This window comes from Anopheles gambiae, chromosome 2, assembly GCF_943734735.2.
Source record: "Anopheles gambiae chromosome 2, idAnoGambNW_F1_1, whole genome shotgun sequence".
In the NCBI taxonomy this organism is placed as follows: Eukaryota; Metazoa; Arthropoda; class Insecta; order Diptera; family Culicidae; genus Anopheles; species Anopheles gambiae.
Window position 1 is genome coordinate 28,129,517 of NC_064601.1, and position 249,166 is coordinate 28,378,682.

Sequence of the window (249,166 nt, forward strand, 5' to 3'; positions counted from 1 at the left end):
TGGTTAGGAACAAGCAACTAATGTGTTTGGCTACCACAGGAGGTTTTATAAAATATCGCTATAGCTTTATAGAAATTAAAAATAAATATATAAATATACTTAAATTATTTCGGAGACCTGCAATTCATTTCAACGGTACAAATTTGCCTATGATAGCTCAAATGTGGCTATCATTTAACTACTAACTTTACTCTATTTTGTTGTATCTACCGGGAGTCCTTGTCCAGCCTTTGCTATATTTCCATCGATGTGCCACCTTTCGAAGACCGAACTTGCCACACCGGAACACACCGAAACGATGCCATTTGCAAGGCCTACCGTCTCTCGAAGCGAGCAAAAATCGATCAGCTGCATCATACTCTCCGTACGTCACCTGATAGACCAGCACAGGAAGTATAATACGGTATGTAAAATTCTGTTCCATCGAACCGTCCCGAAAATCTCTATCCTTTGCATCCCATTCCCATCTCTTTCCCGGCTGCTTGTTCTTATCGATAGCACAGCAAATACGGCGCTTACCCGGTTTGTAAAAGGCACACCAATGTCTCGGGTTCCATTTTCGATTCCGCTACTGCTATGGCTGCTAGCTGACGGTGCAGGGGTAAGCGGGTGGCACACACCGTTGGCATTATGCGACGACGCCGACATCCCATCGGAACCCCCATTATAAGCGCATTTTCCGCAAACTCGCAACGCCACATATTTGCCTGCGAAAGATTGTTCTTTTGTTCGTGTTGCGCGGGATCGAAACGAGACCCTTTCGCTTTGCTTCCCTTTCCCTGCGTGAGTTCAGGAGTTCCAGGAGCTTCCTGCTCGGTGGTCCCATTCGTCGATGCCATATTGCGCTTAAGAAGATTATCTTATTATTGTTATTATCATACGGGTTGCGGTGTTGCGGGGTGAGGGGACTCTCATCGTTTTTTTTTTCTGCATCCTCCCTTTGCATCCTCCCCACCGGTCGTCTCAGACAGTTCGGAGCGCACTTTTGGCATGATTTATTAAAGTTGCGGGACTACTCTCAGACTGCCTTGCGCACAAGGGATAATGGATGTGCGGTACCATCCGTACCGCATGGGTGGTAGATTACATCGAAGGATTACCGGCGATGGAAAGCGCACGGCTGAGCAGGTCATTGTAAGGTTGGACAGCGTTGGTCATCTTTGGCGTTGGTCACTTTTCCCCCGACCGAAAGAAAGTCCTAGGACCTGGTGTGGATAATTGAAAGCAGCTTCACCGATCCGGAACCACTAATTTGTTTTGATCCTGCTTAAAGCCACGCAAATTCAGCAACAGCCAGCTAAACGCAGAAGCCCTGTGGGTACACGGTGTCCGTCTTGATTGGTCGCATCAAACCGGGTGGCTGGGATCGTGTTTCGGGTTAGGGTCTCAATCGACAGAAGCAACAGCAGCAGCAGCAGCAGCAGCAGCTTCTGGATGTTAAATCACTTCCTGCCTACGGTTGGCCACAGCGCGCAATCGACGCGAATGATGGTCATGTACTCACGCGCAACGATAATGAAGTGGGCGTAATTTAATCGCGTTGTTTGCATAGTAATTGAAATTTAAGGTAATTTTGCTTTTCCCTCCACCGTGCTCTATTATCTTCAAGGATGCACCGGAGTGTGGAAAATGAGGTTAGAAATGAAATTAAATATATGTGGGGGGGACAAAGGCAAGATGCTACTGATGTTAGGGCATTGGTTTTGAACATTTGCATAAATTTAGAATGAAGTGGAGAAATTGAGCGTGCAATAAATGGACCAATTGGGTTTTGGGAAAATTATGGTGATAAAAATGTAGTATATACTATGAACACTTTGAAGTAAATGGGGCGTTTAAGGATGTTTGCTGGACCTGCTAATGCGTGGTTAAATTATGCGAAGCCCAATTTCGGACATGCTTGGAATGGTTTATAATTGTCTTTTTTTACTTATTTAAAGAGCAACATGATAATTAATCCATAAAAGTTGGGTTACAGATATCACAAAATTTAAGTTTAAACATATTACTAGAACCAGTTGAATGTATTGAATAAGCAGCACGTGTTTTACAGTGAATTTAATTGCTCAAACAAGCCCAGCTTTTAGATACTTCAGTCATCGCCATCGTTCATCCATGCCAAAACGTATCCACCCATCCATAATGGAATGAAATATTTCCACAGTCATCACGTTCATTAGCGACCCTGTCTCAATATTCGACTGCATTCCATTTATGAACCAACGCAGCTAATAAAGCGTCCTCATCGTCCCTCTGTACTCCCTCCCTCTAGCTCCCCTTGCAAGCAGACACGATGCCAAAGGTCACACAAATTTAATAACAATTAATTTCACATTGTTTGCTATCATCAACCATCATCAGACCTGTCCAACGTGGTCGTACGGTCGTTCCAGTTTACGGTTCACGCATTTTCCGACGCCCGAACAGAGGAAGCTGTTAATTACGGGGAAAACACAAGCGTAAAGTGAAAATTAAATTGCGACGGTAATAACTTCATTTTCCTATCTCCAATCCCTTCAATCTGCTTCAACCCTTCAATCACAACCCCCCGCCCGAAGGACTGCGGCGTGTGAAAGGATGTACGCCCCGGGTGCCAGCGCAAGGACACATCCTGTGTAGGGCTAGGAAAACCCGTATGTGCGTAGCGAAACGGAATGCCCGTCAAAGGACGCAAACTGTCGGAACCTTGGATGGAACGTGCCAGCGTGATGAGCAATTGCCGACAGGATTGGCGCTGGTAGAAACGCATCCCTGTGGAATGTTTTTTAATGAAGTACACCGTACGGTGAGCACTAACGTAACCAACTGGATGCCGGCAACGGGGGAAGCCCCTTTAGAAAGGCCAGAAAGGCACCTCCGATTGGTGAAAAATGTTGCCCTGTATCTTTCATTATCCGGTGTGTAAGTGTGTCCGGCCGTGAAGATAAAAGGAAAACTGTTGTGCAAGAGAAAAGTTCATAATTGACTGCCACAACCGCACAGTATCCCTTAGTTTTGACTAGAAAACAGATCGTTGAGAAACGGGATTTATCTAGAACAGGAAGTGAAACACATGAATGTTCTTTTTGTCGCATGGGACACACATCCTTGAAGCGCTTGATTGCTGAAGTGTGCTCATTTTAACAATGTGGTCAGCAGTGCAAACGACCGTGTAGTGCTTGTTTGTAAAAAGAATACAGGACGTGAAGGGGTAAAAAAGGTTATAACATCTTTGCAGAACTATATAAGTTTGTCATCCTGTTGGTTGTAACAGAACGCGCAGGAGTAGGAAGAGTTTAGGCGAAAGTAAAAGACATGGAATAAGGCGAATGAAGTCATGGGTTTCCCTGGAATGCCGTTTATCATTTGTATGCAAACTTTGAAATCAAATGAATGTAAATTCTTAGTAGCATTTGTTTAATGATTGTACATTTATTATTATTATTATTTATTAATCTTCAACGGGCCGTATGGCCTAATTAAGATGTAACAGTTCAATAAAAAAAAATACATAGCAAAAACAAGATTTGCATCGCAATTCACTGCGGCCACGGCAAAAGCCGGAGACGTTCCTTGAAGCACTGAGTTGAGATGTCGAAGTCGAAGCAATCCGAGACAGTGTTGAAGACAGCCGACATGCGGAACATAGGGTCTGACCGACCAGCGCTGGAACGGGGTTGAGCGAGCCGTCTGGGGAACGTGTATGTTGTATTCTAAGAGTTAATTAAAGGTAGCTTTAGCTAGAACATTGATAGAGTTGTACGCTAGAGTTTTTATCTTCTACTGAATAAGTAAAACTGTAAAAACTGAAATCGTTTTCAGGTATTCCTGCAATAATTGTACTTCTTTTTTATCTCCTAAAGAGTATCACTGTAAATTTACATAAGAAGACACCATTTTCTGACAATATATTTTTTTTTATTCTTGAATTTTTTGAACATTTTTTAAATACTTAGTAATAATAGTCCATATCCAACATAAGATATAATTCTTCAATTCTTCTTTCCATGAAATACTATGAAAAATGTTCAATCAGATTACGAAATTATCCTTTTTCCAACCTTCGATGACTATGTTCAGCTGACAACTGGGAAAATGGGAATTTTTTCACGCCACCTGTTCGTTAAACCACACCAAGCGTACGATGCAAGAACCATAAAAGAAGAGTAGAAGTAGTGTACATTGTAAGAACCCTGTGTATGTATGTGTGCCTTCCCTGCCAATGTGCTTCGATAATCTTCCAACAATAACATCTCAATTAGTTACGACATTCTTGACACGCCAGTAAGGAATGTGTCACACTGTTCAAACACAGCCATACACACACACACGCACATACATGGTGTGCGCGTAAATCCTGGTAAGATTGTTTACCCCACACCGCCGACGAATGTAACGTGTGTAGAGAGTGTATTAACTTTTCACAATTGATTGGACGGACAATGTGGTCGACCCCAGTACAGGGCAGGTGACGATGGATGGTGACAATTTTTACTTTGCTTTTCCGACCGAACAAAAACCGTGTCCCCTTGATGTTTCTGAACGGTTAAAGCCACTAGTGCGTAATCCACAGGACACTGGTGCGGACAGTTTTAGAGGATAGCCGTAACGAATGGTCCAGAGGCAACAGGCGGGCGAGCTCATCCATGGTTGTGGCATGCTTGCGGTGAGGGATGAAACGTAAGAAAACAAGAAAGAATGGCAGGGACATTTGCAATACCACACACATCCAGGGAATTTCTCAATATCAGAACATCTTTGGCAACCGGTGCGGGATCGGTGCGTTAGTCCCCCGCTCTTGAGTTTCCCGAGCGAAAGCGTCCTCCCTATTCTCGAGATCTACACCGCTGCGTGTCCAAGGGCTTAGATTTTTAGTGTGACATTTGTGGTAAATTCCAGCAAGTCCTGTCTCGCACCGCAGGGAATTGTAAACGTTTTCCCGTGGGGAGTAGTCCATTATTCAAGCCGGGCGATTTTCGCGCAAAATTGGGTGCAGATTTGATTGAAATATACAGTCACAGTGATTCTCTAGAGCACAAACTTGCTATTAATGGTATCGGGCACTGATTTGATAACATCTTCCAGGGGACGGACAAGCTGACCAAGGGTACAGCGAAACATTCCGCAAGATCGCTGAAGCGCGGTTAATTTGTGAACGCGAAAAGAATTTACGCCAATAAGCGGGGCAGTTAGGTGCACTTGGGTTTGGAAGTGATAGAGAGATCGTAGATTAAACGCTTGCCCCTGTCGTGGCTTTTCCTCATCATCACCATGCGGAGGAAGAAGTTTTGTGATAGCGATATTCTTCGTGCGGCTGGTGCCGGTAAACAGTCCAAGGCGTACGGTAATTAATTAGTGCGAAATGGAAACTTTCCACCGGTTACGGATCACCGATATGCTTGGGCTTTAGATATTCCAATCACAAGGCAACTCAGGCAGGAATGCCAAAGGCGATAATGGTGAATAATGGAGATAGAAGTAGAGAACTACAAAAAATTAAATGCGAACCAACAGCGTAGGTCCTGGCGGTCCTGGTTTGCAAAAATAATAAGGCAACATTAAGTGTGGCATTAAGATGGTAGGTGGATTGGCACACGATGGTCGCTGGTGCTGGTGCTTTGTTCGAGCGCACCACTGGGGCGCCGCTGCCGGACACGGGCAAACACGGGCAAGGGATTTATGGAATTTTTAATAACATTCTAATGGAAGCTGTCGGTGAACGAAGGGCGAAGAGTCGCGAGAAAAATGATGCATTTCGCACAGGCAAGGACCAACTTTGAAGATCATTAGCCGGGGTGCTTTGAGTTTAATAAGCCGAAAGGTTCCATTCTACGGTGGAGCGTTTATTGCTGCAATATTACTTAAAAATTTCATAGCATGTATGAACCGTCGCAGCAATGAGTGCTTGTATTGGTTTTTTGTATTGAAAAGTGAAGCTAATGAAATTAATTGATATTGTTAATATATATAAGTACATAAATTATGTATAAAAATATACTTAAAGCTAGATACATTCCATCACACGAAATTAAAGTAACCTGACTATAATAATAACATTTCCTACGTCAAACACAAGAGACAACTATGGCTTCTGGCACATTATAGTCACGGCAGTGGGAGTCACAGGGAGTGAAGAGAATCGAAACCCCCATCCTGTCACCGCAAAGCCTTAATCCTGGCCGACCGTTCGATTATCCTTTTGGCATTGTGTAGCTTCACCTATAGCGTCGCTACCAATTGATTGCAGCTGAACGGTAGGGAAACGGAAAGGGAAACTCCAATCAACCATTGTTCTCGCCTACAGGATCTTGCCATGGAACCTATCTTACTGCGAGAGTGTTTTCTTTTCCTTCGCTGAGGAGTTAAACCTTTAAAAAGAAACTGATTTACGAAGAGTAGGGAACAGTAGAAAGAACACGAATCGGGAAACGTTTCGTTAAGAAAACCCTTATTTAAAGACATACAGACGCAATCCGTGGAATGTGATCACGCTTCAATTTCTATCATTGCACACCGTAATTTAACATCCTTTTCAGTTTGCCGTGGTAAAGCATTGCGACTAGCGTTGGCTCATTGAATTGTTTTCGTTTAATTCACACCATCCAACACCCTGGAAACGATTGCACTTGACAGTGACATCGCTGCCCGGCTAATTTGGCTTCAGCGGCAGCAGCAGAAGCAGTACCATCAAAACAGCCAATTTTTAACGAGCTCATTAGCATAATCATCATCCTCGATCATCGTCGCGATCAATTGACTTTTCCTCGAGGCACGTCACACATCGCTGCATATCGGTTGCTGTGGCTCCCGACCGAGCATGAGCGCTGATGCAACAGATTGCAGTAGATCTGGATGGTAGCCTGCGCGCGAACAGATTGTTCCTTTTTGCCCAAGTGTCCCTTTCCACACTCTATTTCCACACACACACACAGAGCCCTAGACGCGCGCGAGCGAATCAACGATGAACATCCGCTGTGTATGTTTGGCTGTTTTTAAAGTGAATAAAAAATCCATTTCAATTCAGGAGGGTTGCGTGTGGAAGTATCTTCGGTGGCTTGGTAATGCATGCAGCCCCGGCACTGTACTCACCCTACAAGGAAACGTTTTCACCGCGCAGAACGCTGGAATGGGGTGATGTTTCGCTCAGCACAATCCCGGAGGGGACTTTTGGGAGAGGATGTTTTAGAAGGCTAATTGAGCGCACCGACCGAGCAGAGTGAGGAAGGCTGGCTCGTGCGGAAATCATTGCGTGTAAACAAGGGTCGAGCTGGCAAACTGATGATGTGTGCCGTGATTCGGGTGTTCAAGTGGGTGACGGAGATTTTATTTACAGCTGCAAAGGGTGTGTTTACACGGTGTATTATGCGATGTTGTACAAATGACTTCGTAATGGGTCACGGGGTATTCGGTTTGGTTGGGATAGAGGAGCCGAAGAATGAGGCGTGTGAAATTCGGCGGGAAAGAGATGTCGATCTTGTCAAAAAGTACTGCTTTAGTTGGTTTCTCCATCGAAGCTATTGCTTGGAGGATATTTGTTAGTTTAGAATGGAAGATTTTACTTAAAATGTAGCTAATGATACATTAAATTGTAAATAATACAGTAAAGCTTTCTTCAAAACTTAACTATCTGGAAGGAAATTATTGGCATTCTGTTTAGAATTTCTTATTTTTAGTCTATATATATTCCATTTAATTTTAAGCAATACGGCCGAAGCCGTCCTTTCTGAATAATAAATATTCCATTGAATATAATATAATGGATCTTAGCAGGAAATGAAGAAAGAATGATTAATCATAATTAATAATATTACAATATTACATTATCATCTGTTAAAAGTTGAATGCATAGTGAGCACAAATTTATATGATTTGATTTGAAAAAAATATATATCGGTAAAAGTAGGTCAACATGATATCCAATTCAAATTATGTTATTATTCATATGAAGTTGTATTAAATGTTTATTGTGATATCCATAAAATGGATTCATAGGATCAATTATGGTTAGTCAAACAATATTTTAAAATTATAGAACGAATTCAATACGCTTAACAAAAATACAAACAACCTGTTACAAGCAATAAATGCAGCTAAGAAACGCCGACCCTTTTGTGTGCCCATCGACACTGCAAATCAACGCCGAAAATTATAACTTTCTTCCACATTGCTCTACCACATTTTCGTGCCGTGCAGCAAATTACTACACTGGCTTAAACACTAGTTAGCCACGAGAAGTGCTGATGAATTTAATTAGCCAACACCGGTGGTTAACCAGCGCCACACAACAATCACCAGCAGGCACAGGGTTCATGCAAAAGTATCTTCCACTTCCCGTTCCTTGCAAAAGAAGGTTGCTTAAAAATGTCACTACACCAAAGATAAATACTGGGAAACTTTAATTTCATTGCCAGCACACAAGCTCTTCGTGCAGGCCGGATGTAATTTCTATGATTGCGTTCGCACTCGAAATGATTGAGCAGTTTGATCCAACCTCTGGGTCATTCGGGTGCCGGGGAAGTTGTGTGCTCTTTTTTGTGGCTGTTGTAAATCGGATCGGCGCAGAAATGAAATTAAAAAGCGGAAACGTCCGCACAATCGTACCGAGGAAATGGTTGTTTTCTGCCCGGCGACACGTGTGAAATGTAATGAATTTAATGAAACCTTTTCGATGCGCTCTTTACAGCGACGTGCAGTGGAAAGACGGAAACATGTGTGCGATGGGGTGGCGATAGCGGTGAAAATTATTATTTGAAAAATTGCATTAAAACCAAGGCGATATGATGGTGTCGGTGCAGCTCCGTTTTCGAAGAAATCAATTTCACATCCAACCTAGGGAGGTTAGGAAAAGCATAAGAGCACCGTGTATGAAAAGAAGAAAGGTTAAAATATAAAAAAAACACACACCTACTCGCAGGATTTTACAAGACACGCATTTACAGGAATGGAGTCGGAAGCATTCGGAATTGAATTACGGAAAGATCTCTTTGATAGCTTTGTGCATCAAACGAACGGTGTTTCGCGGTGCGCGGATGATGTCGGAAATCGGGTGTGTGGTAATGGTGGTACGCTGGTAAGATTAAATTTATCCTTCATTCCTCACATCCCGTTCGGCACACGCTACATGGGTGAGGGAAGCTCGAATGCTGTCGATAATTCCTCTCACACACATGACGCTCGCATGCCTCCACGCTGTTTGTCGGGGTGAAAGCGGAAGGGCGATGTCATTCTCCTTCCCGGGGTCGTCGACAAAAATCGACGGAAAATTCAACAAATTCAATATTTTGCGATACGCGCGTGATACCATGTTCCTTTGCAACGACACAATGAACCTCCCAGCAGACGACAATCCCTCCGCGTTCGCTGAAGTTTACAGCCGATCACTAATCCGATCACAAACGGACGTTATGGTGACAGTTCCTACAGGCACCACACATCACATGATGATGGTGAGAATCCCGTTTGGGAGATTTCAAAAGAGAAGACTCGAAATCCCCTCAGCATTCCGTTTCGTTATCACATTATCACGGAGGCGTACTATTTCCTGGGCCTGCAAACCAGAAGGTAGCAAAGGGATGGTGGGCAGTGGTCTTTTGTTGGCCTTGAATTCCGTAACGTTTTCGAATGTCGCGATTCGGCGAGATGAAAATAGGAAGGCGTATTCCTTTCCCCGGGAGCTGTCCCCGATTTAAGCCTGGCGCACGCTTTTGACTACCACAAAGTTAATGTCTTCGTCATTGTTTCCGCGCTTGGTGGTACTTCTGCTTTTGCGTGCTGGTACTGGTGATGGTGCTGGAATCCCCACCACCAAGGGTACACTGTACCACAAAAACAAATTGGCGAAAAATTAGTCTACGACGCTACCAGTTGTTTGATCACCACTGGCAGCAATACATCGCCACCGGTCCACGTAGGCCTGTCGCCTACGAGCTACCTGAAGCCTACTTCGCTGTACGGGGTCTGGCACGAGTTCAAAGCGAAACGTCAAAGTCGTTTGCAAAGTAAACAAACACCGCCCACCCTTTTCGCGAAAGCTACCCGGGCAGGGTGCAGGGGCCATAACAAGACGGCCACCAGACGGGGTGAGAGGGGGCAATGGGACAGGTAGACCTGCCTGCACGGAACGCAGGCAGACGAGTTGTCGAAAAACGTAACCATCGGCAGGCAGTGTGGTCACTGCCTCACACACGCGCTGCCCATGTTGGCACACGGCAGTCGACGATCGTTGGCAGGTAGGTAGCGAAGGGTTCGTTCTGCTGCCGTGTGCGAGCGAGACAGCGAAGGCGCGCATCCCTGCCCGCAGGTGTAAGCGAGAGCAGCTGCGAGGTTGCTATAAAACTGTCCACACACTATCATTACCCCTTGTTCACGACGACAGCGTGCCATCAGTCTGCCAACGAATTTGGCACCAACAAGATCACAATCACGGAAGACCGTAAGGACGAGCGGACGAGCAAAAGAAGAAAGACTTTCACACTGTGCGTGTGTGTGTGTGGTGCAGTTGTTGTGGTACGTTATGCCCAGGAAAGTCGTACGAGTTGCTTACTAAGCTAGATTAGTAACACAGTAGGCGGAAAGAAGAGATATACGAGAGAGAGAGAGAGACAGTGTAAATCGACAAACGATCAAGTGAATCAAGGGACCAGTTTCGGGAAGAGTGGTGTTGAGTTCGGTGTGACCAGTTTGACAGCTTCGTCTGTCCCTTGGCTTCCAGCAGTGTCCACAGTGTCTGCCTGTTTGTGTGTATGATAGTGTGTGCGCGCGCTTCTGTGTGTTATGATTAGCCTCCGCTAGGGACTGGTCGTTGCCACATCGCATCTTGTTTGTATTTACTGTCCCCGAACACAGTCCAACCACACCATGTTGCGGAGGGCACTGGTGGCCGCAATGTTGCTGCTGCTGACACTGATCCTGCTACAGTGCGACGGTCGTGCGCTGAAGCGAGGATCGAACGACAACGACGACGGTTACAGCTTCCTTTCGAAGCAGAGCGAGAACGCTTGCGGGCAGCTGCCACCGCCGGTGCTGACCGAAATACTAGGACCGGCGTTCAATCCACGCTACATGAGCATCGAGGAGCCACCGGTAGCGGACAGCGGTGACCACGCGAACCCGGCCGGCAAGCGAGACGCGGAACCGTTCCCCCCGTTCTACGTCGACGATACGTACTCGCTCGAGCTGAGCAACAAGCCGGCCTGGGAGGTGAGCCACGTCTCCGAGTCGATCCCGCACGGCGACGGGGATGCACGAGTCCGAACCCGGCGCGATCTGTTCAACGACATCCTGGAGACGATGGCGGAACCGGCAGCGGACACAACGGCAGCAGAGGCGGACGATGGTAGCAATCCGGCAGCAGCCCGCCCGGTCCGATCGTTCGGCGGCAAGGGACGCACGCGATCGCCCAGTACCGGCGGTTCGCCCCGGCCCTGGGAGTGTGAGGCAAAGATCCGGTGGATCGACCTCGGGCCGGAGTACTTTCCGCGCTTCCTGCGCACGGTCGAGTGTACGCGGCAGAAGTGCTGGTACGGCCACTACTCCTGCCAGCCGCGCTCGTTCACGGTGAAGATCCTGCGGCGGCGGACGGGCGAGTGCGTGCAGAGCGACCGGTTGCGGCGCATCGGCGTCGACGGGCTGCCGGGCGAGCTGCGCGAGCTGTGGGTGTGGGAGGAGCGGGCCGTCAACTTTTGCTGTGACTGTGCGCCAGCCTTTTGAGGGCGGGCTGCTTTCCGGCCGGTGGCAATGTTGTATAGTTAAGCGTTTATTTAAAAAACAAAAATACCAAACTCCTTCCTTCACTCCTCCCCCTCCCTCGCTTCTAAGCTCGCACATCTTAATGTTGACATTCGGATAAGTGGCCAAAAAACCCTGCAGCAGTTTAGTTTTAAGAAAGACAGAGCCGTTGGAGCCGTGCCGGAACCGTGTACATATAGTCGTTAAGGGGGGTTTTTCGGCGGATAGCAGGAACCAGCGCCAAGACGATCGTTTTGCCCGTTATTTCGCTTGGGCGAGTCCTGCAGCCCAACAACACGAGCCGGGGCTGTCGTGTACGTGCGCCTGAGCAGGGCGCGCCTGTGTAGGTGTGTGTGTGTGTGTGTTGGGAGTGTGTGATGACCGAAATAAATATACCGAAAGCTTACCGCTGCCCAGCAGTGGACTGAGAAGATTACTGCGTTTTGTTTCTGGTTGTTCACAAATGCCTAAGAGTGTGTGCTGAGAAGAAGAAAAAAAAAATGCAAGAAAAAGGGACCTTGAGATAGAGGCGTAAGTATGCGCTGTTGGTGCGTTTGTTTGTTTTGCTTGTTTTATTTCGCTACCCGTTTGCTGCCAAAGTGTTGTTACCTCGATGATTTTATTTTCGCTTCTACCGGAACGATCTACCGCTACGCACGGGCTGGGTAAAGGGATCATCGAAAAGGCAACAGACTAGGCCACACTTACTGGTGGGCCGGTAGAAAGGATGAATTTTTGGCCAATTGCACTTACCCTGGGCTGTGTGAGAAGAAAGAGGGTGCTGCTAATTTCGTTCGTCCTTGTTCAGTTTTGCATAAATATTGAAAATTAGCTGTATCGCGATGAGCCATACGGTCGAGAGGAGGGAAACTCCAGAAGCTAGATTCTGCCCACCGTTGGAGAGGCCCAATGCATATTCATAAACCGTAGCAAACGAATGGGCGCTTTTAGGAAAGGGGTGGTTTCACTGCTCTTCCACCGCAGCGTTCGAGGGTTGTTGTTGTTACTCTGCACTTGTGTTTTTTATGGCGTAAACGTGTAAAGATTGTGATTGCATAAGTGATTGTGTTTAACTGCTTGATGGTAATGTGTCGCTGGTAGGAAGATGTAATGTTTATAAATAAATAGATTGAATTTAATTGTCTGCTTAAGGAGAAGATCATCTTGTGTTTAAATTCATATTTAAACAGACAGAACTTCACACTTCGAAGCATAAAAGGCGAATCTATGCCCTAGTCTGATGCGTATGTTTTAAGTATTGGAAAAGTGTAAGAAAAAACATTAAATTTGTTATTGTAAATGGCTCATAGATAGTAAATACAAGAGAGTAGGCATGATTAGAATACGTCCTGCTCTAGAATCTTTGTTTAAGTTTTACTCTTTGTTAAATAGCAAATTGTTATCAAAATGAAGCTGCGTGCGATTTACAAACAAACATCAATCCATCCTCAGAACGGCAAATACAAAAAAAGAGCGATTTTTCAGAAATGTCTCATTATTAATGCATGTTCATCGCTTGATGTTTTAATGGAAAAAGTCTTACCACAACTCAGAAGCTCCCCCACTCACCACAGTGAAGTATAAAGTTCCTCCAGAGACGTTGTTCCTGACGCTGCGTGCTGCAGCATGAAAGCGTGTCCATTAGCATATCACCAGCCGGTGTTTCGCTGCTGGATAGCACACAATCCCTTAACCAACGGCTAAAGAATTTTCCCGCGCGGTTTTCCTCTACCACATTGCGCACCAAGGTGTGTTGCAAGGAATCTGTCCGACATACTGCAGCGTTTTGATACCTGCCAGCAACCGGTGGGTTTAGTTGAGCAAATATTTTACCGTATCAATTACACGCTAAATCTGATGGGTAAACGTTATACCCCTGTGTCCCCGTCGGAGCAGTTGGTGGTAATTACCATTATCGTGTCCGATTACACAACAGTTATGTTACGCACACACACAAAAAAAACCCATGCCAAACATACAGAAATGCGTCGACATTGTTTATTTCGTGGCGGATAGTTTCGCAGTAGAAACGTTCTGGAAACAAACCACCCAACAGTATCAGTTACGCACGATTGTTTATTATAGGTATGTTGTCGCCGTGGACGTGTTTCGTTCTTCGATCGTACGTTGTTTAAATCGTATCTTGATGCCGTTGATAAGATACGTAAGATGGTAAGCTCAATTAATAACACTACAAGAAATGATATAATATAATAATGCATTGCTGCATTAGTCTTAAGAAATTCACACGCTGCGCATTGCGATTCCGGGACATTTTGGGTAATCAATCGGCATCGGACATCGGGTAATCCATAATTTGGGCGATTAATCGTGTTAATAGTAAAATAAGTCTTGTTAAAAATTCAAACGACATCGCTTAAAAACGGATATGCAACAGCTTCCCTATCGCAGGCAGCTCAAGGTAGCAAACATTGTTGCATCACGAAGTCACAAACACCTGGGCACGAATAACGCGCGTTTGCGAGCTTGATAATCAAACCCTGTCAAATGATTTTGTAGAAGGACATACCAACCAGGTCAACAAACAAAAACATAATGCAACCATAATTCAATAAAATGGTAAAGATTGTACTTTTCTGGCGCTTATCTTAAGCCTCCATCATTGTCCCTCACAAAGGTAGCGCTAAGGAAGCTACAAGGTAAGGAAAGAATTCGATTGTATGGGATGATCAATCCAATCGTCCAAATCATTGGTAGGTTTCACCGAAAACCAATCCGTGTGGTGCTGTTGCCGTGTGTCGGTCCTCGATAAGATAAGTAACTATAACCTACAGCAACCGAGTTTGTGTTGTAACGTCACGAGGCAGAGTGCATCGGTGAAAATAAATACATGTTTTCGACTAGTTTTCGGGACAGTTGAGCGTGAGGCAAGCTATTGGATAGTGTTTGGAAAGTTAAACTACAGAGTACAACAAAATGCTTAAAGCGGTGCTGATTGCCGTCTATCTTCCGTCGTTAATTTACGGCATTGCTGTGAGACCATGTGAGTGCAGAAAGTACTAGCATTCGAAAGCATCATCACAAACCTTCCCCACTGCTGCCCACCATTGCAGGTGCCAACAATGCTCCCGTTCCGCAGGAAGTACGCGTCGTTGGCTGTACCGCCGAACCGTGCACGGTGCAGATCGGTGGGCTGGTGGACATGGATCTAGACTTTGTGGCACCCCGGGCCACTAACGGTATGCGCGCCACCCTGGACATCTTTCTTGGAACGTTTCGGGTGCCGTACGATCTGCCGGTGGAGCAGCAGAATGCGTGCAACTTTTTGAAGGATGGCAACTGCCCGTTGACGCCCGGTGAGTTTGTCAACTACCATCTGAGCACACCAGCGGCAGCACCGTTCGCGGGCATCACCGTTGATCTGCAGCTGCAGCTTGCAGACGATAATGGACAGGCCCTGCTTTGCTTCCGATCATCGGCTAGAATTGTTTCGGGCTAAACTATGGGATTTGGCACTTGTTGAGTGAGGAATAAAAATAGCTGTTTCCAAGTAAAAGTATCTGATTTATAGTTTTTTGTAGTCTTGCAGGTCTTAATATAGCTTCTCGCTCCAACCTTTGTGACTTACGTGTCATTTCCAGCGAATTTTTTTAACGAAAATCTCGGATATTTCGTGAAACTCTACAACTATCGTGAGTTCCTCGCACCTATATTCTTCATAGTAAACAATTCTCCCATTACTTGTCATATTACGTTCCAAAATGATTGGTCATGGGAAAGGTTTATCGCAGCACGCAAACGGTTGAATCATGCCAGTCCCGAACGCGAGGAAGTGAGCATTGCGGTGCCGCCAAACGGAACGGCTGCTAATCTGTTTAATCTCCATCTTTAATCCACAACGATTGGCTGACGTTCATCGGCCCGAGGATAACCAGCAGGCGATAAAGTGTAACGGCACGGCGTGATAAGATACAAATGTATCAGTTGGTAATTGGCTATTTTACTCTTAAATATCCGGCACCTAGCGCCGAACGAAGCAGTACCGTGTATCATTAACCAGTAACCAAAGACCCGCCAGTATTTCACGATGAGAAACATTCTGTTCGTAGTTGCCTGCCTTCCGGCCCTGGCGTTCGGTCTTGCGGTGAGGCCTTGTAAGTATTTGCTCGTTGATGCTCCTGTTCCGCTAGTGTAGCAAAAACATAAGCCTGTACTTTAACACTTGTTCCTATGCATTACTTCTCTGGCAGGTGCCAACAATGCACCCATCCCGCAGGATGTGCGCGTTGTAGGCTGCACGGTAGAACCCTGCGTCATCCCGATCGGCGGTATGGTCGATATGGACTGTGACTTCGTTTCGCCCCGTGCCTCCCAGACGGTCCGGGCGACGCTGGACATCTTTTTGGGCGATTTCCGTGTACCGTACGATCTGCCGGCCGATCAGACGAATGCATGCAACTTCTTCGAAGCTGGCAGCTGCCCGGTGACGGCGGGTGAGTTCATCAACTATCACCTGAGCACACCGGCGGCGGCACCGTTCGCGGGCATTACCGTCGACCTGCAGCTGCAGCTTACCGACGACAACGACCAGCCACTGTTCTGTTTCCGCTCGTCTGCACAGATTGTGGCCGTCTAATGTGTGTAATAGAAATACAAATGTAATAAAATTGACTGATTGGATTGGGTTGGAAAAAAAACTCACCCCTCAATTTCTGTTTTGCACCTTGCCTCGTGTTTGACGCGATTATACCATCGACTTATCTTATCTGATTAGCGTGCTTTAAAACCCGGGCAAATGGTTTATCACCTTCACCTTCACTTCAAGCACGCTCAGTAGACTGTGAAAGGCGGTAGTAGTTACAGCACGGTCCATAGCAAGGATTGCAAGATGTTCAAACAAGTCGTAGCAGTGGTGCTGTTGTTCGCAGCAGTTGCTCAGGGGTTGGAAATTATTCAATGTAAGTAGCTGCGCGTGGATGGGAGTGATTGTATGCGTCCGTTTGCCACCAAAAATGAAGACAAAACCTTCCTATCATCCGTCTAGGCTCCAATAATCGGCCCACGCCCCAGGAAGTGACCGTGCCGGGATGCACTAGCCTGCCCTGCCAGGTCCCGAACCAATCGGACTTTAACTTTAGCGTGCGCTTCGCACCAACCTTCCCAACCAACACACTGACGGTGGATGTGCGTGCATCGCTGTTGGGTCTGTTCCTGCCCTACGAGGTACCGGAGCATCTTCGCAATGGCTGCAACAACATTAACACTTCCTGTCCGCTGACGGCCGGGCAATCCGTAACGCTGACCGGTACGGCACCGGTCGAGGCTCCGCTCACGGGCGTCACTGTTACGATGGAGTTCGAAATAACGGGCGATGGTGGACAGGTGGCCGTTTGTTTTGCCGCCACCGTGACGCTGCTGTAATGCGGGTGGAAGGCGTTACAAAGGTTACACAAGGGTAATAAAGCAGATGTTATATCGCATCATACATCAGGTCATTAAAATTATTTTTGTCCGAACATGGATTACTTGCAATATTTGGGAATATAAAAAATACATATGTCTGCGTCATAAACATACCAGAGATAAATATCGGATAAGACCCCCCGCAGAAACAGCGCACACTCATCAACAGCAAAATTAACAATGTGACGTCAAGCCCTCATCCCAAAATATGATGCAATTCAAAACAAACAATGATTCTGAAAATAATTTAAATTAAATTATAAAAACAGCATAATATAATAGGTAAATTGTTGTTATGGTTTCATATGTAAATTTCGGGACTGTTTGCCTTTTTTGTTTTGTTTCAAAGCTTAACTCACAATAACGCCTGATGGAAGGTATTGCCTTACCCCTGAATCCCTGATGTACTAAAATGAGTACTAAAAAGCCAGCTACACGAAGCTTCCGTCTAAAACCATCAAACCCAGGCTAAATTTTACTTGCGCCTTTAATTATAGAATACGCAACCCGATGGACTTTGCTGAATACGGTTCACGCTCCTGCAAAATGAGAGAAAACCAACCCACAAAAATCAAATGATTTCGTCAATGAATTCTATGGCAGCTCGCAGGCACGCTTCATGGCTTGCTTTATCGACGCTACCCTTTTCCTGATAAGGATATGCTGCTGTTACGCACCGTTACAGCGTAAAGAAGCGAGTTACGTTGACTCACAAGTGCTAAAGGTAAATTGAATTGGAAAAACGTGAATGCCGACGCTGTGAAGCTTATCGTACTATACAATTGATTAGCTCATTGCTCAGGTGTTCATATAATTAGAAAACGTAAGGAACCCCGCGGAACCTTTGCGACAGTAGCACAGGGAGATCATCGTTGCACGATAACTGGGCCACAACTTCTTGCAGGTGTCCCGAACACCTGCACTCCGGTTCGGATAAGATTAGTCGCCGCATCAAGGTGATTTGCACCATCGACAGATGTACCGTGGTATAAAAACATGCGTACCCGATCCTCGGACAGTCAAGTACAGGGACACCAGCGTGCAGACCGTTCGAGTCTCGTATGTGAAGACAGCACCAAGAGCAGCGCAAAGCAAGACAACAGTCAACAGCTCATCGCCTGAATGATGTATCGTTACGCCGTTCTGCTAGTGGCCCTCGTTGCCAGCGGTAGCCTTACGGAGGCACTGCAGACTCGTGCCTGTACCAACCAACGCCCGCAACCGGCCAGCGTGGAGATCACCGGATGTGCACAGATGCCCTGCGAGTTGATTCGTGGTAGCGATGTTGCCATGCGTCTTGAGTGGGAAGCACGTAAGTAAAGCGGGATGGTGTTGTCTTTGTCGTGAAAGCCAGTCTATAATTTCTTTATTTGGTTCCAAAATTTTCACAGCATTTGCCGCTCAAACGCTGCAGCATCGTGTGGTAGCTACCGCTCTAGGCATCACTGCACCCTACGAGCTGCCCCCGGACCGTGCCAACGCTTGCAACTGGCTGGACGGTTCGGCTTGCCCGATCAGCCAGGGTGAAGACATCGTCAGCACACTGAGCATGCCGGTACTGCCAATCTACCCGCTGGTCAGCCTAGTCATTGAAGTCAGCATTCTGGATGAGCAGGCGCGTACACAAACGTGCTTTGCTATCGATGCTCGTGTGGTCGTTGCTTGAGGAGAACATCGTGATATTTAATTGGTTAAACTACACTTTAAAGTTATAGAATATATTTATAACGATTCAAAACTGGTGTTAATTTATTTGATTTTAGTATTCAAGTTCGTTTACTATACTTATCCGAGTTGATCAGTTTGTTCAATTCATTCCGGTAGTGCCGTGAAAGGTGTACATTAAATTATTCTACTCCTTCAATTCAACCGTACGTTCCAAAGGTAAAGTATCGTATAATGGATAATGTTCTACTCAGAATGATGGTGACCACTTCGATGTTATTTATGTTGTAGTTTGTATAACATTAGAAATAGATATTCAAATGCATTCGATTGAACCAGATATCGATGTAGATAAACATCTTAACAGTTGGTTTAAAATGCTTCATTTGTGCTTTAATAACAACTTTGAATTTAAAAATGGTCTTTATATTCGAATAAACGGTTTCATAATTGTTGATGTTAGTGCAATTAGTATTGATCTGACCTATAAAAACGAATAACTAATTTTGCACATGCATTGCAGGCAATACTAAAACTGTAATGAGAGTAGATTTCCTTTGATAAAAAATGACAATGTTGATTATCTTACTTATCTGAAAATTTCTACATTCTTTGTTGGAATCCCAATTCCAACCCAATGGAATCAAATATTCAAACATCAAACAACCCTGAAATGAGACTCGTTACCATATCTAAATGCGACCGTTATGTGAACCAGCAATGGAACCGTTACATACGCTAGCGCCATCTAAATGTCAATATGCTAACACATCTTTGTGAGGGTGTATGCTGCTTGTTTCGGTTTGGTAAAATAAATGTGTCTTTGAGTTATTACAATTTGGAAGAAAGTTCATTGAAGGTGAGCATTATATCATGAATTTGCAGGACAGCTATAAAGGTATAGTGAACGTTTTCTGTGATAGTAATTAAACAGTATTTAATTGTTTGCTCATTATGCTGGTATTACTGTACCCGGTAAATAGCACGGGATTATTTATGGAAAGTTTACAATGCACTAAGCTGTGCCACTTACTATCCATGAATTATTCACTTATGGGCATCTCAGTAAGGAGCTGGTGAACAAAGCTGTTTGGGTGAATTAGTAACTGAGATTCAATTTTGCCATTTGTACTTATCATATCTAAATCCTAATACGAACGAATAACTGCTGCTTATCAGCGATATTATTTTCTTATCAATAGCGCAAAATAAATAGCTGACGTTTAGAGATAACTATTCCAGCATTGTGAAAATAGGCATAGTTTTCACTAGGTGCTTATAATCTTTCTTTATTATCACAGCAGGCCACTGGAAGAAATCCAGTTCATTCGACCAAAAACGCGCCTAGGAACTTCAGACTTGTACGTCCTGAGAATCTCCCGGCAACCGCATGGTATCAGTAACGTAACGAAGTTAGCATTATCACCAGATCGCCCCATTGCTGGCTGCAAGATTCGTCAGCAAGCACTTGAACCCCGGACGCACGACGGTCGTGCGCTAAGAAGAAGTCCACATTCATCCGCTCATCCGTCATGAGAGCAAGTAAGCGCATAGCAGAAAAAGAAGAAGAACAAGCAGCTGTCGATTTGGCAAATCCAACCCCGATTATTGCAATTTGGTACCTCAAGTGGACCACCTGTTCACCAGGTATCGCGCCAGCTTATCGTCTACAGCAGTTAGTTATCATGGGATTCACTTCCATAAAATGTGGGGGGAAAAGAGTGAGGAAAAAAAAAACGTTTTGCCCCAGAGCACACCTATCAGCCGATGTACGTACGTTAGAGTGCGTTGGTACATAGTGACCATTTACAGCTTCTTGTAAGCCTATTGTGAGCAGATTTGAGGTACGTATATAAAATGGGACCCAAAATTTGGATAGCTTGTCAAACGTGGAAGCTCAACAGCGGTAGCAACACTGAAGCAAGTTCCAAATCCGGCACAACACACACACTCACAACAAGCAACCATGTTCCGAGCACTTCTCCTGATTGCCCTTGTGCCGGCTGTAGTGTACGGTAACGTTGGCCGTGCCTGTACCAACGGACGCCCGCAGGCCACCAATGTGAACATCCTGGGCTGCACTGCTCCGCCCTGTGATCTGGTGCGTGGACAGGATGTGATCGCTTACATCGATTTCACCACCGGTAAGTTGTGGGGAAGCCTTTTCCGTCGTGACTAGAGTGCTGATCGTGCTCCCGTTGTACTGTAGATCGTGCCGTTACCAGCATGACCACTGTGCCGACTGCGACGGCTCTTGGTATCACCGCTCCCTACCCGCTGCCGGCTGAGTTCGCCGACACCTGTGCCTGGCTCGAGGGCTCCAGCTGCCCGCTGAGCGCCAACGAGGACGTCACCTACCGTCTCACCATCCCAGTGCTCCCGATCTACCCGCTGGTTAGTCTGAGCATCGAGATCGATATTGTGGACCAGGCCGAAAACTCAGTGTCTTGCTTCGTTGTTGATGCCCGTGTTGTTACCGCTAACTAATAGAAATAAAAGCAAATCCTGATATTCAAATGTTTTCTTTTCGATTATCTTGATTCCACTCCAATGAAAAGTGTAAAGGCCGGGCTACATTGATCGTACTCGCACGCGTAATTTTGATTTTCACTAGCGCATCTGGGGGCGGCTGACCGAAGCATTTTGCCAAACAATTTGGAGCCGCTCCAGAAAATATGTTATTTTTCCATGTTTTTTACCTTAACTGGACTGAAAAAGCTTTGTAATTGATAGATGAATATGTTGTGCAAGTATTTCATCCGTTTTCGCATCAAAAAACGGTGAAAAAACAACTTAAATTTGAGATCCGGCACGACCATTCCCTTGATGACCAAAAAAAGCTTCCACCAGCCGCCGCCAGGTGCGCTAGTGAAAATCGAAATTACACTCAGGAGTACGGTCAATGTAGCCCGGCCTTAAGAACGTGTTCTGCGGCTTAGACTACTTTCGCTTCCAGCTGGAAACAGGTAGCAACTGTATTATCTTGATCAACCAGTTGCAGCTCCACGGTGAGACTCATCGAAGGATACACAGCTAGCACTGGTAGACGTAGCTCGTACGTAACATCTTCGTCCCGTGACACTGGGCACATGCCCCCTACAAGCCACTGGCAGCCATCTTTCCGATCGTCTGGCAGCTCGAACGGTACCGTCACTCCACCAAAGCTAGCGTGCACTTTCGGCACCAGGGCCGTCAGGTGTCGATCGGCCGTAAAGTCGACGAGAACGGCCGCATCCTGTCCCTTGGGTAGTTCACACGGTGCTGTCCGACATCCGGTCACATCGACCGCTACTGGTAGCGGTCCTTGCTTACCTGCGTAAAATAAAAAATGGTAAATCAAATGATAACAGTGAGGCGTTGCAATCATCGCACTATCGCTTAAGACTTACACTGATGTACAGTAACTACATCGGCAAACACAATGCTGGAAAAGCTGACGGAAAGCAACACTGCCACTAGGAGCTGCATCTTGCGTCAGAATGTGATGGTACGGAATGGTGAGAAGATACACTGGCGCACTTGCTTAAATAATGGAAGAAAGCTATTCAATCAAGCTTCATCCTACAAGCATGTGTTACACGGCTCGAGAGGATTGACTAGTTACATCTCGATAGGCATGGATTAGTTACCGTCCTGTTCGGTGAACATCTGGTTGCTTCAAGTGGAATGAAAGATAGTGTGGGGACAATGCACTCATTGTTTAGGGGGTTTGGTATAAGGGATAATCAGTTTGTTTGTGTTTTCTAATAAAAGGTGTTTAATTGAGTATTTCACAGTAATATTTGTACAATAAGTGTAAGCATCTTTTAAGAATGTGCACATTTTGGGAGTATTTCTGAACTTCTACTTAATCTATATCTTGCAATCGAATTTCACTAGAATCGTGGCGTAGAATAATTGTTTCATTACGGCTTATTAAATAAGCGAAAAGCGAATAGGCTCAAGTTCACAACATTGAGAATGATATATTGCTACCTACCGTACCTGTTACCTTTAGTGTGTACTGTACTGTACATCGACTCGATGCGTGATTGGACTACTGTCCACTAGAGAGCGCTAGTAGGTAATGTTAAGGGTGTAGATGGGAAACCCCGAACCATTCGTAGTGTACGCATGAAAAATAAACTAAAAAAACAAAAAACCAATAAAAATGAAGATCTGATTCAAGTGAAACACATCACAAAAATATTGGAGAATGGAATGATAAAAGACTCGTTAAATATTAATACGTTTTATACTGTTTGTATTGTTCTTCTTCTTCTTTTGGCTCAACAACCGTTGTCCGTCATTGCCTGCCTGTACCACTTGAGGGGTTGGCTTTCAGTGACTTGTGGATTATCCCCCCATAGCAGGATAGTCAGTCCTACGTATGGCGGCACGGTCGATTTGGGACTTGAACCCATGACGGGCATGTTGTTAAGTCGTACGAGATGATGACTGTATCACGAGACCGGCTTACTGTTTGTATTATGAACTTTTATTTTAAACTTAAATTAATATATCCGTTTGTTCCGTTTGCCTTGATGTCGATACATAAGGAGTTATTATCTGGTCTCAGGACAGCACACAGTAATATACTTCTTTCTTTAGGCAAACCAGTATTTAAAAAATAAGGAAAAACTACATCTTTATTGACCCCTAACAGCATTACAATCTCAAACGTTTTCTAATCTCATTGATGCAGCTCCAGAACGAACGGCTACGGTTTGGCTAGCCGATTGGTATGATCACCAATCCACTCACTCGATACAAACTGGTAGCTGATAGCAAAGCAGCACATCGCCCCACTTATTTCTCAACTCCCAGCGAAGCTTGCCATTAATCTGTGGACAGATGGATAGAGAGATAAACACGGAATGGTTAGCGTGAGTACACACGGTGCAAAACAACCCATTTATTCCTCCCCGGAGACAAAAGCCGGTAAGCTCCGTTCGCCACTCCAAAGCTTACCGGTGGAAGATCCGCATTAACGTAGATATCTGCGGAGAACAGAAGTCCTTGCGTACCCTGGAGCGGACACACGCTGCCCTCACAGGTGGTTGGAGTGATAACGGCTTTCGTCTTTACGCTGTTCAGTATAAAGTACGCTTCATGCTTGAGCACACTGTCCGTAGAGGCGCCTAGCGGTACGCGAGGGGACAGAGAAAAGGGGAGTGTAATAAATTTATTAAAAAGCAATCCGATTTACACTACTGTCAATATTTGGTGCTGTATGGTATTAATCGATTGTTCTGCTTCGTTATGGCACACCGGTAAAGCGCCACTTGAGACGTTTGGTAATAAGGACATTGCCGATGGGGTTGCACAGACACGGATGATATCGATTGGACAGAATTGGTGGCGGTGGGCAAGATTTGAACGCTTTGTTGTACCATCAAGTATGTATGTGTGAGTGTTTGTTGTGATCTCAGTGTTCCAACACCACCATGACGAGGCACACTTACCGTTGGCGCTGAATTCAGCCTTCACCTTAACGTTTGTGCCACGATGCATCGTACAGGGCGCCGTTGCACAACTTGACAGATTAATTGATATTACATCGTACTTGGTGCCTGTGGGGAAAAGAGAAATTAGACGGCGGTTCATTTAGTGTTTTGTGGTATTGTTTCTAGAATGCTTAATATTCCGAATAATTGCAGTACTACGTGTTGTACGTCAAATGTTGACTAGGACCCGTGTACTTTGTACCTTGTCGGCGATACGAACAACAGAGACGAAGAACTCAAGTTATCAGTTCTATTAATGAACCATCAATCACGGGCTTTTGTGTGCAGGGCAGGGATGTCCAACATTGCAGTTATCCCGTGAAGCAATAGAGCAATCAAACATTCGCTCATATTTAGCAATCAATCACTCACTATAATGATGTTGTAGTTTTGTAATTGTAGTTACTACAAAACTATTCAAAAATTAATCGGAAGTGCATAGTAACGGACAACACCTAATAAATAGCAGATAGTTGTCATTAATCAGAGTATTATCTCACAAGTATTGATTCCATGTCGAGGAATCTTAAGAGCGTAACGCGGTATTCCCAGCTAAGAAATACCTTGTAAGAATCATTGGAAAAACACTTCATGTTACCGGCACTAGCAGCAGCTAACGAGTTACGAGCACTTATCAAGCGTGGAACGGCGGTACCAAAAACAGCATGCAATCAATCTTTGGACGTGACATTTTGTATTTACAGATACGAATATCCAGGAAATACGGTCACCGAATTAAAACTGTTGTGTTGAAGGTACATCATTGGTGTATTCCAGCTTCTACTTACCACAATCCTCAAAGATGAGACTAGAGCTGACGAATGAGTTTCGATGGAATTTCCACCAACGATCCCACCACCGTATGATGCCACCATCCACCACCGTGCTCGAGAGGAACATCAGGCACAGCACAGCGAACGAACACCCAGTCCATTTCATTTTCAAACAATTACTGCTTTCTCGCTTGCGATGCGTCGTTATGAAGTAAAAACAAACTACACAAGGATGTATTGGGCGCGAGACGAGACAGACGACGCAGAGCTACCGGTTGGTTTGTTACCGCGAATGCGACTGATGCTACACAACTCGTACAACCACTCCAGCCTATTGTGGAAAGCAAACGTGTTTGAAGCGGGGGGTGTATTCTTTCGATCCACCCAGAACCACCAGCGAGATAAGGATCGATTTAACCCGTCAACGCATTGCCCACCGGCCGATTGTTTTCAATCACGATTACACTCGACTCCATTTCATTCAAACGTTGGCGATTCTTTACGTTTGGCTTTGCGTGAGTCGTAGACACTTAGGTTTGGGGACAGACACGCACATCGCACCCGGCCACATCGGTTGTTTTTGTGTATGAAAAACATGCAACTTCCGGACGGTAGTTTCCGGTTTGATACGGCTCACCGTGCGGGTACATAAGACGAGCTTGCACTGCATTGCTCCCTAAGCAGGTCCGATCCGCGTCGGAACTGGGATATAGGTGAGGATGGCCTTTTGGAGGTTTGCTTACATATCACTTGCCTGCATCACGTTGGGACATGAAGCTGCGGCAAACATGGTAAGTGACAGTGAGTGAATTTCACTCTGCACCAAGCGTAACTAGCGTACCAATTAACCCTTTTCACATTCGCAGAACTTTGACGTTCATATCGACAAACTGGAACGGGTCGGGGACACGGGAGAGTACTTCACGTACAACTACAGCTACGAGAAGATCTCGGAGATGAAGTTCAACATGGGTGCACAAGTCCAGCAGCTGAAGGAGCTCGATGATAGCTACACGGTAAAGGCGTTGGTAGCCCGGGCCGATCTGGCAGATGGCAGCGAGTTCGAGGTGATGATGGACCTCCAGAAGCCACTGTGCGAGTGGATGCGTACCATCTACAAGACGTACTTTTACGAGGAGCTGGCAAAGGTGAGCAACTTCCCCCATTACGACACGTGTCCGCTGCCCGTGGCCAATTACGTCATGGAGAACTACGTGCTGGACACCGAACCGTACAGTGAGATGATGTCCGAGGGCCGATGGAAGATGGAGATGATGCTGATGAAGGGGGACAGCGTGTGTTCCGGCATTTCGGTATTGAACACGGTCAAGCCGAAGGAGTAGTGGATGGAATGCTTTCCGATCTTTGATTCGTTAATTTACGTATTGTAGTACAGTGGATATGCTTGGGGATTTTAGTATTATATTATCGCATTCATTATCCATATTAAAGATTTAATCGATTGTAGTACAAAAAAACGTCGAATGTGTGTATGGGAAAAGAAAATGGATGAATTTAAGAAGGAATGTCATGTTTTAGAATGAAATCTCAAGGACGTTACATTTGTTGAAATGGTTTATTCGAATAAGCTTATTTGAGAGTCAAGCACCATCTTTATTCTGGTTTTTTGAGTAGTACACTATTGGTAATGACTTTACAGTAAATTCTATCCCTGAAACCACAACCCTGCTATATGTAATCGTAAACCCAGTTGGGGTTCAGTTATAATTCGGTTTAGAATTTAAAGCATATCGGTTCTAGTCTCTTTGCGGGCAACTTTACACCCGAAGGAGATCGCTAGTTTCCGGTTACCCGATCTGAATATTGGATTTGATCTCGTTATGTTTAGAACTCTAATAGATGTGATTGATAGTCATGGAGATTGACTGTAATTGATGATGTTGGAGTTAAAGTGTGTTTCTTTATTAAGGGTCTTCACAACAGGTCCTCCGCTTGCTTCAGAAATAGAACAAAGCTTATACGTTCAAACATACTCCTTTGTTATCTTCACGTACATTGCACCACGGGCAACGATTTCGCCTGTTTCAATTATCCGCAACTCAGTCGTAGCCCGCCAAAACCCTTCCGGTACGACGATCGGTATGACGGACGAGTCAATATATGCATCCTTCACCCAGTACTCACCCTTGGGAAATGGGCACAGGCCACCGTCCGGCACGAACGGCAGGTTAGTAAAATTCAGAAACAGATGCTGATAGTCGTGGTAGTGCGTTTTGACAAAGTCACAAAATGGTCGTGATGCAAGCTTCATCGGGTACGCATCGTACTGACTGTTACCTTGGGCACTCCGAGCAAAGCTGACTCCGTACTGGGAAAAAAAGGTAAAATTTAAAGAGCTCATAAACTTGAAGAAAACGATACGAGTTCGTCAAAAAATACCTCGTACTTGTCACTTAAATCTATCAGCAGCGCACCGGTACCGTTCAGTACTGAGAGTGTTCGGTTAAACTTGCGAACGCGCAGCTTCTCCACGTTGAAGATGTCCGATCCGTTGATATGTTCCCACCGGTCAAAATCCACTATCACCTTCATGAGTCCTGCGCTCGGATCGAGTAGATAGAATGCAATCGTAACTGTCACGAACAGTGCTATCGGTGATGCGCCGCGCATGGTTGAGGCCGCTTGGAAGCGATGTAAACACGTTTCATCTATTTTATATCATTATATTCACTACCCAAATTGAAGGCTGCTCGTGTGCATGTTGTTCATGCATGGTATTTTTGTTTTAATTTCTAGTAAGATAATCTTTTAAATGATAAAGTGCAACAAGCGCGTAGCATTTGTAACATTCAGCGAACGGAAGCATTTCAAGGAAAATAAACAACCATGGCTTTTAGGGTTAGAAACCATTAAGTGATGATTTAATTTAAATGTTTTATGCTATCACAGAAAATATCGTTTAATTGTTCAGAATGCTTTATTTCAATACCATGCATTTATTGTTTTCCATAAAAAAAAACTCATAATCGGAAATCACCATCGATTTAATAGAAGTAATTAAACCGTAAACATATGATTAACATGTCAGTGAATTTTCTAAGTCCAAATTAAGACTTAAAAAAAAACAAACTCTGAGCTAATGGAAATTGTATTCGTTTTGTAGGAAGTTGTGATGTTAGGCGGCGGCGGATCTAACGGTAGGTGGACAAGGCGGTCACCTGTAGCCGATTCAGGAGCCCGAAGATTGCTAGGCTGTAGTATGCAGTATGTATATAAGAGGACAGAGCACCAGTGACAATGACCCCCGGAAGGAAGGATGTTGGGGCCTCGAGGCTGGCTAATCATTTGCAACGATTCCCAGCAAGACTGTTGTCCCGTAGCAAGTTTGCGTTGTAATAAATAATTATAATAATTGAGTCATAAAAGAAGAATCCAACAACGTCCACTTATCTACCCTGTGCATTATGTATTTAATATAGGTTTATAGGTGTATTAGTGCAATTTTGTATGGTCAGTGTTGACAACCACATCCTCCAAAACACATCCGGCACGACATCCGGTACGACAGAAGAGTCAACGTAGACTTTCTTCGCCCAATAAGTGCCTTTCGGAAACGTACAAAACCCCTCGTCTGGCACTCGCGGCATAATAGATCGTTAAATAATACAGCCCAACCGTTCATTTTGAGTATGAAAAAAAAAATAGAAAAAATACCACTCCAAATCAAAAAGAAACTTTTATTATCATTTTGAAGTCAGATAATTGATAATTGTTTACATTAACACTACAATAAATAGCAATACTGATAAGGTAGTATTAGTTTTTGAGTGGCACGCAAGGATGCTGGCTACCAACCGGTCATTCTATAGCTTGAGAAAGCAATTAGGCCCTGTCTGAACCTTCTTAGCCACCTTCGAAAGGAAAATGCTCAGATACGTTGATTACACTGCCAGGCAGCGTATAAAGCTCACCAGCCCGCGATCATGTTATGCCACCGCATGGCACCGGACAACCCAGCGCGTAAAGTCCTGTTAATCCATCCACAAGGTCGCGTCGGCAATTTGGTAAATTAACAATTTTCAGAAGTATTTTTTACATATTTATTAGTCTTAATACATGATTTCTTGACTTTTTAATGGATTTACATCATCTCCTTGCTTAAGCGAACGTACATTGAACCACGGGCAACCAGCTCACCAGTTACCGTATCAACCAGATCAGTTGTGGCTCGCCAAAGCCCCTCCGGCACTACCACCGGAATAACGGACGAGTCGAAGTGTGCATCTTTCGCCCAGTATGTGCCCTTCGGGAATGGACACAGCCCTTCCGGTGGTACGAACGGTAGGTTGGTGTACTTCAGAAACAGGTGCTGATACTCGCGATAGTACATGTTGACAAACTGACAGAACGGTTTCGCTGCCAGCTTCATCGGGTACGCATTGAACTGGTTGTTGCCTTGAGCGCTCCGTGCGAAATGCACTCCATACTGTGGGAGAGGTGAAGGTAAGACAACCGTCATTTGTGATTTCTACGTAAAGTAGATTATTTCCGCATTGCAGTTACCGAATAGCGATCGTCAAGATCGACCAGCAGCACACCGGTACCGTTCATCACGGACAGCGTTCGGTTAAACTTTCGCACACGAAACTTTTCCATGTTGAAGAAGGCTGATCCATTGTTAACTTCCCATCGATCGAAGTCCAGAATGACGCGTATAAGCCCTTCTCCTGGATCGATAAGGATAAGGCTCACGGCAAAGCAGGCTAGAAGAAGAATCGAATGCATGATGCAAACTGCACGAAAAGTAATGCCCATTCCGAGAAAGGTAGCAGCGATTTTTATTTTATTGTGGCGTGCCATGGTGCACTTTGAGCCCGGAAGGCAATGTGATCGGTAGCTTGTAGTTAAAAATAGATAAACATCTCCTAACATCAATCAACATCACAAAATGGTTTAGTAAAAAGTTGAGAGTATACTTAGTCGATTGCAATTGATTAGCAAAAACGACATAAAAACGTTAAAAAAGTAGTACCATTTCTAAACGACTTACGCATTTGAATGTTGTATTCGAAAATCGTAATGATGAACATTATATGACCCAAAACAAAGAAAAACTACATCCTAATACCACTCCTTGGTTATTCTAAAGTAGAACGATCCAGTCGCTACCGCCTCTCCCGTCTCCACCAACCGTAGCTCGGGACGAACCCGCCAAAACCCCTCCGGCACGGCTTGCGGTACGACGGACGAGTCAACGTATGCATCCTTCGCCCAGTACGTGCCTTTCGGAAACGGGCACAGGCCCTCCTCCGGTACGGACGGAAGATTGGTGTACTTCAGAAACATATGCTGATACTCGCGGTAGTACGTACTGAGAAACTGGCATATGGGGCGTGACGGTATCTTCATCGGGTTCGCATTGAACTGGTTGTTTCCCAGGGCACTGCGGGCAAAGCTAAATCCATACTATCGGAGGGAAAACTGTTAGTGAATGCTTAAAGGGTCGAGAAATCGGAATGCTGTCTCAACTACCTCATACTTATCATCCAGATCAATGAGCAGCGTTCCTGTTCCATTGAGCACCGATACTGTACGGTTGTACTTCCTCACACGAATCGATTCCATGCTGACAATATCCTTTCCGCCAGCCAATTCCCAACGATCAAAGTCCAGAATTATCTTCAGCATCCCGTTACATGGTTGCACGCTATAGCAGCAGAATACCAGGACGCTTAGCAGCGCTACTATAGTTATGGCGTTTTGCGTGTTAGGAAAGCACGTGTTAAATGTATTAGAAAAGTTGTTCTGTTTGCACACTTTTTATTAAGTTTTTTATAGATTGAAAACAGGATATTTGACATGATTTATGTCTTCTGATTGTATAGAACAGTCGATTTAGAGGGAAATTGAAATAATGTATTTTTTGTCAAAATGTGTGAGTATATCTGAAGTTGGTACAATCATATCACGCATGTGCTGAGCTAATTATAGTAATTCATAGCTTGGTTGTTGAGTTTGAATGATACCAAATGCTAAGTGCCAAATGTGGTGTTTTAATGTGCTAATTTCGTTGTTTTAGTATATAACTCCAATTGTTGATAACTGCAACTTGAACAGTAGCTTATATTTTGTTGTGTTTCAATAGATAAACAATAAACTATGTCGGTCTAGATATAATCATAAACCTCGGACAAAATTAACTAACAATTATATCTGCGAAAAAAAATTCCACAAAATAATATTAAGACATAATTTAACGCAAAATCGAATTTTTTATGGTTTTTCAAAAACAGCTTTTCGCAAAGCTTGAGTTATCTTAGATTTACACAATAAATGCATAGAAAATTCATAATTTTATTTTTCATACCCTTTTGCACTAATGTGATCTAGATTTTCTTTTTGCAGTTTGTGCTTTGAATTGTAATCAAAATATGCTTTGCAAAAATTAGACTGGCAACATTGATATACATAATAAAACTCATTTTGATAAATTAATTTAGGAAATTTCAATTTGGAAAATTTGTAGTGCTCTAAGTCAGCTCCTTGGTGAGTCGAACGAACATGAAGGCACGAGAAACCAACACACCGTTCTCTGTATCGACCAAATCGATCGTACATCGCCATAGCCCCTCCGGCACTACCAGCGGAATAACGGACGAGTCGATGTGTGCATCCTTCGCCCAGTATGAACCATTCGGAAATGGACACAACCCTTCCGGTGGTACGAACGGTAGGTTGGTGTACTTCAGAAACAGGTGCTGATACTCGCGATAGTATAGGTTGACAAACTGACAGAACGGTTTCGCTGCCAGCTTCATCGGGTACGCCTGGAACTGGTTGTTGCCCTGTGCACTGCGTGCGAAATCTACTCCAAACTAAGCATGAGATAAGGGGAAAACAAGTACAACATTTAGTGTATACTACGATCTAAAAGCAAACCATCCTTCTGCATCTACCGTATAGCGATTATCCAGATCGACCAGCAGCACACCGGTACCGTTCATCACGGATAGCGTTCGGTTAAACTTTCGCACGCGAAACTTTTCCATGTTGAAGAAGTCCGTCCCATTGAACATTTCATAGCGATCAAAGTCTAGAACTACGCGCATTAGACCATCGCCCGGAGCAGCCAGGAATAGGGCGACGGCAAATGTAACTATCAGGAGAATCGAACACATGGGACTGAGCTGAAGGATGGGATTGAAAATGACTGTTAGAAGAGCACAACGTGCAGAGGTATTAATAGTATCCTATAAAGATGGCATGTTGTCATTGATTCGTAATGCCATGTTAGAAATGAAATGTGTCCAGGAAGCAGCATGTAATACAAAGTAGATAAAGGTCTACTACGATGTATGAACAACAATTGTAGTCTGGTAAAACGCAATGGTTTGAGTAGCATGTAAACCTTTTGTGTTGCTTGAATCTAATAGCGATTTATAAAAGCGTTTTAAAAATTATTCTCATATTTACTGGCTCAAAGTTGTTTGGATAATTCAGTTTACAACCATTTTATCGACAAATGCTTGAAAATGCATCAACGTTACTGTTGCGATCTTATCCATTCTTCCTATTCATTTCGTTAATAATGCCCGATGTGGTTATGATTTCGTTGATTATGATTTGATGCTCTGATACTTCTAGTTAGCGTTATTGATATCTATTTATTTGCCTTTTTCAAAAAATATCTTCCTTCGAAACCTTAAACAATACCTCTATACTCAAGAGCGGATGCTCTGCCTGCTTCTTTAAAATCAACAGATCAAACCTCCACAGCCCTGGTTGAAAGTAGTTATTGATTAGCTTCGAGTCCAGAACCTTATTTCTAATATAGTACTGCTGGGCTGGCATCGGGCATGTACCCACGTCCGGTAAGTTTGTCACGTTACGGTAGAACTCCCGATAGTCTCGGTAGGTTGTGTTGAAAAAGGTGCAAACGTGCTGCTGCGGTAGACGGAATGGCGATCGTATAAACTGATTGTTTCCCAGCGTGCTGTACGAAAGTGACACGCTGAACTGAAAGTGCCAATAAATAGTTCCAGTTGTTAAAAACCTGCATTCAAAGCCTAAGGTATATTCAGCTAGAAATACTACTCACAGCGTAGTCGTCATCCATATCACGGTACAGCTCGAACGTTCCGTCGAACACGGTCAGCGTGCGGTTGTACTTTCGTATGCGTAGGTTTGCCGCATCGATCAGATCGGTTCCATTGTTCTGCTGAAATCGTTCGTACATTACATGAACCGGTGCGGTGTGTAGTTCGCCGATCGCCAGTGTTAGGAACAAAAGGGCAAACAGATTGTCGGTATGAACCGTGACGCACAATGAATGGAACATGTTGTCTCTGCAAGCAGGTCTCACTGCAACTGTTTCCAACCTGTCGTTGGTTGTCAGTATTGTATGCGATTTGGATCGTAGATCGAACGCACGAAACCATTTCATAATGAGCATGCATGTTGATAATCTAATATTGTAATGCTGTAATCATATTCCGAACTTGTATATTACATAAATAACTTTCAATGTCATCACATGAGTGGATTAAAAAAATACTTTTCCTTTTTGTAAAAATTAATCACCCTTTACTGCGTGCGGTTTCGTCTTCGTCATAACCCAACAGCTCACGCTAACCTATACACCTATCACTCGGAAAGCTACCCGAAAAGATCGGACCAGCAGCATGCTATTCACTGACGCTTGCGCGTTACTCCGAGCCCGCAGCCCGCAGCTCACACAATCTTAGCCGGCACCTCGAAGCAGGTGATCGATCGGCCACTCTTCGTCTGCAGCTCCCAGTGGATGGTCATGCTCGGGATCTTCGGGTAGATTTCGAGCACATCGAAGCTACGCTTGTACACCACCGGCACGCCGGCCTTCAGCGGGCACTCGAGTTTGGTTTCGCCGTCCTCCGCGAACAGATACGGGCAGGCGGACGTACCGTCGACACCCACGAACGGCAACGGTAGGCCAACGATCTTCGCGAACACGGTCGTACTAAGGCTCTTTACATCTTCCGCTGTGCGGGGTAAGGAAAAGCACAATACCCGATTAGTAAAGCTTGATGCGCTGGTCGCGCACCGCACCGTGCGTCATTACTTACTCGGCGTGAACTTCTGGTTGATGCTAACGGTCGTGCGGCGCTTCAATCGGCAGGGCCCTTTCTCGCAGTTGCTAATGTCGACGGTGTTCTGCTCGATCGGCACCAGGCTACGGGTGGCTGCAATGAAACCAATGGAAATGGTAAACCAAATGTCAATTCCTGCGCACCCGACGCACCACGATAGACTGCAACGGGCGGTCAGGTGACGAAACGCTTACCTCCGCACGATTCCACCACGGTAGCGTGCGCGAAACCGTTCAGGCTGCACACCACGGCAAAGGTGGCGACGACAACGAGGGTAGGGAATGATTTCATGTTAGGTGGTGGAGTATAGGATGCACTCTCGGTAGCCACTCGAATCGTGGGATAAAATCTGCGGGAAGTGGGAAAAAATCAATACAAATTGAGTTTAACTTCTCAACTCAGCACAGCTGCATAAGTCCGGGAAGCATCATTTTCCGCGGGCCGACCTGTAGGCTGTATATTGTGCAATTTAGCTATTTAATTTCCCAACGTAACACACTCATCGGTGGCTGTAAACCATTACAGTAACAAGCTACTAAAGGGCATCCAGGCGAGTGAGAGGTATATCGATAATTAGTGCTGTACGGGCGCTACGGACCCGGTTTCAAGTTCGATGTTCGATGGTAGGTGCTTAGAAATCAGCTCACTATCACACACACACACATACAGATATCGGTACTTTTCCGTTCGAGCCGATAACATGCCAAACAGGTTAGCGCACGGTCAATAATGCAAAAAGGCACCCAACAGGGTGCAGCAGCTTTACGATGCACCGCGAGATGAACGATCGAGATGCACGAAGCAATTAAATCGCTGAAGCAGCAAACCGATAATATACAAACGTATGAATTATGTATCTTCTTTCCTAGAAACCCTATTGACTGAAGATACAATTCAAAGGGCGAGAATGATAGGGATATTCTGTCTATGTAACTCTAGGATGCAAATTCGATCTCTTTGTGACAATTGATTTTTGATTTGATTGAGCGTTCAAAGCTAATTTAGCGAGTTACCTTTAGCTACTTTAACAATTAATTTATTCGAACATAGCAAACCAGTTGCTGATGGTTTGGAAAGGTCTTGAACAGTCTTACGGTTTAGCTTCCCACGAACAACTACCTTGTCTATGTTGTGCGAATAAACAATAAGTATACAAGCGTCGTTTGACCTACACCGCTTGCTCTCTTCTTTCTTCCCGCCCTCTAGCAACACAAATCATCCCTACACCGGGCCAAAGTGGCCTTGGGTACCCCAAAAAAAGATGACATAATAACGCAACGGAACGGCAGCAGTAGCAGCAGCACGCTAACTCGTCACTCGTCATCCCAAACAATCGCTTGTATGCGGCGAGGTGGCTGCAGTGGCGGCTAGGCGAAGAGCGCACAATTTCGCTGTCATCAGCGTAACATCCAGCACCAACCCCAAACGCACTTGTGAACACTTACGGCTTGTTGGTTGAGCTTTTTTGCGTTTCTGTTCTCTGCTTTTGCACAATTTCACTTTCACACGCGATGCGATTTGGCTGATGCGGTAGAAGAAAAAAAAACGGGCGAGAAGCTCTCCGAAATTCGCGGGACGAAGCACCAAAATTCAGGACTCTCCTCACCGGTAGACTGTACGACTGCGAATGATCGTTCTGGCGGTGTGAAAAGCGCGTTTTAAATTTATAACGATCGCCGCCCGCCGACAATCGTCCGACACGCACATAAAGGCACGACGCCCGTTGGAAGGGTTGGCGAAGAGGCGACCCCCTGCAGGGGCAGTGTGTTGTCGATCACCACGAAAGGGTGTGCGTGTTTGTGTGTGTGTGTGTGCAGAGAAGGGAAGAGAGGAGATGATATGAGGGAAGGTCGTCCTAAGCTTTGCTGCGTGCTGTGTCCCGCCCGTACGTGAGCGGAACGTTGATGGTGGATTATTCTTCCCAATTCTGACCGGCACGGCAACGACACGATTAACTTCCGTACGGGCGCTTGGGGAGGGCTATGCAATCAGACACAGACTGGTGCATAATTCAAAGAAACGCCACAGGAGTAGGAGAAGCATGATCGCACCAGCGAATGCATACCATGATCGATCGTCCCTGTTCCTGTCCCGTGGATGCTGAGGGTTATTGTTTCCATTGTGAGGTTGACTGCGTTCGGTGTTCAAATGGCTAATCCTCCAGTATATGGGACGTGTTACGGGCAAGAAGTTACGTCTTCTAAATTAAAGCCATCGAAACACCCTAAGCAATCGATAAGACGGTAAAGAATGCTTTTTTGCCTCCAAAATCCTTGACAGCTCAGCACTGCCGGCCACAGGTTGTTGCCCGGGTTTATCTCACCGAAGCAAACGGGCTGATGTGCATAATGAGGCAACTCACATGCTCTGTCTGTGACTTGATTATTCCATTTGGAGCGTAAACAACGGCCATAGCAATGCTACGCGACGGCACCGTCTTAGGAAGCGCAATTTTTGGACGATAAAAAACATACACCAACATATCCAGCCTTGAGCTAGCTCTCGGATAAATAAATAATTAACGGTCGGCAATGGGGACGGGCCGATTCTTGCTCAAAAAGCTTTTACCTCACGCACCACGACTTTTGGCGGATTCAACCGACCGAATCACAGCACTTGTTGCCGGATGCGTTGCCCTCGCTGGTCAGGCAATTGGTGAGCGCAAATAAAATATGGAAAGCCAAACAAATGCCTCGACTTGGACACTTCCTGTCCTGGCAGTGATACAAGCTAAGGTCTAACAGGTGAAACAGTTTCGTCAAGCAAGAAGACAGTTGTTAGAAACTATGTTCCTTGTCTTGCTCGTGCTCTTTGTGCGCTGAACGATCGGCGAACAAGTTTCACACGTGAGCATACCATGAGATCACCTCCCACCTTTGCTGACTGGTCATTACAGGGGGGGGGGGGGGGGGGGCTAAAGGGCACGGATAATTATCTTAGGTTTGTTGCGCATTCGATCAACTGAGTGCGTAGATCGCCTTTTGCAAATGTATATGCAACGAGTGGAAAACAATTCTAAAATCGCTAGGAAGTACTCTGCAGACAACTCCAGAAGTCGCACACACAAACACTCCGAAAACGATGTACTACGTGAAGAGAATAGTTAGCCAACTTCCAGTCTCATTTTACCGTAATGGTGCTCATTAGTATGGATCGTATACAGCGCGAACGTCCAGTGAACTTGAGACGTATTAACACTTCCCCGTTAAATCGATTCCGAATGGCACGCTGCATACGCCCGTGCATCCACTCCGTAGTACAGTAGAGTGGAACACTTTCTTTGCCACGGCAAGATGGGAATGAAATGCTGGAGATCACATCCAACACACCCCCCAAAAACATCCCACTGCAGCAAAATTGTACACTTACGCTCGACGCAGAACACGATGAAGTCGCACGACGAAACCTTGCACTCGACGACGCTGTCCGATGGCTACTGAAGGCTTCCGAGGTTCGGGCTCGAAAACTCTAGACGCTTAGTAGCTTGTGGCCGGTTCGGTTGGTACGGTCGGTTCGGTTTTTCCCCACTCCTCCCACAGACGAGAAAGCCTTGCGTCAAATGTTTACATCCACCGTGCCCTGCTCACCTTTCCCTTCCCCTCGTAGAAACTGACCGGGCTAACCGGACCCGGAGTTCCTTGTTTGGTGTGTCGGGTCGGGGCCACACACTCTCTCTCCAGTCCCGGTCGCTGAGCGTTCTCGTATCTCGCTATCGGCCCCTTGTACGTATGCGGGCAGACGCTCAAGGTAAGCGACTCACCGATTTGCGTAGAAAACGCACTCCAAACGCTACGAAACTAGCAACTAGTGTTTGCGCACCAGCATAAGGCAGTGCTGGTGTGCGCATCTTCGATTTGCGTCCGGAAATGAACTGGCGGTGTTACACCTCCAAGCTGGAATGTTTCTCGGCTTCCTTCTTCTGGTGCGTTTGGCGGTCAGATGTAGCTCTGATGCAATAAAAAAAAGGTGTTAACGTTTTGCCTGGTCATCTGTTGCTGCTGCTTCTACTAGCAGTCAATGCGTGAAGGAGTCGGGTCTTTCCGGCATACGCGACCTTCGATTCGATGCATCTGCACTCGGAAGAGTGAACATAATCGCTTGTAGTGTCTCCCATGTACTAGATGTTACTTTGTTTAGTAGCTAACAAGGCGGCAAATGGTTCGTAAATGGTTTACGGCAGCTAAGAAAGTTGAGTATATGTTCTGTGTGATAATTGATTTGTTTTAACAGGTTCAATGTTTCAACACACATTTTGTTGCTTTAGCTTTAGTAAACTTGCCTCAAATTAGTTTATTGTTTTGAAATTTCAAAATAAAAACTATTTTCCAACATTAAAAAACAATTGAGAACAAATTTAATTAAAAATATTTGTAGAAATCTCATTAGAAAGAAATCTTTTTTAAAATACATATGCACATATTTGGAAACCGTTATTTTGAATCAGTTTGAATTCACCGAGATGTTTTCGACAGCAGTCAGCCCTTTGGAAACGTTCGTGAGCTGCGTTTATGAGCTGGCGAGTTGAGTGCTCCAATGAAATGGTTCTTATTTCTCCCAAGGTGTCTACAATTTGCTGCGAGTATTGAATTTTCCCTGTTTTTATTAGCATGGTGCAACAATTTTGCAAAAAATGAATATTTTTAATTTTTAAATTAAATTTTACTCCAACATTAACACTTAAACTGACAGCGATATGCGAGAAATATAAAAAGAAAAAACCACTTGCCACAATATTTGTCACGCAGCTACCTGCGCACACCCATGCTCTATTCACCTTCGGCCCAGTGTCGGACATGACAGCACCTTTCCTTCGCACAGTTTGGTCGCTCGTGTTGTTAGATTTTTAAGTCGTCTGGGTCTGGTCGGGGAAAACAGGTGAAAATCCAACTGGCGATCGAAAAGCGAAAGTGCGTACCGTAACAAGGAAAAGCGAAACACCTCACCAGTGCAGACACGGGGCAGCGGGCCTTCCCAGTTCCCTCCGTCCGTTCGTCCGTTCGGTACCATTGAACGGGTGCGGGGCACCATCGTCTCCCCTTTTCCATTCTGTGTGTGTGTGTGCGCGCGCGCTCGATAGCGCGTGTGTGTGTGTGTGTTTGTTCTCGGTAGCGCGTGCCCGTGTGTGTCGGTGGGTGTTTTCCTAGTGCTTGAACGCGTGAAGGACATCATCTGAGCCGTTCGTGGGGGGCTTAAAACACAAGGGCGCCCGTGTCCTTTTGCATCGAAACTCGTTGGTGCAACCAGCCAGCCAGCCAGCCAGCCAGCCAGCGGAGAGAAGGTGAGCAACAAACGAGAGGCGAGCGAGGTACCGAATCTTCTCGTGTGCGTGTGTGTGTCAGTCGCTAACGCAAAGGGCGGGTCAGAGAGAGGGAGCCCAGGGCAAGACGTGCCGAGCGATTGGCGTCAAGAAGCATGGCGCGGTCAATGGATGAAGAGGTAAGTGGTTGCTTTTTTTAACTGTCCCTTTGCCGTGAGCTGTACGGAGTGTCCATCTTTCCTGTCGGAAGTACAATCGGAGAGAGCCTTACTATACACGGTGGAGCCTTCGCGGGATGGTAAGAAAAGTACGATGGAGACTCACTCCTCAATCCGCGTTCCACGATTAGAACTGCGTTGCGGGACGAGAGATGACGGGCAGACAACAGAGCGCAAATCTTGTTGACCTTCCCCTGTGGCCTACTGTGCCTACGAGGGGGCCCGCAGTTGCTTGGTTGCAGCGGTGCCGTGGAGGGTTGTACGGATGAGCTGGGTAAGCGAAAGAAGAAGGTAGAAGGTCAGGACAGGACAGCCATCCCGCGCCATGGCACCCCATGACGGACCAACATACACGACACTGCAGTGTCGTCGTCGTCGGGTTATGTGACTCTTCTCTCTGCGCAGCATCGCACAGGCATGCTATGATTATTTCCAACCGCCTGTCCGTTACTAATGTTGGTATGAAGCAGCGAACAAAAAAAAAAAACACACACTCATACACTGTACCACTGTATGCAAGGCACCCTCTAATTGACGGAGGTGTTAACAAAAAAGTTGCTTACCATCGCGATACGTGCGGGGTTACGGTGTCTCGATTAGAAAACTCGATCCGCGCCGATCGCACGGGGCCCACACCCAGCGCAAGAGAGAGAGGCTACGCCCATGTCCGCGACACGCGCTTCATGTGCTTTTGTCAGCGAGCGCGCGCGTGTGTGTGTGTGCGCGTGAATGGTGTCGTTAGAGCACGAATACATAATGTTTTCTAACGTCGCGTGGTGTACCGGGTTAAGGGAAACACAACCCGCTCTATGGCGTGGAGGGCGATCGCGCCCTGCCATTGCCGCTACCGATTCCCGGACTCAAACTGTTCGGGGCCTGTTCGCGCACATATTGAGCAAACATATTAGGTGACACACCCGAACGCTGGGCATATCAGCAAAGGGGTCGCCTGCCGTCTGCTGACCGTTAATGAATCGGGTTGCGGCGGCGGCGGCGGCGGCGGCGGCGGCCGGGCTGTCCAATTAGCCGCCGCATTAACCCTCCCAAGACCTTCGTTGTGAATGAACGGCGTTGCCCCACCCGTGCAATGGTAGCAGCGATTAATGCACGCTACTTGACGTTCTTTTCCATTTTCCTATGCCTACTGCGATGCGTAAAGTGCATTTGTTTTGGTGCGCCATGTTGAACTCTGGCGAGGCACAGGTGTTATTGGTGTACCACGGCAGGTACTGCTGCCGTTCGCTGCTCGTAGTTGTTCTATCCACGCGTTTCGTTATCGTCGCCATTCCCCGGTAGTGCAAATGGTGCCTTATTGAGGTAGTCCCGGGTTTTGATGCTTGAAAAGTGACACACACAAAAAAAAACTTCACGAAACCGTGTCATACTTGCGGTACCGGCGACCACCGGGCACCACACACAACAAACACACTCACCTGATACGGTGTTATCTGATAATTTACGAACCACATGGTAGGTGCCTTCTCGCCCTACTTCTCAGGCTGTCAAAAGGCGGACACATTTTTGTGGCATCTAAATAAACCCTTTCCCTTTGTACAGTGGTTGAGTTGCTTTTGGGTTACCTAACAAGAGTTTAAAATCATCCATAGTTCCGTCAGCGAAGATTCACGTACGTTTAGGGTTCGCTCCAAATGATTCTATGTGACGTTATACCTTTCCCTCTCATGCTCAGTGCGCCCGTGCGCCTATCAGCAAAAACACCACGCATGAATCATCCTTTTCTACCATCGTTTTTAGCACGCGGTCGGTAAATTTCCAGAATGAACCAGATCCGGATGCGGCGGCATGGCCTGATGGACGGACGGTTGCCGTGCACGGTTGAACTCGTACACACACACTGGTCGGAGTAGTGAAATTGATTTAATTAAAAAAAATGTATTTTTGTTATTTTTTAGAGCCTATCATCAATGCCACAGAGTTGCGTCACGGGGAATCAACCAGTGAGATAGATCGGATTGTTTTCCACGCATGCAAGACAATAAAACGTGCAATCCGCACCACAATACGAAATGCACCGCATCGCACGTGTCCGAGATCGGTTGCTACACACTGTGTGCGTGTGTACACGAGTGTGCGAGCCGGAGGTTCATGTTGCAGTAACAAACGCAATCACCACCACCACATACACAACGCACACAGCTAAGCGGCCGTATTTGACACATTGCGAACCGCGAAAGAGCTCTGCTGCGGGTGCGGCGTCTGCGCATTCTTACAAAAACACACTCTGCTCTGCTCCGTTTGGGGTTCCGCAGGCCCACCACCACCACCAATGGCAGTGTGCAATGCTTCAATCGATACCATTCATCACGGGGTTGGTTTGCTGCACGATCCGGATTGAACTGCTGCTTCGGCCGGCAGTGGCGAGATGTCAACCCCTTGAGGACGATCGATGTAACGCGGCGCTGCTGCCATGAGATAATCAAACCCTTGTTTTGGTGTCTTTAACAGTTGCAGCGACAATAATGTAATGCAATCTTGCTGTCGATTACACTGTTTGGGAGGGCGGAAGGAGGAAGAGATTCTCTTACGCCATCGTTCTGGTGCGATGTGTACGTGCAAGCTAGGCTGTGGTATAATTATGCTAGCAATTACAAATAGAGATGATGCTCCAATCGTAACGAAGCAACAAAAAAAAAGCAGGAATAGGACACAACAACATTTTGGTTTTTGCATTTCAGTCGGGATTTTGCAATTCAAACAATCCTGAACGTCAGTAATTTAAGTTGTATCTATACGCAACAGCAATTATAATGGTAATCAACGGCATGTTGTATCCTTTTCCTAGAGCTCTTCCACCGAGAAGGTTCTCCCTTCACTTCTCACACCAACGGCACTGCTAAACGCAACAACAACAGCAGCAGCTTCTCCGTGTACTGGCTGACATTGACCATGAGTGGAGTTCTGTTTTTTTTTATTACTATTTCTTTGTCGTTCGTCGAAATGCATTCGCGCTTTGACATTGAGCAAAGAGAAATCGTATTATTGCCGTTTTTTGTTTAACCCCTTCGCCTGGAATCATTAAAAAAAAAAAAAAAAATAGCATGAAGGTCGCGCAATTTGTTGGCATGGCTCTCTCTTTGTTGGGTGGTAGTGAACTTATGAACCCTGAATGTTGTTCATACAATTCTACAATCCACACAAACAGCAGTGGAGCATTTAATCGAATGTTTTTTTTTGTTTATATCGATAACACCGTTCCACACTTTAAAACCCCGTTTGAAATTCTCGTCCCTACCGGTGATGATGATGTTGCCCATTTGTATGGCATGGTGTTTGGCACGTGACCGAAATGCTGGGTGGACAAAATATCCCCCATTATTAGCCAACCTACTGCTCTGTCGTTGTGTGCGTGCGTGTGTGTGTGTTGTTTGTTTCACCGATTGGCCATCATAAATATTTATCTCGCAGCAAAACAAAAAGAAACCCCACTTTTTCATGATCGACGAGGGTATTAACACAAACTTGATCTTTGTTTTTTGTTTCGCTGGATCATCGGGTATTTTTGTTCTCCCGCTTCCTTTGAGCCGGCCCTACCATAGCCCCCTGGTTGTTATTCCACCGTTTGGAAAAAAGAAGGTATTAGAAGACACAATAGCAAACGGTGCAGCAGTGTTTCGGCCAGCAGCAGCAGACCGGCCGGTGGGAAGGATGAGGCGCAAACACGAGAGAGTTCGAAAGCACCGAACGCAAATCGTCGGTGTGCCGGGTGGGGATTTTACACGCAAATATAAATGAGTGGTGCGAAATTGAAATAATCCCCTGCGTCGTAGCGCGATGACTTACGGGAGGAGGTGAGAAGCGGTGCTCTGGGTATGTAAACGATCGCAAAACCAGTTCCAACCGGCAGCAACGGAGACACACGACGCGACCGGGGAAACCGTGTGTTAATGGTGGTGCGGTGTGAGTGCAAAGGCGACGGCTCGGGAACTGGCCGTGTCTGGCCAAACCCGGCGCTTACCTGTTGAGTGTGGTTTTTTGAACCAAACCCAATGGGGAGGGAATACGTACAAGGGAGTAGGAACCGGTCTTCTACCTAGCAACTGGCTCCGCCGTGGCTCCTATCCACACACCTTCCCTGCGCTTCGCTGTCAAAGCTCTCCGCTCGCCGGTTTCCATTTTTGTCAGGTCGGGCGCACGGGCTGATGCAAAATAATCGCCAACTCTGGAATAATCTCGGCAGGGAAAGATGGCAATGCGTTGTTGTTATTTTTTATCTGAACTAGACACATATACACACACAGACCGGTACCGGAATGGTAATTCATCTGTCAGTTTTATCGGTCTCTGGAAAGCGATTGGCCTAGAGATCGGAAGGAAATGAGAAATGACAGCGTTTGAAACAATTGACGCATCCACGGAGGACTCAAATTATTCATCAAATATTTATGAAATGTGTTTGTGTGTTCTTCGCTCACAATCACGAGCACCTGATTGTAGATAATGGGGTTTTGCCGCCTGCACCTTTGAACAATCAATCAAGCTCCAATATGCTCATGCTCATTAACGATTACATACGATTGACGGTGTCGTCGAGATCAACGTGCTAGCGTTGTTTATTCGCGCCGCTCATAATGCACTGTACGCGCTCTGGCCCCCACAATGCATTGTCACAATGCGACAACGGGGGAGGGGGGGGTGGGCGTAGGAAGGCGCGATGCATCACACCAAACCGAATGCTACGTGTTTTATGTGCTTAAAGTTTAAAACTCGCCTAAAAAAACATGCTTGACCGCGCTTACCTTCTCTCTCTCTCTCTCATCGCCGCACGCAATGACACGAAATTACAGCCGTTGGGCTGGCGCCTCCTTCGTCCCCCACCGAACTTCTGTTTTCATGATGCGCAAGGGGTTCGCGCAAAACTTATTCGCGATAGAAGCGCGCTAGCCAGCTCTAGGTTGTGGTGTGCGCGTTCGCAGCTTGCAGGCGCGGCGCCGTCTTAGTGCGCGCACGTTTGATAGCTTTTATTTAGGTCACTTTTGCCAGAGCGCGAGCGAGCCGTTTGTCTCTGTGTGTGTGTGTGTAGGTGTTGCAGAGCACTGGGGAAGCGGGGAAGTGCTGGTGGGGCAGATGAAGGGTTGCCGTCGTCGGAGTAAAGAACGCTCAAGGTTCAGCGTACAAGTCTGTCTCTGTTCATCGAATCAAACCCCTCTCTACCAGCGAAACCACCTGCCACCATAGTCACCCTTTTGCATAAACATACATACTCACTAATACACACACACACACACGCATGCAGTTAGAAATGAAACCGATTAGATTGCTCGCTATGCGCGATTGTTTTCGATTGAAGCGCGTCAAAGAGACGAGCGCGCTGTGCGTGTGCGGGCACGTAGTGTGCGCTTCGCGCACCGAACAACAGATGGCGCTAGTGGCACGTGCAGGAACTGTTGCGTATTTTCTGTTTTGCATCTCGAGCTCGGTTTTAAAATCAAACAAATGTGTCAACTGATTTTATCTTTGAATCAACCTTTACTATAAACATTTATGTACATTTCGCGTTATTGCCAGGGCGATGGTAGTTTACCACTTCTAGTTTTTTTTTTAATTTTAATGATGCTGGTAAATCCCTAAACTCTACTAGAGAACATTACCAGGTTTGCATTTAATTAGACGTATTGTAAACTGCACTTCACTGGACACCACAATACATGTAAAACCCATTTGTCGGGGGTTTTTGTGTGCTTCTCATCACTCTTACTCTGTGTTTATACTGCATCGCTCATGGTGAAGGGTCGCGATATGTTTGTTTGCTGTGTTCTGCAGCGAACGTATTTTTCCAATTTAGTGACAGCAAATATGAAACTATTGGTCACTGATTACTCACTGAGAGGCACTTGAAAAAACAAATCGAGTTGGGAGAGAGAGTAAATGACAATTCCAGAACAGTGCATCAGATGATTGTTTTGTAAACAACTTGACATCAGGGGTATTTAGATGCATGTTTCCGTCTGCTCGAACAGGAATAGTTTCGTTTTATTATTCGCAATGCTGTTTTGAGCGCCAGAACCGATCTGCAATTGATTTTTTCGTAGTTGTCCTTGCATGCAGCTACCTATGCAGCGGGCACCTGTTTGTCATATTATGTTACATTCTTTTGCCATTTATAACCCCAAAATCAAGGGATATTGGGTGTGCTAGTTGTCCGTCCTTTGCTCTGTTACCATGGAGGCACACAGCGGACAGATAGTGGAAATACGCAATCGAATCCAAGCGTTGATGATGATATTGCATTATTGAGGAACAGAAAGGGGACATAAACCAAACATGCAATCATAAGTTAGCAGCAAAGCCGCACGAGACACGTTGCCAGATAGGGGACGATCGACCTACAGAAGCAGAACGACAGCAAGCCAAGGCAAATGTAAGTCAAAATTCCACTCGTGAAGGTCGTTTTCGATGATCGCTTGCTAAAAAACATACAACTGAAGTCTTACAATTAATATGTCCATAGGTGTACCTGAAATGAGCGAACGTCCAAGCTCTAGAGCCGATCGGACCATACCGATCCATCCATAGTGCCACGCGGCAATGGGTGACGTTTCGCATCACACGAGCGGGATGCATCCGTGCATAGGACGAAGTCGTCGATTGTTTGATGTTTCACTTTACACTTTAGTAACACCAATGTGTGTGTGTTTTTCTACTTCTTCTTCTTACCCGTTGACTACCTTTCGTTAAGTTTGGCAAAGGTGATAACGTAAACAACATGACGTTTTGCTATCGATGATGACAGGCGATGATGACGTCCGACGCCGTGCGAGATTTCGTTCGTTTGTCTCCAATGAATGTGCCCAAACGTTTGAGAACAGCAGCAGCAAAGTAGAGAGGAGGGGTCTTCAAGATCGTCACAAAATCAGACAGACACACACACACACATTTGTCACACGTTTTATGTGTGCAGTGTACCTGGTCGCAAAACGCATCCCGCAGTTGAAGGTGTCAGCTTGGGGGTTTTGGTGATGTGTTTGGCGGTTTGTTTCTATGTGCCCTGCTGGTGCAATGCAATGCTAGAGCTCACTCTTTCGCTCACTCTTATCCCTTTACCATCAGGAGTAGAGTGTGTCATAACGATCTAGTGGAGCTATAAATAATGTACCGTCATTTTTTGTGCCATTTGGGACACATACACACTCACACATGGACATGGGGTGAGGATGAAAATTATTTAAAAAAAAAACAAGTCACCAATCACTGAACTAGCCCTCGGCGGGAAAGGGTTCGGTTTTTAATACGATTAATATAAAATGTCAATCATATAATATTAATATCTTTACTAATGTCTGTTCCCTGCCTCTCCCGTGCGCCATTAAAACAACGTTGAGTCGATTTTTTGTGCTACAAAGCGGCGTGTGTGTATGTGTGTGTTTGTTTGGTAGTCGTCCCCTGTGTGTGGTTGCCGCGCGGACACGGTTGGAATTGAACGGGTTTCACAACCGGTGCCAAAACACCGTTCCTGTGTGTGATGACGCGTTTCAGTCGCGTGATGATCGTGATGTTAGCGCGCGCGGCCCTGTTGATTGGGTCATTGGGCAGAGTGTGCGTTCCAAGAACGCTCGGGGAGGTGTGGGAGGCCCCCGCCACCATCGGCCCCACGCCAGGCCTGCTGGTGCTCGATGGAGGGTGGTGGTGGTGGTGGTGGTGGTGGCATTTCAGTGAAGAAAGATCATATTTCCCGCGGCCTGTTCCGTCGATCGCCCGTCATCGGCATCATCTGCCTGATGAAGAAACCCTTTCCTTCTAAATGAGTTCATGTGACGTTTTATCTCTTCACCTTTTTTTCTCTCTCTCACACTCTCTCCACCGATCCGATCCGGTGCGTTGTTGAAGGTTATGGTAGTAAATCGTGCAGAAATGCCAATTTTGTTATGTGTGTGATAGTAGATGGGTGTAATCGTATTGGGAACGAAAACGTTTTTCGCTAACGAGATAAAGAAAGAAGCATTAGAAATCTATTCGGTACGCAGTTAGATACCGGTCGGTCCGGTCAGTGGTATCAAAAATTGATAAGATTCTGAGGCAGTGGCATGGTACGAAATTGCAAGAAATTGAGCAAAATTTAATACTGGGAAATACTATTTCACCTATGCGTAAGGGTTAATGTTGTATGTTTTACACAGCTTTAACGAAAGCATTGGGATTTTGTTTGATGGTCGCCTTTATTCGATGTGCTCTTACAATTAAACTTTCCACATCACTGCCTTACAGCAGCATTTACAGAGCTAGCGATTGGACAATAAAGCGGTATAGGAAATAACGTTCCGAAGATAGGGATCAAAATTCATCAGAAAAATGATAGAGTAGAAAAAGCTCGAAGATAGGTGCTATTTCTGTACACCACTGCAAAAATAGTAAAAAAAAAACGAAGCTGAAGCCCTGCTGCATCAGCCAGTCTCATGATTGATCGATTTGGAACCGGCGTTCTCTAACAGCCAACACAAAAACAGGTTCCCCTTCCCATGACGAAGTAGGGGGATTTTTCGTTTTATTTATTTTTTTTGGTTTGCTCTGACAAACACCGTCAGTGTCACCTAAACGATTAGAAAAAGGTAGCGAATCGAGCAACATTCCCCTTGCTCCTCCTTGCTCTGATAACAGAGATAATGTGCAAATGATAGCATATCGATAAGGATAATTTTCGGTGTTGTTTGACATGATGTTAGGGTTTTTTGGACGATCATGTCGTATTTTGGGAGCTGTCGGGAGCGGCCAACATTTTTTTAAAGCTGCCATACTCTTCTTGCTTGTTTTTAGTTCGAAGAATCAATGCACGCGCGTTATCAGCGTGTTGTCACCCTCCCGGAAGGGGGGTTTCGACCGGCAAACACCACCCGCAACCTGCAACTGACCCGGTTGCAGCCGGTTCTCGTGTTCGATCGGAATGTAATGTAGATAGTATCGTTGGTCTCTGCCAAATTTTGGGTTGTGTTGTGTCGCTTTCGGCGAAGAAAGTTCTGCTAGGGATGAAACATCCGCCACCACTTCCGGTAGTATATCTTATGTAACAGACAGAGCTCGCAATATCGATCGCACTTTCATAGGGATGGGACGAAGGAGAGGGATTCTCTACGGCGCTGAAATATCCAAAAACGGAACTCGCCAAATGGATGGATGCATGGCATGAAGCGTTTTTGGCATGAATTTTTGTCACAAAGAAAATGGAGGCGTTTTGGAAAAGAGTCCCCACCTCGTCGTCGTCTCAACTACCACCGTCAGCTGTCCTTAGCATGTTCGCGCTGCTTGGATTAATTTTAGTTTTGCACCGTACTGGCAATCCATTCGATCCGAACTGTGCACACACACACACAAACACACAGCTATGCACACTGTCGGAGTTGCTGCTGGGATGATGGGGGGTTTTGAGTTTTCCTCACTATTCTACCCGGCGGAAAAAAAGGAAAAAGCAAACATTGCAAAAATCCATACAAAGAGATGACGTCATCACTGGGCTGTGTAGGGACACCGGTGCCTTTCTTCGTGTGTGGGGTAGTGATGTACCCTTTGGAGTACATGCGGCTCCGGCCAATTCCGAGCTACTAGTTCCGCCCGGAGTTGGAGTCGTCCGGTGTCGTTCGGAGTTCCGGATTCGCAAGGAGTCTTTTGATGTCGGAGTCCTCCGGAAGTCGTCCATAGTTGTCCGGAGTTGTCCGGAGACGCTCGGAGTCATTTGGAGTCGTAGTCGTCAGAAGTCGGCAGGCGTCGACCGGAATCAAAGTCATTTGGAGTCGTCTAAAATCCATTGGATACGACCGGAATCAGTTGGAGTCAACAGGAGCCGACTCGGGTGACTCGATCCCGAACAACTCCGGATGACTTCGAACGACTTTGGTCAATTCCGGACGACTTCGGGCAATTCCGAACAACTCCGGACCACTCCGGGCAATTCCTCACGACTCCGGACGACTCCGGACAACTCCGGAAAACTCCGGACGACTTAAGATAATGCTGGGCGGATCTACCTTCCGGAGTCGGTTCCGCGATTATCGGAGTCGGATCGGAGTCGACTCTGGATTTTTGCCAACTTTACCCATCACTAGTATGAGGGGGTGCGGTTCAGTGAGGGGATGCACAAAACGTGTGGACGGGAAATTGCACTGTTTGCCAACGGGCGGTGCCCTAGCGGCCCTGGACGTCGGACGTCCATTGGAATTAAGAATATTATTCTGCATTCTAATGAACCTGCTGGTGGTACGCTACAGCAAAAAACGCTGCGCCGACAGTGAAAACGATTGACAGTGTGGAACGTGAGGCTCCATTTGCACTAGTTGATTATTTTCTACCCTCCCATGAGCTTAGGAGAGGGCACGAACCGCGAACGAGGCGACGTGATCGTGATGCATTTCATTTTAACAAACAAACAAGAAAACACATAAATTATTTCGATCAAAATTTTACCATTTTAGCATTACTTTGTGCTTATATTGTTTTTCCTCTTCCAAAACATCAAATCTGTACCTGCAAAAGTACTCCAAAAGCGTACAGTTTTCAGCCCTCCCCGGGCAGAACCTTGCGGGGAACCGTCGGCTCGCTCGCCATTTTATTCTATTAGGTCGATCGATTTTTCCTGCTTTTTTTCTCCGTTGTACTCCAAACAAGGTAAAACCAAGCGTTTGCAACCGGGAGGAGTTGAGTTTCGGCACGCGCGGCGACAGACCGGTGGCAGGCCGAGAAGAACCTGCCGACCGGTCTCGGGCGTGTAGCTCATGCCGTACACTGCCCCCACCCACCCGCGTTACGTAAAGGCCGGGTGGCTCCACCGATTGTGTGAACCGCCGTGTTACATCATAAGCACACACTCATTTATTATGCGCACGACGACGGCGGCATTATGCTTCGGCGAACGAAATAGTTTATTTTCGTGTGCCGTACGGAGTGTTTTGTTGTTGTTGTATTCTGATTACTATTTCCCATCACGACTTTAAAAAAAAGGTTGGAGGAAACGAATGGGATGTGCGGATAGGAAGTGTGCGGAATGGGTGATCAAACTGCACCATTTTACAACCGATGGGCAATGGGGTTTGTTTCCCCTTGTTCCAGCTAACTGCCAGCGACTGAATTTCCTTCCCATTTCCCTATCTGTGCATGTGTGTTGTTCTGTTTCGCGTTCGATTATCCTTTACTGTATCGCTGGGAGAGAGGGTGAGGATGTGGCGTAGAGACCGAACGGGTGCAGGCCTGCGTCAGACAACCTGTCTCCGCGTGGGCGATGGAGCTTTTCGTTTCGTTCGCTTTCACGTGGCTCGGCATGCAAGTCGTCCCCCATTAGCTGTGTGCTGCACGAGCCCGATTCCTGACGTGCATCGGCTGCATGGTTTCACTTTGAAGAGCTCGCTGTGCTGCATATGCATATATCGTGTTAGGGAAGGCAGTGTCCTCGTTGGCTCGTAATGAGTTTGTCAATCATTTTGGCGGAATTTTATATTCCTCGGTTCACTTTTCTCTCCACTATGCTGCGTAACAACAGACGCAGATTTCCCTGACTTCGTCCGTCGCTTAAGTAGCCATAGCTTCACCTGCTACGCCCCTCTACTATCCGTGTGCGTCTTCTCCATCTAGGGCTGGCTATAAAACGATTCGCTTTGGACTGTGTTTTCCTTCCGACTCTATCATTAAAGCGGGCGTTTGGCTGCGGTCTGCCGACAGGGGTGACATGTACGCGCGAGGTTACCTTGGCAGAGGGTCAATATACAGAAAAAAGCCCCCAAATTAGCTCCCCTTACCTCCTCCCTCCAAACTTGCAATCGATTTGTCCGCAATGGGTGGCGCAGCGAGCGCGTTACATTATTAGGGTGTAGCGCGCAACCGGTGAACCGGTTCGACGAGGCGTACGGCCAAGGAGATTAAACCATTCGCCTTGAACAAGACACCGGACCATCGAGGGGTGATGCGAGGGAACAGGGTGGTTGTGTCGTACCCGTAAAAAAAAACAACAACTACTACATGCAAACAGGGACCGATAAGGAGAAGGGGAGTCAGTGTTATCGATTTTTCATCGAACCTTAATCACGCAACTCACGTTCCTTTTAATCGAGGAGGGGAGCTCCCATTGGTGGGTGGGATGGTAGAGATGGGGGAATAGGGACGTCTTGCAGGACCGTTTTGTAGGCGCTTATCGAAACGCACCCAAACGCGTGTCGTGCCATCCGATGCAGACAGGTTAGCGCAGCCAGCAGTCCGCGTTCGTCGCTTATCAGGACCGAACGAAAAGACACAAGCACACACGGCTACGGCTGGACGAAAAATTCCGCAAGGTCGTGCAGGCGATAAAAGCACCAACGCTTCATCGATCGGTTTCACACGATTGCGGAGGGTTGAGCAAACTGGGCAGAGGAACCGAGCAAACCGAAGCAGGGCTTAACGTGCGTTAATATCCGGTTACGTAACGGGTCTTGTAACACGATGCGCTCAATCCTTGTTAATCTGGGGGAAACGGGTGGAAATGGATGCAGTGCGCCTAGCTCTAGTGCGAAGTGCGATACATTCATTCTCGGGCAGTTTGCCTCAGCGTAGGCGTAATTGCATTATTATTTTTTTCATCCCCCTGATGCCACCCAGAACCACGAACCGTTTTGGGGCGAAAGCGTGCAGGAGTTTTGGAGGGAGAACAGGGCCAGCAAGGAACGTCGATACACACACGCACTCACACACATTGCGTAGCAGGGCTTCCAGGGCTGTCGGCACAAATTGTGACCCAACGGGTCGATCGTTATGCGATTAAAGGTTTCGCAGTCTTTTTGTGTTTTGTTTGCTTCCTCGAACCAACAGCGGAGTGAAGTGAGTCTCGGGGCCAAACGGGGCACGCTGTCACCCTTCCCAGAAGTGTGGATGTGCGATGCAGAAGAGAAAGTTGGAAAAGCTTTTCCCAACTTTCCGAGAGAAAGAGAGAGAGAGAGAGAGAGAGAGAGAGAGAGAGAGAGAGAGAGAGAGCATTCGATATTTCCGCGGGAGTTTCATGGGTGTGTGTGATTCTTGAGAAGGAGGGATTTGAAGCGACGAGAGAGATGGATTTGTGCGTGGGACCGACCGATCCTCCACGGTTTTGTGCGAGGAGACGACCCCGAGTGTGTCCTTCAGCAGCTCGATAGTAACCCCCCCCCCCCCCCCCCCCCCCAGCACACAGGCGGGGGAGAACGCAAGGGAAATCGTGATGATGCAGCCGTGATGTGAGCTCCCGCAGGAACTCACGAGTGTGAGCGAAGCGGGTACGTACGCTCGCGCGCATCCTTCCTGTACCGATGAAAAGTGCGCAATGGCTCGCCCGCTTCTGTGTGTGAGTGTGGCACGAGCCCACGACCTGTCTGGTGTTGGGGATGGGTTCTTCATGCACGCACGCACGCACGGCCGTTCTGTCACGTTCGCTGTCCCATGCCCCGTTATGGCTCCGACCAGCATTGATCGGCGTCCTTTGTTTCGCATCGTCCTTCATCCCTCATGCGTCCGGGGGTTAAAGGACATGTGAAGTAGGCTTTGGGTAAGAGAGGGTGGAAAAGTGTGATTGCATCAGGACACCACTCGCGTTGAGCTGGGGCAGGTGGTCGTGTCCTGGTTCGCCCCAACCTGGGAGACTCAGTACGCGGCGGCAAGCCTTGCCGGCTGAAGAGGGGGTGGGCGTGGGTAAGCAGTAAAAATTACAAAAACCACCTTCATCAGCCCCCAACTGCTGCTCACGTGTCTGTGTGTGTATGTTGGTATGGGCACGCTATTGCGCGTTTGGCGCTGGTTATATAATCCGCTGCAGTTCTTGAGAATCGATGCAGTTTTCGCAGACCGCAGCATGGTTAGAGCATCGCTTTCTTCCACGCTGTCCGTCGGATACGTGTCCGAAGTTCCGGTACAATGCCCCAGCGTCGGAGGGACAGCAGGAGGAAGTTTTTGGGAAAGCAAACTGCTCCTACTTGCCCGTAAATGGATGTTTGGTTTTTCGAAGTCAGCAATGTCCCCCTCCAACTGTTTGCCAGATATTGGCGAGGAGTGGCTATTGTCGAACATAATGGCATTGTGCTCGGTGCGCGCCGGCCATAGAGCATCGTGAACGCCGGGAGATTTACGATCGCACTTACACTGATTGCCGCGGGCGCAAGCCTGCCGGACTGCCTCGAGGACGCCCGCGCGCAAAACGCGTTCCATGCTCTGAGCGCGTGTCTGCCGCCTGCCTTTGCATCGCGGTGCGCGCGTCAAACCGCACAGCAGATAAAAGTGCGGATGCTTCAATTGAAAGACGCGAGAGCTCTCTCGCAGGGATGGGGCACTCGCACCACAACATAGTAGTGCGGCGGCGGGATATTGTAGGCGATGCGATGATACTACTGCTGTGTGCTATCCGTCTAAACGCACTATTCTGATGAGATAATTCGCCCTAATCAAAGGCAGGCGTCGCTGTGATGTATATCTCGCACACACGGTAGCACGGATTAGGAAATTTATTCGCCGCTGGTGAAAGGCCACAGAGTTGCTGGAGCTCTTCTCCAGTTTTGCAACCCGGGTTTTAGAGAGCCCGGTGTCGAGTTGGTTCAATGTGTCAATGTTGCTTATTGCAATATAAAATCTTCCGCGGAGCCAAAGAAAATCCTCACTGTCGCCAATATTTGAAGCAATGTTTGCTCTCCTACCTTATCATTCGCCATCGATGATGATAATCCGGCTAGCATCCGACAGTGGGAGGGGCCCTGCTCTGGCCTTCTGCCTTCTGCCCTCTTGGAAGGATAAGTGGACAAGATTGATTTTTATTTATTACTCAGCCACGAGGGCACACACTGCACGAGAGAACATTCGTGAAGAAGGCGGTAATAGTGGTGGTGGAGGTGCTGGTACGAACATAAAGTGGGGCAAATGTTGACAATGAGAACGGCGAAACTTAAACGACCAATTACGCCACACCGTGCCGCCACTCCACCACTCCCGGCTGTGGCGGGCAGGTTGAGCCTTTACAAACAATTATCATTAGCCCTCAACCGGTGGGCTGTGTGCGGGTTAGAGGTGTGATGGTTGACACTACTTCCCTGCTTCCTCCCTCGTAGGGTCGATCTATCCACCACCTCACCAGTCAGTCCCTCTGCCGCCCCATGAACGCGTAAAACGGATTGTCCGTGTACGTGTAAAGTAAGCAATTGAGCAATGTGTTACGGGGCTCTCCGGCACGGGACGGACTCCGATTTTCGAGTGTCCAAGGCAGATGCCGTAATGGCGGGCGGGGAAGGCGCTCACGTGAAAAGGCCATAAAACGTTGCTCCTCTCTCGGTGGGCATGTACAATGATTGCCGCCGGGTTTTGACACGTTGGCAGGCGCATCAGGGCCGGATTTGCTGGCGCGCGGCCCGGGGGAGATTTCGCGATGAAGTAGCTGAAATGATGTCTGAAGGGCGTTTGGAGTTTGTATGACGCTTGGCAGTAGTCCCTTTCCTTACTGCGCCCTACTACCCGTTCGTTCCCAAGCTTCCCACAAGGGGCGTTTGCTGCTGGCTGGTGGTCACAGTTTGCTGCCTTTGTTTCTCCCGGTGTTTGTCCCCGGGGTTTGGTAGCCGCGATGATGCTGCTGATGATGATAATAAGACGGCACGACCGGGGACAATAGACGAATGCGCTGATCGCGGATGTCTTCAATTGAAAGCAATATTTGTGTGCATAAATGATAGCGCGCGGTTGCCGTGCGTGCTGCTGCCGTTGCTGCTGGCGGACATCATCATCATCCTGGTTATATCGGTTGTTTTGGGGGTTGTCGTTTCAGTATGCTGCAGCCCGAGACATACAACCTATACACCGATCGGACGTCTTTGGGACGTCGTTCTACGCATACGTCAGCGTATTAGTGACGAACGGACCACAGTAAGGGGGGAGGAGGTAGACTGGTTAGAGAGTACAGATCGACAGCGACACACGGACGGTTGTGTAACACTGTTTGCCGGACTAATCAACGCGATGATGTCAAAACTTCGACGCTTGCCTACCCTCTGGCCGAGCGGATGTTCCAGAGTGGCGGTTGGGACAGCGGGGAACTGCGAGTTTGGCAACGAGACATGGTCGCTGCCGTTTCTTGCTTCCTGTTGGGTCGCCTCTACTCCCGTCGGGATGGCCGCGGGATAGACATTCTAATTGTAATAATTAACGCTCCAAGGATGTTTCGGTAGAATGTTGGCTGTGTGCGTAGAATCCTGACCACTCTACTCAGGGAAGCTATCGTCCACCGAAAAGCCTTGAAACATGTTGAAACAATTAACAACACCGGCCGTGTATCCGATAGACTCGCACAGCAGAGGACGCAAGTTTGTGCCGTGGAACAGGCAATAAGGTCAATCGATAAACGGAGTAACACTCGCGTTAAGGCAAGTTTTGCTTCCTCGATCCGGAAAGTTCACACTTGCGTGATGTGAATTGCTGCCTAATTTAAGGCTCCCCTTTGCAAGGTGTTACGCAAAAGCCGACGGGGTACTTCCGGAGCCCGAAAGTCTCCCCTCCTCCCTTCTAGTGCTACCACCCGAACCGGGATTGTGTAACTGGATTGGAGCACGGTCTGTTTCCGCTTGGTAACAGTCCATCTGACTTACAAAAGACACACACTCATACCCTATTCGTTCACGGCGTGTGAAAATTGTCAACTTTTCACCTTTCGAAAAAGCTGTTTTCCTCCGGAGCGGTTTGGGGAATTAAAATCGATGAAAAGTTCTACTACAGCGAGGGCAATCGTGTTTTTTTCTTTTATACATATGGTGCGCCTGCTACGGTGGGGGTTTCCTCGCTTTGGTTGCACGAAAAAGTGGACTACTAGTTTTTGTCCTGGAGTCAACCACCCATGAACCACCTATTTGAGTGTATGTGTGGCGTTGTTCCCTTCGTAGAGTTTACATACATCCTTGAAAATTTCTTGGCACCGGTGACATAACCGAGCGGATGCCAAATGTCCCACATGTTTATGGCCCCCGGTGCCAGGACTCCGAAGCTCCGCAGAGGCAAGCGCTGGCTTTGGGAAATAGGGAATAGGCTGGTGCGCGGGTGTGAACCATATTTCGTTGATGGTGGGATGGAGGAACAATTATCAGCTTTGACCGAAAGCCCTAGTTAGGGTCAAAAGGCCATATTTTGGAAAAACGGGAGCGCAAAGATTAATGGCCCATGGAGGAGTAACATTGGGTCGTACTGAATTCAAATCGTTGTAAAAGGTCTACTGAACAGTGAGACATCCGTTTGATTTCATTCGTACAACAATATCAGTTCATTGTGCAATGAACTCTTTGGAAAGTCAGTTTTCTGGTGGAAAGTTTACGGAACTCGCTCCAACTACGGGGAGAATCCTGGCACGTACACACGGTGCCATCCTTTCGCACAAATTATGTAACCGAAAATTTTGTGATCCCATTTGCGATGGAGAGCATCGACTTGTTCTCGCTCTCTCTCTCTCTCTCTCTCTCTCTCTCTCTGATGCCGGAAGCTACCGGAGAGCCCTCTAGAGAGAGCCATCTCCTGGTGAGTGTTGGGAGCTTTGAAAAGTGAGCTCCTGTATGGAATGGCAGAGCTTTTGGGAAATTCTCTGCTTGAATGATAGGGCGAGGGGGGGGGGGGGTGTAAGGGCCATTGAAAACGAAGGGTGGATAATAGCTCAACAAAACTCACTTCTAGCTCGGAACTCAGTTCGCGTCTCTCTGACAGGTGAAATTACTCTTAGCAGAGTTTTCGCATCGCTCCAATGCCCTACTCTGAGCGTGGTGTGGGTGCTTTCTCCCCGGCTTTTCCAACCAATGCGGCAGTGTGCGTGTGTGTGTGCGTGTATAGGAAAATGGAACTCGTAGACACAGGTTAAGCATCTGCACACTGCTCTGCTGCTGCTCCTCCTTTTTGTATGCTTGCTCTCCAGCAATTGTTTGTTCCCTGCTCTGGGGTGAAAGCTTGCCGTTCAGGGTTATGTAATATTTTCCATGTTGTGGCCCTTTTTGGCTCGCACCAACACCGATCCAAATTCGGATGGCCTACTTACACACACACACACACACACACACACACACACCCACAAACACACGTACTGAAGCATATCCTTGCCTTTCGATGCCATTCGGGATCATTGGTTCTCTTGCTCTCCTGGCCTGTTTTCTCGTGCATATTCTCTTCGAGGCAGGCTCGAGGAGGCGCGCTCTCGTAGAATGTAAATCGGAGTTGAATTTCCCGAACCACCAATGTGTGTGTGTGTCTGAGTAACGGGAGGAGTTTTTGGGAGAGGTACCGTAGCGTCCTGTGGGAAGCTTTTCTAATTGACGTCATCAAATGAGCTTCCGGCAAGTGACACACAGTGAGAGGAGGAGAGTCGAGAGGGTGGAGGGGAATGGCGAAGGTTATTTTTATCGTTATTCACTTCACATTTTATTGCCACCATCTCTCTGCATCGTAGAGGGACCAAGCCCCCTGAAGATAAAGTCGATTGTTTTTGACTTTTTATTCTTCATTATCCTCTGTGCCCTGTTGGTTGTCCTGCTTCCCAGGATGCTTTCTATTGTATACCATTATTGTGGCTCTGGTTGGATGAGTTTGGTGAGCCCATTATGGGTAATGGGAAAAGTAGCCTAACATTCGTCACAGGACACCCTATCACATCTCCCGCCGCGCCACATGCACGGTCGTGTTTGCCGAAAAGTTTTTGCCTCACCACAACCAGCAACCATGGACGATGATGTAACTGGTGGCAATCGACCGGCAGCGCTGGTCCCAGCGCTCTGTGGGCCAGCTCCATCTTGTCGATGGTGTCCTGACAGGCAGGGCAGGAGAGGGAAAACGTTTTTGCAAAACTTCTCACTAGTCGAGCCTCCCCAAAGCAAAGCTGCCCATTTGATAGGAGCAAGAAAAGCGCTAGGCTATAGGTAACCTTGAGAAAGCGAGTGAGAGAGAGATAATGAAAAAGGTAGAATTAGAGAGAGGTGGAGGAAGATGGCTATGCCTTTCTTTTTCTTTCCTCACGGCCCGCCACCAAGAAAAGCACCAACCATCATTATTATTCAATCCTGTATCCGGGTTCGTTCAAAATGGTTCGCCGCAACCTACGATCCACGCGAGTGGCTTGTTCCCTGTTTTTTTCTGCCGAGCGGAGAGGCCACACACCGACCGGCGGGGAAGGAGGAGAAGGTCGAGGAGCGAACATTGTCGCGCCCCTGTGGTGTGACGTACGTTGTCGTGGCATAAATAGTGCATTACCACCCAGGACAACCGGAACCGGGCTCCTCGCTGACGCCATCGCAATCATTGCAACGTTGTGCACACACATGTTCCTTGTGGCATACCGGGAAGAAGGATGTTGTTTGCAGTAGGTTTGCATACTTGCACCTTTCTTGCACAACATCCATGTTTTTTTTTTGGGAATTCTTTTTTCTATGTGTAGTTTTTCTTTAACGATGTGTTTCACATGTTCGCTAACATTGTTTTTAGTAAATGGAGAGAAAAAAAGCAATATTGGATTTCTTCTTCGCCGTTGGTGGCACCGAACTCTGCCACACACACACACATACACACACAAACATACCCCAAATCGGAGCAGGTCATTTAAACGGCGTGCGCGCTTGGGAAAAGCAAAGCCAGAAAGAAAGTCAGCAAGCAGCAGCAGCATAATAGAAGCAGCAAGCATTGGAAGCCACTCGAAAACAGAAAGAAAGAAGAAATAGATACAAGCATATACTTGTGGCATTGAGTGGGTCGTTGGGGCTTTTTGTTGTGTCTCCCCCCCACTGCTTCCACGTTTGTTCCATGCGCCCCATAGAACACAGTCGCAAAGTAAGCTGGTCGTGTGCCAGACCGCGCACTAAGAGGAGCACTGTGTACACATCTGGAAAGAAAGCCTGTTTTATTTGCTGCCAACTTCAGCTAATGCTCGCCCCACTTTCGTTGTGTGTTGCGTAGTAGTGTCATTTGTTACCTACCCCCCCCCCCCCTTGGGTGGGGCAGGAAGCGCACGGTACGGGTATGCTGCTGCTGGGTTCGCTATTTCACAAAGCTTCTATTTCCCCAGCAACATCGGAGGTACAACACCAATGTCCAATCGTCTGGCTAATGTTCTGGTGCGCCGATAATCGCTTGCCGCCGCTGCTGCTGGGGCGGCTTCTGGTGTGCAACGGGTCAAACGACGATTGGAATGCACATTGTTACACTCGATTTGCGTTTGCCAATATGTGTGAGGAGCCACTGTGACGCCAGCTGTGTGCTGCCATGGGTTGTTGCAAATATGCTTCTCTCTCCCCGCTGTTCCGGATGCATTGCGCTCGGCAAATGCTTTTTTTTGTTAAATTTCCACAATGCAATGTCTCTTACACATACACACACACACACATTGGTCACTGGTCCCATATCTCTCATTCTATTCGTCTCTTTCTCCTCTTTCTCTTTTTATCTCTCTTTTTATCTCTCTCTCATTCTCTCGTTCTGATCGATACATGGTAAAAATTGCAGAAGGATGTAACGCAAGTGCAGTTGCCAGTTTTACCGGTGTGTGTGTGAGAGTTTGGTGTGTGTTTGTGTGTATAAAAAAAACATGTATTCATAGAAGGGGGGGCGCTGTGTAGTACCGTTCATAAAATCGATAAATTGAAGGTAATGTTACGAACCGGGAGAGCATATACCATCAAGCCGCCCTGCCCCCCAGCGTTGCGATACGTTCGAGTGGCCATGGACCGGGCAATGTGTATAGGTGTGGGCGAGCGATGGCGTTTCCCATCCGCTCTTGAGTGAGCTATGTGTGTGTGTGTGTGATTGCATGGGAAGGTGGTCATATGATGTTTCCAGTGCGCCTGCTGGCAGTGCGAAAACCCGAGCGGCAAAGTATTAGCTGGCGTTGGATAAGCAGGCCCCCCGAGGGTTGGGGTGGGGATTTGAATAATTCATTTGGCAACAGTGGGAAAAACTTGGCGCGGGGTAACATATTATTTTGCAGAATACATTTTGCACTTTCCGTTTGCATAAATGATGCCTTTCAAAAGCAAATCTGTCATCGGCTTCCAAAGTCAAAGTTTTACAGTAATTCGATGTGTGTACGCTGTGGTACATCAAAGACGAGCTGCGCGTTTCCCATATTGTTTTTATTTTCTTTTAATTTCGGAGCATACAATGATTCATCGTGATTCTAACTGGATTTTCGCTCCACCGATCTAATGTGTGCAAGTGTGTTACGATGGGTGGCTCACACGATTGCGGCAACGTGCGCCAGCAACGAAATGCGCCTGCCAGGGATGGGAAGACGGGTAGAAGCTGACATCGGGGGTCCACAACGAGAGAGTGGCATGCGCGCCAGGCGCTTATCGTCTTATCTGATCTGTCTTCTTCCGTCGGTAGAGAGGCGTAGGGTCGGCGCGGTAGGTACCAGGAATGCCCCCGTGTGTGTGTGTGTGTAAAAATACAACAATAAATGGCACCAAACCAACAAAAAAAGGGCGCCTTCCACCGCCACCAATATACACATTCCGCGTTCGTGCCGCCGACACGTTGATAAATGTTTCCTCATTTGCTGGTGTGTAGTGGCCACTTTGCCACGCACAGGCGTTGGGTAGGAGGAGGAGGTGTTGAATTTTGCTGCAATTTGCAAGATCGATTACGCACCCCCCCAAACCACGCACGCAAACGGCGATAAAAATACGGCATGATAAAGCCGGCGGCGGCGGCGCTGTGACGAAGTCGGCAACGGTTTAGACACGGTTGATCCGCAATCGCGCAAGCAGCAGTGAGCGACAACTGGGGGGAAAAACTCTGGGAAACAATCGCCGATCGAAAACCGGTGGTAACCGTGCCGTCAAAAACCCATCCTGAAGAAAACCAACATCCAGACCGGTGGTAAGGCCGCGCCGGTGGGGAAGCTAAACATCTGCCATGAATTAACCTGCCCGTCGTTGCCGTGTCGGCCACGTACTTTGGCCACTTGCAGGAGCAGTGCGGTTGAAGCGTTGAATTCTTTGTGGCCAGGGACCAGGGGTAAAGGTCTCCCCGGGGTATCGGTGAGGGGCCAAAGCATTTTGACGCTGGGACGCCATCCGGCAGACGAGGGCGATCCTATTTATAGGTTGTACCATTTTAGACCGAAAATAAAACACCTCCATTGAGGTTGAGGAGTAGCAGCAGCAGCAACAGTAGCGTGGCCTGTGATGAGTGTAAAAGCGCGCGCGCGCACGACAACCGGACGGGGCTGAGAAGAGATCACGCTCTGCGCCCGAGACACCCGGCTAGCAGCGAACCAAACCAACCAGCTCACGACACACGGTTTGTAGTAGTGGGTGATCTTGCTTTCCCTGGGTGGAAGGACCGTCCGCTGCTGCTGCTGCTCAGCACAGCTGTGTGTAGTACATTCCCTTTGGGGGGGGCAGAGCATGTGTACGGTACTACTCCCAAGCATACCTGCCAAGGTTAATCCGTTGCGCTTAGAGAAGGAGTCCCGCAGCCACCGCGCAGCGTCTCGTTTGTGTTGTTGCGGCGCTGCTGCTGGTCTGGCGTTTACGCGTGACGTACGTACCTGGCGGCATGGGTCCGCGCATGGCCCCCAGGCACCTTGGGGTGGGGCAGCTGGTCGGGCCGGGGTACCGATTGACGTAGGTCCCCTTTCGACGAAGATACTTTTTGCGCTCTAGATTTCTAGCAGGGTCGCCCATGGTGTGTGTATGTGTTTTGTTAAATCGATGACGATACTGGCCGAAGATGCCGGGAAGGACATGGCCCGCCGCACATGATGGAGAGAAAGCGAGCGGCGAGTTGCACAAACACGTGAAGAAGAGATAGAAAGTGACTATTTTTACCCAAGCGCGGCGGGTCCATCCGCCAGAACGGCCGGCCCGCGAAGTGTCACCACGTTCTTGACTGCGCTGTTGGATGGGTCGGGGTGAAGGTGCTGGTTGCGCGAAAGGTTGGGGAAACGAAACAACAAAAAAAAAAATCCAAAAATAATTGGAACCGACTTGGTTTCTTGTATTTTTTTTTTTTAATATTTTCATTACCCATTTTAAGGGGGCTGGCGTTGAGTAGCAAATGTGCACCGCCGTAATGACGTTGCGGCAGCGGTGATGACTGTTTCTTACAATTTTAGCTTAATCTACACGCCGAGCCTTAGCTTGATTGACGTCATCACTGCTCCAAGGTGCGATCTCTGAAATGTTCCGAAAAGCATGCATTGGCCTTATGCAATGCAAGCGATTAATTTCAGGTGCAGTCCAGACTGAACCGAGTGAAAACCGGCGTGATCCGAGGTGTGCACCGCATCGGCTGGATTCGTCCAGTTGTGTGCGGGTGCCATCTGATTGGAAACTTGTTTTATTTTTTTGGTTTGTTTTTGGTTCAACGATAACCTATAAATACGACAGACCACCGAATCGCAAACAACGCGCGATGCAATATCCGGTTCGAACTGGCCGAGCGGTCAGGAGGACAGGAGGCCACAGATAGGAGAAATGATAGCCCCGTAGTAGAATGCCCCGTGGGTGTGGGAGGAGCCTCTACCAGGTAGTGCAGGCAAGACGCGCGCGCACTGTACTTAGCAGGGGGTGAGCAAGTCACTTCGTCGACGGCCGTTGAGGTAGGCACAGCCGGCGGCCATGGAAGCCGTCGGCGAACGGCAGAGGGTACTGGTTCGAACTGGTTCGCTCTGTGTGCCTCTGATCCCTGCGCGGCTTCTTCTTGGTTGGTTGGTTGGTTGGGGGTGAGTTTGTGTACGTGAAAGCAGATGTGTTTTGAAAGGATGTTTTGTTTTGGTGGTCGGGTGTTGTGCATTACCATTACCACTCACCCCACCATCTCGTCTTGTTAGCCTTTTCGGGCCAGACGGCGTGGCGTTAATCGTTCCGATGCACTCGCCTAGCGCACGCGGATCATGGCTGCCTTTCAAGTGGAGCTACTAGTGATGAAACAAGCGAAAAAAGTGTTTATAAGCACAAATTTAATTCTATAAAATTCGAAGAATGCAATCACCACAAACATAATACGGTTTATCTCTCCTAGTGCTCTACGCAGACAATAAATTATGCCATAAAATCGTTTCAAAAAAGCTCTCGAAACGTTTCTGTAAATAAAAAACGTATAAAATCTTGTGTTGCATGCACCATGCCGCATCCCCTTACTGCAGTGCACGATGATATGACGCGGCTACGGTTCACGGATCGCTGCGGTGGTGGTGGGGGCTGTACGCCATCATCGATGAAATCGACCATCATCGCTCGGCGGCTTAATGAACCGGTTGGGGTTTAATTTTATATATCTGCCCAGTACCAGATCGAACCCGTATCCGTTGCTGTTTGTTTTGGGTTTTTCTGTTGTTGTTGTTGCTGCTGCACGAATACCATATCCCTCGCGTGTGTTGTTTGTGGCGCTTGATAGCGAAGTGTGCTCGTCGGTTGTAGCGAAGCATTTATCGCGTGGTCGATAATGGGATTTTAAAAACAGGTAGTGGTGATGTGTGGAAAAAAGCAAAAAAAAAGCGAAGGATTCCTTTATTGTTTCATTCTCTACTGATCTCCATTTAAATTCTACCCAAAATCCAACGGCCAGCTGGGCGCCTCCATTTGATATTGAAATTTGTTTGTAATTGTTTATAGCAGATGGCTTCTACATCGGGTGATGGTGTTATTTGAAATGTACATTTAGCTGTTGATAAACGATCGAACGATCAGTTCCAGCGAGAATAACCTTGCACCTTTTCAGTGTGATGGTATCATTAGCGATTGTTATAGTTTCAACATCACCACCAGAGAGCAGCCCCTATTAGCACAGTTCCATGTTCAAGACGGCAATTCGCATGCTGGTGCGACGATGACAATTTCCATCGCAAACAAAGCCATCAAACGAGAAGCGGAGGGAGGGTGGATCAGAACCAGTGCAAGAGCGCACCGGCCTTGTCGGTGGTGCGATATGATGTCGCGCTATACTGTAGTAGCCTTGCGATCGTCCTCCACGACCACGAAGCATAACCACGGGGAATGGTCCGTTTGCGGCGTTCTAAATCGTGTCGTACTGTGCCGTCCGTTTTGAGTCATGGGTAATGCTCAAATTGATAAAATCTAGCACACTAAATTGTCTTAAATGATCACCACTGTCTCGACGGTGGTGGACACTGGCGGAATGTTTTTCGGTGGATCAGAATAAATGTGAGTGGGAAGGGAAGAACACGATAAGACACACATATGCACAGCCCACTAGTTCTTCCTGCAGCAGCTAGTGCAGCTTCATTGCGATGTAGAAAGGTGGAGGAGAAGGGTCTTTGGAGTCGTTTCCAGCAGCTCGCTAGCCACCGGAAATGGTCAATCAGGCATCTCATCTTGCCAACTCTGCTTACTATCTCCAAGCGTTTGCCAAATGGAAACTAAACTGGTTCTGGGTCTTGAATGTGAATGGTTTGTTTCAAGCGAAAAAGGTTATCATACTTTTGGACATTACAACGGATGCGCAACATTTCAAGCAAATGCTAATTGACGCTAGACCGGCCGCCTCGGACATTGCTTATAATCGTCACGTATAAGTAATAGTGATGGGTAAAGTTCTGATCCGATTCCGGAAGGAAGGTCCGCCCAGCAATATCTGCAGCCTTTTGGAATCGTGGCGAGTCGTCTGGAATTGCTCGGAGTCGTCTGGAATTGCTCGGAGTCGTCTGGAGTCGTCCGGAGTCATCCAGAGTCTTCCGGAGTTGTTCGGAATCATCCGGAGTCGTCCGAAGTCGTCCACATTCGTCCGGAGTCGTCCGGCGTCCTCCGGAGTTTTCTGGAGTTGGAGTCATCCGGAATTGTTCGGAGTCATCCGGAGTCGTCCGAAGTCGTCCACATTCGTCCGGAGTCGTCCGGCGTCTTCCGGAGTTTTCTGGAGTTGGAGTCATCCGGAATTGTTCGGAGTCATCCGGAGTCGTCGGAAGTCATTCGAGGTTGTCCGGAGTCATTCGGAGTCATTCGGAGTCGCTCAGACTTCTGGCTGGTTCCGATTTTGCAGGAGTCGTAATCGTTCTAACAATAGCCGGACCCGGATCGGAGTCGTGAGTGCGCTCCAGAGAGCACACCACTAATACATACATGACCCGATACTCGATCATGCTCGAAATCAAGCACCTTTTCTAGCAGTGGCTGTGCTCGAGGGGGTAAAGGCTGATCTTTACACAGGTATTTACACACGCCAACGACAAAACGGACGTGCTCTCGCGCGAGCTTACCACAGCGTACGAAAAACACTACCAACGGCTTCGACGCAACAGCAGCAGGAAGGGTGCGAGCTGGGAGGGCAGGGGCGAGTTTGGTTGTTTATGCAAAAGAAATGTAGTCACAGATAATGGAAGCTAATTAGTGATTAGCAGTGCGCGAGCTTCGAGACCCACACCGATGGTGGATAAGACACTGCGTGTGTGTATGTTAGTATGCGCGTCCGTGGTGTAAAACATATTAGCGTACGCCCGATGTCCATCGACTCAAACACACACAGGCACATACATAAGGGCAGGGGCGGTATTAGACGGAACCGAAGGACAGCAGATATGGCACGGATCTAAGTGCGATCGTTTATCACACTTCCGAGATGTGGAGAAAGAGCCCCGCTCTTCTCCGGGTGGTGTTCTAGGCCGACTTGCAGGGCAGTGTGTGTGTCTGGGTAACTCGAGACATATTCACATTCGTCACAAGTCAGCCACCACATACACGTAGTAGACGAACGAACGAGCTTGGTGGCCGTGAAGCTTCGTTAGAACTAATTGGAAATAGGCACACACGGAGACGACGTAGCACAGTAGAGTTTACAGGAGTTACTGGCAGTGTTTTGGATGGCAGTGGATTCGTGGCGATGTGCGAATAATGACAATATCCTGCTGGAATGATAATGCACACACATCGGTCGAAATTACCGGGCACTAAGAGTGAGTCCTGGAGCCAAGCAGCTGTTTATCATTTGTCGCTGCCACCGGTGCAATGCTATTGCTGCTGCTGACGTCGATTACTACACTGACGGTTGTGTGATATTTGGAGCAGAGTCTCGATTATTGTCACAGGTCGGCGAGCAAGAGCATGTTTCATTAGCCAGTCCCGGGTACGGCCCTGGGGCGCTATGGTGTTGTGCATGTGCATCCAGCTTCTCGGTCTCTAACCCCCCTACCGGGACTCATCGAATACTGTCGAGGAGGGAAGCGTGTGGTGGGTTTTGCATCGTTTCCCACCACCGGAATGCGCGCCTCCACTTCCACTTCGCTGGCAGCAGAAGATGCATGCACAGTGTGCCCACACACACACACACAGGTTGGATTGCTGCTGGTGGATGCTCGAGCGCGAAATGAGAGCATTCATTTCCTACGTCATTTCCTTCGCGCATTTTTGTTGTTGCTCCTGTTCGGTGGTGGTTATCCCCCGGAGGCCGTCCGTTGCCTGTATGACGGAAAAGATATAATTGGCCAACGGAAGAGGAAACATGAGGCGTTTCTCCAGCAGCAAAAGAAGGCTTGAAATAAGCGTAGATGGTGGTATGGTACAACGAGGAATCGCTAGTGACTGCAGGCTAGTGGGAGGAAAGGTGGTTGCTGCTGCATGTAAGTTTGTGTGTGTGCGTCGTGTATGTCCCCGTACTTAGCTGCTACTGCAATGCTGCACTGAGCACTGTGTGACACATAGTGGGGCGGCACCACCCGATAAGATAAGCGGGTCAGATAAGGCGCAAACCACCGCGGCCATGTTGTGTGGGGTTTGCAGCAGGTGGCATAGGTACTTTTACTCCATTATCTTCGCCAATTGCTAAAAAAAACGCAGCAAATGGCGCTGCCGCTTGCTCATCGATCTTCTTCCGGCGGGCGGGTGTGGTTTGCGTCAGTAATAACTGCGGCGCGGTATCATCTCCCCTACACCGCGCTTAATGCGGCTTCTTGGTGAGATGTTGGGGAAGAGGTACGGCTATCGGGCGCAACCACTAAGCTTCTGCAGTATGAAATCCTTGCTGCATTACCTGACCCCACACGATACACTGATATGTATCGCACCCTCGGGGCAGGTCGAAACCGTACAATCAATCGCTCGTTCGCTGGTAAAGCGTTGGTCTTACGTCATTATAGCGATTGTTTTCCACAGGCAGGCTGTGATTCGTTTCGCAAGACCCGCTTCTGTGTGTTGATATCATAATGGAGTGTGTGTTAGAATGGCAAGAGACACCGGGTTCGGCTGACGTTGCTGCTGCTTTCTTTCTCTCTTTATCCCGCTGTCCGAGTACTCCGTGTATCACCAGCGCAGCATTACGCACGGCCCACTGGTCGCATTCGTTTTGCGTTCTCGTCCTCAGGAATTGAATAATGGCCGGTTGCTGATTGCGCTCAATATATGCAGATGTATATATTGTATGATGAAGGGTCATGGATGGAGGGTGGGTGGGCAGGCCGGGGAGTAGTCGTGGAATTATGTCGGAGAGAGTCGTGGTAGTACATAGACACGCTACAGGCAAGCGCTACAACCTTTCTTCCGCCGACGGTGCGTTACCGCTTAAGTATGCGGCGGCGCGGCCTAAGTGTGGTGTGGACAATGCGGGCCTGGAATGGGGCAAGCGCGAGGGTGAATCTTCTCCTGCGTCAAACCACCCGCGTGTCTCCCGAAACCAAACGTCTTGTATGGTAGTGTTGGAAGCGTGAGGGAAACGTACAGAATAAAGTTCTCCGGGCCACCGTCAATCAGGGCGATCAGCATAATTGAGCTTCCCTCACTGTCCGGAGGATACACGCGCGCGGAACCGCTTCCTTCAGAGCTTGTGGGCTTCTCCTGGTCAACCGCGAATAATTGCACACAGCAGCAATCAGGGCGTGTGCGGCGAGCGGGATGGGATCGGCTGGGTAGGGGCATAATGCACAAGACGTGTGACAGGCCCGGCGCAGGAGCGACACGTTGTGAAATTCAATATTTATGTCTTCCTTGTTAGAGCCGGGTTTCCGGCCCCATGCCTAGAGCCGGACGAATTTCGCGTTTTGTAATGTAATCAGCAGCCACAGCGCAAAAGCCTGGCTGATGATAAAACTTTGCACTAGAACATGGTCGTGTCTAATAAAGTTCGGAGCAAGCTTCCTTTTCTTTCCCCCCATGATTTGTGTTAAGTGGACGCACATGCACAGCAGAGCGCACCCGCAGGGTGAAGGTGTGATAGAACGGGCAGCCCAAGGCGAGCGAAATTAGTCGGGCGCGAGTCGTGGCTAGGCTGCAAGGGCACTCCAGCGTGTCGAAACAAATGGGACAGGGGCCACGTCGACAGATTAGCGCCTGTTTTTGTGCGACAGATCGCTCGAAGAGGCGCGCGCGAGAGAGAGAAAACACATAATCAAGCCGGGCTTGATTGGAGATACTGGTTCACGCAAATTTTATCGATCGGGGATCGTTCGTGTGGAGCGTGTCCAGCTCTCTTGCCTAAGACGAGGATGCGGGGCGCATACACATACGCGCGCGCTAATCGAAATTGACTGGCCAAATAATAATCTGTGACTACACGAACCATCTAGCGCTAATCGAACGGGACAAAAGGCGTACCCCCTCCCCCGGGCCGCTGGAGTAAACGCGCGTTTTAATCAAGCGCACGTGCTCAAATTCTTGCGCTCGTTTTTCACCCGACCCGACCCGAAACGAACCATATGTATGTTGGGTGTTTGTTTATCGGCTCGCTAAACTTATGCCAATTTTGACAGGCTTGGCAGGCACACAAAACACACCGAAACACGTAGGAAACAAGAGAGAGAGAGTGAGCGTGTGTGAGCGAGCGGCGAGGAAGGTTGTATGTTTGCCAACGATCGTGATACTGGCGATAATATGCTGTGAGGTTTTACAGAGTGCCGGTGCTAATAGTTTGTTTGCCGTTTCGCGTCGCTCAAAATCCGGCCGCACGAATGGCGGGTGAGCAAAGTTGTGAAAATTAATACGCACGTGAAAATTGAGCCTCCAATCCTACCCTACACTGTTGGAGGGACTATTTGTTGTTGCTGTTGTTATTGTCTGCTCGTCTTGGTACCAGTAGGGTGTACGTCCGAGAGCGTTAGCAAATGTTGCGAAAGCATCTCGCGCGAGGACTCTGGTGGGTGGAAATAATTGATTCAAGTTGCTGAAATATAATATTCTACAAAAAAAAACTGCATGAATCTACCAATAAGCAAGAGATTGTAAACCTTCCAGCAATTATTTTCTTGAGAAATTTGCGTTTCGTAACGCCTCCCGCTCAGTCTGTGACACTGTGCGAAAGGTGCGGTCGTAGTTGGTAGTCTTTTTCCTCTATCTCTTCTTTCCCCTCCTTTTTGCGGTACGGAAGCTAACTGGCGGAAATCTAATAAAACTTTCCGCCAATTTCACCATTTGAGTGGCGTCGTCGGTGGGAAGGCAAAAGAGTCCCGAAGAGCTTATTCCCTCCGCGCACCCACTCCGTTCGGTGCCTGGCGAGACTAAACGCCGAAGGATTGTGCTGGGCGTACGAAAATACACATACATCCACTCCACACACACACACACACATTCCTGTGCAGCAGTAGCAGCAGAGGCTACATAAGAACCGATTCAGAACGGATATCCGCCGGGTGGTGGTGCGGCGGTAGGACGAAAGGGACGAAATCCAATTTTTAATCCCTGCCTCATGACATTTGATATGTGTTGGGTGCTATAAAAAAAGGCCCGAGACAAATAATGCGGTAAATGGAACATGGCAGCGGCTGCTGCCGTACACAACCAGCCCGCCAGCCAGCCTGTCCTTCCCTATTCAGCAATGGGAAGGATGGCACGGTGTGAGGGCGGCGAATAGAGCAACAACAACAAAAAAAGGGCAAGGACATTGGTAGGGTGACAGTTTCCGATTGCCTTCTTTTTCGGATTTGTTTGCTACTACTGCTGCTGCTGTTGCTGTGCAAACGTAGCAATTTGTTGTGTTGTGTAAGCACCCATGTTCTTCTTGGCGACCCCAGGCCGCGCCCCGTACGTCTTCCGGTTCGTTCCGGGGTTTTGGTCGTCTTCCTCTGAGGTGAGGACGTAAATGCATACGTTGGGGTAAGCTTTGGGAAATGGTCAAGGGAAAAGCCTACACTATGGGGGTGGGGGACTGAGCGATTGTCTTCCTTGTTTTTTTTTTTTTGTTCCTGGTGTGTCTCCTCTCCTCCACAAATCGATGCCTATTTTTTGTGAACCCGTGGGGTTGTTGGGACGATTCCTTTCGCCCCATGCGCGGCAAAAATCGACCGGCTAAGGTATGGGGTTCGTCCCGTGGTGTGCAATCCACCGTGGGGGGAGAAGCGTTAGTACACTGGTACGCGATCGGGGGCGATAAGCCGTGTCACCTCCAATCGCGTGCCTTATCCGGTTAGGCTAAGCAGCCATTTGGTGGGGTAGTTGCTCTAGAAGCTTTCACCCTACACCAGAGCTGCTGTTATCGTCAAGCTCCTCTGGAGCGTGTGTCGATACACCACGCGACCTGCACCTGCACTCGGATGTTTTTTCTTGTGTTTTTGTGTGTGTGCAGTCCAATCCTTAACAATTTTGAGATCCATTTGAGCGGGTATGTGTGGGTGTGTGTTTGTGTGTCAGAATGGAAAATGAGATTATGCAATTCCTTAACCAGTTCCTTGGTCGGCTCGACTGCTGCTTGGTTTCCGATGCTTCAACCGAGAGCTCCATGCAGGAGAGGCTACGTCCCCGCCACCCCAACCCTCCCCCGCAAGAGCCCTGAAGTCCTCCGCGCTTGAAGCTTTTTCTCTCCCGGAGAGCTTTTTTGGGTTCCGATTTGTGTCCTTTTTTTTTGAGTGCGGGAGAGTGTTTGAAAATTCTCCCAACAAAACAGACAACACGCTGCTACCAGCAGTGTACCAGTAGGGGGGGGGGGGGGGGAAGGGGGGGGGTAGAGAAAAACTACAACACGTCGAATGAAATGGTTATGCACCATCCCCAAACTTGATTTTGACGTTTTGAGCACCAATAATCGTCTGGAGGGCAAGATCTTTGGTCCCCGATAGGCAAACGGTTCGATTCCGGTGCGTTTGATTACTACAATAAATACAATTGTGGTGAGGGGCGTGAGGGCAAAGGCAGCACATATGTGTGTGTGTGTATCGCCCAAAGTTTTGTGACGCAGTATGACGTCATACCGCTGGCGCACTCGCGTCGTTCACGCGATGGTTCAATCGCGCGCTCCAGAAAGCTTTCGATTACGACTGATAAACTGGATGGGAGCGCGCGAGAGAGAGAGATAGAGAGATAAAGAGCGGAAGTGGCGAGAGCGAGTGGGCGAATAAAAGAGGGTGGTTTTTGTGAAGCGGTGGGAGTGAAACGATGGCGGCTTACTGTGCCGGCGGACGCGGGGGAGGTATGCGCTCGCACGGCTAGGATTACTAAGAAGAAAAGAGAGAGAGAGGGAGTGAGAGAGATATAGAGAGCGAAAGGGCAAATGGATGGAGAGGGAAACTGTCGCGCGAGAGAGTGAGAGCATTGCAAATTCGTGCTCTTCGTGTGTAGTGTGCGTGCGTGTGTGTGTGTGCAGGTAGTGGCCAAACGGTAAAGGATGTTGCCGTCCACTCCCGCCTGCCACACGGGCTCGTCCCAACCCCCACCCCTCGCACCAAGGGGATGATGCTTGCCTAGTAGACACATGCTCTCGCGCGCTCTCCGAACTCTGGTTCCAATATTTCTCCGAACCGTTCCCCCCCCCCTCCCTTCCTACTCCATGCTTCCTTGCGCCTTCGCTCTCGGCCGTCTTCGGCCGACCCGCGTCAGGGCCCAGCACCGAGTCGCGCTCCGGCTCGCAAGCGCTTAAACGAAAAGCCACCGCACCGATGCTGCTCAGTTGAGCGCCGTGCCTGATCGAAGAAGGTCGCGTTTTAACTGGTGTGTTCCGACTCGATCCGACCACAGCCCTTCCCTTCCGGTTGCAGGACTGGTTCGCCCCTCAGCGCGCACAGTTTGTGCCGTGACCGTGAGCGTCCCGTTGTGCGTGTGTGTGTGCGGTGTGTCGCGGCTTTCGTGTGCGCGTGTACGGTGCGCACTGGCGTGAGTGTGTGCGTGCAGCAGCGCCCTGTGTCTGTGTGCTTAGGGTTTGTGTGCCGGATAGCAGCCGGAGTGACCCACTGTTAGTGGGTGTGTGTGTGTGCTTTAGTGAGTGGGTGTGTGTGTGCGATTTGCACACATCTACACTTCCTTCGTGTGCGGGTCTGTGTGCGTGTGTGGCTGTTAGTGCCACCCACCCTCAGCAGAGCAGAGTCGTCTCCCTCCTGCGATACTTGCGGGAGGTTGGAAAAGCCAAGCACCAAATCAGCGTTGCGGAAAAGTCTTTCAGCCGAAGTATCCAATAGGTGCGTAAATCAGCGCGTTATGTGTCCACTCGGTGATCGCTCGGTCGGGCGGCAGTACACCCTTGCCTGGTCCAAGTACACAATACCTGGTCGTCGACGACATTACGACATCCTTGGGTGTGTGCTGGTGGTGTGTCTGTGTGTGTATGTCCTTTTTCATTTGATTGTAAAAAAACGAGAAGGCTCATCAAACTATCACCGTGTGTGTGTGTGTGGATCGATTAATCTTAACAGAGGACTCTTTTTTGTCCTATTGGAAAAAAACCCTTAAATTGTGTGTAGTGATGGTGCACTAAAGGACGGTGTAGGCGTGAGGACGTGTGTGAGAGTTTGATGGTTTCTCCATTTTCCCGTTTCTACGATGGCACCCAGGACTGCAAGGACACACATACGATGAAGGGTTGAAGTGTGCTTTTCTGGCGGAGTGTATGTGTGAATGTGTGACTTCCCCTATAACCAGTGTCGAAAGAATCGTCACTTCCTTTGCTCAAAACGATTTTTGGTTGTGGCTTTTGCCTACTTAGTGACGATATGGTAGCTCCAAAACGAAATTCCACCCAATGACCTCCAAAAGCGTCCTACGACCGAAACATGTGTGTGTGTGTGTGCTTTACGTGCGTGTGCGTGTATAAGTGTGTTTCCTTTACCCAAGAATGTGGGTCCCACTTAGGTTGGTTCGCTTTTTTTCTGAACCTCAGAACAATTCGGTTACGACACAAGGACATGGGAGTTATAGTTCCAAGGAAGCAGAGGGTGGAAATATGGTTCGATGGAGCAAAAAAAAAAAGCACTGTTATCCTTCCTATCGGATACGGGCGAGCAGGATCTTCGAGAGAGCGCTCTCGCCGTTTTGGAGTGTGTCACTCACATCAAAATTGAGGAAATGAGTTCCGAAAAAATGAGTGCCACTTAAAAGTGAGCAGAATCTCACTTTGGGAGTTACGAGAGCAAAGAGCTCCGCTCTCTGTATCTCTCTCTCTTTCTCTCTGGCGCTCTCTCGCTCTTCCGCTGTTTGAAGGACGGCGGATTGATCCTTCGCGCTTCGGTCGTCTTGACGTCGTCTCGGCAAGGAAGACGTCGCGCGATCGGGACGAAAATCGGTACCCACTAGCAGTACGGGAATTCATTCCAGTCTCGACATTCTTTTGCAATACGCTTGAGCGTTTTAAGCGAAAGCGTATATACAACACCCTTTCGTGCGCGTGTGGTGTATTAGGAACAACGGTTTCTTTTTTTTTTAAATTCCAGTGCAAAATCCTCCGTCCGTACTTAAACCCGGTTTCGGTGGTTAAGCAGTTCTGCTAACCCGGTAGGCATAATAGGGGAGGAGCCGTTTTGTGATGCGGTGTCAGATGGGCTTGCTTTTATGTAACACTGCCCGTGCGCACTGGTGCGCTGGGTCTTGTTAGTGGCGTGAAGGATCTTTTTTCGTATTCGAAAGCAATAAGATTAAGAAATTAATTTGAATTTGGTCGTTCTGCTGGTTCCACAAACATTTTAAGGTGAAAAATGGTAATAATAACACCGTCCCGACGGGTTACGGGTTCTGAGCTGACCAAAACCTTGGCACGCGGACAGTTGCAAGCCGTGGAAGTGAGATAGCAGAAGACGACAAAAAAAACCAGTAAGGCAGAAAATAGATTCGCCGCCAATTGAGAGGTGTCTTTACCGTCTCCCGCCTAAGAAGTGCAGCGAAAAAAAAAACCCAAAGCAAAAAACTCTGAAATTCGTCTGCTGCTGTAGAGCACAGGTCAAAGCGACCAACAGAAAAAAACACGAGTATTTAAAAGTGCTAAAAAACACGCGACAACGCGCTGAAGAACATAGTTAATTACGGTGGGAAGAAGCGATGTGATAAATATAATTTTACTCTACATGACGTTGAGTGAACGAGGAAGAAGGATGGAGAGAGACAGGGGTGGTGTATTTCGTGATTCGTCTAGGTGGTGGATTTTTCTCAATTTTCCGTCTGCTGATTGGCGCGTGTGCGTGTGTGATGAAACTTTTACGGTGTGCGTAGCTTTTTTTAAAAAATAAAAAAGTATGGAAAAAACGTGTAAAAAACTAAGTGTGTAAACGTGTGTTGAATCGGTTTGCAAAGTGCTTTTGAATGATGAGGACGTGTTAGTTACCGTATGGGAGACAAATTTTGACGTACAGAGACGGGGGAGAGCCCAAGTAAAAGGGAAGGATTGTGTGTTCGTTAGATAGGAAGAGGTGCCATTGTAAACGGAAGTGAACCGCCACTCGTGATCCTTAATCGCTGGCGCCTTGTGATGTATGCGCCATCACACACTGATAGCAACTCCGCACATACACCTGCAACGGTTTGATGAATACTACTGCTACTACTATTACCACCGTTACTACACTACCATTGCTAAAACTTCAGTGTATATACGGAAGAACGTTCCTTGCTGCGAGAAACATTTATGCCATATAATCATTTATATATTTTCCAGAAATTAGATTGCGTTTTAAAATACGTTGATACAAATCTTGAACCCCAATTGATCATATGATATCCCTTCGGATGTGGGGTAAGAAGCAGTGTTGGAGAAAATTGTACCACACGAACAGTAAACGATTTTCGTGTCACTCATTAAATGCTTTTCTCTTGCGCGCTCTCGCTCTATCTGTCCATCTATCTGAGCGGAAGCAGGATGTTTCCGCACCCGTTCATGTTCCCATTGAAATGAGACGCAAACTGTCGGAGATGAAAATTTATTTTTGGGCTTTTTTCTTTTTTCTACTACGAAAAGAGGCAGTTTTTGCCCCCGACCCTCCCACCCCGTGGTTTGAGGTCAGTTTTGCGGCCATCCACACCACGTTTTGATGTGTCCTGTGTCTGTTGCTGCACGAGCTGTAGACAGCAGCTAGACCAGAAGCTAGATCGACAACCGTTTCAGTTTTCTCTGGGTTCTGTAAACTGTTCGGTAAACGTTATACATTTTGAAACCCATCCGTCTGTTATGGGTGTGATTTTTTTATGCCTGTTTATTACCATTTGGCAGGTGCCATCTTACTTGTGGACAATGTTCCTATTTTGCACGTTGGGGCACGCATTCTCTTTCTGCTCAAACGCAATGGTGTGTGGTGGGTTAGCATTTTCCTTTTTCCTCAGCGAACGAGAGCGAAGCAATTACGGTGTGTTGAAGAGCGTGTGCTCTTAATGAGTGACCGACGAGCGAAGAACGGTTCGAGTGAGAGAGACTAGGAGTAGAGTTTTCCACAGAGCTTTTCAGCAGCTGCTGGTGGCATGCTCGCTCTCCTCTGTGGTACACAGTTTTCCATCTCTCAATTATACATTACCGTGCCGTGAAGCTCGTGCCTTCCCTGCCCTCTCCCCGGGAGAGGGCAGTGAGTGAAGGGGAGAAATGGTGGAAAGAAAACGTCGCGTTGCGCAACTGTTTCGATCCGGCGGCATGTGTCTTGGAGTCAGGAGGATTCCTTGCCGTCCGTGGTATTTCACGCTCATATGACACGTGTGTATGTGTGTGTGTGTACATGTAAAGTGGCCACTCTTTACCATTGTTAACATTTCTGGCCATAGCATAAGGTTCCGTTTACATGTCTGTTAAAAGAGTTGTGTGTTTGTTTATTGTTTTATTGCATTTCGCTTTTCCTTTTCTTTACGCTTCCAACTGCAATGTCCCCTCCCCAACCCACACATGGTCTGAACAAAAAAAAAAAATACACATACGGTAGTGTGCGAAGTGGCTGGTTAAATCACACTAGCTCTATACTCGTACAGCTGGTAGCGCTGCTTGTTCGTGTTTGTCCTTCACTTCCCGCCAGGCATTAGAGCAAGAGGGCGCACACAATGCCTCAGGTAGGTTTTTCTTCGGGCGCGACGCAATGTGGAGGAGAAACATTCTGAAAACCCTAGCTCTTTCCAAAAATGTATCACAGAAAGCAACAAAAATGAAATGAAGCAGCAAACAATCTCAACGAACTCAACGAACGAACTGAACAAGAAATTAGATTCCAGCCCGCAGGCATATGCCTCCACCGTATTACATAACGCTGCGACAGGACCTGGCAGCGCATTGGTACTGGAAATAGTTGTGAAATACTAAGCGAAAAAAAATGCAAACATTATTATGAGAATATTTATTCTTCTTTTTTATTTATTCTTATTTTTTCAGTTCCTATGTTATTTATGCGAAAGCTTTCAATGCTTCCATCGGTCGGCCCTTTTTTGCTTTTTTTCAGAGTGTTACATAATCATGCGACAAAACGTAATCACTTGAAGCATTCTTGTAGTATATAGTTACTCTGCTTCCGTTGCTTTGCGTATATAATAATAGTGAGAACAATTCTATTACGACAAATTGAGAATTTATACAACACACAAGAGTTTGTACTATGTGTGTGTGTGTTTCTCTCGTGTAGGTCGCAAATGGAAAGGGGGGTACATTATTGATTTTCAAACGTGCTGCTGCTGCTGTGTCGAACTTCTACATGGTTGTTCTGTTGCGACTGCTGTTGCCTTGCTCTTACAGTAAGCAATAATTGCAACCGCACAATACATAGACATCCTCTAAACCCGCACACAACCACGAAAGCCTTGCTAACGGCGTTGTTTATACATATATTTGCGTTGGACAAAAATACCCATTCATGGTGTCAAGTGTGTGTGTGTGTGTGTGTGTGTGTGTGTCTCTACGCAAATCAACTCTGCCGACTGAACGAACGGGCGCAGCGGGGACGTACCACATTCCAGCAGAAATAAATCAATCACCTTCGACTCGCCAAAACGATCCGCGATGCTACGATTCGATGGACATTGATTGGACTGTGTAACACGATGCGCCCGTCTTCCCCTCCTCCCGTCCGTCCCCACAGTCACGTCGGGGCCTCCTCTTCTCGCTTGATTGTGGGTCAATGATGTGTGGTGGTGGTGGTGGCAGAATAAACGAGCACGGTGTCGTCGCGAACATCGCGAATCGTTTCGTTTCGGCAGTCCGACAGTCCGCACAAAAGCATCGCTCACAAAACGGTCGGTGGCAACAACATTATCGAACAATTTCACCCTTCAAACATTGTCTGAAAAAAATTCTGAAGGACACGACACGGCTAACTGACGGAACGTGAACTGCGTACAAACGAAGGAGCCCCGCTCTCTCCAGAATCGCGGCTGCTAGCTTGAGCGATGCCGGCTGTGGCTGCAAAAGCAAACACTTTTTTTTTACATTTTAGCGCTTGAAACGCACATTTGGAGGGGTTTAAAAAGATTTACGATTTCATAAATTTGCCCGTTTGTGTTGTGGTGGTGCACACTTTGAAGATGTGACAGCGTGGGATACGTTCGTAACGTTTCGACGCCGTTTTGATGTAAACCATGCGCGCGTACCTCACGGGTTTTTCTAACCGGCCTTTGGGGCACCGGTGGTGTGGCTGACGGAGGAACATGCTGACGAACTGCTGCACCAAGCGGGGGAGGCGGGTGGCAGTGGCTGCGACGAACGTATGTTTTGCGCCCGGAATGTGGTTTTTTACCTCCGATGTAATCGATCCAAGGCGACATGGGCATGGTGTGTTAGATTGGATCGGACTGCACCGCATCCGGCCGGCTGAAGGATGTGCGTGCATTGGCGTTGCAGTAGGAGCTTTTTTTATACTTATGGCGTGTGGGTTTCACTAAAACGATCAGCTCGCTTGATTTCCATTTTTTACCCCCACCCATTCCGAGCGATGTGTGGATAAACCTGTCGCGGGTGGAGGCTTGGTCGGTGATCTTGATCTGAACTTGATCTTGTTTGTTAGGCTGAGCAGCACCCCGTGCCTTCGCCGCACTGGAAGGTGCCAGTTAGCTTGCTTCCCTTGCCCTGCTAAACACAACAGCCGAGGAGGGGAGCTAGTAAACTAGTTTGCGAGATTTGAGTCTCTGTCTCTCTCTCTCTCTCTCTCTCTTGCGCGCGCTCATGTTTATTCAAATGTGCACCGCTTGACGGACTGTGGATGAAGTATTAACGGCGTGTGGCAATGAGACCGCTGTTGCCCTCGTTGCCCATGCGAATAATTGATTGGGATTGTAAATGTTTTACCAGATGCTATTAAACATGGCACAAGAATCATATATTGTGCTATTATGTGACACCATTTCAGCTGTGCACTGTAAGCGAATGCCATACTCACGTGATAGATCCGATAAACCTTATTTTAAAGCTAAAAAGTAGAAATACTAGTGGCATCTACTACTAGCTAGTGGCATCATCTTGAAATGGTTCTCCCTCACTTTTATTCACACTTGGTGTAAATCGCCGGCCAACTGTGAGGGTTGGTAATGGAAAATTTCTGTTTGTCATTTCCAAGTGGTATTATTTCCGAACAAACAGTACCCCCACGCTTCCCGCTGGCCATCCCATTCCGAGCCATTCCCGGCTGAGAGGAGGGAGCGTTTATCGCTCCCTTTTGACTGTCACGTTTACACTTTTGTGCACGAGTATATTTACCACCTTTCCAATTGGACTTACCTGAACTGCGGGGATGTTGGTGACAGATGCAAGTAATTACACGGCCTTCCGAGACAAGCCGGAGAAGGCAATAAAAAGTAGCATTTTATTTGTACGTGACAGTGCGGTTTCGCGCTTCGTTTTAGTTCGCGAACGCGCTTGGTTGACACAATTTTGCATTTCGTACAACGCGAGAGAAGGAGCATATTTGAAGTTATTCTCGTCCGATGGGTGTGTTCGTCTATTCAGTGGCAATAGTTGTTCCAATATTGACATACTTGTACTCTCCTTCAAACTTCACTAATGGACTAATGGTGCCTCCGGAAGTTCGATTGAGTGCCGGAGCAGCGGAAGGAGAGCGTTTTCCGAGAGGTTGCGTTGCGAACAGGTTCATTCAAATTTCGGTCTCTTTTCGCTTGCGGGCCTATGACACTCCCTTTAAGAGCGCTTTAGCTGAAACACTGAGGTGTGTCAATAACCAAAGAGAACAGATTGGAAACGGACTTCCGTTCGGGCACTTTTTTTTTGCTCCTCAGTCGTTTATAACTGTGTGCACCACCACCCACTCGACAAACCAAATGTCTGGTGTTGGATCTGCCTAGCAGTTCCTGTTGGAAGCAAGCAAATCAGAGAAATGATTCCCCTTCAATTATTTTCTTCCTGTTTCCGCTGAACTCAAGACGAATTTCCTGCAGTCACTTTTGCCGTAACACTAAACCGTTGCTGCGGTTGCGAACTGGAAATGCCGAAATGTGAATACGTTAGATTCTGGCAGAGCGAATGCTGCAACTCTTGTACACGAAAATTGTCGATTGGGCAGTTCCAACAAAGGGCAAAAAACACAGTGTACCAGGAAGTGGAATCTTTTTTAACTAAATCTTACTCTGCGCGATTCTTAAGTGTAATTTCTTTAAAGTTTCAACGCCTGTGCAAAATAGTTGATTGACGTCTAGCTGGACGTTCCTCCCCACTGTTAACACACTTCGGCGCGGTCTGCACGTTCTGCGTAAGACAAATTCTGGGATTTCAAACAGGAAAATCGCGCAAAACAGCGCACTGTTTCAGCCAAACACAACGCGCCGGGGGAGTTCATTAACGAAGCTGCTGGCGTTGAATGGTGGCGTGTTCAGAGTTTTATTAGTGAAATAGGAAAACAAACAAACCATCGGCGGGCGCAAGTGGAGTTAATCTTAGAACCTCTTCCTCCCCCCCCCCAGGACTACGCGTTGAAAGAGCATTTCGCGCGTCCGTAGGTCGCTTTTCTGACAGAAACTGATGCGAGGATCGCTACCAAAAGTGGGGTAAGCAATGCGCGCGCCAAACATTACGCCACCGATCATCTGGCTTTTCGTCTGGCTGTCGTCTCCGCGGTTAGCTGGGAGAGCAGCTCGACAATGTGTGGGCGGCACCAAAGCTCTGACATTAAGCCGGCAAGTGCTGTATGGAAAACATTCGACAGAATGTAAATAATCAGCAAAATCTCCTCCACACGTGGCCATTGATTGATGAGGCCTATGGTTTCAACGTGATTTTTAAAGCTTCAACCTCTCTCCCGTGTGCTCCCTTCGCCCCCGGTGTGTTCGTTGCACGATTAACGCCAACTCAGTTGAAATTCCCCCGCACCCAGGAAACATAAACAAGAACGTACTCGTGCGCGGCGAATCGCCATCATCCGGTTTAGCAAAGATCGCGCCAGAGCACTGATCAAGAAGCTGATCGTGCCCGGTGATAGCAAAGTGTTATCTCCCTTCTTCGCTGTCCCTCTCTTTCTCGTCCAGACTGACTGATACTGACACTTTGGCGGGGAGACTGTAGGACGGAAAAGAAAAGAGAGATTATATGACAGCCTGCCAGGGTTTGGCCCGGAAGATTTTTAGTCTAATTGAGAAAGCGTTTTCTTATCAATCTCAGGCCGTCCGCGTGTGTGTGTGTGTGTGTGTTTGTTTGTGGTGCTCGTAAAGATTTAGAGCGGCAAAGAGCGAAATCCCATCGTAAATTCATCGCGCGCGCAGCGCAGCACGCTCATGGAGCGTACACACAGCTCACATACCCTTAAACTGGGTCGAGTTGGTTTTTGTGTGGCCGGGTTTGGCACTTGACGACGGGCGAGTCTGTTTTGATGAACCGGCTTTAGTGAAGGGAAGCAACAGCAGCGACCTGCACGGTACATTTGAGGTGTGCGTGTGTGTATTTATATATAAATGCTGCTCTCTGCCATTTGTTTGTCGTTTGGATTAGCACCCCCTTGTCCGTTTGCAACCGGTTGGGTGAATTGCTGTTTGTTGACAGTGGGGGTGCTCGTTATCCGGGAAGTTAATCAACGAAAGATGTTAAATGGTTGGAAAGCTCATGCTAACCGTGGTCGAGGGTTCTCCTTTTAAAATTGGAAACATTGGTTCGGGAAGCTGGCCAAACCGATCGTGTACCATTTATCAGAACCACTAATTAAGGTAGTATGCAAGATATTTTGTTCCTAACGTCAAACGGTTATGAGAAACTGGGCGTCTCCATCAAAAAAACAAGCCAGATATAAACAATATTCCGCGCAAAATGTGTCATTGAATAAATGGATGATTAAACCTCTTCATAAATCATAACTAAACACTACAGAATGTACGGCCGTATTCTGTGCTGCTTAAATCCCCCCCCCCCCTCCTTGATGGTGTTTATTATTAGAAGAAAAATGACAACAATTTTCCGTGCTCGAAATGAGCGAGGGGTTGTTTTCTTGCGCCTCTTCATCGCCGTACCAGTGCTGTTCGGTACACTAACCGTGCGTTTGGCACCTGGCCAATCGGTTCCCCTTCTCCCTGTGTCCGGTCGCCGTCTCGTGGTCGTCGTAAAACTCGTCCAACCTCCCAGGCCACATTTTCCGTAACATGTTCCGTAAGTCCGTGAAAGGCCATCACGCGATCAGCCGATATTAAGATCGTGTCGTGAGGGATGGATTTTTTGCCGCAGCTTAGCTTCAAAGTGTGTCCGGCACAGCAAGACGAAATCAAAACAGATCGGTCCCATCTATCTTGCCACCACCACCACCACCACCACAGTGCTGCGCGGCAGTGGTCATGAAGACGTGTGCTGTTTTATTATTATTTATTTTTTAACCGTGCATCTGTTCGGCAAGGGGTTTACGACACTGACCTTAAGCGCTGCTCTTTGGACGTAGTTGTGAGGTGTCTAATATTAGTGGTTGTGAAGAACCCGTTTCGCTCGCCGTGCGATTGAATCGCATTACCAAACTTATGAAACATTTGCGTTTTTTTTTTTGGTGTGTCTGATGGTTTGTTGAAGCATGAGGTTTGCTGTAAGTTGGTGTTTTATACCACACGATTGTGCGTTATATAACGGCAAGTATTGTTAATACTGTCTGTTACGACGCCCTCTACCAACGGTTTGTACACTGGCGGCGACACGTGTTAGCGTTGAAAAACACAACCCGATATTTTACGACTGTTTCGTTGGGGTTTTGTGGCGAAATATTATTCCCAGTAGTGACACTTGCTGTACAACAGCCCCTAAGGAGCTTAAAACTATTAGCCTTGGCTAGGTGGTGGAGGATGTCCTTGGTGTCACTTTTTCTTTGGAACGCGCTCTCGCTCGTACTTTCTTTCTTTCGCTTAGTTGTATCGTATCGTTTCCCGTCCTGTCTAAGGTCACCGCTAACGGAAGATTCTTTTCTCTGGAGGACGACCCACTTCACCTTTAGATATGTACATGAACTTTACAAAATAAGTCCTTTCCATAAGGAGCGCAGTTGTAGCTCATAGTCATAGCACATGCGGTTCATACCACCACGGGAAAATTCGATTTCCCGACCACCAGAGCTGAACGATTGAAGAAAAACTGCTCCCGATTATATAACGTGAAAATCCTGACTGCGCATGTCCTCTCTCTTGCAGGCGCAGCAGAGCACGTAGGCTGTATTAGTGTGTCTTCTTGTTGTTTTTTTTTTTTGTTGTGTTGCCTCCTATTTGTTGTGTAGAGCGATTTGTAATTTGGGTTCTCTCGGAAAATTTTGCCCTGTTTGCCCTGTTTTTTGGTCGAGCGCGAACCTCCTTTCCCTCTCTCCTATTCCATCGGTTCCGAGTGAGAAAGTGGAGCAGCTGGTGTGGGGTACCGCATAAACACTCGTGCCAATCGTTCAGCCGCTCACCGTGCTGGTGCGCGTGAGTTCCAAGTGGGAGATCGATGTCGGTTATAATTATTACTATGCAGCTTTTGTGGAACGAAACCAAACAAAAGAGGGATAGCCACATAGTTATTGGGGCTGCATTTATCGTGTCATCGTTAGAGCATGTGTTGGCACTAGAACAATGATGGTACGTAGCGCCATGGCCGCCTCACATCATTGTTACATTACGTGACTGCGGCACTCAGCTATAAATGGAGTAGGAAGAGAGTAATGTCAAAGGAAGTTTTTGTATATTTAACCATTCGCGAAAGAAAGAAAAAACAACATTCACACAAATAGCCTCACCCTTGTGGGGCCTAAGAGGCGACCTAAGAGTCGAGATCCAAAACGAAAATTTGTTATATTTTCTCAAGGCTGATTGCTAACGCAAAATGCTGCTACTGGCACGTAAAATAAGTTGTTTATCGATCTGATGAAACTGATTCACCTCAGCTTGAAGTCATGCTGACTAAGTATTGTTTAGTTCGTTCGTTTATGTTCGTTGGATTGGAAAAAGCAGCGAGCTCCATTGGGGGGTTTTCAGAATTTTCTTAACGCCGCGTCTCCTCCACCAGTAAGGCTCACTCCGATTGTACATCCAGCTCGTCGTGCATGCTTCCAGAGTGTGCCGTGCCTCGCCGTTCAATGTATGCTAATCATGTTTTATTTTTCATTTTTTTTTTCTTCATTTTGTTTATGTGTGTGTGTGTGTGTTTACTGTACATCCAATAATTTATGCCTGCCCGATTCGTTTCGACACTTTCGCAACGAAAAATTGCATGCGCATTCGCGGATATCGTGTGTGTAACCGTGTGTACGATCTCTGCGTATGCTGCGATACCGTGCGTGCGTGTGTGCATGGTTCCATTTTTGATCGATGTTGCGTGTGTGTGTGTGTTGTGTAAATTTCGTTCTCATTTTTGTTTGCTGTTTGCATGTCTGTTTGCCATTGCTAATTGAAACCGTGTTTGTCCATCCAAACCATGCGTCCATTGTACACATTTCCTTCTGTTATGTGTATCGTTTTTCTGTTTGACGCCGTGTGATATCGATAAAATCAAACGCACACTCGCATTTTTATATATTCATATATACGATCAAACAAAACAAAAACACACAAACCAACACATCATCATCATCCTCCACCATCAATCCCATGTGCAGACCGGTAGGACGGACTCGTACCGTGTGGCCACGGTGGCCCCACTTAAGGATGACAATCGCACAGCCGATGGCCAGTTTAAGGTAGTACCGACATTTTGTTTTATTTTTTTACGACCAGAACTGTAATCTTTTTGCTGCAAAACAAAAACGCTGACACTAATCGTAACATTGACACTAATCGTTCCCACTGGATACTAACAATAAAAATGTGTTGTAGTAGAATTAACAACTAACATTATTTCTAATAACCTTTAAACAAATTGAAGAATCTGTTCAACACATTGGTTACGACACCACTCCAGAACCTTCACGGTGCTTAACAGCACACAACAGCACTTTTTGCTCAACTAATCTGCTTACCACCGATGTGTAATACAATGATGCATTGCACAATGGGGTCCATCAAAGCCGCCCGACGTACTCCAGCACATGTGCCTTCCCCAAGAACCACAGGTCCGTTTCGCGCTGTGCGGAAGATAAGTTCGGCTGTCCAGGTTTGGTTTGGTGCCCTTGTTTGTTTTTTCCGGTGCCAAAACCTTCTCCCCAAAACATGATACCATTGCGTGGTAGTAACAAATGCCACAAAATGCTGGCAGCTTGCCTAATCGTGAACATGCGACCACCCCGACCCCCCATGCATTTCCCGTCGGCTCGTGGAAGGGCTTAGGACTTGGAACTCAAAAAAAAGCGAGTCAAAAAAAATAAAGTCTAACACGTTACAAATGGATGCTCCGCTACACCGGTAAGGTTTGGTACATTACATCGGTTTTGCTTGTCTCGCTTTTATCATGCCGACGGACACAGGTTTGACACGGGCACATATAATCCCAATGAATTGGGCATCCATAAATGTGGCGACGATGTGCGATAGTTATATAACCGTCAATGATACTGCCAATTTTATGGAGTATTTTTTTCCTTCCCTGTGCCCATCATCGGGGTTCGGGGTGTGTGTGTGTGTGGTGGAAGACTTCCTCTCTTCCTATAATGACATTGATGACGTAGGTTCATTTATTCGTACGGAGTTCATTTTCGTTTATGCGCCCACTCCCAGTACACCCTACTGGACCTGGCTGAATGGGTAATGATAGTAATAAAACATTCACAGCAGCGAGACTGAACGCGAACAATCGCTCTTGTCCAAATACGTCACGCTTGACAAAACGGCACCGCCGCCGGCTTCATTCAGCCCAGTCATCTCGTTAAATTTGGCCGCCCATTGAACCCGACCGGTCGAGTGTGTTTGATTAGGCTAACAATCAGAAGTTTATATTATCTGTAATTCGGGCAAGTAATTTATAATTTCGACCAAAGGTTCTCCCAATGACACTCGCTTGTCGTTTGTTGCCGATTTCAACGTGATAAAACATACCCCTTGGACATTGTTTTGTTTTTTATTTGTTTTCTTTACTGACTTATAATAGCGGTGTGTGCTGGACGTTATTATTAGTTACTAAACCATTTTCCATCATTCCATTCATACATTCATGAATCATAAAGAGTATCACTTTACCATATGCATGCTGGTGTACTTTTGTGCTATTGTCTATCGTGTTCAATGTTGTGTGTTTGTGTATGTTCAGCAATGTAACAGGTAAGAGTATATGGTAAGAGTATATAGAGTAGGTTGTATAGGTAACGAAGCCTTCAAAGTATGTCTTTTTTTCTGTGCAAACACTTACCTATAATTTTGCAATCGTTTTATTTGCCGTCTAGTTTCAAGTCAAAAAGCCACTTGAGCCGATGGCGATAGTGCGGACACACTCGAAAGTAAACCATCCTGCCAGAGTGTGGTGGTGTACCGTTCGCATTGAACGATTGTTACCTTGCGGGAATTGTTATCAGACCCGCAGCCAGCCGTATCAAGTAATGAGTTCACAGAGCGCTTCACAGTGCGGACTCTCTACTGTCAATAATCTAATACGTGTTTGGTAGTTTGTTTTCAGTCTTTGCCCACTGCTCGTGGCCACTTATCCATTCGTGTGCACACAGGCCCACAAACACACACGCTGTGCGATGAACACGGTATGTTCTAGTTCATTGGTGTCTCGCCGTCGAGCGTGTATCTCGTGAGGAGAGGGTGTAAACATCACTCCAAAGTCCTTGAAATAGTCGAACGACGGCGGCACCCGTACACTTTCCACGTACATGCAGGCTACCGATACGTGTAGACTCAAATGTAGGGGATTAGTGGTGCGCCGCCGAGCACACGAGCAACAGAAAATAACTCTTTTCCATCGAGCCGTGGCCCGGTGGCCGGTGGCAGCTAAAGTGGGAAACTAGAGCGCGGTGCAAACTGGCCTGCGCCTAGAACCACACTATCCATTAACGAGCGTTTTTTTTTTTTGCATTTATGATGCGACGATAGAGGAGGAGGCGGCATGGTGGTATGCGGAGAGTGTAGTATAAAACTGTACCGATGAGCTAGTTGTGTTGTAGCATTGCGAGCATTAAGGCCACCGCGGGGATTTCGTTGGTGGTGGCGTTTGGTAGAATGCTCTTTGCAAAGGCATGTCGTGTGACGTAATTCGCGAACCTAGCTCCCGCGAATGATGGCATGCTAATTAAGGGTCACTCCTTGTTTGCTACCCAGCGGCCCAGGAGACATCTAACAATATGCATAATTGTCGATGGAAAATAACATCCATATCAGTATAAAAATGGTTTCATTTTAAGTGTTCTATATTTTGTATCACTCCAATCTTCCTTTCTATCGTTTAATATATAAGTGTAACTGTAGTAACGGTGGTAGTGGTATTAGTAGTAGTATTATCAATGGTGTGTAGATAGGTGGTGCTGGAAAGCGTAAGTAGGGCGCATGGAATCTAGCTCCATCGCTGCCACTTCTTCCCCGGATCTGCTTGACTCGTTAACGCCTTTCTACCGTATGAACTTGATTGACACACCCGGTATCTTATCGATCTTACGAGCAACTATCTGTGGAGGGTTATCGTGCGCTAATGATGCTTGTCGCCGGATGGTAACGACTGTGCGGAACCACTTCGCACACCGTCAGTCCGGGACCAGCGTTCGATCGGTCAGGAATATCACTGGTACCGTTCAGCATCAGCGCACACCATTTACCCTTTAGACCAGTGTTGTGGACCGATCGAAATTATTTAAAAAAATCAGTGTGTTAGTAAATGAACGTTCCGTGCTAATATTTGTTTTTCCACCTTTTTCCCTGTTTCTCTTTACCCAACCGGTTCACCCAACAGTCAAGACGCAAAATGCCGCCAAAAAAGAAAACTGATTTAGATGATCTGAAGCAGGAGCTTGACATCGATTACCACAAGATCACACCGGAGGAACTGTACCAGCGACTACAGACACATCCGGAAAATGTAAGTATATTGAACCAATACAGGGGTTTCCAGTGGGTTCTCATACTTGTGGGACAGTTTCATGACTCTTTGTTACAGGAAATGAACTTTATGTGCAAGGAATTGAACTCTATATCATCTTTTTTGGACAATTCCAATAGGATTTCTCAATAAGCCTGTCCAAAAAGGGTGCAATAGATTCCAATTCCCATCCTATTATAAAGTTCATTTCCACTAAGAACTAAGAATCAAATAAGTATCCCACAGCAATGAGAACCCTTGAAAAACCTTGTAAGAGTGTTTAGGACATGGTATCGGACATGTACTAAAAAAGCAAACAAGTGCAATTATAATCGGCTGTATAGGTTAGCCACTTTCATGCTTTAATTGAATGTCGAATGACGATACATAATACGCTAAAAGACGACAAATATATATAATAGGACTGAAATTGTTCCGACAGTTTCTAGAAAATATTGTATACAAACGGCATATAAAATTTACCTTGAAGCTGAATTACGTCTGCTGTGTATAAAGCACCTTATCTCCAGCATACCGAACCACTGCTGTGTTCCATCGATCTTAACCGTCATACCTATCTCAAATCTATCCGGTGTTTGATAGGGACCAAGTTTCACCTGGTTAATGGCAGTAAGAATCCTTTTCAACCGGCCGAAAGCGGAAACAAACTAGATTATCTCGGAAATTGCAGTAAAATCTCAATATGTGTTGTCACTGGGCCCACTCGGTACGTGTGAAACCGTTGGGGAAGAAGGCGCCCAAGATACACTGATGTCATTTAGATAACGGCCTGTTGCATTAAACATCCGCTTTACAACGAGCGGTGACTATCATTATCGTGTACTAGATAGGAAGAAGATACTTCTCCGGTCGACCGTGATTGCTGTAGTAACCAAGCGACGTTAAATCTGCTGATTATAATTGCATTAGTACTTTTTAACCAGAAAATTACGCTGAAACGCAATGTTTATTTATTTATTGTTTTACTGTTTCTTCATCTCTAATCTGCTTTCATTTGATACCTTTTTTGCAATAGGGTCTGAGTCACGCAAAAGCCAAGGAGAATTTGGAACGCGATGGACCAAACGCCCTGACCCCACCCAAACAGACGCCCGAATGGGTCAAGTTCTGTAAGAATCTCTTCGGCGGTTTCGCTCTGCTCCTGTGGATCGGTGCCATCCTGTGTTTCATCGCTTACTCGATCCAGGCCAGTACCGTCGAGGAACCGGCCGACGATAACCTGTATCTCGGAATCGTGCTGGCCGCTGTCGTGATAGTTACCGGCATCTTCTCATACTACCAGGTTCGTATGGAATGGTGATGAATAGCTGTGCCCTCTGTGTTCCACGGTTGTTCTTACCTTATTTTGCATCTATTACAGGAATCGAAAAGTTCGAAAATCATGGAATCGTTCAAGAACATGGTACCCCAGTTCGCTACCGTTCTGCGCGAGGGTGAGAAGCTGACGCTGCGCGCCGAAGATCTGGTCATCGGTGACGTCGTAGAGGTCAAGTTCGGCGACAGGATACCGGCTGATATTCGCATCATCGAAGCGCGTAACTTCAAGGTAAAATCGTTGCACAATAGCTACCGCCGGCAGTCAGCACATAAAGGTCACACGACGGTTGGATGTCGGCTTTCAGGCCCCATTCGAAACGCGATGACCATGAGAGGCCGTCGCGAGTTTCGGTGCGATGAAGTAACATGACAGGCTGCGGGTGAACTTATCTATCCGACGAGTCGCGTTCGTTAATAATGAAATTTAATTCCTTTGAATTGAGGCCATTTTTCGTGAAGGATGGGAAGTTAGGAAGAACAAGTGAATGTGTATTTGCCCTCGGTACAAACGAACGAGAGTGAGAGAGTGAGAGAGACATAGTGAGTAAGAATGGAAAGGGTACAGCACACGCGGAAGCGGCGGCGAGGAGGTTAGTTGTTCAATTGCGGCATTCGCGAAACGTTCCAATCATGCTAGGAAACTATGTGGAGCACAAAATAATTGAAGCGATGCTCTCGACAACACCGCGCGGTAGGGTAGGAACGAAGCTGCCACTGTTGGGACAGTGCTGTGTGCGTGCCTAACAAATCGAGGGGGTAAGGGTGGAAGTCATTGTGTTGTTGTGGCAGCAAACCCCGATTGTCGGGTTTTATGATGATTCGTTTTGATTGGTTTCACCGCGGTTTCGTCACCTCGCCCAGCCTTTCTGTTTGATGTATCGCACATGCGAGCATGGTCAATCCAATCCGTTGAATGAATGAAGAGCACACACCGAATCGTGCATAGCGAAACGAGTTGATTGTGCAACGGACGCACATACTCACTGCGACCCCACGGTTTGGCTGTACGCTGGTTTGCATTGAGGCAGGATCCAGCTGGTTAATGCTAGTGAAGAGGGATGTTAGCTATTGCAAAAACAAAATGGAAAGAAATGATGTGCGCTGAATGTTTATTTGCACTGGTAGCAATTGCAGCACGGGAAATCATATGAAACGAGAGAAAATATTGCTTTTTTATATGAAACGGACAGCACCATGCACAGTTCGAATAGATGGAATAATAGTAGATAGAGAGTTTCTGGTTCTGGATTGGTGACCTTGTGCTGACCCATATTACATTACCTCCCGCAGCAGTGTAAGAGCAATACTAATGTGCCCTTTTATTTCCAATTCCATGCATCGCTCAGGTGGACAACTCTTCCCTGACTGGTGAATCCGAGCCGCAGTCCCGTGGACCCGATTTCACCCATGAAAACCCGCTGGAAACCAAGAATTTGGCCTTCTTCTCGACCAACGCCGTGGAAGGAACTGCTAAGGGTGTTGTCATCAGCTGCGGTGATTTCACCGTCATGGGACGTATTGCTGGTTTGGCCTCGGGTCTGGACACTGGAGAGACTCCAATCGCTAAGGAAATTCACCATTTCATTCATCTGATCACGGGTGTCGCTGTGTTCCTCGGTGTGACCTTCTTCGTCATCGCGTTCATCCTCGGATATCACTGGCTGGATGCTGTCATCTTCCTGATCGGTATCATTGTCGCCAACGTGCCGGAGGGTCTGCTGGCCACCGTCACCGTGTGTCTGACGCTCACTGCCAAACGTATGGCCTCGAAGAACTGTCTGGTCAAGAATCTGGAAGCCGTCGAGACGCTCGGCTCGACCTCCACCATCTGCTCGGATAAGACCGGTACGCTGACGCAGAACCGCATGACTGTCGCGCATATGTGGTTCGACAACCAGATCATCGAAGCCGATACCACTGAGGATCAGAGCGGCGTGCAGTACGACCGCACCAGCCCCGGTTTCAAGGCTCTGTCGCGCATCGCTTCGCTCTGCAACCGTGCCGAATTCAAGGGCGGCCAGGATGGTGTTCCAATTCTGAAGAAGGAAGTTAGCGGCGATGCCTCGGAAGCTGCTCTGCTCAAGTGTATGGAACTGGCCCTCGGCGACGTGTTGAGCATCCGCAAGCGCAACAAGAAGGTGTGCGAAATTCCGTTCAACTCCACCAACAAGTACCAGGTGTCGATCCACGAGACGGAGGATCCCAGCGATCCGCGCTACCTGCTGGTCATGAAGGGTGCCCCGGAGCGTATCTTGGAGCGCTGCTCGACCATCTTCATCAACGGCAAGGAGAAGCTGATGGACGAAGAGATGAAGGAAGCGTTCAACAATGCCTACCTGGAGCTGGGCGGTCTCGGCGAGCGTGTGCTCGGATTCTGCGACTTCATGCTGCCTTCGGACAAGTACCCGGTCGGCTTCAAGTTCAACTCGGACGACGTGAACTTCCAGGTCGATAATCTGCGCTTCGTCGGTCTCATGTCCATGATTGATCCGCCTCGTGCCGCTGTCCCGGATGCCGTGGCCAAGTGCCGTTCGGCCGGTATCAAGGTTATCATGGTTACTGGTGATCACCCGATCACGGCCAAGGCTATCGCCAAGTCGGTCGGTATCATCTCGGAGGGCAACGAAACCGTGGAGGACATTGCCCAGCGTCTGAACATCCCGGTGTCGGAAGTGAACCCGCGTGAGGCGAAGGCCGCCGTCGTGCACGGTTCGGAGCTGCGCGATCTGTCGTCGGACCAGCTGGATGAGATTCTGCGCTACCATACGGAAATTGTGTTTGCTCGTACCTCCCCGCAGCAGAAGCTGATCATCGTGGAAGGTTGCCAGCGCATGGGTGCCATTGTGGCTGTAACTGGTGACGGTGTGAACGATTCGCCCGCCTTGAAGAAGGCTGACATTGGTGTTGCTATGGGTATTGCCGGTTCGGATGTGTCGAAGCAGGTACTGTCACCTCTCTACTGTGCATCGGCTTTGCCGATGCTTCGGGTTAGCGTGGAATTTGCTCATATCTACGTACGTTCCCATTTCCCATTTTAGGCTGCTGACATGATTCTGCTCGATGATAACTTCGCTTCGATTGTTACTGGTGTCGAGGAAGGTCGTCTGATTTTCGATAACTTGAAGAAATCGATCGCCTACACGCTGACATCTAACATTCCGGAAATCTCGCCCTTCCTGGCATTCATCTTGTGCGACATTCCGCTACCGCTCGGCACTGTCACTATTCTGTGTATCGATTTGGGCACGGACATGGTAAGTTTGCTCGATTCCAAGGTCCCCCCGTGACTGTTGGATCACTTTATTCCCTCAAACTTGAACTAAACGTTACAACATAGCGACTGCGTGGTTGTGTAACAATGAAGTGTTGCAAATTGTATTAAACACTTCCAATGAAAGGTGATGATGTTGGCATAGCGTCGTCGACCAGTGTTAGGCTGCAACAATGCACGACGTTGGCAGTTACGGCTAATAGCATTGACATTGTACTTCAGCATTTCTTCACCAAAAGCCTATCTTCCAACACAGGACGGGTTTGTTTAGCGCTTTCTTTGGCTCTCGATAGCGTTGCTGTTTGTATAACCTGGCCTCGACATCAAGAGACATGTTTAACGTTTCATTCTTTTCTGTACATTTTCATTTCTCCCCTCCATTGTGCCTTCGTGGGGGAAAAATCTGCAATCGTTATACCAACTGAATAATTTAATCAACGTGTCTTCCCCCCCAACTCGAAACCGACGTGCGCTTACTGTTTTGCTATAGATACCGGCCATATCGCTGGCTTACGAAGAGTCCGAGTCCGATATTATGAAACGACGACCTCGTAATCCTTATCAAGACAAGCTGGTGAACGAGAGGTAACCAACGTTGGTTGCGTAATAATTTGATTCATTTCTTTTTTTCAAATCTCTTTATTCTGCTTTTTTGTTTCTGTATTGTTTCGAAGTATTTACAATTTTTTTTCTTACGTAGCTAATCAATTAGTTTAATGAGCTACCTGGCGTCACAGAGCTAGTGGTGCATTTTGTTCTGCTCTACATTATATCTACTATTTTTACTTACACCCTTAATCTCTATCGATAAGGGGTATATTTTTTATCTCACTTTTTCTTACTTTCCTTCTTCTCACTCTCTACTATTTCTACTTTTTCAAACAATTTCTTTAAATATATTTCTATTCAATATCAAGCTCTGCTGCTATAAGTACACTTATTTTATTGCTCTTTTTCATTTCAATATCTACTATTATCTATCTTTACTATTGAAAAATTGTCATGCATTCTACAACTTATCTAACACCAAGTAGTAAACAATGATGCAAGCCAGATGCTAGCAAAGCTCTTGAAATGCTTTCGAAACATATACATAGCGGGGGAACTAGCATCCGTTGTGTAGGCTAGTTGACTGTTGTTCGATGTAACAAACCGCAGGTACGTTGTACGAGGAGCATTTGTAGAAAACTTGCATTTTTACAATTAGCAAACAACGCGTCGACGTTTAGAGGAGTTTTTCGAACGGGAAGACAATTTTAATCGCTAGAAGACACTGTCTCTTTGATTTTGTTTTACGTAATAGATCGTTGCTATATTGTAGAATGAATACGATGTAAGGATGTAACGCAACCATAGCTTGTACCGGCTATTTTGTTTAATATCTTAAACTGTTTTTTTGTCCATTCGTCGTACCATTGTGATAAAATACGCGCCCACCCTATTCTAGGTACCTGCCATTTCGCTAGCCTACGAACATGCAGAGTCCGATATCATGAAACGACCACCCCGTGATCCCTTCAACGATAAACTTGTCAATGAGAGGTTCTTATTTGTTTTTTATGATTACAATTTTTCTTTAACTTGGGTTTAATTTATAATCTTCCCATACTAAACTGTAACGATCTTATCCCCGAATGAGCTGCCGCCAAATAACATTGAACCCGCAGCGCACCCATCAACGCAACTGAGAATGCACTTTAAATCTTCTACTAACGAAGCTTTGCACCACCTCGGGAAACAAAAAAAAAACGGGAAACTAATTTAAGACTGGCATAATATTTATAATCCCTTGGGAAACTAATGTTTTTCCCCCAGCTGGTAAGGAAGCTGGTGGGCTGTGAATGCTGCCATTAGTTAAGACGCATCTTATTAACGTCTAGTCCGTAAGATGGTTTAGATAGTATTGATAAGATATGGCCCTAAACCGTATGCCTAAGCTAAGAAGATGTACCATACAACGGTGTTAGTCCAACTCTCGAAACGCCATCCAATCGTGGTGCGTTCGATTTACAGTGCAAACCCTCCCCCAAAAATCACTCACTACTCTATAACACACAAACAACATCATGACAGACAAGCACTCTATTCTTTATCCTGCAAACGTCCTTCGAACTCTGTCCTGCCAAACCTATTCATTCAAACCAATCAGCTATTGATCATTCGCGCATTCGCTTGAACTCATTGTTAAGCCCAAGAGCCATTCTTATACCATCCATCTTTCTTGCAAGACAACCTTCTCACAATCATGTGCACACACCATTGTACCATGAATTTGGTCCTCTATCATTTGGACCTCAGCTTCGTCTGACCTTTCGCGTTAGCTTCTCGAAAGCGGTGAACATTGGTACCCTCTCTTCTCAGAAAAAAAGGTGTCCAAGCGATGAACCCACTGTTGTACTGTGTCCAGTCTTGGTTTTTATACTTTGATTTATCCTCAAACGTGACGCTTTTGTGAACGTGTCTTGTTTTGCATTCTTTAACCCCCCTGCCAAAAGAAAAAAGAAAAACAAATATTTATGCTTCAATGATAGCAACAGCTTCTTTCCCTTTTCGTCGCCGTCATCGTCGCTGTCCTGTTGTGGTCGTAATTCTTCTCTGTCGACAATTTTTTTAAACATGTTACCGCGTTTCCCTTCTAAAACCTGCTTAGTAATCAAACAATCTTTTTCTTCTTCTTTTCTTATCGATCACTAACTAACCATGCAAATGTATTAAAATCGTGCAAAATCGTACTTCGATCCTTCAACGTTACACATACACACTTTGCGTTTCGCGCTACCATTCACCTCTAAAACTTAACAATTCAATGATGATACGTACCTTCAAAATCCCAATTTCTGTGCATCATCGGCATCCGTACGTTCCTGCGCTAACATTCGCTGCACCCTTTCCCCTGTGCCCGGTACCTGTGCGTGTATGTGTGTGTATGTGTACGATCGTGCTAAAAAACACACTGCCCCATGCTCCAAAAACCAATCAACATTTTGTGCCCGATGACCTGCTCATCATCATTCGGCTTGGAATATGCGATCATAATATACACACCACCATCCAATGTCAAACGAACACATCGCTCACATGCACTAATCCACCACCCCTTAACCACACACTACGATGTCCTTGTACTATACTTTGTGTGCGTGTGTGCGTGTTCGTGTATGTGATGTACACAGGTACCCGCTATTTCACTTGCCTACGAGGAAGCCGAATCCGATATCATGAAACGCCAGCCCCGTAACCCGTTCACTGATAAATTGGTCAACGAAAGGTAATCCATTGTGCCCTTCTTCCCTTGGTAAATCACGCCAAACAACAAAAAAAAAGCAAAAAGCAAACATACAAAACCTCTCCTCCCAAATCACAAAATATGCGTATATTTACACTGCCAAGCGTGCTGGCGTTGCTCGGACCGCAACTCTGGACCTGATTCTGACGCTGACAAAGCCGAAGGATGGGGGTAGATGCAGCCGTGGTTTCATGACGCGCACGCTTGCCAGTCGTATCTATCACTTCTTCTTCTAGTACTACTATCACTACAACTTCTTTTTGTGTTCTCGTAAACATATCCTTTGGTGTGTCTGTTACAAAATACCATCGTGATCTCTTGTGTTTTTGTGTTGTTTGTATACTGAGTGTCCTATAATCTTTGATGTCTACCGTTACCGGTTGACTTACTTAAGGCAATAGCCAACCTACCTATCTAGATTTGAATCGCTCTCTCTCTTTCTATCTCTCTGTATCCCATCTTTCTATCTCTGTCTAATATTATGTGTGCGTGTCTGTCTGTTTTCGTGTGTGCGCGTGTTGTTTTGTAATAATCCTTCTTGCTACTACTACTACTACTACTATCCTTTCTCGTATCCGAATTTGTCGATCGTATTTTCTATTCCGGTGTTGGGCGTTTGATTTTGATATCGTTTGAAACATAGACATTGGCTAGCCCGGTTTTGATTTTTGATACTACTATTTGAACGTACTTTTAGTTTTTCCTCGCTCCAAGCTCTAACCATCCTGCCTCTGTGTACCGCTAAAGAACAATCAATGAAAATGGACGTCTTTGTGTGTGTGTGTGTGTGTTCGATGTTACGTCTATCGTTGATTGTTTTTCGGTGCAATACTCTTTTTTATTCTTGAACCTTTTGCTAGTGCTCTGTTTTCTTCTCTATTTCTCTTTCTATTACTCAACTTTTTCCTTACATTACCGCAACTCACTCTTTTCTCGATAAGTTCACTCCTTGGACACTACTTTCTTATTCTGATTCGCTTTGTAATATTTTTCAATTGAAAACAAAGTAAAGTTTGTAAAAAAAAAAAAAAATATCGCTGAATGGTGCGATTCAATTAGATTAGAACCAACCCATAAATCCACCATGAAGGTAAGTTTGGATCCCTTTCCCAGTACATCATTCTCCCCACATCTCATGTCAATGCCAAATGCCTGCTCAGGGTTCGTTGAAACAAATAAAAAAGCCGTTCACCGTTTAAATGATTACTTGGTTTCTACACTCTTTCTCTCACATGACATAACGTTCTCTTTGTCAGTGGAGAGTTCAGCAGTCCACCTCCTTCATTTGCCATCTTCATCGATCGTTCATGTGTTTCGTCCCAAAGCTCTCCCCCTGTCCTGTCATATACTCACAAACCTGCTCCATACATATTTCGCTTTTCCGCTCCCAAGAAACAACAATCATCCTGCTTACTCAAGTACACAACACAGTTTGCTCCCAACCACTCAGCGTTCGACGATTGTGTGTGAGGACGTTTGCCTGATCGTTCTTCCAATCTGAATCTGTTGTGTTCTCGGTTCTTTGAACATTTCCACCGCCCGTTTCGATCTTCTTAACACTGTCCGGGGTGTGTCTTGGTACACGTGAAATTCCACTTGCCCGCATAAATAGCTGGAACGTGAACCATTAGTCCACACACTTGGTTTCGGTTTTATTTGTAATTCTTCTGTTCAATATGTTTGTCTAGTTTTTTGTGTTTTCTAGTTGCATCCGGAGTGCTAGAATAGATTTGAATGAGCTCCTTTACACCTCACAGCCTCTCTATACCTCTAAATATCTTTCTCTACGTCACTCTGTTTTGCTCCGATCGTTCTCTTGATCGCTATTGATTGCAATATTTACTCCACTTTTGCTAGTATTTTCGAAACTTTATCGATACTAAGAGTATAAATATCACCAACAGTGCAAGCCTGAAGTGATCCTCTGTATGCGTTCACCTTCTCTTCTCGTCTTTCATACAACACTACTGGTCGCTAGTGCCAATAGTGGACTTTATTACTGTGTAGCAAAATAGTTTCGTTCTCTTATTCTATCTGGCTCTCAAACGATCTATTAGCGCACGACTGCTCTACAGATAGTAGTAGTACAGTACCCAACAACACGAGCTAGCTAACACAACTGCAAATAAAAACTGACCACCAGTAGGGCGACGTTGCCGCTGTACTAGTTTGCCAAAGCAACAGCTAATGAATGCGAGTGTGGTGTGTGATTTGTTACGTTACATCATGAGTTACCATCGCTAGCAGCCTCTGAAACCTTCCGACCATCGCCATCGCGATAATTAACTGGCATTCACTGCAATCAGTGCGCGCATAAATCGCCTAAACTAAAACGCTCATTTGTGCAAAATGTGCACGCCGCCATCAACGAGAGCTGCAGTCGTCTATTTCTCTCTTAACCTTAAGAATTTGTAACGTTCTAGCTGAATCCCATACTAATTACTACATGTGCAATTTTCAACTTCACTTCATTTCCCTCCTCCCGCCCATTTGTGTGTGCGTGTGTGTGTGCGTGTGTGTGTGTGCATGCGGTACGCAACTCCCACTACTGCGCCCACCCACCACCCGTCGTGCGTGTGCGCGTCCGTTCCAATAGGTACCGGCCATTTCGCTCGCCTACGAAGCACCGGAGAGTGACATTATGAAGCGCCGACCGAGAGATCCTTACCGTGACAACTTGGTCAACCGCAGGTCAGGATACGTTTACCTTCGTTTGTTCTTGTATAAACGTTCCACCAAATCGAAACTCATCATCTCGTGTGTTTTTTTGTACCTTTTTGATTGACACCAAAACAATCACAACAACATCAACACTCATCTATATATTTATATATATTAATATGATAATGTACACGTTTTCAAGCAAAACAACGTTCTGTTTATTTTCTGTTACATGTTTGCTGCGGCTCTTTTGTGTTTTTCTGTTTTTTGTTTCATTTCTTGTGGTTCTGTTCTGCTCGTACCACGTGTGCGTGCGCGGCTCAGTCGATGGGCTGCGCGCGTGTATGGTGTTGCGATGGTGAGGTAGCTTCAACTGCTGCTTTCACTGAAACACTATGTTCCTGTTTTTTGTTGTCCTTTTGTATGTTTCTGTTTTTTGTTGTTTGTTTTGTTTTCTTGTTGTACGTTTCTTATTTGTTATCGAACAACATTTTCACAATCGTTTACATCGATGTTTGTGTTTTCATGTTTGTTTGTACCAAGCAAGCAATAAATATTTGTATTGTTTAACTTTGTTTGTGATAAATCCAAAACAAAAATCCCCAGGACACTCTCGCTAACTCTTCCCTGTGAAAAGTGTTGTACCAAGTAACAAGATCTCCCATGTGTGTGTGTGTATTTTTAGTACATTTTAGTACATCGCTCAGAATGCTCTTGCAAAAGCATTTCCCATGTTCCTTTACATCCGTTTTGTGCTCCGTATGTGTTCATGTTTGTGTGTGCCCTTCTCACTTGAACCTGTTCGAAGGTCACATGTTGATGTCGTTAACAATAAAAGAAGAAGATTAACTACGGACACATACTTAGGAGGCACTTTGGTCGATAAAACCAATATCTCTATTCCCACACGAAAAAAGGATCCGTTCTTCGCTAAGATTTTCCCAAGTGTTGCCGAAACTGTGCGTTTGTGTGCAAGGTGACAACCAGTTTTGTTTCCGATTTTCTTCTCTCTTTTACTCTTCCTATCTCTCTGTTTTCTCTCACACTCACTTTCTACTCTCTTCCTCTCTCTATCCATCACTAGCGTTGAGCTTGCCGTCCTAGAATGCATCACCATAGTGTGATTTCAATTAGTAACGAGTCTTTTTTAGCATATCTTTCTCCTTTCCTATTCTATTGGACACTATTCTACTGCAACACAGTGCCGGCACTGTCCGGAGTATCTCTGTGTTGGTGTGTATGTGTGTGTCCTTTTGCTAGTCTTTTTGGAAATAGTGTTCAAAATTTCATTTCTCTCAACTCTCCGTTTTGTTTCTTCTGTAACACTTTTCTCTTCTGTTCCAAGTCAAACCCTTTGTTTTCGTGTTTCTGAAAGTGATTTTTTGATTTTTGATTTAGTGCTCTCACGTACGTTGTTTCACATGAACCTATATACACTCTAGATGTTGTGTTTTAGCTGAGCTGAGTAAGAGTAGAGTTTGCGACAACACGTTTGTTTTGTTAGAACAACAATTTTGGAATGGTTTTCTTTATAGCAGCATTGTTCGCAACCGGGGGCGATTTGGTTCACCATCCCCCTGCTCCCCATCCCCTGCCCCCTAGTTTCACACCTCTAGTCACACTAAAGATTAGCCACGTAATAGATCTCTAGCTGATCGCACGTGTTAGGTCGGACGGAATTGAAAATCAAATCAAACCCCAAAAAAAAAAAAACTTATCACAAATGAATTGTCACGGTGTGCAACTATTTGGCCGAATGCTGCACCGTGGAATTGGTATGAATTTGATTTTACTTCCACACTCAACCCCGACGCTCCCTTTGAAGGGAGAAGTGGCTTGAGATAATAACCCGATAAACTAAACATACCTTCCTCCTGCAACATGTTAAATCCATATATATAGACACATATCCCGTGCGATGTTTGGTTCCTTCGCTTTAGATGTAATATTGCGTTGTGTGTGTGTTTTTCCTTCGAGAACGTTGCAGTCTGCCCAATGATTGCGCTCGTCCACCCGATTATTGTAATCTATTTGTTTTGTGTATGTCCCTTTCTCTCGTTGTGTATGTGTTTGTCTGTATGTGAGTTTATGTATTGTTAGATAATGCAGCTGCCAGTGTTGAAATAATATAGCATTAGTTGTGATATATTAGATTGTATGCTCCACGAACACTCCTCCTTTGCTCTCCTCCAGCGAATGTGCAGAACGCAAAAGTTCGAATGCACCCAATCCTTCATGTGTTTGTTATGAGTTTTTTTTAAAAGGACAATATTGGATGAAGAATGATCTCGAAATTATGTCTATTGGAGATTAACAAAAATCTGCTTCCACTCCATTTGCCGTACTAGTTGTAGCGTGAGTTTGAAAACACTCTATAGCTGTACCTATAGTTCCGTTAGCGCACTTGTTCTCTAGAAAATCTTTTTATTTTGTGCAATGTTATTATTTTTTCTTTGGTTCCGGTTTTTTCTCCGAATGGTCCGTCCTTCGCCTTCGATCTGTTTATCCCAGTGTATTATTTTGCGCTGACATTCCAGCAACAGTTTTGTTGATGTCATAACAGTGCCAGACAACAATGTGTCTTTGGAGCAAAAACATGTCCACACATTTTTCCCAGCGTGTCTTATACACCATCCAACAAAGAATAAACCTTCCCACCCACCATTTCGCCCCTCTCCATCCTTCATCGGATGGCTGTCTTCGTCAACCGGAAATATTGCCACTCGGCCACCAACCCACCCACCCACCCATCCGCCTCTCATTCATACCGAACCCCATGCCACTTGAACCCTGAACCCCTCTCCTTGTATGCTCAGAATATATTGAAAACACTAAATGTCTCCAGATCAAAAACAGTGAGTATGTGGTATGAGAAAAGTGTATTTGTGTGTGTGTGTGTGTTTCCGTTTTACTTTTCTCTTACTCTTTCCACCTTTCCAACAACTCTTCTACCGTTTTTTCATATACCTTTTCTCTATCTCTCTCTCTCTCTGAATGCTTTCAAAATAAATACTGCGGAGACTATCTATTTGCTTTCTATTGCATTTTTTTTCTATCTCTCTCTCTATACCCACTTATCTCTTTTCCTTCTTCTCGAGCAGTTTCTCATATCTCTTTTAATATCTTCCTTGGCCTATTTTATTACCATCATTTTGATTGCTTTCCAATACTATCCCTATTGTAAAAAAAAACCTTCTGCATGTTCGTTATTTAATCTTATTACTATACCAATGTACTGTAAAGGCCACGCCTGCAAAACACCTTACGCAAGCGTCCGGAGTGGTGGCTTACGCTTGTAGATATATTGGTAATGTACATTAATCCGCTTTTACTATTGATGCCCTTGCACGCGCTGCTGTGGTTGGTAGTGGTTAGGTTGTAGTGGTTAAGGTATTATTAGTAGTATTGTTTTTAAGCTAACTTTAAGTACCGCTTTCTCAGTACCTCTAACGCAGTACTCTCTTGTATGATGCTTACACTAATTGCGGGGGCTTTATGGGACGATCGGTCTTGCTTTTAACACTCTCGAATACTCACTGATAGGGCGCAAAAAAGCTGAAAAAGAAATAAAAAAACAACTAACATTCCATCTTCAATGCACTTGAAGAGCGCGCCTACACGTTGAGTATTCGGGGGTGTAAACTTGTCGTTACATTTGATCACTAACATTAGTAGTAACCGTATAACCGTATAACTCATCCGTATACATAAACACTAATTGATCGTGCAAGAGTAAAGATCATATCGTTAATAATGATTTTTTTTTCCTCCCATTTCTCCTCCCTTCCTGTACTTCTTCCCACCCTTGTCGTGTGCACAATATCTATCTTCCTCCCACCAACGCTGCCGCCTCTGCCTCCTCGCATCTGCAGACTTATCTCGATGGCTTACGGTCAGATCGGTATGATTCAGGCTGCGGCCGGTTTCTTCGTGTACTTCGTCATCATGGCTGAGAACGGATTCCTGCCGCTGAAGCTGTTCGGTCTCCGCAAGAGCTGGGACTCGAAAGCCATCAACGATCTCACCGACTCGTACGGTCAGGAATGGGTAAGCAGAACAATATGGGCAAACCGTGATTGCTTAGTGTCTTAGCGCAACGCTCTAATCTAATCCGTTCCTTATCTCATCCCCCCTCGCGCGCAGACCTACCGCGATCGCAAGACCCTCGAGTTCACCTGCCACACCGCGTTCTTCGTGTCGATCGTCGTCGTACAGTGGGCCGATTTGATCATCTGTAAGACTCGCCGTAACTCGATTTTCCACCAGGGCATGAGAAACTGGGCCCTCAACTTCGGTCTCGTGTTCGAAACGGTACTGGCTGCCATCCTGTCCTACACGCCGGGCATGGACAAGGGTCTGCGCATGTACCCACTGAAGTAAGTACACTCCATACACCTGGTTCAGCTATTCGGTTTGTGCTAATTGTGTCCTTTTCTTTTCTCTCCCCCGCTCCCCCCTTCTCTGCAGATTCGTTTGGTGGCTACCAGCTTTACCGTTCAGCTTGTCCATCTTCGTGTATGACGAAATTCGTCGCTTCTACTTGAGACGCAATCCAGGCGGCTGGCTAGAGCAAGAAACGTACTATTAGGTCAACAAATTTATATTTAAAAAGATTAATTAAAACAAAACCAACAAAAACCAACTCCCCCGCCCCCTGCACACACACACACACAAACAAACACACAGACACGTACACAATACACGCACACGGAAACACATGCATACTCTATACATAAACAACCATACACACACATACGCATTATGTGCAATCCCAGAAACACAAACCACACACACACACAATAACACTCCACGAACCACCTGGAGCCTGGTCGGATGAAGGGAGAAAGATTGTGCGAACGCCGCCACTACATAGAGAGAGAGCATGAGCGATTTAGTAACGATGCAACAACTACAACAACACCATCCCCACACACACACACACATTATAATAAATCCAATATAAAGAAGAAAAAAAACCCCGACCGTGGGGGCCGAGTTTGCGAGCAAAAAACCAAGCTAGAAGCGCAAAGCAAAACAAAAAAACCCAGATTAAAGCATAAGCATTAATACGAAACGAATATAAGTAGTACGACGGTTAAGGTGAAGTTTTAGCACCGGACGAGCACGCGGTAGGGAATAGCAAAAGGAAAAGAAAAAGTGGTAGGAGAACGCTAGCTAGCCCCCACTTTCCCCCCACCCGCCCCATAGTGTAACACGAGACACGAAGCAGACCAGTAAAGCGGGATTCCCGGTTCCGCCGGAACCGCGCCCGCTCCAAATCCCACCTGCACAGGAGAGCGGTGGCGCGTGCGGCAAGCAGTGCGGAACGCTCTGGTGCCCACTGTGAGCGGATGGAATCGGAGTGGGTGGTGGTGGTGGTGGTGGGTGGTGCAAAGTGGCCAGCCAGACAGACAGTCAGACAGACAGGCACAAAGTGCGCAATGTAGGGTCGTCGTCGTCGTCGTCGTCGTCCCCCGTATATGTGTACCGGCCCGAGAGCGCGCGCCCGAGTGTAAAACATCAAAAAACATTAAAAAAACAAACAAACAACGGAGGCATCCTTGCTTTGGCCACTGGCGCTTAATAAACACTGTGTTTGCGGGACGGAAACACACCACCACGCACACGATTCGACGCTTTGACAAATGTGGAAGAGAGAGCAACAAAAACAAAGGTGTGACACACATAGTTGAGAACGGAAGATCTGTTGTTGTTTCGCGACCGACGTTCGGCGTCGCAGGTTTGGTTTTTGCTGCTGGTTGTTGTCTTTTTTGCTTTGTCGTTTGTCGTTCGTTGTTACACACTCTGCCACACTACTGCCATTCGCAATGCAGAATGTTACATTTTTTCGTGCCGATTTTCGTACCGGCTACTGCAAACAAAACAAAAAACTCCATCGTTGGCGCAAGTTTTTCCTGGCTCGAATTCAATTCTGAATGTTTGAAACATTGCATGTAAAAGTGTCTGTATGTGTGTGTGTGTGTGTGTGTTTGTGTGTGAGTGTGTGCACGCACTTCGTTGCAAAATCACGAAACCACAGGCTCCTTGATCGCCGAAGCGGCGGAATAGAGCAAGACAGTGGCACCATAGAAGCAAACACGCCCGAATGTACTGTCTGTTTGCGTATGTGTGTGTGTATGCGTGTTTTAGGATACTTGTAGTAAGGATAATATTCAAACCACAACAACACAAACCCCATCGGCGTTAAGCATAAACAAACAAACGAAAACTCACAGTTCTGTGCGGCATACCAATTCGCATGCTTCTTTAAAAAAATAAGAAAAAAGAGACACAGAGAGAACGAGCAGCGAAAATTATTAATAACATTAATCTAAATCGAAACACCCTCTCCATGCTGCACACACACACATATATACATCGTGTTGAGGACGGAGGGGGCAGAGTAGAGGAGATAACAAAATTAAACCACCTGATTGCCGTTGTGTGTGTGGTATGTGTGTATGTGTCGTTATGCAAAATGCGATTTAACAACTCTATTTAAAAGGCCACAAACGCACCCATACATACACACTGGTGGGCCTGGTTGTATAGGTGGTGGAGAGAGGAGGGGCAGGAAGATGGAAGAACACAGTTGAACTGTTGCACTTTTCCTACCGCTGGTACCACTACTGCCAGGAGATTGTTTTGTTTGGTTGTTTTTGTTCTATACCGTTTCATTATGAACTATTAATTCTCAAACGCTTTTCCGCTGACCGTTCCGTTGTAGGCGTTGTAAAGCTAAGAGCAAGCCGTTTAGAGTATAATACGAGTAAACCAGCAGTGTGTGTGTGTGTGTGTGGTGCGTTATGAGTGTCTGTTGCAGTGCGGGTGCAATATACGGGGAGCCGGAGGTGTGGTTGGTGGTTTGTTTTTTTTTTTACAATTGTTTTTAATGTTATTCTATGAATGGTCGATTGTCGATTCACAACACTTGCGGTGTCATGATTTAGTAGCGTGTGTGTGTGAGTGTGTTTGTTTGCGTGTGATTACGCTGGTAGCAATGCGTTTCTCTTGTACGTTTCCCTATCAGCATGCCATGAAAAGCCATCCGTTTTCTCCAACACCTTCCTCGAATGGTAGGCGGTGTTTCAGCACGTGGCCAATGTTTTGCTGTTGTGTAGTAGTGTGGGAAGCAGCTGCTTATGCTAGAGAGAAGGGACGGCGATGCCCCCTGCTCTCGGTTTGAACCCCCTCGACGCGAGGCGGTAAATTCTCAGCAATGCATAAACGTATCGCTTCGTTACAAGCAATACAACCAGTACGCCATTTTACATATTCAGCCCCCCACCCCCCCCTACCCTTCTCCAGCCAGTAATCATTATCGCAACATCAAACTTAGGGGGCGGGGGGCAGATAGGGAGTAGTGGCAATGGGGGACAGTTGGGACGCACAATCCACGGTAAGAAGGGGACGGTTGTGTTGTGTTTCCAACGCTTTTCCAAACCACACGCGGGGAAAACAGCCGCCCGGCAAAATAGTCGGCCGATAAATTCTTTTTCTATTTATGATTAAAATAACTAGAGAACAGCGCGCGCAAGCAACATAGCAACAATATACGCATGCCACTCATTTAAAGGAAGAACGCGAAGAATAATAGTACCAGCCACAACACACCCCCAGCGCGTGTTACACACCGAGTCACACTTCACACGAGTTAGGTGCGTGCGTGCGAAAATTACACACACACAAACAAACAAAACAAAAACATAAGAAGAACCACACGATGCAAAATGATTGAAATCAATTCGTTGTTAGTTACTGAAGAGAAGTTGAAGCATAAGAAGATGAAGAAAACAAAAAAAGGTAATAAAGTAAATAATACGCTCGGAACATAATTTAAAAATGAAATAAAAACCCATAGTACTAGAATAAAGAAAAACAACACAAAAAACAAACAAAAATAACTGTCTGCTAATGTTGTATGTATGTATGTATGTGTGTGCGTGTGTGTGTGTGCGCGTAGATGAGAAAAGATTGCGAAATTGTGGATGGAACACGAACACACACAACTGATAAGTCATCATCTTGGTTTGGTATTCGCTGCCGTTGTCGTCGTCGTCGTCGTCGTCGTCGTTGTGGTCGATGCAAGGAAGTCCTCTTCACTTAAAACGCGCGCACACACACACACACTCACACCCTCACATACGCTCGGGAACATACTCGATGGTAGATATGTGTTGGAAGGATGCAAACAACTAATGCTCGAGAAGCCGACAGAATTACCCACCCGCGGAACAAATAAGTAAGGAGAAGTAAGGAATATAGTAAGACAGGCGCCGACTAGGTAGCAGCATAAAGTGTTATATGGGCAAGAATGGATGCAGACATTGAAATCTTTACGGAGCAAACAGAAAAGAGGAAAAAAATCACAACATACACACCCACACAAACACACCGGTAGAAGCGAAATAGTCTATGAATAATGATGATCACGAAGATGTAGGAATGGGCAGGAGCAAAGCAAATGCAACAAAACGATTTATGCTAGACAGATAGCGGCGCAAAAACAGACAAACAGACAAACAACAAAAACAGAAATAATGCTACAAATAGATACAAATAAAAGAAACAAAAAAAACAGAAACTTTGTTATGTTAGTAAGGCGAAAAACACACACACACACACACACACAAAAGGAAGTAAACTCACACACATGCAAAGGCAGTGCAGAGAGAGAGCGAGGAAGCGAGAGAGCGAGCGTAGAAGTGAGATGGCTCCGAGAGAAGATAACGTTAAAAGTAGAGAATTAAATAAACAAACAAAAAATGCGGATCTGGTTTAGTTCATTGTTTGCTTCATACACCATGGTCACAATCGTTTTTATACGTTTTATTTTCTACTCATGTAATGTAATGTGTTTTTCTTTGTGTAACGCATTCGGAAATATATTTTCCTTTTGTTGTGAACAGTGATTATTCACCATTTCTCGTTTAATTGCCTTTGATTTTAGCACTCCAGTTGTTAATTTACCAAATGTTTTAAAAATTTCTATAAAAAATTGGAAATTGTTTGTTAATTTTTTACAACGAACTGGTAAACAAAATATGCAATGTCATCCGTACACCAGGAAAAAGAAAACCCAAACGAAGATGTATCATGTTTGTATCGTGTTACTAAATGTCTCCCTAAGAGTCTCATTTTTTCATTACATTTTCTTTCTCCCCTTTCTTTTGGTCGCTTGTAAAGCGAGAGAGTAAGTATAACTATGTAGGGAACGTTGAAGTGTTGCTGCAAAAAAGAGACACAAAACAAAGAATAAGTAAATCAATCAGCCTAAGTCTTGTTATGAGTGTTATGAAATTGATTATCAAACGATCAAACGAACGTTAAAACGAGCGCAGAAACTGAGACAGTTAAGAAACAAAGCGAAGAAATCAAATAAGACGTGAACGTCAGCAAACATGTTTGAGAGATTGTGTAGTGTGAGTGTGAGTGTATCGCAAATATTATCGCAATAGAGGAGGACTATGATAGAAATGACGGATTGAAACGTCAAAGAAAATAAGTCTAATTGAAGAGAAAGAACAAGATTTAAATCATAAATCCATACACTCACGCCAACACACATTAAAGCTCATACACCGACATAAACACACACACATCCCTACAAGCAACGCGTCACATAAAACTGCCCGATTGTTGTAAATGAAAAATAAATAAATATATTATAAAGATTAATAACGCGATACTACCACAAACAACACGGCGAATGGATATATTCATAAAAGAGAATACAAATAAAAGTAACAAAAAAAAACAAACAAACAACCCTTACATTATTGCACTGTGTATGTGTGTGCGTTTGTCACTCGCTCCGGTGGGACAGTAAACACGTAAACACGCGAGCGATTAAATAGTATGGTAAAGGAAAAATAAAATAAAAATGGTACCAAATCAACCGAGCGCTCGTAAAAATAAATAAAAAAAAAGGTAATTAAGTAATTTAAAAGATGAATAAACAAACAAAACACAGAAAACACTCTAGTACACTGCGAAATCGCTCCTGCTTAAGCTCTTAATCAAGTGTCCTGAATAGGAACCGGGTAGTTTGAAAAAAATAAAACATGGATGCGACTATGTCGTGAGCAATTATTAATAAAAGTAAACACATACGATGCAACCATTTTGATGATGATGATGATGATGAGTCTATATTTTGTTAGATATAAACTTTCCAAACATCTCTTTGTGCTGATTTGTTTGCAAACATCAATCGCAACATTACAAACAGATGCAATTAATAAGAACACACATTCACTTACACACTTTCATAAACAGCACACTACCTTAAGACCAGTAGTGGGTCGCACGTGCCCAACGCAGGCCGAGGTTTTGTTACCCGTTGGTTTTCACACAGACACAGCTGTAGACTTAAGGAGAAGAAAGAGATAGAGAGAGAGAGAAGGAGATAGAAGATTGCCAGTCCTATAGCCGCCGCCATTCGCTGCCATTCGCCACTGCTGCCGTAAACCATACTTTCTCTCTATCACAAAACCACATACAATACATCGACACGCACAGAGAGACACACACACAAATACACGCCAAACACAGGAACGTGAGGGGAAAAAATCCAGAAACCAGCTGATTAAAGGGAAGTAAACACGGAACAGAAAATGGAAAACGAAGAAATGTTAAGTAAAGCATAAGACAAAACAAACTATTATTAGCTAAAATTTGCAGCAAGCTCTTGTACGAAAGTAAATAACACAAACAAAGAAAGCAAACATACAAACTCACACATGTTAAAAGAGAAAAAACAACGTTTAATATAAAACTAAAATGGAAGAGTAACACGTAACCAATGAACCACATAAACGACATGAAAGTTAAGTAAAGTGATGATGAAAGAGAGCAAGAAAAAAGGAAAAGATAGAGAAAGAGATAGCGGAGATAAGAAGAAGAAGAAGAAGAAGAAAAGGTAAAAGAACTAGAAAGAGAAGCGCAGATTGTGAACAAGTTTAAGAAATAAGAAACGATGAAAGGAAAACAAAAAAAACAGAGCCGAAGCCGATCATGTATGCTGATTATGTAGAATGCAGAGTTTAAATTACTAAAACAAGCTAAATTGTAAGAAAATCCAGTTGAACGGTAAAGCCGCAGCCGCCGAATGAAGGTTACTGCGAAACGAATGGGAATGGTGTTGGTTGCGTTGGGGCCGTGTGACAGCAGCGATCCCGGAGGAAGTGATCCGATCCGATCCTCGTGCATCATGGTGGAACTGGCCAGACGGACTCTGGGCGTGTGTTTTGTGGCATGGTGAGAGGAAGGATCAAAGAGCGAATACGGAGGAGGAGTGTGAAAGCAAGAGAGCATGAAGGAAAGAAAGCGAGACAGTGTACCGGGTGACGGCAGTGAAATGTAGCAGTACGTAGCACCATGTACGAGGAGACCGATACCAACTGCGACAAAGAACCATCATATACCGAATGGACTATAGTTTCTGAATGAATAAACGAAAATTAAGAACCTGAAAGATTTGTCAAATAAAACAGAGAAATAGTATTGAAAAAAAAATTACAAAACTACATAGCCGACGATTTTTTTGGGTGTATTGAACGAGCGAGAAAGAAAGTTCAAAACGACCTTTGACAAGTTATCGGTACGATGTTTGAGAAATTGTTTGTACTGCGGTGATTGTTGGAACTTTTCACATCAAGCGATTTGTAGGTATTACTTCAAAAGAAAGAAAATATATTTTTAATTTAAATGGATCACGAGAATGATACAAAATGGAAATTAAAAGCACAGAAGTTAAAAAACGAACCAGCGTATCACCGCACTCTGTACGCTAACTGACCAGGAGTAACGCTTACTAGCGCCATCTATTGGTCAGTAGCAGCGATAATATGGGTGTTGGAATTTCCGAAGAAGGAATTTAGACTTTATAGCTGCTCGTTTTATAACATTCATTCGAATGCATTTGCATACAAAAAGCAAATTTTGATTGCAAATTACATCAAACTGTGTAAAAATACTGATTTTTTTCTAACAAAATCACAAACACTTTCGATCAATCCACATCTACGCCACTGCGCCTCCAAGGGTTTGTAACGCTTTTTGCTGTAACGCTTGGTTTGCGTGTGCGTCTTCAGCATTGCATACTAACAGGCGCTTGGGGCAACGAAGAAACCAAACGCTGCTTAGCTGCTGCAGACCATTATTTCAACAATTTCAACAATGATTTATAATTATTACAATAACAGTATCGTTTATATTTATTCAGGATCGTTTGAAAACAATACTCTTCAATAAATTAAAAACTGTTTATTCTGGTATATTCTCAGAAATATTAAAATGCACACATCGTTAATCGATTGGTGCGCCCATCGCTTTGAAAGCGAAACGTACGAGCTCAACAACCCCTTTGCGCTACTTCCGTCTGCAGACGAGCGCTGCACAATAGCGACGACCCTTCGTCCACTTGTCTTTTGTTGTTAAGAAATATTACAACGCAAAAAATGTGTATTCATTGCCAAAAATGAAAAGTCTGCCTTATCCTTTTACCAAGCATTGACCAAGGACATCTTCACTCGGGTTTTGTGAAGGGTCGTGTTGTGGCACCCTACCGAATAATAATAGAATAGTAGTAAAAGAAAGAAAGAAAGAGAGAGAGAAAGAAAGAAAGAGAGAGAGAGCGATAGAAGACTGGCGAAGGGCTGACTCATACGGTTTGATGCTGCGACTCGTTCCCCCTTTGTCTAGGTCGCTTGCCACCGTTAGTATTGGTGACGGCACACACTGAAATATCCTGCGAAAGTGAAAACGCTAGGAACGCTCCAATGTCGCCAACGGATGAGCCGAATTTTACGCATATTTTCCCAGCAGCAGCGGGATCACTTTCTCCTATACGGAGAGCCTGACGGTGTCACACACGTACACAGGCGCACACAATAGCATAAATTTATCGGTGGTGTGTGTGTGTCTGTATGTATAGGATTGCTCCGACAGGACATTCGAAACGGTGAATGGAAAACGGTGACAATCGCCCAATCCCTACAGCTTACACAGACACACAAACGGTACGGTAGCAACCGTAGCATCGCGTGCTCCTGTGGGATCGCCTTCGTGAAAGAGAGGATGGAGAGAAGAATGTTGCCTTTCGCGTGGAAATCGTGCTCGGGTCGCTAGAGAGTCGCGTGGAAAAGCGTGCGCAAGCAGCGGCCGTTTCCCGACGGCGATAGGCGAAGGCTTTCGGTTTCATTTCAACGGTTCAATGCAAAGGAATTTTGGCAAGCGGTGCCACACCGAGCCACACAGCCACAGTACGTACTCACACAAATGCACGCACACACACACACACACAAACAATGAATGGAGAAAGCGCGCAAAGGGGGGGAAGGAATTCATACAGGTGTGTCGCCGTTTGGCGCGAGACTCGACGGTTTCGATTTTTGGCCACTTGGGCACGTGCTGCGTCTAGGCGAAGAGTGTGGGAGATTACGGCTTGACTACAACCGCACGAAGCCAAATTTATGCGAAATTGGTTTTAGTTGCTGGCTGCGAGTGTTTCGTTCACACATAACTAGCAACGCCCCGAAATGAAACACAGTAATTTCTGTGTGTATATGTGCCGACTTAAGAAATAAAGTAAATAACAGATAAAAAGAAAAAATAGAACATATATAACCAACAAGAACTATTACAGCTAGTACGGAAATAGACAAAGCAAACATTTATTCCACAAAATAGTTCAAACAAATGTTTTCGGCTAATACCTTCGCCACACTCAGCGCCAGCAACGGAAAAGTCACGACCCGATCCGAACCGAGCTAAGGGAAGAGACGGGCCGCCCAGACGTGCCAGAAAGGAAAATATGCGTAAAAGGGCCTGTGCGAAACCGCATGCCGTGCAATATCACCCCCGAACGGTGGTTGTTTATTGTTTTTGAGCCTATGGAAGAGCGGGGAGGGACGACCAAAAGGACGCTTGAGACGGGCGCGGGACGAGGATGCTCGATACCGTGAATCACTGGGAAGAGCCAACTTGCCAACATTTCGCCACCGTGCGCCAAAATTGTGATCCACGATCGAACCCCCGAAAAAGGAACCGCCTTGCGATGGCGAAGAAGACAGACAAAAAGCGAAAGAAAACATGGCAAAAGCAATCCAAGCAAAGATTGAGATAAAACAATGTATGTGTGCGTGTGTGTGTGTGTGTGTGAGAGAGAGAGAGAGAGAGAGAGAGAGAGCCATGTCGTGGTTCCCCAACAGAAGTAACCTCTCGCGAATGCCCCCAAAACTCACCCCTTTTCTTACAACACAAAGCCGACGACGATGACTTCACGCATCGAAGAGCCCTTGGAGCTCTCTCTCTCTCTCCCTCTCTCGCTCTCCCACACAAATGCTATCTCTCATGCTTATACGGTGCTTGTGTTAGTGTTTCGCGCGAGCGGATGAACGATAGGGGACGGTGGGGCCAGCAGCTACCCCTCCCCCCTCCCCCCCTCACAGTGTATGGATACACATGCGTATGGGAAACACATGGGTGCCGATGATGCCATGCCGCCACGGAAGACGACCGACGGAGAATCGGGCCCGCTTCGGTACTCCCAACGCGGCTGCTGCTGGGTTCGGGTTTGGCGAACTTCGGCTTCCGACTCGGGACTTGCCGAGCGTCGGGTGAAGCGATGCGACCGGGGCCGGGCCGGGACAGGTAGCAATAACAATGGCCAACGGAGGGGCCGCCATTCTTCCCACCACACATCCCCCCCTCGGGTGCCGTATGATGATGGGGGCCCGCGCCGTCAGCGCGCTCGCGGCAGCCGACAGTTTGGTGCTAGTGCTCGAAGCGACCGTGTGTGTGCGACAGTGCGTGTTGGCGTCGTTACCCGCGGTGCGGTTTCTTTCCGTTGTTTTTTCCCCCCCGATCTATTCTGTGCGTGTCGTGTCGACGACGACGACGGCGGCCAGTCAGTCTGTGTCCTTCCGCTCTTTCCTTCGTGGCAGCCCCACCCAGTGGCCAGGAGTGTGTTGTTCTCGCTGCGTGTTCGTACCGCTGGGAAGCTGGTGTGCCTGGACCGCAAGTGGCCATTCCAGCCCGACATCCGGGGCCGCAAGCCACGTGCAAAGAGGTGCGTCCAGAGGCTGGGTGGGTGTTAGAGCGCCGCTCTTCACCGAACAACCGGAACGTGTTTCGAGTGGCACACAAAAACCGCGCTGCCCCGACCAAGCCACAAAATTCTCGAACGCTCCCAATCGCTCCGTCTAACGCCTATCGATCATCTGTATCGACCGTGCGTTACCACCGGTGGACACGCTGTAATAAAACACACACACACGCCCGTGCACACGCTTACATGCATAGAGCACTGCTAACGAGTCTAAGTAGGCCCGCGCTGTCAATCAGATAGTAAACTGTCAAGCGAAAGGGAAGACCCGATACGCGATTGAGACGGGCCATTGATACGGGCTTTGTTTTGTTTTTGATTGTGTGTGTGTGTGTGTGTGTGGGGGAGATCAAACATGCTTCGGGCGTACACAATCACAGTTCACTTTCACTATCGAATAAGACAAACGCGTGCTGTGTGAATCGTTTGCGTGTGTGTGGTTCCATCCGTTCTGCTGCAGTTTCGTGTTGCAACTAACGCTGGCCGTTTACATTTACGATAAGAACGCGCACTGAACGGAAGAGTGAAGAGAACGTTTCCTTTTTCCAAAAGTTCGCTTATCTAGCTCTCCCCCCTATCGGGTGAGTTTGTGTGCCTTCTTGGTTCGATTTTTACAGCCTCGCTAGTGCAACCCCTTTCCAGCCGGTGAACTGTAGCGGTGTGCGGTATGCGGCAAAGAGGGACGGGGGGAAGTGTTAAATGCGCCTTTCCGTACGACACGCCAAACGAGATACGTCGCCATGGAAACCCGTGGTAGTAGGCAGGCCGAGAGTGATGCGATCTTGTTTGGCGATCTGCTGTGATGTAAACTGCAATCCATCGATTTCACCTGTGCCGTGTGTGTGTGGATGTGTGTGTGTGTGTGTGTGTGTGTGTGGAAAAGGAGTATCGATACTAGCCCCCCCCACCAGCACTTTTATGACACAAATCCTCCTCGCACTCCACCCACCACACTCACATACACCCAGAGGAAGTCGAAAGAAAGTGAAGAAACAGTGCGACAAAGCCCGAAGTTCGCTAATCTCGTTAATGTAATTAGAGGAAGCGCGGGAAACGCGTCCAATATCGAAGGGTATTTGCTAGGCTTTCTGTGTGCGTGTGTCGGTGTGTGTGTGTGTGTTCTGTCGAGCAAGTGCAAGAAACGTGATGGACGGGTTTCTTTGGAACATGAGGTGGAACGAGGCGAGTTGCCGTGCGGTAGTTCCTTTTTTTTGCTTGCTGGTGTCGTTATTACCTCTGTGTAGTGTGTGTATGTGTGTGTGTGTGAAGGCTTTTGCCAGTGACCGTGGATGTACAAGCGTCTTAGCGAATGTGAAGGCAACGAGAATGGAAAACGGTAGTACACGGTTCTTGATAGAAAAAAAAAACGTCTGAAAGTGTGCGAAAAGTGGTTTAATGTTTGCGTAAAGTGGATTGAATTACACATGTTTTATTTTAATTTTGATGTTTTTTGAAAAAAAAATGGAGAAAGGGAGAGAGGGAGACAGATATAGAGAGTCGAACATACAAATATAAAATTGGTCACAATATCTGCGCAAATTCAAACGTGACCAAGACTTTATATATTGTTTTCCCCAACCACTCACAAGCACGATCAAGTTGCTGCTCTGTTCTTCGAACGGGTTTTCCGCCCCATCGTGTCTTTCCTCCACTTTCCCATCTCCTCCGCCCCCAATCTCACTCCTTCCCCATCGCATGTATCCAGGGGCCACTAGACATAAAACAATGATGATTGACAGGAAAAGCCCTGCCAGAGTAATGTTTCCTTTTCCTGGTATCGAGCATTGTCCCGAGCATTGTCAGTTTGTCACCCGTTCCCTTAAGACACTTGTCACAATTAGGGAAACGGATGGCACCACGGAAACCGGGCGGTGGGTTTTCACTGCAACTACAATACTTGCTAGGGAAACCTTTCGCGAACGGGCCATACAGTATCAGCTTCCAACATTACTATTGGCAGCGTTCTGCGCAGAGCCGTGCAAGAAAGGCTCAGCGATGGGAAGGCGGGGCAAATTCAAGGAGCAATTTTCCTTTCCCAAAAACAACCGAAAAACTTGTTGGCAATACAGGTGAAGTAGGGGAGGGGGGAGAAAGTTTTAACATTTCTTGTAACGCCCATTTGGCAGGCCGAGTGCCGAGTGAAGAAACAAAAGGTTGACATGTTAATTTTAAATCGAGCTTAAACTTTACTACGAAAAGTCACTCGCAATGGCTCGTTTCACATTCCACTCGAAAGGCACACTCTTTAGCACTCGCCATTGGGTTGGTAGTTGCATTATTGAGCATCCGGCCGCAAGGGGCGATGAGGAAGCGAATGGACATTTTGCTTCATTTCATCTGTTCTGATCGATACGTAAATCGTACGACAGCGGAGAGTGTTCTGCATTATTCGTTCCTGCTAGTAAAATAAATCATATTCTGATAGTTTAGCTCTCTCTCTCTCTATCTCTCTCTCTCTCTCTCTCTCTCTCTCTCTCTCTCTCTCTCTCTATCTCTCTGTGAGGCGATGACTCAATACTCAACAGCAAAGGTGGCTTTAAACTAAGCTGTCGGGTTTACGCTGTCAGCGGGGAACAAACCGATGCTACTGCCCACTTTAAGCTTATCACACTATCCCCCCGACAGAGAGAGAGAGAGAGCAAGAAATAGAAGAATGAGCATGGGATTTGATGGCACTCTGGTGTTGGCTGTGCTGGTGAGGGTGGGGCCCGAACAGTTGATTGTAATTAAATCACTTTCCGATGCAACAGGAAACCATCAGCGTGCAGCACTTGGTGTGTGTGCTGGCATCGGACCGGCAGCATAGAGATCATCAGACCGGTCGAATGCAGATGCAGATGAGCGGCACAGTATTTATTTGTCCAAGTTGATGCGGGAAAGGTTTTGCTCCGGTGGTGTAGACTTTCGGGACTGGCTGGGCTGATGGTGGTTGCAAATGCGGCTGTGACCATTGCACGATTTGTTTGGCACATGTTGAGTTAAAATGATCAGAAAGTTGATTCGCAAGTGTTTGTTTTCTTTCGTGCGCTTGGTGTGAGAATTGATTGGGAGCTAAATTGTTATTAAACAATTTTACACTTTTGATATCGATAAGCGACGGTGCAGTTTGTTGTAGGTGTTGCTTAAGATTTCCTGAGAATGAGTTTAACAAGTTTTAGATAGATTCAACATACTTGTTTTTGGAAGCCATCTTTCAATTGATTCTATAGGCCTATGATCTTGTCAAGCTGTCTGCCTAATCTATCCAAGCTTTCCTTATCGAACTAACAAGTTAATAGCAATCAATAAGTAATAAAATGCTACTCAAACATATTTTTTCTGTGCCTATTGGCTTTATTCCTATGTCAGAGAATAAAGCCAATAGGCACAGAAAAAAACTGGTTTTTGAAAAGTCATATAATTTGTTGGCCTAATACCTTGTTTAGTTCATTTAGACTACGCATTTATGTAGCCACTCACGTACAATAATTAAAAAATGTTTGTAAAAAACATAAAACTCGAAGGTCTCATATTTAGCTAGTTCAAAATAGTGGTGAGAGCTTAGAATCGGACCTACCCGATTCCCATGCCGTGGTTGGAATCAATTCCGGAGCCTATTCCGTTGTTGGAATCGATTCCGATTTCGGAGCCGATTCTGGAGTTAACGCCGGAGCCGATTCCGGAATCGGAATTGACCTGGAAATCGCAATTTGCTCCGGAAACGGAATCATAATTGACTCCAGTATTGGAATTAGCTCCGGAATGAGAATCAGTTCTTAAACTGAAATAAGAAGCTCCAGAAGCGCAATCAATCCGAGAATCTCCATGAGAATGGACAGTTTACTAGTAAATTTAGATCCTTTGCGGCTATCAATACGTAGTATCATTGGACCAAATGCCTATTCTTATTGGAATGCCGAAACTGTCTCCGATTTCGAAGCCGATTTTGATTTTGGAGCCAATTCCGATTTGATTCCGGACTCGTTTGCAATTCCGAAACCAATTTGTAATCCGGAACCGTCTGTGGAGCCAATTCCGGAACCGATTCCAATCCCAAAGCCGATTTTGGAACCGATTCCGATTCCTGAAACGACCCCGGAACCAATTCTAGACCCGATTTCGAAAATGATTCTGGAAATTGCTTCCGAACCTACTGCTTGGAATCGATTCTATAAAACTACGGAGCCATCGATTCCAACGAAAATTTATTTTTTCTCATCACTAGTTCAAATGTCAAATCATTAAAAAAAAAGTTCAGGTCGTTAAAGTGTGAATTTAGAGCATAATATGTTTTTTTAATAGTAGAAATTAATTCGATTTAGCTGATGGAATAACATTCAAAATTAATTAGGCAACGGTTCCGCTGGCCCGAAGCGAAAAAGTCAACCATAAAGCTGTCCGGCGAAGCAAATTTCACACCCACATCAATTTCACTTTTATTGTGCTCGCGAGCTCAAACTTTTCTAATAACATCCGCCGATGGAACCATTTCCCCGTCGACAATCAAATGCACGGCTCTTAAAAGCGAACCCCCCTCATCCGCCCCACAAGCTCAGAACAGATGTGATGCAGCAGTGGAAATAAAAACGATTCTTAAGATCCATTTACCCTCCACCGCACTCCCATCAACACTGCCGGCTGTCCCCCGGCCCAAAGATGAAAGCAACCGTGCCGTCTGGCGCTGTCGCTTCTGCACCGGGAACCTGGAGCCGGGGTTCTCCCCGGCTGAACGAGATTTTTTTTTAAACGAAACCTCACACTCACACACTTAAGCGTCTTGTAATTATTGTACGAACGAGCAGTCACGGCTGCAGGTCGTCTGTGTACACATGTATGTCTTCGCCCTGCGTGGTTGGTGGTTGCGATGTGTGTCCTTAACGATAACGATGAACACGCTGGAACGAAACAGCACGAAAAAAGCACACAAAAAAGCAAAACAACCTCACACCGGCTCATCCACGCGGGAATAACGTCATCATCCGAGGGCCCATTGGCAAGGATGTGTTTGAGGCCGTCCCGGCGTATCTCGAGCCCTTGCCGCAAACGACCAGTTTGGGGCGCACCGGGGTCCCCGCGCGCTAAACACCTGAGGAGCAGCGGTTGAGCAAATTTGTGTACCACCAACCGCCGTTTTATGCTGCATCTCTGGTTCCCGTGTGTTTCGGTACCGTCGCTTAAGCAGCCGATGAGGATGATGATGATGTTGAGGCTGAAGCGTAGATAGATTGTGTAAATAAGGTGTACCGTGCTGGATGGGCACGTTTTGTGGCGGATTCCTCACCGCCAGAGCAAACTCTCACTTGGCACGCTGAAGTGATACAGCAGCGTTAGGGTCTCCATTAACTGCAAATTTATGGTACATTTATGGTAAAACAGTGTGTGTGTTTTGCTAAATAAAAAGGAAATCGGTCTTTGGAGCTGCTTTTCGCTTAAAAGGGTGTTGGATGGACCAAACGTCTTTATAATTGCGATATTTTAAAGGGAAACATTTTGATACCCGCTCATTACGAGACAATGCAATGTAAATTACCGATCGCCAAATTACCCCCTGCACAGGCGAGTGAATCAAAGTATCGCACAGTCAAGTGTCTAGACTGGTTTTATGACACACACATACAAGCACAAGCCTTAAAGTCATTACTTGGTACGAAGTCGCGATGGTAGAGAAAAGCAAGAAGCAACGCCACACGACGACCTGGCTGCCGATGGAAGTGTAACAAGGGCGAATGCCTTCGGCGCTGAACCTTCTTAGAGGGAAATAAGCCTGTTGGGGCACCGTCTGTACCGAAGCTGCTCCGTGTACGTGGCCCCTTGCACACGGCCGCTTTGGGCATGCAAGAAGAATCGCACGCAGTCGAAATCGATGGAAGGGACGGCCCTAGTAAATTGCCACTGCAAAGTGGGAAGAGAGCGAACATAGCATCGACAGCTCCATCCCACACGCGCACATACACCGAGGGCCACGTGCACACCATGGACCACCCTCCCCCCCACGGGCTGCAAATGGGTATGGCTTTTCATGGTTGCTTAAATTCATCGTCATCGCTTTTTTTTTGTTTACTTTGCCGTTGCATTTCTCGATCACTCGACTCTTTGCCATCATGGCCAGTCGGTCAGATGTGGTGGTAATATGCACCGCACGGAAAGATGCCATTAGCACGTGTGGTGTGGTTGCAGCACAGGGTCACAACAACAACAACAACAACAAAGTGACCAGCTCAGCTCAACGCATAAAGCCAAACAAAAGCCGAACCGTTTCATTCGCCTTAATTGATGCGCTCGGGTGCACCGGTATAGATGCACCGTTGCTATGGATACACGGTGGAAACAGGTTTCAGTTTGTGTTTTTTTGTTTTATTTATTCGCTCGCCCTGTTGCCGGTGACGTCGTGCATATCTCGCGCGCAATATCGACGATGATCGACGCTGATGGTGCGGCCACTGTGACAACATTGATGCATCGGATAGAAGTGGTGGGTTGGTTGCAGTGCAGTGGGGTGCAGTGGTGTATAGTGTAGTGGCTCAATTATGGGGAGTGAATGTAGGTATGCGATCTTTTTTTTTTGTAGCTCCCGAACGAACCAGCTACAGGGTGGATGGAATAATTTCAACATTGAATATTCATCTTTTATCTTATAAGCTCGCATGTATGCAATTTTCATAAGGTTTATTCAATGGTTAAGGTCGCTTTGAAAGTGGAATTTTGATATAGAATATCCAATATTTATTATACCTTTGATATTCTCTTCAATACTCAGAAGTATGTAGATGGAGGTAGTGTTTGCAACATATTTTGAAAATATAAGGAAATTAGTTTAATATAAGAAATCCGATTGCGGAGGCGCAGTGCACAATATGTTTCTGGTACGTTCCTTGTACATTGCTGTACAATAGATTGATGTTTTGCGACAGTCACACCACGGGCAAACTGTAACGCACGCGCAAAGAAAGCTACGTGAAAGGGAGCGGAGACCATGCGGAGAGGAGTCGCTGTGGGAATGTAATATTGCCAACATCGGCGCTAAGCAAACAAAGGCTTGGAGAAGCAAATGATCAACAAAATGATGAGATGTAATAAACCTACAAACGGGTAAGGCCGTATGGGAAGTAGTACGATTGCAATTGCAATATTTTTGGGCGCAACACCTAAACCATCAACCTATAAAGCCACGCCATCTAGGACACTTTATGAGGTACGGGGTTGTATTAGTTTAATTAAATAATCATTAAAACATTATCATTACATCACACTGCCCAACGGCCGGAAGCTAATAAGCGGAGGGAAGGGATTTACAACATTTTAAATTATGATTTCATCATTCGAACGCAAATCTAGCATTAATGTGGCGGGTCATCAAAAACTAATTAATTCGTAAAGTTGTGCTATAAACTGGAGCGACCGCTTCATTACTGACCGCATCATGCGATGGAATAATTCAATTTGCAACTAGATTAAAAAAAACAACATCCCATAACTCAATATCTAACACACCAAGAAGCAAAGAAGCATGTAAAGGCACCAGAAAGGTACATATTTGATCGGTGTTAAAAGGAGTGTATTCGATCTTAAACACGGCTTAAACAACGATTTTTACCGCCATCAAAACGTGGTTTAGTAGATGTAAAACATTGTGCACAAAACCACCCGAAAATCCTTCCGATGCTGCTCCTGCGCGCCCACAAAGGAAGGGCAAACTTGTACGACAAACAAATTATTCCTATCCGGTATCGCTCACACGAAACACACGTGAGCCTACTATTAAATCGGTAGCCCCGCGTTCCACCGTGCGGTCCGCTTACCCAGCCTCCTTGCGCAAGTCATCACTTTCATCAAGCCCGCTGTGAATGGACCTGCGGAACAGGGTGCCCACCCTTTCGAGCGATGATGATTTTTGTCACGTCTTCAAACACGTTAAAGGGGTCGTCGGCTACCCGTTTTGCTTCATTTTTGATGCCGCAAGAAAGTTTTTTTTTTGTTTTGTTCTGACTCTATGCTATGCACCATTTACCTTGGGAGCATTCCGCCGAACCTCAAACCACTTTGGCGGGGGGGTGGTAGGTGACGGAGTTTCCGCCGTGCCTTTGTCTCATACCGTACGGTGGTGAGAAATGGGACCATGGAAATGGGATATAGCTCGTGATTCTGAACCCTCCTCCTCCTCCTACTGCGGGCCGTGCAAATGGTAGATGAAAAACTGCCCATTTTACGAGTCCGCCGGTTCAAGCCCCCGCCTCCGTTTGACGTTTGTGATCGTTTGTGCTTTTTTTTTCTTTTTCGTTGGCCAATCCACCAGATGGCGTGCACAAACCGTTGGGCAGAAGGGGAGCAAATAGGGGCGAAGTGTGCGTGGTAAACGTTTCCGGTGGGCACGAGCTTCCGGGGTGACACGAACCAATTTCTCCAAAATGGACCATTAAACCAGTCTCGTTCCTCGGGAAAAAGGGATAATTTGTTTGCACGGTCGTTTTCCTTCGCTCTTCGCATCTGCGATGGAGCTTTTGTGTGTGTGTGTGTGTGAATGTGTGCTCGTCACGTCCGTTCGGCAAGGAGCTTGTGTTGGCGGTGGACTTCTCAGAACGGCTTTGCTTTCGCCGGCGGTTGCCCACTCCCCCACTCCCGTCGATCGGCCGAAGGAACTTTCGGTCCGGTGTATGGGTATTTAAGAATTGTGAGAAGGATACGACAGTGCCCGATTGATGCTGTGACATTGGCATACAGTCAGGTCGCAAGCGCTCCGCCAGACATGGCGAGATTTCGAGTGTCACTGTGATTTTTTTTTTGCTCCAAATCTTTGGTGCCCCCGGAGGGTTGTGAAAATAAATAACATTACCATTAGCCCGTTTCCCTTCAGCATTACTAATCCCTGGCCACGTGGTTTGGCGCGCTGGTATCAGTGCGCGAACGCGCGAACCACATCAAGCGCACATGGTCGGAAAAAGCTGAACCGGACATTTGCCGAAACGTCCACACTCGTCTCAAGGTTGCGAATGGTGAGCGAGATTTACGATCAAACAGCTGAACGCACCGAGTGGTTAACGCGCATTCCTTCCCCCTGTTGGGCAACTGCTTTACTCCCCCCCCGGGGAAAGGGTGGCCAAATATTCCTCTGGTTTCGCAGCGTGCTGTCAAACGCTGTAACCGATCTACCGAACTGTCACTCAGGATGGGTCAACGTTTTGAGGAGGGAATGGATTTTCTTGCCCCACATATTGAGCCTTTAGCATCACACACTGAACAACGGCTCGACATTTGAGCATGCGTTGTAAGGCACCTGTTTACGTGTTAACCATAATTTCACCATAAACAGTATGAATTCAATCAACATCTTTATAACACATCAAATGACAATTGGTTATTCCCTGTATTTTACAACCAATTACTAAAGAATGTTTCCACTGGGAGAGGGATACAAGCAATAATCTGCCATAAAATGTTAACCTTGATGACGAACGTTGGTCTGGCTGCATAATTTATGCCCGATGCTCGTTTTTCTTGTTATTTTTTGCGTGGTGCTTGAAGATTGAAGGTGTGTGGTTGAGTGGATTGAGGTGTGGGGAGAGTGATTCGGAAATATTTGTCAAATGCCACCACCATCACATTCAGCGCACCGAAAAGGACAACCTTCGGGAAGGAAGGAAGGAAGGAAAGGTGAGCGATGAGCAAGACGCCCAGCATAGAGCAGCATAATAGCGCAGCACCATGAGTGGGACCGGACATTTTTAAGCCAAACTGGCTTTGATGTCATCAGTGTCTATGTGAGTGTGTGTGTGTGTGAAAGTAATGTAGTGAAGATAAATTTAGTTTCACCAACCAATGGATCGCACTCGCTGCTCTAGCCACTACAAGGTGTCTGCGTGGATGGGAGTTGAAGATGAAATGGGATAGATTAATGTGCTCTCGTCAAGGCGCAGCGCACCCCCACGCAATCCCCATCCGCTTGCTCAGCATCAAGTTGGTATTAATGGTCGTGATTTGGGGGTTTGAAACCCTTGCGAAGAACGGGTCCGGTTGGTGGCTAACGAGCTAATCATGTTGTGATAATTATTTCATTCTACATTTACGGCACTAGTACCGGTGGTCGCGAAGCACCACTTTTGACACAGAGCACACATTTGAGAGCCACTAGTAAGAGTAAATGGGTAGCTAAAAGTAAATTGTGATCATAATTGAGCCGATCAAGCTGACTCGTTGATTTGATTGTGTGCTGCTTAAGTGATCCAAATAGTATTTCCTACGATTCTTCATTATTTACTAATGTCACTACAAAAGAAAGCCCGTCAGTATTTGAGCAGTTGTGTTTGCAATTTTCTCAAACAAATACAGCCATTTCTCTCTCTCACACACACACACACACCGCTCAGCGCATGATGAACAGGCAAGCATTACGAAAAAGTCGCAAGTTTAATTTAGCAATTAAAACCACCCCGCCCCCGGGGAAACGGTTCTCCGACCCATCCACAGCACACCGTTCCCACCAGCAAAGGGTGGTAGAATATTAGTGCTGCCAAAAATACTAGCACACAGCGCGCAGGAGAGAGCATTTTGTTTTCGTGACAAAGTGAAATCTAAAACAAATCACTGAAACGCGCTTGAGCGCGTCTTTGTTGTGTAATTATCACGCGAACAGCGCAGTCGTGGATAAGGCAACACAGAGGCCAGACGCAGTAATGTAGCAAACAAATCAAAGGTAGCGTGACACACTGATCCGTTTGGTGGATAATTATGTATCCATAGCATGTGTGTTTAAATTGGTGCCTGTCCTCTCCTGCCGCCCTTTGCACCATGCTCACACTGTGATGTATGCATACACATTATCAAAATGACAGCGTATCGGGAAAATCGTGGTTGGTTTTGATGTTCACGGACACATTCTAATATACGCTTTATCTCTCTCTGTGTCTCTCTGTCTCATACACACACTCATATATGTACGCAACGCTCCAACATCGCCCGTTGACGTACGGTTGACATTTGGTGCTCATTTACCTACGAGGATCACCACATGTATCGCCGTCGGTTGCCGCCAGAGCGTATTGATGAGCTCTGGCACCCCTGTAACGCTATCCTTTCCCGTCGCTACTTGACGTACATCCGCTTTCGGGTGGAGGCTGTATCGTGCATGTTGTTGCTGTTGTTGTTGTCAGCAATATCGCAAGGACACCTGTGACCGAGACTTCCTTTTACCCGCACCGCCCCCTGTAAATGGTTGATAAAATTACAAAATTCGCTCACGCTGTCCGTACACACCAGCTGTGCACCAAGCGTGCCGTCGAGCGTCAGGAGAAAGATTGTGGCCGCCTCCGTGCGAGCCGGCCACATTTTGTGGGAGATCTTGTGTCACTCGGTTCGCACCATCGTACACCGGCGCAACACATCCGAACCCATTATTGTGTATTTTTATCTGCCCTCTTCCCGGAGCGGGTCGTTTGCTTTCGCCGTGCTCGAGACGCGGTTATGTGCGCGGTCAACCCGTTCCGCGAGTGTGCGTACGTGTTTGTTTTATTTTTGCTGCCCGTCCCCTCATCAGCCGGCAACAAGTAAATCGTCACTTTTCTTGTAGATTTAAATTAATTGCCGCTCGTCGGCTCGAAACGCCTTCACCATGCCCGGCTTCGGTGCCGTGCGATCCGGCGGCACTCTCTGACGCAGGTCGGTGGCGATGGTGCACGGCCACCACGGTTACGGACGGTCGGTCCCGGGCACCATCAATGCCAGGGCCAGAGATTGGCCAACCCATTGGCAGTGAGTTCTTGACTGCTTAGATGACAAATTATTATGCTTCATGGTTTTGTGCTGATTCAGTTTCATTGGAAAGATCATTCTTTCACTAGATTACGTTGAATTTGAAACACATTTTTGTTTTAATTTGCAACAACTGTTTTGACGATGCCAAGTCTTAAGTCCGTTGGAAATAAAAAGCTCTGAAATATATAAAATTTAGTGTAGCTTAAATTAGCCACTCCCTATGAGCACATAACTCCACGCAGAAGTTGCCGACCACTGGCGACCGATAGGTGAGCAGTCCGTAACACATTGTACTAGTGTGTACCGTTTAATTCCACTTGCAGCAGCCAGTTAGCTTGCTTTGGTGTCGAGTTAAGCCACTCGTTTCGACGCGCGTCTGGCGCGAATTGAGACGATGTAATTATATACTCCCTTGCTGGCCGGGACCGTTGGACAGTTTCGCTCGCGGAATGCATTAATCGCTAGTCCGCTAGACAGCAGCAAACACCAACACCAACCATCCCGAGGCCCGGGTGAATATTTGTCCAATAAAATCCGCCCTAGGATCGTCAGCACAGCCGGAACGCTGGCACGGCGAAAAACGTGACGATTGACGATTGTGATCTTAACCCAAAGCGATGCGGTTGGATATTTAGTAGTGCACACACACTGAGCTCTTTAGTTACCATGAGTATCTTTATCAACGAGATGTAGGATGAACGCATGGAACGTGCAGCTAATCGGGTAAATGATTGTTTGTTGCGTTTATTGCTGCCGAAACGAAGAGTCGGCATGCATCTCTTTCGGCAGAGATCTTCAGTTTGTATCGAAAACAACGGCTGTTGCTATTTCCCTACCGCTGTAAGCAAACAAACAATAGCAACAGGGAAGTTTGATGTTACAATGTTCCTGAACAAGCTCAAAAACTTTATCACACCAAACATCGGTGCGACGACAGATTGTGGCCAAAGCAGGAAGATTTATTGCGGGCCGATTATGAGATCGTCACCTTGCTAATGGGAAACGGTGCTCTGGGTGTGTTTGTGTGTGTGTGTGTGTGGTGATCCCAATAAAATTGGCACACCGTGTGCTGTTACGAAGTGCGGCCGAATTCAAAATGTGAAAGTGTAAGGGATGAGGATGATGTCGTGTTTATTGCTTGTTCAGCATGGGATCGCGTTACACAAGCGTCGTCTTAGTGTAGGTGTATTTTTGCTGGCATGTATTTTATTGAAAACATTTCAATATTACATTTCACAGAGCCTATCAAATTATTTTTAGTTTAAACGAAGCTGTAATTTAAACTAATTTAAATCCAAGACAGTCAAAGTCGGTTCAAAGAGACGCTTTGGCTTAAAGCCATAGCAGATGGAAATACTGCTGTGAGGCTGTGAGTAATCTGCGACGTGTTTACGTCTGCGGAGATTAAATATCCACCCAGTTGTTTGCCCTTCAAACCCCCCATCCCCTCATCAACCATCCCAGCTTCATTATCAGTGCACTTTTATCCGCGAAGCTTACAGTGCCGATGTCATCCACATCTCGCAAAGGGCAACGCAAGTTTGCAATGCACCAGCAATGACTCACCGTTTCCGTCTGCTCCGTCACAAAAGTGGAGTTAATCATTCCGCGGCACGATCTGTCTCCGTTGGGGCTCGGGGTTTGATTTCATCCGCTGATCTTGCGCGCTTTAGCAATTTAATGTCCTTTCGCGGGATTTCGCGTGGTGGTAAATTCCACAGCGCACGCACCATCACTACTGCACTGGGATTACTTTCCCCACCCCGACTGGTTTATCGTTGTAACAAAAGTTCCCCCTCCCAGCCCAGTAGCTGTACGAAGCGGCTACGACCGCTTTTAATCAGATTTACTCTGGCAAAGCTGTAAAATCCCCACACGGTGCGGAACCGGATCGCTGAGCGGTGTAGAACCCGTACGGTTGGTCGAAGAATCGTTTGTACTTGGGTCGTGCTTTGTCCCTTCTCTTTTTATTTTTTTTTGTAGTATCGTGTGATAAAAGGTACATACGGATACGGAGATGTGTTGCACGTATGCTTTGGGTTGGCTGACGGTGCGAACCCCCACCCCCTGCCAGTGGAAAGCAAACGGTGAAGAAGGTGCACAAAAATAATGTTGCAAACAGCACACGAGCGAAGCTCAACAACCAACAAAGGAAGGGAAAAGAAAAGAAAAGAAAACGCTCTCTGCGGCAGAACACGATTGCTAAATGGGGACTGTTTGCCTCATAAAATTGTGAAAGAAGCGAGCAAACGAGTGAGGGAACAATTGAAATGCCAGTCGACTCGGAAGCGTTTGCCCGCACCGCCCCCTAGAGCAGTTAATTAAATAGTTTAATTTTATTCTCGCGACATCCGCCAACCCGTGTGGCAGCGTTGGGTGGTTGAGGTGCTGGGAGGCTGTGGGTGGGATGGGTCCACTTGGCAGATGAAGGATTCCCTTGCCTGCGTGGTGGTGGTGTGTATTTTTGTAGTAAGCCTCGATTTGTACCGCTTGTGTCAGTGACTGTTGTTCCAGGGCCAGTGCCAAGTGGAGCGAGACACTGGGCTGCGCAAGACAATGTCGTAGCTTTAAGCGTTTCAATTCCCATTAATTCCCGTATCATATGGTTTGTGTGTTTCGCTTTTCGCTTTCCCATTTGGGGCAATGGCAATCTCCCCTAAATCCTGCGATGATAGTGCGTCGGATTTATTTTGATCTTTACCGGCTTCGCCCGACGCCTTCGGATGCCTCGTGCGTTGGCGTGCATGTATCGTTCTTCCTTTGGGCTCGCGTGTGTCAACGGACGCTTACCGCAAGGCCACACGACACGGCTACTGATTGTGGTTTCGCGAAAGCCCTACGCCCTGACAGTCGATCGTTTCGGTTCAGTACTTTTGGGGAGGGAAACTTAATAGAAGCGGGATTAACTGTGGTATTATTGTTACTGTTTCCCGTTACTGTGCAGTGCGTAGTGACGTGGTTTCGGGTGAGCAGGTTGCAGATGTAATATTTTTACTCCTTCGCTACCGTATCCAGCGGGGGTGTGGCCATGCAATTCCGCGCAGCACTCAGGTTCTTTATGCTAGGCCGTTTGTTCGGGCTAACTTTGCGCTGTCAGCGTTATTCTTGCAATAAGCTGTCTGAAGCTGCCTCCCAACTACTATTTAAGCGACTAAAGTATGTAATTGCATAGCTTTAGGCGCTGTTAAAAAAATCTTGCTGCCTTATTAATAAACGCAACAAACAGATGGGTATCATCTTCACGAGAGAAAAAGAAGCTCTGGCTAGTTTTCTTCGTTAAATGCCTGTCATTCTGTGACAAGTGTTATCTTCCAATGTAAAAAAGCAATAACACTATTTTAACCCATTAATGTATCTTATTGCCTAACTTCAGGCGCTGTTTTCAAAGGTTAATGTGTGTTACAATAGAGACGCTTTTCCCTACTAAAGTTATGACTCTTTTGCCATTGCATTAAGTCATTCGATAGGAAAATGTCATTCTGGGGTGTCACCAAAATTGAGATAAAGTAAAAACCCCCTGTAAGGTCATTGCCGTTGCTGTAACTGTAACCGAGGTTGCCGCCTACATACAATGTTACAAACACGTGCTTTTTGGTTCCGCTACCCTCCCCCCCCCCCTCCTCCCTCCCCGCTCTGATTAACAGAAGGTCATAAGTAACCCATTCCACACCCAAAAACGATACGCCACAATTATGACATAAGCCTTACACGCCTGCCACCTGCTACCCTGCCCCCTGGCAATCAATCACACTCCAGGGGCGTCACAGAGCTTATCGATCATAATTTTTTTGGCGCATAAGCACTGAAGCAAAACCGATAAACGGTTCGCATACCGTTTGCTGTCCCGCGCACCTTCTATGCAGCAGTGTGCGATTGTTTGCGGCGTGCTTATCTTATGACAAAAACCGATCCCCTGCTAATCCTACCCTAACGCTCTGTCCACGAGACAGAGAGACAGCGTACACATATCATTGAACGTACTGGAGCTGCTCCGTCCAGGCTGTTTGTCGTTTTCTTCACCTTTCCCCCTAGTTTTGTGAGTGGGGTGCCCTTGGCATATCTTTCGGGCACGATGCGGATTCGAACCAGCGTCACAACAAGAGTGCACCATTCTTTCTAGCTGTTGGTTGGATATATAACTCTTTTACCCCCAACTCCTGGTTCACGCCTTCACGTCAGGACGGCTCAGTACTAGCGCAAACAATTAACCGCCAACTAGGTAAGCTGCACTATTTAATCATCTCGTACGGGCTACTGATGAAAGGTTTACCCACACACACACACACGCCTCCGCTCATCGCGGGAGCTCATTTGTTTTAACGTGATCTACTCCAAACGCTCGGTCTAGCGGGGAGAGCGGGGGGAAGGGTGTGTTTTACGAGTTTCTAAATTCCTCACGCTTCAGACGACGGCGATGATGACGATGACGACGCTGCGCGTTCTGATGAGGTCGGAAAATATTGCACACTCAGCGACGTGCGATCCCTGGGCCCCGGCAGTGTCCGGCGTGAGCCCCAGCACACACACACGGGCATGGTCAACGCAAGGGTTCCCGCTGAGGCTGGGACTTTCCTTACCGCAAACAAAAAAAGAGAAGCAAACCCATCGAGTCCCGAAATAAGCGAAACGATCGCACGGCGTAGCCAACCTTCCGTCTGCCTTCGGTGTAAATGGTAAAAATAGACATTTTTCAAAAAACTGCTACCAGCACCATGCGTCCATGCGGTTCTGCTGAAGTCCGAAGGGGGTTTTTGGTGTGCGCGTGCGCCACGTGTTTGCAAAACACAACCAAACGCAACGTGGGCAGTGTGCGCGATGGCTGCGTCCACTAGTTTTATCATCCGCTAATCATTTCACACGTCTAAAACGATACAGATAGGATACGGATACGGATAGTAGAAACCATGCACTCTGTAGACAGCAACAGCAGCCAAATTTTATCTTAATGTGTGCCTTTGCGTAGGATTTGCTGTGCTTTTGTAGCGCTTTCATCATCATCAGCGCGTTGCACACGCTGTAAATCCTGTCCGTTCAGTGGTCCACGTTTTAGTGGTCGTCTTTACCACGCAACGCCACCCAGCGTGTAAACGTGCGGTCAGTGCCGGGTTTGCGGCTTTGCGGTGTTTATCGTGCGTATGGCGTTTCGGCGTGCCTGAGGGCTCGTTAAAAATCGTCAGCGCTACAAATGCGTCCTGGGTTTGTCGCTGTGGTTATCACTTGGCCGGAGCCATGTGTTCGTTGTGTTCTAGACCATCTTCTATCCCACTGCCTTCTCTGTTTCTAAGACAGAATCTCCTCCCATCCCTTTCATCTCGACGTTGAGCCGCATCAGCAGCAGATGTTTTCTGTTTGTTTTTTTTTTTTTTATTAATGATAAAACTTACCGTCCGAAGTTCAATTGGTTCACGTCTGACCACGTCCAATTATCTCCCACACGGCATAGAAAAGGAAAAAAACTCGCTTCTCCTCATCCAGCATGCTTCAGCCCCAGCGTTCCAGCACAAACACGTGAGAATGGCGAGACGAACGCCAGTGCAGTGGCGTCCCTCGTACCAACCGTCGATCGTTGATTGATTAGTGTTAATTGAATTACGGTTCGCAGGATCGGTGGAGTATGGGAGTTCGATCGTGGGTTCGACCAGCTGGCGGCTATCGGTGAGAACGGATGGGAAACAAGAACGCGCTACACATTAGCGACGCTGATGCCCTGCCCGAGAGAGAGAGAGCGAGATGAAAGCAAGAGATAAAAGAGCTAACCATTGGCGAAAATCGATGCATTGCAGTTGTTGCTCCGCTGGCGGCGAACTTTTTTGCATTGGGCCGATTTTATTGGTTTTCGTGGAACAATAACAACAGGCCTTAGGTAGAGGGATGTTTCTTTACCTTAAGTTCGCGTTTTTTGTGTCTTTCTTGCGTCCTTTTGCCTCTGGAAGTGTGCATTAATGCGAAAAGTTTGGCTTTCGGCTTTTAGTGGCAGTAGGCGGGCAGTAGGAGGAGGGAGTATTGGAAGAAATGCCCTTTGTTTCGGCGAAGCCATCGAAATCCTCTTGACGATTTTGAAGTGGCCCCAAGCAGCGAAATAGGCCACTCCACAACACGCCGTTGTTTGGAATTGTTTGTACGAGCGCGCACACTCTACTCGCACTCTCTCTCTCTCTCACTGTGTCTTTTGCCTGTGCTATTTGTATCACACTTTCTTTCTTTCTATCTCTCTCACTCTATTAACCAAACGCACTTCAAGTTCGCGTGTAGATGACGCGAAACACACTTTCCCCGAGGAGGACAAATATCTCTTGAGAAAATGGTACAACTTTGGCGAATAGCATTGTTTCCAGTAGCCAGTTCATCGGAACTGATGGTGTCCGGCGGGGAGGTCGGATAAAATTAAACAAAATTCTTTATTTGGTTCTTCTTTTTTTTTTGGGGGGGGGGGGGGGGGTGGGAAGCTTATACCGAGACTTGATCATCGTTGACGAGCAGTGTAGCAGTGGCTGGTAAATAGCTTCAAGGGATTCCATTTCGATTATTTACAGCTCTTATTGGAAAATGTGTGCATTGCGATTCTTCGAATAGCTTCGCCAATGCTTATCAGTGCCATACAACTGCCCGACTCAATAAGAGCTGTTATCGACGATGCCGCGAAAAACAGGCCCCAATTTGAAGTCTATATTTAACTTTCTCTTCTAACTTTAACTACAACGCTCACCCTTAATTGGCCATCGTGTGCCCTTCGCGTCGACCGACACACATTTGGGCAGAGTGAAATGTGACTCCATTCAGATCCCGCTAAAGATCACGTTCATCTAAAATTAGTGACAAAAAAAAACAGAAACATTGCCTTGCAACGGGAAACGTCAACAAAAATCTGTAAAAGCAATGAAATTGTACATACCTGGAAAGTAAGCGACAAAAAAAAGCGAAACAAGCTTAAATAACAACCTGTGATAATTAAAAGCAACCGGCCACATGCATATAATTACCCGAAGCTACCTTGAATCGGTTGAGGGAGGACCTGGAGGACCGTTGACGAGCGGCGAGCGGTGTGATTTTCTACCATCCCGATATTGATATTTCGTTATTTTGGTAGCCACCGCCAATAAATCATCATCGCATCGCGGTTTGGGGCGGCAAAACATTACCCTTGCGAACGGGCGGACGGGCGGAGTGGAGTTGAACTTTACAAAACCGCTCAAGGGGCTCACCCGTGCACACCGCGTGGTCGAGCTACACCTGATATACACCGCGAGGGGTACACTCGTTTCGGCATACGCGGGGCCTGGCGCGTCGGAAGGAATGTCTATAAATTTCCGATTCGAAAAATCTTGCCACAGGCTGACATTTATCGATCGGCCGACCGTGGCTAGGGCGGACGGTGCGGGCGCTGGTTTGTTTTACATCTGTGCCTCCCTTCGCACAGGCTCACTGCTCTGGCACTCTACTCCCCGCCCCCCCAGTGAAGCATCTTCAACCCTGCCTGCCAGACAGACAGGCGAGAGGATGTTTCTTCTATTCTCCCCCTTGCAGACGCAGGGATCGATCGGTGCTGCGTGTGCGTCTACAACGACCATGGGAACACGCGGATCGAGCTGATCGTGAGATCGAACGCGAGTCAGAGAGAGAGAGAGAGAGAGAAAGAGAGAGAGAAAAAGAGAGAGAGAGAGAGAGAGAGAGAGAGAGAGAGAGAGAAAGAGAGAGGCTCAGATAGATACTGAGAGAGTCTGTAGTGATGATCACGACCAGCTGGTTTTGACTGGCCACACTGGCTCGCCCCCTTGAAACGAAGCCCCGGGAGGACGCCATTGCGATGGGGTTGGCTTGGCTTGGCTGGCCGGGTGGCGCTGGTTATTATTAACATCGCTCTCTCCCGTGCATTGCCGGTCGCCGATGGCCGGTCCGAAGAGAATCCGGCTCGAGCCGGCGACGAGAGCGCTCGGGGCATGCGCGGCCAGCGCGCGCGCGACACAGACAACTTCCGCTGCAGCTTCTTTTAGACTTTATTTTTAGTCGACCCCAAGGTGCTGTCGAGTGAGGAAGTGTCGTCGTCCGTCGCCGTGTATGGTGTCGCCTGGTGTGTGTGTGTGTGTGTGTGTGTGTGTGTGTGCCTTTTCCGCGCATTTGTACCCTCTGCAGAGAAAGGGAAACGTGTTCGCGGGCTCGAGGCTGCAAAAAGGAGTTACCAGTTTTGACCTTCTGCCCCGCTTGGTGTCGATAGTGAGGAACTAGAAACGAGCCTGTACGTCGTGTGAAGTGTGCGTAGAGCATTTGTTCTGCGGTGGATACGGTTGACGGTTTGATCCCAGCGCTGGGGCTTTGATGCCTTCCGTTGCCTATCCTTACACCAGCGAGTGGGATCTTGCAGAGGGCAAGACGAAGTTAAAGCATTCAAATGGTGTTGTGAAACAGTGACCCGATCACACGGAAAGTGGCTCAGTGAGCGCAAGAAGTCCTTTCCTTTTATTTTTACTTTCGCTCCCTTGGCTCCTCTGGCGTCTGGTGCGAGTCTGGGGCCGGGGTCCTGCGCTGAGCACCACCTGTCCAACCGAACATCTATGCTGCCCTCTCGCTCTTGCTCTCTCTCGCTTACGCGTGCCCCTCTGTATGTGTTTCACCAAGTCACCAAACCCTCGAGCTGAAATCTCTCCCCCTCCCCCCGTCTCAATCTCCGCCGCGCCGTTCTGTATCTGTGTCGAAAGAAATTCAAGCAACGGCGGAAGGAGATTTGGGTTTTGCGAGCACCGAAAACAGGTGGACATCGGGATGGGAAAATGGTCCGCATCTACACTTGTGTCCCTTGCGAAATGTGTGTAAACCGCTCGCGTGCGTGCGTGTTGCTGTGTGTGTGTGTGTGTGTGTGTGTGTGAAAGGAGAATGTAAATAAGTGAAGCGCACCGTACCCGAAACACCCCCGGTCTAATAATAGTGTGTCCGGCATTAGAGCAGCGTTCAATCCGGCGTGTCTGTGCTTTGTGTTTCATCTTGGGAGGCGAGTGGGGAGTGAAAGATCGTCCTTTTTGTTGGTGCTGCTTACCGCTGGCGCTGGCTGGCACCGCCAGGAAACCGTTTGATCTTTACCTACCCGTTTCGCAAAAGACGCACGACCGTAGGGCGGCGGGTGGTCGGGGTGGCGTCTTTTTAAAAGCTTAACATTACCGAAGCGAATTGCCATTTAAAACGGTTCCGGCTGTACTGGTGGTTGTGTGTGAAGTGAAGAAAATGCTCGCAGGAATTTGCGGGTTGGAAAGAGTGTTCTTTTGTGTGTGTGAAAAGGCGAAGAATGGTCCCCCCTCCCGATATGAAGACAGGGAGAGTGCGTGTGAGTGGAACGAAACGAGCATGTGAGAGTTTGTGACAGCCCGGCAAGACGTTAGACGATACATGTGACGGTGTGACTGTTGCTCCCGAGTGTGTGATGTGTTTCCCTGTGTGTCTGTGCGTGATAGATTGTTAAACAATCTTGCAATTATTTCATCCACTCCTGTTTTGTAAGCTAATTTTCATTCTCATTCTCCATTAGGCAAGTGTCCAGCAAAGCCAACGCCAAGGCTCTCTATGTGCGCGCTACACTTCCGCCTCCTATCGAGCTGCCCTGCGTCGGGCGCTAGCCAAAGTGCACCGTAACACCCGATCGGGGAAATCTCCAGTGCCGCACAGTGCCCGCTGACCGGTAGAAAAAAAAACCCCCCGCAGTCAAAACGAAAACAAGTGCGTGCGGCGTGCGTGCGTCCATACCGGACCGGCGCATTTATGTGTGTGTGTGTTTGTGTGCGTGAGTGAGTTTGTTTCACTCTGGTTCGTGAGTGTGATCAACCCCTTTACTCCGGCGCTATCAGCGCTGTGTGCGAGATATGGAATTAAGCCGGCCACGGTGCGCCCAGTGGTGGAACGGATTCGACGCTAGCAGCAGTTAGCAGCAGCGCTCCAAACGAAACAGTACGCACCCTGCGCGTACGAAACGTGATCTGTGTCCGTGTGTGAGTGCGTGTGTGTTTGTGTGTGTGTGTGAGTGGTTACAAATTGTGTCCGAGTGAGCAAACCGCACCAAAAAGCAAAGCAAAAGCAGCCCCGAAAGTCAAACTTCCGAGCAAGCGGCAGCAAAGCGCAATCTAACCAACACGTGCACGTGCTTTCGCCGACGAGGAGTGTGCACGGGACGCAAGTGTCCATGCGGGTTGTCCCGTTAAGCCGCCGCCGGCAGTGGAACCGCCAATCCCCGTGGTGATCGTGATCGTGTTCGTGCGTGTGTTCGCAGCTTCGGTGCGTTTCGGTTCGGTTCGTTTGTGCGCGGCGTATCGCGTCTCTCCACTCACCGTGTACAGGCAGCAGGCCCGGCTCTCTACAGGAACGTGTAAGCCCAAACCGGTCAGGCGGTTCCGGTCTTCTCGATTTGGGTGTCGGCAGGTGTCGCGCCCCGCAGCACACCGCTGCAGTCCGCCTTCCTGGTGCAATTACGGACTGTGGAGATTTTTTCACAAACCACCTGAGAACCAGCACCGGTACCTAGCTTTGGCACTCATAAGAACCTCCACCTACACCTTGTGCTGCTGTAATTTTATGTGCTGCTATCCGCACGTGCGGACATTAGCGTAGTACTTTGCCGGTAGAAGCGCATAGAGCAGTAGATTTGAGTAGTAACTTTGGATTTTGGTTTTTGGTTTTTTGGCTACGCCAGGTCCCTTGCGTTCTCGAGCTTCGATGCTTGCCGCCAACCGATAGATCCGATCGGCAATATTTTTTTTTTTTTGCTGGGTGTACGACAGCTAGCTCATCCGCTCCTGCCACTCCGGCTGCAAAGCGAGCGTCCGTAGGAGCAACCGCCCTCCTAACCCATCCGCCTAGTGACGAGAGCTTCCGGTTGTAGCTGCAGCCTAACACCACACACTGCCCCTCCGCATCGAGCGAGCATCGCGAAGGAGCGCCGAACGCACGTTTCACCCGTAGTTCTGTACATCCGTAGCACCATTGTGTGTGTGTGTGTGTGTTGTGCTTGTCGATAGTAGAAGCAGTTAGAATCATCAGCAAAGCCCCATTCTCAGCCACTGCGATACGAAAAACACTAACGATCCACGTGCCAAACGTTCTGTGTAGAGTAGCGCCCGTTCGCTAGACACAGTGCCACGCGAACCACGTTTGTGCAGGCTACGTTTGCCTCCCCAATCCCATCAAAACTATCTAACACCGAACGGGACGGCACCACTGCATATGCGTCTGGTCTGTTTCCCAAACATCTCTTCCGCCCCTTCCACCCGCACGTCAAAGATCGCCGTGTGTAAAGTGTTCGTTCCCATCCATCCACGCCCTCCACATCTTCAACGATCACCGCGCGACCAGTAACCAGTAGCTACGCCAAATTCGCCACGCTAACATAGTTGCACCCATCTGTCTAAGGCACACCAACGGCAAAATACATCCAAAAAAAGCAAAAAGCAAAACAAATTACAACACAAATCAATATTGGACGCACGCAACTTCGATTCGATCATATTTGCATTAGCGACACACCTTATCGGACGCTGTAATAAGTAGTGAAACCGAATCTGGACCACTAACACTGCCCCCGCCCAGGCAGCCGGCCAAGTTAACAAATTTGAATTCGAAAACAGTACACAAACCCCCAGCTTGTAGTAAACTTTGTTTTGTAAAACACACAGACGCACACCATATCCACCGGCAAAAGAACGCAAATTTCGCATCCACCATCATCACAAAACAAAACCAAACAAAAACCCACCCCCCACGCACCATGGCGTCGACAACGAATTTCCGACCGAAGCTGGCGATGGGCACGTTCGTACTCCTATCAGTCGCGTTATCAATGACAACAGCTTCCGTAACTAACGGTGCGACCTCACCAGCCAATAGATCGATACAGACCGCTGGACACCACTCGGATACCAAGTGTCAAGATGGGCTGTTACTGTCGGTCTGGCAGCCGGAGGACAATCTGACCACCGGCGACCGAATCGCGCGCGGTCTCGTGTACTTCTTCTCACTGCTGTACCTATTCATCGGTGTGTCGATCGTGAGCGATCGTTTTATGGCGGCTATTGAAGTTATAACCTCGAAGGAGAAGGAGGTGCGCGTGCGGAAGGCGGGCGGCGAGGAGCAAATCGTCGTCGTCCGCGTCTGGAACGAAACGGTTGCCAACCTAACGCTGATGGCGCTCGGGTCCAGCGCGCCGGAGATTCTGTTGTCGATCATCGAAATCGTCGCGAAAAACTTTAACGCCGGCGATCTCGGCCCGGGCACGATCGTCGGCTCGGCCGCCTACAATCTCTTCGTTATCATGGCAATTTGCGTCCTGGTTATACCGGATGGGGAGGTGCGCAAGATCAAGCATCTGCGCGTGTTTTTCGTCACCGCCACCTGGTCGGTGTTCGCGTACATCTGGCTGTACCTGATCCTCGCCCAGATCACGCCCGGCCGGGTCGACATGTGGGAGGGCTTCCTCACCTTCCTGTTCTTCCCCGCCACCGTCATCACGGCGTACGTGGCCGACCGGCGCCTGCTGGTGTACAAGTACATCAGCAAGCAGTACCGGATGAACCGGCGGGGCGTGATCGTGCAGGTCGAGGCCGAGTCGGCAATGGAGATGAATAATCGGGACGAGAAACTGAATACTATCGATGAGAACGGCGGCATCACGGAGGAGGTGCGCGATTTCGAGGAGAGCCGGCGCGAGTACATCTCCGCGCTGAAGGATCTGCGCAAAAAGTACCCCCAGCACGATCTGGAGCAGCTCGAGATCATGGCGCAGGAGCAGCTGATGAACAAGGGACCCAAATCGCGCGCCTTCTACCGCATCCAGGCGACGCGCAAGATGATGGGTAGTGGTAACATTATGAGAAAAATCTCCGAACGCGCCCAGTCCGACCTGAGCGAGGTGAAGGCGGAACTGCAGCGCGTCGACGTCGACGAGCCGATCGAGGAGGACGCCGCCTGCCGGGTGTTCTTCGAGCCGGGCCACTACACGGTGATGGAGTCGGTCGGCGAGTTCGAGGTGCGGGTGGTGCGCCGCGGCGACCTGGCGGCCACGGTCACGGTCGACTACGAGACGGAGGACGGTTCGGCCGAGGCCGGCTCGGACTACATCGGGGCGAAGGGTACGCTCACGTTCGCGCCGGGCGTCGACGAGCAGCGCTTCCAGATCCAGGTGATCGACGACGACGTGTTCGAGCAGGACGAGCACTTCTACATCCGGCTGAGCAACGCGTCCGAGCCGGCCTCCCTATCGACGCCGAAGGTCGCGACCGTGATGATACTGGACGACGATCACAGCGGCATCTTCGCGCTCACCAGCCGCGACCACGAGCTGGTCGAGTCGATCGGCACGTACGAGCTGAAGGTGCAGCGGTACAGTGGGGCCCGCGGCCGCGTGCGCGTCCCCTTCTGGACCGAGGACGGTACGGCCAAGGCGGGCAAAGACTACGAGGCCCTGTCCGGCGAGCTCATCTTCGAGAACAACGAAATTGAGTAAGTACGAAGTGTTTTGTTGAATCTGAATTTTTAGGACAGTAAGGTACGAACGATGGCGTTCCCTTTCGCCTACCTTCTAGACGTCTTAGATGGCCACCCTTTTGCGGGAAATGTTTGCGGGAGCATTGTACCGAATGGGGAGGGTGCTTTTGCTTGATTTATATTGCCGCTGACAAGGCGATATCTTACAAACCACTTCCTGCCCCTCACTTCATAAAGCTGCACTGCCAAACGCAGATAACCGAACGGTAACGCACCGATTTACGACACGTTGCGCGTTGCTGCAGACAACGCTCTGCCGCCCATGATGATGATCAATGACGTTGCCGGGCTTGAAATCAGGAAAAGCGACCGAAAATACTGCAGCGAGATAACACCCCGCAGCTAACCCTGCCGCACCGACATGCCGTGAAACCGATGACGAATGCGACAACTCTTATCGCTTTTCGTGCCTGCATCGTCGTCACTTTGTTTACGTGTCTGTGTGTTCGAAGACGTTCGAAGATATTTGGCTGCAGCGGTGGGGGATGGGGCTTTCACACACACTGTCCGACGACGCTCGTTTCGCGCGTGGGTCGAAGAACGTGTTGATAAAAATAACAAACTTCGACAACTAAATATAGCCCGCAAGTGGGGAGAGTGAGGTGGCCAGGTAGTTAGGTCCACGGTCACACTCTTCCTGCAGCACAGCAAAACAGGAAGCGACGGGTTCGGTAGGTCGACCGTTGCTGGCTGGCGCGTTTGGCAAAATTCATTGAACATTCCATTCATCCGAGCGGCCGCAGCGACACGATCGTGAGCGTGGGGCAGGGTGTACCGGGGCTTTAAAAAATGTATACATCAAACGTCAAACACTTCCACCGCACATTGTTCCATTGTTTGTCTTGCTGTTTGGCGAACAGTGCGCCCCGCCGGACCACTGTCGCGCTAATCGATGTCCCTCCCGAAGCCGCGACGATCGCTTAACCCACGCACGCACAGTAAATCAACAACCCGCGGTATCGATTGTGGTAGCGGGAGTGGGTTAGTGGCACGAACTACGGGGGGTTTGTGTTTGTGTCTGACCTGCGTTCTGTGTGCGGTGGCACAGATTGAATGTTTTATCAACCGCCGCCGCGACGCAGCGGCTCGACCATACGGAGGCCTAAACAACGGAAAATCGATACAAATTCCACCGTGCCAGGGTCTTTTTCTCGAGGTCGCCCATTCCTCGGCGATTTCCGGCAGACCACACAGACCACACAGACTACACCGACCAAAGCAGCCAGGCACCAGGCAGTGTGCCAGTACGGTGTTCCTTGCCGCCAAACAAGAACGCGTCCCGGGGCAGAACGTTCCGTTCATTACGAGCGAAGCGATGAGCGAGGGGCAGCATGGGTGGGTTAGTGGGTTATGTCGGTGGCGGAGGTCTCGTGCATCCTCCAAACCGTCCTGACGTTCAGCGTGTCCACACCAACACACTCATCCACTCACACAGCTAGGCGCAATTGTCGCGCTTGTAAATATTGACGTGCAGGGTGAAACGGACTGGGAACGTTCGGGATTACCGAACGGCGTCCTCAGCACTCAGCCCTCACTTATGCCAATGCGCGGGGTTTCCACAGGGGTACAGCAAGCTAACTTTGCTGCGGATATGCCCCCTCAGTGACGTCGGTCCCCTTATTTAGGTGAATCGTTAGCATCGTTGCCGGGCGCTCGGGCGGAACTAATTCAATTTGATAAAAATAAAGCATAATTATGTACAGTGGGGCAGACCCCCCGCGGAGCCCCGGTAACAGGGTCTCGCTACTTGCAGGCACTACTTTTACTGCAAGCGCACGTGTGGCTGTGGGTATCTTTTCGCTTTCTTTTGGTAACGTTTTTGTTTTTTTGACCACATTTTACGGTTCGTTAACGGCTATCACAGCAAGCAAGTCAGAGAACAAAACTCGCTGCGTAATGATATTTATGTGAACACCACCACTCAGACATTCTGTCTGGCTCACTCCTCTAGCGTGAGGTACTGCCGCTAATGAATTATTAAAAGCCAAAAAGGCTCAATCACATCGTATCCCGAACAACGTGCGCTCAAAATAAACAGCTCCGTTCTGAGTATCTCCCTTCGATTATTGTGCGTTAACTATTCCGCTTGCTATAGAGCCCATCAATTGGATGTCCTGCAGGGGTGCGTGTGTGTGTGTGTGGGATTATAATTCAGCTTGAGCTTAGCGACGAAGCTCATGTTTTATTCATTCCCGGTCCAATTTCTGGCCCGGCGGCCTCTACACCACCCGCTTTGGGGCTCGTTCGATTGAACAGGGAACAGGTTTCCTCAGCTAAATGGTTTATTGTGACCGACCGGTGTGAATAGGGTGTGAAATGATACGGATTGTTTCGGTGAATGGGGGGTTCCATGCACACCACGAGCCCGTTGTGAGTTTCTCACCCTAATTTAACCTTTTGGCGCGGTGTAAACATGGACTTGTTGAATGTGCGCTGCGCTGATACGTTATCACGCGAGCGCACGGTTGTTGTTTTACATGTACTGTTTACTATTTATTGCTCCGGGATCGTATTCATTCGTTTATGAGCCTTGTTTAGGTACTTGATCCAACATTTTTGGGGCTTGCAATAGTCGACCGATCGACTTTTATCTAAATATTTAGTTTTTCACCTTGTTCTTTTCAAAAACTCCACCTCGCCTGCTTTTGGCCACCCAGCTTTCTCGGCTGGCTTCTTCCCCTGGGGATTTAAAAACTAAAAAAAAACAGAACAGGATGATGGCACCGGAACGGTGTGAACCGCAAATGTTCATTTTTCGCACATGTTTATGTTCATTTTTCTTCATTTCCCCCATCTTCCTGGGGGCAATTTTTCTTTCCCCCCTGGACAGTCGGAGGTCAGCGACATTTCCTTCGTCACCGGTGAACGATGAATTTTACGCCTCCGGAAGTCTGGAAAATACTAGCCAGGGAAGGCAGTGCCGGCGGGACCCTCAGGGGACTTTTGGCGATGCCCTTTGGACTGTTTTGTTGTTGTGGCGGAATCTCTAAAGGGGGTCACCGTTGACGCTACCACTTTGGTACTTTGGTTGCTTTGGATCGAAACATGTTCTCTTTATTTCGGTCTCTTTCTCTGTTCTCTCTCGCCTGTTTTCCCATGCGCTGCTCAACGTAAATTGCTCTAAGGGGCAGCGGTGTATTGGTGATGTCGTATATTCTACGAACCCGACATAACAAGTCCTTCTGTTGCCCGTTTTGCCCGCAAAACACCGCAAGTAAGACGGAGTACATCCTCCCTGGAGCCCTGGGTGTTTGTGCCGGGGCTGACAGGGTTCGGTTCGAGGCGAGGGCTGGGAATATAAAGGAGCGGGAAGAGGTTGCGACCTCCACTTTCTTACATTCGGTAAGGATATCGATCGTCTCCGACCGTGCCGTGTCCAATCGAGGCCAGCCCGACCATTCTTAACGACGACACACGCCACACCCCCCTCCCCCTCCCTCTCCTGTCAAAGCCCAAGCCCTATCCGTAATCCGTAAGCCTGTGTGCCATTTCGGAAAGCCCTTCGGGCGGTAAGCGTACAGCAGGAATTATTCTCTCTATCTCAAACACACACACATAGTCCCACGCACACACCAGCACGTTTTAATATGGAGCTGGTAGGATTTAGGGGGTGGAACATGGGGAACACATTCGGGGACGTAGGAGTTGTAGGGGAGCACGCGTGGTAGTAATTCATCCTCATGAGCTCCCCTCGCCGTTCCAGCCGAGGAACCGTACGCTCTGACGCGCTTCAATGGAAACGATCCATCGACCGACGACCGACTAATCAGTGATTAAATGAGGTTAGGCCGTTGCCCGGATGGAGGCAAGGTGGGTGGCAGCGCAGTGTCGGTGGCACAACGGTACGGTGCGGAAAGACTCTTCAAAATCAATTTGCTACATCCATCGGGCGGACGGGCGTAGCAAAACGGGTGCGTCGTAAGTTGTTTGCCACGAGCCCGTTGGATTGCTTGTTTGTGTCTGTGTGTGTGTGTGGTCGATAGCTTCGGTTGGTATCTTGTTTTCAGGGATGTTCGATGAAAAGGCGTTACATTATTCTCTTAAAATGGATTATTATTGCGACGCTAAAAATCAATCGCTTGACTCGGGCTACCGCGAAAGAGTGGCCTTAGGTCATTGCCTTAGCCACGCTGTTCGGGAGCCTTTGAGCGATCGGGAATATTCGGCTCGATCAGTATTGGATGCTTCCCACACTACGCGTTTGTACCGCGCTCTGTCGGGAATCACGGTAGATAACACCGACAGATCGAATCTAACGTTAATAATTATTAACATGGAGGTTTAGTGTTTGTGGAACATGATGCATCAAGCCGCTGCGGAATTGCGGAGAAGAAGCCGGGAAATTTGACCTCATTTAGCTGAACATTTTGTGCGTTTAAAAATAGTGCAGGCGCTTCACAGGAACACATGATTAAGTGCAAATATTGCCTAGAAAAGCAGCGCAATTAAATCTGCCCCCGAAATTCTTCCCGCTTTTACACTCATTAGAACGTCGCCTCCGCTTCAAAGCAATTAACGAATTACCTTGCAATGTAAAGATTAATTAAATTCTACCAAACTCTCTTCCCATTTTGCCAGCGCTCCCGCGAACGGTTACCACGGCGCTATCATGCGCGGTATTAAATTTAATTTTCTGCTCTCCGTTTTTCCGACCGCTCACCGGGGTGCTCGCTCGATGGCTCGATTTTCGCCCACCAGCAAAACATCGTCGTACCGAGCCCGACCGCTTGCGCCTACGCCTAGCTCACGTAGCACACGAGCCGTTACACACCCATTCGCAATACACTGTTTTCAATGGAAAGAAATTGTTCTTGCTCATTTTCTATTCCTCGCGCATATCGCAACGCACCCCGTCCCTGCTGCTCAAGGCATAGAAGACACGTTAGGCGTGCGCGAAATTGGTTCCACCGGCACGTTCCCCTGCGTGTGAGTGTGTGTGTGTGTGTGGTAAATTTTCCAAATTTTCTTCCACCTTGTGTCTCGTTTTCATTGCTGTGGGTTGAACATTTTACACCTTGCTTAGGTACCCCCACTCCCGGTTGGCGGGAGGCAACGTTTCCAAGTGTTGGTAACAGACAGGAACGTAACCGAACGAGACAAGCGCCAGGAGGATTTGCGGTTTGGGTGCGCGGATGTGATGCCGACCAGGCAGGTGTGGTAGGGCTTTGGATGGGGTAGAATTTAATTTCATTACATAATTCACCCGCATAAGGTACACACAAACGCACACACGCGCACACACGCGCGACCACCATGTACTAGCACTAATGCTGCATTGTTATCACATTACAATCATTCTTGCAACCGTTGCTCGGAAGCTCCTTTAGGCGTCAAAATGGGACGCAGGTATTGTTCGGCTTATGCTGGATCGCTTGCTACCACTTTATTACACCGGCAGGGAAGTGTCGTTAAAGGTCGTTAAAGGTTTTGTTGTCTTAAACCTCGTGGCAATTCGATGAGGAATCCGGTAGGAAAAAAAATACCATTACTTCCACAGTCAATTTATTCCAAATTAATTTACATTCACATTTTATCTACCGATCGTACGATCAATTTTCCACTCCACAATACGCTTCTGGAGCAAATTACTGTCATTTGCATTCTCAATCACGAAAACAATACCCCTGTTTCCCACGGACTGTGCTTCAACCGCCCTCCGATCCGATCGATTTTGCCTGTTTCATAATGCACAGTCAACGCTACCACTGATGCCAATGCTCGGGGTTCGAGTGCGAGCTATAGTAAGCGAATTAACCCTCCCGTCGCAAACAAATACTTGTACTCATCACAACGAAAAAAGTAAAAATAAAAAACAGGAAAAACTCCCCTTTTATCGGATCCACCTTTATAACTGTCATCTTGGGCCCCGTCTGGCTGTCTGTCTGTCGGCATCGTTAGGCCGATAATGTGCCGCCGCGGGGGTCAGCTACCGTGCTCCATTTGCTCGAGCGAACGACATACACACACACACACACACACGCGGAGGAAAAAGCATTTCGGGGATAATTATAGACAATGACGACGGACTATTGTTGCAGGCAATTGCAAACCTAGCTCAAGGGTTTCCGTTCGGGCGTATTTTTTCTCTCCCTCGTTCGACCCTCACGAACCAATGCATGGGCACCAAAAATGTGCCCTCCATTAAGCAAATAAAAATACATCAAAATTAACTACTGTCACAAAACCAAGCCTCCGTACGTACGCAACGAGGATGATAGTTAGACCCCTTTTTTCAAGAGCAAAACGGGTAGGTCAAGGTCGTTACGGAGGGGTGTATTTTTTCCTGTCTGCCAGTTTTATCGGAAGGGTAATGTTCTTCCAAAGCAAAAACCCGTCGAACTCACTTGGTTTTATTGCCCGTTCCCAATGCCAAACGAGAACGATTGCCGAATCACCACCGCACGAGTGAATAAAATATAAATCCAATTTTTCACGTAATGCTCTTGCTCGTTGGCAAATCGTTTTTCCACCCCGTGCTCCAGCACACCCAGGGGAAACGGATGGAAAACACGATGCAACAGCGCGAGTTTCGCAGAGTGTTGTCGCTTACCTATTGACACGCACACGTATTGGTGTATTGGTTTTAGCGCGACAATTAAGGGTGCGTGTGTGATGGGTTCAACGTTATTTATGTTGTGGTGTCCGCAGCTTATCACGGGATGGGGGATATTTTGTGGTGATTTTGTGTGTCCTACTCCATTACGGTTGGGCAGGGTTGGCTGAGTGTATTTACCGATTTTAAATGCAATCTGACCAAAAACATACAGCGGTATGTCATGTGGCTTATCATCGGTTGCGGCTGGTACACAAAATAATGGAACACAAATGATCATTTCATTAAAGTGAATAATTAAAACCTCCATTTAAACGTCCCAAGGCACTTCCGTTCAGTTTGCAAGGCCACCGACCAAAAACAAAAAAGGCTCACTAAACGATGCACACCTTTACAAAACCCTCATGGGAGAAACTTTCGAGAAACACTCTACCTTAAACCAAACCCCACTCCCAAACCACCCCTTTTTTGCCCGCCCAAAGTACTCCAACTGCAGTGGTACTATTTTTTGCCCGCCTGCCACTTTGGCGTCAACCGTTTACCGCGGCCACGATGTTTTACGATTGCTTTTAAGGTTTTTGCTTGCCATTTTTTTTTTTTGGCACACCAACCAACACGCCAACCTTCCTGGCATCCGGCGCATTCGGCGGTGTTGTATGCGGTTTTGAAGTGATCATTTAATTAACGTGCATTCCGTTGGAAAGTGTAAGATTACCGGCTACGGGCGGGCGCATTTCGGGCGGGCAGCCACAAAGAGGGCAGCCGAAAAACGAAACCCGACCGAAACCGTTGCTACCGGTGCCGGCCAATAGTTTATGATGCAAAAAGGCATGCAGCTGACTGACTAAGCGGACCCATTGTCCATTGTGTGTGTGTGTGTGCATCCTTCCGCACAATGGGTGCAAACGACCGAATTTGAAAATAGACCTAGCTGAGTCAGCGACGCCCGAGAAAGTGGCCGCGGCGCCGGCTGTGCTGATATTTGGGACGTTCGGGATAACTTTACGCTCGATCAGGTGCAATAAAATGCGGTCGAATGCAGCAGAGGTTCGCTTGGTGTGCTGATTTACGGTCAGTGGATTTTATGGGCGTCATTTCGGTTTCCTTTTAATTGTAAATAACGCACCCCCGTGATAATTAAACGATAAATTGAATGCTGTGCGGTTGGGTGAATGTGCTAAATTTGATTTAAATGTCAGTTTGTTTGACTGGCAGTGGTGATGGAGGCAGTAACAGCTTATATCATGTTATTTGATAAAGGACAATCTAAAATATGGGTGGCTTTTACCCACATTACCGCACACCGTAATACACGGATCAGTTATGAGTAAACGGGAACGCTCTTAGCGCGTTCGTAAGCAGTATTGATTTTATAGTTCAGTGTAATTCCTTACAGCTTTCGTGCACCTTCCACTTTATCACACTTTTATCGCACAATTTTATCAAATTATGTACGATGACTTTAAAGAAACAAATTGTGCCTCCGTGCACACTGTTCCGAGCACTTTTCTCGTTCCATCGTTCGCCTCGGTAATTGCTACCAGCGTTTGCGCATACCCACTTTTGACCATTTTTGTACGGCGGTTGTGTACGCATTCCAGCAAAATAGTTTTTGAATATTTTAAACACCATAATTACGTCTCTCCCCCTCACCACCGTTGTGTTTCACTGCATCACAGCTAGTGTGTGTAAGCAAAATCGATTAGGTTAAACTGAAGGAAAACCCATCTCGGAGGGTGTCGGAGCTACAGGGAAAGCAAAACACCAATGCCAAAACAACCGACAGCGCGATCGGGACGCGAGGAAAAACAACGTTCGCGGGTATGTTATCTTTTTCACGCTATTTAACCAAAGGATCGAGCAACTACGAGCCAAAACCATCCCTGTTGGGGCAAGCACGTGCAAAAATGAAGTCAACCGGTCATCTGGAATCGATGCACGATGCAGGGCGATTTATGTGATGAGCGCACCGCCCCCCCCCCCCCCTCCCTCCCACCTCAACAGCTCCAAACAGCCCCGTGTGTGCTACGGATTTGGATTTATTATGTTACGCGTGCGTGGTTGATTTGCTGGCGGTGCTCCGGCTCGAGTCTCAACGAGCCCTTTCTCATTTTCCCCCTGATGCGATGAAGTGATAAAACGCAGGTTTATAAAATATTTATCGAAGGAAAACTAAACACATCGCAGCACCAGCACTCAGCTGTTTAGGAACGTGGGTTGGAAGCTGCCCCGCCCGACGTAAACGACCGTGACATTAAATGGTCGTTAAAATGGCCACCGCCGATTTTCCACCTTTCGCTTCAAGGGTCGGTCGTTAGTGTGCCTGTAGCGGGAGTGGTTTCCCCACGAAAAAAAAAAAAACAAAAACGGGGTCATCGATAATTTACGAGGCCGTTCCTTAAGAACCTAGTGCCTACTGCCTACTGTACGATTTCCCTGAACATGTTTTCATACTACAACCGCTGCCCGATCACAAGGCAATCGTTGACGTCGTTCGCTCGTGAACGAATCCTTCACCGATACCTTCATCACGGTTGTCGTCGAGGATGTAACGACGATACGTTGTAAAACCGTTGCTCTATTTTCTTCTCTCTCTATCTCTCTCTCTCTCTCTTTCTCTCTATCTTACTCTCTAATAAACACACACACACACACACTTATAGACTGACTTGTTTGCTCGTTTGTTTCGTTTGCCCTCGGTGGCGAACCGTCTTAATGAGATTATTAACGACGTTAGCGCAAGCAATGACGGAAGCGCAACCGCCTCGGTGACGTGCTTACCCGGCCGCCACCGTCATGCTGCGTACAATTTCCACTTCTCTCCCTCGCCTTTGGGCTACCCCCTAGCCGTTCTCGTTAAACCTTCCACGTGTCGTCCTTTTTCCACACCGCCTTTCTAATCGAAAGTGCTTGAACGATATCAAACTCATCAAAGCTGTTTATCAATCAGCTTCTCTGCTGTTCAACGGGAACATTTTACCGTTTTCACTCACCTTGACCGGGCGCTTTCATTTGACGGTCAAATAAACCATATTAATAGTAGCATTAGGCGTCATAATTGACGACCCCACAGCGTCACGGTTAATGAACGGCTTCACGCGGATGGGTTGCAGTAACAGCAAGAAAAAGGGGGCAAGGCTCATCAGCCAGGGAATGGACCGGTCGGGAAATTCGTCCGCTGGTCCGGCGCTTTCGCAAGCGTAAACAAACACACCCGTATTTGGAATCGCCACGGTAATGGATCCGGTACCGTGGGTGGCCGGGAGTGGCCATTTTCTTTAGTTTGCGAACGAGTGTCCGAGCCGCCGATCGGGCCGCCACACCGCGCGGGAGTGAATGAATCAGCAAAGCCTTTTTAAGGGTGATGTATTCATGTTTGTTAAGCGGGGCGAGTTGTTGTTTTGTTTCTTGCGTTTAATTCGGGAACACACTTGCTCGCTGGGACAACAGTTTCAGTGAATATGCGTGACATAATTTTGGGCGGAGTAAGTGTATTGCACAGGAGCCACAGGTACGGTTATGGTGGATGAGATCATGCTGGTGGCAGCTTGTTTGTTTACCTTTTGGGATCGGCAACTTATGAACCTGTGGGATGCATCTCGGTAAACGGGAGTACATAAAAACAAGATTTATGCATTGCTGTACACTACACAATTTGCACACTCACTGCTAGCGTTGGCTGGGTACATCCGCGGGTACACTTTGTCTTACATTCTTTCACGGCATGTTTCCATTCCATCCCCCAGCCCCGGCTTTCATTCGCGCAACTGATTATGAAATAACAATTTCCCGTTCGCTCTCAAACATGACCCAAGCCGAAAATGTCAACGTTTCGAAACTCATCCAACATCATTATTTTTCGCTTTACCGTGCGCACGATTAAATATCCTTTGTCGTCAGCGTCGACCGCGGTCGTCAGCAAAAGCCCGCCCTCGGCTGTTAATTCCAGCATTATCGTTCCGGTCCGGTTGCTGACGCAAGGTCGACCACCACCGCCGCCGATGGGGTGTGAAATCAAAGCACCTTTCGCGTGATATGCCACACGAACGAACTTTCGCAGCAAATCATTTGTCTCTCTCGGGAACGTGACCTAAGCCCACCGACTACGCACCGATATTGCCAATAAACGGTTCCTTGCCGGCTTCGCTAATGGGTTTTTCGCACAAGCGCACACACACACACACACACAGACACACCTTCAATGTGTCGAGTCATGGGTTTGTCTTAACGAAAAAAAACCCTCCCAGAACAAACGGATGAACGAAACATTCAGCGTGCGGATCGAATTGCGTTTTCGTGCGTAATGTGCAGGATGATTAATTTTCGATTTCTTTCTTTTGACTTTAACGGAGAGGTTCGGTGTTAGGGCAAAGAGTTCACCTGTTATGGCTCAAGCAACTCGCACTCAAAAAAGGATCCAAAGAGGTGGATAGAGAAAAAAAAATGAAGCGGAAAAACGATTCTGGTGAAAACGATAACAGCACCTCGTCGCAATTGTGTCAACTGTGAGCCGTTGTCACACAATACGGTTCCATTTTGAAACCGACCGGGTGGATTCGGCGGCCCAATAGAGTTGCTCGGAAACGCCGATCGAAAGACTCTTTACAGCGCTGCCCCCGGAGGGTTGAGGTTGGCAAAAGATGAGCATCAATTCAATGGTACAATGCCCACACTCCGGTTCCCGGTTTGAGTGGAGTTTCTGCAAAATGACACTGATGCAAACACAATGTCAGCTAATAACAACGTAGGCAGGAAGAGCAGGAGAAACAGAAAGTGTGTGCGAGAGAGAGAGAGAGAGAAAACAGTCGCCCTCGGTGCGATGGTGCAGAGGCGGAAATCGAATTAAGCCGTTCGGGAAGGACCAGTACCAGAAGACAATAAACTGAAAATGCTATTGAATTTCAAACTGACGTAGCGACCCTCGTATCGACCGGATAAACTTACTTGCACTGGCACTTTTCCGTGTGTCGAGCGGCACGAAACATGCACGAAGCGAAGGGAAATGGGCTTGCTTCCATTTGTGTGTGTGTGTTTTAGTTCTACGTTCGCTGACGTCTTGCATATCGTCCGGTTACACATCATCCTTATTAAATTGGTTTCAAATCGATTTTCTACTCCCCGCCCGCTGTAATTCCCCTTTTTTCGATTGTTTGCTTCCGCACGGAAGAGAGGCTACGGTCGGACGCTCAAGAGGCAGCGGCGAACAGATCGGAACAAATTGAAGGTAGCATAATTCCCTTTTCTTCAATCATTGACATCGGAAACGATCAATGAATAGGTTGGCTGTAGCTGTGTGACAACAGTCGAAAGCAAACTGTATCTAATAACGTTTTGATTGACTGTCGTCTCGTAGGCAAGAGTAGTTGATTGGGCAGATATCGAACGGGACCAATTTGTGGAAGCAGTATCAGAACATTGCACTCTTACCCTGTTGCTGTACATGGGAACATCCGTCTTTTTGATACACTCTCTTGGCGTTGGTTTAAAGCCTTCGTAAAAGAAAATAATCGTACAAAGTGCCCACCTCACCTGGCCATCGTTCACTCCTCTTGTCAAACATCAATATGGCTACTCAATCTCAAAACCGGAGCTATAAAATCCCATTTAACCTTTTCCCGCCTTCTTCGCTCCATCCCATTAAAATATTACCCATCAAAGGATTTCGATTGATTCTCGCACGCCCGGGCAAGCGAATTGACAGTGAAAAAAATCTTCCCAAAGTGGATTTGAGACTTAGTCACTTAAAAGAGTAAATAACATTCAATCGTTTTGGAAACCTTTTCCCAGGTCGTGCCGATGCCGATCAGCTAGTTTGGCCTTCTCTTTTATGCGCTCGCCTCGGCGTTCACTTTATTTGCCGTCGGTGTGTTTATCTTCTAAATAAAAACCCATCTCATTCTTCGGCAACGCTTCGAAATGGTGCAGCAGCAGCAGCAGCAACAGCGATGGAAACCAAAGCTTAGGAATTAGGAATAAAAAAAGCACCGGCATAAGGGGGCTTCCTTTTCCAAAACGGGGGGAAAAAAATCTTTCCCAATTTTCTGAGCTTCTGGTTTCGGCGAAAGTCATCATTGGGTTGCTTGCTCGCTGTTTTGCCGTTTCCATTGCCAACGGCTTTAGTAGCGGAGTGTCGGCTGCTTCACAGAACGAACGTTCGAAGGACGGTTTCGGATGGATGTTGTGTTCTGCGAACGATGGCTTAGTGAATCACTTTCTTGAGGGATTTTTTTTCTTCTTTTGGTTGTTGCTCCCATTGACAAGATTGCGATTGCTAACAGTTGAGGGAAATGGGTAAGCATTCCTGCGCCTGGAAACTGACTTTTTGTATCGGGGAAAGTCTATTTGAAACGCAGATTGTCCTATTAGTATGGTGAAATCAATTCATTACTCCTAAGCGCTTTTCCCTTCGGGAGCTTTATGGATATTGTTATAGAAACACTTTCTTTTCTGGATGTTCGTACACCTTTCACGTCTATCAGTTCAGCGTTGTTGTGCGCTGTTTCAGTGCAAGCTGGTTTCCGATGGCGTTTAAATGACTTTAACGATATTCAGCATTATGAGCGTGTGATATCATTTTCTTAAAATACCACAACCCATCAATAAATTTAATGGATGCGTGATTAATTCTACCACTGCCATCCCACAGATGTGCGGAAACGAGTGTAGAGCGAAACCCACCCAAAAAAAGGATTGAAATCGACACCAAGCTCACCGAAATCGATCCACAGCGTTCAGCCATCGATGGAGGCGCATGGTGCCCGGTGCGCGGTCGAGAGCTTTTGGGCGCTTTCGAAACGAAACGCAGCAAACTGAAGGCAAACAGCGGCAGCCAGATAGGTTTTATCCATTTAGGCTCGCTCGTAAATGAGCGTACTTTTTATGGCGTCCAATGTACGCGTCGTGCTGTCTTCACCGGTGGTACCGTTTTTATTTCTCCTTTCTGTGAGCCTGTGTGCGTATACGTATATTGGAAGGTCAAAGGCATTTCGGTCTGAGATAAACTTTAAGACTGGTATGCGTTTACTGCCGCCACTGCCTAATGCTGGATGCTGCCAGTGTGGCTGCCTGTGCCGCTGCTCGGTCAGACGATATGTGGGCGCAATCGTTAACGGGGCAAGCCTGCGGGACAGACAATGGCTGGCATCTAATCAACATCGGTTTATTTTTCTGGCGTCGCGCACTCGAGCCTAACGAGCGAAAGATATTTTCGGTTTTTTCTGATTTTCTTTTGGCATCTTCACCATATAGCATGATAATAGCTATTTTACGTCACAAAGCTATTTAAACTTTATGATCAGATGTAGTTAAGCTGTATGTTTTATTATTACACAATAACGAAGCATTCAGTAAAAATCACTATCAAAGCATTAAACATGCAACGAATTCTTTTATTAAAAGGATATAATTCTAATCAAACATTACCTAAAGCTTACACAGACGCGATTACCAGTCAAAATGATTCCCTTCAGGCGAAAGTCAAAATCAAAGATTCTGTCACGCAGTAAATCGAACGGCATTAGCATTAAATATTTATCTTAATGTATGCCCTACCCCTGGCCTCAATCAGCCACCAGGCGTGAGAAAACCATTTACCGTTCGTTGAAGAAGCAGCATCAAAGGGAGAGCAGGCCAAACTGGAGAAAAATATGTGTTTTATGACATTATCGTGCTATCTGTAAAATCTGAAGCGAAATGAAAGGAAAAAAAATCGCCCAGAAGTCATCGCACTTGCCAATCCACGATCACACCGAACAGCTGTTGCCAAGGCGGCTGTGGCCAGGCTCCTTGGCTAGGTCGGCTCGATGACGAACCCGAGTTCATTCGCCAGTCGGCTGCCAGCATGAATCTTATCGCTAGCGGGAGACGCGTGGTGATAAATTTTTATGAGCCTAAAAGCAGCTAAACGTGGCTCGTTTGCAGACGATGGGACCGTTCGTGGCGCGGCAGCTCCCAAAACTGATCAGGCTTGCATAAATCCAACCACATCCAGCCTACGTTGGCCGTTTGTATGGAAATCCATCGCAAATGTGGGGTGAACCATCCCAAGGGCAAATGTTGAGCGGAGGAAAAGAAATCGATGCACGATACGCGCTCCTCGCCATTCCGACTCGCATAAATATCAATTTAAATCACATACTCTCTTGCACACGCACGCACACACTCACAAACAAACTTTTTGGAGAAGAGAAGAGCAAGATGGAGTACCACTTTGAACTCTTCGCCCATCGAACCGACTGGTTATCAAGCGAAGAGCTCGCGGAACGCCGCGTGATGGGTGCAATAAGTTTTCCGGCTTCCGGTCTGGGTCGCTGGGAACATGGGCATAAATTACTGGCCCGACGATGTTGGGCCGCAGTCTAATGGCATACTTTGACCCCACAACACCAAGCAAACCAAACAAACCGAGGCGAGCGAACGGATAGCGAAGGAGAGCAGCAGCAATAGGACCATTTCCTAACCACCGGAATCGGAAGTAAATTCGCACGCTAGCAGGATCCGCATGCCAGCGTATCGCTCGGCTCGGGCTTTGCAATCGGGCCATCGCGTTCGCTCCGCTGGCAATCGATATTTAATCAGCAAAAGTGTGTTTACTGCTCCCCACTGTGCGTACGTAGCCGTCCTGTGCTGCTTCTTAGCCAAACTGTCTCGACCTACGGCTCCTAGGTCCTCCGTGAAGCGAAAAGTCCTCACTAGAGGATGGAGGGTAAAAATAAGAATTCGAACCGCTGCCACATCTAAGAGGGCGGTGCAAATGCCGGTTCCGGTATATTTGGACGAAGAGAAGGGGCGGGGATGGCAGTATCTTCGTGGAAAAAGGATGTGAAAATTAGGCATTCTTATTGTAACCACCAGCCACCAGCCTGGTTCATCCGCTCGGAGAAAAGGCGGTACCCCAATGCCGTCGAAACGTGTCCTGCGTTGGGTATGCGGCTGCGGTTAAACGTATCGATCGCGTAAAATGAGAAGCGCTCAGAACTTTGGGCCGCGGCCATCGAACCCGGGAAGGATCCTTTGGCTGACAAGGATCGATTCCATGCTTGGGGGAAGCTTATGGAAGGAAGAGAGGAATAGGGGAGAAGGGTAAGATAAAAGGACGAATCTTGTTTAGTTCCATCGCAGTGGATGGAATGTTTTAATGAGAACAGAAGGTTTATGAGCTTTTATGAATTTGTTATCCTGCAGCTAAAGGAAGAGCTACAATTGAAACGTGTTCAATTTTTGTAATGAAATCCAATTCAGTTCATTTCAGCGGCCTAAAAAGCAGCTTTTTAACAAGAATGTTTGGAACGCACGCGACTGGTAAACAAATTGAATGCAAGATTTATTCACGTTTGTCAAAAATGTGAATTATTCTAATCAGCTTATGCTACATTTTTTGTCTCAATTAACTTCAGTTAAGTAACAATAAGCTGCAGCAATTCAGGCATACACGTTATCCGACACACAACTAGCAGTAATTACAGACTAGTTTGCTAGTTTGTGAAGGCACAGATGTTTTTGTGAAGCGAAAAGGAAAACTTTCAACGCCATCCAGCTGCGAAATCCATTACCCTGAAACCGTTGGTAGAAGCATCGCAGGAAGCATCATCTGCACTAAACTAGTAACACTCACACACACACACAGACGTACGTGAAAACATAGCACTAGCTGGTGCACTCGCGGAATATGTATTTTTTTTTTTACAAAATGGACCGATGCGCACTTACTGTTTGGGAGGAAGCAAGAGTTGCAGCTCCAGAAAGGAAATGAAGCTGTGCCGGGCAATTTCAGCAACAAGGGTCGTACGATAGCGGCTGTGTGGGGGGTTCATATATTATCGTCGAACACACAATTGCGAGACTAAAGTGCATACCCGTTCACATACTCGAGAGGTGATTTTCAATCTCGCAGCCCCGCAGTTCCCGAGGGCCTGGGCTTGGCAAAGAGAACAGTTTGCGTTCATGAGCAGGAGCTAGGTTAGGAAGAAGCGCTACTCGTGTAGTGCGGGATGGTTAAAAGGCACTACACACCACCCTACTTCGCGGGCGAAAATCCGAGCTTCATGCTCACAGTTGCCGCGTGTCATAACGGCTGCCTTCCGAGTTGTTTCTGGGCACGCCGTTTAAGCAGACATCGCACGGCTCGCTTCATTCCGCCAACGGCCTTTGAACACGCAGCATGGTGCGATCGTGGTGGTCGCGCTGGTTTCTCCTTCTATAAATAACGGGGAGCCCTCACCGGACGATCCTGGGTTTTCATGCGGGAAACCCCCCGTACGCATCGCCGCTTTCCCTCTCTGAAACGTTCGTCGAATTTTCCGTAACGTAACGGTAACCACTACCCACAGCCGGTGCCCTTGAACCCCGTCTTACCACACATTCATTCTTCTGCGAACCCATACAGACTGTTCTCACTTTCTTCTCCCCTGCCTATCAGATGCTAATCATCAATCAGCTCGCTGACATTGACGTTTACCACCCAGCGCTGCGTCTCTTTTTGGTGCGGTGTTGTTGCCGGTCCTCCTTATGTGTGCTGTGTGTTATCCGCAGCTTCCACTACCACACAGCACGATCATACCACGGCTATGGGGGTGTGAAGCGGTAACCCCATCGTTTCCATTGAAACGTCATGTCACTTCGAAAACATTAAACGAATGGTGTAGCGCCAAAGCGGTGTGAAAAAATTCGTTGTCGGTGAGCTGGCTGACCTTTCGCATTGGGGAAGGTGACCATGTTCGAGCGAATGTGTAACAGTTTGTGGTTCGAAGCGAATATGTTTCTTTTTAAGTTCTCCTTTTCTCTACCTCACACACACACACACTCTTGCACGTATAATGCATCTTTAGTCTGCTTTGTTCTCGCGGTGTATGAGATCCTTTTGTTTCGAAACGGCTTCGTTTCGTTGCTTCACAACACCGTACACGTGTATGGCCGTACTCGTGTCCGATCTTGTAGCTGAGACTGATTTATGCGCCCCGCTGACCTCTCGATCACAGAACGATCGTTGCTGCGGACGATAGCGTGCTGCTTCGAACGGAAATTAAACCAACCTGTAAGTGACGCTTCTCAGCCTCTGCTCGAGGCGCCAATGCGATGTTGTAACCCTTTCGTTTTTGTTCGTCGCTGTCTACCTCCGACCCGACCGTACGCGATGATCCATCGCGCGACATGGCACCTGGCCAGCGTGCGGCGTACGTCTTTCAGCGCTGATGGCGCACTGATGCTTCTTTTACTGGCAAGCGACAGTGTGCTGGGAGAGAAATTTTCCAACACTCCCGACATCACCTCCCGGCCGCCACCAACTGCTGGTGGAGTAGAAACTTGTGCCAACTCAAAAGCGAAATTGTCCACGGCTGCATACGGTGGGATAGAATGAGAACAGCCGCAGCTACGATGGTGAGAGCAGATAGACATTAGATCCCGAGATCCAAACGCGCTGGTATTTGCGGAAACCGAAGAAAGAGGTAGAGCGCGAGGGGCTTAATTTTTGGGGAGGGCAGTTAAAATTAGCTGAGAAAAGTCATTAGTTTTTAATGCTGCCGTTTGCTGGCGAGGGAGCACGAACGTTTTCTAGCCGCTTAACGAACGATAAAGGGTGCAAAACTATGCTCCTCTCCCTTGCACTCCCTTCCCCTGGTCAAACACCAATTTACATAGATTCGAATGTTTTCTACCACCGATGGTGGTGTCGTTTGGGCACTAATGAAAATTAAATTACCATTTTCAACTCCCTGTTCACTAGACACTTGTTTCAGCAATTTGGGTTTTGCAACATTGGAATGCAATTGTGCTGTAGAAAAGTATTGTAAAGCTTAGTTAGTATAAAAAGAATACTTAAAAATTATTAATTTCTTCCTTTAAATCAAACAAACCCTTCGAGCGTATTAATAAAATACCTCACCTGACGATCCAAATATTACCAACGGTGGCGCCATTTGTCAGCCTACCAAAAGCGCACCGCAAAGGCCAAAACGGAAGGACATTGATTGGCATTTTATTGAAACCCTGCAGGGCAACCTCGTCTCGTTTACCGGTGGTCGGTGCAGAAGTAATTTACCTAAGTGCTGCCTACCCTGGGCTGGGTGAATGGGTTGGTTTTGGTAGTGATGACTGCTCGGCACAGCAGTACGGCACGGCGACGCACATCACCATTGCACATTGCGATTTGGATGTGGTTTAATTACTTGCCTGCGTTGGCATTTTGATTTGACGACCATTTCCTCTGGTGCTGCATCGAAATATTCGACCTCAATAGAAAGGTGGTTGTAGAGCGATGGTTGACTTTTCGTGTAAGTTTCACCGGGAATAGAATTAACACATTTGCGTTGATAGTGTTGGTGCGAGTGTAAGGTTGGATTTGGAAACGGTTTATTTACTTTTATAGGGAAGCAGACAGCACAGTTGATTGTAATTGAAAATGAAAGTCAAATGCTAAATAACTGTCAGAATCAGGACATTTGTTATTACACCCTTTCCAAACTGTACGCGAACTGTTACTTTCGTGGTAGAATTTACTCGCCACCGTATTCTATCTACCAGTTTATTGGTAATTCATGTTCCTCCAGCTGTTACTTAGCAAGTCATTGCGATTTCATTTCAAGCATCACGGCCTCACACGTTCCATGCAATGTGCAATGGAAGGAAACGTATCTCAATTTATCGCACTCGATGCAGCGGAAACAGACCGGCCCTCCGATGCGTCATGCTTACCTAATCGGATTTCCTTTGGTCGAAATCGAAAAAGACACTCTCACACTGACAGTAGGTCAGTGGGGAGCTAAACGAAACCTGCTTACACCAGTTTACGGTTCCTTTTGCAATCCACTCGCTCCCGACCCATCCCAGGGTGGCAGGTGATAGCATCAGGCTGCATAATTGAACGATGGTAAATCGAGCCAAACATCGAAAGCGGTGCGAAGTATCGTGCTGCCAACGGGCCAATGGGTTCTCACGTGCATAAAATATTCATCAGTCCAGACGGACACGGCACACGGCACACCGTGTAGGTGAGCCAGCTGGTGCTAGCTATCGATAACGCCACCCAATCGACACGGACAGACCGACACAGACACATGCCTGTCGGCTGGAAAGCGTGGTTTCGATAAGGCTTTGATTGCCGCCGTCGCTACCATTGATTCATTGATTCACTTTCGCGAACGGTTAAATAGTTAATCAAATAGTGTAGAAAAGCACTCCTAATAGCTTCATACTGTGCGAGTAGAAAGGTGGAAAGGTGGGTAAAGTGATTACGGAAAACTAACCGTAGGTGATAGGAAGGTATGCTGTCCTTTCTAATCTCCTGGTTTTGCGTTTAGTACTGCCTATCTCGCAGCTTGCTTGTACTTGTTCGTGTTGGACACTCCGACACGCATGAGCCTGCTTCACTTAACCTTAGTGAGCAAACGTTAGATTTACTTTGCCTCATGCGCTCTACAGCACATATCCTTTGATGTTAAACGCTACTCCGGATTGGTGCAGATTTTCTGTCCAGCGTTCCAGTGGGAGGTTGTTAACGTTAATTGCAGGTGGTGTTTATCCTTGTGCTAGCAAAGCTCTTTACTGAGAATGGATAGAACATTCTACAGCAAGTTAGAAGAAACATTTAACGTCTCTTTTTTGTGGACTACTTCAATAAAAAAATGCCTTTCGTACCTGAACGTTAAGTATCTTCCTTACAGTTCATCATTCCGATAAGGTGTCGCTATTTGTCACTTTTGTAATTACGTGCAGCATAATTCAACTTACATTCCAATCCCACCCGTTGCCAGTCACTATCCGCTCCTGGAAGGCAGATTACACCGTCACTGAATGTTTCGTTTTATGTGCTCGGCCTACATCTCGAGGCATTTCTCGATGGTACCGTGTGTAAATGCTGTGAAGGTGTCAACGTTCCAGTCGACAGGCTTGTGACGCCAATGCCGACATCGCAGCAAACCTTTTGGAAGCGCTCTGCCCAGGCTGATGCTGTTTGGTAAATTTCCTTCCCCCAAGAAGGCTTGCCGTCGTCTTGCCGACGGGCACTTTCATCTGCTTCTGCCTCGTAAGTTCGTCAAGTTTGCGCGTGATTCTGCAAAAGGTAATCTAACTTTCTCGCCGGAAACAGCCGGAAGCGAACATCGTTGTCGCTGTCGCCGTCACCATCGTTGACAGTGTGTGTGTGTGTGTGGATTGGGCGGTACCGTCTAGTGCCGTGGTCGTGGCAGAACCAGGGTGTTTAGAATCGCTATCATCTGTGCGAAAGAGTAGCAAGTCGATGAAATGGTACAGTGCGATGGAAAGGAGTGAGAGATCATCATGGAGCAATACAAACGTAGCTCGTGGGAAGTCTATTTGAAGATTTAAGCACGTTTGAGGTTGTTCCTTCCAATCTTCCTCTCCAGCTGGATTCGCCTTTTTGCAACGCATCGTGTTTGTTCAGTCGTTTTATTTCCCGGTACATCATCAGTCACCTCAGATCATCATCATCATCATCATCGTGATGCTTCGGTTGAAGCGGAAGTTTACCTTCGCGGTACTGTGTCGATAGAAGAAGACGGATAGCTTATGTCTTTAAAGTGTATTAAACAGCATACACCGTTGCCAGCACGTTTCGATTATCGATGTCAGCGTTTCTTTTTTGTTGCAAAAGCTGCTTATTGAATGAGTTGCATTAAAAACACATAACACTGAACTGAACGCTGATATCGATGAAGACTGCTAGAGAAACACAAGCGACAAATTGAAACCTGTTGCTCGGAACGGGTACCGTCGCTGCCAGGCTGATGAAAACTGTATCGATAACAACGATCATCATCAGTCGAAGCTCGAAGGTATACAAACCCCGACTGACGATGGGGTCACGTAAGGTGCGCTAGCGGTTAATGCGACCAATGAGTATAATTAGGGTTGAGAAGGGGTGTTTTGGCTTCCGCAGCTACCCGGCCCGTGCAGCAATCCGACAGATGGCCGTGGGAAAAAGGGCAAACAAACATATTTTAATAAAGCACACCGCTGCTGCCCACCAAAGCGGATGTGTTGAATAAAATATGAAATCCGTTCGGCACGATTCACGGGCGACCTGTTGAATGCGATATTTTCGTGGAACGCAGAGTTCGGGAGTTGGTTTGTGTATTTCGATGTAAAGCAGGGAGTGTTACCATGCAAGTGTAGGCTTAACAAACGTGCTTTCACGACACGCACTTTTGCGTTCGAAGCATGTGCATATTGTTCTGGTGTCAGGTCGATGATATTTTTTTTTGAAAATTTAGACAGGAGCTACCAGGTATGTAGTCAAGTCGTCGAAACGCACGAGGTAATAATATGCCCGGTATGGGCTCAATCTTCATATGAACCGATGCAGGTAGTCTGACTGAATTTCCTGCTTGAAAATAGATAATAAAAATAGTATTTAGTCTAACGCCTAACATGGAGGCGCATGGTACCTAACAGATGAACAAACAAAATATTTCCCGAACAACTGTTGACAGATTCCATTCTGAATGCAGATTTTGGTCCGGCTATTTTAAATCACATGTTTTTCTTTAGTTCATTAAATTTCAACTGTCGTTGTTGCTGGAATTCTATGTTTAATGTTATTGACTAATGCTTATTGTTGGGTGACATGGAGGCGCATGGTGGGTTACAAACAAATCAAATACCAATCGTCTCTTTTTCTTGTTAAAAGTTATGTTAATTTATCAACAAACGCAAATAAAGTACAATTTTTGACCAAAAGTAGTCTGGATATTCTTTCCAGAACAGTTTTCCAGAATTTATTAAACAAACCAAGATTTTTCCTAACTTGTTAGTAAAATAAAACACAAAATACACTTTATTTATTTATTTTTATTTTTGTCATAATATATTTTTAAACGTTCTTGGTTATTTCAACAATCTCTAAACCATATCGTTATATCTCAAGCTATAATTCATATTCCTTATACCTGAAAACACATAAACTTCTTTGTTCTGTCAATCTTGACCGCCTGGCGGACGGGCGAAGTGTAAATATATCGCCTTCCATAATGGGTGTGATTGATTGACATCACGATGATGAATAATTTGCACTACATTAATTTAGCGCATCCGGCAGCAAAGGGTGGCTATCGTTTTTGCCACAGTTCATGCACCAGCCGAATCGATGGGGCAGGGTTCCTTCCGTTTCGCCAAGCGGTTAGAGCATCGTTCTGCGGTTTTACCTTCAATCAATCATCCGCAAATGATGAACGGGGTGCTGTTTCCCTATTTCAATTAGTCTAAATCACCACAAGGCAAACTGTGCCCGTGGGGCAGTGAAACTGTGCTGTGGTTTACTAATTTTGCGGTTGCACCATTGCGAACCGAATGAGCTTTTGTGGTTGCCGTTAAATCTGATCTGATACCTGGTCAGCTGACAATGACCAGGAGAAATAATTCGTGAGGAACGTACAGAAAAAATACTCACAACAAGCATTTACAATGGGTGATTCATGAAGTATTTTGAACGTGTATGTATCATCTAAAGATTACATTTTCAACTCAACTTAAAACTAAATCACTATTGTTTTCTCTTTTACTCTCATTGCAGGTAAGTTTATCGCTGAGGCATAGCGCCTATTTAATTGGAAAATCGTTGAGGATAAAGATTAATCTGCCCTTCCCCGAAGCTGAAGGTACAAAGCCATATTTAAATGTACACACGCCACCTAAATATGAATTCACACACCGATGTTAACAATCTCGACCCTTTTCACTCAACCTCATTGAAACTTGTTGTGCACCGCTTGTAGACGGCATGACGTGAACCTCAACACTTATGTTTGTGCAAACACGCACACCTTGCACGCCACGTTGGAATGTTTTCGGCTCAGCCCCGGCGGTTCGTTAGGGGCGCATTGTTGCGCCAACCACGCTCAACACACCGTGCAATCCAGTCAGCCGCTTCGCAACACTCACAACACGTCCTGTTTGCGTTGGCAGTTTGCCAACCCGCTTTTTAACTGACTACGACGGCTACTGGCTGATGGAAATTACACCATGCTGTACAAACTTTTCCGCACCTTGAGCAGAGCTGAGTACGCTGCGCTTACCAACCGCACGAGCTGGTTGGATAAAGTTTTAACTTTGAAATACCGCGAAACCAACAGTGAAGCATTAAGCTAATTAGAAGCCATCCCCGGTTGTAACCGATCCCGATGTCGGGGTAATGCGAGGCGCAGCATAACTGCGAGCGAATGATTATGTTTCGGGTAACTCACCGCTTAAGTGTATTAAATGTGGCGTAAGCGATGCGTTTGCGGGGAAAGGAAGAGATTGGAAAAATCTCAATCCTTGCATCGAAAATGAAGGACAGTCTCATTTTTTTACCTTCCCTTGACAAACTTAAAGTGTAGGTTAGCAAAAAAAAGGGTAGTCGAGAAAATTCCTCTTTGGGCAATTGTATCCGAATGTTATTTGTTGTACTTTTTTATTTGCCAAAAAAAAGTATAATGAACCTCAAATGAAAAATAGCCTCTGGTAAGATTTATTGTACCACTGGCCCCCTTGCGCACTGGGATGGTTTACGTTTTTAACTGCAAATTTGTGTGAACATTCCTCTTTATTTCCTTCTCTCTCTCCCTTGAGAGAGATACTAAAGCGGTTGCTGGGCTACGCGTCCCCATTATCGCGCCGTTGATTTATCGCTTATTGTTTCATCCACACTTCGCTCATTTCAAGCCCGTCCGATTTGAAGTAAATAAAGCCTAAATCACTTCTCGTCGCAAAGGATGGCACACATTTTTGCAACCCTCCTAAACACGAACGTGCACCGGGCAAATGAATGCCGTTCAATCACGATTACAGAACGCGCGAAGCACACCACAAAACAGAACGAAGCAGAGGAAAGAAAAAAAAAAAGGACACTAAAACCAACGGACCAATTCCATCACTCCTGCCAAAGTAGTTCCATCTGCCGAGTGCCGAGTAGGCACAGGTCGTAAAAAAGGCGGCTTGTGCTCGGAAGGAAAATTTGCTTCCTGAGAGCTTTTGCTGAAGCAATCGGTTACGCTGCCAGCTTTTGCAATATTCCTCCCATGAGAGGGAAAAAACCGTCCCCCGACCCGGTGGCTCATAAAATGTTATTTCCTTTACGTGTATTTCTGTGCCACTTGCTTCACCAGCTAACCATCTTAGCAAGTTGCAGAAGAACGCAAAGACAACAAAAAAAAGCACAACCGTTTTCCATTTGCCAATGTCTTTTCGATCCACTGGGAACTACTCGGACGAGGTGCAAAGCACTTCGGGTGAGTTTTCTTTTGCAACTGCTCATTTCAATTTCATTTCGATCGGATCAAATCTTCAGTTGCAACATTCATCAGCTTCAATCTTTCCATTGCGAGTGCGTCGGTTTATTTCCGATTCGCCGGTTGCGTACGCACGTTTGTGAACATTTAAAAGCGCTGTTAGAAATACCATTTCAATCTCTTCTTCTATACGCTTTGTTAAAAGGAACAATCAGACTGCGTTTTAATACCACAATGAGCGATCGGTATGTTTGTCTTTCGCTGCACAGATGGCTCCTCGTTGGAGACTGACCCGTATCGTCCCAAATGGCATTCGTTTGAGTTGATCCATCCGTGTTTTTGTAGGACATTTAATCGTCTTCTAGGATGGAAAGGAAACGCTTTTTTGTTCTAAAAAGGGAACAAAGGGGGATAAGAAAACATGTCAATCGCTTAAGACCGAAGTTTTTTAAAGCCTTTGTGTATTGATTCACGTATTTCGTATTCTAATCGCTCATTGGCAAGTTTTGCAGTCTTTTAATACAAAAGCGCAAAGAAATGGAAACTTTCAAGTTATCTTAAATGTATGTTCCAACGTTCTCGAACGTTGCGCTCATTTATCTCTTTCCCCTATGTTGTGTATACTACATGTTCCCTCTACCATCCTGATAAACGCAAAGTATCAAAAACAGGCATCCTCAAAGATTGATCAGCACAATTAATGGGCTTTTCTCGTTAGCACCGTTGGATGTACACGACTCAAACACTCTGCATGCGGCCACCGTCTTCCAGCCCCGCATGTACACCACTCGAAGGGGCAGTGCTAGCAACACCCACAACGGAACAGCGTGTCCAATAGTATAGGTGAACAAGGTCAAGGCTTACCATGGACAAAATGCTATCCTAGTACGGTAAACTTTCAGCATGCGGTAAAGTTTTCCTCGCACACCCTCGCCCGGGTGGACCGGGGCGTTTCGATTTTCCCCTCCCATCCGCAACGGTAATGAATGCGAAACGAATGTTGTTCCCATCGGGAGAGGAGGGAACAAAGGTGCTTCGGCGGAGGGTGTGTTGAAACTTTACCGGAGCATTATTATACAATATATTAGAGCAAAATGTTCGTAATTTGTTCAGCCAAGCGCGCCCAAGGAGACAACACACTGACACACGGGTCGGAAAACTGTCACATCCAAATGAGCGAACCGTGGGGGGGGGGAGGGGAAGGGGAGGGAGGGGAGAAACCACTGCAGGGAGGTGAGCGAAGGTACACACCGGTAGTATTCCGCCACGAAGCCCAAACTTGAAAGGTTTCCGCGCAGAAGCTTACTTCGTAAGGTTTATAGCTTCTTCACCAAAGTCTTACATTGAAAGGCAATACCGGTAATGGTTCCGTCCAGCAGTTTTCCTTCCCTGTTTGGTTTGTATGGAAATTTTACGTTTTATGGTAGATTTCCGCAAATAGATTATTTTCCACCCGCTCCAAACGAACGAACGAACGAACGAAAAAAACACCCTTTCCCAAAGTTGTTCATCCTTCCGAGCTTAACACGCATTGCACGTTGTGGGATTGTGTGTTAGTGTGTGTTTTATTTTTCTTCGTCACTTACCACTTGACCGTTGTTGCACGTCAAAAGTGCTCGCTTCACAAGAGAAAGAATGACCCTCTCGTCCTTTCGTTTGCCGTAAATTGCTCCATCCAACATGCAAGCAGTAAGCAAACACTTCACATCTACAAACACACACACACACACACACACACACACACACACACACACACACACACACACACACACACACACACACACACACACACACATACATCGCTCTAAACAGTGCCGGACACTCGAGGCAGTGTTGGGCCGCGTCTGACGCAGGTGGTACGTAAAGCAAGCCACTGCCGGAAGTAGCCCACAACCTTTCAGACGAGGCCAACACACGACGGGGATGCCCCGTTAATCCCGCTTCCTTCCGGATGGTGCACGCAGGAAATCACCGGAAGCCCGGGTCGTCCGCAGTGCCGTCGCGAGTACGACGCGCCACACTCCATTCCGTGCGCCCCACTCCAGGGCGCGTGTGGGCACCGAATGTAGGTTAGTTCCTCACTTTGGCGCGGCATTTATTTACATATGATTAGTTCGACACGGCTCGAAGGTACCACTCACGGTGGGACGGCCATACCACCAGACCACCTTCGGCGACCTTTGCCGCTCCAGCATGTCGTCAGTTCGACACAGATTGTTAAGCCGTGTACAAGCGTTCCCGTGTGTGTGTGGTATGTGTGTGTGTGCATATAAACAAAAGCGAAAGAAAAACATGCCATGTTTTGTCGTGTTTTGTCGCTCTGCTGAACAGCTCTTTTCTGTAAAGCTAGCTCGACTTTTAAGACTCCCCCCCCCCGCCTCCCCTCCTTCTCGGAGAAGATGCATTTTGCGTGGGCGACTGTTTTGAGTGTAAACATGAAAAGACGACCACTCCCCTCGAACGTTGCTTCCCTCTCGGTGTATGAGCCGTACTACTTTTGTCTCGGAAGGAAGAAAAAACCATACCGCACACCGCACGACGATCCTACCACATCGCTATGCATGAGAAGGCTTTTCCGTGTGAACCGTGAACCGTCCTCGTTCGCGGTACGGTGTAGCACGGTTTATCGGTTGAGTTGTTACACTGCGAATTATGCACAAAAACTGGCAAAAGAAAATCCATGCTTCATTTAAAGTCGCATCGGAACAGCACAACCGAGACGGATATACCTTTCTCGAAAGGGAGCTAAAACGCAAACACTCGTACCGTACCGTTGAATACACGTTGAAGTATTTGCGGGCTCCAGTCTGCTAGCTTGCGATTATCAAAGGCCCCCGGGGGAAAGGGGCGTTATGGTTTTCATTTAATCGAATTTATTTACATATTTGAAGCACTCAACCCATTCGTGTGTAAAAATCGAAATCCCAGGGGAGAAAGTGGAAAATGATCGGAAAAACCGCATCGAAAGTATTTTAATGGTCGCTTACCACACTACCACTAGCGATCGATAAAGACCGAGGCAAACTTTAATGTGTGACTAGAATTTATGCCATTTTTGTTCGTAACTTTGCTTTCCGATAGTGAAGAGCTGCTGCCGTTTTTTTATTGGCAAGGAAAAAGTTTTTCAAACCTTTCGAGCGGAGTGGATTTCTTTTGTTTTCTACAAACAATGCTTCAAATTTCAATACGGTTTTACGACATGCTAATGGTCTCATTCAAGCTATAGCTATGAGTTTTACTGACGTTTCTGACGTTACTGACGTATAGATGTAGGCTACATTCAATTGGTGCTACAGTAAACCGCTAACTGCCAGTCCGTTGCACTGCAGCATGTAAGAAATGTCACCAAAATCCATATTTAACAATCCATTACATTTGAAAATCGTTTTCCGGGACCGTGCCGTGCATGCCAGTTTTCCAAACTCCCGTTAAACATATTTTCGTTGGCACTATGAATAATTTATGAAGCTTAACACGTGATGAAAAAAGGCAATAAACTCCGCTCGTCACACATCTACCCGCTGCTACTGGAAGCTTCGGCTGCCGCCACACTAATGAAACTGCTTTCCATTATGAGCTGCCACTGTCAACTTGACCACTGACCTCAAGCTCATACAGGATGGGCGGTGCATTCAATCATGGCGCACAATAAACGGCTCATACAGATGACATTTTTATACGCTTATCGTCCCTCCAGCCCTGCAAACGGAGACCTCCAAACCGAACCACGGCACCACACAGATCATTAGTGTTCGATGGTGGCGAGACCGAACCAAACAATAGCAATAACAGCAGCAACACAAACAACAAATCCCCAACCATGGAACACGGTGGATTGTGTTGGTGCTTACTACTGTGGCCGTATTTTTGTGACAGCCGACAACGCCCATCACGCCCTGTCCCGGGAGCTCATAAATTTACCCATCATCAACAGCTGAGTGTTCGAATGAATGGCTTCCATCTATCGCTGCAGAACAGAGAGAGAGAGATAGAGAGCAACGGAAAAAAAGCGTGGATGGGGCGTGCAATCTTCGATTGTTTCATCACAATGATTAATTGCTCGATCGTGACCATCGTGAATACACACAGCTACACACAGCTACTCAAACCAAAAACGACGCTTCCGACCATCCGGCGGCCGGTTCGTGAAATAAATGAGACGGTTAATTGGAGGACGCTCCCGGGCGGCTGCAATCGGCTGCTGCAAATTACACCTGTTTCCATCTACGTTCGAATCTCGTGCCGTTTGCATCGAATCGCAAACCGCCTGCTTCGAATCGCATGCCACTACGATCGAATGCTTGCACCCATGGTTGAATCGCGTGCCAGTACGGTTGAATCGCGTTCCACTATGGTAGAATCGTATGCCACTACGATCGAATCGTGTGCCGCTACCATTGGATTTCTGAAAGCAAGAGCATAGTTAACTGTTTGTTTACGTTTGAAAGCTGTTTCCTTCTTCGCCGACGGCATTTCGTTTGTAAAATAGTACTAATAAAAGGCAGTTATTCACTGATTACACGTAAAATCCTTGTTATCGACGAATATCGTGGTTCCTTGTTGATGGTAAAATCCTTGTGTTCAACTAATATTCGGTGTTCGTTGTTGATGGTAAAATCCTTGGTTTCAACCAATATTCGTGGGGTTTACCAATAATCAGAGAATAAATCCCATTTACACCTGTTTCCATCTACGTTCGAATCTCGTGCCGTTTGCATCGAATCGCAAACCGCCTGCTTCGAATCGCATGCCACTACGATCGAATGCGTGCAACCATGGTTGAATCGCGTGCCAGTACGGTCGAATCGCGTTCCACTATGGTTGAATCATATGCCACTACGATCGAATCGTGTGCCGCAACCATTGGATTTCTCAAAGCAAGAGCATAGTAAACGGTTTGTTTACGTTTGAAAGCTGTTTCTATCTTCACCGACGGTATTTAGCTAGTAAAATACTAATAAAAAGGGATTCTCTGATTACAGATAAATCACGAATATTGGTTTAAACCAGGGGCCTCCAAACTTTTCAGCCCGCGGGCCGCATTGCTTCAAAAATCACCATGTTGAGGGTCATTTGATGTTACCTATAATTGATGAGTGAACGTTTAAATCTCATTTTTATAACAAAATACTGACGATACTTGAACAGATTCGTGTTACTAAAGCTTGATTTTTGTCTAAGAAATGTAAAAAAAATACAATTTCTTTTGAAAAAGTCAAAATAACCTAATATTTATTCTAAATCTGGCAAAGTCATCGGGGCCGCATTTTAAGCACTTGAGGGCCAATGCGGCCCGCGGGCCGTAGTTTGGAGACCCCTGGTTTAAACCATGGATTCTACCATCAACAACGAACACCGAATATTAGTTGAAAACATGGATTTTACCATCAACAAAGGACCATGGTTTGAACCAATATTCGTGATTTACCTATAATCAGAGAATTCCCTTTTATTAGTATTTTACAAACTAAATGCCGTCGGCGAAGAAAGAAACAGCTTTCAAACGTAAACAAACAGTTTACTATGCTCTTGCTTTCAGAAATCCAATCGTAGCGGCACACGATTCGATCGTAGTGGCATATGATTCAACCATAGTGGAACGCGATTCGACCGTACTGGCACGCGATTCAACCATGGTTGCACGCATTCGATCGTAGTGGCATGCGATCCGAAGCAGGCGGTTTGCGATTCGATGCAAATGGCACGAGATTCGAACGTAGATGGAAACAGGTGTATTAGTATTTTACAAATGAAATGCCGTCGCGAAGAAGGAAACAGATTTCCAACGTAAACAAACAGTTCACTATGCTCTTGCTTTCAGAAATCCAATGGTAGCGGCACACGATTCGATCGTAGTGGCATATGATTCGACCATAGTGGAATGCGATTCAACCGTACTGGCACGCGATTCAACCATGGGTGCACGCATTCGATCGTAGTGACATGCGATTCGAAGCAGGCGGTTTGCGATTCGATGCAAACGGCACGAGATTCGAACGTAGATGGAAACAGGTGTATCATACCCCTTGTAGTGATGAATGCTAATGAGAGGACAGCTATAGCAATGAGCAAAAAGGGCTATTTTGATTCGTGCCCTTTACTGATGGTGTGTTGGTAGCTGTGGTACACTTTTATTTGCTTAATTCATCCAAAAACAGATGCATTAATTGTAGAAATAATGTAGAAAAAATAATATTTAAGCAATGTTAATCGACTTTTACAAATATTTTGAGTGTAATCTCAACGCCATATAACTCTAACCTCAAAAGGGCATATTTGCAACGGCTTACAAAGTCAACACACATACGCTTCAACCCATGTGGGCCCTTCATAATCCTAATTAAAACACATAAATTATGCCTGTAACATCTCCGGTGTAGCGTAAACCGAAGTAAACAGTGCGCCGTAAAGAAACTTCCTGAGCTTTCAACTACCTTACCAACACATACACGAATGGATCGTACACACACCGTATCCTGCAAAAATAAAACCACAAAAACCCACCTGCTCAAAGTGATATTGATCCGAACGGCCAGAATGTGTTTGTTTCTGTGTGTGTGTGTGGTGAAGTGCCAGCCTTTTCACACCACCTAACGACCAGTGTTTCGGACGCCTCCGAAAACAACTGCACCTTCGTTAGCGCAGACAAATGGTTCCCTAAATGGACGATAAAGCCGTCGGCTCTGCTGTCAAGCTAAAGGTAAACATTTCACCTTTCGTTCCTTTCGCTACTTTTCGACCCATTCAAGGACAGCTTCTTCGTCGGCAGAGAAAACTCTCCGCATACAAAAACCGTTCACACTGTGCAGGGAGGCCTAACCTAACGACACACTCTCGCTCCGCAACTCCGTAACTGGTCGTTGCCTCTTCCCATTCCGATCGAAGATGATGTGATTTCGTTTGCGGCTATTAGTGTCCAATTTTCAGGAAATTTGCGTTTGTTTGCATACCCAGAAGATGCGGGGAAGGTATTCCTGGTGCTAGAAACATTGGCAAGACTGCTACGGCCAAGCATCCAAGGAACGGAAACTCCCCGAGTAAGCGCAAAAGCGCTCCCAGATGCGCAAGGCTTATCCTCTTCGTTTAACTGGTGTCGGTAGTGAATGGGGTGAAGAGGGCTTTTGTGTCGGATTGTACGGATCCATTCCCTGCGAAAGCCCGTCAGCCAGGCCAGGAAACCACAACGTCGCACAGCAAAAGAGGGTCAAGCAGCCTGCCACGCTCAAGAAATTAATCCTGTTTCATCAAATTAAATAAACTTTCCGCTCTTGGGACGCGGGCAGCACAACGGGGAAAGAAAATGTAGGAAAAAAAAACAAACTCCAATCCACTGGGAAGCTTTAACCTCGGCGGCACAGCAGCGCACGGAAGCGATTGTTCCACTTTTCTCGCTTTTGAATCTTTAATCGACCGCGAGCTGAAAGCCTCTTTTCATGAATTGCCCGGATATTGAGCGCAACAGCTTCGCCTTTGTTTTTTTGCAGTTAAATTCAAACGCTTTGTCAGCGTTACGAACGCTATCGTATCGGACCAATGAAAATGGAGGGTTGTTCGTGTTATAAAACAAATGCAGCAGCAAAAAACTGAAATTGGATTCTATTTCTGGTGGCACGTTTGGCTGCCTCACCCTAAAACCGGATGTGGTCGTTGATGGGCTTGCCAATAAGTGGAATCATTTCGATGAAAGATAAAACCCAAACGTCTTGCAGTAGTTTTAATGAGCGAAACATGCTTTAAAGTGGTACCATATTGTTTTACTCCGAGGTTTCCTTTAAACATAGGTTCAAACCGGGCAGAAAACTTTACAAAAGTCTAACGCTGACTGTCATTGTAAACCCAGAGTGAAAACGGTTTCAAGATTTCTGCAAGCGATTTCCGGTTGAGATTGTGGTTGAGTCTTTCTGTTTTGGCTAGGGGCGAAACACACCCGAAACTCGACCCAAGCAGATAATGAAAACAAAACAATACAAACAACCGTTCAAAATTTAAATGGTTTCTTCGCACTTTTTGAAAGGACAAAGCATTTAAAGGGAAACATTCATTTAACGGCTTGATACCGCCGGAGGTGTGCAAATAAAAGCGCTTTAGATGAGCAGCACAGTCAGGTTCGATAAGATTCAACCTCTTGATACTTCTTTTAAGTAAAGTTTGGCGTAAAAACAATCCAACCAAAGAAATCTCATTTCTGTTGCCTTTACGATTCGTACACCAAGGGCCAAAGTTCAAAAAAGCAGCTTGAAAATGAATCGTTCTGTAAGTGTTTATACATTTGGGAGGTACGTTGATTGTAATGTGGCCTATTCCCACTTACTTACTCCCACCCATTCCTATTGTCGAAAAAACTGGCCATCCGTTTCGGGACAGCTCACTTAAGCATCGAAGGGAGGCCCTAGCGACAGGACACTACCCGACAGGACCCGAGCGTACGTGCCTCCGGGTGCAATAATTTCTTCGTCCTCTACGTGATTTCGATCCAGTGTGGCACTGGGAAATCCAAGGCTAGGGCGAAAGTGCACAATCCAAACGGGGTTTCGTCTTTGTCGGGTGGTGAAAGTGGTCCGATTCGTTGCCAAGAAAGAAAAGTGAACATAAAAGAGAAACTTTCGCTGTGATCTTCTTGACAATCGTTTTATTTTTTGCAAATAGTAAACGAAAGTGAACCGGCCTGAAAGTGTAATCAAACTTTCTTCAGCTAGCAATTGGTAACACACAAGGAGAGACTTCCTGGATGACGATGTATCAATGGGATGGGAATCAACTGTTGTTTACTGTTGTTTACGATTTTATGTGAGACGTCGGGTTTTAAGTTGCACCGAAATATCCAACAGTACTTAGCAGGTTTTAATTATATTCACGAAATTACATGAAAACTGGGAAAAATCTCTATTCTACCTATTGGAGAATGTGAGAAAAATGGAAAACAGACAATCAGTCAGTAAGTGAAAAATAGCAAATAATCAATACACCAAGGAATACTGTTGCATATGCAATAAACTCAATTTATCAGACAATCAATGGACCAAATTACAAACTGACACGTTGCATATGCTAGGATCGCAATTGACAAATAAGAACAGTGACATTTATTTATATCTACATGAAATTAAAATTGATTTCATTAATAAATCAATGCAACCGACAGAGTAACAATTAAATCCTCGCACTCACACGTGCAGCCAATTAGTGGAAGCTATTATCGCTACATGCGCTTCTCATGCTGAACTTGATTTGCTATACTCGCAGCCAGCCAGCAAGGCACACACACGTACAGGCAGGGCTATTTAAAATATAAGAACAACAAAAAATATGGCTCGTTTGCCCACGCGCCCACCAATGCAGTCCGTAATAGATGTATGCAAATTAAATTTGTCCCACTCACCCCTTCATTACTCCTCCATCCTGCAAACCCTTCTGCGTCCTCCTGCTCCCTTGCTTCCCTTGTTCGTGATAATCAGATTACACATTTCATCGTTCGGATTGTAATTGAGAACGAAAACGCACCCAAGAAAGTGCTGCAGAGCAGGCGGGAACGGAGCAAAACAAAACCCTTCCACCCTGCACTGGAGTTGGCTGTGTCCCTGACCCGGAAATCGGAAATGTCTCTGTCAAAGGATTACACCATAGTGCGACACACATATACACTTCCCAACACGCCCTGTTTTCCCCTCCCCCGCGATGTTGCAGGAGAAAGTGCGAACGACAGTGACAGTCACGTTACGCAGCGCTTGTTACCACTTGCAAGGTAGCGTTTAAGCTGGACCAGCCGTCGTAAGTTGTTTTGGGGTGGAGGTACTAACGAAACAAGCAAAAAAAAACAGCACAGAACACAGAAAACACATCCATCGGCGGGACCGCGAGGACCACGAGCCACAACACAAAAAGCAACAGCCCTCAAGCTCGGATCGTTCATGCTAATCATTCATCGATCGCGTGTTGCATGCAATGCTGCCGGCTCAGAGGCAAAACAAACATATTCACTTTCAGTGCCGAACCGAACGGTTAAACGGAAATCCGGGACAAATCAACAAGCGGCAGCCTCGCCGCGACGTACAGTATTCATCCATCCGCTGGTGACGATAATTAGTCAGAAACCGTACCGGTCACTGTAATTAGCAGTAATTATTGGCCACTTCTTTTCGAGCTCTCGGTCCCGCTCATGCCGCGCCGTTACGGTGGGGCAAGGTAGAGTACACACAGGAGGATTGCCGCATTGGCATTGACAAATTGGCAGGGGTTGGTATTATTGTGCGCTGCCCCTTCTCCGGAACTGAATGGAATTGATAATAATATTCTAACGAACAAAAACCCCCAACAACAAACCTCTGAACAGGTAACGGCGACACGGAACTTCACAGGCGTGTCGGCTGGTTGGTGGAAAACTTTTCCGTCAAGTAAAATTTGACTTTACGCCCCACGACGCTTCCGGGACGGTGTCCTATTTCGGCTATCGATCCGAACTTTTCCATCAGCTCCCCGTTTCCGCACAAACACATACCGCCACACGTAGAGTTGTCCCGAAAAGTGATCACTTTTTACGACAAAAACCGGCAGTAAGGAGGCAGGGTGGAGCAAGGGGCAGGGCGAAATTGCAATCGATAGCGCGTATCGTGCATATCGTCGGTACGGTAGGATCAGTTCCGGCTGTGAATCGAATATTCTGCCAATAAAGCGTACACGGTGCACGTGTTTTGTTTGGCTGGCATTCGATTTCGATTCCCGACAAGAGGCCATCTGCTTTCCGTTCCGGTACGGTCGGTGGGGGAGATGTATCGGAGGAAACACACCCATGGGAAAACGCCGTGATGGCCGAACCTATAATGACATTCAGCAGACCGAAAACGGGCACCGCTGAACCGTTGGGCAATGATGAGATTGTACCAAATCGGGATGGTTTCTTTTTTTGTTTCGTTTTGCGCTTCCTTTGGTGCCCTTTTTGCTCGGCAGAGGAAGAAGATGCTGGCTCGATGCTGGGAATGGTCTTGGTGGTGTGGATAAAACGGGAACGTTTTCTAATAAGAATTCGTTCACTGTCGAAGCTATAGTCAAAGCAACAAGCAAGGGAAAGTGCAAGGCGTTTATACGTGCACGTGCTACTACTGGAAACTATCGCTAAATGTTGCATCAAATGAAAGTGGTCAGCATAATGCATCCTGGAAAGTAGAGCCAAAATCAAACTCTTTTGTAAGCAAGAGTAGACGTGCGATACCCAAATGAAATAAGGCAAAAAAGGCTTTCTTACTTCTATATTTGGTTTGAAATATAGTTGTAGGATTAAAGTTTTACAAATTGCTTTATTTTTCTTATAAATAGTAAAGGTAATTATAAATAAAAGGCAAAAATAATGATTTGCAAAAAAATAAAGATTATTCTAACTACTCAAATAGTTATTCAAACAGTTAAAGATGCTTTTTTAATGCTTTTTCATTATAATCAAACTTACAGCAACTCTTTATTCAATTGCATCCCAAGTTTTCCAATAAAAAAATCTGTTGTCCATTTTTGGCAATAGTTTAGCTCTCTCTTTTTCTCTCTTTAAGACAAAACTTCTCCTTCAGCCACCCCTCGAGCAGCTCGAGCCATGTATCAATCATCCACCATAAAAAGGATAAAGTTGTTCCAATACACACAAGCCGTCTTGTTTCAGCTCCCGAGAAGCATCGAGAAAATCATCAGCTTTTGTTGCCGTGTTTTCTTTCCCATCTCATCTTTCCCCCTGGGGACCAAACAGCCAGTTCATTAGTCGGACTGATCGACTGAAGCTTTTATTAACCGCCGATGATTAATGAGATTACGCAGCCTGCGGGCTGTGTGCGGCACAATTATCAGCTTCCTAAAAACGGCTCGCTACAGATACAGCCGTGGCCGGCAGCCGTGGCCTTCTCCCCAGAGAACGGCAGACGCAAACTTTCCCTTTCGTTAATACGTCACAACAAAGGGAAAACAATAAACACAGCACACGATTACACTCGTCAGGAAATCAATGTGGCGGGTCTTAATGATGCTTAGTACGGTGGGCTTTTTTTTTCTTTGTTGCTGTCCCTGTTATTGTTGCACTTCTTTCTTGACGAACTTAATCCCAATCTTTCGGGTATTAGCAGGAAAGGAAAATGAATAAACAAACAGTGCCAGTCTCCTCTGTTCAACAAATCCACCGAATCGTGCAAACCATTTAGAGGCTTAGCAGTTTACGCCTTTTCCCCTGTGCCCAGCATGATATGCTAGATGGCAGATAAAGAAGGCCCAGCGAGAAAGTGTGAAGGAGAGAGAGAGGGGGGGTTGGCTTTGAAGTGTATACGTGGCTCGAGTCATACCATTTATACCTTACACCATTTTGCTTCTTTTGTTACCGCCTGGCTCGTTATTATTTCCGGCCTTTCCTTCTCGAAACATGCCACGGTATCATAAATTTCCCTTTTCAAGCAGCTCCACTTTGACTGGGACCATTTTTTGTTCCTTAGACCCAAAAACCTTCTCTTGACCTTCCGTATCGCACAGTGTATGTGTCCAAAATGAAAAGAGAAAGAAAGGGAGAGAAAAAGCGAGACACAGAGAGTCTTTGTGACTGGTTAGCTTACTTTTGATTTTTCTTTTCACACTCCGCTTTGGTTCCATTTGTTCGCTTGCATATACTGTCCTTATTTTTTGTGTGCCTTTTTCTCTTTCCCTCACGCCCCTTGAATTACACGCTTCGTCGTGGATGGGTTTCTTTCCGCTTGGTAATCATATTAAATGAAATAATAAATTAAGATAAGTTGCAGCCGAAAGGTTACCTTGAGCGATCGTCCCGCTTTCCTTGCGACCTGATTTTCTTCCCAGAAATAATGTGCTCGCTTCTTCTTTAACGCGCAAACTTTCCGTGTTGCAAAAAGAGATTACAAAATGGAAGCCAAATTGTGGCGAGCTGCACTGTATTGAAATGAAGGATTTGAACTTTTTTCCTACCTATTCATGCTTTAAACTCACTTATTATCTCACCTTACACAGGTTGTGTTAAAAATGTAAGCGGAAAAAAACTTTCAAAAAAATAACTGAAGCTAAGCGGCTTTGGCATAAAATAAAAGTATTTGGCACGTTCCCCTCCAACTTCAGTCTCCTCCAACCGAAAGTCGTGAAGTTTCACCGAGCTAGCATAAGCAGCAACAGCTCAACTATAAACTTTTGCTACACGTCTTCATATTCCTCCGGCGCAGCTTCGTCAAATTTCGGGCGACGGATTTACCCACCCCAAAAGGACCAAACACTGCGTGAACAATACCTGGCTGGCTTGTGCTACGCGAGAGCAGTAGGTTTAGCAGCAGCGCCGAAAACACGACGATGAACACGTCAAAGCTTCCGGAGAAGTGTAACCGCGTATACGGGGCCAAGTTCGCGCCAAGTTCCGCTCCCACGATAATGCTGTGGCCGAGGCTACGAGCGAACAAAACAAAGGCGAAAAATCCGACAGCTGTCTGATGTTTTCCTATAATTTATGGACTAGAAAATTCATTCCTCCAGAGGACAGGAACTGGCACCGTCGGTGTCTAGGGCCGCCTGGAATCGTTCGCACCTATCTGCTTCGGCGATGCTTGGGCGCACATTTAGCGCGTAAAGTCAGCGCTGCCACCACCAACCCGGTGAAGGCATTTCTGTCCAAGTGCTGCTTACAAATGCCGCTAAACCCGTGGTGCGAAAGTGAGTTTAAATGCACGGTTGGACCATTGTTGGAGGTCCGGCCGGAAGTTGGTCGGGGAAGATTTGCTTCGGTAGAAATAACTTATTTAATGGACCGTGTTGCAATAGAAACAGCAGGATTTTGTAGGTGGTGCACGCGAGTGGAAGTGCCACTGTCAGTTAGCGGTGCATTAATTACGTTTCTTGAAAGTCAGTTTAGCGTGGAAACAGACATCCCGGGAAAGAGAAAGCGTGATGTATTTTTAAGCTCCAGTATGGCTCGTTTGAGCTTTGTGACACGTGCTCAGACCAATAATGGCGTTTTGCATTCAAATGACCGATAGTACATAAAGTATTAAAAATCGTTTCATTTCCACGGTTTCTTTTCACAAAGATTACGTTTCCAAACATAACTTCACTTCTCTCCCACGCCAAACAAAAGACAACTCTGAAGCACATTTGTTCACACCGTCCGAGCACTCGCTTATTCCAGCTACTGAAAGCATTCAGCCAAACCAAAACCAGCACCGCTTTTCCGCCACGGGTAATAGAAATCATTTATTGTCCTACTTAAAAATTGTTCACCGAACCGGAAGCGGATGGCGACAATAAAAGCAAGCGCAGTTAAAATGCCACCATTCCTTGGACGGTACGAACAAAAGACCACGCACGAATGCAAATCTTCGTGGAACGATCAGCATTATAAATTTATTGGTCACGGCACTGTCAGCTTTGTGCGCTGCTGTGTCGCTGTTACCATTTTTGCCACGTCGACGCGTCCGGTGCACTCCACTTACTTAGCGGAGGGTATTTTGGCGTCCAACATCGTAGAACGTTCTCATTTGCCCCTGGTTGGCTAATGATTTTATCAAGCTCATGAAACATTCTTTGAGCAGGTCGGCGATGTCCTAGCGATTAAGGGCCAAATTTCCAAAAAGATTAGACATGATAAATGAGCTAGGAGGGTGGGTTAACAACAAAGATAGTAGGGACGCTTCAGCTGGAGCTGGTGGAGTATAATTACAGCCACCAAGGAAAGTACAGCTCAAAGTGATGTCCTGGCTCTAGAAATACAAGTGATACTTTTCACGCCTTACCGTTGATTGCAGAAGATAGTTAGTGATGCTGCAGCCAAGCACAAAACAATCGTTGCATTCCTAATGTGCAAACGATGGTTAACCGAAGGAAACCCAACATCATCTGGAGCTCGTGAATAGTTTAGCGTGTAAGTCTGGAGAAAATTAACCTTCCAGGGACATTAAATATAGACAGCGAGTTGTATCAAAGGATACAAAACCACGTCGGATAGTTTTAATTTTAATTGCTAACACAACGAAAAGCATAAACGTACCTATTAACAACATATGGAATAAGCATAACATTGAATTATGTCCATTTAAAGCCTTTAAAATTGATGGAAATGGCATAATTAAACTAAATTCATTTTTTACATTCCAAACAATCTAACAAAATAAACTACAGTTTATCATCACAAGATCCGCAATTTTTATTATGCTGCTAGTGTAATGGTATTTACTGCCCAGTAGTCGGCAACACTAATGCAATGCTGGCTGCACTCGAATCATAATTCTCCCAACGATCGCGAATGCCCGCTCCGGCTGTCATAAACCAGTTTTACGTCTTTATTTTCCCACCGCACCTCCTTCATTGCACTGCATTCGCATTCGCGACGGGGTAGTTATGGGGTAAGCTCCAGCTCGAAACGTCACAAACGTGCAGTTCCGCCGGGCACGAATGTTTCGCTTCATTGGACCACACTTTGTGTTGCCTGGATCACAAATTTTAATAACGATACCCGCGATGGTCATATGAGTGTGCAGGTTGCAGCATCTCCTGCCCAGCGAGTTGGTGCGTTTTTTACTACACATTTACACCGTCTATGAGCAGCTGGCTGGCGGAGGTTTTATTTGGTCCAGCAGCAAAACTTTATATTGCAAATCGTTTATAGTTATTGAAGGGTTGTGGCGATGAAGTCACCAAATGGTCAACTTGAGTGGGATTGTATAAATTACAATGATGATTATTATTTGATGCGTCTTTTAAAAGGAGCCATTGCGTCGTTAAGAACTACACGGTTGCTCAGTAAATTTTAGTAACAATTTACTTTGTATCACCAATTATACACCCAAAATGTGACCTAGATTGATTGTTACACTACGCTCTGTTTAAACGCTTCATTAGCCTCTCACCCATCTCGTCCTAGTTTATTTTATGAATTTAATTCAATCAACCAAATTAATGCGAGATGAACCCATTAGCGGTGCATGAAATCGTAAAGTCCAAACATTACCGCTGCTTGCATTTTCCTGCATACAGACCCGCGAACCTCTGCGAAGTCTGTTTTGCAACACCCAGCGCAACGGATGGGTTGCGATGGGTTTTCAACGGACATCGTCAGCATTTTGCTTCCTCCTCATCAGCACCATCATCCACCATCCATCAGACAGTGCGGATGGGAAAGCGGAAGCGCTCACGGTACCAAACCTAACCTGCTTGCTAGTTGCGGTGTTTATGGACCACACCGATGGATGGATCTGTTTAAATATGCAACGCCAGGTTCCGGCCGGGAGGTAACGATTCAACCGCCAGCAACACAGCATCCACCCATGTCCGTCCGGCGTCCAGCGTTCATGGTAGTTGATGCCTGTTTTTCTGCCTTCCGGCTTACCTAACACTACCACCACCACCACCATCATCATCATCATCATCATCATCATTTCAACTTCAGGGTTACTGTGGTCGCAACATTACGGCTACACTTTTGACAACCGAAGACACATCACGTCCGACAGCACGTAACAGGGTGCACGCAGCACGGGCGTTGCTTGTTTACAGTGAAAACCACCCATCTCCAAACACACTGTCTCGGCGCGTGGTATGTGCTAATCGACATGCTTTCGGACATGGCGGATTTACTGACCCAATCACACCCCCAACGTGCAAACACAATCGCCTTGAGGGTACGGATGGATTCCCTGCTGCCCGAGTGACATGATTTTATTTTCAATGAATGGTGTTCTGGGAAGCGCACGGGGAAAAGTTTCCCAACTACCCTTCCGGTTTCGTCGGTCCGAACATAGCTTGGGTTCGCATCACAAACAAGCCAGTTCATCAAATCATGGTTTTGGTGGTATGGCTGCACATTCAAGGGGTTGGAGGGAAAGATGTAGCAGGGATGGAAATTACACTGTGCTGTCCGTACCTTTAGGGCATCATGATCCACACCACTTGCCAACCGAAGGAATAACGGTCTTAAAACAACCCATATCTTGCTTGCCGGCTCCACTTACTTGTGGTGTGAAGTTGCGCACTTTTTGTGCCTTGCCGTTCCGTAAGCTTGGTACATTGAAGTTGCGAATTCGTTTCATAATTTATTTTGTGGCGTGAAAGTTTTCATGCTTTCGTGATTTGATTGTGCGTAAACTTTGGTCTTATCTTTTGGCTTCTTCACCGAGGAGTGGAAAAGGTGTATGATTTTGCCTTTTTTTCAAGCAAGTTGATAACAATTTTAAAACATTCAAATCTGTAGGGTGACGTCAATTGAGAGGATTGACAAGAATTAAAGAACTACAGTGTACAAGTTTCAGCAAAATATAGAAATGCTTTGAGACAACCTCTTATAATGTTTGCTTTCTAGTCAATTTAACGTCTAAATTGATCAAGCGTGTTTTTTTTTTCAATTTGTACCACAAGCAATTAAATTCACTTCAATTCTGATCCACTTTTCACTTTAACACATACCCCTTTCTTCATTTTTTTTTTCGCAGGAAAGTTATCCAACTCATCATCATTGAGGAGGGCAGCTACGAGAAGGATGTCCTGCTGTACGTCAACCTGGGCGAACCGCAACAAATCGGAGGTAAATGGCTCGTCGCTCGATCCCACTGCTCGGCATCGGTTTTTCGGTTCTGCTCTCGCTCTCCCTGTCTCTCTCTCACACTCTCTCCCTCTGTTGTTCTGCGTCTTTTTTTTCGTTAGTCCTGATCGTCTAACCGTTTGACTGGTTTCCCACTTCTCGATTTCACTCGGTATCGTGAACCGAAATGCAACATTCGTTTTTCCCGTTTACCTCTGTTTCTCCCTCTGTCTCTGTTGTATCTTCTCTGTGTGAAATATGCTCTTCGTTTCTTCTGCTACTTCGATGTATTGTTGTAACTCTTGTGTTGTTCTTATCGGTAGGTTGATTTTGCTCGGTTCAGCTAGAAAAGATACACGACGGCTAGGAGTTAGAGAGGGTTTTGGAATCAAATTAGAGTTATGGTCCCTCCGTTTGGCTCTTACTTCTCGCCGCTAAATATGCTCCTCGGTTGTTCGCTACGGATCAGAATGTACTCGATTAGAAGGCATGGCACTTTGCTGCCTCATCAGATATCACTCGACTAGGCGCCCTGAGGCGTAGTCGAAACATATGCTTTGCATTTCATGCGTCCATTTTGGTAAAACGTTTTCATTCGCCATAGCAACATCGCATGCGATATGATTCGTTACCAGCCACGGCTGGTGCAGTGTGCCAAAACAGATCAATTCTTCCGACACTGGCTCACGGAATTATTACAGCCATCTTCAAGCGGAGCCTTCCCGTCTAGGAAAGGATTTGCTTCACAAAAACTCAACGTCCCAAAGATTTGACGACACCGAAAGCCGCGCCCCAACAAAGCGCCTTTTGTGCAAACATTCGAATGGTAAAATTTTGCGTTACAAATGCCTTTCTCTTCGACTGACTTCGCCGGCTTGCTTGCTGGTCTCATTCGGATGTTTGACATGGCATATCTCACGCGCTAGCCGTGGATCGTTTTGCTATGAATACATTATCCCCAGCCCCAGTTCCTCCTTCATCCCGTACCACTTGTGTACCACAGCGCAAGTGGTTGAGCTTCGGTTGACAAGACGTTTGACGTGCTCTGTTCCAAACGGTCGTTGCGTACCTGTTTCGGCACTGGACAAACATCCCATGTCGTCCAAGTCGTGCTTGTTCGTTAGTCGACACAAAAGAAGCAACATCCCGTCCCTACCACCAGTCTTACGACACACACACACACACACACACACACACACACACACACACACACACACACTCACGGCTGGCGTACCCTCGCGTGGATAAGAGGACAACGTGCATGGAATGGTAATTTTTGCCCAACCCATACCATTGTCGCAGCACTCCTGGCACCCCGTCGGGGAGTCAAATGGATCGCTTCGGTGTGACATACATGTGGAAAGCATAGCTCATCTTCTTTGGCCGCACACCGCATGAAGACAACTTCATTAAACCCAGCACACCTGCCCGCGGTGTGCTCGGGCTGAAAGGATCGGGATACTGCCTTGATTCTACGTCTTGATTGGATTGAACAATAGATTGAAAGATGTCCTTCCGTCACGGTGTTGGGTCATCAAATTCTATTGCCATGAACCCCCCACGAAACCAGGTGCGTTTTGTGTCCGTGAATTACGTAGTAAAAGAAGCGCTCGTATTATTGATCGGTAGGACTCTTACTGTGACGGTTACTTTATTTTATTTATTCACCAGAAAATAGATGAATCGAAGGTATGACAACAGGTTGCTAGTGAGCAATCCAGGGTTTTTTTCTTTTTTCTTATTAGAAAATGTTTCTCTCTAAGCAATAATAAATATGAGCCATTTTCGCTGAAAAAATTCATCCGCACTAGAACTCGGTGCGGGAAATCAATCTTGTTTCCTTTTCCGCGCGAGCAAACAATTGAGTTATTGTTCCGTTCAATTGTAAACAAAGTATGCTATTAATTTTACCCTTATCCATCCTTTTTCTCCCCTCACGTTAATTCACTACAACCGCCCAACAGCACAGGGCCAGGGCGTTGTAAATAACTCTCAAAATTCAATCGACGCTCCCTCGCGAAAAGATAAACATCCCATAACTCTTCCACTATCAAATGTATAATCTTTGCTCGCTTTCTCTCACCGGTGTTCGTCGGGGATTTCAAGCGGCGAAAAAAAACTCCACATGCGCCCTCTATCTCGACTATTTCACCCTCGCGGATCCAGCGGAAAAGGGAGGATTGTGAAAATAATCACTTCATAAAATTTTTTTAAACAATCTAAACAAACACCATTGCCTTTTGGTAGCACGGAGCTGCTAACGAGAGATTGTACCAATTTTCTCTATCTGATCGCTGACGATGTTGGCGAGGTTGGGTGGCAGTTGCTCGGTGCTCGGTGGGCGTTCGATGCACACATTCGATACAACAATGTGTTTATTTTGGTTTTTATCGATTCAAGTGATAGTTACGGGTGATAAATTTTAACTGCGAAGCAAACACTACGCAAGCATGTTGTGTGTTTCGATGTTCTCCCGTTTCTATGGTCCAAACCACCTACATTGTGGGCTCTGCTTCGGTATATCAATTTCTGAGAAGTGATGGAGATGGAACCAAACATGAGTAATGTTTATTTATGTTACATTTAAACAAAAATCTTCCACTCATGCTAACACAACGCCAAATAAATCTCATCAACAAGCAACAGCAATTGTCGCATCCAGTTTTACGCTAAGCGTTCTTTTTAGAGCCGGAATCGAGTCATCGGACCCAGCCTCCTGGCTCCTGCTCAGGCTCAGCCTCAACAATAAGAACAGAACACCAACATGGACTCGCTCTGTTTACAAAAGCTTACAACCGTTGTCAACCCCTACGGCACGAAGCGCCTACCTTCTAAAGAGTACACCCTTCTGAACTGCCATTCTAGTAGGTAGCTCAGGTGAACATTTGTTAGGTCTCATCCCGTTTTACCACCATTACCGTGTTCAACATTTGCGCTCTGCTCGTACCCGCTATTGCGCTCTACCATAGTAGTCCCCCCATCATTAGTAGTTCGTTAGGCGCGTAGAAGTAGTTTCGAGTTTGTTGTTGGATTTTTTTTTGTTATTTTTGTTGTTGTTGCTGCTGTTTTGTTAGAGTTCAACCTTCAACCTAGCAGAACATGTACATGTGCCAAGCCCGCTAGGACGACAGTCAATCTACTTCAAACGTAGTACCGATGCGAGTAAGCAATAATGTCCCGCGTAGTTGACTTTACTTTATAATATGTGTTTACGATAGAGTTCGTATGGCTTAACCGTTGTTTCGTTGTTTCGTAGTACGTTGTTTATTAATGTTGATTTCGTATTATATGGTTTCCTCTCTTTCTCTTTCTTTTTCTTTTTCTTTCTTTTACATATGTACCAATGATATTCTACTAACGCTGCTCTGTTTGTACTGCTACCGTACTTAACTACCTCATGGACGTTACTTCTCTCATGGCCGCACTGCGGTTTCTTTTCAATTCTATCGCTGCTAATAACATTCTCACTAATGATTTCCTCATTCAACGTTCAATCTGTTCTTTCAATCCTTCATGCTTCACTTTATATTACGCCTTTACTAATTAATAATATTTCTTTTGTTGAAACGGTACACCCTTTTCATTACTCTTAACATTCAACATCCACTGGCTGTTCTTGACGCTAATGATTGATCTTTGCACATGCGCCGTCTTGTACTTACTTTACCTTAATTTCATTCTTTCTTGTTGTTTTGCTTACGGCTTTACCTCGGTGCAATATCAAACTGATGCGATGCGATTATCACTTAAATTTGTGCACGTACTTTAATTTCTTTACCCAAACCTTGTACTGTATTAATGATCGGCCACATGTCTACGGTAAATGCAACCATTTGACGACCTGCATCTGAATCCGGCATCATCTTCTGTAACGCAACGCATGTACAAATGCCTCCTGTGGTTGCTCAACAAATTCTTCCGAATGATTTTTTCCGACTTGGAAATGGGTTGGACATGCAAAAATCCTTTCCAACGAAAAATTAAACACAACGTGCCCCACCCAAATCTTTACCAATCCACCGCCGTAATGATAAATCAATTGGTTTCGAACATGAACGCGAACGAAAACACCGAACGAATGCCGATAACGAACGATCAACGATGTTTGATGGGCGCCACCCAAACACGGAAAACAAAACCAAACATGACAAATCCACAAATTTGATGAAATTCGGATTCTATCGCTTACGTGTCGATGTTGTTGAATGCAAAACATTCAAACCAAAACAAAAAAAACAAACTGCAAATTCGAATACAAATGTGTACGCAAAACATATTGTCACTGTGCGCGCAATGTTGATGGATGGCGTGTTTTTTGTAAGTAATACTGTCTTTCATTTTTTTCGTTACCTATTTTGCCATTTATTTTTGAGCTTCTTCCGTACGGATGCACCGTTTTGCACGAACGTTTTATCGCTTCCTTGTTTGCCGCAAGCACCTGTTTTGAGGATGGCTTATATATCGAGCACCCGGTGGACCTAGGAGTCCAGCTCGCACACGAACCTTTACGTTCACAATGCACCGATTCCTTATCTTGGCAATGTTTTTTTTTTTCATTCATTTTAAGCTTAATCATGATTATCATCGCTAGTTGCAGCTGAATGTTTAGCTTTGTGTAAGAAGCAAGAAGAAAAGCCAAGGCAAAGGAAAAACAAACTTTTTTTAAGCAAAGCAAAAGTTTCAAGTTTGAATTAATTCATATAAAACGTTCAATTGTAAAATAGTGGTATGGGTTTGTTAGTGTTAGTCATACCGTGTTTAACACTTTGACCGCCGGCCTGACGTCACAGTTTTTGAGTGAGCACGTAGCGCATGGCAAGAGAGCGATGAGAGCGACTGTTTCTCGTGCCATTGTTATCACTCTTTTGTTTCATGGCGATAAGCGGCGTAGCACATGTCATTCTCGTTCTCTCTTTCCTACCTTATTCGTTCTCGAGAGAATCACTGAGCGTCAGATGCAAAGCTGAACGGTGAGCAAAACCGTCATGCGAATTTATATGACACGGCGCTTAAAGTGTTAAAAGGGAAATTAAATGTTGATGTTTCCAAAAGTTTACCAAAAATATATTTAAAAAATCAATTCATGTCTAATAGTTGAACCGTTTCTTCAGAGTTAAACTAGTATTATATCAATATGTAATTTTAAATCATATTTTATAAGCTTCAAGCTCTTAAAGTACTGAGTCAGTCTGATAATGGTCTACATATTATTTAGAGGACATTTTAGTTTAATGGAGACGCCTAGTTCTTTGAAGACGCCTTGATAAATGGAGACGCCCGGTCGTTTGGTGACCTAAAATCAATAATACATGCACATCCGCACTATTTTGCGCACTTTTCTCCTCTCGTTGATTATCTTGCTTGCTAAATCCATATTTTTAAAGTACCTGTTAGTTTTAAATTCCAAAACAAACGAATGTTAAAAGTCACCATCACAACCCAGGTAAATGACGTTCCTTGTCCTTCGATATTAAAACCCGACCGCACTATTGTTGTTTGCCAGCACGTTCGAAGCGCATCTCGTAGTAAATGTGCATTTAATGTAGCTTGTAATTTAACTTAGTAAATTTGGTTAGTTTACATTTTTATGCCATTGGCTACAGCGTGATGCTGGTAACGTTTATTAATTTATTCTGCTTACGTGTCTCATCAGCACCGCATCCGCTTAGCAACACCGCACGAGTAAATAGTTTAAGGTGCCATGATTGGCTGTGGTTTGCTTTTTGTTGGTTTCCAGTTGTACGCTGCTTTGTGTTGTTTTTCGTTCATTTTGTACAGTTGTACGTTTTTGTTGGTTTTTGAAAATTTGTATTATTTAATTATTCATTTATTCAACATTTGTAAATACAGCAGTCACAAAAACTAAACACAAATGTTAGTAGCCGCTTCGAACCACCATAAACGGTCCCGTTGCATGGTACACAACCGTGCCAGCCTTTGCATTTCATTTAGCCGTCCTAGCTCAATGCTTGAGCAATTTTAGGAAATCCGTTTTTTGCCTTCTTTAGATACGTTCCTTTTTGAGTTTGCATTTTTTTTACATATCATCGCTTCTCTTCATTCTCCCCGCCTGCCGTTGCAACAAATTGCTTTGCTTATCAGAAAAATCAACAAAAATCCACGCTTGCCGTTTTTCTGACACACAATTCTGAGCTTATCCAAAATCCCACATTCCACCAACTCGGCGTGTCTTGCTTTTTTTTCATCTCTGGTTGCCCATATACACACATACACGCACACAGAAAATGCATTTAAACCCCACGCAAACATGGTACAACAATTTTCTGCTTGCCTTCTGCCTTTCAACGGGGGTTTTCTAAAACATGTTGGTTCTGCACTGCTTCACTGCCGCTTCCACCGTACGGTAAAAACCACAAAACATACAAAACTACAACCTCTAGAATGGCACCAAGGGGAGTTCCCCTCCACCCGATTGTATGTTTTGCATTGATACTCATTTGCAATGTACGACCGGTACGTCCTTTCTACGTCCGAGTGACAAGCAGAAGTTGTGCCTTGTATGCAACCAACCTTACCACATTGAAAACATATACACACACACACTCATACATGCACAAACACAGCCGCATTCTCCTCGTTCATTCCCATCACAACACCAACGGCACAAACGCTCCAAAACTCCAAACTCAGTTTGGGGACGAACATTTTAAAACAAAACCACTGCAACCTTCACGTTTTACGTTTCGCATACAACCACTGTCCCCGGGCGCTCTATTGCCACGTAACGGAGTTTTGCTATTCTTAGGCAAAGCGTATATGTCTAGCGAACAAGCAAACTGCAAGTACAATTTCCACCAACCCTATGCCCATCTCGTTGACAACCAGCCACGGCCACAGCAAGCAAATGCAAATGCTCCCGTGTTCTGTCCCGAACCAACCCCCTTTGTGTCCTTCGTACACCCTGTGCCAAAAGCAACCAATAACTGCGAAAAATACGCTCAAGCTATCGTTTCACTTTTCAGATCATTGTGCTCCTGTTTTTTTTTGTCTCCTAGATTATGTACGTCTGTCCCATGTACCTTGCAAAGTTCATGCGTGAAATCATTTGTCCAAATTTCTGTTTTTTTTTGTATGATGGTGATTGTACTTTCTGTTATTTTTTGACAGTTTTATTGTTCCTTTTATAAATTGGTTTCATTCATTTATTTTGGCTTTGAATAAGGTGTTTTGATTTTGGTTTTGTTTTTGTTCAAAATCTTTATTTTCACATTTATTTTGTTTTGTTTTGTTTATTTGTTTACTTTCATACGTTTTGTCAAAATTCTGTTTTATTTACTGTTGTTAGTTTTTATGTATATGTTTCCATTTTTTTTTAAACTTCAAACTACTTTTTCAGTCATCCTTTTGAAGAAGCGAAACATGTGACACCTTCGATTAGTTTCTAATCCGTTTTCTTGTACTCCTATTCCTCTCATCGATGGTGACTCGGCTCCGGGCACGCACAGATGACCACGTAACAGGCATCATTGAGGCCGCGGAAAGAAAAGCTCCCGAAGAGCTGACGGAAGAAGACAAAATGGCACTGCTCGGTCGGCCGAAGGCTGGTGATATTGTTAGGGCACAACTTAGGATAAAAGAAAGTAAAGAATTTAAGGTAAGTTCACGTATTGTTTTGTTCTATTTCGCGTTTATTATCTATTTTTATCCATTGAATCTTTTGGATGTTAATACTATGACAGTATCGAATAGGCCATCGTTAACGCAGCTAACTATAATGGGAATCATAATGCAAGAGCAATTTTGCTTGTATCTTCAGTTGCATTGAACAGTGACATCATTTGACTGTCAGTTCATTTCACGCTACACGCCTCTTTCAATTTGCTTGAAGTGTGCGAAATTAACTAATACTACAGTCGTCTTTGGGTGATCAATTTTGAATCGCTCAGCATCTTAATCAGTACATTTCAAATGTACGCTATCTTTGCGTCTGAGCAAGTCTTTGCGCTCTTGACAATTGTAGGTTAATGTTAAACAGTTTCACGAGCGGTAATAACTTCACCATGAAATGAAGCAATCGCGGCTGCAATGACAGTGCTAAAAGATCCATTAATACAAACGGATAAAACTACAATCACTGGCAGATTGCTTGACACTCCGGGTGTCGTCGGGGTTGGCAGCCCTCGGTGCAGCATCCTGCACTGTCGATCACTATTTGCCAACCATCCTACGAATTTGCCCAATAAACTCTAGCGCAGTTACATTCAACGCAGCACACTGGCAGCAGTTCGAGCAGGGCGAAGCACAAACAAACAAACCATCAAATTCTCATCAGAGCCCTCCACTACGATAGGTCCTTCTTTATCGTCAACATCTTGCCGCACACAGCCCCAAGTGGCAGACACTTTCCAGCGACTGTCAGCTTCGCGAACGGTCGATTGCCGTCATCCAGTAGTTGGAAAATGAATAGCGAAACTCGTGGCAGGGTACGGAGGCACCATCACCATGTCAGCAGCAGCATCATCATCCGGAACGCTGCCGGCAAGCCCGCGGCGGACCGTTCAACCGAAGTGACTTTGCAGGCGTCGAAAAAGTCAATAAAATATTTGAAATCTTTTCCATCTACAGCGCAAAACCCTTGCCGAAGGGTCGATGTACTGTTGGGGTTGATAATTTACTTGCCCCGGGGGTGAGGATGCAGTTGGGCTGAGGACGCTGCTAAGGGGGTAGTGCTAGGAATATAGACGCCTCGCACTGTCTGCAGCCGCGAACTGTCGTTAGTGGGATGTTGCCAACCACCGCACACCCTCAACCGTTAACGGGAACGGGTCGCACAATGCTCAAGATGACCTAATTTAAACGATGTTTTCCAATCGTGCCACTTAGGAGTGGCATGGAGAAGTGAACCACGTTCCACTTCACCTACCTCACAGCCTGTTGAAAGGGAAAATCCAACTTACCAGCTTTGGTGCCGTATTTGTCGTGTCTGCTTTTGATCGTGCTTCAACAAAAAAAAAAAACTCACCCTGATTTTACACCACGCAAGAGCAGGACGTTAGTTCATTTGCCATCGTTTCGCTGAACAATGTTGATACCAGAAAAGCTCTTTAAAAACGCAGCCTCTGAAGCCTCTGCTCGAAATCAATAATGGCAATAATGAAGTCCAGGGACGGCTTTTCATCCGGTTGGCAGGCAGATTTTTGTATTTACTCTCTCTTTCTCTGCTACGCCATGGTTCATTTGGCAATTTCAATGCGGACAGCTCCGCTCGAATTACAAAGGTTCTTTGCGATTGAGGTAAATAAAATGTGCTTTTTGCCTCACTTGCACAGCAAAATTCGATTCCAACCAAATGCCAACGAGCAAGCTACAACTACAAATGAAATCGGAAACAAGACGAACGGTGAGCCAGCAAAACGGGCTAGTCATCCCATCGGGCTTGGATTTGGGCGAATGGAGAAACCACAACCAGCCTGAACTGACCGTTGCAATGGATAAGTAATTTTACTGTCTGTGGTTATTCCGCTTCGTTCGGCGCTTCGTCGTAGCCGATGTCAGAGAATGTTCCCGTCAGCAGGAATTTTACTGCGGTTTTCCCGACCAAAGCCCATCCCTTCTCCCGAGCACAAGTCTGTTCCGGAATGTGCGGAAGCATTACTGTGGGCATGGCAATCGAACGACGACAACGACAACGAAGAAAAAGATGATGATGATGATGATGAAGAGGACAGCTTTTGATCTGCACCGCTCTGGGTGGTTCCTTGTATGGCGCTTTTCCGCTTCATTAGATGGAACGTTGTCTTTTCCAGAAGGAAGGAGACGAACGCTTGAACCATGCAAGGAATGGAATCCGGGCGAATGCTTCCCACGGTCGTAAACTTTTGATGCTGAAGGGAAAGCGCAGCTCTTTACGGGTCTTACCTTTCAGAGCGGTCTTTAAAATGATGGCACTGCAAATTGGATTAGAGGTATGGAAATGATATTTTTACAAGCGACAGTACGGCAGGTAGCTTGCCGCTCGTTGCCGTGGTAGTGGTTTATTGAGAAACGGGACGTCCTGATACGACGCAAATGGTGTTCAAATTAAAGTTTAAATAATATTCAAGGGGAAGCGCACAACAAACGGGAAACACCTGTCCCCGAATGGATCCATCATTCATTCGGATAAGTAGATAATCCTCTTAATTAGTATGGAAATTCAAATGTCGTTTATAAATTAGTCAAAAGTTTTGCCTCCGTTTGCCATCAAGGCTGCCTTCGAGCTTTTGAGGGCAGCGTTGAGCGTTGAGCCACACACTGAAAGCTTTGCATTCATAAAATCTTCTGTAATTGGATTAATTCGTTCACAGGAAGATTTTTGTGTGACAGGAAGCCTTACAGATTCGTTTGACCGTTTTTTAGTAAGCCTAGTCTATGTAAGAGTCTAGTATCTTGCAAGTCATTTCCATTCATGCAGTCATTTCCATTAATTCTTTTAAGAGAGCTCTCTAACTAGCTTCGCATTGAACCTCCCTGTTTAAAAACAAAAGAAGAATGAACAAAAATCACCACCACAGCGTGTTGACTTCCTGCAAAAGGACTGCACTCTCCACTCTCAAACCATCGGTCTTCCTGTCCATGAGGCAAAACCAATGAAATCAACATACCCGAGCATCCATTTAAGTCGACCTCCAACCGATCCCGTGCCGTAGCAATCGGTCATCGTCACGCGGTGTCAAAGTGAATCTGAAACGGTTCACTATTTACGCGACCATGCTTTCCCGCCTCGGGTGCGTGCAAGTGTCGATGCGAACGGTCCCTCGAAAAGGCAACGGATACCGCAAATTAACATTCAACTCCTAGGCCGTCCATTTTCTCGCAACAAACCAGATTCAAGCACTGCACGAGGAAGGTTTTGCTGGAGGAGAGTTTTTGGGTGCGGAGCGAGGTAGGGAAATAAAACATTTCATTGCTCATTAAAACTTTCCCGTTTTCCCGGTGCCGGTGGTTGGCATTCTACCAGGTAGTGTGGCATGGTGCGGCTACGGTAAGAGGGAATGCGAGCTCTCGGATTATATTTGCACCGCGTGGTTGAGGTCCCAAGGTCAACGGTTACAGGTTGAAGCTACCCATTTTCCACCACCACAAGTGCTCGCTTGAAAGTTTAATTCAATGAAAAGCCATCCGGTTGACCGGAGAGGGAGTAGCGCAATCGGAATTATGCTTTGTAAAAGACGATGATACGTTTATTACACTTCCGAGACATGGAATTAGCATGCAATGTGTGCTTGATAGGGGAAAAAAGCTTTGCTGAACAAAAAGGAACACGAAAGGCAAAGTGAACTTCATTGTAATATTAATATTGCTGTAAAGCACCTTCATCTGTCGGTGACGGCTTCTTTAACGGGTTTTCCACTACCTTGTGACTAATGTACTTTTCTTCGTTTTTCAGGTAAGCGTCATCATTACTCACCTTCACACACTAATCTGCACGAATGTAAGCTATGATCCTTGTTATTGTCAGCGAAGCTTTGGGTGAGTCTGCAACGTATAGTGTCGCATTACATTTTTTTGAAAACATTACTCTTTTAGCTATATAAACGCTCGTACCAAAATGTTAAATTTCATCAAATTGTGCGCACAAAAACCAAAAATTCTCAATCTTTAATCTTACGGGTCACTGGTCCAATCAATCTGGTACCATTGCTGGACAGCGGAAGGAGATACTGTCCCTAGGACAGAACCGGACAGAGGGAAACAGAATAAACCTCAACCTAACCTCAACCGAAAGGTTAGCTTTATGGTCATTTTCACTCCCGCTTGTGCCATCCATCTCCGGCAACCCTCTCTCGAGGGATTCCCTGTGCCGTAGCTTCGATTTTATATGCTCATCCATCGGCTTCAATTTTGACCTTGTTCACAAGTGGGCCAGAAGAATGGAAAGATTGATATTGTTAAGTTGAGTATTTGTCTCTTTGTTTGCCTCGGTTACGATCTTCGGGTCGGAGCAACCTTCAAGTCCCTGCATCAGATAATCCGGCCAAGCTTGATGGTTGCTGCCGAAAAAAACCAAAAAAATCTCCATACCTCGGACGGCCAACTTCGACGGGTATTGCAGTATAAATCCCCATATTACCTTTTTTCTCTCTTCTTTCGGTAGACGAATTTTTCTTCCACCTCGGTGCCCATACCAAAAGCAAAGCGCTCAACAACAACAAAAAACACGCGCACCCTTGCCTTCACTTCTAGACCTTCGCCTTTCGGCAACCACTCGATAACAAAGTTATATTTATGGCAACGAATTCAATAAACCCTGATGGCTCGGCTGATGGCGTTTGTCGCTCATTTCTGTGTTTATGTTTCGCTCCCACTTTCTTTCGGCACAATCTCGTAAGCCATTGGGCGTCCATTTACTGTGCCTCTCTTGCGAACCGTGTCGTTGGCTTATCTTGTACCCTCGTTGGGATTCATATCTGTATGGATCGAGTCGTTTTGTCGTTTCTTTTAAAATGTGTTTCGAAAAATTTCGACGCTATGCGTTTGCGATGTTTGCATTGTGACACAAGTTAAGCCTTTTGCAAATATTTGTCCAAAATGTGTGACATGTTCCCGCTTTCTGTTGATTGCGTGTGGGGAAAGAATATCTGCTTTCGAAGCATTAAACACAGCAAAAAAGACAGACAAAATAGCATTCCTCGTAAATAGTAGTTTTCAAATCTGCTCTAACGAAAACGAACTTTATGATACTTCCGTTTTCCCTTTCCCCAATTTTGCATCATTTAGCGTGATTCATTTCGCGTGGAAATATGGGCACATATTCCATCATACGATACCTGTAATGACATTAAAGCTTTATTGGCAATCTAATGGCGTACCGGTACGCCCCATGTACCGGTCCTATGTCGATAAAAAGGATAAGCAAAATCAAACAACGGCACACGAGTGAACCGCTTGGCTACCTTGCTAGAAGTACACGAACGGCAGTAGCACCACAACCACGAAGACGTTTATTTTGTCAATGAAGCTTTTGAAAGGCTTACGCAAGGGCGTCACACTGTTGAGCTACCATACCTGTCACACACACACACACACAGTAAAACGCTGGCATGAAAATGGGAAACCGTTACTACGCGAAGGGACATGCTTCCGGGTGCAATCTCCGTAAAACGACAATGTCACAGGGTTGGCTGTTGTGATAAATGCGAGAGCTTTATGATTTGTGCTTAACGGCGTAGACGACATATTTGTGTCGAGGTTTTTTTTGTTGCTCTCTCTCTCTCTCTTTCATTTTGCGTTTCCTTTCTCATGTTTGATTTGCCGAGTAAGGTTTTTATGGCGCCACAGGGAACGGATAGATGGATGGGTGCATCGAGCATTGAATGGTTGACGAATTTTCCATCCATTGAACGGATGTGGCAGACGGGCAGAAGGTGTACATGATTTATGAATTTTCACACTAGCCTAAGACGTGGATCAGTGTTTCTTTTCGTTGGTGTGTAAGAAGGAAAACAAGATGTAAAATATATGGTCACTGATATTAAACAAAGTCTTATGGGCTCGTGCCTTGTACCGTGCCTTACATGAAATTTAATGTGGTCGTACAGCACTGTACTCGGAACTTTGTTCACTTTGTGTACTTCTTTAAGCCGCAAAGCAAATGGCATCGGTCTCACGTGCTGTGCCTCATTTACATAACAAACAACACACGGTTTCCCCCCGCGTACGCTCGCCGGTTTATTTGCGTATCTTTCGCCACGCAAACAACAACCGTAATTGATCAATTGTGCGTAATTAAATGGACCATTTAGCGTCACCGGCGGCAGAATGGTTTCGTTTCATTTACGTTGTGCCCCGTTCGAACTGATACCTGTTAAACTTCCATCCTGGCACTGCCATTTGGCCGTCAAACGTCCAGCTTTTTCGGTCGGTAAGCACTGCCAAAACCCGCACTCCACTGCGGGTACTGCGCGATGCTACGCGTACGCGTACAGCCAGCAAACACATCAACTTTTTACGATAGGAATGGGGATGTTGAAGGAGAGCAGATGTAGCGGCACGGTGTTTTTTGCCAGCAAGCAAATCATATGCCAAATTGTTGTACTATTGTTTTACGACACAATCGCCGAGCAACGGTTCGTCGCCTGTTGGCTCGGAATCGATGAACGAGGGCAAACGGTCCGAGGTGCGTGTGCGCCCAAATGTATGCTTTCCGCACGACGTACCGGTAACGGTGCCGAATTGGGCGGCTACTCACAAAGCGCGGGTGAATAAACCATAGACCCAGCACGGTAAATGGCACCGTAAGCGAACTTTATCATGTACTTTCGGTAGTGTAGCATTAAAAGAAAAAAGAGGCAAAACAAATGTAAACGGTAGCTGCTAGGTGGGCTGGATGGGGAAAGTGAGGCAACAGAAGGCAACCGGAAACTACCGTGTATAGGAATAAAATTTAATTCAATTTCGGTATGCCGTTTCAACGTGGTGCTATTCTACCGTTGCTAATAGAAACTGAAACGGCCACATGCACACACACACATACATATATATACAGCGCCCTAGAGGCATAGAAATCGTTAACAATAGGGAGCAAGAAATATTACTTTCATTCTAATGCCGATTGCAAATTTTCCCCCACCGAACAGTCGACCTAAGGTGTATGTGTGTCTGAAGGGCGCTACAATGAATGGAAAGTCATTTCCCGTCAGAAAAATAGAATACTGACAAAGAACATCCCTCCACCAGTACGCTGCCTCGCTCCGTGCCATTGATTTTGGCAAATTTATCGCGCTCTGGTCTATTGGAAAGCCCGAGCGCACACCTGTTCTAGGTGGCTTTCGCGGTTCGACCTTTCTTGCCGCTTTTCCACCATTTGTCAAACGTTGAGCTCCCACGCTAGCGAATGACATACGTCATGTCCTTTATTCAGATAGCTTTCTCCTCCGCAACAATAGGCTTCTCACCTTCCGGTGAGACACACACACAATGGCCGCACAGTAAGCAAGCAGGGCTGTGACGATAGGACGAGCTGTGGGAAATTAATTGTAATTTATTGCCCGTTCAAACAATCGCCAAACAACGCCGAACTTGCGAGCACAGGTGATGCTCATCACTTATAGCTGGTACGCGGTGGATTTCGGAGCAAAGGTCACTTCCTAGTGGGCTGCTGGCGCGGCCATTAACATATTGCTTGGGATTGTTGATTTACGAGCATGCCAGACAAACGCTAAACGCTGACAATGGAGACGCTGACAGGACGAGACATTAGTAACCTCCCGATGCTTAAGGGAAGACGGGTAAGCGAGCTTCTCTACTCTTTGCCACCGTTTCGATATGCAATAGATGAAATATGATGTATGACGATGCTTTCGGCAAATGTAAACAATAGAAGCTTACTATAAATACAAAACAAAATCACAATTGCTCAAGCACATGCAAACGTAGCGTATTGGTAATAGATTAGGTTGTTTATTGCGATCATACGTTCATATGCATCGTGCATTGCACCTTATTTGTTAAATTGTCTTCGCTTCGTAGCATTGCACTTTTATGTCGATTAGTAACTCCTGTTTATTTCGATATAGTTTTATCAGTTTTCTTATTTTTTACTTCGGTTGCAAACAGTCTAATATTGACGGGATCATTGCAGCAGTAAGTAACCTAAAAGAGTAAGCAAAATATGGCAACAATTGGTTTGGCAAAGCCAAACCCCGACCCCAGATAGACATGTCATTCCTATCAGATATCAAACATTGACCGGCGCGATAAGTCAGCACAGCTTGGCACAGCTTCACAGTTTCGTTGCGTTAAGCCAAATGCCTCCTTCCGCCTCCAGTATGGAGGCCGTTTTCGACATCCGGAGCGGCATCTGCATACGCTCGCTGACGGTGAACCGCAGCTTGCTCACCATCTGCACGATGCCAAACTTTACCTCCAGCAGCCCAAAGCGCATGCCGATGCAATTCCGCGGCCCATCGCCGAACGGCAGGAACGCGTGAGTGTGCCTTGCGTGCGTCGCGGCCAGTGCAAACCGATCCGGATCGAAACGTTCCGGGTCGGGATAGATGCTGGCATCGTGATGTATCGCGTAGATCGGTATCATCAGCATCGTGTCGGGCTCGAGCGATACGTTCGCTCCCTCCACCTTGTACGGTTGAGTGGTGACGCGTATCAGCTGCGGAACTGGCGGATACATACGAAGTGTCTCTGCAAAAATAAATTGCACACACGGTGGTTAAATGAGAACGATACTCCAGTCGAGTTGGCTCTGAGTGTTATTCAGCCACTACCGGGGTTGGCCACTACATACCATTGATGACCTGATCGAGGTACGTCATCTCCTTCAGGGCGTCGTACGTTATCTTGCCGTCGTGGAGTTGAAGCTTTTCCAGCATCTCCGCCCGCACTCGCTCCTGAATGTCGGGATTGTTGGCCAACTCGAACAGTGCGAACGAGAGCGTTGTCGAGGACGTTTCGAACCCGGCGAAGAAGAACACAAACGCCTGCGCTGCCACCTCGTCGAGCGTCAGCTTTTGCAGTCCCTCCGTTGTTTCATCCTCGACCGTACCTTTGTTCTTGAGCTGTATCAGCAGATTGAGAAAATCGGGCCGTTCGATCGAATTCCGTTCCCGATCCGCCACCGTCTCGGTGACAAGCGGCATAAAGAATGACGTCACCTCGCCCGGTAGCACGGGTAGGCGCAATCGTTTCGCCAGCTTCTTAAACGAGATGAGCGCAAACGCGAGCATATTTCGCCACGCTGGTGGTTTAAACACCTTGTCGCCAATCTCGAGCAGCTTGGAGCCTCCGTTTTTGAGCGAATTGCACTGCAACCCGAACGCGCACGAGCCTACCACGTCGCAGGTGAAGCACTGTGACAGCAGCTTCACATCCAACGGCTCATCCCGCTCGACGAACCGATTCACCGTGGCCAGAAACTCGTCACCGATCTCGCAAATCGTGCTGAACATCAGCTTGATCTTGCCGGACGTGAACGTGGGGCTGAGCTTGTTGCGCAGATAGCGCCACCGCTCACCATCCAGCGCAAACAGATGCCCGGACAGGGGATCGTCCCGCTCGTTCACGTACAGGCCACGGTCGTGGAAGCTGCTAAAGTCTTTCACCAGTATGCGCTTCACCATGTCCAGCTCGGTCACGATCAGTATGGGCTTGAGCATAAAGTACAGCCCGACGAGCGGGGCCGACTGTGCTTTACCTTTTGCGTACGCTTCGTTCAGCACATCGTTGAAGTGAATCTCGGACCCGACGCCCTTCATGTTGCCTAGCGGGAAGGACGCTTCCAGCTGGGGTAGGTTCCGATTTGCCCAATGACGGTAGTGCTGCTTCAAGTAGAGGTAAAGCAGGGTGAGCGCGGGGACCACCAGAAATAACACAACACTGACGTAACCCATGGCGCACAGATTGTTGCCTGGACGCGACGAAGTCTAGTAACACAATTCGATCTGCTCCCGACCACCGGCAGGAATCAACTGAACGCTCCGTAATTCTCTATTCAACGCAGAGCGACGGAGAAACCATTAATGGGCATCAGCTTCAACCACACCAACACACAACCACATCCAACGCGTTTATCTTTCAACGCTTCTGTACTGGTGCGAAGCTATCTAACACGCTGCTTGGGTCAAGCAGTTTCTTCCCCCACCGCTGATAAATTCAAAAAAATCATCCCCTAACAGCACACCAACCCACCCACAGCTGAGTACGAATACATGTGTGTACGACATATATAATGGAATGAAAAAAACGCGATTGCCACTGCGCAGATCGCTCGATATTTTTGGACACGCTTATCGCGGAACTAATTTTAATCTTTTGGTTCAATTTGAAACGAACGCTGCCACCGTGAGGTCTTTGCTTTTATTTGAATTTTCGGCGGCCACACCCAATTTCATGTTTGCACGATACAACAACAAAAATCGCATATAAGATCCATTTGCTGCAAGTCATTGTTAGCACATCAGCTTGAAGCGCGTCATGACCTCTTGAAAGATGAATTTGATTATTCCTTTTGCACACTATTGGTTCGTTTGCGTTCGTTTGCGATTTGCACACTTCCTAGAGAGCAGTTTTAATGCAATGCACGATACAAATGCATGCTTAAACATGTGCACAAGTTCAATAAAACGCTCACAACCGCGACGCATTTAACCAGATGCCCCCTTCCGCCTCCGGGAAGCCCGATCGCTTGGACATTCGCAGTGGCAGTGCGGTACGCTCGTTAACGGTCAGGCGCAGCTTGTTTAGAACCTGCACCAAACCAAACTTCACCTCCAGCAGCCCGAACCGCATGCCGATGCAATTCCGTGGCCCATCACCGAACGGCAGAAACGCGTGGCTGTGGCGCGCCTTCATCGCGTCCGCTGTAAACCGATCCGGATCGAAGCGGTACGGTTCGGGAAACAGGGCCGGATCGTGATGGTACGAATGGACCGGTATCAGCACCATCGTACCCTTCTCTAGCGTAACATTTAGCGACGGCAGATGGTACGACTCGTTCGTCACTCGGAACAGCTGAGGAACTGGTGTGTACAAGCGAAGCGTTTCTGTAATACATGAGAATGTTAGTGCAACACGCTTCTCAATTGGAGACGAGACGGTTGCTTACCATTGATGACCTGATCGAGGTACGTCATCTCCTTCAGTGCGTCGTACGTTATCCTGCCGTCGTGGAGTTGAAGCTTTTCCAGCACCTCCGCCCGCACTCGCTCCTGTATGTTGGGATTGTTGGCCAACTCGAACAGTGCGAACGAGAGCGTTGTCGAGGACGTTTCGAACCCGGCGAAGAAGAACACGAACGCCTGCGCTGCCACCTCGTCGAGCGTCAGCTTTTGCAGTTCTTCTGTTGCTTCGTCCTCCACCGTACCTTTGTTCTTGAGCTGTATCAGCAGGTTAAGAAAATCGGGTCGTTCGACCGCATTTCGCTCCCTATGTTCCACCGTGGACTGTACCAGCGGCCTGAAGAACGCCGACACATCACCGGGCAGGGCGGGCAGTCGGAGGGCTCGCGAAAGCCGCGGAAAGATCCCGATCGCCATAGAGTACACCATACGCATTGGGCTTGCCCGGAACACCTTGTCGCCGATCTCGAGCAGCTTGGAGCCTCCGTTTTTGAGCGAGTTACACTGCAGCCCAAAGGCGCACGAGCCTACCACGTCGCAGGTGAAGCACTGGCACAGTAACTTGATATCGATCGGGTCCCCGCAATCAATATACTTGTCGAAGCAGGCGAGCAACTCGTCTCCAATTTCACGTATCGTAAAAAACATTGATTTGATCTTGCCGGACGTGAACGTGGGGCTGAGCTTGTTGCGCAGGTAGCGCCACCGTTCGCCGCCGATCGAGAACAGATGCCCGGACAGGGGATCGTCCCGCTCGTTCACGTACATGCCGCGATCGTGGAACAGGTGAAAATCTTTCACCAGTATCTGCTTGGCAAGGTCGAGATCGGCCACGATCAGTATCGGGCTGATGAGAAAGTATACCCCGACTGCTGCCGATTTGCCCCGCACCCTTCCGTACGCTTCATCGAGCATGTCGTTAAAGCCTCGCGTCGTTCCCACACCCTTCATGTCGCCGAGCGGAAAGGATGGGTCGAGTTCGGCAATGCCTCTGTCTCTCCAGTAGCGGTAGCGGCGCCATACGTAATAATACAGTAGCGTTGCTACCACCACCACCAACAACAACCACACTGTCATTCTGCGCGAACGCCCAAAACGTGACGAAAATGGCGATCCGTACTAAGCGACCGTTCAAACAAGACTAGTCACGCGAACGTTAAAAGCGAGCGACAGCTAACTCGCGAGAATGTGACGAGTGCCCACCGTGAGCGAGGGAGAGCTTAGCCGAACACTGACCGACACTCAATCTAACGGCGTCGCCGGGAATGTGCGTTGTGGTTCTTTTTTACTATCAACAGCTACAACGTTTCGTGCGCAGAAGCATGCGCACAGAGTTGTAGCCTTTGTTTTATTAACCGTTTGCTGCTCACAATCTAACACTCTATCTAACACGGTTGTAGTCAACAAAAGTTAAACCTTTATTATAGTAACCATCATCCTGTTGCAATTTTGTAGTACTCTGGTAGGTATCTAAATTCGGAAAATATTGTTTCCATACCGCCCAGCCAGGTCTAGCCACTGGCTGTAGCGGCTTGCAATCGGGTTCACCTCCATGGTGAGATCATGCCCTATGTTAAGCGTCGCGTCGATCATCCCCGGACTGAGCGGTCTCCACAAGGTTCCCTGCAGAAGGGCGTCAGCAGTAGGGGTGGGATTTCTATTTGGGAAACGCATAAACCAGCATTAGTGACACAGCAACAAACAACCGGGAGAACAGCTTACCCATCTCTGGCAAAGTTGGTCCACAATCGCAACATACGTTGGCGCACCGTTGCAGCGTGGCTAGTGATCGGAAGCTCACCTCCGCCAAACTGTTTCGTTTCGAACAGATAGCAAAGGTCGTCGCCATGTATTGCTCCCGGCAACGGGATGCCAGCAAACTGTTTCACCAAGTTCAGGTCACCGTCGTACTTAAACTGGTACAGGTAGACGGACGACCGGCTGGCGTGCCGTTTGGCCATTTCAAGCTGCGGATACGCGAACTGAAGATCGGTAAGATACACGCTGAACTGTGCTAGCAGCGCCGGGCTTAACGGTTGACTCTGCCAGTAGTACTGCCGGAAGGCTTGGCTCACCGCGCTCGACGCGGCACTGCCCGCCGGAATGTTCCACACGAACGGTACGAGCAGGTGCGGATTGTTGTTGAACGTATCGAAGATGCCCGGATTGGTGACCATCTCAACAGCGCTAAACAGTAGCGCATCCATATCGGTAAAGCCCGCCATCAGCGGTACTGCCCGGTACGATCCACTCTCGATCAGTTCGATCGGCAGCCGATCGAGCGCAACTTGGCCCGGTGTATCGGCCGGTTCGACGACGGGACCGAAAGCCAACGGTACCATCAGTTCGTCCAGTGTGGTCTGGTCGGGGCTGATCAGGTCACGGTACGGAACCTGACGCAGCGCCGACACCAGCGTGGCCGTATCGGTTGTGTGAATGCCTAGTTCCGCTGCGATCTTTTCCGCCTGCTGGCGTGGGTTTGGCTGCAGCGACCAGGAGTTAATGGCCGATCCGCTGTGGGTGATGGCGCGCTCGAACAATCCCACTGCCAGCGGGGACAGCGTGAGGAAGTGTACCAACGCACCGCCAGCCGACTGGCCGAAGATGGTCACGCGGCCAGCATCGCCACCGAACGCACCGATGTTCCGCTGTACCCAGCGCAACGCCTCAACGCAATCCTTGATGGCCCAATTGCCCGATGCACTCCGATCGCCCGTACCGAGGAATCCCAGCACACCGAGCCGATAGTTGAGCGTTACAATGACCACATTTTCCGGCATAAAGTAGCGCGCCCCGTACAGTGCGTCATCGCCCGAGCCGCCAACGTAAGCACCGCCGTGTACGAACACCATCACGGGCCGAGTGCCCACCAGCGAGGGGCTGTACACGTTTAGATAAAGGCAATCCTCTGCCTCGGCTGGTAGTGCATCGGGCGTCGGGCAACTGCTTCCGTGCTGGCTAGCATCGCGCACACCCGTCCAGGCGGCCCGTGGGACCGGATCGGCGAAGCGCAAGGCACCGACCGGTGGCTCCGCGTACGGGATGCCTTTGAAGGAGTAGTACGTACAGAATAGGCCGCAATCTTCGGTCGTTCCCTGTACCTGTCCGCTGGAGGTGCCAATAATGGGACGATCCTACAGAGAGTTGAACAAATTGCATATTGCGTTTTTGTGAAACTGGGCCACACCCAGCATTAGAGCGTTCCACAACCTACCGCACTTTGGCCACGGGCACTAGCCAGGGCCAGCAGCAAAAGCCATGGGGCACGCTGGAACCACATGTTGCGCAACGTAAACTTCAGCGTAAACTGTCTTTGCACACGGGAGCGTATTGCAGAAGCTTTTATACGCTTGCGGTTGGTGGGTAATTGTTTTCGGAAGTTTTCCGATTAGATACTGAACGGTTTATTTTTACAACTCTAATCGAGATATATTTATTGACCAAACGGTCACTGTTATGGTTTGGGAACACAATCTCTCGTCGTATCCCTACAATCACATGCAGGCAATGACGAAAATCACTGGGGAAGTACCATCAATAGAGTAAGGTTCTTGGTGGCGTATCATATGATATTCATTCATTAATTTTACGAAGAAATGTTCTTTTCATTATGTTCTAAATTACTGAACGGTAACTCAAAATTATACTTTAAAAACGTATCTCATTGTCGTGTCTTGTTCACTTTTATTTTAAATTTAGCTTTAAACTTTCATATCTTTTGTAAAATAATCAGTACCGCCGATGTTGCTTACCTTTTGCACGTTATCTATTCCACTGCCAATAATCCACCCACTGATAAGTTTCCTCTCCCAAATTCCTTACCATACCCCATTGAATTTCGTCCCAGTTTACGATGCACGGCTTATCAGCAACTCAACCCGACCGGTAGGGTAGGGCATCGCTTGATTCGGCGATATCTTCAAAGTTGCCGGGCTTTCGGGAGTCAACCTCACAGTGCACCTGCCCAATATGTTGCTCAACGCTACACGCACCATCAGCAGCGCCAAGCTGGATCCAATCGGAAGTGGCTGGACACCGAGCGGTCGGTAAAGCACGGACTGTTCGCTAGAGCTGAAAATAGATCGCTTCGGGTTGAATCGCTCCGGGTCGGGATAATGCTCAGCATCATGCTGGAGAGCGTAGATCGGTACAACCACTCTCGTATTTTTCGGCACGACCAACTCCCCGCTCGGTAGCCTATTATTGGCAACGGTAACAAACGATATCTCACCCACTGGTGGATATTTCCGCAGCGTTTCTGAAATCAAGCGTCACAAACGGTGAAGGTTACGTTCACAGGGTTCCCAAACGATCTCACTTACCACTGATCACGTTCTCCAGTGTATCGACCGCAAACGGATTCGATCGTTGCAATGTCTCATGCAGACCTTTCTGTATGTCTCCGTTATGGCCCATCTCAAACAGACAAGCAATTATTGTGCCCGACGCTACAAAGAACACATTTTGGACTAACTCGAGCATGAGCGCTCTTGTATCACCGAACGCTATACGTTCGTTTGCTTTCGCACGTTGTTCCGTACGTTTTAAATGCTGCAAGAAGTTCACATCTGCGGTCCGTTCGGTCAGAAACGAACTAACGAGCTCGTCCAGAAGAGCGGGATGTTTCTGAAAGTGGTCCAACAGCTTCCGCAGCGTTGCGGTAAATGTTGTGCTAGGAAAAGCGGTCGAAAATACGTCCCAAACAATGCCACCCGGTTGGCTGGCCAGTTTCTCCGTGATGGGAAAGGTGTGACTTTCTTCAGTGCAACGCTTCCCAAAAACACATCTTGCTATCATTCGTACTGCGTACAGCTCGGCGATCACTTTTACATCAACAGGCTGTTTCGACGTGCACAACATCTCCACTACTTTTTCGCTTTCTTCCGTAGCCACGTTAACCAGTGAGTTGTAGTGCTCATCCTCGAACGAACTCCACCGTTTTCGGAAGATTGAACTCCCAGCGATGCTACTCTTCTTGTTTTTCCCAAACTCTTCGTTGAGCAAAAACTCAATCAGATGCGGATCGGTCGGTATCACACACGGCGTCAGGTACATCAGCGCCCCACCGATGGGCCATTTTTTGCTCTTAAACTCACGATACAGCCGTTGCGTTGTGTATATACGATGCTCGGTACGCCCGGCGGCTCCATAGTCTCCGTACAGTACGCAGGTTCGTCCGGTGCTGGGAAAGCGACGGTCCACCCAAAGTGATCGCCGTTTGTCCAGAATCAGGCACAACCCAAAGGCGCCCGTTAGCAGTACCGTCGTACCGAGGGCGATCCAAAACTCCACGATCGGCATGTTGCCGGTGTAGGACTATACCGAGACACACTTTACAACTGACGGACTAGATAGACATCAATCTGATAATGTGGCACTGAAACCGGTACGGTATTAGTTTGGTTCGAGAAAGTTACGAAGCGCTGAGGGAAGATTTCGAAAGAACCCTTTTTTGTTATCATCGTTCCAGAAGGAAGCCGATAAGAAGCGTGTTGCATAATTTTGGAGGGGGAGGCACGAGTCAACCCAACCTAAGTCGAGCCCTTTGGTGGGTCGATTAGCATCACTTTGGTTAGCTTGGAGTTATGTGATAAGATTATGACACAGGCACCGATATCTAGCAGACCTAACTCTATCTATATCTAATCAAACATTAACTCCTAAATTTTCTTTTGATCACGCTCTTTTTTGTAAACTGGAAGGTAACCTACTAATGGTATCGATTATTAGTGGTTGAAACATTCATTCTCCTCCAAGAAAAGTGGTTTTTCATACCGTGGTGACGCTTAAGGTGAGGGTCTTCGCTAATACCATCGCTACGGTGACACGCTACAGCTGTCGGTCTTCCATCGTTTGTCGTTCAAGCTTTACATGTTATGCAGTGAACTTTTCTCATTGCAACTGAATTGAATTACAATGCGGAATTGAGTTTGTCGTCAATTGATCGCCACCCACTTGTGCAATTCTCTTAGCTGCGGCTCGTGGTATGAGTGCAAGATTATGAATCCAATCTTTTCATGGACCATTCCTAGATCTACTTCTTACATTAACATCTCGATCTTCTATAGTTTCGCTGTTGCTAAAGTAATGATCTGAGTAGTAATAATATTGAGCCCTATATGATCACATGAAATTCTATCTTAATTCCTCGGTTGTCAATCGTAACTGTTCGACGTACATAAATTTCCACAGTATTGATCCTGTTCGACCTATGCAATATTATGCCTATTCCTATTGAGTTTCCGAATGTCCGCATGTGGATTCCCAGTGGGTCTTCAGTTTTCGTTGAATCAATCGCTGCAATACCTCGCACAGAACGCCTAGTTAGCTGAAGGGAAGGCTTCCTCGCCTTCGAGAATAAATCAAATTTCAGCCTTTTATTATCCAGGGAAAATACCTTTTTTACAATACTGCCGGAATATTCTCGATCAAACTGCAGGGAAATCCTCTATAGTTGCAGCCATTGGAACGTTCTGGATCGTTTCTGTCGGCTCTTATTGTGTGACCGGACTCGGCGAAGGTTCTGGAACCACTGTCACGGGCAAGTCTATAGGAGTCCATTACCCTTACCATGGGTAGAGCTCTGTTCATAGAACGTATTGGTTAACGTTTCAAAATGTGGGTAGAATGTGAACTTGGCACCACATTATTTAGGATCATAGCTCAGAAACCTTCATGTATACCGTTGTAGCACATTGTATGTTTAATATCTATTTGACAACCTACCTTTCCATAGGTAGACATTCATGCACACGTTTTTAAATGGAGGTACAATAAGATCACCAGAATTCCCAATGTAATTCCTATTATGACAAGTTCTGCTTGATCTAAAAGACGTCGAATTTTGTTATGTATGATTTTTTTAAACTGCTGTACAAATAGAATCGAGTGAGTCATGTATCCAGCAATAACTTCTCATTCTGCTTGGCTTCATAAAATCATCATCAATATTCATAGGCAAGACAAGAACCGCTCATAAGATGCTCAACATCGGGAACGGGCCCCACTCGTTAGCTCCCCCAGCATCCCCAGCGTCGATATTACCTCGCAGGCAGGTCGCAGAGAGCAACAAAACGTTCGAGCATCAAATTAGAGCCACAGTTTGTAAACCAACCCCACCGCCACCATCCCGCACAACTGGAATCGCCTCTCATCCAACGGTGAAGGCCACCGGTTGATGCTTGGCCAAATAAAAGCTGTCAGGCGTGTATGTGCGAACGGTGTTGAAACGCGAACACCCTTCCAAAACTGATGCTTCCCAATCTGGTCGTACACTTGCCCCTTTCAGAGTGTTCCCTGTTCTCCTCCCGGCCTTAACCCCCGTTTAACAAAAGAATCCCCAAAATTTGCTCAGTCATGGAAGATTTGCAGCACTCTTCTTTTCCGTCATTTATCATCTCTCTCGGAGATTCGCGCAGATGTGTGTGTGCGTGTACTTGTGTTAGAATTCCACTACTTTAATTAAGCGTCAAGCGCAAGCCGTTTGCGTCGATTGTTTCATTCGCTTGCCACTCTCGATGGTCGCCAATTGCAGTATCTTATCTGGAGTATTTTGTTGTTTCAACTCTTCACGAAAGCTGTCCGTCATCGTTCTGTCAGCTAAAACTGTCACTCATTCGCGCGTATCTTCTTTGTGCCTCTATGTTAGCGATGCTTTGTTTTGCTTTTATTGCAACACAAAATTATAAACCCCGGGAGAGCTTCAGCACCCAACGAACGAAACGTTTGTACTGATAGCCGACTACAACTTTTCCACCTTCAAGTAGTTGCCCGCTTTCGGCGCTATGGTTATCATTTTCGGATCGTATTCTACCCGTTCGGGCGTACGCGCGGACGGCGAGAAGCGGAACTTTCTCAGCAGCGTAATCAATCCCACCTTGGTTTGCATCAAGCCAAACCGCAGCCCAATGCAGATGCGTGGTCCCTCGCCGAATGGGATGAACGTGAACGGGTGTCGTTTTTTCACTTCCTCCGGTAGGAATCGATCAGGATTGAACCGTTCCGGGTCGGGATAGTGGTCCGGATCGCGCTGAATCGCGTAGGCTGGAATTTGCACCAGTGTTCGCTTCGGGATCACATGCTTTGTGCCGGGGATGAGATAGTCCACAGACGGTACGCGGGTTAACGATTCCACCGGTGGGTACTTCCGAAGGGTTTCTGCAATAGAGAAGAAAACAGCAGCCAATAAGCACCCAGTCCGGCATACAAAATAGTATGAGGCTCAAGCGATTTTTACCGTCAATCACATTGTCCAAATACTTTATGTTCATGACCACGTCGTACGTCACCTCTCCACCGTTCTCCGCAATAGCTCGATTAATTTCCTCTCTCAGCCGCTCCTGGATGTCCGGGTTCTTTGCCAGCTCGTACAGACAGAAGCTTTGTGTGGTGGACGACGTCTCAAAACCCGCCAGGAAAAACACAAACGCCTGGGCCGCTAGCTCGTTCTGTGTCATGCCGACCTCTCCCTTGCCCAAACTACCGTCATCACTATCGTCCAGCTTGCCCTTGTTCTTGATCTGCAGCATCAGGTTCATGAAGTCGTTCCGCTTCACGTTGTTCGCCTCCCGGTAGTCGACCGTTTCCTTCACGATGTCCAGGAAGAATCGCTCCACATCGTTGTACGTGATCTTCATGTGCAGATTGCGCACCAGCGTCGGGTAGGACGACGCGAGGAAAGTCTTCATCATGATCATCGTATTCAACTCGAACGCCTTGTTGCCGTACTTGCGGAACTCCGAGTCTGTCGTCTTAAGTGTATTGCACTCGATGCCGAACGCGCACGTCCCAATCACGTCCGTCGTAAAACGGCCCAGGATATCCTTCATCTCCACCTCCGGTTGGTTGTAGCTTTGCTCCATACACTTTTCCAGCTCAATCCCCACATCCCATATTGTGCCGAACATTTGCTTCATTCGGCCCGAGGTGAACGTCGGCGTAAGCTTCTGGCGCATCAACCGCCACGGTTGGCCCTCCAGTGCGAACAGATGTCCCGTGAGCGGGTCGTCCTTTGCATTGGTAAACACGCCGTGATCGTGAAACACGTTAAAATCCTTCACCAGGATCGTCTTCGCCAGCTCCGGGTCGATCACCAGCACCGAGGGCACGATAAACTGGCTAATGCCGCCGTACCGTTCGCCCCGCTGCTTGAAGTATCGGTACAGCTCCTGATGGATGTCGGCGCCGTGCCGCGTCTGGGCCTGGCCCTTCGCATGCCCGAACAAAAAGTGTGGATTCGGAGCGTACGGAAATCCATTGTCCTTCCAATAGTTATGCTTATTGCGTATGAACAGATACACGATCGACACTGCGAAGATGAACGCGGCCAGCACCGCGTTAATTAGCTCCATCGTTTGCCTAATTCGAGCCACCGGGACAAACTGAGCAGGTACGGGTGTTGCTCGGCAAGTTATATAGACTGCTAGGCAATCGGGCTCGCCTACCCGAAATACGGTGGCCAGCAGATAAATCAGCACACGCTGTCAGTGTGTTTGTGTGTGGTGCGGTGAATTCGTTGAGATGTTCCTAAGCATAAATAGTACTAGTCATCGGGTGGCGATATTTACAAACAACTTCCAGTGTGTTGGTATCAGCGTGTGCGTGGTTTTTTCGCCTTTTTGCAACAGCGTGATGTTGGCAGAGAGGTCATTAGAAGAAAGTGCTGACTGCAATGACTTAACACGGGCCGAATAAAAAAACGTGCCTTTTTGTACGCTGTGCACGCGTTTGCCACAGGTGACTTTGAACGTTTAATTAAATTTAATTATCCGCGACGAAACGTTGATATGACGTTTGATAGAATAAATTTTGGTTTTAAAAATACACAAAACGGAACGAAAAGCTTCAATGTGTGAATTTATCTGGCTGAGTTATCTTGCACCATTCAGGGTATCGTTGGAGGTGTGTGTTAAAGACATATTAATGATTGAAACCAGCTACAGAACAGGTTTGCACGGTCTCCACCTGCATTTTATTCTATTCACATTCTGTCAAGATCGTCATAAAGACTCGCAACAGTATAATAACGTGTGGTTCTGATAAACAAAGCATCTTTTATTTAACGAATCAGCTCTTTAAGCCATAAAGTTTCTTACCGCCCAGAGAAGACAAACAAACAAAACAATAGTTGGTTTAAACTAAGTAAAAAAACATGTATTTGTCCTCGTAAAAGTACGACTTATTGTAAAAGTGTGTTGAAGAACACACGACCGCCTCATGACAGCAGCTACGCAATCTTATCCACCTTCAGGTAGTTCCCACCGATAGGGGACAGCGTAAACATCTTCGGATCGTATACAACCCGCTCCGGTGTCCGTGCGGACGGTGAGAAGCGGAACCGACGCAGCAGGTTTATCAAGCCCACCTTCGTCTGCATCATGCCGAACCGCAACCCAATGCAGATGCGTGGTCCCTCGCCGAACGGTAGAAACACGTACGGGTGTCGCTTTTTCACCTCCTCCGGCAGGAAGCGATCAGGATCGAACCGTTCCGGATCGGGATAGTGGTCCGGATCACGCTGGATCGCGTAGATCGGTATCTGTACGACCGTGTCCTTCGGTACTATGTGCCTGGTGCCGGGTATCACATAATCACTCGACGGTTTGCGTGTGAGCGTTTCAACCGGTGGATATTTGCGTAACGTTTCTGTACAACAACGAGAAGAGTAAACAAACGAAATTATGGCACTTCGTATTACGACAACCAACATGGTCACATCCCCACACACAAACACTTCATACTAACCGTTGATTACGTTGTCCAAATACTGTATGTTCATCGCCACATCGTACGTCACCTCGCCACCGTTCTCCTCGATCGCACGGTTGATCTCCTCCCGCAAGCGATCCTGAATGTCCGGGTTCTTGGCCAGCTCGTACAGACAGAAGCTTTGCGTTGTTGAGGACGTCTCGAAGCCGGCCAGGAAAAAGATCAGCACTTGGGCCGCTAGCTCATTGTGCGTTAACCCAACCTCACCCTTCCCAACAACCGTACCGTGATCGTCCAGCTTGCCCTTGTTCTTGATCTGCAGCAGCAGATTCATAAAGTCGTTCCGCTGCACGTTGTTCGTCTCGCGATAGTCGACCGTTTCGCGCACAATTTTCATGAAAAAGTCTTCCACGTCCTGCTGCGTCGTACGGACGTGTAGCTTACGTGCCAGCTGCGGGTACGAGGTGGCAAAGAAAAACTTTGTCAACGTTATCGGGTCCAGCTCGAACGCCTTGTTGCCGTACTTGCGGAAGTCCGAGTCCGGCGTCTTGAGCGTGTTACACTCAATGCCGAACGCGCACGTCCCGATCACATCGGTCGTAAACCGTCCCAGCACATCTTTCATCTCCACCTCCGGCTGGTTGTAGTTCTCCTCCATATACTTTTCTAACTCAAGCGCAACCGCCCAGATGGTGCCGAACATTTGCTTCATTCGGCCCGAGGTGAACGTCGGCGTAAGTTTCTGACGCAACAATCGCCACGGTGTTCCCTCGAGCCCGAACAGATTGCCCGTGAATGGGTCATCTCGCGGATTGGAATACACGCCACGATCGTGAAACACGTTAAAATCCTTCACCAGAATCGTCTTCACCAGCTCCGGATCGACCACGATCAGCGACGGCATAATGAAGAGACTGATGCCACCGTACGGCACACCGCGCTGCTTGAAGTATCGGTACAATTCCTGATTAATGTCGGCTCCATGGCGCGTCCGCGACTGTCCCTTCACGTGCCCGTAGAACAGGTGGGGCTTCGGTGCGTGCGGCACGCCCTGATCCTTCCAAAATCTGTGCTTGCTGCGCACAAATAGATACACGATCGAGACCACGAAAATAAACGCCGTCAGCACTATCGTAACGGGCTCCATTGCGGACACAGCTGGCCCTAACGTTTTTACAGTTCTGCCTAAACTGAGCGTGCTTCGGGCCGCGACTGTCCACTATATATAACCCGCAGCGAAGCGCTGAAGCATAGATAATGTGCGTAGCACCGAATTGTACATACACACCTTGCCATCGATGAGATGACTTGACGAAAGCTTCGCCCTAGCTCACCCGAAACTGTCTCATGCGTCGAAATATTCGTTGCTGTTGTATTGGTGAAATCGATCGTGTTGCCATAAACCCTGCCCCTCCGCTCACAAGCGACAGTAGGGCTTTGACTTCAAATGCTTTCAAAACATGGTATTGGTATGTTGGAGAAATAGGAACAATTTCTCACAAATATTCTCTTTTATTGGTTTTAAGAAATTCTTATTGTAGGAAACATATCAACAAAGTTTGGCATATTCTTCACTCTCTAGGATAAAATCTTGAAATCCCACGCAACATATGTTATTCCATTTGTTGTAGATCAGCAAATACTCAACAAGAAGGGACAAACACACATACACACATCACTGAACTCCAATTACCGAGATGAAATGATGAAATTTGTGTTGTATTGCTGTATGCCTCTGATGCTTTGCATCGTGTGATGCAACCTGCAGTAATAGTTAGCATTATTCATCACTTACTGTGTAAGACTGTAATCTTTCCGGTCCAAAAGTATTTTCACGTGAACCGATAGCTAAAATGAAATTGATAGCTAATCCCATCTGTCAGATAAACTTTTGCACATGCAGCGTAATCTTAGAGGAATTTGGCGCAACTCGTATTCATCACTGACGCAATGACTTTGCTTATTTCAATAGGTTTATCACGTTTTAGAAGATTAGCTTCAAGGTTTAGCAAGTGGATGTGAAATAAGATCAACACTGCAATGACATGAAAATGGTAAACTACACTGTTTCCAGTATTTACCTTTACAACAAACATCCTTGAATACTCAAGGTTGAACGTTCAAAGATGATCGTTTGTTTGTATTTTGACATGTTATATTTCAACAGTGAACTGGATGCATTTGGGATTCAAAACGTTGGAAAGTTAAAAAACCATTTTAACGAAAATGTTTGTTATTGCACATGGAAAAAGAACGTTATTTCTTGTTGGTGTTTCAAAGATCGACATGCAACGTTTACAAAAACTCACCACACCTGCCCCTAGCAGAAAGAGATTATAAACCTTTTAGTGATATATCGAACATTTAACATTTTAGTTATCAAGTTCCATAAAAGCGTATCGCATTCTCTTTTAAACGTGTTCGTTTTATTTGTCCCACTTAAAACAATGTCTTAGTTCTAAACACAAACAGTACACTTACAATTCCTTCGGAATGATTGCAATCTAGTTATCTAAATCGAGGCGTAAAATATAATAAAAACTCATTTCTTCCCTTAACAATGAGTTCTCCCCTCTTGCACACGGGCACTATATCTTATCAACCTTCAGATAATTACCGGTGGACGGTGATAATATGAAGGACTTTGGGTCAAACACGATTTTGGCCGGCGTTTGCGATGAGGGCGTGAAGCGGAAGTTTCGCAGCAGCGTAATCAGCCCAATCTTTGCCTGCATTACGCCAAACCGCAGCCCGATACAGATGCGTGGCCCCTCGCCGAACGGCAAAAACACGTACGGGTGTCGCTTTTTCACCTCCTCCGGCAGGAAGCGGTCCGGGTTGAACTGGTCCGGCTCGGGGTAGAACTCGGGATCGCGGTGCAGCGCGTACACGGGTATCTGGATGAATGTGTCCTTCGGTATCACGTGCTTGGTCCCGGGCACGGTGTAATCACGCATCGGTACGCGCGAAAGTGACTCGATCGGCGGGTACTTGCGCAGGGTTTCTACAATGAAAGGAGAAGTAAGCAAAGCAGGTTCCACAAACACATCCCACCCGCTCCCATTGCTTACCATTGATAACGTTGTCCAGATATTGCACGTTCATCACCATGTCGTACGTCACCTCGCCACCGTTCTCCTCCACCGCACGCTCGATTTCCTCCCGCAGACGGTCCTGAATGTCCGGGTTCTTGGCCAGCTCGTACAGACAGAAGTTCATCGTGGTCGAGGACGTCTCGAAGCCGGCCAGGAAGAACACGAACACCTGCGCGGCCAGCTCGTTCATCGTCAGGCCCGCCGCACCCTTGATCGGCACATCGCCACCGTCCAGCGAGCCTGTGTTCTTGATCTGCAGCAGCAGGTTCATGAAGTCGTTCCGCTGCACGTTGTTCATCTCGCGGTACTCCACCGTCTCGCGCACAACCTGCAGGAAGAACCGCTCCACACCCTCGTCGGTCAGCTTCATGCCGATGCGCTTCGCCAAACCCTTGAACGTGGTCGCAAACATAAACTTCAGCATCAGCAGCGTGTCCTGCTCGAACACCTTGTTGCCGTACTTGCGGAAGTCCGAGTCCGGATTCTTCAGCGTGTTACACTCGATGCCGAACGCGCACGTCCCGATCACGTCCGTGGTGAAGCGGGCCAGCACATCCTTCATCTCAATCTCGCGGTGGCAGTGCTCGTTCATATACTTCAAGAACTCGCCCGCCACCTGCTGTATCGTGCCGAACATTTGCTTCATCCGGCCGGAGGTGAACGTGGGCGTAAGCTTCTGGCGCAGCACGCGCCACTCGTGACCCTCCAGCGCGAACAGATGGGCCGACAGCGGGTCCGCTTTGGCATCGTTAAACACGCCCCGATCGTGGAACACGCTAAAGTCCTTCACCAGGATCGACTTCACCAGCTCCGGATCGGCCACGATCAGGCCGGGCAGGAAGAACATGCTCATGCCACCGATCGGTTCGCCGCGGTTCTTAAACTCCCAGTACAGCTCCTCGTTGATGTACGATGCGTGCTTGGACTGGAACTGCTCCATGTGCCCGTACAGCAGGTGGGGCTTCTGGCGCGTGTAGGGAAAGCACCGATCACGCCAATAGTTGTGCCGACTGCGCAGATATAGGTACGCAATCGAGACGACGAACACGAACGCGGTCAACACGTAGCTTAACAGATCCATCTTGCTGCTCTCGCCGATGCCACGCAACTGAATGGAGTCAATCGCCGTTCGCGTACCTTTTATGACTCCATCCCTAGCTTTCATGCGCCCAGCCCGCGTTTACTTGATGGTGTGAGTTCAATCCGCTCGCAAACGATGACTTGCGGTTTTTGCCTTGCGGTAGATTTGTGTTTTTTTGGCTATCTGTAGAAATCGCACAACATATACCAACACACATGCAGAATCGATTATGTTACCGCACACTGGCTTACGATATCTTGCGCAGGGGCGTTCCTGACCTAGGGTGATGAGCGAGTATGAGCTGCGGAGTATTTGTCGGCAATGGAGAGCTCCAAATAAGGAACTTGCTATCATCTAACCCCATTGCCCGAATGGTGACTCACTATCAATGTGATAATTTGTGAAGGCGCGTGGTGCTTATCACAACCTTGATAAACATCCACTTTCCTTATACGGACAATCAGCTGGATAAGGAATGTTCATATATGGGCGAACGGTTACAATTCACTTCCTCCAACCGAAGCACCAAACTCATTCTTTATTATCATCCACAAAAAAAGCACCCCCGGCTACGCTTCACACCTGCACGATGCGCAAATAATTACCCCCCGCAGGTGAGAGTATGAACGATTTCGGATCGAACACGATGCGGTCCGGTGTTTGTGCCGTTGGGAGGAAGCGGAACGCACGCACCATGCTCACCAGACCCACCTTCACCTGCATCATGCCGAACCGCATACCGATGCACACTCGGGGCCCCTCGCCGAACGGCAGAAACGTGTACGGTGTCCGGTTCCGGCACGCTTCCGCCGAGAAGCGGTCCGGATCGAAACACTCCGGCTCGGGATAGTGGGCCGGGTCGTGATGTATGGCGTACACCGGGATCTGCACTCCGACATGGCGCGGTATGACGTGCCGGGTGCCTGGTATGGTGTAATCCTGTCCCGCAACGCGCAGCGTCGTTTCGAGCGGCGGATACTTGCGCAGGGTTTCTGGGAGCAGAATAAAAGGGAAACAAAACGGAATTGAGTGAGTGTTTGGCTGAAAGCATTCCCGTAATATCTGACCTACCGTTCACCACCTGTCCGAGATACTCGTGTCCCATCACCATGTCGTACGTCAGCTCGCCCCCATTCGCATCGATCGAACGGTTCAGCTCGTCCCGCAGCCGCTCCTGGATGTGCGGATTCTTCGCCAGCTCGTACAGACAGAAGTTCATCACGGTCGAGGACGTTTCGAAGCCGGCGACGAAAAAGATAAACACCTGCGCGGCCAGCTCGTTCATCGTCATCCCGGTGCGGTCCGCCGACGCCGACCCCTCCTGTTCCTGCTCCTCCAGGCAGCCCTTGTTCTTGATCTGCAGCAGCAGGTTCAGGAAATCGTTCCGCTGCACACCGTTCCGCTCCCGGTGCTCCACCGTGTCGTGGACGAGGTTCATGAAGAACGCTTCCAAATCATCGTCCGTCACCTTGACGCCCAGCTTCACGGCCTGCGCCCGGAACAGCATCGCAAAGGTCATCTTCACCATCGCCAGCATGCGATGCTCGAACACCCGCCGCCCGTACTTGAGAAAGTCCGAGTCCGGATTCCGCAGCGTATTGCACTCGATGCCGAACGCGCACGTCCCGATCACGTCGGTGGTGAAGCGGGCCAGCACCGCCTTCATCTCCAGCTCCCGGTCGATCTGCTCGAGCAGATGGCGGTGCAGTTCCGTCGCCACCTGCAGCATGGTGCCGAACATTTGCTTCATCCGGCCGGACGTGAACGTCGGCGTAAGCTTCTGCCTCAGCGCACGCCACTCGTGTCCTTCCAGCGCGAACAGATTGCCGGACAGTGGGTCCGCCCGCGGGTTGCTGTACATGCCGCGATCGTGAAACACGGCGAAATCCTTCACCAGCACCGTCTTTACCAGCTCGATATCGCACACCATCACTATCGGCATGAAGAAAAAGCTGTAGCCCATGTAGCGTTCGCCGCGGTCCTGGGCGTAGCGGTAGATTTCCTGCGTCACGTACGCCGCATGCCGGGTGGTTCCGTTGCCCTGCATCTGCCCGTACAGCAGGCTCGGGCTGGGCTTGCAGGGGAAGCCTCGGCTGCGCCAGTAGTTGTGCTTGCTGCGCAGAAACAGATACGCAAGCGATAAGAGCAACACCACACCGAGCAGTAGTACGCCGAGCAGTGACATGGCGGACAAAGTGTGACCGCAACAAGCGCCGTGGAAAGACTGATGCGCTCAGCGCATCGGACTGCGTTACGGTGTTCGGGAACCGAACGCTGCCCGATCCCCAATACTCTCGCGAGTCGGTCTAATCGTGTAAACAAGCCATTAACATTCTAGCAACCAGCTCGATACGTGTACGTTCGGGATCGTTTCTCAACGCCAAAAGTGCTTTTATTCACATAAACAATTCACCATATGGAGTGCGTTACGCGCGGCATATACTATTTCCTGCCGATGACGCAATGGACGCGCGCGTTCCGCAGCTTAAGTTTCGACAGCCGACCGTCGGAAGGGAAAACATTACAAACATCAATTCTATAAATATAATACAACTCGGTTTTTCACCATCAAACGGCAGCAGGAACCATCTGCATTATCTTAACAAGAAGACACCACACGCCATCTGCTTCAAAGCTTCTCCACCTCCAGATAGTTCCCACTGTCCGGCGACAGCACAAACACGTTCGGCATAAACCGGATACGGTCAGGCGTTTGCTCCGTCGGCGAAAATCGGAACTGACGCAGCAGCGTGATCAGGCCCACCTTCGTCTGCATCATGCCGAACCGCAGCCCGATACAGATGCGCGGTCCCTCGCCGAACGGCATGTACACGTACGCGGGCCGTGCATTCGCTACCTCCGGCCGGAACCGCTCCGGATCGAACCGTTCCGGGTCGGGATAGTACTGGGCGTCGTGGTGCAGCGCGTAGATCGGTATCTGTATCATCGTGCCCTTCGGGATGACGTGCGCCGTGCCGGGGACGGTGTAATCATGCTCGGGCGCACGCGTAACCGTTTCCAGCGGGGGATACTTGCGCAGCGTTTCTAAAACGATCCATTAAAAACCCGATTCGATTAAGCAGCTATTTGATTGGGCTAGCAGGTCACTTACCATCCACGACCCAGTTGAGGTACTCCGTTCCCATCACTACATCGTACGTCAGCTCGCCACCGTTCTCCTCCACCGCACGCTCGATTTCCCGCCTCAACCGCTCCTGGATGTCCGGGTGCTTGGCCAGCTCGTACAGGCAGAAGTTCATCGTGGTCGAGGACGTCTCGAAGCCGGCCAAAAAGAAGATAAACACCTGCGCCGCCAGCTCGTTCATCGTCATGCCGACCTCCCCTTTGCCAATGTGGTCCTCCTCCCCTTCCCACAGCTTGCCAGTGTTTTTGATCTGCAGCAGCAGGTTCAGGAAATCGTTGCGCTTCACATTGTTCCGCTCCCGATACTCGACCGTTTCGCGCACCAGATTCATGAAGAACGTTTCCACATCGGCGTCGGTAATTTTGAGCGTAAACTTGCTCGAAATCTTTCGCCCCATCAGCACCAAAATGATCTTGATCATGGTGGACACCTTCTGCTCGAACACTTTGTTGCCGTACTTGAGAAAGTCCGAGTCCGGGTTGCGCAGCGTATTGCACTCGATGCCGAACGCGCACGTCCCGATCACATCGGTCGTGTAGCGGGCCAGCACGTCCTTCATCTCCATCTGTCCGGTGTGCGTGGCCACGTGCTGGCCCAACCGCTCGGCCACCTCCAGCACCGTGGCAAACATTTGCTTCATCTTGCCGGACGTGAAGGTGGGCGTGAGCTTTTGGCGCAGGATCTTCCACGCCTTGCCCTGCAGCGCGAACAGCGTGCCGGACAGTGGATCTATCTCGGGATCGCTGAACAGACCCCGGTCGTGAAAGATGTGGAAATCTTTGACGAGTATCGTTTTGATGAACTCCGGATCGATCGCCATTACCGCCGGTATGACGAACATGTTGAAGCCGCCAAATGCATCACCACGCTTCTTAAACTCGCGATAGATTTCACTCGAGATGTACGAAGCGTGCCGCTCGGTATTAACACCCTTTACGTGGCCAAACAGTAGCTTTTGGTTGGGCAGGGTGGGAAACTGACGGTTGCTCCAGTAATTGTACCGGTTGCGCACAAACAGATACAGCCCGGTCGCGAGCGCGACCAGCAACGACAAAGTCAAGGTCAAGAGCTCCATGCTCGATAGGTGTTGCTTGGTTACCGGCTCACACGTTACTGAGCAGACCACGCTACTACTTGCCAACTTTAGAGCGTTTGGCGGGTGGGAGACAACGAAATTGAGAGACTAGATGTTTGAGAGATAGAATAAGAGAGATAACGCTTTTAGGAAGGGCTAACGACTCCATCGCACGCCCCAACACACATACACGATTGCACAGATTGAAATGACGCGATCGGGGAGGTAGTAGAATATGATGATTTCATTCACAAACTCATCCTCGTCCAATCTAACGGTGATAATAATAAACGGTCGCGCACAAGCTAACCTTTGGATAGAAGCAATGTGTGTGTGTTTTTTTCACAACAATGCTCACGTAAACACTTCTATTACATATAGGGGAATATGGGGCACAGTGGACACACATACTTGTGGCTCTTTTGTCATCGGTAAAATGACCCAAAGGTTTGAAATGTATACATTTCAATATCAAAACCGTGTACATTTCATGGGCTGGATTTGCTTCAAATAATCAAGAAAATTCAAATCAAGATTTTGCTGACATATGATGTTCCTTTCAGCATCATCCAGACAGTAAAGATATTTTGTAAATCTTGAAACGATCTGCAAAATTAAATCCATTTTCTACATTTCACTCCCAGACATTTCAAAAAAGCCCTCGTATGGGACAATATTGACACTTGCATTTTAGACAAAATGGATAGATTCTTCTAACAGTTGACACATGAAGAGATGTTGCACTATTTTCATTTTTCTTCAATTATTTATAAAAACAATAATAACAATAACAATAATTAAATAATTGAGGCGAGCTCTACACATAAATTATACGAAATATTTATAAAAAAAACTTTATTGAGTACAAGAGTTACCAACAAACAGTTGTTTAGTTTAGCATATATTGCCCCGATGCTATGTTCATTTTGCCAAGTATAACCATATGGCAAACGGCCACTTACATTCGTTGAAGTAAAGCGCTAGCGGGCGATCCGGCCAGTATTTCTTGAGGCAGAAGAGAGTTTTAGTTTAGGTTCAAATCCAGCTGCACATGTGGGTACTATTGCTCTGCCCCTTGTGTCCCATGATAAGGTTCTCTCTTGTCTTAAACGGGAAGGGCCACTTACATAGAATATTACCCCAAGCTCCCATACTTTAATATCTATTGTTGCCACCCTATTCTGACGGCAGATAAAAGGCCACAAAAATACGATGAGTTGGCATACACCCTTGCGTACGTACACCTGTGATACGATAATCGATGCCGTGGTAGTTACCTCTATCCAAAGACCCCCCTCATCTACTTCACCGCAAAGGGGGGTTTACTGGCCCGACGTCTTATCGCTCAGCCGGTCAAACTCTCTCCACGTTCAGGTACATACCGCTGCCAGCGGCTAGGACAAGCGAACGCGGCTTAAATGTAACGTTTTCCGGCGTACGGTCCACGTCCAGCGTGAAGCGGAACGATCGCACCATTGCCACCAAGCCGACCTTCACCAGCATCAGCCCGAAGGTGTCCCCGATACAGTGCCGTGGCCCGAGTCCAAACGGCATAAAGGGTGGGCGATTTTTCGACGCGCCGGATAGCTTGGAACTGGCGGCAAACCGGTCCGGATTGTACACGTCCGGCTGAGGATAGTAGGCGGGATCACGGTGTAGCGCGTGGACGGGAACGACCAACAGTGTACCCTGCGGGATGGTCCCAAACCCGTCAATGGGATAGTCATTGCTGGCGACACGGAACAGGAAATCAACCGGTGGATACATTCGCAGTGTTTCTGGGTTAGGAGGGATAGGATACGATGTTAGCTCACTGCGAAGAGACATTCAATCTGTACACTTACCCTTCACCACCTGATCGAGATATCCAAGCGCCATCACCATATCGTAGCTCAGCTGACCATCGGTTTCGTCCAGTGCTGCCACAATGCTGCCACGCAGCCTGTCCTGCACCGCCCCATGCTTGGCCAGCTCGTACAGACAGAAGCTGAGCAGGCTGGCGGACGTCTCGAACCCGGCAATGAAGAACGAATAGCACTGGCCAGCCACCTGCCGCATGTCGAGCGCCCCGTTCGCCTTCATCTCCAGCAGCTGCTGCAGAAAGTCGCGCTTCACCACCTGGTAGCTCTCGCGGTGCAGCACCGTCGACTGGCACAGCTGCAGGAAGAACTGCTCCACCGATGGCTCACTCACGCACAGCCGCATCGCGTCGGCAACCCGCCGGCAGGCGTACCCGAACCGCAGCTTCCACATCCGCCGCAAGCTGCACCGGAACGCACGGTGTCCCATCGCCCGGAACTCCGAGCCCGGGTCGCGTATCGTCCGACAGTCGATACCGAACGCACAGCTGCCGATCACGTCCGTGGCGTACCGTGCCATCAGATCGGTCCACTCCAGATCCCGCCGGCGGCTCTGCGCCCCAATGTACACCACCAACGTCTGGGCGATGCGCGCCGTCGTTGCGAACATGGTGCGCACACTGCTCGACCCAAGCGCCGGCCGCAGCTGCTGTCGCATGCGGTGCCATCGTTCGCCCGCCACCGAGAAGAGCGTCTCACTGCTCAGCGGATTCACCGTGGCACTCGCGTACAGGCCACGGTTTTGAAACTGGGCGAAATCGTTCACCAGCACCCGCTCGATCAGCTGCCGATCAACGACGAGCAGCACGGGCGAGAAGTACAGGTTGAATCCACCGGCCGGTAGCTTGCGCTCGCGGAACTCCCGATACAGCCGCTGCAGCACCGTGGCAGTGTGGTGCTTCGTCACCAGCCCGCCCACATTGCCGTACAGCGGGTGGGGATGGCGAGCCGCCGGTATGCCGTGCCGCTGCCAGAAGGTTTGGCGTCTACGCAGAAACATACGAACAGCAACACCGGTCAGCACAATCGTACACAAAACCAGCACCCACGTAAACGCGACCATAGCGAACGGGCACTGCGGGCCGAAATAATTTGCTCACTCTGCGGTGGCTTGGTTGCCTTGCCAAGCTGCTTATCTTAGTGTGCCACCCCATTGCGCCCCGGTACGATCGATAGCGGAAGCGTATCGGGTCAATGGATGCAATCTTGGCCGACTTATCGGGCTTAGACCACCGCCTCCGCCGACATGGTCGTGGTGGACCTTGAGGCTTTGTTTTGCGTACTGTTTACGCGATTCCTAACATAATTAGCGAACCAGAGGACCAGTTCTCGACACATCTAGACGCGTGTAGCCTTCAATGTACGATGTACGTGTGTGTCGTTTCTTTTGTGCCAATGATAAGATTGAGCCATTCTTAAGCTGGCTCCCGTGATGTGTAGGCGGCCAGATGCAGATAGCTTTAAGGTATCGTAAGCAGCATAAGTACATCACGAAACTCGCGTTTGGTGGTGGTGTAATGTCCCATCGCGTTTGAATCTTGCTGTCAGTGTAGAGCGGATTGCCTACATTTAGGCGCCACAGTTAGTAAATCTCTTTTACTCACTCCGCTCACTCAAACAAGGATCAAAGCTTTTTTTGCGATTGGTGTAAACATTTTCGCTTCATATTCATTTATTGTCCATCTATTAACATTTCTTTCTTCGTCTACCCTTTGCAGAACACCGTAGATAAGTTAGTACAGCGTGCAAACGCCTCCATCCTGATCGGTACCTCTTCATGGAAGGAACAGTTCGTTGAGGCACTCACTGTCAGCGCCGGTAAGTATGGTTGCTAGCAAGCAAAAACAAAACAAAAAAACCCTCATCATAAACGACCCACTAATCGGTTGTTGGGTTGTGCTGTTCTCACCAGGTGACGATGATGGCGAGAACGAAGGTGAAGATCCACCGACGCCCAGCTGCATGGACTACATCATGCACTTTGTCACCCTGTTCTGGAAGATTATCTTTGCCTTTATTCCACCAACCGGTAAGTTTGCTTGCGTCACTTCCTGTTTATCCACAGCAGTATTGCTTACGAGCAGTGGCAAGCAGTGCAATAAAGCAAAGTGGGATCCTGTCGAGCTTCGTCACTTCGTGTTTTTTTTCCCATAGACACATAATCCGGCACAACTGAAAGCATGCAAAAAAACCCACACACACACACACACACACTCAGCCATAGCTTGTAGTAAGCTTGCAAAACTGGACCCACTTTTCTGATTAAAACTTTTGATTGCCCAGAAAACTTAATTATACCAATAGGGGTTTGGAAAGGCAGGAAGAGTTTCGGCAGCCTAACTGGGTCATTTTTCACATGGAAATAGGTTCGTAAAGCGTGTTAAAGGTGCAGTAACACGACATGGGGCAAGGAACGTACATTTTACATCCCATATGTTATGGTTGGGCTGTAAAAGAAATGACATGTCTTCTATTTGCTGCTCGCCAATAAAGCCATATAAACGGATGGCTTCTGTTCAAGCCAATGCAAAGCTAGCGCCAAACATTGTACGTACGTTGCCGCGACAAACAACTGGCATAACTCACCAAATAACATTACCAAAGTTAGCAAACCATATTGTAAACTTCCCCGAATCTCATAATTTCTGGTATAAATCAATATCAATGGAAACAGAGATTCAGTTTACGAACAAATCAAGAACGTTTGTACATAAAAACCCTATTCCGTCTTGTTAAAGCCGCTCAGTAATACACACAATGGGATAAGGAAGTGTTGAAAGGCAGACATGTTAACCATATTTGCCAAACTTTAACCGAATGCCATCGTTACCAAAGTATGTGTATAATATTGTTAAGGAAGCGCTTCGCTGTACTCATCAAGCCAGACCTACTCCTCCATCGTTCGGTGGAAAAGAATGTTGCATCCTGTGGTACTTCCCAGGAACTCGGTCACCCGAAGTTGGTTTGGATGTTGTCGCGTACGGCACTCCTACCTACGAACGCAGGAATTTACTTCCGTAATAGAATTCCTTTCATCCGAGTACACACCCACTCACTATCAACGGTGTGTTTGTACTCAAGCGTGCGATTGGACAGTTTTCTGGAGAAGCAACCGGGAATGCTAGTGGAATTTATCATCGAGAAACGAATCCATATCTTCTATTCCTGGCATTGTTAAAGTTCGGTTGTAAAGCTGTAGCAAAAATGTTTGAGAACTAGCAGCACTTGGAACATATTGCACACTCATATGTACGTGTGAGCGTGGAGCATGGATGCAAACCTCATAATTCTTGTATCTCAATTTTACACACTCCTATGAGCACAAAGGGAGGTTATTATCATTCCCAGAATTATTCCTCAACCACGTTGGGAACTCCCATGAACGTCACGTTACAAACAAGCACGCAAGAAAAAATAGAAATCAAACAGTCCATTAAAGTGTTTCTACGTAATGCACTACAGTGTAAGGATAGCCCAGACATTTCCCGGACTAGCTCGAACGGCCATTACACAGAAAATTCAATTGTAATGGACGAAAATGTGGACGAAAAGTGATATATGTATTCCACAACCACGCCCGGTACCGAAACCCAAACCACCGAGCAGGTATCGTGTTTGTACGGGAAAACTCTGTCACTGGACCATTTGCAAAAGTCACAGTCTCGTGTGCAACGGCAACCACCACCCGTGAGGGGAGACAGAAATGTGAATCTGCCACTGGCCCAGCGGCACAAACGATCCCCAGAAGTGGGATTACTACTTTATCATGCTGTGGTGGTGCGACTGCCGCTCCACACGAGCTCTGTGGGAGCTGCATCATGCACCTTGCACGGGAAGGCATTGCAGCCCAGAATGGAATGTTAAATTGCCACTTGGTTTTAGAACAGGGGGGGGGGGGGGATGGGTTTGCAAACGGTGCATCAGGTTGACAACGAGCAACGAACGATGTTTGCAAACGATTTACATGCATGTGGCAACAGAACAGGAACTTCAAGCGGAACCACCCGGGGGATTGTCCATAAACTACGTAACGCTTAAAGAAAAGTGTTGATACAATGCACCTATATTTTTTAGTTCAATATTGCTTTATTTTTATTATTTCACAGTTATTCGCCATAATGGCGTCAAAAAATAAAGATAACTTGTATTTAAAATGACAATGAAATTTATAAACAAAAAAATCAAACAAACTGTTTATATTTAACACTTTATTTATGAGATAACTTCTAGCGAAGCAATGGAATTCGAATCCATTTAAAACAAATAGGAAATTTCTGGAGCATTGCGTAATTTATGGACATTCCCTGAGCGCTGCTGGCTGCAGTACTACGGCACACCGCACAATGTGGTTGCATTTCGCTCTCCAGTAGCCGGCAGTAAGCCGGTCTTTGGGCTTGATTGTCGTTTTGGGTCACAGGACGTAGCTCACATACTACTACCATCCCCATACACTCACTGCTCACCACTAGTGTGAGGATGTACGATGAACAATCGAACAAGCGAACGGATATCCTTCATCATCATCATCCGCACGCCATTTTGCCAGCTCGGCGTGTTTCCAGTTTCAATAACCTAGCCAAGTGCCAACTGAAGCATGCTATCAGCTTATCGGTAATAATATTATTATTATCATCGTCTTGCTGCATCCCGCCAAACTGCATCCCGTATCCGGTTTGCCTTCCGCCGGGAGATAATCCTTCAATGTGACAAAGTTCCCATCCAACGGGACGGATTAATGTCTTCCATCAATCATTCCACAATGGCACCCTAACAATGCATCAATCTTCCCGAGTTTCCGGCTCGCTCACTCTCTCTCTCTCTCTCTCTCTCTCTCACGGTGACTATTCCCACATCGAATCAGGATAATAAAAGCTATCTAAAAGAACAACAACAGTGCGTCACCTTTCCCGCGGGAGAGGGTCCGGGCTGTATTGAGGGGCAATGTATGCCGAGGAAATGGTGTCACTCTAGTGTGATAATGCACTTTTGCACGGCTGACGAACAGGTGTTTGGGCTGGTGGTTTTCGAAAAGCATAGTTCGACTGATATAAACTGTTTGCCATAGTAAAAAATTATAAAACAAACCACTGTGAAAAGGTGACTTTTACAAGCCAATAAAGTATTCGAGCAAGAGTGTTGGCTGTAGGGTTGCAATCATTGACTCAACACGTACAACGTACACAAGTGGACAAGACAGTGGAGTAAGACATGGGTGCTCTAAAGGATAATGTTTGCCAGAGTGCTTACATGGCCAATAGCAGCAATCAAACAAAAGGGGACAGGAGAAAAAACAGACAAAAGAAGAAACCTTGTTCTTCCTATATGCCAATGCACGCACCGTTCTCGTTGCATTAGCATAACGGAGCTGGCCCCGTGTACGTACGCTGACTGAGGATCTTTTGAACATTGTAAACACTTGACCGACTTTCCTCCACGGGAACGGCACGGGGCGATTATGCTGCTGCTTGCGCAACGATGAAGGTGCTTCAGTTTTGTGTGTGTGTTTTTTTTAAACTTACATGCTTTACATTTTGTTTACGCCACATCCTACTTAATTCCAGACATGTCCGGAGGATATCTCTGCTTCGTCGTATCCATCTTCTGCATCGGTGTCGTGACGGCCATCATCGGCGATGTGGCGTCCCATTTCGGCTGTACGCTCGGCATCAAGGATTCAGTCACTGCCATTATCTTCGTTGCCCTGGGAACGAGTATACCAGGTAAGGAAGGGCCGAAACATGGCGCCCAAAAAAAACCTGGTACATTGGCGGTGGCCCCTTTACAATTTTTGTTTGTCCCCTCAGATACGTTCGCCAGTAAGGTCGCTGCCATACAGGACAAGTACGCCGATGCCAGTGTCGGCAACGTGACGGGAAGTAATGCGGTCAACGTGTTTCTGGGTATCGGTGTCGCCTGGACGATTGCCGCCTGCTATCACAGCTTCCACGGACGGTCGTTCGACGTCGAGCCGGGCACGTAAGTGTGGTTTCCAGTTACTGGATGGCCGCGTTTGTTTGTTTGTTTTGCAGTCAACCTAATCGTGTACCTCCACACCCTCTCCCATGTTCTAGGTTGGCTTTCTCCGTAACGCTGTTCTGTACGGAAGCGTTAGTCGCGATCATTGTGCTGATGGTCCGAAGAAATCCCAGAATCGGCGGCGAGCTCGGCGGCCCCAAGAAGGCCAAAATCGTTACCTCAATCTTCCTCTTCTCCCTGTGGATCGTGTACCTGCTGATCAGCAGCTTGGAGGCTTACGGTATCATCAAGGGTTTCTAAGCGGGTTGCCACCAACCGAACCAACAAACACAACCAAAGCACTTTGCCAATCCCCCCAGCAAGACAACGCGTGGCGCCAGCGTCCTGCCAACTAAGCTGCTTACTTATCGAGCAGAAAATCGAGAAGAAAAAGCAGAACACGTGCGCGTGTGTGTGTGAAAGTGTGCTTGGGGTGAGACACCCCTCCACGCAGGACACAATGGTGCAAAACAATAAGCACACACAAAAAGTTCATTCAGAGGCGTCACGGGCCGTCTAGTTGAAGCAAACAAACTGCGAAAAAAAAAACAAAATAATAATTGCAAAGCAAAACAAAACCCATGAAGACAATTTTAAGGTAAATGCGAAAGGGTTCTTCTTCCTACTCACCACTCCTCTGAGCCTCGGTGTTTGATGCAGTAATTTTTGTTTGTTTGTTTTGTAATTCGTAAATGTTGTTGTTTTCCAGCGAAATCTGTTTTCCGCGATCGCTTTTAGCTACATCATCTGTATGACGGGTTTTTTGTTGTTGTTGTTGTTGTTTTAGTTGAAATTCTATTCGATTTGTTTGCGGTGCCACTGTTACAAACAAACCTCTTCCTTACGAGCTGTAGACATTCAGCATGTTAGGTTATTTGTTTGTAAATGTTTTTATTATTATTATTATTATTTTGTTTTAAAAGCGTTAGGAAAAAAACAACAACCCGCAGGAGCTAGACAAGCGGAGCAGCGTTAGCGAGCATATGTACTAGAGATAGCTATTATTATACATTACACGGCGAGTTAGTTGTTGATAAGAGAAAAGCTAAAATACAAGCAAACAAACTGAAGAGAAAAATGCAAACCAAAAAAAAAGCGAGAAAAAAAACAACTTCAACACCGCAAATCCGCGCTCCGCGCAAGTATCGAATGAATGCGAATAAGGAGTACGGGACGTTACAGATATACGCGCAAGCGGGAATGGTGTGAAAAAAGGAAGATGAAAGAAAAATATGACGAGAAAAAAAAAAAACAAATAAAACGGTTAGGATGACTCGTACAGATAAAAGAAACCAAGCAAAAGAGGAAAAGAGTGTAGCGGCGAGCAAAGCTCTACTTAACTTAACTACCACGGAATACAATATGCCAAATTTGTTGAAACTTAGTTACATAGAGTATATCTATATACATATAAACGAGACACAAACACACACATACACACATTTAAACACACAAACACAAATGTAGAAATAAGCGCGTGTTTCACCGAAGGCGAGAGCAGATGCGCGAGCGCGTTTGATGTTGATTTTCACAATTGTTCATTTCACAGCGTTACGAGCGTTACGCGGTACAGAGGAGTGAGTAACGGTAAAGGGTTTCCGTGGCATGGAATGGAATGCATTACATTTAGCAGGGTATATTTACTGAGTAAGAACCAGTACCGGGAGGGAGCGAGGGCAATATTTAAACGCTTTGTGCTGTACCACCTCAAGGGCGCATCTCGAACACGATCACGATCCCGCCGCCATCGGTACGTGGCACAAAAAAAACAGCGAGCAAGGGGCAAATAGTTAAAAGCTGCGTGGAAAAAACGTGGAATTTGGTAAGAGTAGTAGTTTATTGTTTTCTTACAAACTCTCACACAAACCACACAACACCATGCCCATGCCGCTCCACACAAAGAATGCACACATCCGCCTCGAAACCGATTCTAGTCAGCGTGTGGATGTATTATAGAAATGCTCCGATGCGAACGAAGCAAGTGGCCGGCAAGTGGGCTGGAAAAAAACTGTTTTTAATTACAAAATACGACCGTCAGCGGGGAGCGAGTAGCCTAATTTAGTAGTATTTAGCGGAGCAGAGGTAGCGAAAAAGGAACAACAGCTCCCAAGCTCCCGGTTTAACCAAAGATCCCAGCAGTTCAAGTGAGTTTGCTCAAGTTTAGCTTTTCGTTCGCAATCGAGTGCGATTACGCACTCCCAGTAGAGGAAGGGAGTGCACCATGCTGCGAGGGCTTTATTGTACATAATGATATTTTAATAACCCAGTAAGGGACGGGGGGGATGAGCGCAACGAGACGCGATGGAGGAAAGAAGAAAATAACACCAACACGAATAGGAATACGATCGGATGAGATCGGTAGATCGCAAACTGAGAGCCGGGTTACAGAACAATCGCTTAGTTGAACTCGTTACAATTGCCATTCAGTGAGGATCTTCTTCTGTTTTCTACAAAGAATTTACGTTAACTTTTCCTTCACACTTTATCCCCGAATGACTCGACCGCTCGGGGAACGCATGGCTCGATCTGCAGCATAATCGCTACTGCCCTATCGCCCAGCCGGAATGCCAACTAGCTAGAGTGGCATAACATAAGTAACTAAAACACAAGGGCATGTTTTGCTTCCGGGTGGCATGGTTACAAACCACCAGCCTGCCAACCCACCAACCAACGTAGGGCGTACGAACTCGCGCAAGTGGAACGCTGCTCTTTGGGCGTATTTCAAAGCGCAACGCAAAACATATCGCTCTCAGTAGCAGTAGCGGACCAAAGCAAGACGGATGCCTCGTGCTTCTCGTGTTGTTTTTCTTTCTATACACCGACGCAAATAGTAATAACCTTTACAGACCCGGCTCCTTCGAGAGAGAGAGAGAGAGAGAGAGAGAGAGAGAGAGAGAGAGAGAGAGAGAGAGAGAGAGGTGAGAAGATGTTTCGTCCAGGTTTCCATTTCACGCCACCCCTTGTCTGTCTGCCTGCGGCTAGCAAAGACCAAAGGCACACTCATCATACACACCAGCCGGTTTCCTATCGCTTTAGGGTTTAGATAAAACTGAAACGTTTCTTCCTCTTACGATTAGTGTAATCAACTATTTCTTTCTATCTTTTGTTTGAAAGAAAATTATAACAAAACAAAAATACGAAAGCATCTTGGAAAAAGAAAAGCGGTTTGTTAAAGCAAAACGAAAAGAAAAAACAAGGTACTACCAATACTCATTGAATCATGTTGGCTACTAGAGACGCACCCAACCGAATGTAAGCCCCCGCGTTATTCTAGTTCTAGCTCCGTTTTCGACTTCCTTCACAAGGAAGATCACCAATCGGCATTAGCTGTTGCGCCGTTACACACGGGAGAAAGCCGCCAACTACCCAGCAACCCATAACGGTACCCGGTCAACCGTCGACCGGGCACATCAAGCAAAACCATTCTTCCATTTCAAACCAAACCAAACGAAAACAAACAAACAAACTACATACAAACTTAAGAATTTACTTAGACTCTAATACCGCGTAAGTCTCGTTTTTAGGGTATTTAAATTGTAGCCTTGTAAGCCGTGTTAGCCGTTAAACAGCGATCATTTTGAGCAGGCCACAGCCGTCACAACGATCCTTCCAGCCAGGGCTCTTGAGCTTGAGAGGGGTTTTTATTTTTTGGCGTTGTTTTTATTTTACTTCACCATTCAGACCATTCAACTACACACTGCATTAGTTTACAGCGCGAGTAAGGCAATCCTTTCTTCCGCTGTATTGGAGCACAACATCCGCCTCTGGGAAGGGTGGTTGCATTGTACGATCAAACCCAAATTGCCGACTACACTACTAGAGAAAGGATGAAGATTGTGTTAACCAAAACAAACAAACAAAAAATACAACCCACACATACAGGTTTATAGTATAATAAACGGTAACACCATTCGATCGGTAGCAAATCAACAGATCCGAGCTCCGTTTGCTCAGTACCAGTGCCAGTACTGGTGCCGTTTCAAACAGGGAATTGGTTTGATTTTTATTTTTATCTAGGCAAAGCCACAAAAAAAACAATAATGGCAAAACTTAGCTAACGACACAAAAATCCCAGAACGACAACAAAAGACGTTTCACTAAAGATAGCGACAGGTGCGTTTAAGCTAATAGGACTGGGCTAGCCAGTAGTAGGTAGTGTGTGCGAAGAACAAGCGATGTGTAGCGAGAAACGTCGGAGTGTAGTGATGCGGTAAAGGGGGTTTTTGAACAAACAAAAAAACACAAATAAAGCTCGTTGCAACAACCAACCATCCAGTTTTGTGTGTTTGTACGTGTGTGTGTGTGTGCGTGTGTATGTGTCTTCATCCGTCGATGCAGCAGGAAGTGAGACACTAAGAGAGTTAAGCCACCAAAACGTTTTTCGCCATGTTGGGTGTTAAGATGATCGCAATACTCATCCCGCCATGTGAAAGAGAAATATGTTATGTTGTGAGTGTATGAATAGAGAGAGAGATAGAGAGAGAGACATAAAGAGCGAGGGAGAGAGAATCATTTTGTGTGTTTGTTGATGTGTTTAAATTAAAGAACAACGAACAGACGAGAGAAACACAACCGTGTGCATAATAGTAATAGTTTACTTGTGTAGAAAGCTCGACGTTAGTAGTTAGTGTAAGCGACGGGAAACGGTACCAATCCTTAAAGTCTCCTCCCCCATCGCCCCTTTTTCAACGTCCTGGCGCCGCCTATTCACTAGCTCTATCACTAGCTCCCATATCAAAATTTCCTTCTCCAATCCTTAATCATCAATTGAACCGAAAGGTTGGTAATGTTTTGAGACAACAAAAAAACGCCCTCGACCATTACGAGCGATGTATGGTATATTGCATTACGTTAGATAGACGTGTGGCATCGAACTAGCACTTAGTGACGGGGGGGAAATTAAGCATGAAAAATCATACCACTACATCTAGCTAAGTATCGCGATTTACACTCTTTACACATCCCCATACTCACACCTACTGCAAGCGTGCATTAATAACTTCCAGTGTACTATTCGATGTTGAAAAAAGTGTCTAGAAAACAAAAAACAAAGTTTAACAGAGGACGAATAAATCAAATTGTAGTGGAAAAGAAAAACCCAAAACAAAATTTAAAACTAACTCAACAATCTTCTTACATCTTTGTACTTTGCTACCACTATTTACTCTTTCGGCCATCTTTCGAATCGAAATCTTACCCTCCCTTTATATCAACGTACACACACTAGGCAAATCTTTAAACGTAAGACCAATCGGGGGGGGGGGGGGGGGCGAGAGAGAGAAAAAAAAAGAGAAGAGAAAAATATAAAGAAACAAACAAACGAACATGTGGATCAAAGAAAACATGAAACTAAAAATTTAAATCGAACATAAAGAAACGTGAAAGTCTGGATATTATTGAGAGAGAGAGAGAAAAAAATCTAAAGAAAGAAAAAGAGCAAATAGAATTGAAAAAAGACACAACAAGAAGGAGAAAACAAACAAACGAGGAGCAAAACCACATGCAACGGAAATGAACTTTAGCTTTCACAACTGCTTCTCACACAACTCACACTTTACAAGCGGCAAAACAAACAATTACTATTAATACAGCTACTAGAATTACTACTATTACATCTACAGCAACTACCACATACTATCATTACCACTACCACTGCTACTACTATAACTACTACTACAGCAGCTGCATTGCTACTATTTGCTAGCACTATTGACGCGAGTGTACCATTTCCCTTTCCACTTTTTCGACCATTTTCTCTTTGTGTAGTGCTCGTAACAATTTCAAGATGGAAAGATAAACCAATTTAGAAAACAAAAAGCGTAAAAAGATACAAAAGCGAAACCAACAAAGAACACAAAAAAGGAATAGATACCAAAAATAGACACGACTGTGTGGAATGGAATTACACTCTTTCGCTACTGCAGAACAAAGATCAAATCACAAAATGACAAACAGTACAGCAGGTAAATGTATAATGAGGGGGAAAGAAAAATCAGGATGCAAACACAAAACACTAAAAACTGTATTTATTACACACAATTCCACATTGCACGTGTGTGTGTGTGTGTGTGTGTGTGTGTGTGTGTGTGGGTGTGCTTTGCGTGTGACTCGCGGAAAATTGAGCCACTTAGCGGAAAAACAGCAAAATGCACGCACACTCACAAACACACATAAACGAACACGGCAGCAGCAGCGCCTCTTTCCTGCTTCCCGAATCTCACCAACACGTTGCTCTGTTACGCGTCCTCTGTGTCCAGAAAAATAAAACAAACAAACAAACAAATCCTTTCTGCACTGTTATACACATGTACATCACAAAATGTAGGAAAGGAGCGGATAGAGAGATGGCCGTGCTGAAGAAACGACCATCCCAGGGGAAGTAGGAAAGAGAAGTTGAAGGTTTGGAAGAGCGAGTGTGTTGATGATAATGGTGGTGGCAGTGTCTTGTGTGTACGTGTGTCTCTGTGTTTGTGTGTGTCTGTGTTTAGGTGCCCCAGAACCACTATAGCAGAAATTGCATGCAAGAAAGAGCAAGCGAAAAAGAGCAAAAGAAAGAGAGGGAGAGAGAGAGTTAAAGTGTATAACAATCTGTTAAAGTTTTCTGTTATGAAAAACGGTTTTTTGTGAAGGTTTTTCGCTGGAGGCAGGTGTAAAAGCGAAAACAAAAAAGCGAAGAAAAAAAAGAACACACACACACTCACTAAATGGCAGTGCCAACAGTGGCATAGCTTGAGGAAAACGTGCTGAACGATTCGTTGTGCTGCATTACCGATAATTAATGCGGACTAGGAGTGCGAACATTTAATGCAAATCGTTGAATGTAAGATGAAAGGTAAATAAAAATGATTATTTAAAAAAAATGCACGTCTCTTTGGATAGTGTTTGCTTTTGTTTATTTTATTATTATTATTTTTTTTGGGTAAAACATGTTGAGAATTAAGATGAATTGTAAAGTGATCGATAATATTAAAACACCTTTATAATTCCACATTTATTTTGAAGAAAAGTATAGCAAAAGTCGTTGAGCACACATGCATCTCGTATGAGATACGGCAAACAAACGCGTTTATTTGTCTTTTCGTTGTATTATATTACAATATTTGGCTTTAAAGCGCTGTATTTGTACGTCATTCCACCTTCATCCGCACACGTGTACAACTAAAGCGCACTCTTCGCAAGAGCAAATCTATTCAAAGTCATACTCTTTGATACGACACCAAACTTTGCTATAACTATTTTGCTGATCTAGTCTGTTTTAAGCAACTCATTTTAAAACAAAAACCAGAAAGAACACACACTTACTATACACATCTGCTGGTATGCGCACACTGTTTACACTACACACAATTGCACGCCTGGAAACCGCCACGCCACTAGTGCAGTCGTAGCGCGTTCGCTAGCGCAACGGCAGTCAGCAGTGCGGCGCCGAAGGATGCAACCGAGCTGGCGCCCTGCGTTGTCGTTTCCGGTTCGAGCGTGGTAGTGGCCGGTGCATCGGTTACCGGCGCGTCGGTAGTCGTTGACGATGGCTCGGATGTGGTCGATGTCGTGCTGGCTGCAGTGGTCGTCGTGGACGGAGCCGCTTCTGTAGACGTCGTAGTAGGCTCGGCGGTGGTAGTAGTTTGCGCGACAGTCGTTGTCGGTTCAGCTGTGGTAGTCGTGGCAGGCTGAGCGGTCGTAGTTGTGGCCTCCTCCGTTGTGGTGGTAGGGGCCTGCACGGACGTGGTTGTCTGCTCGGCAGTGGTAGTAGTAGTTGGCTCAGTTGTTGACTCTATTGTCGTGGTAGTCTGCTCAGAAGTCGTAGTAGTTAGCTCAGTAGTTGTAGTTGGCTCTGTTGTCGTGGTAGTCTGCTCAGCAGTAGTAGTAGTTAGCTCAGTAGTTGTAGTTGGCTCATTTGTTGTAGTAACTGGCTCAGTAGTTGTCGTTGGCTCTGATGTCGTGGTTGTCGGCTCCAGAGTCGTAGTTGGCTGTGCTGTCGTAGTAGTTTGCTCAAGAGTCGTTGTTGGGTCGACGGTCGTAGTAATTTCCTCAGTTGTCGTAGGAATCTCCTCAGTCGTCGTGCTAGGTGTATCGTCAAACCCTATTTCTGGAGTGTTTGCTACCTGGCCTGTAACAATGCAAATGGTACATAAACAACCATGATTAAATACAAAGATAATCGCATTTTGCTAATCACGCGCACGATCGATCTTGAAAAACATTCAATGAAACAATAACAAAAAAGATTACCATCATCTGCTTGCACCGCACCACCGTCGTACATCAAACGACCTTCCTTTGCTGCTGCTGCTAATTGAGCATCGATAATTATCGGTCCACTCCTAATTTCCAGCGAGCGATCCAAAAATATCAAAAAAAAACAACAACGAAACTTCACATTAGCCTACGCGCCAGAACGATCTTGAGACCTTGAACGATGACAGGCACACGCTTGTCAACCTCACCTCACATCATTTACCGGCCCACTCGTCACCATTCCCACGACCAGGGCGGCCAACACCACGGCACGAAGAAGATCCATCACGCACGAAACCACACGCCTCGCCGATCTCTATCACTGAACGGGAAAACCTTACCAACCCGGCAAAAGAGGCAACTTGCTGCCGTGCCAGCCACGAGTACACTGCGGCCAGGTCCCGATTGATAGGCGGCTTTTGAAGAGGTGTTACATTCGCCAACCTCCAATTTCCCGATATCAAACTCACCACTAAGCTCTCGCTCCGCTGTGTAAGATAAAGCCTGACGAAAGTCATTGCCGTCACGGGAGGGGGAGGGGGAGGTTGGTTGTCAGAATCACCCAATCCCCTTCCCGTCGCGTTACAGAACAAAAGCCTAGAACACCGCCCGCACATCCGTCGCGAACAGATGTCGCGAAATGCGTTTAAGCGCGTTTCGCCCCCTTTTTTCTCTTTTGCTAGTCTTATCTCGCATATTGCTCCGTACGTGTATACGGCCTGGATGACACACGAGAGCCCTGAACGGTGTCACAGGGACTTTTGCAGTAGGTGGGAACCCTAACGACAGTACCGGGTCGAACCGGGCAACCTTGGTTCCGCGTCCCTGGTGCGCAAAATCGATCCATCCAGCGCGTAGAGCACCGCGAATGCATCATCACTTTGCGGGACACGGCAACGGGTACAACCCGGATTTTGATGAGAAGCTGATAAAAAATGTAAAACCCCCCCTCACAGCTGCAACGTGTCCCAGTTATTGCCAGCGGCACGGTGCAATCATACGGGACCAGCCAGCTGGTGCGTTTCTGAAGAGTTGTGTCAGCCTGCGATCGAGTGGCTATTGCTAATCGATAGCAGTATTATATCACTGAGAGAGTTTTGTGTTGCACATGGTTTTAAATTCTAATACGAAAAACAGTATTTGGGTATCAGTTTTCACACACACACGCGCTGCCACTGGGCACGATACGAGAGGAGGCACCAGTACAGTGTGCCATAAAATAACGCTGATTTTTATTTATGGCCTTTCCTGATACTGTTGCAGCACACCCGTCAAAGGTGGACAAAAGCGATAAGGCGCGGTGTTTGGTCGAAATTGCACTGCTTGTTTGCACCTTTGCAATGAAACGTTTTGTTTGGTCACGCAAAATTGCACAGGAAATAACATTTTCGCTACGGCTATGATTGCTCGTGAATCAATGGAGAGCGTTTCAACCAGGCGGGAACAGTACTAAGCTGTTTGCAAGTGAAGTATTTGATATTCATCCATTCCATTGAGATAGCAGCTTCCCACTCATCATCGACAGTATTTTGAGCTCATCATCAGGTGTAAGCTAGGCTATTTTTGCCACACTGTTTGCCACAAACGACTTCCAATCGCTTAGAAATGGTCTGTCTTTGGCGGGTGTAAATCAACAGCCGTAAACTAATTCCCTCCACGATCAGTGGTGGTTGTGCGCTCATCGTTATTGCACTGCAATAGAAAAATGAACATTTCTACACCACCAAACCTGAGACCATGTCAACTCGAATAGCTGAAGGTTATCAGCGTAATTTGGCAAATTGCGTGGACTGCGAACGTTAGTTGAAAGGATGAACTGGTTGCTGAACGTACGAACCTTGGCTCTACTCCCCTCGCCATTGATAAGCCAAGCGAGCGTTGCACCGTGGAGTGTACATAATTTAGTTGAGAAGAAGAGACAAAAAAATATAGTAACTGATGATTAGAATATGCTTGGTAACAATCCCATCCATTTTTTTTCACTAACATTTTACGTCAAACTTCGTGACTCCATCAAATTGAGGTAGTGGGGAAGTTGTAATCTCTCAGCGCTCAAACAAAATGCTCAAATATATATATTATTATACAACAGATGCGATTACATTATTCTCTTCGACTTCGAGTAGATTCTCTTCGACTCGTGCCAAGACAGACCTGAGTGGAAATTAAGTTTTTTTTGTCCCTTTTTGCATTATTAGATATTAGCTTTTATTTGTATTGTCCAATTGCGTCCAACTACGTTAAAAATACTTTTTATAAAGTTGTATAATATTATTGCAATTTTTTAAATTGTATACGTTTTTTTTAAGTTGCACTCTACATCCTTTCCAGAGTGCAAACTTCAAATTAAGAAAATTTACGAAAGTCTTTAATAAAAATATGCAAGCGGAATAGAATAAAAACTATAATATGAAACAATTGTATGGCTACAGATTCAACCATTTCCCTAAATAGAACAAAATGATAAATAAATAAATAAATAAAGGAATCATGTTTTAGAGAGAAAGAGATTTAACACGAGGTTGTGGAAAGCGAGAGTTAAATGTAATTGTTTCATTCGCTTCCCCTGGTTGCTTTACAATATCAATACGTTCTAAACCCTTTGATATGTCCAATTCCAACATTTGCTATGAAATGTTTATTTATTTGTATTTTTACACATTTTTCGCGTTCCATATTGCATACCCGCAAGCAGATTGCACGATGGGCCCAGTTGAACCGTACCGAATTGTGTAATTTTTCAGGTTGTAAAACACTTACAACGTACGTTGCTCGAGTATTCTCAACCTGGGAAGAAGAAAAACAAAACGTCAACCGACTGATAAGCATTCGCAAACAAATCGCGTGTAACAATCGATCGGCTTGTAAAAAAAGAAAAGCTTTTATCACCCCCTGCTGCACCGTGTACGCGGAAGAACGCGCAAACGTGCGCGCCAGCGATCGTGACCCTGAAACGCGCACGATTTCGAGGATCACCTTCTAACTTCCGCAACAAGAGCGTCGCTGCGCAGCGTCGTTATCAGTGACAGTTTTAAGCGTTCGCCGTACATGCCGGTAAAAACCCTTCGGCATGCGTCGTTTTGCTTGCTCTTATCGCGTCGTTTTTGTTCTCGCGAGATGTGGGCTTGGTTTCTCTTACACTATCATCGTAATAACGCGCCGAGCGTGAGATGATGCTGCACGCACATGGAACAATCTTTCCCATGCACTCTCTCTTTCTCTCTTCCTCTCTCTCTCCTTCTCTCTTTATATTTTTCTCTTCCTGGAGAGCAATCAAGCGATCGAGCGAGTGCCTCATTCTTATTATAAATGAAAGTGCGTCGATCCTACCGCTCCACAGTAGACATGTGTGAATCGTAACCAGCGCCAGCAGCGTAGCGTGTCCCCGTAAGCGTCGTGTGCTACGAGTGCCCGGTACTATACCAGCAGCGTAGCATCTCTGTGTGTTTCTCGTTCGATCGTGCAGTTGTTCGTGTTGGTTTGTCTCCAACAAATTGGTGACCCGCTCGTTCGGTACAACACAAAAGCACCTAAAAGACAGTGTGAAGCGTTACAGAAAACGAAAAATAAAGCACCAAAAGCAACACCAAACAAAATGACGATCAACGAGCGTACGACGCTGCTGCCGAAGGAGTACCAGAAGACGTACAGCATCGCCATCCCGCAGGACGATCTGAACAACAATGTCAGCAACATCACCGACGACAATGGCGTACTATGCGAGTAGTAAGTATCCCTAAGTAACAGCCTGAGGGCACACCAAGCCGCACCGCATCATATCGGGGAAAACAGTTGCTACTTTGTAGTTATGACCGTTCGATACGATCTACCGCTTGTACCACTTATGCTTACACCAAAGTGTGGTGAAGTACATGCCCACGCCTTGCTTCGACAATCGCATTGCCACCACGCCCCATTGCAAGCACCATTTGTCGATCGTTATCGATGAACGGCGGCAACGATACGACAGGTAAACAGCGTAACGGCGGTCGTTGTATTACCTTTCGTGTCAATTAGCCTATCTCTGGTAGATTGATTTGCAGTACCGTCTCGTTGATATGGCCCCATTAAACTGTCCGAGTGTGTGTATGTGTGTGTATACTTCTGCTATGCCCTCTTCGGCTCTAGTGCGCCACCCGGATTTCCGCTCACTGTTTATAGATTGCTATTCATACGGTGATGTATAGCAAATAGATTAACCTTATTACTCGTCAGAAGGAAAGGCAAGGATATTATCATTAGGGTCGAAAGCCTTATCGTTCAGATACACTGTCACTATGCTTCTGAAAGCACATAAGTACCGGGTTTAACCTTATCGTAACGCTTGTAACGCTTATAGTGTTACCCGATGGTTAGTAAAACGACAGCAAAGCACAATTGTGTAACAGTCGTAGTAGCCACTGGCGTTAAATTAGGCGCTACGATGGAGCCCGTGTTGAAGTGTGTCCCCTGCTTCCAGTACGCTTGGGAGGAATTCTTGGCAAAACATTTCTCCCTAAACCAACTAACCTGTTTTCTCTGCGTTTTCTTTCAGCGACAGCTACGCACTGACGAAGGATGAGCTGAATAAGTACATTGACGACCCCTGGTGGATCAAGATGCGGTACTGTTGCTTTGCTACCTGCTGGATCGTATGTCTGGTCGCGCTCGCCATCTCGCTGTACATTGCGGCGGATGCGCTGCAGCACGACGTCTGCCTTACGCCGCTGACGAACAACGGAACGTCCCTCGGCCCGGCCGACCTCAGCATCAGCACCAACGCCATTCCGCTCGTGGCGGACGGTGCTGTAAGCACGCCGCCCTCTTCGATCGTGTTTACCCTGCTGAACCAACCAACGTCTTAGGAGGGCCCCGGTGGTGGTAGCAGAACGGATTGTTTCCGATCCGTCGCATCGCTGTGATTTTCCACACTCGGACAAACGCCAAAGCCGGAAGCCGATGGCATTATTTATTCTGATTATTAGACGCTATCGTAGCAAATAGTAGAGTTATTGCACCGGGATAGATAATATGTCGCTGAGTCACGTGTTGCTTCGGCAAGGGCACGCGCAAAAGCCTGGAATCTGATAGCTTTAGCACGTGTGCCGATCTCGATTCGATCGTATCCGGTTCGGGTGCAGGTTTTCCAATGCATCTGGAATCGGGTGAAGATCGCTACTGTCGAAAGATGATGTAACGCGGTGGGACATTTACTCAGCCCCGGCTAATGTTTACGGTTAGCCCAGCGGTAAGGGCCGTTTGTTGATCACGCATCGTTGCATCCCGTGCAACGGGATGACATTGATGCCTATTTGCATTGCTGAGATTTGTGGCGAGGAAGCTTTGTATACGCGAGATTGATTGTAAGCATCTTGACAATAAATAACCGACGTGTATTTGATTTTAAACAACTGTTTGTGGTGGTCATTTAGATTACTGGCATGTGCACCATATGGTTGGTATTAGAGGCATGGAAACATAGAGCAAGAAAGCGGACACATTGGTGCAATATAAAATATCACAAAATTATCAATTTACGTAAACTACTTCTGAAAAGTTTGGTTGCACATAAAACAATCAATTTCATGTTTTCATTGTATGGTCAAGAGGCATCAAGAGGCATTGTATGTAAGGTGCTCCATCACGCGTTAACTACGTCAGTTGCATCTTTTTTACTACCAAATTTTTGATAATGCGACATTAAACCTTTAATGTAAACGTCATAATGATTCCTACTCCTATTTTGTTTGCTCTTTGCCTATCAACAACGTTGCCCCCGGTGCATGGGAACATACGTGCCGCGTACTTCATTGGCAGGCGTGTAGTTCCAACGACCCTACGATTCGTCATCTGGTACATTCCACCCCGGAGCGTGGCGTAGCTTCCGACGGGTCGAAGGTCAAGGTCCTCTTCCGGAGCTTCCAGCCCCGGACCTGTCGGCGATTATTTTTTGTTTTCTTCCCCATTATTTTCCCATTCCCCCACAACCGCGAACAGTGCAACAGCTGTAACAGGCTTATCACCATCGGCTAGGCGGCATTTCGAGAAGAAAAGAGTCTGTTTAATGCCGTTTCCTGGCTAGGCCGCTATAGACGCGCTACGTAATGCTCGAACGCAACCGATAATCCGACAATCCGACGGCAACAAACCGAACGATCCCATCCCGGCATTTGATCACGTTCGGATGAGCGGTTGAGTCAAGCAAAGGATTACTTTGCCCCTGCCTGGCGTTTGGTCGGAATGGCCGAATGCACTGGATGATGTAACTCTTGTTTGCTCTTTAGTCAGACGCGTGCGTGCGGAACAACAACAAGGGGATCGCATGGGGAAATCCTTGCCGTACATTGCATCAACCGCTTTCCAATTTCAAGGCATCGTTCATCAACTGTTTGTTGCTCTATTGATGACACTATCATGTGCATGACACATGGCAATGTGAACTATATATCACTTCAAAATGTGTTTCAAACGCTATACACTATGTATACTATCATTTTTAGTAAATGATAATAGTATCTTAGTGTTTGTTTGTTTTTACGTGCAGCATGTAAACACTGCATTCAAAGATGCTTATTGGACGTTCCAAAATGTATTATCAAAAATGAAGAACTTTAATTAAAGCATATGTTTAGTGTGATCATCCGATGGTTTTATTTTATTTTTTCTTTTCTTTTCGTAAGTCAATGATGCGTTTATTGCAAAACAACCATCAACCAAACCGGGCACGGCACGGATTGAACGAACCTGCAGCACCCGTCAGCCCCTGGGACAATATACGCTTGTTTGCCGAGCACTGAGTCGGGTAGTTCCCTCGGTTTTTGCCACGAAACATGTGTAATCGACATTCCAATTTACGGCCACTCGCTCTTCACACTGCCACTTGACAGTTAAGGAAAAGTGCAATCAGTGTGCCCAAGTGGCCAAGGGCTGCACGCGTGGCAAAGCACAAGACACGCTATCAATTAACCTTGAAAAGAAGCACCGCGCGTTAACAAATCCCTCATCGTTAGGAGAACTTATCGGCACGCCACTCGGAACCACGTGTTTAAAGTTGAAGTAAAAGGAAATGGCATTAAGCGGTCCGCCTATTTGTACAATTACTAATTTAAGCTGTTTCGTTCGAGGAATTCCCTTGCTAGGAGAGCTAAAATCCCCTCTCGTAGCTCTTGTGCTACTCTGGAAGCCACCCCGCTCGACTCCTCCACCATGTTCCATGTTCCTTTGCGCTTCCCGAACGATTCGTCCTGTTCCTCTTTGCTGCCGAACCTTTTCGAGGCCCAAGTGGGTCACTAATTAAAACACGGCGGCGTGTTTAATTAAGCACGAGGCGTGTCTTAGCTCCGAAACAGACTCATTTTCACTCATTAAGTTCGAGTTTTCCCCGGTCAGCAGGAGCGTGTAGCAGGTAGCGCGTAGCGTCCTGGTCCAGGGAATCGTCAAGACAGGAGAAAACTCTACTGAAAGACACCCTCGCACACATACACGGGGACAACGGTTTAATTACTCGCCGTTGCAATCGGTTTCGGCAATCGGGTTCGGGAAAATGTGGGCTGAGCGTACGCGTATAGGGTGGGTGCGTAAAGAAGAAGAAAGTTCGGGAAAAGGAGCCGAATGGTAGAGCGAATGCGCGTTTTTTGCCTCCCATTCCTTGCGGCCAAGAATGGTCAGCTTGATTGGATCTATTTTTGTGTTGCTCGGTAACGGTGTTAAACCATTTTGTAAGCGATATTGATGCTTGTGGTATTACAATTTTCATTTTAATTCGTTTAAGAACCAAATTTCCACAATGCTGCTGCTGTACCCTTCACTGATAAAGCCGTTTTCAATACATACAGGGTGTTCCAGCAGTTCTCATAGCTGTGGGACACTTCATCAACTCTTTCTTAAATGAAATAACTGAATTGGACTCTATAGCATACCTATTGGACAAATCCAATAGGAATTTTCAAGGAGTCTGTCCAAAAAGGGAGCCAGAGTTCAATTTCCAACATATGAAATTCACTTCCAATAGGAAGTTCCTCTAAATCGTTCGCCTTTCATCCCATATGCTCCCCCCTAAGCAGGCCATGTCTACCCTAGAAACGGAAAATCTCTACACAAACGCACACTCTACAGGCCACACCGCCTCTGTGTGTGTGTGACGGTGGGTTTTCAAGGCAGCGATAAATGTTCGTCTGTCACACTACCAGGCGAACAGGCGAAGGAGCAACCAGTGGCGCTACGTTGTTGGTCACCAAGGCAACCGAAGCTCTATTCATTTGAGTGATGTTGTAGTGTGCGAGATGTGATAATGAGCACGTAAATTGGGGAAGTTTTTTGCTACAATCATTATCATTATCATCATCATACACAACATAACACCTACATCACTGTGGTACAAAATTCAAATCCTGCAACTACTAGATATGCTCCGCTTGCAGCAAACGTTACAGAGCATAGCCTCACCATGCCTAGCTAGCTGCGTTATCAGCGCTCCACCACCGAGCGCAACGGAACGGAAGCGGGCGGGCAAAAAGGGGTGATGCGGGCGGGCAAAACGGTCCATGAATCACACGCCCGCACCATCTTTCTCTCCCGGTGGCCGCCGCCAACTCCTGCGCGCCTGGTCAAAACCGAGTGAAATGATCACTGACTAAAATAGAGAGCAGCCGAAGCAGCGGCACGTGCCCGTTACCATCCAATCAACTGCAGAGGCCGAGGAGTATGGGGCTTGTTTTGTGTACATACCGTTCGACCGACGAGATCATGGGAGAATTATACGGCGAAGCGTGGTAAACGTGCTTCTTCACATGTCAAACACACGCGGACAAGGTTTGGCTTCGGTACAACCCACACCCCATTTGGGCGGGCATGCGCAGTTTGCATCTACGCACTGCACTGTGTCCCGGTTTTGGCGGAGTTGTGCCTCGAAATATGCGATGCACCAGGAGCGAACTGCATCCCGCAGCCGTTTCAGGGGGTATTCTAACGCGACGAACGGGATAATTCATATTTATGTTTAATTGTATTTTAACGTCATTTGTATTCGATCAAATTGAGGGAAAATATGTTAAGAAACTTAAAATTATATTTTATTTTTAATTTGACCATTTCTTTCAGCTATATTTGCTCTCTAGTGCGTTCAAATCGAATAAAATTACTAAATCCATCCAATTAAACATAACCGCAATAGAGCGCATCCTTTACTGGTTGCCAGCGTTCCCCAGCGTCCATCAGCATGTGCATCCAGCATCGCGCAGCTGCATTCGTACGCCACCGGTGCAATCCGGGCCAGAAACGGCCAGGCCGCGTCCCCGCTTGGCTGCGCTCCTGTTCGTTCACGAAAAACCGACGGCATTCGGGAGCATCTTACGACGACGGTTTTTTTTACAAAAATCATCATTCTCAGCGGCTTCCCTACCAATGTCCATCCAACCACAGATCACAGATGCTCCACCGTTGGCCCGTTGGCCAAAATATCTTAGCGCGTCGAGGGGGGGAGAAAAAATATACGCCATGGCTTACGCGCTTCTTACGCACCATAGAGACACACGTGTCTCAACCGTAACGCAGCGCAAGGATGCGTGCACGCGTCTTACGCGACGACGATGGCACTACGCAACACTACGCGCACACACACACGTGCAACGAGACGGTGCGGATGCAAAATTTCCAAACAAGGAAAACTCATTCTCCCCCTCCCTCCCCTTTCCAAGCTGAGGTAGAAGATGTGTTGGCAGGCATTGCACCCACGAAACAAGGCCTGGCTGCAAATACCGTTACACAAAACGACGCCAAACGCGACGCAATTAGGTGCGATGCATCCTTCCTTCCAGCCAGCGAGGCCCGAGCGATGACAGCGCAGTGGCGGGAAAATGAGCATAGCGGGACAATCAATTATGCATTGCACATCCCGGTCTTTCCGGGTAGATGCACACCGCCCAGCGAGCACACCAATCAAACAGCAACGAAAAACGAAACGAACCCGGCCCGGCCCGGTTACCCGAAAGCGCAGGACACAATCGCACAGGTCCCCATGGCGTTCCAGCGACCTGCGACGCCCGTCCAACGCGAGGCTCGATTGAATAATAAATGAATACACGAATAAAACAAATTAATTAGCGTTCGGCAAACGAGCAAACAGGGCACCATTTTCGCGCTGCGCTTCGATTGGCTCGATTCGATTGTTTTGGTCGATTGGGTGGCGCATGGAGCGGTGCAGCATGGCTCGTGTGGTGGGTTGGGCAACTGTTGCAATTATTGTACCGCTTATTGGAAGGGGAAAGCAGCTGACAACGAACGACTGGTGGAGGAGTATATGGGGATGTGAGAAATAATAAAATATAAAATTTTATACAAATTTTGCTGAATGAAGGAAGAGAGTTTATTGCATTGTCCACTGTTTAGTTAAATGAGAAAAGCAATCATTTTGATTCAAGTAATAAGAACTAATAATAACGCATGGGGCGGTCCCATGGTACGGTCGTCAATTCAAACGACTCAATAACATGCCCGTCATGGGTTCAAACCTAGAATGGATTGTCCCCCCCGCAGCATGGATTTGAGTATCCGGCTGTGTGGTAATGAGTTAACTCTCGAAAGCCTTTGCAGGCCGGGCATGTGTCTTCACTCAGGATGTTACGCGAAGTAGAAGAAGGACAACGCATTTATAACAAAGATATACTATTAGGTACCGTATTGCTTTGAATTACGAACACTCAGGGCATTTCTGGCAATTTAATATTGTCTTACTAATTCAATTTGTAATCAATCAAACCTTTGCATAACTCACTTTAATAAAGCAAACCTTCTACATTTGAGGAAGAATAAAGATAATAATTTTCCTCGAAACATTGCAAACGATCGTAAAATTGCAACGATATTTTGATTCATATTCCGGACAGTTTCGAGATTCAAATTTGCTGTACGGTCATCAAGGCATTTTTCAAATCTTGCTTCAAATATCGCTGTTCTCTTGTTATTACCAATGTGTAAAAAAAATATGAGTATGCAATTAATTACCATTTACTTCAGCTGTCCGGAATTAAAAACAAAACATAAACAATCCTGTTTAGAATTCCCGACAGATTTGAATAAGTACTTTACTGAAATTCATAACACAATATGTTAAAACACTGTTATTCTCACGTTTGATATATATATTTCTAAATCTATGAATTTTGATGTACTTCAATGCATCTGTTATTTTAATTATCATTTTAAGTTAAAAAGCGACATGGCCAGGGGCTCGACAGGAAGAAATTCAATAGAAAACCTGATGAATGCCCGGAATTTGAAGCTGGTCGTAATTTGAATCATAACGGTACGACTGCTTTAAATCCTTTAGTTAATTTACCGTATTAAAATCGTTCGGTTGATTTATTTACTATTTTTACTACATAATTTTTCAGAAATAAATATAATTATTTCCATTTTAATTCATTACATACCTAGAATTAAAAAAAAAAGATTAAATAAAGCTATACTCCACTTTTTCGACCAATAAACCGACCAAATGATAATTTATAAATGGCCATAGACACCAACACAAGCAATCAGCAAAGCCGTCCCCGTAATGTGCAGCACTACGGCCAAACCCAAAATATGCCATGCCACTCACTCGCTCAATGCTCACGATCAGGAGAGGTATTTAACAAACAAAAAAATGCACACAAATACAGTCGCATGTTTCATTATCGCGCATGTTTTCCCCGCCGGCCACCCGCTCCAGAACACAGAACGAGAGAAAAACGGCCGTCGTTAGTCGTCCCACTGAAAAAAAGGGAGAGCCGGGAAGGGACGGCGCGCTGCACTAATTAAAATCATATGTATCACATAACGGCAACAGTTGCACCAGCATCCCCAGGCAACTGCCCGGGCCGCCCACCCACGCCACCCACCCCTGGACAATGGTGCAATGAGCTGGTGCAGGCAATAATATAATAATTGTTGGTGCCTCCTGGTGCGCATCGGTCCCGGTGAATCGACGAAATTAATGAGTCGTTTATCGCAACTACTGCTGGCTCCTTACACACCGTCGTCGTCGTCGTCGGCATGATTATTATTTAATTAGCATTATCTTAATCGGTCACACCGCGCAAAGAATTCTTTTCCAAGAGCACGGGGGCCGGGCGCACGTTGGATTTGGGCCGAATTTTTGGGGCCATCTTTTAACCGTCACCCCTTGCTCTAAGCTCCAAAAAAAATCCAAACGTTGCACCCCACTACGAACAACAACAACAAAAAAACACATTTATTATATCGCTCCACTCCACGGGGAGAAAGCGGTGCAGCATGATAACGGTACAGTGGTGCAACTGTTTATTGCACTTATGGTTTTGTTTGCTCATTTGCACTTCTGCACTTCTCCAATCAGGAAACGGCCGGGGAAAGGGTAGGAAGGGTGGCGTTGTGGGCGGAGTAGTAAATGATCCCTTGGCAGCAGGAAAGACCCCCCCCCCCACACACACACATACACACACACACAAGGTGTGTCTTCCGTGCGAATGCAGCTAACGGGAACGCACGCACCCGGGAAGGTAACACCGCGACGCGCGTGCCCATGCATCCATCCGTTCATATACACTCGAGCGCGCGCGTGTGTGTTGTGCTCCTGTTCAAATGCTTGCAAAACACACAAAAAGTGTCCAAAACAACAACAAACAAACAAACTACACCGGTCAGGACAACCTTCATCCGGCGCTGCGGCTCGTGCACTCGACACAAATGACGCGTGTGTGTGTGAGTGTGAGGCCACTCCGTTATCGAAACCACTTGTTGCGCATATGCATTCGCGTACGGTGCGTAGTAAACGTACTCAGCTGCGTATTACTAATGTCCCAAAATTGATCCATCCATCCGAACCGAACTGCTCCTTTCTCTCTCTCTCTCTCACACACACACACACACACACTCTCTCTCTTTCTTTCTTCCGGGGGGTGAAAGACCGTGTTCTGTGGGTGTGTTACAGTACCAGGCACCTAGAACAATCGCCGTCCCATGAAGAGGATGCACCGGTACTGTGTGATGTGCATCCCGCGTGTGCAGTGGATGCATTCCGCCGAAAAAAACCCTTCGAAGCACCGTCAAAGAGAGAGAGAGAGAAAGAGAAAGGAAGAACGTGCGAAAGAAAGTGAGAGTGGTTTTCATCACTCTCTTGTGGGTGTATGTGATGGGCACGCTACTACCCATCCCTACGGCTAATGGAAGTGCATAATCGACAGTAGGTAGAGCATCGTGTATGTGCATCGACCTGCTGCTTGATTTGTGTTGCAATCGCACAGTGCTGTGTTGTGCAAATGCACACGGAACGGTATTCGTTGACGGTATTTGTCGATTCGTTGTTTACACACAGCCAAAGAGCGTGCAAGCGAATGGCAGCATCTGAAGGGGCTCGAATCTGATGATGCACTTCACTGTCTGGGTGCATTCTTAGATGCACTTTTTTCGCAATTTGGGGGCGCGTGTTTAAGGCAAAGAAAAACAAGCTTAATATATATAATAAAGGACTTTTATACAATAAAGGCCACTTTAGGGCCACCATTTTCATAGGTGGTTTTTAGCAAAGGTAAAAAGGCAAAAAGGGCTTATAACCCAGGTTGCACGCAAGTCTTAAGCTTGCATGCAAAATGACTGGAAATGTCGTCAGGATTGGACCATGGATTGCGTTAAACGTATTGTAGCATATCTACTATACACAACTTATTATAATACACACTATCAGCTATAGACACATTGTAACACACTTTGGAAAGCCAAACCACACCATTGTAACACATTCATTATAACACATTCAGCAAATCAGATCATACCATAGCAACGCAACCGGAAGAGTTCAGGCCGTCCATTCAAACAAATAACAGATGTGACACACATATCAAAAACAACCGAAACGCACAACATAAGCAGGAACAGCATGTAACCCAAAGCAGGAACAGTATATGTATTAAACCCAAAAAAGGAACTTAGTGACAAGAACCATCGTTCTTGTCAACAAAAGACAAACGTAACTAGCTGAGTGAAAACAATAACTTTCCAACATACAACCCGGAACCAAATGTGAGAAACCTTTAACTTCATTTGAGTATAAATAAAACCAACTCCGATCATGTCAGATTCGTTCGGACTGTCAGGATAGGACTATGCCCATCCTACATCTATCGACTTCTCATTTAAAGAGTTTAGTTATGTCCCCCTACCCAAGGTAAGGCCTCT

General features: G+C 46.8%; 27 protein-coding genes and 1 long non-coding RNA gene across 52 annotated transcripts; 10 read left to right on the forward strand and 18 right to left on the reverse strand.

Moving 5' to 3' along the window:
* The first annotated feature begins 9,919 nt into the window (after window positions 1–9,919).
* Window positions 9,920–12,137, forward strand: LOC3290689 (protein trunk). Its single transcript, XM_563293.5, has one exon. It carries the CDS (start codon window positions 10,837–10,839, stop codon window positions 11,686–11,688), a length of 852 nt encoding a protein of 283 aa, XP_563293.4. The 5' UTR covers window positions 9,920–10,836; the 3' UTR covers window positions 11,689–12,137.
* Window positions 12,138–14,067: 1,930 nt separating this feature from the next.
* Window positions 14,068–15,223, forward strand: LOC11175856 (NPC intracellular cholesterol transporter 2). The gene is made up of 2 exons (XM_003436215.2): window positions 14,068–14,710; window positions 14,781–15,223. Exons 1-2 carry the CDS (start codon window positions 14,644–14,646, stop codon window positions 15,164–15,166), a joined length of 453 nt encoding a protein of 150 aa, XP_003436263.1. The 5' UTR covers window positions 14,068–14,643; the 3' UTR covers window positions 15,167–15,223.
* Window positions 15,224–15,663: 440 nt separating this feature from the next.
* On the forward strand, window positions 15,664–16,376 carry LOC1273116 (NPC intracellular cholesterol transporter 2). Its single transcript, XM_312068.6, has 2 exons — window positions 15,664–15,821; window positions 15,918–16,376. The coding sequence occupies exons 1-2, from the start codon at window positions 15,755–15,757 to the stop codon at window positions 16,301–16,303; spliced, it is 453 nt and encodes a 150-aa protein (XP_312068.4). The 5' UTR covers window positions 15,664–15,754; the 3' UTR covers window positions 16,304–16,376.
* An 89-nt stretch (window positions 16,377–16,465) lies between these two features.
* LOC1273115 (uncharacterized) lies at window positions 16,466–17,152 on the forward strand. Its single transcript, XM_312067.6, has 2 exons — window positions 16,466–16,625; window positions 16,712–17,152. The coding sequence occupies exons 1-2, from the start codon at window positions 16,556–16,558 to the stop codon at window positions 17,086–17,088; spliced, it is 447 nt and encodes a 148-aa protein (XP_312067.4). The 5' UTR covers window positions 16,466–16,555; the 3' UTR covers window positions 17,089–17,152.
* Window positions 17,153–18,134: 982 nt separating this feature from the next.
* Window positions 18,135–18,868, forward strand: LOC1273114 (uncharacterized). The gene is made up of 2 exons (XM_312064.6): window positions 18,135–18,442; window positions 18,522–18,868. The coding sequence occupies exons 1-2, from the start codon at window positions 18,253–18,255 to the stop codon at window positions 18,794–18,796; spliced, it is 465 nt and encodes a 154-aa protein (XP_312064.5). The 5' UTR covers window positions 18,135–18,252; the 3' UTR covers window positions 18,797–18,868.
* Window positions 18,869–20,434: 1,566 nt separating this feature from the next.
* On the forward strand, window positions 20,435–21,312 carry LOC5667648 (NPC intracellular cholesterol transporter 2). Its single transcript, XM_001688308.3, has 2 exons — window positions 20,435–20,939; window positions 21,005–21,312. The coding sequence occupies exons 1-2, from the start codon at window positions 20,762–20,764 to the stop codon at window positions 21,280–21,282; spliced, it is 456 nt and encodes a 151-aa protein (XP_001688360.2). The 5' UTR covers window positions 20,435–20,761; the 3' UTR covers window positions 21,283–21,312.
* Window positions 21,299–22,340, reverse strand: LOC1273113 (NPC intracellular cholesterol transporter 2). The gene is made up of 2 exons (XM_312063.5): window positions 22,185–22,340; window positions 21,299–22,107 (listed from the first exon to the last, which is right to left on the reverse strand). Exons 1-2 carry the CDS (start codon window positions 22,261–22,263, stop codon window positions 21,731–21,733), a joined length of 456 nt encoding a protein of 151 aa, XP_312063.2. The 5' UTR covers window positions 22,264–22,340; the 3' UTR covers window positions 21,299–21,730.
* Window positions 22,341–23,396: 1,056 nt separating this feature from the next.
* LOC1273112 (NPC intracellular cholesterol transporter 2) lies at window positions 23,397–25,358 on the reverse strand. The gene is made up of 4 exons (XM_312062.4): window positions 25,070–25,358; window positions 24,240–24,347; window positions 23,746–23,915; window positions 23,397–23,618 (listed from the first exon to the last, which is right to left on the reverse strand). Exons 1-4 carry the CDS (start codon window positions 25,218–25,220, stop codon window positions 23,535–23,537), a joined length of 513 nt encoding a protein of 170 aa, XP_312062.2. The 5' UTR covers window positions 25,221–25,358; the 3' UTR covers window positions 23,397–23,534.
* Window positions 25,359–25,475: 117 nt separating this feature from the next.
* LOC4577447 (uncharacterized) lies at window positions 25,476–26,532 on the forward strand. Its single transcript, XM_001237422.4, has 2 exons — window positions 25,476–25,845; window positions 25,921–26,532. Exons 1-2 carry the CDS (start codon window positions 25,774–25,776, stop codon window positions 26,395–26,397), a joined length of 549 nt encoding a protein of 182 aa, XP_001237423.3. The 5' UTR covers window positions 25,476–25,773; the 3' UTR covers window positions 26,398–26,532.
* A 447-nt stretch (window positions 26,533–26,979) lies between these two features.
* LOC4577448 (uncharacterized) lies at window positions 26,980–27,685 on the reverse strand. The gene is made up of 2 exons (XM_001237421.2): window positions 27,455–27,685; window positions 26,980–27,383 (listed from the first exon to the last, which is right to left on the reverse strand). Exons 1-2 carry the CDS (start codon window positions 27,683–27,685, stop codon window positions 27,039–27,041), a joined length of 576 nt encoding a protein of 191 aa, XP_001237422.1. The 3' UTR covers window positions 26,980–27,038.
* Window positions 27,686–28,781: 1,096 nt separating this feature from the next.
* LOC4577444 (uncharacterized) lies at window positions 28,782–29,947 on the reverse strand. The gene is made up of 2 exons (XM_001237420.2): window positions 29,579–29,947; window positions 28,782–29,501 (listed from the first exon to the last, which is right to left on the reverse strand). Exons 1-2 carry the CDS (start codon window positions 29,945–29,947, stop codon window positions 29,157–29,159), a joined length of 714 nt encoding a protein of 237 aa, XP_001237421.2. The 3' UTR covers window positions 28,782–29,156.
* A 189-nt stretch (window positions 29,948–30,136) lies between these two features.
* Window positions 30,137–30,789, reverse strand: LOC4577445 (uncharacterized). The gene is made up of 2 exons (XM_001237419.2): window positions 30,548–30,789; window positions 30,137–30,481 (listed from the first exon to the last, which is right to left on the reverse strand). The coding sequence occupies exons 1-2, from the start codon at window positions 30,701–30,703 to the stop codon at window positions 30,137–30,139; spliced, it is 501 nt and encodes a 166-aa protein (XP_001237420.1). The 5' UTR covers window positions 30,704–30,789.
* A 48-nt stretch (window positions 30,790–30,837) lies between these two features.
* On the reverse strand, window positions 30,838–32,193 carry LOC11175817 (uncharacterized). Its single transcript, XM_003436216.2, has 2 exons — window positions 31,972–32,193; window positions 30,838–31,890 (listed from the first exon to the last, which is right to left on the reverse strand). Exons 1-2 carry the CDS (start codon window positions 32,191–32,193, stop codon window positions 31,546–31,548), a joined length of 567 nt encoding a protein of 188 aa, XP_003436264.1. The 3' UTR covers window positions 30,838–31,545.
* A 72-nt stretch (window positions 32,194–32,265) lies between these two features.
* Window positions 32,266–33,467, reverse strand: LOC11176035 (uncharacterized). Its single transcript, XM_003436217.2, has 2 exons — window positions 33,114–33,467; window positions 32,266–33,031 (listed from the first exon to the last, which is right to left on the reverse strand). Exons 1-2 carry the CDS (start codon window positions 33,465–33,467, stop codon window positions 32,693–32,695), a joined length of 693 nt encoding a protein of 230 aa, XP_003436265.2. The 3' UTR covers window positions 32,266–32,692.
* Window positions 33,468–33,575: 108 nt separating this feature from the next.
* On the reverse strand, window positions 33,576–37,941 carry LOC1273110 (NPC intracellular cholesterol transporter 2 homolog a). 2 transcript variants are annotated; one of them, XM_312060.5, is made up of 4 exons: window positions 37,510–37,941; window positions 34,335–34,489; window positions 34,117–34,233; window positions 33,576–34,032 (listed from the first exon to the last, which is right to left on the reverse strand). In XM_312060.5, the coding sequence occupies exons 2-4, from the start codon at window positions 34,429–34,431 to the stop codon at window positions 33,746–33,748; spliced, it is 501 nt and encodes a 166-aa protein (XP_312060.3). In that variant the 5' UTR covers window positions 34,432–34,489; window positions 37,510–37,941; the 3' UTR covers window positions 33,576–33,745. The 2 variants fall into 2 exon arrangements, with proteins under 2 accessions (XP_312060.3, XP_061501840.1); XM_061645856.1 differs by lacking the exon at window positions 37,510–37,941 and adding an exon at window positions 35,586–35,850.
* A 449-nt stretch (window positions 37,942–38,390) lies between these two features.
* LOC133391432 (uncharacterized) lies at window positions 38,391–44,527 on the reverse strand. Of its 3 annotated transcripts, XR_009764928.1 has the most exons (3): window positions 40,179–40,271; window positions 39,960–40,065; window positions 39,583–39,885 (listed from the first exon to the last, which is right to left on the reverse strand). It is a non-coding gene; the product is annotated as an uncharacterized LOC133391432 (long non-coding RNA). The 3 variants fall into 3 exon arrangements; XR_009764926.1 differs by lacking the exon at window positions 39,960–40,065 and having other exon boundaries at window positions 38,391–39,885; window positions 40,179–44,527; XR_009764927.1 differs by having other exon boundaries at window positions 38,391–40,065; window positions 40,179–40,311.
* On the forward strand, window positions 38,914–104,190 carry LOC1273109 (sodium/potassium-transporting ATPase subunit alpha). Of its 15 annotated transcripts, none has more exons than XM_061645846.1 (12): window positions 72,312–72,865; window positions 76,574–76,697; window positions 84,662–84,742; window positions 87,880–88,005; window positions 89,042–89,308; window positions 89,387–89,572; window positions 90,690–92,285; window positions 92,382–92,597; window positions 94,062–94,156; window positions 102,434–102,608; window positions 102,705–102,937; window positions 103,029–104,190. In XM_061645846.1, exons 2-12 carry the CDS (start codon window positions 76,689–76,691, stop codon window positions 103,147–103,149), a joined length of 3,105 nt encoding a protein of 1,034 aa, XP_061501830.1. In that variant the 5' UTR covers window positions 72,312–72,865; window positions 76,574–76,688; the 3' UTR covers window positions 103,150–104,190. The 15 variants fall into 15 exon arrangements, with proteins under 15 accessions (XP_061501829.1, XP_061501826.1, XP_061501828.1 ...); XM_061645847.1 differs by having other exon boundaries at window positions 72,345–73,009; XM_061645845.1 differs by lacking the exons at window positions 72,312–72,865; window positions 76,574–76,697; window positions 94,062–94,156 and adding exons at window positions 38,914–39,576; window positions 93,105–93,199.
* Window positions 104,191–113,303: 9,113 nt separating this feature from the next.
* On the forward strand, window positions 113,304–231,027 carry LOC1273108 (sodium/calcium exchanger 3). 7 transcript variants are annotated; one of them, XM_312055.6, is made up of 9 exons: window positions 113,304–113,396; window positions 134,909–138,864; window positions 181,122–181,213; window positions 188,677–188,825; window positions 222,463–222,562; window positions 222,657–222,773; window positions 226,306–226,464; window positions 226,549–226,720; window positions 226,816–231,027. In XM_312055.6, the coding sequence occupies exons 2-9, from the start codon at window positions 137,135–137,137 to the stop codon at window positions 227,018–227,020; spliced, it is 2,724 nt and encodes a 907-aa protein (XP_312055.6). In that variant the 5' UTR covers window positions 113,304–113,396; window positions 134,909–137,134; the 3' UTR covers window positions 227,021–231,027. The 7 variants fall into 7 exon arrangements, with proteins under 7 accessions (XP_312055.6, XP_061501293.1, XP_061501292.1 ...); XM_061645309.1 differs by having other exon boundaries at window positions 113,324–114,251; XM_061645308.1 differs by having other exon boundaries at window positions 113,324–113,651.
* Window positions 196,586–199,685, reverse strand: LOC1273107 (cytochrome P450 6a22). The gene is made up of 2 exons (XM_312054.5): window positions 197,454–199,685; window positions 196,586–197,350 (listed from the first exon to the last, which is right to left on the reverse strand). The coding sequence occupies exons 1-2, from the start codon at window positions 198,553–198,555 to the stop codon at window positions 196,935–196,937; spliced, it is 1,518 nt and encodes a 505-aa protein (XP_312054.2). The 5' UTR covers window positions 198,556–199,685; the 3' UTR covers window positions 196,586–196,934.
* On the reverse strand, window positions 199,008–201,010 carry LOC11175835 (probable cytochrome P450 6a14). Its single transcript, XM_003436223.2, has 2 exons — window positions 199,770–201,010; window positions 199,008–199,707 (listed from the first exon to the last, which is right to left on the reverse strand). Exons 1-2 carry the CDS (start codon window positions 200,857–200,859, stop codon window positions 199,292–199,294), a joined length of 1,506 nt encoding a protein of 501 aa, XP_003436271.1. The 5' UTR covers window positions 200,860–201,010; the 3' UTR covers window positions 199,008–199,291.
* LOC1273105 (neuroligin-4, X-linked) lies at window positions 201,177–203,138 on the reverse strand. The gene is made up of 3 exons (XM_312052.5): window positions 202,997–203,138; window positions 201,505–202,916; window positions 201,177–201,439 (listed from the first exon to the last, which is right to left on the reverse strand). The coding sequence occupies exons 1-3, from the start codon at window positions 203,060–203,062 to the stop codon at window positions 201,253–201,255; spliced, it is 1,665 nt and encodes a 554-aa protein (XP_312052.3). The 5' UTR covers window positions 203,063–203,138; the 3' UTR covers window positions 201,177–201,252.
* Window positions 203,444–205,173, reverse strand: LOC4577431 (probable cytochrome P450 6a13). The gene is made up of 2 exons (XM_001237416.2): window positions 204,105–205,173; window positions 203,444–204,040 (listed from the first exon to the last, which is right to left on the reverse strand). The coding sequence occupies exons 1-2, from the start codon at window positions 205,081–205,083 to the stop codon at window positions 203,631–203,633; spliced, it is 1,389 nt and encodes a 462-aa protein (XP_001237417.1). The 5' UTR covers window positions 205,084–205,173; the 3' UTR covers window positions 203,444–203,630.
* LOC1273103 (probable cytochrome P450 6a14) lies at window positions 207,410–209,162 on the reverse strand. Its single transcript, XM_312050.6, has 2 exons — window positions 208,019–209,162; window positions 207,410–207,939 (listed from the first exon to the last, which is right to left on the reverse strand). Exons 1-2 carry the CDS (start codon window positions 209,130–209,132, stop codon window positions 207,524–207,526), a joined length of 1,530 nt encoding a protein of 509 aa, XP_312050.1. The 5' UTR covers window positions 209,133–209,162; the 3' UTR covers window positions 207,410–207,523.
* LOC4577420 (uncharacterized) lies at window positions 209,909–214,707 on the reverse strand. Its single transcript, XM_312048.3, has 5 exons — window positions 213,561–214,707; window positions 213,079–213,493; window positions 212,608–212,660; window positions 210,526–211,701; window positions 209,909–210,426 (listed from the first exon to the last, which is right to left on the reverse strand). The coding sequence occupies exons 1-5, from the start codon at window positions 214,663–214,665 to the stop codon at window positions 210,008–210,010; spliced, it is 3,168 nt and encodes a 1,055-aa protein (XP_312048.2). The 5' UTR covers window positions 214,666–214,707; the 3' UTR covers window positions 209,909–210,007.
* On the reverse strand, window positions 215,163–216,908 carry LOC3290693 (probable cytochrome P450 6a14). Its single transcript, XM_563271.4, has 2 exons — window positions 215,737–216,908; window positions 215,163–215,657 (listed from the first exon to the last, which is right to left on the reverse strand). Exons 1-2 carry the CDS (start codon window positions 216,848–216,850, stop codon window positions 215,242–215,244), a joined length of 1,530 nt encoding a protein of 509 aa, XP_563271.1. The 5' UTR covers window positions 216,851–216,908; the 3' UTR covers window positions 215,163–215,241.
* On the reverse strand, window positions 219,710–222,123 carry LOC1273099 (cytochrome P450 6a2). Its single transcript, XM_312046.5, has 2 exons — window positions 220,730–222,123; window positions 219,710–220,663 (listed from the first exon to the last, which is right to left on the reverse strand). The coding sequence occupies exons 1-2, from the start codon at window positions 221,805–221,807 to the stop codon at window positions 220,239–220,241; spliced, it is 1,503 nt and encodes a 500-aa protein (XP_312046.4). The 5' UTR covers window positions 221,808–222,123; the 3' UTR covers window positions 219,710–220,238.
* Window positions 231,028–233,780: 2,753 nt separating the features above from the next.
* On the reverse strand, window positions 233,781–235,404 carry LOC11175973 (mucin-2). Its single transcript, XM_003436224.2, has 3 exons — window positions 235,204–235,404; window positions 234,989–235,080; window positions 233,781–234,866 (listed from the first exon to the last, which is right to left on the reverse strand). The coding sequence occupies exons 1-3, from the start codon at window positions 235,278–235,280 to the stop codon at window positions 234,133–234,135; spliced, it is 903 nt and encodes a 300-aa protein (XP_003436272.1). The 5' UTR covers window positions 235,281–235,404; the 3' UTR covers window positions 233,781–234,132.
* Window positions 235,405–238,093: 2,689 nt separating this feature from the next.
* On the forward strand, window positions 238,094–240,381 carry LOC5666828 (uncharacterized). 2 transcript variants are annotated; one of them, XM_001688235.3, is made up of 2 exons: window positions 238,094–238,720; window positions 239,529–240,381. In XM_001688235.3, exons 1-2 carry the CDS (start codon window positions 238,590–238,592, stop codon window positions 239,836–239,838), a joined length of 441 nt encoding a protein of 146 aa, XP_001688287.2. In that variant the 5' UTR covers window positions 238,094–238,589; the 3' UTR covers window positions 239,839–240,381. The 2 variants fall into 2 exon arrangements, with proteins under 2 accessions (XP_001688287.2, XP_061501299.1); XM_061645315.1 differs by having other exon boundaries at window positions 238,303–239,452.
* Window positions 240,382–249,166: the final 8,785 nt, after the last annotated feature.

Bases quoted from the DNA above. Each gene is read 5' to 3' on its own strand.
- LOC3290689 (XM_563293.5), top strand. From the start codon at position 10,837: ATGTTGCGGAGGGCACTGGTGGCCGCAATGTTGCTGCTGCTGACACTG.
- LOC11175856 (XM_003436215.2), top strand. From the start codon at position 14,644: ATGCTTAAAGCGGTGCTGATTGCCGTCTATCTTCCGTCGTTAATTTAC. The intron at 14,711-14,780 runs GTGAGTGCAGAA...CCACCATTGCAG, and splicing joins CGGCATTGCTGTGAGACCAT to GTGCCAACAATGCTCCCGTT.
- LOC1273116 (XM_312068.6), top strand. From the start codon at position 15,755: ATGAGAAACATTCTGTTCGTAGTTGCCTGCCTTCCGGCCCTGGCGTTC. The intron at 15,822-15,917 runs GTAAGTATTTGC...CTTCTCTGGCAG, and splicing joins CGGTCTTGCGGTGAGGCCTT to GTGCCAACAATGCACCCATC.
- LOC1273115 (XM_312067.6), top strand. From the start codon at position 16,556: ATGTTCAAACAAGTCGTAGCAGTGGTGCTGTTGTTCGCAGCAGTTGCT. The intron at 16,626-16,711 runs GTAAGTAGCTGC...TCATCCGTCTAG, and splicing joins GGGGTTGGAAATTATTCAAT to GCTCCAATAATCGGCCCACG.
- LOC1273114 (XM_312064.6), top strand. From the start codon at position 18,253: ATGATGTATCGTTACGCCGTTCTGCTAGTGGCCCTCGTTGCCAGCGGT. The intron at 18,443-18,521 runs GTAAGTAAAGCG...AAATTTTCACAG, and splicing joins GCGTCTTGAGTGGGAAGCAC to CATTTGCCGCTCAAACGCTG.
- LOC5667648 (XM_001688308.3), top strand. From the start codon at position 20,762: ATGTTCCGAGCACTTCTCCTGATTGCCCTTGTGCCGGCTGTAGTGTAC. The intron at 20,940-21,004 runs GTAAGTTGTGGG...GTTGTACTGTAG, and splicing joins TTACATCGATTTCACCACCG to ATCGTGCCGTTACCAGCATG.
- LOC1273113 (XM_312063.5), bottom strand. From the start codon at position 22,263: ATGCAGCTCCTAGTGGCAGTGTTGCTTTCCGTCAGCTTTTCCAGCATT. The intron at 22,108-22,184 runs GTAAGTCTTAAG...TATTTTACGCAG, and splicing joins TGTAGTTACTGTACATCAGT to GTAAGCAAGGACCGCTACCA.
- LOC1273112 (XM_312062.4), bottom strand. From the start codon at position 25,220: ATGAAATGGACTGGGTGTTCGTTCGCTGTGCTGTGCCTGATGTTCCTC. The intron at 23,916-24,239 runs GTAAGTGTGCCT...GCGTACCGCTAG, and splicing joins GGCTGAATTCAGCGCCAACG to GCGCCTCTACGGACAGTGTG. The intron at 23,619-23,745 runs GTAAGCTTTGGA...ATCTGTCCACAG, and splicing joins TTAATGCGGATCTTCCACCG to ATTAATGGCAAGCTTCGCTG.
- LOC4577447 (XM_001237422.4), top strand. From the start codon at position 25,774: ATGGCCTTTTGGAGGTTTGCTTACATATCACTTGCCTGCATCACGTTG. The intron at 25,846-25,920 runs GTAAGTGACAGT...TCACATTCGCAG, and splicing joins ATGAAGCTGCGGCAAACATG to AACTTTGACGTTCATATCGA.
- LOC4577448 (XM_001237421.2), bottom strand. From the start codon at position 27,685: ATGCGCGGCGCATCACCGATAGCACTGTTCGTGACAGTTACGATTGCA. The intron at 27,384-27,454 runs GTATTTTTTGAC...TTTTTTTCCCAG, and splicing joins ATTTAAGTGACAAGTACGAG to TACGGAGTCAGCTTTGCTCG.
- LOC4577444 (XM_001237420.2), bottom strand. From the start codon at position 29,947: ATGTTAGGAGATGTTTATCTATTTTTAACTACAAGCTACCGATCACAT. The intron at 29,502-29,578 runs GTAACTGCAATG...CCTCTCCCACAG, and splicing joins ATCTTGACGATCGCTATTCG to TATGGAGTGCATTTCGCACG.
- LOC4577445 (XM_001237419.2), bottom strand. From the start codon at position 30,703: ATGCTGAAGATAATTCTGGACTTTGATCGTTGGGAATTGGCTGGCGGA. The intron at 30,482-30,547 runs GTAGTTGAGACA...TCCCTCCGATAG, and splicing joins ATCTGGATGATAAGTATGAG to TATGGATTTAGCTTTGCCCG.
- LOC11175817 (XM_003436216.2), bottom strand. From the start codon at position 32,193: ATGTGTTCGATTCTCCTGATAGTTACATTTGCCGTCGCCCTATTCCTG. The intron at 31,891-31,971 runs GTAGATGCAGAA...TCTCATGCTTAG, and splicing joins ATCTGGATAATCGCTATACG to TTTGGAGTAGATTTCGCACG.
- LOC11176035 (XM_003436217.2), bottom strand. From the start codon at position 33,467: ATGCTCATTATGAAATGGTTTCGTGCGTTCGATCTACGATCCAAATCG. The intron at 33,032-33,113 runs GTGAGTAGTATT...TGGCACTTTCAG, and splicing joins ATATGGATGACGACTACGCT to TTCAGCGTGTCACTTTCGTA.
- LOC1273110 (XM_312060.5), bottom strand. From the start codon at position 34,431: ATGAAATCATTCCCTACCCTCGTTGTCGTCGCCACCTTTGCCGTGGTG. The intron at 34,234-34,334 runs GTAAGCGTTTCG...GTTTCATTGCAG, and splicing joins CGTGGTGGAATCGTGCGGAG to CCACCCGTAGCCTGGTGCCG. The intron at 34,033-34,116 runs GTAAGTAATGAC...TACCCCGCACAG, and splicing joins CAACCAGAAGTTCACGCCGA to CGGAAGATGTAAAGAGCCTT.
- LOC1273109 (XM_061645845.1), top strand. From the start codon at position 39,553: ATGGCGCGGTCAATGGATGAAGAG. The intron at 89,573-90,689 runs GTAAAATCGTTG...TGCATCGCTCAG, and splicing joins TCGAAGCGCGTAACTTCAAG to GTGGACAACTCTTCCCTGAC. The intron at 92,598-93,104 runs GTAAGTTTGCTC...GTTTTGCTATAG, and splicing joins TCGATTTGGGCACGGACATG to ATACCGGCCATATCGCTGGC.
- LOC1273108 (XM_312055.6), top strand. From the start codon at position 137,135: ATGGCGTCGACAACGAATTTCCGACCGAAGCTGGCGATGGGCACGTTC. The intron at 181,214-188,676 runs GTAAATGGCTCG...GGGCACGCACAG, and splicing joins CGAACCGCAACAAATCGGAG to ATGACCACGTAACAGGCATC. The intron at 222,563-222,656 runs GTAAGTATGGTT...TGTTCTCACCAG, and splicing joins GGCACTCACTGTCAGCGCCG to GTGACGATGATGGCGAGAAC.
- LOC1273107 (XM_312054.5), bottom strand. From the start codon at position 198,555: ATGGGTTACGTCAGTGTTGTGTTATTTCTGGTGGTCCCCGCGCTCACC. The intron at 197,351-197,453 runs GTATGTAGTGGC...TTATTTTTGCAG, and splicing joins CCTCGATCAGGTCATCAATG to AGACACTTCGTATGTATCCG.
- LOC11175835 (XM_003436223.2), bottom strand. From the start codon at position 200,859: ATGACAGTGTGGTTGTTGTTGGTGGTGGTGGTAGCAACGCTACTGTAT. The intron at 199,708-199,769 runs GTAAGCAACCGT...CATGTATTACAG, and splicing joins CCTCGATCAGGTCATCAATG to AAACGCTTCGCTTGTACACA.
- LOC1273105 (XM_312052.5), bottom strand. From the start codon at position 203,062: ATGTGGTTCCAGCGTGCCCCATGGCTTTTGCTGCTGGCCCTGGCTAGT. The intron at 202,917-202,996 runs GTAGGTTGTGGA...AACTCTCTGTAG, and splicing joins GTGCCCGTGGCCAAAGTGCG to GATCGTCCCATTATTGGCAC. The intron at 201,440-201,504 runs GTAAGCTGTTCT...TTTCCCAAATAG, and splicing joins ACCAACTTTGCCAGAGATGG to AAATCCCACCCCTACTGCTG.
- LOC4577431 (XM_001237416.2), bottom strand. From the start codon at position 205,083: ATGCCGATCGTGGAGTTTTGGATCGCCCTCGGTACGACGGTACTGCTA. The intron at 204,041-204,104 runs GTAAGTGAGATC...GCTTGATTTCAG, and splicing joins ACTGGAGAACGTGATCAGTG to AAACGCTGCGGAAATATCCA.
- LOC1273103 (XM_312050.6), bottom strand. From the start codon at position 209,132: ATGGAGCTAATTAACGCGGTGCTGGCCGCGTTCATCTTCGCAGTGTCG. The intron at 207,940-208,018 runs GTAAAAATCGCT...TCTCTATTGCAG, and splicing joins TTTGGACAATGTGATTGACG to AAACCCTTCGGAAGTACCCA.
- LOC4577420 (XM_312048.3), bottom strand. From the start codon at position 214,665: ATGGATCTGTTAAGCTACGTGTTGACCGCGTTCGTGTTCGTCGTCTCG. The intron at 213,494-213,560 runs GTAAGCAATGGG...CTTTCATTGTAG, and splicing joins TCTGGACAACGTTATCAATG to AAACCCTGCGCAAGTACCCG. The intron at 212,661-213,078 runs GTGCCCGTGTGC...AAATGCATCCAG, and splicing joins CTGAAGGTTGATAAGATATA to TTCACTGTTGAAATATAACA.
- LOC3290693 (XM_563271.4), bottom strand. From the start codon at position 216,850: ATGTCACTGCTCGGCGTACTACTGCTCGGTGTGGTGTTGCTCTTATCG. The intron at 215,658-215,736 runs GTAGGTCAGATA...TTCTGCTCCCAG, and splicing joins TCTCGGACAGGTGGTGAACG to AAACCCTGCGCAAGTATCCG.
- LOC1273099 (XM_312046.5), bottom strand. From the start codon at position 221,807: ATGGTCGCGTTTACGTGGGTGCTGGTTTTGTGTACGATTGTGCTGACC. The intron at 220,664-220,729 runs GTAAGTGTACAG...CTCCTAACCCAG, and splicing joins TCTCGATCAGGTGGTGAAGG to AAACACTGCGAATGTATCCA.
- LOC11175973 (XM_003436224.2), bottom strand. From the start codon at position 235,280: ATGGATCTTCTTCGTGCCGTGGTGTTGGCCGCCCTGGTCGTGGGAATG. The intron at 235,081-235,203 runs GTGAGGTTGACA...GCTGGAAATTAG, and splicing joins GGGCCGGTAAATGATGTGAG to GAGTGGACCGATAATTATCG. The intron at 234,867-234,988 runs GTAATCTTTTTT...GCATTGTTACAG, and splicing joins TGCGGTGCAAGCAGATGATG to GCCAGGTAGCAAACACTCCA.
- LOC5666828 (XM_001688235.3), top strand. From the start codon at position 238,590: ATGACGATCAACGAGCGTACGACGCTGCTGCCGAAGGAGTACCAGAAG. The intron at 238,721-239,528 runs GTAAGTATCCCT...GTTTTCTTTCAG, and splicing joins AATGGCGTACTATGCGAGTA to CGACAGCTACGCACTGACGA.